Below are 288,358 nucleotides of genomic sequence, written 5' to 3'. Positions count from 1 at the left end.
ATCTGAGCTGAAACCTGAAATTTGAAGTAACCAGCCAAGTAAAAAGCCAATGAAGAGCAATGCATTGAGAGGGGAAAGCAAACCCAAGGCCCCCAAGGCAGATAAGAGTTTAGCACCTTAAAAAACCAGTGAGTAGACCACTGCGAACATAACAAGTAAGTGAATCTGGAAGGAGATGATGGTGAAGTAGGCAGGGGCCAGATCAGATGATGTTATGCAGTACAAAGGAAAATGTTTAGATTTTATCCCGAATTCAATCAGAAGCCAAAGAAGGATTTTAAGGAGGGGAGTGACATAATTTTACTACATATGAAAATGACACACTTGGCAATTGTGAGCTGAATCTGCTGCAGAGGGGAACAAAAGTGAAAGCTAGGAGCCCAGGCTGGTGGCTATTTCCATAATCCAGGCTAGATGTAATGGTGGTTTAGATGAAGGTGGTGGTAGTAGAAAGGAGGAGTAAGGGAGATATCAGACTCTTAGATTTTAAACTTGAGCACATGAGAAAAATTACTGGAGGGGGCAATCTCAGCACAGGGTTTGACAAGATGGGGAGTTATCAGGAGTTCTGTTTTTGATATGTTAAACTTGACATGTTTATAATATACAAGTAGAAATGTCAAATGTTGTTGGATATGGGTCAAGGATAAAGACATATATTTAGGAGCTGTTGGCATCTAGGTGGTATGTAAATTCACTGGGCTAGGAGAAAGTATAGCTAGAAAAGTAGGCACTTGATCAAGCTCTGTAGCACTCCAACATTTAGAGGTCTCATAAGAAGGAAATAAGAAAGAAGAATAGAGACAGAGCACTCAGAAGTAGGAGAAAAAAACAACACAAGAATGTGTTGTTGAATAATATCAATGATTGCTAGTAATTCCTGTGCCAAATACTGTTTTAATTGCCTTAAAATAACTTAATCCTCATAATTTCAAGAGGTAGGTACTATTATTACCCCATTCTACAGGTACAAAAACCAAGGCACAGTGAGTTAACCAATTTGCCTGTTTACACAGCTCATAAGTGGCAGATCTAGGAGTCAAAGCTATCTAATTCCAAAGGCAATATTCTTAGTTAGGACCTGATATTAGCTCTCTAATTTGTAAATGAAAAGTTGCTTTTTTTAATCCCCTTAAATATCAAATCTCCCTGAGACAAAATAAGATGACAGGAAAATATCCATTGGGCTTGGAACGTGGAGATAGATTGCTTCAATGGAGAAAACTTTTCAAGTGGAACATTGGTAATAGAAGACAGATAGATGGGAGTTAATGAGTAAGCAGGAAGTAGGCAGTAGAAACCACAGTGTTAGATGGCTCTTGTGCAAAGTTCTGTTGCAGAATGAAACAAAGAAATGGGGCTGCGGCTAAAGAGGGATTTGGGACTCAAGGGATGTGTGCTGGTTAGGTCATCGGAGAAGCAGACCATAATATGGAGATAGAAGTACAAGAGATTAATTGGGATGATGCCTTTCAAGGATAATGAAGAGGGAGCAGGAGTAGGCAGTGAAAGCCTTGAAATAATACAGAGGTTTGAGACCTGTGAGAGGAGAGGAGGAAGGGAAGGAGGATTAGGTCAGAACAGACTACTGTGCAGCTCTGAGAATGTCTCAGGGAGCCGTGTCATAGATTGCCTGTAGAGGAGCCCTTCATGAGGCAGAATGGCCAGGATTTAGGAGCCTTGCCATGGTCAGTCATTGGCTAGGGTTATCTAGGAAAAACCTTGCCTTGGCTTAAATGCCGCAGTGGATGCTAAAGGTGCTTAGCTCCTTGAAGCTGATCGGCAAGGCCTGTCTTAAGGCAGACCTGAGTGTTTGTCTCCAAAGCCATCCCAGGAGGGTTGTTTTGTATATTGGCTTTATACACTGATGAGAATCAAGGTAAAACAGAGAGAACACAATTACTTAAAATTCACAAAAGCTAGCACAGGACTTAACTTTGCCTCTAACACCATTTTAGGCAAAAAAATTTCCCATTTCCCATTAAGTGTTCATTTAAATGGTCCCAACAAAAGTATTATGTAAAAATCATTATCTTAGGAACTTATCTTATTATATCAAGTCTGAACACTTCAACTCCTACAACTCAATAGAATAAAAATCTCATTTTAAAAAACAGGCAAAGGACTTGAGTAGACATTTCTCCAAAGAGGACATAAATGGCCAACAGGTATATGAAAATGAGTTCAATATCACTAATCACCAGGGGTGTGCAAATTGAAACCACAATGAGACATCACCTCATACCTGTTAGGATGGCTATTATCAAAAAATAAAAGATAAGTGTTGGTGAGGATATGGAGAAATTGTAACACTTGTACACTGTTGGTGTACAAGAGTCAAGATGTAGAAACAAACTAAATGTCCATTAACAGATGAGTGGATAAAGAAAATTGTATGGGCATACCACAAGGAAAATTACTCAGCCTTAAAGAAGGAAATCAGGCCTTATGGGACAACACAGATGAACTCTGAGGATACAAAACAGGCCTCAGCAAATTTAAGTGGGTACTTAATTTTATCTAAAGAGCTCAGAACACTTGGTAAATGTCATTAAAACCGTTTTCTTACTGTTGAATATGTCTGTGAAATGGTGATATAAAGATACAATTGCAAAGTCTGAGTGATAAGGTACTAAGGTGAATTGTGTAAAAGATCACATGTTTAGTGACCTGAAAACTATATTTTTAAAAATCTAGAAACCCTTTTTGGTACTGAAATGATAAAGCAATCAACAAACATGAGTCAAAAGTATTGGAAAACTTAACTATGCAAAACACTAATCTTGTTGCCTTCTTAACTGGATACAAGGTCAACTGCATAGGTTGCAAAAACGTTAGGGATTCATGCTGTGTATGTTGTTTTCACTGGGCTGGAAGACTAAATGCCTTGATTGATGTTTTGAAAACATGCGCGTGCACGTGAAGGTGCGCACGCACGCGCACACACACACACACTGCAAAATTTAAAAACCCTCACAGGTTACCAAAAAACAGAAGATTTTTCTATACTAGATCAGAGTACATACACATTTTTAAGTCAATACAGCACTTGTGGAACAATACTTTAATGTACTTTCCCTCAGAGTTAACAGGCTTCCTATTAGAAACAGAGTAATTCCTGAGATATCAGTTGCTTGGGGATTCTTGGTAAAATTACTCTAATAATCCGAGGCAGCATGAAGGCAATAATATAGTAGGCGTATAAAAATATTCACAGCTACTCTCTGTTCCCTGGGAATTTAGATGGGTAATCCCACATGGTTAACAGTACTTGTTATGTATGGTTGAGAATGATTCCAAGACAATAGAAATCACCAAGGAGTAATAAGAGGGACTTTAAAATGAAGGGAACCTTGCCTTTCTGAAGAAAATATTTTGGCCAGTGGTTGCCAAGACCATGTCTTCTTCAAACCCACTTAGATGTTAATTTTGTTCAACAACAGACTATGGAAGAATTTAATTCATACAACTACCTGTTTTGTAAAAAGACAGCAATGATCTCAGTGCAGACAACTGACTTCTTACTCTTGCTGGGCTGTAGATCGTTCAGCTACTCTAAGGCTATCTCTATGGGAATTACTATGAGTCGTTTTCACGGGGAGAGAGCAAGGATGAAAAATCCTGGAGTGTCCTGGTTGCAAGCACATAACTGCTGCCCCCACACTCCTTAGAGAAAAACGACAGTGCACACAGCAGGAACAATCTGTTCTCTCTACTGCTCTGTATTTGTGAGGGGATTTCCTTCCCGGAAGGGCAGGGTACTGGGCTTTATGTCAGCTCTAAGCAAGCCCATGAGGGCTTCCTTTACGTGAGGACTCAAGCAGTGAGATATAATAGGTCTCAGACTCATAAATTAGGAATAATAACTCTGCAGAGCAAAACTGACTTTGTGCACTCAGGCAATGGGATTAAGTTAATGCCACAAGCTCTACTCTTTGTGAAAGGTAAACTTCTGGCTGAAGAGAACAGCAATAATTATTCAAAATTCCTGAAGTAGGCCAACCATTTGTCCAGAGGGCAAAGAAATCCTGCTTAACTGGCTTCCACTCGAAACCAGTGTCAAGTTCCTAACCTTATGAACTGCCCAGAATGATATTAGGTGGCAAAGGAGGAGCCGTTCTCTTTAGCTTCTTTCTTCTTTTTCTCTCCTTTTCTAAAATTCAGAACACGCAATGTGGTTATGTTTATATTGGCACGGAAGTATTGTTTCTCAGAGAATTGTCATATTTGATAATGGACTTCCATCCTTTATAAGCTGGAAGATATTTTTCTTTCTTTCTTAAAATGAGAGCGTTCCTTAAGGGAATTCTTTTCCTTAAAGTGGCTGGAGCTAGCAGATGAGCATGTACATTATTGTAGATGTACTGTCTCCCTTTAAGAAAACGTTATTGTATTGTTAGTGATCTACTGCCTTTTTTTCTAAGTATTTTCTGAGTGGGGCTGGTGACAATTGGTCCAAGAACTGGAGAAAAGTGAGGAATGAGACATGGCGGTCTATAGTAGTGGCTCTTAAAATGTGAGATGTCACAGATCTCCTTGAAAATCGGGTAAAAATTAGGAAGGTACACTCTTGGTAGAAAAAAAAATTTCTATGCTCACAAAAATTTATATAGAATCTCAGGAATTTCAGAACCCTCCTGGCAAGCATCAATGAACTCTCACCCCAAAGTTTATGAATATCAGCTGAGTCTTGTATAAAAAAAGGGGTGGAAATGTTTACCCCTACCAAGTTGTAGAAGACTGTGAATACCCCACCATCCTTCAACTTAAGGCTAAAGTCTTTAGGTCATCCTAGTCAGCCCCACTGCTCTGAGCACTGCTATCAAGAAATACAGTTGGGTCATCATTGGCAATGACTGGATTCTTCATAAGTGCTGGATGTGAAACAAATGCTCTACCTTATCTTCCTCTAAATGTTGAGTTCTTAAAACTTTAACCACAAACAGTGTGTTGCAAAACTCACTTGGAGCACTCAGGAGTTCACTTATGAGAAGACACACATGGTTTCAGAACTGGCTCTAGCTGAGTGACTTTGTAGTTGCCTATATGAAATGATCCATCCATTTTAGCTTTGATCTTAGGGAAAATAGCCACATCTTGATACATTCTTCATAATAAGCAGCTTGGATAATACTCCTACTTCTGAATTAAAGGTTAAAAGTATCTGGAGAAAGAACTAACCTTTTTCTTCTTGAGACATTCCCTCCAGGGCAGGCCGAAGGTGTACTAGCAAAGAAGGAAAGCTTATAATTTTTCTCTCCATAGTATCCTGAGCTGTCAGTTCAGCAGCTTTCACAAGAACTAAACCTACTTTACAAAAAAAAAAACAGAGAGCTTGAAAGTGTTGTACCATTAGCTATTCTGATTCTAGTCCATGCCAGGAAGCAACGGTTCTTATACCATGTTCCATTTTTGATCTAATCCATTTCAACAGCCTGAAGTCTCAGCATGGTAATGCTGGGGGAATTCTTTGATGATAATTGGAAACTGCACTGCCTTGCCCCTTAAGTTATACAATCTGACTGTCACTAGGAGTGTCATTTGGGCTTTAAAGAGCCAGGGATAAGAAAAGTGGGCATCTGAAGCCTCCGTGGAAGGTACAGCAGCAAGTCAGAGTCTCTTGTGAAAGTTCTCCTGTTGGTTAGGTTGGGATATAGAAGGAAGATGTGTGTCCCTCCCCTGATATTTTAGAGCCTCAAGACAACTCAGTATATCATCATTCAAATACCCAGACTGCACTACCTTTACTTTGGGGACACACAGCCATGATATGGGATGAAAAGTCACACTACACAGCAGTTATTGATAACAGTTAAATATAACACCAGGCGTTAAAACCTGGTACCTTCTTGCCATGATAAAGATTGTAACAAGAACAGGAAATGGCACGGCACAAATCCGTTTTCATGATAATGATCTCATGAATGTAAAGATCATAGGAAATGGAACAAATGTAACCCATTCCATTACCACTTTCAAACGGTAACCTCCTTGTCCTAGTCACATGCCCTACTTATGGTCCTGATTAAATCACAAAGGAAATCAAAAGGCTGATTGTGACACCGGGGTAGCAAAGCAGCCCCCATTTGTGTGTGTGCATATATGTGTGTGCACACGTCTTTCCTTCTTTTGAACTCTGCTGCACTGTTACAGCTGATTCCCTAACTTTGACCTGAAGAAAGCAGGTCAGACACAGAAGAAACAAAGAAAACTAAAAACTAAGGAGTCAGCTGGGAATAGGCACTCTCCTTACCATCCTTTATCAAGATTAGGAAACCCTGACCTTCCCCTAAATAGAAGCCGTAAACAAAGAAGATGACTGGCTGCCTTTCTTCCTTCTAGCCCTCATAGCTCCTCAGCTTCTTAAGGAAAATGGAGCTTCTGTCTCATTATGTGTTCTCTTTGTCCTATCTAAAGAGGTTGCAACTTGATTAGGGCTCATGGAAAGTACAAAGAAAGGTCTCAGGAACACAAGGGAGCCAGAATTGGTTGAGGGCGATCAGGCCCATTCAGGGTTGCTGCTTCCATTGCTTCCTCTTTGACCTGGCCATGTTTCCCAGGAGGATCTGTTCTCCATGGAAAGCTCTTTAGGTAATGCAATGTGAAATCTATAATAAATCATCTCACCCCAAGATGACTGCTTCAGTTATGAGGGGGTGTAGTGAGGAACGATGGCTGAGTTTGCCAAATAAATACTAGAGAAGATGAGAGCCAGATTGCCTGGAGTACTGTGCCCACACCCTTCCCCAACCAAATGTCACTCACTCCACTCAGCTGGCTAGTAACTCCTTACATGGCATCCAAGTAGCTGCTTTATACATTTTCTTCCACTGGGGATTTGTCCAGGCAAGCAAGCCTGAATATACTTTACATTTCAGGCATCCTGAATGTCTGTCCCTTCCAGATGATATCCCAATTATCAAATGGCCCTGGTTGGTTAAAGAGGAATGCAATAGTGTTTCTTGCCCTGGTTATATGTTGCTTGTTAAGGGATGTTGGGAGATTCCCAGATGATTTCACATCTTAAGATAGCAATTGGTAACTGCCTTATCAGACATCATGCAAAAAATTTTCTGTGGGTGCAGCAGTTTCCTAAGTGTCCTGTCTTGATTCCCAAAACAGATTACTTTGGAATTATCTTTTCAAAGAAAAGGAAGCCCTAAGTTTCAAATGGTCTAAAATTTCAGAATGTTGTAAGCCCTGAAAAATAATCATTTGGGGACAGTACGGTGTCAGAAAAAGAATATATTGGAAAACTGCCTATGTAGTTTTGAATCTCTAGTTCCTTCCTAGGAGATATTAACTGATTGTATATGATTGTGGTGAGTCACAATAATGTGTCCTGTTTACTTAAAATCATTCTATAATACTCTATTAAAAAGTGATGTGATTGGAATAACTAGAATCTAGGTCAGGTTATTGAATAGGCTTCCATCCTCCAATTTTTTTTTATTTTATTATTTTTGGCTACGTTGGGAGTTTCTCTAGTTGTGGCGGGTTGGGTCTTTGTTGCCTTGTGTGGCCTTCTCATTGTGCTGGCTTCTCTTGTTGCGGAGCACAGGCTCTAGGTGCGCGGGCTTCAGTTGTTGTGGTGCATGGGCTCTAGGGCACAGGCTCAGTAGTTGTGGCGCACGGGCTTAGTTGCTCCACAGCATGTAGGGTCTTCCCAGACCAGGGATAGAACCCATGTCCCCTGCACTGACAGGTGGATTCTTAACCACTCTGCCACCAGGGAAGTCCCCCAATTTTTTTTTTTTTTTTTTTTACTGTTTTTTTAAATTCTCTTTCACTATTCTATGGGAGACTTTGTGGTTGTTTACAAGGAGAACTGAAGTGATAGCAGGATCTGGAGGCAGATCTCACTAGCTGTATAGCCTGGGGATAATCCCTTGGTATTTCTGAGCCTCAGTTCTTCCATTGGTAAGATGAAGAAATGGGTCAACTTGGTACTGAAGGTCCCTTATAGCTCTGAATTCAAAGAGACATTGGGTTTCTATGAAATTTAAACCAGTGACATACACATTCCCTGCATTTGTTGTTGATGTCGTTCTGTGAATTTTTGATGAACATCACCTTGAGGAGGGTGTTATCTTCTCTTTCCACGAATTTTAAGTCTGTCACCTATTTCTTGCCTATCATTCTTTATCTTTACCACTGAGAGGTACTTTGTTGTTTCCAACAGTATTTGTCTATTTGTTTCCACAGTATTTATTTTTAAGGAATAAAGACATGAGAATAGGAAACAAAATTATGAAGTGAGTTATATGCAAAGTTTGCAAGGCACAAAATGGACCTATGATGGAGACAAGGAGGAGGAAGGGTTTTTTAGTTAGGACACTGAATGTAAAATCTCCAAAGTAATGGAATTATATTTTAAAGAACTACAGCTGACTAAATGAAGGGGTGAGTTTGTATACATGAAGTTCTTGAGCTATATTTGGTGAGAAGGAGACTTTTGACTTTTGCTAAACCCTCAGACCTCAGTTTTATTTAAAAAAATAATTATCTGGATGTATAATTAGAAAGAGAATGTTAGAAGTAATTTTCCAAATCAGAAGTATGAGCCAGACCCAACTTTCCTACTATAGATTAATGCCATCATACATAACCCTGAAACATGCCTAACCAGAACTACTCAACTGGCGGAGCTGCCACTATCCTCTGCTATCCACTCTGTCCCAGCACCCTCTTGGGTAACCCACGTCTGTTTCAAAGGCTTTCATGCTGTAGAACCAGAGATAAGAATTGTCTCAGGCTTGTGCAGACAATTAATCCTGACCACAGCAAGATGGCATTTCCCACCCCAGAAGTGGTATCAGCTGAAAAGGGAACTTTCTTTGATCTTATTCAGGGACTTCATGCCACTTAAAATTACCCCACTTCAGCATCCCATTTCCCAATTCCACGGTCATCTTGGTTGGTTGTTATTTGAACGTTTGAGTTCACCTTACTTGAAATTACTTCACACCTAGGCTAACTTACCAGGGATCCAAAGCACTCATCATGTGGTGTGCAAAGGATATAGAGACGGCCTTGTGTGCAAAGACAAACTGGTAACAAGACAGCATCTCTATCAGTAGCTTGTGACTAGCATGCCTCTCCATGAATCAAGTGATATTTTCTAATAAGACTTTAGACTTGTGGTTTTATCCTAAGTTGGGCTCTGGTGCCAAGATGTCTATGGCCAAGCTAATAAACTGGTGCTCAAGCAGATGTGACTTTGTTACCAAAGATTAGAAAGACTATGGAAAAAGTAAACCAAACACTACAAGTGATAATACTACTACCTAGTACAGAAGCAACAATAAAAGCATACAAAAGAATACAGATAAATGGGCTTCCCTGGTGATGCAGTGGTTGAGAGTCCGCCTGCCGATGCAGGGGATGCGGGTTCGTGCCCCGGTCTGGGAGGATCCCACATGCCGCGGAGCAGCTGGGCCCGTGAGCCACGGCTGCTGAGCCTGCGTGTCCGGAGCCTGTGCTCCGCAACAGGAGAGGCCACAACAGTGAGAGGCCCATGTACCGCAAAAAAAAAAAAGAAAGAATACAGAAAAACAATTCTTCCAAAGATTGCATTTTCATTGCCCCCCTTGCCAATGCAGATTGTCATATTCCTACACATCTGGTAATCCTTACCGGTCCTTTAGAAAGATGGGAGACAGAATTAATGAGGTAATTGGAGAGCTGTAGACAAATAAGAGAAGGCTAGTGTTTGAGATCTCAACTATAGATCTATGCACCTGGTTCTAGATCAACATATGTTTTATTTATGAATCACCTAAAATATGTTTGAGAGTTTGTTGCTTATATCCATGCATTTGTGCTATGGAGAGGAGCCTAAGGTATGTGTTATACGGCAGTCTCTACACTTGAGATAATCTAATGAAAGAGGAGTCAAATACATGTGATCGTGTTCATGTGTTTGTATGTAACATATCTCTAAACTCACTTTAGGTAAGGAAAAGGGTGCACTGGTCAAGTTGGAACCAAGTGTGCAATGTTCCCTCTGAAAATGGCCCAAGGGCTTCATTTGGCTTTACTATAATGAGAAAAGCTTATGAATAAAGTGGATTTTGAGCTGAGTATTGAAAGTTTAGAAATGAATGTAGGTGAGAGTATGGCTAAAGGTTTATAGGAAGGTCATGAAGAAGCAAGTAGGAGAAACAGAAGTAGAGCAATAGCCAGGAATAATAATGGGAATGTTGACGGATGACCTCAAAACCCACTTCAGGCACTTAAGGGATTTTCAGAAAAGAATTATGTGATCCCAGCAATGGAAACCAAGACAGGAATAAAGACACAGACCTACTAGAGAATGGACTTGAGGTAGTAGCATTTAGATGAACATATCTGCAGGAAAAAAGCGTCTTGAATATTAATGGTGGAGCAAGAAATGGTAGCTAAGACCAAAGATATTCAGAACCCAGATGAAAAATGTAACTAAAGCAATATAGAATAACAAAATACAATACATAAAATAAACTGACATTATTAGGGAATTTGCTGGGGCCTGATATCCCTTAATTTTCTGGGAATAGGAAAAGACTGCTGCTAGGGTTCAAAGGCTGGCTTAGTCTACTTAACTAAATGAAATGTTCTACCCTTCTTTTTCCTCTTCTCCCCTGCACCTTTGGAAATGGATTTTATGCTGATTTTGCATAAAGTATAACATAAAATTTTATTTGGAATATAATAATCTTGTCTGTTTCAAGAGGGATTTCAATTTCTTATAATGCCTTAAGTTTATTATTAAATATTTTGACAGGGATGAGTGGGGAGAGTATGGAAGAATAATGCTGAACAATTATTGGGTATCTTCAATTCTGGTTACTATGCAGTGGACTTTCCATATGTTTTCCTATATATTCAATTATTTTTCATTATAGTTGTTTCAGTTCATATCTTTTTCTGTTTTAAATAAACTTTACTGCACATTATATATAGTATTGTTCATCAGCTTAATTATTTGATGGAAGGAATGATTTAGGGAAAAAACCAGTGTGAAGTAGCAGCCACGTGAGAATGAAGGTCTTAAGTAAAATTAAGGAATTGAGGGTTTGGGGGACAAGTTTAAAATTAAGATATATAGTTAGATAGCTAGATAGCAATTTTACTTTAAAAAAGGAAGAGGAAGAAAGGATCCAGGAAAGGCAGAGTCTCATTCTGTTAGAACTAGAAAGTTCTGGAGACATTCATGGTTGGACTTTAGGAGAAATACCAAGACAAAGAAGCTAATATTTTGCATTATTTGCTATAGTTTTGAGGCATTACTGCAATAATTTTAATCTACTCCTGTTTCCATGGGGGTGATGAGCAAATTTTGTGGGTGATTAGGAATCTTGTGCAATATTAGCATAGATGCAAGATACTCTTAAGCAAGACTCATATTTCTGTACCTAATTGGAAAAGCTAGGCCTTTATCTTAAGATATCTTGACTGGGAGATTCATTAGTTATAAAAGAATTTTAACTTTGAATCCACAAACATGTATTGAGGAAATAGATGTTTAGGTCACTATGCACATTCTAAAAGGAGCATCAGGTTGAAAGCCCTGAAGATGCATTTTCTTTAAGATGTTTCCCATTAAGATTGAAGATAGTTACTCCAGAAGAGAAATGCCAATGCATTAATAGCACTATGTTCTTTTTGTGGGGTCTGTCTATATACATAGGATCAGATAAAACAGTAATTCCGAGTCACGTTAATTGGGTAAGAAATGTTTGCTGTCTTTCAAATAATAGAACCACTGCTGCCAAGCACTATTAGGTGTTGCAGCTGAAAAATATGTACTGAATATATAAACTTCTGCCAAATATTGCATTTTATTCTGTCTTAATAAGTAATAGAGTAAATTGGAATTTCTAAAATTGTTAAGTGTAATTACCAAAAAAAAAAAAAAAGGGAAAAATCATCTACTCTAGCTATATGATCTTCTGGTATTGTATTACTATTTGTAGAGTAGGTTTTCTATGCTGCCATTTTATATAACAGAATGAATAATATGGTAAAAGGTGTATAAGCAGGAAATTCCCCTAAGGGAAGGCTGCAGAGGGATAGGTGTTTACCAAAGTATTCTACATGTGTATAAGAATCAATGGGACAAAAATACAAGGAAACTTCGTAGTTATTTCCTATAACATCAAATGATATACTGTGTTGAGAATTACAGGGCATATTTACAACAACCAATATAATTCAGCAAAAATAAATAGAAAACTTCTGAAAAATCCGATCAAGCATTATTAATGCTTAGCAGTTAGATGGACAGTCCTTTAAGTTTTTCTTTACTAAAATGCATCTTACCACCTTTTCCATGATATTTCCCATGGCGCTTTCAAGTTTAACTGAGCTTAATTATACCAAATATAAGCATATAATTCATGATTTGGAAATGTAGAGAAACAGATGTTCACAATTTGTTGAGGGAATAGAGCATCACTTGGCATTTGAGAAATGTTCTCCTTCAGTATAGGTTCAAATCCATTACCTTGTTTGATTTTAACAACATTCCTATGATACAGGTAAATTTGGCCTTTAGAAGTATTCACATTTTACTATAGAAAACGAGCTTGCTACCTGCCCAAGGAGAGTCATGGAATTTCTATTCAGACAACTCTATCGCCTTGGTGTTCTTTCCAATAAAGCTTGCTGCCTTTCAGGACTAGAAACAGGATGGACTTAACAAAAAGTTGGAAATGACCCTGAAAAGGAGGAATTATTTTTAAGAGAGAGACAGACAAGTGGCTTGCCACTTGTGAAGATTATGCAGTTTTATGATCCTGCGGGTTGGTTTGGTCAGCATTTGTAATCTAACCCCTTACTTATGCTTTGGAGAAATAACATTTCCTCTTACAGTATTTCTTATACATATTACATGCTTTCAAAACTGTTCTTTACCACACATCTCAAAGAGAAGCTTAAAAATATCTGAACTGCAATGGGTCATGATGCAAATTCCTACTGACCCTCATTCCTCATTCTTTTCCCCTAAAAGCACATTTTTTTTTTTAAATCACTTCCAACCTGCAGGTGTATAACTTTTGACAAAACGAGGTGAGGTGACTCTATTTGTGATTATCTCCTATTTCCTTCTTAGAAATATTGTCTATGTCTGCCATGACTTCTATGTGGCTGTTTCATGTGAACATATACCATCTTTTCTTAAAAAGTGATGGCCTTTATGCTAGTTAAGACAGATACTACTGTAAACTAGTCATTTTCTATGAAGCTAAAGTTCACTTCTGTTCTTATTTCTCTAGAGGAAAAAGACTTGTTTATTAATCAAAATTTAATCTAAAAGATTTGTGAGAAAGTGGTATGTCTTACCAATTTTTAAGAGATTTGTTCTATTTTTGGTTATGGGCATGTCAGCTCCTCTAGTGAGAGTTACAGTAAAATTTTCAGTTGGCAACACTTGTTAGTTGTTTATAAAATATCAACTCATTGTTTGAAGTTCTAAAAACTATTGCTTCTTACATTGTTAAAAAAAAAAAACAAAACAAAACCAAATAACCCCAAGTTACTGCCTTACTGAATTTTTCTAAAATTTAAAGCAATCCAGACAAGTTAAAACTAAGCTAAACATAAACGAGTAAACTTTATAGTTGAGGTTCTAAACCTCCTTTCAAAATTGCTTCACGAGGGCTTCCCTGGTGGCGCAGTGGTTGAGAGTCCTCCTGCCGATGCAGGGGACATGGATTCGTGCCCCGGTCCGGGAAGATCCCACATGCCGCGGAGCGGCTAGGCCCGTGATGCATGGCTGTTGAGTCTGCGCGTCCGGAGCCTGTGCTCCGCAACGGGAGAGGCCACAACAGTGAGAGGCCCATATACTGCCAAAAAAAAATTGCTTCACATAGGAAGACTTTAAATACAGTTGGCCCTCCATACCCTTGGGCTCTGCATTCACGGATTCAACCGATCACAGCTCAAAAATATTCGGAAAAAAAAATCTGGAGAGTACCAACAAGCAAAACTTGAATTTGCTGTGTTCCAGCAACTATTTACAAAACATTTGCATGGTATTTACAACTACCTACATAGCATTTACATTGCATTAGGTATTATAACATATACGGGAGGATATGCCGTACGTTATATGCAAATACTATGCCATTTTATATAAGGGAATTGAGCATTGGATTTTGGTATTTGAGGGGGCTCCTGGAGCCAATACCCTGTGGCTACTGAGGGGTGACTGTACTTTAAGGATTAGTGGTGGTGATATTTTATATTTCTTTCATACCTCCAACATCATCTATTACAATTCTGGACAAATAATAGATGCTTTACAAATGTCTGATTGTTCAAAACAAATGCTTGTATCATCTGTCTCTTCCTTGCCCTTTTACTGATTTCAGCCAAAGCACACTGATAGGAAGTTATTTCAATGTTTGTCAATTAGAACATTTAAAGATTAAACACTGAGTTTAATAGGGAAGGAGGATGCTAGACCTGGCCAATAGGAATAAGTGATTAATTCTGAAATAATGAAAGGGTGCAGGAGTAGCCGAAACAGTCAGTTTTATGCTTGCGAGGAAATGATGAGTGGGAAATTTGTGACACCTGACTAAAAATCAATGCTCGTGGAAGGTGATATAATAGCTTTAAGCTGGAAAAAAATAAGTACGGGGAAATCAAAGCTGACACGGTGAAACTGCACAGAAAGAAGTGGGTAGAATAATGACAATGTCAAGCAACTGATGGAGCTAATGAGGCAATAACGCGATGGCACTAAAGATCTCATGTCCTCTAAAACAACTAGTTAATTTAGCTGACTAATTTCCTTACCTCTCCTACTAAATCTCTTAAGGACACCCTAGTGTGGTCCCCTTATATGTATTTTGTATCATTTCTCAGAATTTTCAAAACAATAATATTAGAAGGATACATTTCAAAAGAGGAAGTAAATGCTAAAAATAAGCCTTTAACTTATTTATTAAAGTGGTGATTATCTAAATCCAAAACAAATCCCAAAGTTATTTTTCTGTATGAGAGAACATGAAGGAAAGAGAAACGAAAGTAATATGTACACCTCCATTTTTTTCTGGCTCCAAGAGAAAAAAAGTTAAAATGAAATATTTGTGTTAAGAGAAGAAAGCTTAATACTAGATGTAAAAAGTCTGTACTTATGCTACATTTACTTTATGTTAAATTATTCCCAATCTCCTGTTTGCTTCTAAGAAGACTAGTCAATAGCTTCCTGCACATTCCTCTGTCTTAGAAATAGTAAGAGAGGGTTGTAGAAGTGGGCTAAAAGAGAACACTAATTAAAAGGGGTTCCAGAGACATTTGGACTCAGCCGAGCAAACTCCTTAAAATTGTAGGAGAGATATTGTCTTCAAGGTAGCAGTCAGTGCCTTTCTCTGACTTAACTTGGCTTGGATAGGCTTCTCTGTTGGCGAGTGAAAGGGTCTCAAACAGCAAGAGATGTTTTATCTTGGTTAAGCTGATAATTTGTCCTACTTAAGCAAATGATGCAAATTTCCTTGCAAAGCTCATTGCTCATTAGCTCATAATTAGGGTAATAAATCTGTAATCACCAAACACAACCATGAAAACATCATAGTGCTGTAAAAGTGAAAGTGAGCTTATCCTATCCTGAAGGAACTAGTAGAGAATTTGCGGAAACCTATTCAAATTCTGAATGCAAAGCTACATGAAATTGTTATAAATTTAACCCCTAGGAAGAAGAGAAGGAAACATTCTGGATGGTGTGAAATCACCTTAACAGTCCATGTGAAAACTGAAAGCTTTAATTGAATTTCTTAAAAATATTTTAGAATTATAAGTATTCTTTATGTTATGCATTATTTTTAAGTGGGTGTTTCACACACATTTTCATACACGAACATTTTTGCAAGTAAGCACTTACTCTGCTGCTGGCGGAAACCAGTGGCCTGAAGGTACCAAGCAATTAGTCAAAATTCACATAGTCAAAATATCAAGTCAAGAAAAAAGCCCAGTAGAGGACTCAGCAAAGCACAAAGCCCACACTCCACACTTAATATACAGAATTCTGGGGTGGATGGATAACTTGAACTACTCCTGAGACAAGGGAGAATTGTGAAGGCACGAGAAATCAAGCAATTCTGCTTTCTTTTACGTTTAACAGAAAAATGCTAATTCTATGCTGGTTCCTTGTATACTTATAATACATCTTTCATTCTGCATTGCTTGCAAATTACTTACAACCGTCGGTTTGCAGTTTGTTTACAAATATGACCCCTCCTCCCTCAAAGCTCATATTAACTAATGTCAGTCCAGATCATGCCTGTACATGCTATGGATCTTCTGTTTACTTCTGAGCTCCACCCAATTTGTTCATTTTCCTCATCACTCAAGATTTAGAAAATGTTGATTCATGTCAGTACCATACCATGTAGACTGACTAAAACTAACTTCAGAATTAGGGTAGACATGTCTTCTTTATAGAAGTACATGGAATTGCCCTTAGACTCCATGTGTTTGTCCTAATCCATGTGACACTTAAATTAACAGAACTGAATTTCTTTGTAGTTTATGTTACTACTGAGAATATGTTTATTCTTGCTCAAAAAGTGGTATGTTGAGACCCTAAATTGTTCCAGTCTTAGCAGAGGAGAGGCAGGATGAACTTTCCCATGGTCTATTTACTCCTCTGAAGGGGAAACATTTCTTCAATTATCCATTTGGATCTCTTTTAGGACTAAAATGCAGACTTTTAGCTAAGATGAAACTATTAGAAATTTAGAAATTAGAAATACATGTCCTTTATTTGAAAAGAAAAGACAACAAAAAAAAGCCATATAAAGTGAATGTGACATCTATTTATATTTTATTCTTAGGAGGTAAGTTTCTGGAGACAAGACCACAGTGGAATCTTAGTGTATGCTAATAGGTAACCAGGAAGATGCTCATCATGTAACATTAGCTAAAAGACCAAATGTGCATGGTAGGCTCAAATATATTTTTATTTTGTATTTAACTCCTTAAAGGTCTTTAGTAGTCTGGTTGCAACTAAAAATATTTAGAATGATATACATAGGTATGAGAACTAAATCCAATCATTGTGAATAAATCATATTGGAACTTAAATACTCCTCTAGGTTTTACCTTAAAAATTTAAATATTTCTTTGCTCCCTTCCCCTTTAAGTTATCAAAGACCTACATATCCACTATCCTATCCCTATATGGGGTATTTAACACTAATTTACATTTAACCAATATATTCAAACTTTGCTCCTTGGCCTTTTGGTGAAGTCAAAACTTGCTATAAAATAAAAGACATTCATCTACTGCCTAGAAGTCTCTCAGAAAAACTCCATTTAATTATCAGTTTTTCAAACTAGCAGAAGTACTCTGACATTTTCCAAAAAGCAGCTGCAAGCAGCATTTCTCCTGGCAGACCTACAGGCCCCATCCAGTGTAAGGGGCTTTAGTCCAGATCATAGTCACCTCAACTAGAGTGTGAGGGGCACAGCCAGTTTTTTCCAGAGCTAACATCAAGGAAGAGGGCAACTACGTTTAGATGCATTTAAATACTGAAGGCTGAATCATACAATAGAAACAAAAATAGAAAGGTGAGAGAAATGGTTGAGAATTTTTGTAGATTGCTAGGGGAAAAGAAAAGGAAAACAGGAAGAAAGAAAAACAAAGGGCAAATACAGAAGACATCAGATATTCTGAAGTTTCTAACTTTAGCACTTCATCAACATTCCATTTTACCCTCTCCTGGAGAGACCAATTTTTCTTCTTGGTCCATCCTTCCCACATCTCAGAAGAGCATCTCTGAATTCCAAGGCCACATTCTGACAATACTCGTCTCTCATCACTGTGTGTTGTCAGCACTGCTGCCTGAACAAAATGAGGGGCTAAATCCTCCCATTCCCAAATAGTCACCCCTATCTCAAGGTTTTTTCCCTATATTTTCCTATGATTTATTGTGTATCATAAAAGGAGTAGATCCTGGGTCTTTTTTTTTTTTTTGTACTAAATTTAGGTGTTTTACATTTATTGTGGGGAACCTGGACAGTGAAGTAAAGAATAACCCCTTGGCTTCATGCAGATTCAATCAATGCCTCCTTTGGCTGCCTCTTTATTGTTATTTAAGACAGAAAATAGTAAATGCATGGAATCTTTTAGTTTATTAAACAAAAATAATTAAGTACACAAAACTTGTCTTTAGATGTCAACCCCAATTCTGTCTTTTCTCCTTTTGGGATCTCCACTAGAAAACTCTCAGCCCCCTCCTCTATTTACACTTTTCTATGAGCTGAACTATCTGTGTTTCTTTCTTCAGGGGTATTTACATTTTAACCCTTGCATCTAATTCTGGAATGGAAAACTTTGTTCCAAAGACATTTCAGTTATTACACCATGTTTTTACCTAAGAGACAGGCTCTGAAAGTTAACTTCCCTCATTAAGTTTAAGATGGAGGAGGTGGTGGTGGTGAGTGATTTTTTGCTCTTATCCCATGTCCTCTTGTGCACTGGAGGCCATGCAAGAGGCTGCAGCAATGGCAGCTGTTGCATACCATTTGCAGGAGACACAGATAATCATGGAACTCGGAGCTGGGTTGAAATTCTTCTAGTCAAAACCAAGACATGGCGAATAAGCAGGTTTTATTCTGCTTCTAAACCAGGCCTCACGTGGCTTCTGTCCTTGTCATGGTGCCCATACTCCCCCATATACTGAGGTGGCTGGGATATGTAGAATATTCATGTGTCCTACAAGGCTGGTGAGACATAGGTCACAAGCTGGTGCAAGGGGGAGAATTGTCTGTTTTATTTAGACCAATTCAGGAAAAACTGTTTATAGTCCACTTAAAATTTCAACATAAGAATAGCTTCATTTGGTCTTTTGTGAGGGTACATATATTCACTCAAACTTAGATTACCCATTAAATGTCAGTGAAAAAGACTGGAGCCACTTCTTATTTACTAACATGTTAAGGATTGTCATAATACAGGACAACATTCTAAACTGAATCCTAAATATAGGTCCTCTATCACTTGGAAAAGTCCGTAAGACTGAAAATCCGAGCCAGAAGTTGCTCATCACGGACCTGAAATCTAATCCTCTTTAGGTCATTCAAAAACCCAGAATAATTAATGTCAAAATTTCTATGAAGGAAGACTTAATTTCTTTGGGAGTGAGGACAGAGAGCTTCAAACTTGAGTCATGAGAAAAGAGCAGGAATTGAGGATGTGAACCAAACACTTTTAACATGAGGGCAAATGTCATGATTATCTAATTCAACCTCCCAGATTTTACTGACAAGGAACCAGATCAATTACATAACTTTTCAAGGCATTTAGTGGGAGTCAGTCAACTTCGGTTTGATAACTGACTCCCTCATTTTTCACTTGTGCGACATTAAGTATGTAACTTTACCATAGTTTTCTGTCTACAGAATTGGGATGATTTGATAGTATTGCCTCATAAGGCTGTTGCAAGGAACAAATGGATCTACTCATATGTATAGACCACCAAATCAGTATATGTAACCAGTCTGCACTCAATTATAAACTTTCCTCCCTAACTCTCCTTTCACATGAGGGATTTTAATTTTTCCTCATAGCTTTCAGAATAATTTAAAGAATATAGAGAGATCTTCCATTTACACAAAACTTCTGGAAGAAATAGCATCCTTATGAATTTTAGAATTAAAATATAAAATATATTCAATTTTAGTTCTCATTTGAAATTTAAGTGGGTCTTTAACATGAACTTTGGCCAGACTTGAAAACATGTAATAATTCAACACGTCGGACAAGCATTTCAGGTCTGGCTAAGCCTTGAGGAATGGGAAAAAAGGGAGTGGAAGAGCCTCCCGCATTCAGAGGTAACACCTCCCCACCCTGCTTATAACTCAGACAGCTCTGTACTTTGAAGAGCAGAGGAATAAAAGGAAAAGATAAGAAAATTTAGACTTTCTTGCAGCTCTGTCTTTCTTAGAATTTCTCTTTCCATGAATGTCTTCCTTTCTCTTTCCAGCTCTCAGCCTATCATTCAAGTTCATGAAAATTTCCCAAGATACCCAGCCTACAGCCACCTCTTAGTCTCATAAACTTCTGATACTTATCATTCCATTAATTTGGGTATTAATCGCAAGCCACACTCTGATAACTCCTCTGCTGCTTCAATATTTCGCTATTACTTTTCTGGTGTTAATATTTTGTTTCCCAACTAGATTGTAAGTAACTTGAAGTTCCTGGAAGATATCTTTTTTTTTTTTTTTTAAATTGGTTGACCAAAGAAAGAAAAGGCAATGCAGAAAAAGAAAGTAAACACTGTAATTCAGAAGAATTTGCCAGAACAACTCAAATACCAGCTTTGCTCCACAAGCCCCACCTCAAAACTAAGCAGGACTGAAACGGCCAAAGCAAAGCCATAGCAAATCTCAGTCAATATTTAGCTTGTATTGCGTATAGCAATAGATTGCTAACTAATCTTTTTGCCTTCAGTCTCTCCCGTCTAATCCATTCTTCACACGACTTCTTGAGTGATCTTACCTATGTTAGGCACTCAATAATCAGTTGTTTAACTGAATTTATTAAGCATATATTTTCTGCAAGGAAAAAATTACCTTGGTGGGTTGACCAACTGTATCAATGTTGTCCTGTAAGTGAAAAGACAAAACTTTGGCAATTTAAAGTGTAAGAAACTCAAGTTAGAAAATAAGGTCTTGGTACAATGTATTCAGGTCCTTTCTAAATTCATAAGGACAGCTGCAAACTAGGGCCCGTTTTTTGTTCACTGCTCTCTTAGCAGCTATGGCAAAGTAATAACTCTTTAGCTACATCACTCTATACACAACATGCAATTTGACCATTAATGGTCTTACTGGAGTAATACTGATGTTAGAAACCGTAATTCAGGAAATCTTACACATTACATAGATTCATACATTCAGTCGACAGGTAGATATTCAGTATCTACTACAATCCACACACCAAGAGTGATAAAATTACCACAGAGGTAAAACAAATACTGGGGTGTTATGAGAACCTTGTTTTATTTAACTATGACAAAATAAATGCATATAGGTAAGATCATACCTTTTGAATCAGTAGGGCTGAAGCAGGAAACAGATGGCACATTCAAATTAAGAACGCTTGAGAGAGTGTAATGTGAGCTTTCATGAGCTGGGTAGAAAGAAACTACAGGGCCAGTATCTGTTTGAAGGCAGGACTCTTCACAACCCTTGTCCTGAAGGAACGGTTGGGGGGAAGGGGTGGTGACAAGAACTGTAGACAGAATACTTGTGAGGAGGCAGCTGGGCAGAGCTGAAACCTTTGACACCCCACGGGGCCGGGGCCTGAGGTATACACACCCGCCCTCATTCTGGGCACTCCGTCCTATGCCTGTCTGAAGGTCAGAGAGCAAGGAGTCTCCCTGGTGGGGTCGACACGGTTCAGCCACCCAGGCTGCAGGGCAGTGCAGAGAACAGAGCATAGACCCAGAGATGATGTTATTCAGCACCCTTTAAAACTTTATCATAAGTATGGATGCAGTCATTATGGGTTGGTTGAACAGCACCAAACCCTTAATGAATGAGTGATTTAAAGTAGTGCATTTTTAAAACAGCACAATAATGTTCTACTGAGATCACTAAGGCAAGGTGTCAGAGCAGCTGTCATTACTGATACTTTTATAGAAAATGGAAAATTAACGAAGCAAGAAGAAAAAAATCTATTCAGACTTGGTTTAGCTGTATAGAACTACTAATTTCAACCATATATGTTAATTGCTTACCATTTATGCCTAATTACCATGTAGCACAATAATGTGTATCATTACACATGTGTCATATTCATTTTACAATATTAACTTTGCAATGTTAACTTTACACAACTAGCTCAGTTTAAGTCTGGGCAGTTTTTGTAGTTTTTGACTCATGTAGGATGTTCTCTCTTTTAACTCAGAGAAAGTGATTTGCTTCATTGATACTCTGTCCAATCATATGGTCTCCAGAGACCCAGGAAATGAAAAAAAAAAATTGTGGCAGATCCTTTCAAGATAATATGACTTAATTTAATAGTGCTCAGAGCCAATCCAAAGCCCAGGATTGGGTTATCAACTCATTCCGGTCATGATATCATGAGCAGGGAAAAGCTCATGCCAGACCCTTTGTAACTCTTAAGTCATAAAACTCAGTATGCAGTGAACTGCCACTAGGAGGATCAAATGGGCAAGGGGTGTGCTATCTTTAGCAAGTATATCCTGGTCACAAAGACCACATTCCATTTTTGCACGTGAACTAATTCTTAACTGTAGCATAAAACTGGAGACAAGATGACCTACCCTCAAACACCAATGATTAAGGTGATTATGATGTGTTAGTACTACATATTTGCATTTTCAGTCATGATTCAGACATCTCATTACTGGGTTTGTGAATTCATTCCAAGGATTTATCATAAAATTTTTCTTTGGCCTTGATAAAGGGAGAATAGATTTAGTCCACAAAGTCTAGATCCTTTAAATTCTCAGAGAATGCCTGAAATATACTACAAGTTGTTCTGAAAAGGTTCAGTTTAACTATATCAAAAGCCATAATTCAGCAGTGGGTATAATACTATAATTAAAGTAGGTTCAAGGTACTATGTGGTATGCATTTAAAGGATTAATTTACTCTAAAGAGATGATCCTTTGATCCCAGTGAATAGTTGAGTTGCTTTACCTCACATCTGGATGAGGATCTATACCCAGAAATGTAAAAGTGTGAGCATATGTTGGGGCATGGGCCATATTTCACAGCCTTACAAAATATAAGAGTTTCAGCGATTCCACTCCTCCCTGGGGATTTATCTTCTAGGATCACAGGACCCTTCACAGTTACTGTCTCCTCATGTGTGATAACAGGGGTGGATGGTTATATTAAGTCCCACTATGCACCAAGAGAGAAAGCAACATGATGTGGAAAAAGGCCAGTTGTTTGCATTTTAACAGCATCCTTGCCTGCTGATGTGTTATCTGACCTTTAGACACTTTGCCACCATTGTACATAGAGGGCCGCTAAATTAACCACTTAAATGTCAACAGGAATTAATTGACCATCTGCAGTAAGCAAATGATGGAAATATGACAGTTGGGGGTATTTTTTTATGGGTTAAGAACACTTCCTACATAATCATATAGGAAGTATAGCTACCCTATATTGCTTGCCTATTTTCTACTACATACTTAAATCCATCAGGATTTTAATTCTTTGATCAACCTTGTGAGGTATACCATATACCCATTACGTAGATGAGGCAACAAGATGAATGGAAATAGAAATTTACCTATGGTCACAGAGCACATGTAAGAGGAGGAGCCTGGATTGAGACCAAGTCTGTCTAGTTCTAAAACTCATATCCTTCCCACTATTCGGTAAGCCTTAGCAATGCCTTTTAGCATTCCAGTTATGGTTGTTTTTTCTCCATGGAGATTTCCCAATTACCGTATACACAGAAACCCACAGCCTATCCCTGACTCTCCTCCCGTTCTCTGTTCCTTCTAAAACATCTGACTCAGAGTAACCTTCCTGAAGCAGCAAGATACGGAGACTAATGAAGCAGAAGTTACTATTATGTCATTTGGGACAACGACCTATGGGCTGTGGTCAGTAGATTACAGCCTGGAAAGGTCACATTTTGGGGGATCAGAGGTGATGATTCATATGATATCTTCTTTTATCAAGATTAGTTTTAAGAAATGTCAGAATGTCCAGTCATCCAAGTTCTCTAAGAAATCTGCTGGTAAAATAATTGTTTTTTCTCAAAGTTTAAAAAAAAATCCACTAAGGTGTTCTATAACTCATCGTTTTGGGAGGACTGTCAGGGGTTAACAATTACAGATTTCTCCTTCCCTAGGCTCACTCTGGCACCTGTGCCTTACATCCCATCCCTTCCAAATTCCTCAAGAAACTTGTTACCACATGTTTTGCCTTCATCTCTAGAATCTTCAGTTTCTGCTTCATTCCACATTTATTTTCTTCTGCCTTCATACTTCACCAAAAACTTTTAGTTTGCTCTGCTGTCCCCTCCAGCTACCATTTCTCTCCTCGTCATTGCTGAGCTTTTTAAACAAGTGGTCTCAGTATGCTGCCATCATCTCTGCCTCACATAGCCTCCCTTCAGCTCCCACCCCAGTACCCTTTCATGGACGTGCAGTGGTTTTTTTCTTTGCCAGATACATCAGACAGTCTTTATTCTTGGTATCTCTGTGTCATGTTAATTTAAACTGCTCACTCCTCCTTGAACCACTGGCTTCTTTCTTGGTTTCCTTTAGTCTCTTCCTACAAATTTCAGTAGCTTTTTCTCCCCTATTTTTCCTTTTGTATTTTTATTTACTTATTTTTCTATTTTAGGGTTTCTATGTAGTGCTGATGTAATCTTTTTTATTAATCTTCGTTAGCAGCTTTATTGAGATATAATGGACATACAGTAAACAGAACATATTTAAAGTGTACAGCTTGATGTTTTGATATATTTATACACCCATGAAACCATCACTGCAATCAAGGTAACGAATATATCCATCACCCCGAAGTTTCTTCATGACCCTCTGTATTCCACTCCTCTAACTGCCCCCCACTTCATCCCTAAGCAGCCACTTATCTGGTTTCTGCCAGTATATTTTTCATTTTCTAGAAGTTTTATAAATGGTATGATACAGTATTCACCCTCTTTTTTTGACCTGGCTTTTTTCAGTCAGCATAATGATTCTGAATTACTGTTGCATATATCAATAGTTCATTCTTTTTTATGGTTGACTTTGAATTCATTGTAAAAAATAGTATACTAGAATTGGTCCACTCATGTCAATTCTAACTACTCTTTGATGGACATGTGGATTATTTCCGGTTTTGGGTTATTACATAGAAATCTTCTATGAAAATGTATGTTCAGGTTTTCCTCTGAACATACGCTTTCAGTTCTATGGAGTAAAAAACTTAGAGTGAAATGCATAAATCATAGGTGGTATATTTACCTTTTAAAAAGCTGGTAAACGAATCTCCAAAGTGCTGTACAGTTCACACTCCCACCAGCAATGTATTGAGAGTGTAATTTCCTCTATATCCTTCCTAATATTTAGTATGGTCAACATTTTAATTTCAGCTATTCTAATAGCTTTATTTCATTCTGTTGCTTTATTTGCTTGTTATTACAATATCAAAATGTCTTCATTACTGTAGTTTTATAATAAAATTTTAATTTCTTCCTCACCTTATTCTTAAAATTCCCCAACTGTGGCTACTCCTGTTGGAACTGCTGCTGAGCTTGAGCTTTCTCTCTAAACATGACTGGCCTTAGTGAATTCTGGAAACTTTCTCACAATTCCCATAGACACTTATTTTGCTAAAGGTGCTTAAAAAAAAAAAAAAAAAAGCAGAACCGCTAGCCCCAGCTTCTCCTTTTCCAAGCCTATAGCTCTGCCAATGTAAAGATGACTATAACTATACTTGGAAATCTCATTTCTTCAAGTTCTGAACTTTTCTGAAATTCTCATCTGACCCTCCCCGTTAGTTCTCCCTTCCACTCCATTATGTCAGCACTACCACCATTCCCCTCTCTGTCTCTCAGACTTGAAACTTCATCTGTGACTTAGCTCTATCCTACTTCCCCTAATCCAATAAATCACCATACCCTGGCCATTTTTTTCATTCAAAATAATTTTCATATAATGCTTCTTCTCTTTTCCCATTGTTCATTCATATTCTCACTTTTCTCATTCCTGAATGACTGAAAACCTAACAGACCATCCCATTTCCAGACTCTCCCTGCCCCAAGCCATTTTCTTGGATTTATCTTTCTAGAGTAAATTTGTTCTCAAGGCAAACCCCTTCCCAGAAGTTTTCCTTTCTAGCTTTGTTTTCTTCTAACTCTCTTTTAACTTGTTTCAGTCTAGCTGGTTTTTTACTTTCATTTACATGTGAAACTAGCTAGTTTTTAAACAAGTATTTTCTAAGTAGAACAGAATTTTAAGTAACATTTACTTAAAGACTTTGTGGAAAGGCTGTGAAATCCAGGAACCATCACAGAATTTGGTTCTCTGTCCTCTCTATTTAAATTATACCTTTAGAGTTTTCTATGAACCGAAAGGCATCCAATCATTTGAGATTGAATGATTTTATTTAAACTTGTCCCTTGCTCTATATTCATACAAGAGCCTACTATAGGTTAAAAGAACAACAAAAACAAAAATAGAAGTCTAGAGTAAGTTCTCTCATGTCTCTAAGATACGAAGTAGACCAACTAGACTGGTGTTCTACAGTAAAGAGAACAAATTCCTGTGACTGTAGGCAACTAAAGGAGAATTTTCAGAAGTGACAGCTTACTAACTATCCCCTTTCTTCGATTAAAAGTTCAATGAGGGGCTTCCCTGGTGGCGCAGTGGTTGAGAGTCCACGTGCCGATGCAGGGGACGCGGGTTTGTGCCCCGGTCCGGGAAGATCCCACATGCCATGGAGCGGCTGGGCCCGTGAGCCACGGCCGCTGAGCCTGCGCATCCAGAGCCTATGCTCTGCAAGCAGTGAGAGGCCCGCGTACCGCAAAAAAAAAAAAAATTCAGTGAATCTACTTAATTTCAACTTAGGTAAATGCCCAATTAATCTTTAGACTTGCCAGCCTAATTGAAAGTCATGGGCAGGTAACATTTGTCAAAATAGAAACAAACTATAAAAGTTTACTTGTGATATTTTGTAGAAGAGATAAGAAATAAAACATTTTCTAATAAGTATAATTGTTCAAGGGAAGTAATATTTGAAGATCAGTTACTTGAGAATGGAAGAAACATTAGAACCTTATTTATACATACAGAAGGACATGAACTAGGAAATGTATCTTCTCCTGGTTTTCAAGAATGTGGTATCCTAAACATGGAATCATTAACATGATGAAAATGCCATAGTTAGGGTAAATATCATGGTTGGTTATTCTGGCATAAGATTAGTAATTCTTTAAAGGCAGGTATTTATCTTTTCCCCATTAGCACCTGATAAAATGCCTTATAGATAGTAAGCACATAAATATATATTTAAAAATTGAGTTCAGTAATACTATTTTCCCAAAATTAATATCACTGACACAGTTAAACAACTGGCTTCAAAGGGTCAATTAGATTTTAATTTGCAGGAAGCAAATAAATGAAAAGAAGCAGTACAACTCCAGATTCAACTTTTTTAAGCTAAGAAAATAAAATAGATGACCTGAATCAGAGCAGGGCACCGATGAGATAATTTTCTGATACATAATGTAGATTTATTTATAAATGCTGCTAAACAGTAAACATTAAGGGAAAAAAAATTAACCCAGCACATTGTATTAGTAGAAGGGCTTTTTTCCCCAAGGAGCGCAAGTTCTTTTGAAAACCTGCATGTTTTTAAGGATGTGCAAGTTCAGGTACGTGCACTTGTGTGGAGTAAAGCTGTCATAATCAGAACATGGTGTTTTAAACCCAGGTTCCTGTGCACTCTCACACAGTTCAACTTCATTTCAAAGTCTAGGAGAATTGAGTTTCCTAGAATTCTCATGAGTAGAAGACGACTAGCTTATTTTTTTTTTATCTTCCCACTTCATGTGTGAGGAATGAGCGGCAAAGAAGGGTAGTGGCACGGTTAACCTCACGCAGCAAGCTAGCCTGAGCATTGCCTGATTATCCAAGGTCTGTATTGCATTAACTTTCACCTGCTCAGGAAAGAGCAGGAAAGTGCAATGCTATGTTTGGATGAAAACACAGGAATCCAGGTAAGCCAAATCAAACAGCTTAGCCAAGAAGATGATTCAGCTTATTAGGACTTGGGCAGGCAAATGGGGGAAAAAAAGGAGTGGGGGGAAGGGCGGACGCTCGGCTTTTCCTCAGCAAACCCAATCCCCTTCTCCCAAAAACAACAGGAAATTTTAACTTTTAGTAAAAGATGTATGTGATGATATAAAGTAGGTAGAGCAACAGTTTGAAAAGAGACAGCAATAAATCAAATTTACATGTCGTACATGGAATGTGATTTCTGATAATTTTAGAAGGAGAATTTGAACATAGAAAGGTTTGAACAGACTTTAAAAGGAATGGAGTGGGAGGTAAGAGAGTGAACTTGTCCATTTAAGCATGTTTTTTCCCCAGTCCTTACTGCTCATCTGAAAACAAGAAGTAGAGCAGGTCAGGAAAGGGGTTATGGTTAACACTGCAAGATGAAAGATAAGCAGCCAGGCAGTTAGAAGCCAAAGCATTTTATCTAGAAGAGCAGGTCTGGCCTTGTTTCCATCTTGATAAGAATTTGATTGGAGAGCTTGTTTGTCTCTAGGCTAGGATGGGGTGGCAGGGCTGAAGAAAGGGGACAGGGAAGTTGGGGGCTTAGTTATGGAGCTGTGGCAAACCACTAATGTAGTGATAAGTCCTTCTTTTGTATTGTATGTCTACCTGAACTTTCAAATTGTTAGACTTGGCTGTTGAGATAACACGGCTGTGTTTCTTTCAAATGTGCAGACTTAAATATCTAGAGAATTTAAGTGACCTGGACAGGCTTATTATCCTAGTTTAAAATGTTAAAACAATGGCTAACTGGTTAAGCCACCCGCTCAAAACTTGAAGGGAATGACATTGACTTTAACTCCTTTTAAATGGTACGTTTATCTTTTTTCTAAAGCATATGCACAACGTACTCTGGATTACTTTTTAAAGTTATGTTTTTATTCCACTTCAAATCCTTTCCTTAAAAAAAGGATTACAATTATAGGAGCTTCTACTTTCTGATGATATAACTGCTTCAGAAGTGGGTTTTAAAATATAATTGTTAAAATCAAAAACTTCTAGGGTCATCAAGTTCTGTTCTTGGTGTTCTTGGATAAGAGACATGGTTTCAGGTTTTCCTGGGGTTTTATTTACTATTACTTTAAGTATCTCAGTCTCTCATAGAACCAAGAAATCAAAAGTTCAAAATGAAATGAGTTATTTTTTTAAAATAGGCCTTTAGAATTATTTTAGCAGCTAATTGAAATGATTTTAATGTGGTGAATTTACTGCTCGTGCCAGTAATTGCTCAAGTCAGGTTTATTGAATATGTCAGATGATTAGCAGAGGAGGAAGCATCGTAAGATGGATATAACCCATACATTTGCTGGGGTTTATAATCTATACTATCTGAGAGATCAAGTAGAACATTTGTAGCCCAAAAGGTTAGATCATAAATAAGTTTGTATAAATGACTGGTGGAAAGAAAGATCTTAAAACAACATATTCTTATCTTGGCTACTTTACACATTGTCTGGCACTTTGGGTCTTGTCTTCGCTGGTCCTGAGGCTGTCCCTATAGGTAAGTAGCTCTGGACACTGCCCTGACCACCAGGAAGAGTGTCCAGAACACCCTACGAAGAAAATTATCTTTCTAGAATGCTCCCAAATTAAAATTTTTCTTATTTTACCTCTTGCCTTTGGCTATTCAGTAAAGTTGTACTGGTACTGAAAGTCTGAGGCCAGAAGAAATTTAATGGTAATCGATAACAATTATGATAATATAATAATAATAGCATCCCTCATTTACGGGAAGCCTCCCAGGTGACAGGACTTTGTAAGACATTTTCTATATGCTGTTTCTCCATTGGTTATAAATGTCTACCTACTAGGCCCTTACTCTATTTCCTTTCACAGACAAGTTTTGCCAAAAAAATTATACATTTATTCTATATCCTGACTTCCAGGATGCTTTTAATTTCTTTCTTATAAAACAACGTACGTGTATGTATACATACATATGCATATATATATATACAATTTAGAAATGTGTGCAAATTTAAAAGTGAAGTAAAATGCATAATCCAACTACCCAGCAATAAACACTTTGATATATAGCTTTTTAAAAATTGTCCTATATACATATGTACACATTGTTTATTCATAAATGGAGTCATTGCCTTCATTTGGTTTATAATTTTTTTTCTAATAATAAACTATTAATGCCTTTCCATAGTGTTAAATAGTTACCATTTTTCATGGTTGCATGTTATCATAAAGCATGGATACTTTGTTAATCAATCTTACCGTTAAATATTTTAATTTTTGTCTATATTAGTTTAACAAACACTCAATCTAAATACTTTATAGTATTTATTCACTTAATTCTTGTAAGACTCAATTAGGCCGTAACAACCATTTCTGACAGTGGTAATCCTTTTACTATTTTACAAATAAGGAAACTGAAACACAGAAAGGTTAAGTAAATGACCCAAGGTCACAGAACTAGTAAGTGGCAGATTTCAACTCAGGTTGAACTGGTTCTAGAATGAGTGCTCTTAACTACTGTGATATAACTACTATCATAAATAATGCTGCAATGAATACCATCTTTTTTTTTTTTGAGAAAATCATTAGAATGAGAATGCTGGCTTTTCCAATGCATTGGCAACTGACCTTCAAAAAGTTGATACTTTTCTTTCCACAAGCTGTATGTTTCCAGACCTTAGATAATACTGAGTGTTATAATTTAAAATTAAATCTCCTGCTGTTGTATTTCTCATTTCCCAATCCTCTTAATCTAGTGGACTTTTTTCAGTCATCTTTTAGCACTCTGTGGCATTGGGTAATTTTCCCTCATTCCCTTCTCATGCACCTCTTTCCTGCTTTGGTGTGATATCACCCTCTGCTACTCCCCTCTAACTTGTATTAACATTCCTTCTCTGTCTCCTTCACTGATACTTTTCTCTGACCTCTTTTTTAATTTTAGTGTTTCTTAGCTCTCCACTTGATTCTCTTCTCATGTTGCCGTCTCCCTGGGAAATCTCATCCATCCCCATGACTTTAACAACAATTTAAATGCTAATGCCTCACTAATCTTTATCTTCTCCCAGACATTGCCCCTAAATTCTAGACTTATATATGTAACTATCTATTAGATATCTTCAGCAGGGATATTCTCTAGGCTTTAAAAAACAGAATATATTTAAAATTGAACTCAATATTTCCCCCCTAAACCTGCTCTTCATCTTGTATTTACTATCTGAATTTGATGTTACCATCACACAACCAAACACCTAATGTGAGACTCACTCTAGACTTGCACTACAGCATAGGGTAAGGATGAATAGCAATGATTTTGAATCAAGCAAATCTGGATTTAAACCTTACCTCTATGACTTAAAATCTGGATGACCCTGGAAGAGTTGTTTAAACTCTCTAAACTCCAGTTTTATTTTCTGTAAAATGAGGATAAAATTACCTACTCTGCAAGGCTATTGAGAAGATGAAATGGGATGGTGTATGTTACACATGTTCTTATTGGAGTTCCTGATATACTAAAACACAATAAAGAGTATTGCTATTTGGGGGATAATGTCTCACCTCTCACATCCAGTTGGTTTCTAAATCCTGTTGTTTCTAACTCTGAAACTTCACTCCAACAATCCTTGTTCTTTACCATCACTGCTGACAATGCCTAGTTAGGATCTAGTCATCTCTACCTCAGTGATTGCAATTTTCTTTAACTCAGTGGTCCTCTCCATTTTTTTCCTGACATCACACAGGGTGATGTTCACATGCGTGATTCATTCCCTCAGTCATAGTCAATGTCAAGTACAGTTCTAGAAGTTTAGGCTATAACTCCACTCCTTTCTTTCCCATGCCATGAGAAAACATACTAGAATAATAGTAAGTGTGGCACTATTAAAGAGGTTAATTTGAATCTGTTCCCATTTATTTCAGTCTGGTGCAAATCTGAGTACTATATTTTCAATAGCAAACTGCTTGCAGCACATATGTGTGCAACTACATCATGGTTGAAAGCTTTGTGTTAACCAGCTTCCTTTACCAGTTTTCTTACCCCACACTAATGCCATCCCCCTCAAGATTGTCAAAGTGAGCTAGTTTCTATTATGTAGATTTTACTACATGTTTTGCATTTTCTATGGTGTAAAATACAACTCCCTTTGGTCTGGCACAAAAGGCCCTTCAGACCTGGCCCTTTTTAGCTTCCTGAGGCTTTTCTCTTTCTATACCTCACCTTGCATATGACTTTTGAAACAACAAAATAATGGCATTCTCATCTCCCTTTCTTCATCCCCCCTCTCAGTCCTCATCCCACTGCAGTCTGCCTTAGGCTACAGGTGGTCCCTTGATTGTGCCCTTCATCCTGGGCACTCACGACCTATGTACCACTGAGTATCTTCACTCAGCAGTAATGGACACTTGGAACACTCCCCTTCCTCCTGATTCTTTGGCTGCCCCTTTATTAATTGCATTTTTGGCTTTTCTTTTTTTCCTACCCATACTTCAATATTCTGCCCCCAGGACTCTTTCCTATGCAGTTTTCTTTTCTTCTCTGTTTTTCTGTTCTTTTTTTATATTGTACTATCTTTGGGAGATCCTCTACACTTTGTAGTTTCAACTACCATCTGTATGCAAATACCAACAAATCCTTTTCTGTTTTTTCCTCTTCTAAGCCTTACCTCTTTCCTGAACCCTATATACCCAATTGTTCATAGGACTTTACCACTTGATGGTCTTATAAGTGACATAATTATTCACAGTGTTTCCAGAAGGGACTTCATTATCCCCCTTCCCTCCCAAACCAACCTTTTTCTCATTCAAGTTGCACACTTCTATAAATGGAATCATTCACCCAATTTCTAAGCCAGATATCTAGGAGAATCAGTACTTGACCTCTACAACTCTTTTTTGAACCCTACATTTCAACCAGTTATCATATCTTGATGATACCTCACTAATACCTCTAAAACCCCACAACATATCTCCAAATCCACTGCTATGCCTTAATCCAGGCTGCCATCATCTCTTACTTAGATTAATTTATCTTTTTCCTTCAACTCTGCTGCTCACTAACCCATTATCCTCCACACTCAACCAGTTATTTTACCTCAATTCAAATCTGATAGTATAACCCTCAGGACTTAAAACCCTTCAAGATAAGTTTCAAAGATTTAACATGATTGATATGGCTCTCCAAGACTTGGATCTGGCCCCTCCTTCCAGCCCAGACTACTTGCCATGTTCACTCTCATACCATACAGTCCAGCTATATTGAACTTTTTTCAGTTCCTCATGTGGTTTTTTTTTTGTCTCTGTTTTGCCTGCACGGGATACTCTCCTTATTCCTACTTCCTTCCTTTGCCTGGCTTTCTCCTACTTCAGAGCTCCTGTTCTCTAGGATTGATTATGTCTTCCCACTGTAGATTTCTAAGGTCCCAGTATTTGCCATATCATTACATCACATTTCTTTACTAAAAATTTTCATCACATATGACTGCTAATAAAGTAGATTCAAATTGGGGAACTATAAAAATGTTATCTACATACCTTAAATTATTTTTCGGCCTAATACTTTAAATGCACAATCACCACCAGCTTTTTGATGTAGGGCTATCACTTTTAATTTGGAGATGAGTACGTTGAACGAAAGCCATTGTCTTTCTTTACCACAGTGCACCATGTGTAAGTTCTAGTTTCACTTTATTTAAAGTGCAGTGATAACTTAAAATAGGGTGAAAAGTTAAAGACATTGACCAACCAATCTGAATGTACAATTTTCTGGATTATTAAGACTTTTTTTCTCAGTCTTTTCTGGTTTACATCCTTTACCTAATTTTGGTAGAAATGTTTTTAATGATTCCCTTTTATTGAGTCTTTCCAAAATATTCAACTTAATTTTCAAAGAAACAACTCTTTCATTTTACAGTCTATATCACCAAATTATGCAAGCAATGTTTAATTATATTACATGGTTACAATAATAAGTCAACTGTCGTAAATAGTTTGAGCATAAACACAACTAATTCTTGGCAAGCATGCAACTCAACCAATGAGAGAAGTGTGTAGGCTTACTGGAGTGTAGCCTACTGTCTGAGAGCTTTCACTGAGCCCAGGATGTTAATGAGCTTGTTTTGCAAAGGCAATTGATAGTATTAGTTTGCCAAGTCAGTTAAGTGGAGGTCTGTTAAGAGTGCTCTGTTAACACAGTTGTCTCTCTTCCACGTTGACTGTATGCACTGTGAGGACAGGAGAAGCGTGCATGTCTTCGAAACCATCTCTTTTTTTTTTCACCATGATGTTCACCAACATGTGCTGGGCACACAAATATTTGCTGAAGAAATGAATATATTAATAAATAGGTGGAATACCTACTCCTCATAGCCTGTCTTTCCTCCAGAATAGCTCAAGTGTCAACATCTTAATTTATAGCCTGACTTCCCTGATTGATCTCTCTGTCCTTCAGAGTAAAATGTGTAACTTCCCTCTTTGTCTCCACTGTATTCTAAACCTCTTTTAAATACTCTTACTAACATTTCATTTTGTTTCTATTGCCTTTTAATGTATTACATATCTCTGGAAGTCAGGAAATTTTATTTTTATATCTTATGTTTAATATATAAATAGCACATGTAATATTTCCGAGAAAAATTAATTAATAAATAAATGAATGAATAGCTCTGTCATGTAGGTATACTTGTTACTGCTTTAGATGAAGAAACTGAGCCAGAAAGATTAAACAGCATAAGCAATATTACAAAGCAAATAAATCTTGGGGTCTCCTTGGTCCATGGACCCCAAAGCTCATTCTCTCTTTCAACTCTATTATGTCTCCTTTAACCACCTAGTAAATTAAAACCTCTTCTAGGAACAGAAGTAAAGCATTTCCTGGTCTCGATCAATTCTTACTTTCCAGCTATCCGTGAATATTTATATTCTCTTTGCTTAAATTTTTTTTATAGACTCATAGGTGAATAGCAAGGAGGAAGGGCAGATGATGAGTGTGCAGGAAAAATGATCCAAACCTGAGAAATAAGGTGGAGTATGTGGTCTGAATTAGAGGAATGTGGAAACTGAGGTGGGAAAGAGATTATATAAAGCAAACCAGACCCAAAGATATAAATTTGCCCTATGGCATTACTTAACCCATGGAATGAGAACATTTGTATAAATTATCCATGCCACTGTTTCTCTCCATGGAGGATACTGTATTTCCCATATATGGTTTGGGAAGGCTTCCTGGAGTAGATTGATCCCAAGGGGGTATCTTGAATGATAGGAAAAAAAAAAATAGCTTAGTGTTTGGAACAAGGGATCTAATTTGCAGGCTGAAAAGCCAGTGTTACTGAAGGAACTGACACAAATGAAAAAAGGCAAACCTGGATGATGAATAGAGTGAAGAAAGAGCCATTGCAATGTTGTAAGCAGTAGAGAATCTCTGCACACTCAAGGGAAGAAAGGAACAACATCTTTATATTAAGGATTTTCCTGGACCTCCAACTCCATACCACTGACTCTTGCATTCATCTCTGATTTTGTCCAGATCAGACTTGCGTAACGCTCATCTTAGTTCTTCAGACGTCATATCTAATGCAAAATCTCTTAGTTCTCAAACTCAAAGCTTCATATTTTAGAAAATTCAGACATAAAATCAATCCTCCAGTCTTCTAAACACATTTATAACTGACTTACTTTCAGTATACTTAATAATGTAGCTGTTCAACAACTTTTTGTGTTTCACCACAAATTCTTTCATATAATCTGATTAAAACACATCCAGAATATACTACTACCTTTCCTACTCTACTCGTTTTCAGTTTTATTCAGCAAAGATATACATCCCTGTGGTCACTTTCTTCAATATCATTATCTTTGTAACATCATCTCTTTTGTTTTTCTTTACTATTTATAAATTCTTAATCCACAAGCAAGGTGGGCGGGTCAAGTGGTCTCTCCCTTTCCACCTTTCACTTCAATCACTTTTCCACACATTTACTTCCCCTAAAATCAAATCGGCTATCTTCACTGAAAATTAAAAGTACAAAATTATCTAAAACATAAAATATATTGAGATATATAATTATCTTCATATTTGTATCCCTGGATTATCACAGGTTAACTCCATAGATTTAGGCAAGCCATTAAACTCTTAAGTCTCTCGTTACTCCAACTAGAAAATGGGGTGGACAGTAACATCTACGTCATATGATTCGTTTGAGGATGAAAAAAGAAAAACATGGAAATCACCACAGTGACTGTTACATAACTTAACAAAAGGTAGCTGTGGTCATTACTACAATACAGGATTATTTATACAATTGAGTTTAACTGTTAAGACAGATCAAAGATCTGCTACTGAGCCCTTGGAATGTGGCTAGTGAAATATGTCTAGTCCAAATCAAGATACATTGTAAATGTAAGATAAAAACTGGATTTCAAAGACCATGAAAAACGAAGGTAAAATATAAGATTTTTATGCTAATATTAGGTATATTAGATATATTGGAATACAAAAACTATTAAATTTAATTTCACTTGCTTATTTTAAATGTGGCTATTAGAAAAATTTTAAGTCACGTATGTAGTTTGTATTTGTGGCACATATTACATTTCTATTGCATAGCACCATGATACATAATAATTACAAACTCATGAGTGGGTTTAGTGTTACCTAGAAGTCCTGTCATAAACTTTCTATTTCAGGTGAAATGTTGTCACCCATAATTAACTTTATTAGTTTTTATAATATATACATATAATAGAAGAGGCTCTCTCTTAAGATGATAGATTTTAAATAATCCATATATTATGATGTGAAATTCTTTCTATATTGTATTTGTAAAATGCCCTCCTACATAGCCTGTGAAAATAATAATATTGGGCATCGTATATTTTATGTATCCAGTTAGTTTATATCTGTGTGCATAGCTGAAGATTTGTATGATAATAAATGGGAAAACATAGTTAATTTTACTACAAAGCACACAGGTTACCAGAAGACCAGTAACACATTGTGGTTAAAAAGTGGTTCCAGAGAAGCCTATGTAGGTAAAAGAGATTGTCTAAAGGCTCTGTTGGGCTACAGGGTTGTTCTATAACTGTACATCCTGCCTTAGTGTGACGTTGAACACCATCTGACTATGAAACCCCAGTTCCCAGTCATGTGATGAGTTGGTGGTGGAGAAAAAAGGCTTATGTAAATAGATTCACCAAAAGCCTGGTGGTGAGGACCCCTGTTTCTAGCTCTGTAAATTGAGATGAAACCTCTAGCTCAAAATAAGATGATAATGCGTGGCACATTTAAATAACTGCAAACATACACCTATTTTTTTTAACACATATATGCCACATCTATAAAATAACAATTTTAAATGGTATTCTATTGTATACATCACAAAGAGAAACAAAAAACTGTTCAAACCTTCTTGAGAGAAGGAGACACATGACTGGACACCACCCACCACCCCAGCTGAGGTATATGGGGATTTACTCTCTGGCCAAGGGGTGGTCTGTGTCTGTGCCTGTTTGAGGTCTCTGGTTGTGCTCTGTGTTTCTCTTAGACACATTCAAATTCAGAGGAACTTAAAATTGAGGAAGCTTTCCCTTAAAATTCTTTTGTAACACAATTTCAACTTAACTTTTTAGTTATCTTTCTGAGAACTTCCCAACAGAATTTTCAAACTCTCTCTTATTTATTTATTTTTTGGCTGCATTGGGTCTTCGTTGCTGTGCGCGGGCTTTCTCTATTTGTGGCGAGCAATGGCTACTACTCGTTGCAGTGCGTGGGCTTCTCATTGCAGTAGCTTCTCTTGCTGCAGAGCACGGGCTCTAGGCACAAGGGCTTCAGTAGTTGTGGCACGTGGGCTCAGTAGTTGTGGCTCACGGGCTTAGTTGCTCTGCTGCATGTGGGATCTTCCTGGACCAGGGCTTGAACCCATGTCCCCTGCATTGACAGGCACATTCTTAACCACTGTGCCACCAGGGAAGCCCCTCAAAATCTCTCTTAAATCCCACCTTTTCTATGCGGCTATTTCTGGCCCCAACACCTTCTCCCGGTACCTGTGTTTTGATTCTTGGTCACAACTTTTCTTTATAATCATTTCTGTACATCTCATTCCTTCTATTGTTTTATGCATTCCTTGATAAAACTCTTCTTACACTTTACACTTTAATCCCTTGAGTTTAACTTTAAAGTTTGCTTTTTTGCTGTACACTTTCCCTACATGATCTCATCCATTCTGTGGTTTCATATTACCATATATATAGTATATGTGTGTGTCTATATATAGTATGCATACCATATATTTTATATGTCATATTGTGTGAAATACCAGTATGACATCCAAGTGGAGTTTACATGAACTTAAGCTCAGATCTCTCTCCTGATATTAACCTAGTATCTTCGATTTCCTACTAGACATCTCCATTTGGATGTCACACTGGTATTTCACACTCAACATGTTCAATATGTTCCTCCTCTTTCTACCCCTCAAATCTGTTTCTCCCCACTGTGATTTTGACATCAAAAAATGGCACCACTGTGTACTTACTTTTCTGACTCAGAAACTAGGGTATCATCCTCAATTTATCCTTCTTCACCACCTACATACAACCAATCACCAGTCCAGCACTTCTACCTTTTAAGTATCTTTGGAGTCTAAGCACATCTGTCCATTTCCAGACCACTCCCATAGCATCAGCCACCATGATCTTTTTCTAGGATTTACTGTAGCAACTTCTACTTCCTGTCTGGCATCCCTCCAACCTAGTCTCATACTGAAGCCCAAGCAATTTTGCAAACCTAATCATGTCACTCCCCAATAGAATCTTCATTGGTTCTTGTTTCCCTTGGTATAGATTCAAATTCCTTGAATTAAAAAAACAAAGCCCTAATATCTGACTCTACTTACTCACCTCCCCAGTTTTATCTCTTGCTATGTTTCTGTTCTCATCATACACTCCAGCCATATTGAGCATGTAATTTCCTGAAGGTAACCATTCATATTTATTCTCTTTCTGTCATCTCTTTCTGATTCTCCTTTGTCCTATTCCTCTTGTCCATCTGTCTGTTTTCTCTCTACCGTCCTCTCCAGGAGTTTGTAGATGTCTTCCCTCTGCACAGAACACACTTTCCATCTTCCTCTCTCAGTTTTCCACATTCATCAGATTTACTTCGATTTATCCTTCTGGACTCAGCTTAGATGTCACTTCTACCAGGATGCTTTTTCTTGCTCCAGTGCTAAATTAGGTTCCCCTTCTATTTATCTTCACGGCAGTTTACTTTTACATTTATAGTAATGAATATCATGTTTTATTCCTAATTATTTGTTTTCTTCCTCAGTGTAAGATAATTTCTTTGAGTACACAGACTTTGTCATATTCAATATTATATCCTAAGCACCCAATCTGACACACTGGAAGTACTGAATAAAAGAATGAACTCCCTGTAGTACTCAGCAAAGTGGCTTGCCTGCAGTAGACATTCTAATCCCTTAAATTTTAGATGATTTTACTAGTGAATACTGTAACAGGAACCAAACATGCACAAAAAGAAGAGATGGTATAGAAAGGAAAGGGACAGAGCTTACGGTCTCCTCAAACTTTCAAAGTAGACTCAAATTTAATTTTGGAAACAAAATCATCTGCACATTCTATCCTCTTAAAGCCTCATCCTACAGGCTAATTCTGTAGACATTTGCTTAAACTTCAAGGACTCAAAGTGACCTTGTCAAGGATCCCAGAATAAATAATGTTCACTGGGCCAGAATCCTAGAATGAAAGTGTGAATATGTTGCTTCATACTTGTTTTTTGTTTTTCTAGAGCTATTTACCAAGTAATTTCTTCAAGGTTCTCAAAAGAAAAAAAATTAAAAAAAATCCTTTACATCTTCAAATGATAATAATTTACTCCCTTCACCTTGACAGAATCAGGTTTAAATCTAGATTTTAAAATGTGTACCTGCTTTCATAACTGTATCTCCTAAATATTCTATGTTTAATATTAATAAAATGATCAAGGACTTAGACCCATATGTAGCCTAACTTTATACTTAGAGTAAAATATCAAAAGACCTTGCTGTGCCATGAATTGGGTGTTACTCCATATAAATCAGGCCTGGGCTTCCCTGGTGGCGCAGTGGTTGAGAGCCCGCCTGCCGATGCAGGGGACACGGGTTCGTGCCCTGGTCCGGGAAGATCCCACATGCCGCGGAGCGGCTGGCCGCTGAGCCTGCGCGTCCGGAGCCTGTGCTCCGCAACGGGAGGGACCACGACAGTGAGAGGCCCGCGTACCACAAACACACACACACACACACACACAAATCAGGCCTGTTCTGTACATAGTGATAAATGCAGTGGGGTAGGTCATTCACTCTTACTGTCATTCAGATGGCCAATGATGATGTTGTCCTTGTTTCTCCAAATTAGTTTTATTATGGAGTTCTGCCATAATAGCTGGACAAATGGGATGAATTTAGATCTCACAGACCAAAACAAATTTAGAAGCTAAAGCTCTTTTCCTTTTCCAGACTATTGCATTTGTAATTTACACAGGTTCAAAATAGTGAAAATAAGTCTTACTTAAAAATGAGAAAAGTAGAAAAAGTCTTTGCTTCTGAGAAATACAAGGGTTATTTATAACTCAGCCTCCAGAGAACTAAAGAACAAACAGCAGATAAATAGAACCCAGAAAGTTTACAAACTTAAAATGTAACAAGTGAACAAATTATACTAGTTGTACCTTAACCCTCTGCTGGTGTATTATAGGTGACACTGACTGTCCAAAAGCAGCAGCTGAGAGATCACCAATCCTGATGCTTGAATATGCTAGGTTACCATGGAACACTAGCATTACCCAAAGCTACTTATAAACCTCTATGTGGTGACTAATAATTGTAGCTGGGTTATACACACATTGGAAATGTGGCTGGCAAGGCATACGGACATTAATATGAGCCACAGGATCACAGAAAAGAAAACACGTGCCCTCCATTTATCTTGGTCATTTTGGGAGGCTTTCTTTAAACTGGGATAATTGTGCCATGTTTTCTGAGTCACAGGAGTATAATATAACTCATCCAAGCATATCTAACATACTTCATCTTAAAAAAAAAACTACATCATTAAGATAATCTACATTGATAGAATGATATGTTAGCAAATTTCTACATGGCCTCAAAGTCACCACACAATATCAAGCTCTTCAGAGTTAAGTTTTCTATAGGTTAGAAACTATGACCAGGATAAATTACTCTAAGAAGAGTTCAAAATATAGCACAAAGGAGAATGTTATTAACGCTGAAAAATGTCATATTGAATATGGTGGCAGGTATTTCAAGAGGATGTTTAATAACTTTTAAAAAGCCCAAGCCACATTTTTATAATTAAGGAAGAGAGTGTTTTTCAGCATACTCTAGTTTAAATAGATAATATCGGTGTCTATTTTAGAGTTGCAATTAAAAAAAAATGTAAGAGAGATAATAACATAGTGCTAATTCAAAAGAATTAGACAACTCATTTCATATCTCAAAGACCCAAGAAAGCTATTTAAATTCTTCTTGGCAAATAAAGTGCTGTTGTCCCTTTACCTGTGCCTGAAGCAGAGTTTTTCCCATGCTCATTATGTGATCAAGTGATCACATTCTTAGCTATAATCAGACTTGTCAAAACATTAAGGGAGAAAGCAGAAGACTCTGGGTTTATACTTGTAACTTGGAAAATATATTAGTGTAATACATTGGTATAGCCAAACTCTACTATTTGTTAGGATGACTACAAAGTAATTTGGCTAAGAGTTTGGAAAAACATGAGTCATTTGCTGTCCCAGTTTTTTTTTTTCCCTTGAGTGTTATCAAATGATAGTAATATATATACATGTCACAATCTGATGCAAATAAATAAAACAAGAAGGGAGGTGGGGTGAGGTGGGGAGACAAAGGATAGAGTGTTTGAAGGCCAAAATATCAGGTTACTTACTTATATTGTAGAAGACAAGGGAACATGGTGGTAGGCGTAACTACAGCAACCATTCCTGAAGACTGGGGAACTTGTCAGGTCAAAGCCAAGAAATTCCAGATGGTTGTACATGTCTCAATCCTGAGGGTACACGATATCAGGTCAGATTTTATCATAAATATATCACTCACTTCATAATGGCTAGAGTTGGAACTGGAGTGAATCTTGGAAACTCCCTTAGGCTACAGAATTAACAAAGTGGTAAATTAGTAGATAGGTTTTAGCACCTAACAAGAATAAGCACAATATCTAGGCCCCTTACAGAATTTGGAAGATACCATAAAGTGACAACTTATCATTGCAAACACTTGGATATCATGGCCAGTGCTTCCAGTACAAATATCTTCACATTACTCATGACAAGTTAGCTCAAGAGTTTTAAATAGAAAGGAGTTGGAAAACAAGCGTAAATATTGGAAATTATATTCTGCAGTAAGGAAAGAAAAGGAGTATGAGGATATGGATAGACTGATATGGATAGGCAAAGAATGCCATTAATTATGGAGGAAACTTGGTAAACAAAAGCCCACACTTATTTAAATCAAGCATGAAGGCAGTTTTCAGAAGACCATGTTTAGGATAATTTATCCATCTTTAAAATTTCTGCAGAAAAGTGTTAATTCCAGATTATTTTTGCCCTGCTACTTAATGCTGTTTCTTAGCCTTTCTGACTATGTCAATGAGTTTATCTGGAACCATTCTGTTTAAAAATCACAATAAGCAAAACATTACTTATAAGGTATGACTGTTGAAACATTTTTTGTTATCACTACCTTATAATATTTGCTGTCTTTGTCCATTCGGGCTGATATAACAAAAGACCACACACTGAATAGCTTAGAGACAACAGAAATTTATTTCTCACAGTTCTGGAGGCTGAAAGTCCAAGATCAAGGCACCAGTATGTTCGCATTCTGGTGAAGGTCCTCTTCCCGGTTCATAGCTGGTGACTTCTTGCTGTGTCCTCACATAGTGGAAGGCACTAGGGAGCTCTGTGAGGTCTCTTTTTTAAGGGGATTAATCCCATTCATGAGGGCTCCACTCTCATGACCTGATCACCTCCCAGAGACACCTCCTCCTAATACCATCAAATTAACCATCAAATACCATCAAATTGCAATTTCACCATGTGAATTTTGGGTGGACACAAACATTCAGACTATAAATCTGTTATACCCCTTTATTAGTGGGGCTTATCAATCAAATGCTGAATAAACTTCTTTTGAAATGAAACACTGGACTAAGTATATACAGAATTAAGAGTCTAGTTTTAGCTTTTTCACTTATTGGGGGTGTTTATGAACAAAATCACAACAACCTGAACCTGTTATTAATAAAGTATCAGGTAGCCTACAATTTCCATGAGAACTTTGAGAGTAAATTAGATAAATCCAGTTAACAGCTGTGCTAATTTGTAAAGTCCTTGTAAAAAAGCATACTTAAAACTCATATTCTGGTTGCACTAAATTACTTATATTAAAAATGGCTGTATTTCAGATTAATCAGAATTGTGACAGGGTGAAGAAGAACAGAGCAAATGGTGCAACAGGTTATGTTGAGAAGAGAGGGGAAAGAGAAAAGGTTGGTGTGGACACAGATGAGGAGGGCAGTGAGAAAGACGCTGGAAAGAGATGTAGATGAACTACATGACATCATGAGAAAAAACAGGGGAAGAAGGAAAAAAATAGGAAAGAAAATAAGGCCACTTACTCCCTAGACTGGGATATTCTGCTTCCAAGATACACATCCACTTTTATTGCTCTAATAGCCAAATGCCCTAGGTCTCCCCATCCCTACTTCTGAATGGGGAATGTTAGAAACTCCCCCATCATTTGCAAAAGCTGTGTGGGCCGTAGTCTCTCAAGCTTTTATATCCACCAAACCAGAACCAATACGAGGGCCCAGGGCTTTGAGATAATAGGGACTTTATTCCCATTCCCTCTTAAATTCTCCTACTTCCCTATCAAGGGATTTCACAAAACCCTCCCAGTAGAGACAGCTGATTCTGATCCCAATCTCCATCAGCTGAGGTAAAATGACAATACTGCATGACTCTTGCCTCTTTAGGCATAGGCTTACCTAAGGCCCAGTAGTGCCCCACACATACACCCTTACCTTCATTTTTACCTTTGGTTCTTCCTGTGCATTTAAAAATCTTGCTTCTTTGCATATGTTCCAGTGGGTCAGATGATCAGGTTCACATAGCTCTTTCAAGGGCTTCTAGAACAAACAACTCAACACTATATGTGCAGCAGCTGTTTTTACTGTTTTTTTTTTTAAATCTTTATTGGAGTATAATTGCTTTACAATGTTATGTTAGTTTCTTCTTTATAACAGAGTGAATCAGTTATACATATACATATATCCCCATATCCCCTCCTTCTTGCATCTCCCGCCCACCCTCCCTATCCCACCCCTCTAGGTGGTCACAAAGCACGGAGCTGATCTCCCTGTGCTACGTAGCTGCTTCCCACTAGCTATTTTACATTTGGTAGTGTATATACCAAATGTAATGTCAATGCTCTCTCACTTTGTCCCAGCTTACCCTTCCCCCTCCTTGTGTTTTGAGGGATTTGTCCTGTGCCTGACAAAACTTCAAGTTAGAAGTAGTTGGTCTGATCTAAGACATGTTTTGGGATTGTAGAGCAGCAGTAAGGACAAAAAGAAAAAGGCTAACATTTCTTTTTCTCAGATTGAGCATCTGTTTATTTTCTGGGATCTCCCTTTATTTTCCCCATTTTTATATGGAATTATGGGTACTTTATACTCTTTATCAATTCCTCCCCTCTGCCTGTTAGGCTAGTTTATGGAAGCACCCAAGTTTTGTGCCAAACCAGAGAAAAGCAGCAAGATTCAGTTTTACCAGTTGTTATCCTTGTTGGTATCTCTAGTGAGAAGTTAAAAAAAAAAAAAAAAAAATCACATCGGGAACTGTTAGTAGGGCTATTAACGAAACATGAGGTTTTGTTGAATGTTTAATGGGTCCATCTTAGTACTCCCTAATAGCAAGAGGCAGAGTGGCAGAGCTGCTAAAATGCTAAAAATGAACTTCCTTCACCAGGTGGCTCACACCCCAGGGAACCCTTGGGCTTGAGCATGTTGATAAAGTCTTACAAGCATATCAAGATTTCAATTATTTATCACTTCTCTGACTCTACTGCAATAGAAAAATCAAGAACATATGGCAGGCTTAAAAAATCTTTTTCATTTTGCTTCTGTCGATACTATAAGTCAGGAGAATTTGATATTTCTTGCTGATCTTGAAGGGATCCTTCATAAACTTAACACTTTTAAACCTTGCTACTTCATTTGTTTGCACTTTTCCCCCACAAGGTAGGTTCGTATTTTGGATTAAAGGCTGGTCAATGAAGTAACATTTCATTTGAATATGTAGCATTTTTCATTCTCTGTGGCATGTGGAAGTGAAATTATTGGGGAATGTGATAAATGTTCATAAAATTCTAATACTTATGGATGAAGGAAAATTCTAACAGCCACCTCAAATGTGATGGTGGACTTTAACTTGGCACGGGGGGTAAAAGATAGCTAAAGCCCAATAAAATGAGTTTATAATCATATGTGTTCTTTTACGTTTCCAGTTATGAAGACATTTGTAACAACAAACCTTATGTTAAAACAAACCATATTTGTAAAATTTGAGGAGATTACAACTCACATGGTGGTGGTATAACCTGAAGTGGTAGTATAACAGAAAACCCATTTTTGCCTATGTGATTGAACAACCTCTATGACTTAACCCTTAATCTAATCTTGGTCTGATTCCTAAGAAATGCTGGTTTCTAATATGGTCATTGACCATTACTTGGACGGCTTGTGTAATTTACTCTGTACTCTGGAGCAAGTCCCAACTTTCTTCCCTCAGGTCTTACTTTTTTCTTCTATAAATAGGGGATAGGCTCTGACATACATACCTTTAAGATTCGTTTTAAGGGTAAAATAAGATATATATGAAAACTGCCTGAAGAGAAAAGAGAGGTCATCCTTGACAAAACATAGGTTACTTTGTTCTCTGCTTTGGTGGACTACATAGTAATGATGGAGGTTTCTGATCTCACATGTACCCAAATCTCTGGGTCAGAAAGCATGACGTGTATACACAATGGCAATGATAACTTAAGCCTGATACGATTCAATAGTTCAGTTTTCTGTATTTGAAAGATGTGTTTGTGTACAGAATTTTCGCCAGAAAGTTTTTATAGCAAACTTTTTATGTCAGAAGTTTATTTTATTGGTAAAATATTAAATAATATACAGAATTAAAAACTGCACTTACACTTCTGAGAAGAAATAAATCTTGGACAAATTATATGCTTGTTCCTGAGATTCCCTAAATTTATTCCAGTAGCTGTGCACTCAGACAGTACAAACCTTTATAATATAATCCTTTTCACAAAGTATTACAAAGTTTCTGCAGCTTCTTTAGTTGTACATACATACAGACACACACTCACACATGCATATACAACACTCATACACGTATACACAATACCCACATACATGCACAGAACATGTATGTGTGTGCATTAAAAACAAAGAAAATACAAGTCCCACATTTTAGTCTGCAGTGACAAAACTGTTAGCGGAGGTCTCCAAACTGGTATATAGCAGAGTGACTTGTCACACAGCTGCAAAGACTGTTTCAGTATTTCCGTAGTAAACCTCATTTTCTGAGGTATGGTATTTGAGCCTTAAAAAAACTACATTACACTGAGCAAACCTGACACACAAGGTCTGGAATTTTAATTTTACATATATATTTTTATATATATATATATATATATATATATATCTTTTTTAAACAATAGTTTTTATTTTCCCAAATTATTAGTTTGAAAAAAAATGAGGTTTACTGGTTTGACCTATTTTTTTTTCGCTTCTAAAACTTAAAATATCCTAGAAACTGTCAAGCAATTAGTTTTTAAAGTAGTCTAATTACCTTTGGTATTGTTAAAGAAAAAAAATCTAAAATGGCCAAGACATATACTGTACAAATGCAGTAACTGCCTTTAAAAGAAATGCCAAAGAAATGTTATCTTTTAAACCAAATATGTATTTACATTACAGCAGTTTTACTACAGGGACACAGGTATGTATAAAAAAAAGAAAATCAGAATACTACATATAAATATGTATGATATGAAAAATACCTCTCACTTAAGTTTGTATGAAAACAAGAGTGCTCCAAATATTTCTTAAAAATTTTCTCCAGTAGGTGATAGGTAAGTGTTTAAAATTGAGCTAAGTGCTTTACTTTTATTTTAAAGTTCATTTCCAAAAGGAGAATAGAGAAATAAAAAAATACTAGGTTCTTAATTTAAAACACTGGGTAAGGGTCTAAGAAAAAAATTCAGTCTCTAAGAATTTCAACTTTAGGACACATTTCTCAGGCAAAAGATTACTAATTGTAAAGAAAATTTAGCCTAAATAGAGATACCATGAGATTAGACCAGTAGTTTCCACGTTCTCTAATCTTTTGACTGTGGAGTGTTTTTCTTTTTGCTTGTTGTGTCCTTTAACTAACATACCATAATTTTCAAGGGTTTCTTTGTGTCTTTAACTAAAGAAAGAAGGAGAAAAATAACCATAGTTTTTAAGACTTCAAGAAAAGTATTGCACTTGTACAGAAAGAAAAGAAAACATCTTTTAAACTACATAGCAGAAGCAATCATTCTGGGATTGCAAATAACACATGGTCTAAAAGGTCAACTATTAAGAGCAAAGGTGGAGCCTGGAGAGCCCACTCCAAACCTGGAATATTATTATAGTAATGTTAAAGCATTTTCTCCCAACTGGGAGATAGTTAAGACTTTTTGCTTCAGATTTTTAACATCTTTCTAAATTCTTGCAAAAAAATTGTTTAATCTCTCATAATACACATTTTAGGAAGAAAAGCGAATCATAACACAAAATCCAGCAAAAAAGGAAGGCAAACATATCATGTTATTATGATTACATAATCTCTGAAGTCATATTTTAGATACCCAATATTTGAAAGTGAAAGTAACACAAGGGTTATATACCTTACTAGTTTTAATCCAACTACCTTTTTAAAAAAATTATAAAACTACACTTGAGTATAAAAAACATGTCAGCAGATTATACAGCCAACAAAAATCATACACAAAAAATTAAGACTTAAGAGACCTGTGAATTGGAAATAAGAGTTGACTTAATCCTCAAACTAGTAGGGGGAGAGAGAGGCAGAGATGTCCAGAGACAATGATGGAGGGAACGTGGACAGAGAAAAGAAAAGAGGTGGGGAGAGTAGACAAAATTTAAGAGATCACAAAGAACTTCACTACATAGAAGGGGAAGTGATTTATGTTAAAATCTGAGCGTGCTTGACAGTCAAAATGTTTTATCACAGTTTCAGAAATTGAACTACTTAAAAAACAAACACAGAAGAATAAAACAACAAAAAACAAAACCCAGAGTCTTTCCCTTGTTACAGTGTATTCATTAAAAAAAAAAAAATCCATTTCCAGTAAATTAAGTAGAATCCTGATAAGTGCATAGTTGGGGATTCAGTGACCTCCACCCGTTCAAGAAGCTTTCCTTACTGTGTGTCACTTGAGGTAATTTGAAGGGCCCGATTAACTGCAAACTGGCTTATCTGTACCTATATGAAGTTTTATGCTGTACTTTATGTGGCTTAGCAGAGGGCCTCTAAATTTTATACTTTATTCACAATAAAAAGGACATCTTAGAAAACTAGTCATTCATGTACCACTCTCTGTATGGGATAAAGGTTAATTCACAACAAATTTATACAGAAAATATACAAATGCCATGTTACGGGAGAAGAACCCCATAAACAGAATTAGGAACTTATTTCTAAGAGTGTGTGTGAAAAATATCCACAAACTTACAGTACAGCAAGAGAAAACTGAAAGGCTAAAAATACAATGTTACATAAAAACCTTATGGAAATTCCAAAATTTTAGGTTTCTGCAATAAATGTAAAAATATTCAAGATGTCATTATTTGGCCTAGCAATACACTATGATAAAAAGAAACACTAGATTATCACAGCTTCTTGGTCATATGACATTTGCTTTGAATAACAAGCAGCTCATTTTTAAAAAAGCTGTCATATTTTAACACATCCATTGCAAGTAATACACAACCATGGTAGGAAACCATTTGAGATTATGCTTTGGAGAACAGCAATGTGATATGACTGTTCAGTTTTGTTTTGTTCAAGGAGAATTAATTACCTGCTTCTCTACATCATTCCACAAAACATTAACAGGTTAGAAGATAGAAGTTCTAAGACTAGCAGAACACTAGTCTACAGGTGAAATTCCAAAACAATACTATATTTTATTGACCAAAAACTCCACTAATAAAATCTTGTATGATATTAGAACTTATTCTTCCTTAAAAACAAAACAAAAACACATACCACAATGCAATTCACAGCTACAATTTCCCTCTACCTCATATTTTACCTGCATAATCTTGTAATGGTATTCAGAAATATTATCAAACTAAAAAGATATTAACATCTGGTTTCAAAGTTTCCTTTTACTTTAAGCAGATAAGCTGAAAGTCTCTGTATTGGAAATTCCTCTAACAGTTTTGACCTAGGAACGCAAAGAAGAATTATATAGTAATCAATTTTAAGTGATTTTTAAAAATACATAATAAAAGCGTGGTAGAGCTACAACGGCTAACCAACACTCTCTCAATGCATTTTAAAAAGGCACCAATATAAATAAATTTTATAAGTATTTAATACATTAAATTCAGGATCTTAAGACCAGTTACTGTATATTTTAATTATTTTGCAGAAACTGGAGGTTTAAAAACATTTCTAAGATAACTTTCATATATACAGACTTTAATTTCACCCCCCCCCATTCTTCTTTACTTTTGCGTTTGGGGAATTTTCTGTTTTAGAATAATTTTCACACAGATAGTACTTACTAAAATATATATAAAATATAACTAAAGATGACCACAAATGTAACTTATCCCTTTTTGTAAAATGAACAGTTCAAAGTTAAAAAATGATGTATCCAGTACCTCCTATAATCTAAGTTCTGTCTTGAAACCAGGAGCATATAGTTTTTTATTTGTATTTTTGCAGTCTTTTCTGTTCTTTTTCCACCATAAGGAATCACTTTAAAGATAACATTTGTGAAGTAAGTAAAACATCATTTTCATCTAAATGCCTTCACTGATGTAAGTTTTGTCAAACATTTATAAAATATCATAAAACTTCATGGTTCTGTGAGGTCTACAACTCAGACACAAAAACCATAAATCAAAACAATACCAAGCTCACTAAAACATTCTTGTCTTTCTCCATTTGTCAACAAGTAAAAGTTGAAAATTTTTCTTTTCTGTATCTTCCTATTCAAAAGTAATTTGTGTTTCTTTCACTTTGGAGGTTATATCAAATCAACTTAAAGCCTTTTTTTTTTTTGATTTGATTTGTTTTGATTTGTTCTGTAAGTACACAGTAAAGCCTCACGGTTTGAGTTGAGTGGTTGCAACTAGTCCTAAAGACACACTAGTAACTTTAATATTTCTCAGTACAATCTGGTAAAGTAAACCTACTAAGTTGCTCGGGTATTAACTATAATTTTAACTCTCTATAGGCTCTTGCAACACATCTGATCACTGTGCTTTTTTTCATGAATTTTCTTTAAAAGAATGTGTGTGTATGTGTACTATGATGCATGTATATAGCTGCTTGTATGTATGTAGGAGAGACAGTCCCTACTTTTAGCCAAATCTGAATCCTAGTCTCTCGTTCTCCCATTTTGTCCCTCCAGAAAATTCTCAATGGCATGTTTCAACAACTCAAAATCTCTTCCAGTTTGCTTACTGGTCACTTTCACTATTTTAACAAGCCAGATTAGAATGGCTTTTTAAAAGTGATTGACCACTATCAGAGAGAGGTAACACATTTCTCTAACAGGAGCTGGAGATAAAATTCTGGGCAAAATTAGGGCAAAGCAATGTGATGAATTTTTGCCAAACTGGAAAATACAGAAGCTAACCTATTTTCATGCCCCTCAAATAATCTGTAATGTGAAATCTCACCTAAATAAACTGGGCATATAACTGTTATGTAAAACTTGATTTATTTGGTGTCTGACTCTCATATCTATTTTTAGGTGCTACCACCTTGCATATTTCCTTTCATGAAGAAGCATGCAAATATAGCCATCCAGGGTTTCCCAGAAGCACTGTGTCCACAAAAATTCTGTCTAACCTACACATTCGAATTGATCTTGTCCTTATTTGTCCCTGCCATACCCTGAGCCATCTTTACCTCTTTTTGTTCCTTATATAAAGCTAAGAAAGTACAAGTACACACTTGTAGCAAATACACTCTCAAAAGTATTAAGTCCCTTCAATAAAAAAGATTCTCAGAAAGATGAAATCAGAAAAGGAGAGTGTATTAGTACTGTCCTCATGGGGGGTACTATGGACCTCTGCAGGTCCACCTAAATTCAGTTTCATCCCAGGGCAGGTAGGTACATGATTGTTCATACACTGAAAATAAAAAATAGTAACCAGGAAAAAAATTCATAGATGATGCCAGCAGAAACTCACACATAGCCAAAGTTATGAACATACTGACTGCCATCCAAATATTTCCTTGTAGTAAAACACAAAATCACTAGCCTTAAATTATTTCCCTTCCTCTCAAAGGAAAAAAAAATTAAATTCCAATTATTTATGAGTGGTTGGGGCAGGTGGGTGAGGAAGTCTCAAAGACATGCTTCACTTTTGAATACACTGTATGTTCACGATGTAGTAATGTACCAAAGCATGCAGGAAAAGTGACAGTGGACGTTCTCTTTAAAACAGTTTGCATTTCTGTTTTGGTGCCTTCTCTCAGAGTTAAAGGAACAATTTAGACATTTCTCCAGAAATAATTACCACAGAGGGCTAGTAAAAGAGAGTTGCGTTGTAACCATTTTTGCCTAGCTCTAGCTGTGTCAGTGCTTAGAAGCTGCTTACATAAGCAGATAGTAAACTAGAAAATGAGTGAAGAACAGTACTGGGGCCAGATCTGCCTATCTGTCCACAGTTCTCTAGTCTTGCTAATTCTCACATCATTCTTGCATCATTAAGAAACACAGTTTCAGCATCCCATGTAATGATTTTTTTTTTTTTACAGCGGTTATCAGCTTAATGTAATTTTAGTATTCAGAAATGGTTATCAGATAATCCAGTCATGGTCAGGCCTGTCCTCCGTAAACACAAACAGTAAGTTCCCCCTCCAAGGGTGTCCCCCAAGATGAATTTAATCAGTTCCATTCAGTTCCTCCCCTCTAGTGCTGTTAGACTGCAAAGCAAAAGCAGAGGAGCACCCATACAAAAGAAATTAAAATCTGTACATGAAATATGGCAACGTATGTATGAATTGAAAGAAGAAAAATTCTGTAGTAAGGGATTGAGATTCATTTCTGACAAGAACTTATAAATAGTTGCATGTTTTTGAGACAGAAAAATGTGGACGTGGACACTTAAGCTTGGAGGTTCAGTCACATTCTGGACTCCAAGAAAGGTAAAAATAAGTTTTGCTTTTCTGTCTTATCTATAGTTAATGTACCGGTTACACAGACGTTCCCTTTTCCTTGTACCAAAAAGTGGTAAATATTATTATTGAAGAAATACTAGAATAAATAGCCCTAGTTCCATAATCTTATGGGGTTCAAGTTACCACATTCAGGTCAAATTAGCAATTGCTCTGAGGAGATTTTGAAAGAAATAGCCTATGGCAAGATTTTTATAGACCTTCCACTAGAAGAGTAAAAGACGAACAGACTATGGACAAAACACTGGGTGGTCACAGCTTGAGAAAAACCAGTGAAAAGAGAAATACCAGAAAAGGGATTTCTGAGTGGATTTTTTCCCCCCTACTGTTAGTCTAATTATATTTTTCTGCTGACTGGTTAACACTGATTAAATGCTGATAAAGTGACAATCGTAAGCGTACTTTTAGAAACAGATACATATACTATGCTGCCATCACATTACAACTTTAAAAGAAAACTTCCCAAAGCAAATTTAAGCACAGCAGAGGTCCCTTCTGGAAACTACTGACTGCCTCTTAGCCGCTCTTAGACCATGTTATTCTGAAAACTAGATAAAAATACTATTCATTAAAGGTGTTAAAAGTAAGGCTGCCAGGGTGTCTATAAAATGCCAGTCATCAAAACTATGGAAAAACAGTGCTTAAGTTTAGAAAAATAAGATCCTAGGACCTCAGATGTATTTGTAGCTGTCCTTAACTACCTGTAGTTTAAAAATTTTGCTATATGGTACAGTGTACAACATACCGTATTATAAATTCCATAGGGGAAGTAAACATAGAGCCCACAACAACAACTCATCCAAGGAGTTATCACTGAAAATAATGTGTTTGTGTTCCATGATCTCTAGAGGGAAAAAAAAAAGTTTACATTTTGAAACAAATTCTTCTTTGAACAGTAAAATTACTTATCCCATTTTAACTGTGAAAGTCCTACCCAGAAAACGCTAATCTTTCCTGCCTTCAATCATAATCCTGAACATCAGTGGCAAATTAGAATCCTTAGGTGTGAATCTTTACGAATCAAGTGATTATTTTTTTCTCAAAGCATGATATACCTTAACATCTATGCATGGCAGAAATGAACTGCTCTTTAATTCCCATAAAATAAACAAGCCAAGTTGTCAAGAAACAATATCCCATCCCTTCTCTCTTCTGTTTCTTCCTTCCTTATTGTAATTAGGCAGAGCAAATGACACTGCGTCCACAAAATAAGAATTAATGACAGTAATAATATTAAAAAAAAAATATGTCAACATCTGAAGAAGGTGGGATTGTAAGTGCAGTATTTCTTCATGTGCAGTTCATTACTTCATAGGGGTCCCCTTTGGAATGAAAAGGCCTAGTGGAATGTGTGCTCCCCTCGAACAATGTGTGATGAAAACTCATAACGGTCCTGGCTTCTGTAGCCACAGATGTTGCATTCCAGTGGGTCCCGGTAGCCATGGCAACCCATGTGAATGGTGTACATGACATGGTCTAGGAAAAGGACTCGACAGTGCTCACACTTGAAGGCCCTAATCTGTTCTCCTTCTCCATTAAAGACCTTGTAGATGTCCTTCAGCGAGCCCTTAGGAGCCTTGGTGGTATCCAAAGCCTTGACATCCTCCTTCATGTAAGCTGGGCTTTGTTTCCTCTTGGGATTTAAGGCTGGGTTTCCTTGGTAGGACTGGTGGTCATCATGGCTGCTTTCTGAGTCAGTAGAATCTAGGCAGCTATTGCTGGGAGAGGCCTCTCTTTCCTGGGGTCGACTCTTTGGTCTGATGAGAGAGATAGGGCCATCCATGTTGTTTTCATGACTATCGGAGGTTTCCCTGCTAATGGGTCTTTCTATCCTATTTGGATGATAGACCTGAGAATAAGCTGAGCTTATAACTGGGGCCACCTCAGCGATTGTGCTTGGTGGGTGCTGCATCAGAGGGTGAAGGGCCTCAGCTCCAAGGTAGGTGATTGCATTGTTGATGGCTTGGTCCATCATATGAGACTGCATCAGCTCAGCCTCCTTCTCATATGTTAAGTTCATATCAAAGTGAATGTCTGGGTAGCTGAATCGCATGAGCTTTTCCCCTGAAAGACAGAGGGGGAGACAAGTAAAAAAGAAAAAAAAGATTCAAAATAAGTGGTTGGACTAAAAATATAAAAGTACAAAGTTAACTCATCACTTCCATTTTCCATAATATGGTATCTCTTATTCTTTAGATCAAGTATTTAAGCTCTTTAATTCTGCTGAGACTCACAAATACTCTTCACCTACAAAAAGGATTAGTAATAAAAATTTCACAAGCCATTTGCACTTGTTCTAATGCCACCACGAAAATGCATCTAGCCTAAAAGTTATAATTGTGTGTTATCTTATTTTCATTCTCTATTAAAATGTCCACTTGTCTAGAGCTCAGCCACTATAGGAGAAAGAAGAAATACCAGGTGAAAGTAAGTCAGGGATTATACTTGTTTTTGCATACTTTAAACATCAGTGACCAAGCTTCAAAGATCATAAAAGCGAGAGTGATCTGGTTATAACACTTGTTATCTCACAATTGTGTAGGCTTAATTTGGTTGATATAGGTGCTATATTAGAGAAAGATCATAGATCCAATACATGTCATTCTGGAAAATTTTAAAATGCCACAATTAAAATACTGTTAAAAGCTGACATTGTCTGATAAACTGAATGAAATTTAGGGCTATATAAAAATAGGATATTTCCCAAAGCACTTACTTATAAACTTGGAAAATACTATGTTTCATTGTTTTGCTTCTTGAAATGGATAATTATTCATTTTTGTATCAACCCTTTCTTATTTAGACACATGTGCAATCGTGCTGGTATGTATGTATACCCATTGTTAGTTTTCTGTACATTTTCTTGACTGAAGGATATTTGTAGTTTTCCCTTTAACATTTACTTCAACTAATTTAATTTTACTTCAGTATTTTACTTCAACATAATATCTAATATTAACTATAAAAGAGTCTGGTGCATGAAATAGTAGTTTAAATTTTTCTCCTTCAAATATTGCCAGCTTTGGACAGAATATTTTATCTTTGAAAACTTCTGCCACTAAAACAGTGGGTTCTCCTACTAATACTTAGCTACTTTGATAGGTAAATCTTACAGATAAATCCTTCTTTAAAATATATGTGAAGTTCTTATAAACCTTTAGTATGCTGTTGTAGGTGCCTAACATGTGATGCTGATCCACAGAACTGCATTCTGGAAAAATACTTTCATGTGGCTAGTATTATTACAGGTTTGAAGAAATGTCCCCTAAATGAGATGAAGGTAATGGTCAGAGTAATGAAAATGGAAGAAAAAATATGATGAGTAATTATCTTGTAGCATACAATTAAGATATTGCAACGTCAAGAGTTTAAAAGTTAAGCCAGACAAACCTAATCTATATTCTCAAAGAGTTTACAGTTTAGAGGGAGTGACAACAACTTAGGGATCATTTATAATACAGTGTGATATGTGGTATGGGGTCAAATAAGAGGAATACATAACTCATAGTAAAAGAAAACTTCTTGAAGAAAGTGACATCAGAGAGAAGAATGTGATGACAAATATTAGCCAAGTAAAGGAATGGTGGGGGTTGGAGCAGCTGGTAGGAAGGCTCAGAGGCTAGAGGGCATGACACATTCTAGGGATTACTTACACTTTGCATATGGCTGCGAATGGAAATAGATGAGAAAGTTGGCATCAGATAATATAAGGCTCATTCAACAATTAAGGAGTTTGAATTTTATCCTGAGAGCAGTAAGAACTGAAAGGGTTAAACAGGGAAGTGACTTAACTAGATATTTATTTAGCAAGATGGTTTAGGAAGTTCTTGCTGTAGAGATGTAGAGATCATGGTGGCTTCAACTAGTAGAGTGGCAGTGGAAATGGAGAAAATTCGATGGAATGGAGAGAATTTTAGAAAATGTTCCTAGAACTTGGTGATTATCTAGACGCAGAGAATGAGAAAAAGAGATTAAGTATGGAGCCCAGGTTTCTGGACTGGGGAACTTAATGGATAGCAATGGGATAGAAAAGATGGTGAATTCAGATTGGGGAATACTATGAGTAATAAGTCATGTCTAATAAGTACTGAGATATAGTCTCAAACTCAGGAGAGAGATCTGGGCTTGAGATATAGATATGAGAGTCATCAGTTGATTGAAAGTAACTTCTGAAGCCATGGGAATAGATGATATCACCCAGGCATAGGTAAAGTGTGAAAAAGAGAAGGTCAAAAATAGAACCTGGAAGAACATCAAGATTTTTATGCCTGCCCATAAACTAGGGCAAGTGGGATTTGAGCCCCATGCTTAGAGAGCCCTGGGCTGTGCTGCTCATGGAATAAGGAATGTACAGGGACAAGGGAATGTGCTTACCTGAAGCTTACAACCTAGACCATACTCTGGGTACCCAGGACCCCAGAATTCCTTCTCCAAATGGCTGGGAGCTTGCACCAAGTGTCGCACAGTCCTCTTCATAGGGTCCACTGTCCTGAGTACCAACTGTGCTGCCGGTATGTACACTCTTAGGCTTGAAGAACGGTCAATACACTACTCTTGTGTGCTGTGTGTGGGGTGCGATATGAAAAGAACTTGGATGTGCAGACTAAAGTCTACACGTAGGTACATAGGACCCCTTTTTGCTACTGGAAAGAATCAGGAGTGGGTTTAAAAGAAGGGCCTGGCTGCAGGTCAGGGAGTGGTGGCTCTGCTCATGCCTCCAAGGTCTGATGTGGAACTCCACGGAATCTGAGAATTCTATATTTATTTGAACTCCGTCTTCCAGATTAGGAGGTTAGAACACAATAGTTTTTAAGCCTGACTGACAATATTAAAATATTTAGGCATATGAATTGAGGCCTCCATTACTACTGTTGTCCCATTTGCGTAACTGTTGGGGTAAATCCATACAAAATACTGAGAAGGAGTGGTCAGAGAAGCTGGAAGAAATGCAAGAGAGATCAATGTCATAGAAACCAAGGAAAGAGAGTGTTTCCAAAGGAACTAACTATTCAGCAGTGCAAATGCTCTCTAGGTTTAAGATGGTCTAAAAAGGTTCCTCTGGACTTGACACTCTGAAGCTAGTGGACACCTCAGTGAGAATAATTTCAGCAGAGCACAAGGAAGAAAGCCAGGTTGTACAGACTGGGGAATGAGTAGAAAGAAAGAACTTATAGAAAGCAAGTGTAGAGAACTCTTTCAATAACTACATCCTTGAAGAGAAGGAGAAAGTAGGCAGCTGCAAAGAGACCTGGGTTTGGGGGTTAGACTTTTTTTTTAATCATGAGAGTTTATCACATTGAATGCAAAAAGAAAAATGCCAATAGAAGGGAGAGGTTAAAAATATATGTGAGAGGGCTTCCCTGGTGGTGCAGTGGTTGAGAGTCCACCTGCCGATGCAGGGAACACAGGTTCGTGCCCCGGTCTGGGAAGATCCCACATGCCGTGGAGCGGCTGGGCCCGTGAGCCATGGCCACTGAGCCTGCGCATCTGGAGCCTGTGCTCTGCAATGGGAGAGGCTGCAACAGTGAGAGGACCGCATACCGCAAAAAAAAAAAAAAAAAAAAAAAAAATATATATATATATATATATACACATATATATATATATGTGAGAAAGGGGGGAAATAATAGTGTAAGTTATCTGGGGGTTGGGATAGGAGAATTCCAGAGTGCAAGAAGAGGAATGAATCTGGAAGCAGGATGCTTCCTTCATCAAGGAAAGAAAGTATTCATGTGAATACACGTGATCCTACAGGATTAGTGATATTATACTGAAATCATTTCAACTGATTTTATTTCCTATGAATCTAGATGTAATATCACCAAGGAGTGAGATACCATGTTTTGGGAGAGTAGAGAAAGGTCGAAATGCCCAAAGTGGCGAGTAGGAGAGAAAGCTATTCAGGGATGAATTAAAGGAAGGCTGCTATATAGTAGGGATGGGACGACCGGTATTTGAGATCAGTTACTCATTTATTTACAGTGATGCCAATTCATAAGGCTGCGGGATTTTCTCTAAAATTACTAGCAGCTATGTAGATGTGGAAAAGAGGCTCAGTTGGCTCCATTAGAGAGTGGGGTTTTACTAGGAGAAAGGTAGAAGGACAAGAAGACAACAGAGTCATAGAATCTAAACTGAATAAGAAAAGAGAGGAGGAAACATATACAGAAAGTTCAAGGATCACTGGCCTGGAGGGCTTGATAAAATCAAAGAACAATATTTAACTGAGGGACATGATAAAAAGAAATTTACAATAAGTGTGGAATGATGAAATTTCTCACTTCAGAAGACATCATAAAAACAGTTACTATGCAATTGTTTGTTATTCAGTTGACCCTTGAACAACATGGGTTTGAACTGCGCTGGTCCACTTATAGGAGGACTTTTTCACCAGTAGATACTGTTGAATCCATGGATGCAGAATAGTGGATATGGAGGAACTGTGTACAAGGAGGGCGAACTGTAAATTATATGCAAATTTTCTACTGTATGAGGGTCACTGCCCCTAACCCCTATGTTGTTCAGAGGTCAACTGTGTATTACCACTAGGATAGAATCCAAATAAAGAAAAAATACCATCAAATTCTAATAAAAACCTAATGTCCTTATTTTAGAATCAAAATGTACTTTTAAAAAATCTACCCTTTTCTAAGGAATTTAATCAAATCGAGAGTAGCATCTCTAAGTCAAAGGAAACATGAAAATATTACAAAGAGCAGAACTAAGTAAATTCAGAAAATAGAATAGCAATAAACTTCATATTTTTCCAACCATACTAGTCTCTAGTTGAGGCATAGACATTTAATGGACATCCATCAAATTAATTTTAAAAACAGATGAATGATATTTTAAAAAAGTTATTTATAAACAGGAAGAAAGAGACACAGAGAAATAAAAGTAACTTAGGGCCCAAGGCAGATCTGAGTATACTCTCAGAGGCTAGTTTTAAACTGACCTAGTATAAACTATGATCCTTGGGGCTACCCTTCAGCATTCCTTCAATGAACTTTGTCAGTTAATCTCTCCAGCTTGTCTTAAACTGATATTTTGGTGATTTGTTAGTTCTTTAATTTTAGATTGAAAAGAAATCTTCTGTAAGTGTTTATTGGAGTAGGACAATTGTATCACCCTTTCCTCCCTGAAATAACCAAAGAAAAGATTTTCTCTCAGTCACTACTCAACCCTCACAAGGTGTTCTATAATGCGTTTTGACACTAGAATGTGAGAATCTGTTTATTTTTATCTCTTCTAATTTTTACTCTATGTAAGTCTATAAGAATATATATTACATATATAGTGATAATTCTTTATATTGAATCTGTTATTCATTCATTTTTTTTAAAAAACTAGATGCTTCTGTATCCTCAGAGATACTTTACAACTTACACTCAGAGTTGGCATCATTTTGTATACTGTATCAAAGAATATCTGAGGGCTTGGAAATGAAAAAGGAAAGTCTAACACATCACATTTAATCTTTTCAGTTCAAAACTGTAGGCCACATGAAAACAAAGATCAAAATATGAACTATAGATCCAAATATGAAACATCTTGAATGTAGGCTGCTGCATTATGTATTTTAATGCAGAATTAAAAAAAAGATTTCTTCATTCTAGATTAAATACTAAAAGCATTAACATTGTGTAAAGAAAACAGCTTAAAAACCTGGCGCTAATGCAAATTTAAAAAGATTACAAAACTGGCTACTAGGCTCCCTTAAGTATTGTTATTTGTTATTTCACTTTATATAATATTTCATTTTGAGAAAGTAATTGATTACTATCACTCTTTCCTTCATTTCTCCTTCTTAGGCCCATATGCCTAAGGGTGTGTAGTGTGTGTGTGTGTGTGTGTGTGTGTGTGTGTGTGTGTAAATGCGGTATACACGGAGTGGCATAATGGAGTAAAGAGATGGGCATTTACTTCATGAACTGAAATACACCAATATATATTTCTAGCACATGGGAACATGCCTTTGCTCATTAAAATCAATTTTTACAGAAATAAAACCCTTTGTAATGCTTACCCACAAACTTTTGTGGAGTGGAGCTTTTACGTTTTCCCATATTCCCTGTGAGCTTCTCTATGACAGCAGGTCTCTCAAAAGGCACCAGAGAAATATTGTTGTCCATAATAGGCTCTTGTTCCTTACAATCTTCCATAGGAGGTACTATATAAAACCATACAAAAAATGTAATCTGATAATTTCTTCAACATTTAAAAAGATACAAAGCTGGACTTGCCATCTCAATATGTGTTATACAAACATAAGCTAGTATGCTTGAATAAAAGTTAAGTAGAAAGAATAACCTCTAGTGTTAAAGTATACTTTTAACACTAGTGTGTGTATACTCACACACACACACACACAGAGGATTTGTTTTTATCCGAGTCTCTCTCAGATCAATGACATAAACTGTTGCCACTGTTGGTGGCCAACATGTTCTTCTTGTGTCTCATCTTAGTCCTCTGAAAGTGTTTTTAGCATTGATTAAAATCAATACTACTTTAAGACTGCACTGTTCTCAAGGCTTCTGGAGTTTATTTTTCTAAAACAATTTAAGTAAGTCAATTTGTTTTGGAGGAAACCTTACACAGACACACAGAAGAGCAGTATAATATTTAATCAGTTTTTTTTCACCCATGTATTTTCCTGTAACAGATTTTCTACTTGATGAGCTGAGTGAGCTGCGAGCCCTATTGGCAGTAGCTACATACCTGCACAAAGCAGTCTTCGTGAAGGAGATCCAGTTCTAAACATGTCCATGCACAGTAAACGGTGACAGCTTTATGATTGTAATTTATTTTAAAAAGAGCTCTTCAGCAGGACAACATAATCCATTTCTAAACTGGCATATTTGCTTACTAAACTACTGCTCTAATTCATTTGACATAAACTCTCCAGTCTAAGTTGCTGTGGGCTAATATATTAATTCATAGATGTTGACATTACATATTGACATTTATGGTGTAGACACAGAACTTATAAAAGTTGTTTTTGAATAAAAATACTGTCAAAGGACATTTAAGTAAAGATAGAGTAATATCAGAGACAGACCAGATCAGTTGATTAAAACCAATATTCACAGGAAGGACCATAACTTATTATTTCTTGTTTACTGTTGCTTTCTCCAATTGTACTTGTGTCAGCACTGTTTGGAAATCTAAAGGTTTCATATCTCAGGATATCTTTACTTGTTCATCATGCACTGTAAAATGATTTATTCTGCTCCTTTCGTTTGTAAAGGGATAGCCCCACTGTGTGAAACACAATGTATTATCCTTTACAAGGGCAGACACTAAGAGTGAGAAAGCAAGAGATGAAAGTTAAGAAAATCCAGTGCACAATTCAGGTGACCTATTTAATAACCAATACAGGTTGCTGATTTTGAAGAAATGAAAAATGGCATCAGAAAATGTTTTTGTAATTCAAGCATGTTTAAAGACATCGATATTCAACCTAAGTTTTGGGTTAACCTAGTATAGCCAGGTGGATGGGCCAGAAAAATTCAATCTTCAATCTCTATTTTAATGGCGAGGGATTCTGTAATTACTGGATGTTAATTTGGGAAAAAATTCCAAGAGGAGACTTAGAAACAAAGAAACACATAGGTCACTTTCTATACAGGTATAATTCATGATATACAACTGCAAAAAGATGTCCCCAGATATTACACACAACATCATGTCCTCTCTTAGCAACAAGTAAAATAAGAGAAAAAAAAAACTTAAAAAGAAAAGCAAAGAAAGAATGACCACAGAATTCAAATAAGGGGGGGCCAGGAGGATGGAATGGCAGTGGTGATGTGGAGGGGGGCCATGCAATTAGATACAGATTATTGTCAAAATTTTAACTTTTGTTTTAGATGTTGAATTCACAGGCACTTACTACATTATTAAAAAATAACTATATAACTGAAAAACTGGCCATGAATGGACCAAAGATGAAAATATGTCATGAGCCAAGATCCGAAACGAAAGAAGGAAAGAGAAAAAAGTTTGTTGTTGTCAATCTTGCTAAAAAACAGCAAAACTGGTTAACAGGGTTTGCCCCCAAATTGAATATACTAATTAGTTTTGAAATGAATAGTCTAAAACTTGGCAGTTTTGCTCTAAGTCTCACCTTGAATTTTCATATTTGCACACATTTAACACTCAAAACGAAACCTGGGTGTGGGAACTGTCCCACACCACCTCCACCTCAATTCAAGTGATTTGTCCCAAGTTCAATGAAGCTCATATGAACTGAAAACAATGACTTTGGCAGAGCTCTGATCTAACTTCTACTTCACAACCAACAGTCCTTTACATATCAAACATTAGTCTTGTTTCTACCATATCAGCAATAATAATAACAACAACAGACTCACCCTATGTGCTAAGTACTGTTTTAAGGCTTTCCATCTGATAATTTATTTAAGCCTTCAACAACCCACTGAGATAGGTACAATTACCATCTCTTTTATACAGATGGGGAAACAAAGACCCAAAGATGTAATTTTCTCAGCGTGCTTTTTAAAAAATTGAAGCATAGTTGATTTACAATGTGTTTTTTTTTTTTTTCAAATTTTTTTACTGAAGTATTTTCTCAGTGTTTATATCTAGTTAACAGGGAATATACGAGTAGAACCCAGGTGGTGTGACTCCAGAGCCTGGGCTCTTAGCCACTATTTGAGTGTTGACTTTGTATAAACAAGTTTGAAATATTTTTAAGGTCTCCACTGAGAAAAGATCTGACACGTTTTATATATTACATAACTAATCTAAATTAATTGCTTTCATGTATCTGGGTGCAACTCATCAAAGTGCTTCTAGATATACATTGCTTGAAACACAAAACAAGTTGTCTAGTCAATAATGCATTAATCGCATTGTGAGACATTCAACTAGGCTAAGAAAATACCAATATGCAAACTCCACTTCTTAGAACAAACTTCATAACCAAATATCTTCCTTATGTTTGAAGTTATAACCATGATAAAAATATTGATCCTTGCATCACTTCATTATCTCACCACATTGATTAATCATAAAGATAGAACCATACAAGTGTTCCCAACATAGCTATTTTGCCAAACAATCCACTCAAATTTCAAATTCCAAGAAGACACAGTCTGAGGGACCTAGATTAGGTCACACGTCCACCCCCCACCAGAAGAGGGCAGGGCACCTAGACTGACAGTCCTGCCATGGCTTCAGCCGATTAGAGAGGACAGCTCTCTAAAGGAAAAGAGAAGGCTTGTTAACTGTAGGAGGATGAGGGCATGTATGACATGTATGACAGGCAAACAAAACAGATGTCTTCTATTTTGTCACAAATTTTCTCCATGTTGTAGAACATAAAAGAAGCTTTTATCTAAATATATTCTTGACAACACTGGGCAGTGCCCACACTTGAAATCACTCTTTCCATTTTCCCATCCTCTGGTCTTACTCAGCTTCATTGCTCTTTTCTTCCCCTTCCTAATGTGTTCTTGGTCTTCTAGATGTCTTACTCTATGCTCTGTATAAAGTTGTACCCATATAACCTTACAAAATCTCTTACTTTAGACTACTACCTATATAGTGATGGCTCCCACATCTTTATTGCCTACTGAGACTTCTCTCAAGAGCTCGAGATCTATATATTCAACTTCCTTCTAGACAGTTTCACTTGGCCGTCTCTCACAGGTGCCTAAAAGATAATGTGTTCAAAAACTGAAATCTCTATTTCCCTCCCCAAGCTTTCTCTTCTTTTCCTAATTTCCATCTCAGTGAATGACACTACCATCTACCTGGTCATCCATGCTAGACACGTTGGGCAAATCCTAGATTTCTTCCCTTTCACCCAGTCTTCTACCCCTCCTCCTCCTCCCTATCACCTCTCCTTATATATACGCATAGAGGTACTATGTGCCTTAGATTCTACATCTATAGTTGCTCTCAAATAACTTCTGCATATTGCCGGCTACTAAGTCCAACTCAGCCAATCAGGAGACTGTTGCAATGGACTACTTGGCCCTATCTTGACTCTTCTGATCTATCTCCCACATTTCTAGCAATAAAATGTAAATGTAATAATACTTTTTAGGGTGAAGTACAAAATTCTTTGCTTAGCACAACAGGTCTTTGATGCCCTGTTCATTGCTTCTCTTTCAGGCCTTATCACCTTCCAATTTCTCTTGCCTTTACCAACTGGGCTCTAGTTATACATAAGTACTGGTAGGTCCTTAACCCACCATGCTCTTTTAGACTTCTATTTCTTCACACATGCTGTTGTTCTCTCCACATGAAACACCCTTTTCCATTTATTCAGCTGGCTATTCTGCCTTTCAAAACCCCACTCAAAATTTTCCCTAGAAATTCCTCTTGGACACCCACTGTGATTTAGATACCTGTCCTCTGTGCTTATCATCTAATGCTTATCACTCAGTGCTGTAACTGTTGGTTTACTGGTCTATTTCTTCCAATAGCTGGTAAGTGACCTTAGGTAGGGACTGAATTTTATTTGACTCTGTGTCTTTAGTACCCTTTACGATGTGAGACAAATGTAATAGTCAATGGATGTTCACTAAACATCTTAATGAAGGAAATGTTGTCACCCATTGGAAACAGGTTGAACAAGCTTACTAGGAAGTTTATAGGTTCCCAATTGTCTCCATCCTTGCAATAAAGAAATTCCCTTTACCAAATAATTCAAAACATAAACATAAGAATATATATTCTTGCTTTAAAGTTGGCTGTTTTTCTGGGTCACACTTTCATTTTTGTCTTCAGGCAAGGAGGAAAAGCTAATTACATACTTTGCTTTTTAAAGCTTTTACTTGAAGCTGAGAAGACTTGAAAAATGAGCATAAAATAACTTTCAAATAAGATAATCTGCCATAAAACCCAATTCATCATTATCTTTATTTCCAAAACTACAAGTCATCAATTTCCTCCTTCTCCATCAAACTTGAGGACTTTCGATTCTAACTTGTAAATATGTCTTCAGTGTTTCATCCTTTTCTGCTGCTGCTTCCCTTCATCTTTTCCTTGGCATTCTCAGGCCTAGTCTCTCCTCACACTCCAGTCAGGCATCTATCCTTTATTCTACATTGGTGACACTGTTCTTTAGAAGACAGGAATTTGAATACCCCAATGAAATTCAAACACTGGATTAGCATGTAAAGCTCTATCGCTGCATCACAACCTACTGTTTTAGTCTCATTTCCTACCACCCCTTTAACTCCAACTATGTTCTACGTCTAGAAACTTGTTAATGTTCTTTTATACCTCCAAGTCTTAGCCTATGGAAACTTCTCTCCCTGGAATGTGTAGTTTCTGTGAATCTATCAGACCTATGCAATTTTTCTCATCCTCGTGTATGGATCAAACACTTCATTTAAGAAGCTTTTCCAAAAACAAACAAAAAAACCGAAACAAACAAAAAAAAGAAGCTTTTCCTTGACTTCTCCAGTCAGTTAGGTCACTTCTGCATCTGTGCTTCTGGAGAAGGGTATATGCCTTTATTAGAGCGTTTGCTTCATTTTATTGATCTTTTATGTATTTCCTACCAGACTACAAATATAAGAACAAAATTGTATCCATTTATCTTTATATTCCTAGAACATTCCACAGAGCTTGGCACATAGCAAGCCCTCAATATATGTTTCCTGAATGAAGTGAAAGAAAGTCTCTTTGACTTCAGATGCTTCCTCACTAGAAGGAGCCAACGTGGGAACATGTTTTGGAAAAGAAAGGCTAGGAAATATAACAATGTCAGATATGAAAAAGAAAGAATAGTAATTAATTTCAAAGAGCTAATGGGTGACCACAATAATGGCAACCCCCCTACCTACTCTGAAAGAAAAGACAGAATAACAGATACGATGTAACAGGATACTAAGAGAGGGAAGGTGTAAATGTGAATTTCACTGTGGCTCTGTCAAAAACGAGTCACATGCCAAGCCATGTATGTGAGACAAGGTTAATGATGAACTGTAGTAGCATTTTATCCATATTGTCTCTCTCATGGCATTTATCGACTCCTACCTCATAGGGTCAATTCTCTATTAAGCATGTTAACAAAAGGAAGCAGAGATTAAGGATAATCTCAATTTATTATTAACACCACACCTAGAAAAAGTACAGCATGAAATAGTAGTAATATAAACTTATGTGGTTAAAACTCCATCCATTATTGAAGAACAAATATTTGGGTCTATAAATGATATCAAAACCTACCTGCCCCCTCCCATGCACGCACACACTCCATCTTGGCTTTGTCCCCTGCTCTACCCAGTACCTGAGTGTCTTTCCCACTTTCCTCACTTCCAGTTTCAGAGCCATCTGTAAAGACCTTTGCCTGTCAATGGCTAAGCGATCTGGGGAATGGGGGTTGATGCTGAGGCTGTAGTTGTTTAGAAGTCTTTTTACCCCAAAATATACCTGTTGAAACTTTTTGGCACCACTTATTCTACAGCTGATTAATCTCTCAACAGATAGTTACATGTTGACTATAATTATTTATGTATGCCTTACCTCACTATAACAACATAAGGTCTTTTAGGAGAGATTCTATTTTTCGTATTCACATGTGTTTGCAACACAGTTTCATAAATAACTGTGAATGGAAAAATTAGTTAATAAAACTAATAATCCAGTCAAATGTCAAAATTGCAATGAGAGAATATTATACAGAAAAACTAGTAGTGGTGCCATAAGGTGTCTTTGGAAAACTTTGGCATGCCCCATGCCTCCATCAGCTACCCTGCCTCAAGCCACCTCTAAAAGCAGCAATTTGAACAGAAACAATGTGCTCAGTAAGTAAATGAAACCTCAAATACCTAAGTTAATACTGGTAAGTAACATAACTTTATAGGGGATGCAATATTTATTATTTCTTAATATTTAATGCCCTGAAATAGTAAAAAGAACTTTTTTTTTTTTTTTTTTTTGTACATCCAATCACTTTTAATTCACACCAAGCCTATGAGTGACAAACTCAGACATCACATATCTGGACCAGAGTTGTTGGACTCCTAGGTCCACCATTTTAACCTCGATGCTCTGGATCCTATACTACTGTCATAAGCCCCAGCAATGCAAGCTTGCAGTACCAAATTTACAAAGACTTAAAACATGGACAGGGTTTTTAAAATGTTGGTTGATAATAATAATATAAAAACAAATAGACTCAACTCACAACAATGATAGAATTAAATCTGATTCTTTAGATTATATAACCTATCCTCAATACAAAGAAATGCTTCAATTATTCAGGATAACAAAATAAAAGATTCCCAGTTCAACAACAAGTAATCACTAGCTGTCCAATAAACATGGTTCCACAGTACATACTATATAAAACAAACAAAAACCTCACAGATAATCCTTGAGCTGCCTATAAATACAAAACAGATATTTATATTTTAAAAGTGACTACAGGATTTCCCAACTGTACTATTTAATACTGGGCAAATCTTTTTTAAATGAAAGATATAAATGTATCAGTAAGTTAACATTTCTGTATATATTTGTATGAATAATAAAATCAATCAGTATAAAAATATAGTAGGACCAAAGAGATGCCCCAAATCTAAAGAATTAAAATTCATAACTCTCCTTAAAAAGGATGATTTACTAACATTAACTTTTTAGTTATAGATAATTATTAATTGATAAACCTTAGGGACTGCTTTCCTACCCGCTATTGTAGGAGATCAGGATGTTTTGTTTGGGTTTTTATTTTTGTGGAGGGAAGTGGCACCTAATTTTGGTCTAGATTGTTCCCCATACTTGTAGAAAGCTAAATCAGTAACTTCCAAGATAAATCACAAGACAGATTGGAGACATTTTCAATTATATCACTGATCACTTACCTAAGAGAAATGAAAATACACAAATAAACAATTACTTCTTTTAGAAAAACCTATAGACTTATGCGAAGCCATCTCAAACTCTTTGGTGCAGCCAAAGTAAAGGAAGAGTAAAGAGTACCTTACTTTGGTGTATTCAAGGCCAGGCGCCATTATGATGGCAATTCAAACAAACGCTATCAGGAATAATTTGGGTGTATCACAAAAACTCAATATAGCTTGTTTGCAAAGTGTCCCAAAGCTCAACTCATTTAAAGTACTTAAGATAATCCCATACAAAGTGAGTGTGACCTGAAATTGCTCTAAAATAGACTATAATGTTACCTTCATGCTGAAGGGTAGAGAGAACTATTTAACCCATAACAAATGACGAAAACAGTAGGGGAGAATGAAAATGGTGAATGCCATTGCTACCCACCATGGTGACTCATGACCTGCCCGGCAGCCTCCATGCTGACATTCTGGAGATAGTTGTGGCAGCGTTCCTTGTGCTCCTCCAGTGAACTGCGCTGCTTGTAGCTTCGTCCACAGTAGTTGCACTTGTGAGGTTTACCCACTGTGAAGAGAACTCAAGGTTAGTGTGCTGTCAAGTCTCATCCAAAGCAAAATTACCAGCTAACTTTTGATAGTCTGGAGGAAGCATTTATATGCTTTTAAGACTTAAATCTCTTCCTCCACCACACTCCAGTTGAGACAATTAAAGATAATAAACTTCTACCAAGATTAAAAGACAGCAAGAAAAGGCAGATCGTACCTTTGGTGACAGGGGAAATAATGAATCAAATCACGCTCTGACTGTATCCTAGATCATGAGAGGCTGATGATTGATCTTCAAATTACCTGACTCTTAACACTAACATTTACTCTTACACAGTTCTCTCAGCTCTGACTCATTCAAAAGACAAATCAGGAGTGTCCTAGATACATGATGAGAATTATTTTTATTTATTGGGAGGGGGCTAAGAATAGAGAATTTTACTGAAGGAAACTAAAATCCAACAACTTGAAATGTCATTGTCTAATGAAAAGATTATTCATGGGTACCAAGAAGACTAGAAAGAATTCAGGTGATGAGAAAAAGCACAGATAAAGGCAGAGAGTTTCTCTTTTCTTTCCACCTTGGTAAGAACTATTCACACATGCAAAACTTTGCGGCAGATCAGCCTATTCTCCTACATCAGTCAGCACTGTTCTTATATTACCAAGAATTATTAACCTACTAGGTGCTTTGAGTCAGGATTATTAACAGTAATCACCAAAGCCCTAACATATTTAGTTATACAACGACAGTGATACTTAATTACATATTTCACATTCAGGAAATGAATTATTTTCTAATAGCCACATCTCATTATACCTGGTAAAATACTTCAATGCTCACATTAAAAAAAAAACTTTAAAAAATTAAGAAGGAAAAAAAACATATTTAGGGAAAGAGGTGTGTTTTAATGTAAGACTATTCACAAGGGTATCACAGAGCACTTTGATTCTTGGTGTTGAACGGATACAGAAAACCATAAAGCATCAGGTGGTCTGTTGCCAAAGCCCTCAGTTAAGCACATTGTGAATCAGGTCAGCTGCTCTCATTTGACTCCCTTAGGAATCATTTTGTTTTGCCTAGAGGACAAATAGACAACTCTTTTTCATGGTCAAAGATAGCATCCTCAACTCCAGGTCCCTTACAAACCCATGCTAGGATAATGGTCATAAATGAAATTGAAATACTTTAACAAGACAAGGTATTCACACCTGCATAAAGATTTCACTAGATTGATTAAAAAAACCAAACAAACCTTTAGATTGTATTTGAGGTGCATATAAATTCAAATCAGTTATTTGATAATCACAATTTTTTTGTAAACCGTCTTAAAAAACAAAAGCTATCTAAGGCAGGATCAGTCATTTCTAAAAATACTAGGCAAAGTAACTTCTATTTTTCAGAACGAAGAATTTCTGGGAAGTAAAAACTAGGTAGCTTTTTATATTGTGAAGACTCTTACAGCATTGTGTGAGAGCATAAAAAATACAAGAAAATATTCTTTTAGTCAAAAATATTAATGTAAATAGTATAAATATATATATTGCATTCCAAGATATGGGGCTACATATGACAAAAAGCCTTTTATGAATTTTCTCTCAACAAGTTTATTAAGCAACTAATACTTGTTAAGCATATACATTGTAGTTAACAGCCCACTATAAACTAGTTCCATCATCTCTGTCTTCCCCTTCTTAAGTCCTGTTGCACTGTGTCCTGTGATACCTATGTTTTACTGTGAACATAATATCCTCCTATACTTCTTCCCCTTATTTCTCTAAGCAATTGACACCTTTTTAACTTAATTAAAATATAGTTCTTGTCCACTTCCCTTGGCTCACAATGCTCTATAAACTCCCAACTCCCCAGATAAAGAAGAAAAGACAGGATGCTTTCTACTCCCCTCATTTTAGAATTCAACCCCATCTGCTTTACTTCAGCCTCTCCCATTTTGTCATCTATTTGTTTAAAACGTCACTCTTCCTCTCTTCATCCCATCCTTGTTCTCTGTGAGTATAACAGATATTGGAGTAAATTGCTCTAAAAGTATAACCTCAATTTCCCCAATTCTTCATCTGTATTCTATTCCAGGAATCCACATACTGGGTGACATGCTGGACTCTGACATCTCATAACTATTCTACGTCCAAGAAATTTGTTCTGGAAGTGTTCCACCTTACCCTTCTACATGTCTCATTTAATACATCTTTATTGAAAGCCTACTAGGTGCCAACACTGGGACAAGGCTGGAATGTAAAGTGGAGAGCAAATTCTCATGGTGCCTATCCTCATGCAACCAACAGTCTGTTGAGGAAGACAGACATTTAACAAATATACAAGCAATACATTACAAATTGTAAATTCTACAGAGCTAAAGCATGGTAAGCTAGTATAACATGGGGACCCCAATTTAGTGTGAGAAGGTTGGACAGGAAGGTCTACCTGAGGTATGAACATTTAGGCTGATAAATGAAGAAAAAGTAGAAGTTCGTCAGATAATGGGGATGTGGGGGAGGGTGGAGGAGAGACAGTGTTTCCGGGAACTGCCGTCATCTCTTTCTATTTACTCTCAAGTTCTTAGCTCCTTCGAATTCTAGATCATGCCCTTGCTACTCTTTGGAAAATTATTTTCAAGCATCATCAACAGTCCCTTCCAAATCCAATGGCTCTACTATCCCTACAAGACCATTTCCTGTCAGTTCTTTGATATTTCTTTTTTTCTTCCTCCAGTTTTATTGAGATATAATTGACATAAGCACTGTATAAGTTTAAAGGGTACAGTAGAATGATTTGACTTACATATATCATGAAATGATTACCACAGTAATTTTAATGGACATCTATTTTTCCTAAAAATCAATGTCATGAAAATACTGTTTATTTTTACTCCCTATATATGATGAGTTTAACTGTATAATAGGTATCAACTATATGAGTTAATATGTATAACATATGTATATATATTCACAGAAAAGGACCAGTCTTTTGCTACTTTTCTTTTTACAAATGTTATTATTTACACAGTCTCACTATCTGAAACACCTTCATTCTGCTACCCCTCCTCAAAGCTCCCTTAACTCCCCAGTGCCATCTTTTCCAGGCTCCGGGTCTCCATGATGTAGTACCTTCAACACAGGGACCTTCTATCGCCCTTCCCCTAATAAAGTTCTATACTGAGGGTTAAAAAAAAAAAATTAAAAAAAAGTCATCGATAGTCTCTGAAGTGCTAAATCCGGTAGACTTTAATCAGTCCAAAATGTTCCTAATTCCTTGCCCCTATCAAAGTTTCAGGAGTCTTGAATCTCCTGTTTTAGCTTCTGGGATCAGATTCTGCATCCTCACTCCCTGGCTTCTCAATCTTTTCCTACCTGGTAAATATATATGTACCTCCAGGTTTTGCGCTCAGTACAGTAGTCTCCCCCTTTTCCCTCTAGATTAAGCCCTCATTTCTATGAAATGTCCAAATCATGCCTGGAATCATTTCCCATGTTTGGAAGCTCCTATTTGTCACAAACATTTAAAAAGTGATCACGGTGAACCCAAGGACACAGTTTCCCCCCTCTGTGCTCTCACAGTGCTCTGTCCATATTCTGTTGATGCATTACTTATGATAACTGCATTGTAATTATCCATCTGATCTCTGTTTCCCTCGTCCTAAACAACGAGCTCTGTCATGAGGACAGAGGTCATGTTTTATTCAATTTGGAATTGATAGTGCTTACTGTAGTTATTAAACATAGGAGGTACTCAATATGTATTTGCTGAATGACTGTACTTCAACCTCATACTTCCAAATGCCTTTGGAGTATTGCGTTATGCATATTCCTCTGAAATCTAAAATCTAAAATTCAACATATCCAAAATTATCTTCCTCTACAAAACTACTTCTTTATTCTGACTGCTCTTTTGTGCGTTACCACTGTTTTAATAAACCAGACTCATGATAAGGCAACCACTATTGTTGTCTCCTACCTCATTTCTCACATCCAAATAACTGCTCAAGTTTATCCCTCCTTCTCACTCCCAGAACCAATTTCCAAGTTCAAATGTTCATTACCACGAACCTGGGCAAGCTTAGTATACTTCAAACCAGGTGTTCTCTTCCCTTGTGTAATTATTTTACTCCTCTCCTCAACAACCTTCAATGACTTTTCACTTCTACTGAACAAAGTCCAAAACCCTGTACTTGGCATTCAGCATCCTACACTGTCTGGTCCCAAGGGATACATCCCATCTTCTACCCCAGGATTCCCTTCCGCTTTTACACTTCTGAGTCTTAGTTCTTTCTGGAATGGCTTCACACAATTTCTGCCCCTTGAAATCCTACGCATCCTTCCAATCTCCCTAACCATGTTCCATCCAAAAGCGATCTTTCCTACTAAAGAACTGTAACTGTATTGGTCCTCACACTTAGGAAACTTGTAACATTCTGTCTCTCGAGTTATTTGTGATTACATCTGACCCATGAACAACTTGGGTTTGTACTGCATGGATCCACTTATAATGTGAATATTTTTCGACAAATACTTACTACAGTACTGCATGATCTGCAGTTGGTTGAATACCACTAATGTGGAACCGTGGATGTGGAGGGCTGACTGTGAAGTTAGATGTGGATTTTCCACTGCAAGGGAGGGGGTGTTGGTGCCCCTAACCCCTGTGTTGTTCAAGAATCAACTGTGTGTATACATTCATTTTGATCTCCCATGTTAGATTATGAGCTTCTTGAGAGACTGAAATAATGTCTTATATATCTTTGTAACCTCCAAAGAGTTTAGCATGGTGATTTGTTCACAGCAAGAACTAATAAGTGGTGTTTTCATGAATGACATCATTTCCTAACTCTTTAAATATTTTCCTTTCACTTGTTTTCCCTGAATCTTTCACGAACTTTAAAAGCAATGCATCCATATAGAAAATATTTTAATTCGCCAAAAATTATTTATAATTATATCATTTAGAGATAAGTATCTTTAACATTTTTATATCATGTATTTTTTCTATGCATGCAAAGATATATTTTGTTATGAAATTGGGTCATTTTATATGCTGTATTTTACAATCTGCTTATTTTACTGAACAATATATCTTAAAGTTTCCCCATGATATAAAATAATAGTTCTGTTGCTGCTGTCAGGTAACAATTTTTTCCTGAATTCTAAAATTATGATATGCTGATTTAGTTTGCCTTAGCATTCTTAGTCCTTTTCTTATTTACTTTAATAATTATTTTTCTTTTTACCATAGTTACTATGCCCATACTTGAAAAAGAAAAAATCAAATAGCCCTAAAGGGCACTTAATGAAATAGTCTTCCACTCACCCCACGCCCATCTAAACATAATCTATTTCTCTGTCCTCTCTTTTTGGAATTTCTATTAGTTTGATGTTAGACCTTCCGGATTGAGTCTTGAAATTTTTTCCCCTCATATTAATTATCCTTTTACCCTGTTTACTTATAGAAAAATTCCTCACCTTTTTCTTTGAATCTTTCTGTGAAATATTTTCTGGCGAATATAAATTTCTCTGACCTCTTTCCTTTTTCTTAAAAATAGTATTCTGTTTTTTCATAGGTACAATAACATTTATCTGGGCATAATTTTTTCTTTTTAAAAAAGTTCTTTTTATATTGTCTTCTCTGGCTTTTTTTCTTTTTTACATTGGTGTCTGTATTGGAGGCTTTCCTTAAATGCCTGGTGCCTGAATATTTATTGTCCATTTATATTTAACAGTAAGGCACTAAAAAGCTAATTGGAAATTCAGGAAACACAGGTGAGGTTTGTGAACTACTGGTGAACTACTGCAGAGTGACCAGGTAATGAAGCAACCTTTTCATTGTCAGACCCCCAAATATAAATATATATGTCTTTTCTCTAGGACCTCTCAATTCCCTTAGAAAAGATACCTCCAATTTCCAGCCCTGGGGGTATGGGGGGGATATGAAGCTAGATATTAGTATTCCGGAAGTAAGGCAAGATACGGGGCCAGAAATCTAAATGTTCAACTGTAGTCTTTTATATACTGTCCCTGCTTTAAGTCCTTTGTTTTCCCCCTACTCTCTACTTTTCCTGGAGTCTCTAAGCTAGAACCTTTCCAATTCAGTATCGCCAGAGAATAAATGTCATTTTCCTGTAGTTGGTTGGCTGTAGTGAGAGTGGTTCTGTGGCCTGTTTTGTATTCAGATTTTGAAATCCTTTTATATTCAATCCAGAATTTCATCCCTACCATCAACAGTCATGTTTCTTCCAAGTCCAGAGACTTTTCAGGATTCTCTAGGACCAAATGGCTTTGCTACTCATCCTTTATTCCCTTCTATAATCACTATAAGTTCCCGAGTCTTCTGTTTTGGGAAGTCTATTACCACCCCTCCCTCTATCTTCTTTCCATCTTCCTCTTGCTGCTATTCTGTCCTTTCCCATTGTCTTTTTTTTTTTTTTTTCTTTCTTTGCGGTACGTGGGCCTCTCACTGCTGTGGCCTCTCCCGCTGCGGAGCACAGGCTCCAGACACGCAGGCTCAGCGGCCATGGCTCACGGGCCCAGCCGCTCCGCGGCATGCGGGATCCTCCCGGACCGGGGCACGAACCTGCGTCCCCTGCATTGGCAGGCGGACTCTCAACCACTGCGCCACCAGGGAAGCCCTCCCATTGTCTTTGATCTTAATGCGTTTATACTTCTATAAACGTCTACTGTGATTTTAGTGTAGTTTTTTTTTTTTTTTTTTTTTTTTTTTTTTGTGGTATGCGGGCCTCTCACTGTTGAGGCCTCTCCCGCTGCGGAGCACAGGCTCCGGTCGCGCAGGCTCAGCGGCCATGGCTCACGGTCCCAGCCGCTCTGCGGCATGTGGGATCTTCCCAGACCGGGGCACGAACCCGCGTCCCCTGCATCGGCAGGCGGACTCCCAACCACTGCGCCACCAGGGAAGCCCTTAGTGTAGTTTTAAAGAGTAGAGACAGATGTAGCTTTTCATTTCATCATGTTTAGACAGCAACAGACAGCATCACTTTTAATGTTGGTATGCTATGGCTCTGGAAGGGTGTGCCATAACTCTGTATTTAGATAAATAGGAGCATGACATGTTAGTAAAGATTAGCCACCAAAAAAGGAATCACATATTTGTAAGACGAGGGGAATTTGTGGAAATGTAAAACTAAATATTTCCTCTATTCTACTCTAATCTGCTATGTATTTGTCTGTTATAATACAACATTCCTACCTATATTCAAATATGTTTTAGTGTAACCATTTGCAGTGGTTCTCAAAATATGAGCTGCATGCCTCCTATGTTAGAATTACCTGGAGTGCTCTTAAAATGCAGATTCTTGGGCACCATGCTAGGGCCTAGAATTTCTGAGAGAGGTACTCTGATCTCCTCATGTTTAACAAGCCTGCCAGGTAGTTGCTTATGTACTGAAGTTGAAAAACAACGGTCTATAGAAGCTCATAAATCATCATGTTCTCTAAGTCTGGTATTGAGTTAAAATTTCTTATCAAAGTGAAGAATACTTTTCTTAACTCCACCATAATAATCTTAGTTATATTATTGAAGGAGTTAAAATTAATTTTCTTTTACAAGAAATGTTGGGACGAAAATCTGAAAAGCCTATGGATGAAGTATCATTTATTATTGGTAAAAAATTTTTTTAAATATTTATTTTGGTATGGGAGTTTACTCCTGTACGTTGATAACATCTTTTGAGGACAGTGATCCAGTTTAAACTTTACATCAAATCTACTTCAAACTGACCTGTGTGTCTGGATTTTAAAATTCAGGTGGATCAGAGTCAGTATGGGGCCATCCCAACTGGTTAGGAGAAACCCTAGAAGTTACCCCTTGATCCTGGGAGACCCCAGTGGGGTCCAAATGCTGGGTGAGCCCAACATGTCCACAGTAGGTTCCCGAGGATACAGCCCAAGCCTGGAGATAGTGTGTGCGATGCCACCCACAGCATCGCCATCTGGGAGAACAGGAGGGCAGAGAAGACTTTAACAATCTGCCATTACCCCAAAGAGGCCTCACTTAGCCAGAAGTTACCATTTTACCCTGGAATTGTGTGTTACAACTGGAAGAAAAGGAATAATGTTAATGAACCCGTCTGCTTCCCAATTCTACTGATAGTGCAAACTTGAGCCACACATTACTTGAATTATATGGTCAAGAAAGGAGCCACATTTTCACGAAACGCATGGGTTCATGATAGTTGCATTAAAAATTTGGGCCGCACCAGAAAGACAAGATCCAGCCTCATCCACCAGAACATAGGCACTAGTCCCCTCCACCAGGAAGCCTATACAACCCACTGAACCAACCTTAGCCACAGGGGTCAGACAGCAAAAACAACGGGAACTACGAACCTGCAGCCTACGAAAAGGAGACCCCAAACACAGTAAGTTAAGCAAAATGAGAAGACAGAGAGACACACAGCAGATGAAGGAGCAAGGTAAAAACACACCAGACCAAACAAATGAAGAGGAAATAGGAAGTCTGCCTGAAAAAGACTTCAGAGTAATGATAGTAAAGATGATCCAAAATCTAGGAAATAGAATGGAGAAAATACAAGAAGCATGTAACAAGGAACTAGAAGAACTAAAGAGCAAACAAACAATGATGAACAACACAATAAATGAAATTAAAAATTCTCCAGAAGGAATCAATAGCAGAATAAATGAGGCAGAAGAAAGGATAAGTGACCTGGAAGATAAAGTAGTGGAAATAACTACTGCAGAGCAGATAAAGAAAAAAGAATGAAAAGAATTGAGGACAGTCTCAGAGACCTCTGGGACAACATTAAACGCACCAACATTCGAATTATAGGGGTCCCAGAAAAAGAGAAAAAGAAAGGGACTGAGAAAATATTTGAAGAGATTATAGTTGAAAACTTCCCTAATATGGGAAAGGAAATAGCAAATCAAGTCCAGGAAGTGCAGAGTTTCCCATACAGGATAAATCCAAGGAGAAACACACCAAGACACATATTAATCAAACTATCAAAAATTAAATACGAAAAAAAAAAAAACTAAAAGCAGCAAGAGTGAAAAAACAAATAACATGCAAGGGAGTCCCCATAAGGTTAACAGCTGATCATTCAGCAGAAACTCTGCAAGCCAGAAGGGAGTGGCAGGACATATGTAAAGTGATGAAAGGGAAAAACGTACAAACAAGCTTACTCTACCCAGCAAGGATCTCATTCAGATTCAATGGAAAAATTAAAACCTTTACAGAGAAGCAAAAAGAGAATTCAGCACCATCAAACCAGCTTTACAACAAATGCTAAAGGAACTTCTCTAGGCAGGAAACACAAGAGAAAGAAAAGACCTACAGTAACAAACCCAAAGCAATTAAGAAAAAGGTAATAGAAACATACATATTGATAACTACCTTAAATGTAAATGGATTAAATGCTCCCACCAAAAGATATAGACTGGCTGAATGGATACAAAAACAAGACCTGTGTATATGCTGTCTACAAGAGACCCACTTCAGACTTAGGGACACATACAGACTGAAAGTGAGGGAATGGAAAAAGATATTCCATGAAAATGGAAAGCAAAAGAAAGCTGGAGTAGCAATTCTCATATCAGACAAAATAGACTTTAAAATAAAGACTATTACAAGAGACAAAGAAGGACACTACATAATGATCAAGGGATCAATCCAAGAAGAAGATATAACAATTGTAAATATTTATGCACCCAACATAGGAGCACCTCAATACATAAGGCAAATGCTAATAGCCATAAAAGGGGAAATCAACAGTAACACAGTCATAGTAGGGGACTTTAACACTCCACTTTCACCAATAGACAGATCATCCAAAATGAAAATAAATAAGGAAACACAAGCTTTAAATGACACATTAAACAAGATGGACTTAATTGATATTTATAGGACATTCCACGCAAAAACAGCAGAATATGCTTTCTTCTCAAGTGCTCATGGAACATACTCTAGGATAGATCATATCTTGGGTCACAAATCAAGCCTTGGTAAATTTAAGAAAATTGAAATCATATCAAGTATCTTTTCCGACCACAATGCTATGAGACTAGATATCAATTACATGAAAAAATCTGAAAAAATACAAACACATGGAGGCTAAATAATACACTACTTAATAACCAATAGATCACTGAAAAAATCAAAGAGGAAATCAAAAAACACCAAGAAACAAATGACAATGAAAACATGATGACCCAAAACCTATGGTATGCTGCAAAAGGAGTTCTAAGAGGGAAGTTTATAGCACTACGATCCTACCTCAAGAAATAAGGAACATCTCAAATAAACAACCTAACCTTACACCTAAAGCAATTAGATAAAGAAGAACAAAAAAACCCCAAAGTTAGCAGAAGGAAAGAAATCATAAAGATCAGATCAGAAATAAATGAAAAAGAAATGAAGGAAATGATAGATCAATAAAACTATTAGCTGTTTTTTTGAGAAGATAAACAAAATTGATAAACCATTAGCCAGACTCATCAAGAAAAAAATGGGAGAAGACGCAAATCAATACAGTTAGAAATGAAAAAGGAGAAGTAACAACTGACACGGCAGAAATCCAAAGGATCATGAGAGGTTACTACAAGCAACTGTATGCCAATAAAATGGACAACCTGGAAGAAATGGATACATTCTTAGAAAAGCCCAACCTTCCTAGAGTGGACCAGGAGGAAACAGAAAATATACACAGGCCAATCATAAGCACTGAAATTGAGACTGTGATCAAAAACCTTCCAACAAACAAAAGCCCAGGACCAGATGGATTCATAGGTGAATTCTAACATTTAGGTAAAAGCTAACACCTATCATTCTCAAACTCTTCCAGAGTATAGCAGAGGGAGGAACACTCCCAAACTCATTCAATGCGGCCACCATCACCCTGATACCAAAACCAGACAAAGATGTCACAAAAAAAGAAAACTACAGAACAATATCACTGATGAACATACATGCAAAAATCCTCAACAAAATACTAGCAAACAGAATCCAACAGCACATTAAAGGATCATACACCATGATCAAGTGGGGTTTATCCCAGGAATGCAAGGATTCTTCAATATATGCAAATCAATCAATGTGATAAGCCATATTAAAAAATTGAAGGAGAAAAACCATATGACTATCTCAATAGATGCAGAAAAACTTTTGACAAAATTCAACACCCATTTATGGTAAAACCCTCCAGAAAGTAGGCATAGAGGGAACTTACCTCAACGTAATAAAGGACATATATGACCAATCCACAGCTAACATCATTCTCAATGGTGAAAAACTGAAAACATTTCCTCTAAGATCAGGAACAAGACAAGGATGTCCCCTCTCACCACTATTATTCAACATAATTTTGGAAGTTTTAGCCACAGCAATCAGAGAAGAAAAAGAAATAAAAGGAATCCAAATCGGAAAAGAAGTAAAGCTGTCACTGTTTGCAGATGATATGATACTATACATAGAGAATCCTAAATATGCTACCAGAAAACTACTAGAGGTAATCAATGAATTTGGTGAAGTAGCAGGATAGAAAATTTATGCACAGAAATCTCTTGCATTCCTGCACACTAATGATGAAAAATCTGAAAGAGAAATTAAGGAAACATTCCCATTTTCCATTGCAACAAAAAGAATAAAATACATCAGAATAAGCCTACCTAAGGAGACTAAAAGACCTGCATGCAGAAAACTATAAGACACTGATAAAAGAAATTAAAGATTATACAAACAGATGGAGAGATATACCATGTTCTTGGATTGGAAGAATCAACATTGCGAAAATGACTCTACTACCCAAAGCAATCTACAGAGTCAATGCAATCCCTATCAAACTACCACTGGCATTTTTCACAGAAGTAGAACAAAAAATTTCACAATTTGCATGGAAACACAAAAGAACCTGAATAGCCAAAGCAGTCTTGAGGAAGAAAAACGGAGCTGGAGGAATCAGACTCCCTGACTTCAGACTATATTACAAAGCTACAGTGATCAAGACAGTATGGTACTGGCACAAAAACAGAAATGTAGATCAATGGAACAGGGTAGAAAGCCCAGAGATAAAGCGACGCACTTATGGTCACCTTATTTTTGATAAAGGAGGCAAGACTATACAATGGGGAAAAGACAGCTTCTTTATTAAGTGGTGCTGGGAAAACTGGACAGCTACATGTAAAAGAATGAAATTAGAACACTCCCTAACACCATACACAAAAATAAACCCCAAATGGTTTAAAGACCTAAATGTAAGGGCCAACACTAAATGACTCTTAGAGGAAAACATAGGCAGAACACTCTGTGACATAAATCACAGCAAGTTCCTTCTTGACCCACCTCCTAGAGAAATGGAAATAAAATAAACAAATGGGACCTAATGAGACTTAAAAGCTTTTGCAAGCAAAGGAAACCGAAAAGACAGCCCTCAGAATGGGAGAGAATATTTGCAAAAGAAGCAACTGATAAAGGACTAATCTCCAAAATTTACAAGCAGCTCATACAGCTCAGTATCAGAAAAAACAAACAACCCAATCCAAAAATGGGCAGAAAACCTAAATAGACATTTCTCCAAAGACGATATACAAATTGCCAATAAACACATGAAAGGATGCTCAACATCAGTAATCATTAGAGAAATGTAAATCAAAACTACAATGAGGTATCACCTCACACCAGTCAGAGTGGCCATCATCAAAAAATCTACAAACAATAAATGCTAGAGAGGATGTGGAGAAAAGGGAACTCTCTTGCACTGCTGTGGGAATGTAAAGTGATACAGCCACTATGGAGAACAGTATGGAGGTTCCTTAAAAGACTAAAAATAGAACTACCATATGACCCAGCCATCCCACTACTGGGCATATACCCTGAGAAAACCATAATACATATACCACAATGTTCATTGCAGCTCTATTTACAATAGCCAGGATATGGAAGCAACCTATAAGTGTCCACTGACAGATGAATGCATAAAGAAGATGTGGCACATATACACAGTGGAATATTACTCAGCCATAAAAAGAAAGGAAATTGATTTATTTGTAGTGAGGTGGTTGGACCTACAGTCTGTCATACAGAGTGAAGTAAGTCAGAAAGAGAAAAACAAATACCGTATGCTAACACATATATATGGAACCAAAAAAAAAAAAAAAAAGGTTCTGAAGAACCTAGGGTCAGGACAGGAATAAACACACAGATGTAGAGAATGGACTTGAGGAGACAGGGAGGAGGAAGGGTAAGCTGGGATGAAGTGAGAGAGTGGCATGCACATATATACACTACCAAATGTAAAATAGATAGCTAGTGGGAAGCAGCTGCATAGCAGAGGGAGATCAGCTTAGTGCTTTGTGACCACTAGAGGGGTGTGATAGGGAGGGTGGGAGGGAGATGCAAGAGGGAGGAGATATGGGGACATATGTATATGTATAGCTGATTCACTTTGTTATAAAGCAGAAACTAACACCATTGTAAAGCAATTATACTCCAGTAAAGGTGTAAAAACAAAATTCAAGTGGAAAAACTTATATTGACCAATTTCTCTTACATTGCTGGTTGTGCTGTTGCAGTCTTTTATGAGGGCTATATAGTGTTATTTCACATAAGAAAGAACAGCATGGAAATTAATCCTTTCCACTAGCAAAAGATAAATGGTTTGCCTGGGTGTTGATTGTGGGAGTCTATCTTTCCCACTTCCCACAACACCACGTTAAAAGCCAACTGGAATATGTTGTCAGAACATAGCTAAAGCCTTTAAGTCATTTATTTTTCAACAAAATTACTTTGAGAACTCATGGGGAAAAAGATAAAAGGAGAGGTTGGGAAGAGAGAACCATTTTAGAGTTGCCAATTTCCTTACTTGATAAGCTAAAGTAGGGCTCATTCACATGATCATAGCTTTACATGGGCACTTCCAACCATCTTCCTCAAATATCTGTTGCCTCTGAAATCTGAGTTATAGTACATATAGATTTTTACTTTGTTAAATCAGTTTTATTGAGGTATAATTTACATTAAATAAAATCCACTCACTTTAAGTATATAATTCAAGGAATTTTGAAGTGTATATGGTTGTGTAACCACCATCACAATTACAATATTTTAATTTCCATCACCTTAAACCAAAGTTTGGGACTGACATGTACACACTGCTATATTTAAAAATAGATAACCAACAGGACCTACTGTAAAAAATAAATAGATAAATAGAAACTTGGAAAAACTGAAATGTATGAAGAATACAAATTAAAATCATCTGCAATAAACATTATTATAAATCTAAAAAAAGTAGGTCTTACTAATAGAGTTAGTCTTTAAATTGGGTAGTATAAGTCATCCAATCTTGATTTTTCAAAATTATTTTGGCTATTTTAGGTGTTTTGTATTTCCAAAGAAATCTGCAATCAATTTGTCAATTTCTATTAAAAAAAAATCCTGCTAAGATACTGATTGGGATTGTATTGAATTGATAGGCTAAATTTCAGGAGAATTAACATCTTAACAATACTGAATTGTTCAAAATATGATCATACTATCTCCATTTACTTAGGTCTTCTTTAATATCTCTTGGCAGTGTTTTATAATATTTCTTGCACATAATTACATAAACCTAAGTATTTCACATTAAATTTATCTCTATTTTTCATATATTTTGGATGCTATAATAAATGGCATTGCTTTCTAATTTTCAGTTTCCAATTGTCCATTGCTAGCATGTAGAAATAAACTTGATTTCTTTTTATTAACTTTGCATCTTACAACCTTAATGAAATCACACATTAATTTTAGTTGTTTGGTAAATTCCTTGTTATTTTCTATGCTATAGGTGATCATGTCACCTAAAACAAAACATAGTTTTATTTATTCATTTCCAATTTGTATTCTTTCCCTTGCCATACTGCATTGACAAGACTCCCAAGAAAAGTACAGAGAGCATTCTTGCCTTGTTCCTACTCTTAAGGGTAAACTTTCATTCATTTATTGTTAGTGTGATGTTAGTTGAAAGTCTTTCAAGGATGGTTTTTATCCTGTTGATAAAGTACCTTTCTATTCTATTGCTGAGAATTGATAAACCCCACTTTGTCATGATATATTATCCTTTTTTATATATTTCTGGATTCTACTTGCTAAAATTTTGTTAAGGATATTTGCATTTATCTTAAGGAGGGATATTGCTATACAGTTTTCTCATGTTATAATGTCTTTGGTTTTGGCATCAGGGTAATGCTGAACTCATACAATTAATTTGGAAGTATCACTCCCCCTTCTATTCTCTGGAAGAATTTTCTCCTTACATTATTTCTACCTTAAATGTTTGACAGAGTTTAAAAGTGAAGTCATCTGGCATTTTCTTTGTGGGAATGTTTTTAAATATTGGGTGGGCCAAAAAGTGCCTTTGGTTTTTTAAATAAAAATAAAAGACATTTTTCAATTTCACCAAGAACTTTATTGAACAATGTATTCATCCTTTTGTTCCACTACCTTCTGCCATTTTTCAGGCAACTTCATATTCCATCTTCCCAAAACTTTATTTTTTTGAGCAAAGAACTGTTTCAGGTGCCTTTTACAGTCTTCCAGGGAACTGAAATTTTTTCCAGTAAGAGAAGTTTGTAAAGACCGAAATAAATGGAAATCCGAAGGTGCAATGCCTGGCGGATGAATCAGAACTTCCCAGCCAAGCTGTTAACAGTTTTTGCCTGGTCATTGAAGAAACATGCGGTCTTGAGTTATCCTGATGGAAGATTATATCTTTTCTAGTGACTAATTCTGGACACTTTTCATTGAGTGCCACTTTCAGTTGGTCTAATTGGGAGCAGTACTTGTTGGAATTTAATTGTTTGGTTTTCCAGAAGGAGCTCATTTAATAGAGGACTCCCTTCCAATCCCACCATATATACAACATCACCTTCTTTGGATGAAGACTGGCCTTTGGTGTGGTTGGTGGTGGTTCATTTCACTTGCCTCAGGATCTCTTCCGTTCCACGTTGTTGTACAAATGTACACATTTCATTGCCCATCACAATTTGTTTTAAAAACGGAACGATGTTTTCATTACGTTTAAGTAGAGAATTGCATGGGGAAATATGGTCAAGGAGGGTTTTTTCGCTTAACTTACATGGAACCCAGCAAAGCAATTCACATAACCAAACTGGTGCAAATTATTTTCAACGCTTGATTTGGATATTTTGAGTATGTCAGCTATTGCCCACGTGGTATAACGTTGATTGTTCTCAGTTAATGTCTCAATTTGATCGCTATCAACTTCAAATGATCTACTCAACCATGGAGCATTGTCCAAAGAGAAATCTCCAGCACGAAACTTCACAAACCACTTTTGACACATTTGATCAGTCACAGCACCTTCTCCATATACTGCACAAATCTTTTTGTGTGTTTCAGTTGTGTTTTTACCTTTCTTGAAATAATAAGGCATAATATGCCAAAAGGTTTGCTTTCTTCTTCCATCTTCAATATTAAAATGGGTACACAAAAATTGACCAACTTTGATGTCTTTTTTTTAAATGCATGCTGTTATGACAGCTGTCACATACAATCTAACAAAACTGTTTCAAATAAAGTTAGAGATAACTAAGTGCTACTAGAGCCATCTTACGGAAAAAACCAAATGAACCTTTTGGCCCATCCAATATAATTTCAATTCCTGGAAAGAATATTAAGTTATTGAGAATATCTATTTCTTCTTGAGTGAGCTTCAATAATTTCTATGTTTCAAGAAATTTATTTCATCTGCTTGAATTTGTTTATTTCAAATTTACTGACATAAACTTGTTCATAATATTTCCATATTGTATTTCCAATGGCTATAGGAGTTTTTGTGATGTATCATTTTCATTTCTGATGTTGGTAAATTGAATATTCACTCTTTGTACTGGTTGATCTTGGCTAGAGGCTTATGCATTTTATTAATCTCTTCACAGAATCAGCCTTTGATTTCATTGGTTTTTCTCTATTATTTGTCTGTTTTCTCTTTCATTATTATTTCCCTCCTTTAGATACTCTAGATTTAATTTACTCCTCTCTCATAATCTCTTTAGAAGCAAGCTTAATTGGTTTGAGACCTTTCTTCTTTCCTAATACAAGCACTTAATTATATACGTTTTCCTCCAAGTACCACTTTCATTCTCAACATGTTCATGTTTCCTTTATATTCTTGAACATAAGGAACATATTTATTATAACTGTTTAATCAACCCTATCTGTTAATTCCACCATTTGATCATTTCTGGGTCTGTTTCTACCGACTGATTTTTCTACTGATTGTGGGTAATCCTTTCCACCTTCTCTGCATATCTGTTAATTTTTTTAATAGGTGCTGGCTATTGTGAATTTTACATTAGTAGGTCCTAGATTTTGTTGGATTTCTTTGAAGTATGAGTTACTTGTTCTGCTACGCAGTTATATTACTTGGAATCAGTTCAATCCTTCTGGTATTTGCTTTTATGCTTTAAGGCAGATCCAGAGAACATTTTAGTCTCAAGGCTTATTTAGCCCCAGTACTATGGCAATACCACTGAGGTCTTAACTCAATGCCCTGCATATGACAAAGTCTTTCTATACTGGTTTGTGAGAATGAACTCTTCCCAGCCCTAAATGAGCTCCAGGAATTGTTTGGCCTTCTGCTTTCTGGTGTTCTTTCCCCAGCTTCAGGTAGTTTCCTCATACATGTAAAGAGATCACTAACCAAAGAGTAAAGAAGGCCCTCTGAAAAACTTGAGTTTTTTCTGTGCAGTTTCCTCCTATCTGATACTCTGCCTTGCATATCTAAGCACATAGGTCTCCCTGGCCTCTGATCTCTGTCTCCTCACAGTGAGATTGCCTGGCTCTGTTTGGGTTTGCTGTCCCTGCACTGTGGGCTGGAAACTGCTTCTAGATAGTAAGCTGGGGTAATCATAGACCTCACTGCCTTTGTTCTCTTCTCTCAGGAATCACAGTCCTACAGTGCCTCTTGTTCAATGTCTAAAAGCCATCTAATATTTTGTCTGGTATTCTAGTTGTTCAAGGTGGGAGGGTAAATCTAGTCCCTAATACTTCATCATGATTGGAAGCAAAAGTTATGTTAGTAATTGGGTTAAATACCAAGAAATTAAATACCACTAACTTTGGAGGTTTTACTATCAATACAATTCAAGTAACTGAAATAAAGTTTCTTTTAAATATAATTCTAAGAATATTCGTTATAATAGCAAGAGTCCTAAAACACAGAAGATAGTTGTGTCAGTGTTCCCAAACACTCGAAAGTTAACACTTAGTCTCTTCCTTGGCATACTGTCCCTCATAAAAATCCTACACTAACCAAAAAAGGGAAGAATTATCAGTATAATCTGTCAGAGATATAGATAGAGACTACTGACCTGAACAATAAACTACAAATTGAAGATGCAGTAAAGAAAACTTGACAATCCTGACAACTATTCAATTACTAGAAAATTCTAGCAAATTTTTTTGTTTTCTCCATCTGTCATTATGAGGAATTAGAAATAAGAAATACCTGCACCTATACTCCTAAGAATCCCACATACCTACCCAGAAGTAAGAGAAAATCAAATAGCCATAAAGAATTGTGAAGTAGAAATGTTTACCATAAATTCATAGGGTGTTATGAAGTTATATAGCACAACCAAGACATGTTCACTTATATTTTCTTGAAATATGTCACTTCAAGAGTTATCCTAGTGAAACCTATAAAACCAATTACAATAGCACTAATTCACGTGGTAAATGTTTTATTCTTTATATAGATATATGTTTGTTTACACATACAGAAACATGCAAAGAATTATTTATATACAGAAAATATATTTGTCATGACACATATAAAATCAGGAACAGAGCATTATGCATATATCACATTCATTTTTCCTTAATAAAATTAAATACACCCACTTTCCTATAAATATATAAATAAATGCACAAATTTGATATCTGATTTTCTTAGCGATTGCTTAAAGAATTATAAATTAATCTGAAGAAAGATTAGCCCTGAAATATGGCACAACTGTCGTTATTTCTGTAATTATATTACTAATTGGATTAAATACCAAGTTATACTTTATCTGAATTAGTGATTGATTTTATTGTATCAACCCTGTACATAAAAAAATTCTAATATTCTTGATCCCTAGTGCTATATTGCTGCATCAAAAAAGTTTTGCCAATTCATATTCAGACTAGTAGTATATAAGAGAGCCATTTCACAATACTCTAAACAATGAGTACTCTCATTAAAATAATAAATTCTCCACTATTGTGCTAGGCCTGGTGACCCTCCAGTTGTAGCAAGGCACTCTGGGGACAGAGAAGCACACTCTTGGGCAGGATATTTTAAAGCAAGATAAGCACAGGATATTTTAAAATTTGAGGGAAATAATAAAACTACACCCCTCAGGTGCCATGTGAACTACCTGCTCACAGTTTCAACATTACAACAAAATACATTCCTTTAAATGATGTCATCTTTGTGAAGCTAGGTTTCAGCAGTTGCTGCAACACAAGGCAAGTACCTTGTGAAAATCAGTGTAGAACAGGAAATGAGAGGGACGGTGTCCAATGTGATTCCCGAGTTGGGGAAGTTGTACAGTTCCCAACAGGGTGTACAATCCCATTAGTAAGTATGACTGTTTTAAGAATGAAATGAAAACATTTTTTGCATTTCAATTTAGGTATACTATTTTTCAAATGGCTATGAAGTGGTTGGGACAGAGATACTTAAGTCGTTTAGACTTGACTACTTAATAAATGAAACTGTTAGGTATATTTCTTTTAGGGCTAAAGGCACTGGAAAAACTTACTGAGACACCAAGGGCACTGTGAACCAAGAAAGTTTGGGAATCTCTGTGCTAAACAAAATATAATCATATTTCTTTTTATCTCTGTATCTATTAAGGCTAATAAACCTTTGACTTCTCATAAATACTTAATTTATGGCTTTTTGATGTTTAGATGTTTTGAATTTTCATGGAGTTAAAACTGTTGGTAATTTTCCTCTTTGTGATTTATTTTACTGTTCTAAGTTTCAAAATTCTGCCTGATACAGAATTTCTGAGAAATATCTACATCTATTTTTTTCCCTAAATCTTTAGAAGTCTTAATGACTAGTTGTTGTTTTTTTGTTTTTTTTTTTTGATTAAGTAGAAAGAGTATTTTAGAAAGAAAACAAATTCTTACCTGAAAGTGAGCTATTTTTCAAACAGAACCTCTGTTATGCTAAATTATTTCAGTATAATTAGGTGTCCATAAAAGTTATTACAGTAAAATAACTTTTATCTCTCTAGGCAGAGTTTATCAATGGCAAGGAAGGAGAATGTTAAATGTTCAAATATGTCTGTGAGCTAGGACAGTTAGGTGGATTTCAGAGAGAGTCACAATGTACATGAGCATACCAGGGTTCTTTTTGATGTTTAGATTCAATAACAAAACAAGCAAATAAAATCTGTTTAACCCAATGTTTTCCCCAAATTATTTTAAATATAAAAGTATTTTATAACAAGTATTAATTTCCTAAGTAACTATTTTTCTATGGATGTACACTGATAAAACTGAACTATGATAATAAAATAGGTACACACTGCCAGCTTTAATGTACTTTACTGTTTGTTCTTTATAGGATTTGCTAAGTGTTCAGCAAGGCCATATAATTCTTTTATCACTCATTTAACATACATTTATTGAGAGTCTTCAAGTGCAGTGGATACAGCCCTGAACAAGGCAGACATTAGCATTGAATTCACAGAGCTGACATTACTTTTTTTTTAGTTTTATTGTTTTGAATTTTATTTATTCTTTTATACAGCAGGTTCTTATTAGGTATCCATTTTATACATATTTTGTATATATGTCAATCCCAATCTCCAAATTCATCACACCACCACCACCCCCGCCGCTTTGCCCCCTTGGTGTCCATATGTCTGTTGTCTACATCTGTGTCTCAATTTCTGCCCTGCAAACCAGTTCATCTGTACCATTTATCTAGGTTCCACATATATACGTTAATATATGATACTTGTTTTTCTCTTTCTGACTTACTTCACTCTATATGACAGACTCTACATCCATCCACGTCTCTAATGACCCAACTTCGTTCCATTTTATGGCTGAGTAATATTCCGTTGTATATATGTACCACATCTTCTTTAACCATTCATCTGTCAATGGGCATTTAGGTTGCTTCCATAACCTGGCTATTGTAAACAGTGCTGCGATGAACATTGGGGTGCATGTGTCTTTTTGAATTATGGTTTTCTCTGGGTGTATGCCCAGTAGTGGGATTGCTGGGTCATATGGTAATTCTATTTTTAGTTTTTTAAGGAACCTCCATACTGTTCTCCATAGTGGCTGTATCAATTTACATTCCCACCAACAGTGCAAGAGGGTTCTCTCTTCTTCACACACTCTCCAGCATTTGTTGTTTGTAGATTTTCTGATGATGGCCATTCTGACTGGTGTGAAGTGATACCTCATTATAGTTTTGATTTGCATTTCTCTAATAATTAGTGATGTTAAGCAGCTTTTCATGTGCTTCTTGGCCATCTGTATGTCTTCTTTGGAGAAATGTCTATTTAGATCTTCTATCCATATTTGGATTGGGTTGTTTGTTTTTTTAATATTGAGGTGCATGAGCTGTTTATATATTTTGGAGACTAAACCTTTGTCCGTTGATTTGTTTGCAAATACTGTCTCCCATTCTGAGGGTTGTCTTTTCATCTTGTTTTGGTTTCCTTTGCTTTGCAAAAGCTTTTGTTTCATTAGGTCCCATTTGTTTATTTATTTTTTTATTTCCAATACTCTAGGAGGTGGATCAAAAAAGATCTTGTTTTGATTTATGTCATAGAGTGTTCTTCCTATGCTTTCCTGTAAGTTTTATACTGTCCAGTCTTACATGTAGGTCTCTAATCCATTTTGAGTTAATTTTTGTGTATGGTGTTAGGGAGTGTTCTAATTTCATTCTTTTACATGTAGCTGTCCAGTTTTCCGAGCACCACTTATTGAAGAGACTGTCTTTTCTCCACTGTATATCCATGCCTCCTTTGTCATAGATTAGTGGAACATAGGTGCATGGGTTTATCTCTGGGCTTTCTATCCTATTCCATTGATCTATATTTGTTTTTGTGCCAGTACCATAGTCTTGATTAATGTAGCTTTGTAGTATAGTCTGAAGTCAGGGAGTCTGATTCCTCCAGCTCTGTTTTTTTCCCTCAAGACTGCTTTGGCTATTCAGGGTCTTTTGTGTCTCCATACAAATTTTAAGATTTTTTGTTCTAGTTCTGTAAAAAATGCGATTGGTAATTTGATAGAGATTGCATTGAATCTGTAGATTGCTTTGGGTAGTATAGTCATTTTCACAATGTTGATTCTTCCAATCCAAGAACATGGTGTCTCTCTCCATCTGTTTGTATCATCTTTAATTTTTTTCATCAGTGTCTTATAGCTTTCTGCACACAGATCTTTTGTCTCCCTAGGTAGCTTTATTCCTAGCTATTTTATTCTGTTTGTTGCAATGGTAAATGGGAGTGTTTCCTTAATTTCTCTTTCAGAGTTTTCATCATTAGTGTATAGGAATGCAAGCGATTTCTGTGCATTAATTTTGTATCCTGCAACTTTACCAAAATCATTGATTAGCTCTAGTCATTTTCTGGTGGCATCTTTATGATTCTCTATGTATAGTATATGTCATCTGCAAATGGTGACAGTTTTTCTTCTTCTTTACTAATTTATATTCATTTTATTTCTTTTTCTTCTCTGATTGCCATGGCTAGGACTTCCAAAACTATGTTGAATAATAGTGGCGAGAGTTGACATCCTTGTCTTGTTCCTGATCTTAGAGGAAATGCTTTCAGTTTTTCACCATTGAGAATGATGTTTGCTGTGGGTTTGTTGTATATGGCCTTTATTATGTTGAGGTAGGTCCCCTCTATGCCCACTTTCTGGAGAGGTTTTATCATAAATGGGTGCTGAATTTTGTCAAAAGCTTTTTCTGCATCTATTGAAAATGATCATATTGTTTTTATTCTTCAGTTTGTTAATATGGTGTATCACATTGATTGAGTTGCATATATTGAAGAATGCTTGTATCCCTGGGATAAATCACACTTGATCATGGTTTATGATCCTTTTAATGTGTTGTTGGATTCTGTTTGCTAGTATGTTGTTGAGGATTTTTGCATCTATATTCATCAGTGATATTGGTTTGTAATTTTCTTTCTTTGTTGTATCTTTGTCTGGTTTTGGTATCAGGGTGATGGTGGCCTCACTGAATGAGTTTGGGAGTGTTCTTTCCTCTGCAGTGTTTTGGAAGAGTTTGGAAAGGTTGGGTGTTAGCTCTTCTCTACATGTTCGATGGAATTCACCTGTGTAGCCATCTGGTCCTGGACTTTTGTTTGTTGGAACATTTTTAATCACAGTTTCAATTTCATTACTTGTGGTTGGTCTGTTCATATTTTCTATTTCTTCCTTGTTCAGTCTTGGAAGGTTATACCTTTCTAAGAATTTGTCCATTTCTTCCAGGTTGTCCATTTTATTGGCATAGAGTTGCTTGTAGTAGTCTCTTAGGATGCTTTGTATTTTTGTGGTGTCTGTTGTAACTTCTCCTTTTTCATTTCTAATTTTATTGATTTGAATCCTCCCCCTCTTTTTCTTAAAGAGTCTGGCTAATGGTTTATAAATTTTGTTTACCTTCTCAAAGAACCAGCTTTTCATTTTATTGATTTTTGCTACTGTTTTCTTTGTTTCTATTTCATTTATTTCTGCTCTGAACTTTATGATTTCTTTCCTTCTATTAACTTTGGGTTTTGTTTGTTCTACTTTCTCTAGCTGCTTTAGGTGTAAGTTTAGATTGTTTATTTGAGATTTTTCTTGTTTCTTGAGGTAGACTTGTATAGCTATAAACTTCCGTCTTAGAATTGCTTTTGCTGCAGCCCACAGGTTTTGGATCATTGTGTTTTCATTGTAATTTTTCTCTAGGTATTTTTTAATTTCCTCTTTGATTTCTTCAGTGATCTCCTGGTTATTTAGTAACGTATTGTTTAGCCTCCATGTGTTTGTGTTTTTTACGTGTTTTTCCCTGTAATTGATTTCTAATCTCATAGCACTGTGGTCAGAAAAGATGCTCGATATGATTTCAATTTTCTTAAATTTACTGAGGCTTGATTTGTGACCCAAGATGTGATCTATCCTGGAGAACGTTCCATGAGCACTTGAGAAGAAAGTGTAATCTGCTGTTTTTGGATGGCATGTCCTATAAATATCAATTAAATCTATCTGGTCTATTGTGTCATTTAAAGCTTGTGTTTCTTTATTAATTTTCTGTTTGGATAATCTTTCCATTGGTGTAAATGAGGTGTTAAAGTCCTCCATTATTACTGTGTTACTGTCGATTTCCTCTTTTATAGCTGTTAGCAGTTGCCTTATGTATTGAGGTGCTCCTATGTTGGGTGCATAAATATTTACAATTGTTATATCTTCTTCTTGGATTGATCCCTTGATCATTATGTAGTATCCTTCTTTGTCTCTTGTAATAGTCTTTATTTTAAAGTCTATTTTATCTGATATGAGTATTGCTACTCCAGCTTTCTTTTGCTTTCCATTTTCATGGAATATCTTTTTCCATTCCCTCACTTTCAGTTTGTATGTGTCCCTGGGTCTGAAGCAGGTCTCTCATAGACAGCACATATATGGGTCTTGTTTTTGTATCCTTTCAGAAAGCCTGTATCTTTTGGTTGGAGCATTTAATCCACTCACGTTTAAGGTAATTTTCGATATATATGTTCCTAATACCATTTTCTTAATTGTTACGGGCTTGTTTTTGTAGGTCCTTTTCTTCTCTTGTGTTTCCCACTTAGAGAAGTTCCTTTAGCATTTGTTGTAGAGCTGGTTTGGTGGTGCTGAATTCTCTTAGCTTTTGCTTGTCTCTAAAGCTTGTGATTTCTCCGTCAAATCTGAATGAGATCCTTGCGGTGTAGAGTAATCTCAGTTGTAGGTTCTTTCCTTTCATCACTTTAAATATATCATGCCACTCCCTTCTGGCTTGTTGAGTTTCTGCTGAGAAATCAGCTGTTAGCCTTATGGGAGTTCCCTTGTATGTTATTTGTCATTTTTCCCTTGTTGCTTTCGGTAAATTTTCTTTTGTAGGGTGCGGCCGGATAGCCATTACGCATGCACTAAGTATGCCGCTAGGGCATATGCACCTAATATGCTAATCAGGTTTTGAAGCAGTGGCCTATCCAAAGTCCGGCTTGTGAAATGCGATAACCATATGGACGAATCAGGGACTTACACGAGTCCTTAAGCCCTTATATAAGCAGACAGGCTCGAGCGTACGGGGTCTTCCTTCCATCCGCCCGAAACCAAGCTGTACTCCAATAAAGTGTGATGCGAGAAGAATCTAGCGTGTGGTGATTCGTCATTCTGCTGGTCAGAAGCGGCTCGCCGCAAGTGGTGCCGAAACCCGGGAACCTGCGCGCCCCGCATGGAGGACCGATTCAGAACTCGACACACGGAGTGAACCGCCGTTAAGTAGTCCAGTTTAGGTATGTTTTTTGCTGCAATAGAGCCCGAGATTTTTATTTTCGCTTTCGTTCTCTTCGTAGCTGTCGCACTTTTGTCTGCGTGTGGCTACGGTGCCATCAGCCCGACCGAGTGTGTCTCCCCTGGCCATTAGATAGGTCAGAGATCTTCCCGCTTTAGCAAGTTGTTCATATATGAGAGTGAACTATGGGGAATAGTTCATCCGCGGAACCAACCGTTGGATTCCATGAGCCCATCCAAGCCCTTCTGAACGATCGAGGACTTAAGATTTCACATAAAACTATTAGTAAACTGTTGCAGGATATTGATGGTGCCGCCCCATGGTTTGCGGTGTCTGGAAGCCTGACTGTTCCATCTTGGGAAAAACTGGGGAAGGACTTGGCTGATCGTCACAAAATGGGGGAGCTCTCTCGAGGCACGTTTCCGTTATGGAGAATGATACATTCGTGCTTAAGAGAAGGGAAATGCGAAGATATTGTACAGATGGGCCGTAAAGCTCTTAGCATACATCAAGGTAGTGCGTCAGAAAGTGAAAATATAGGGACTACGGTAGATAGGCCTAAGAATCCTAGGAAAAAGAGAGAAAAACAAATAGAAAAATCGGATGCAACGCCAGGATTGTATCCACTTTTAGATGAATTTAAAGCGCTTTATTTGTCTCAAGATGAGTTGAATCCCAAGGAGGAGGCGGATCTGGAAGAAGCAGCTGCCGAATATGAAAGAGGACGATATGGCAGTTTCCCATGTGCTCGTCCGCCATTTTGTGCCTCTGCGGGTGCTCGTCCGCCATTTTGTGCTTCTGCTAAATCAAAAGCTTTAACATGTACTCAGACTTCCGCTTTTATTGCTAGCGCCCCCCCCGGCGCTGCGGTTCGGGAACCGCCAAAGTGTACATTCATACCCAGAGAAGTCTGGTCTCAGGTACCCACAGCTTTTCCGGTGTTTGAAGACCCAGCCACGCGTCAAAGATATTATGAGATGGTGGATTATAAAATACTTAAGGATCTTGCAGAGGCTGCCAGGGGATATTTAAGCAGAAGTTGAATATCCTGCAGCTGAATGCAACCAGGGTGGATCCAGTGACTCTTGGAGAATTTACCGCATGGCTAGCTAGAGCATTTTCCTTTTTTAAGGAATGGGTGGGTGTGGGACTGTTCGCAGCCTGCTGTTTGTTTGGGATAGTGTTGTGTCTCTGGTTGGTCTGTCGTATTCGCATTCGAACCCGGCGAGATAGGATAATGCTCACTCAGGCGCTTGTGGCCATCAGTGAAGGCGAGTCCCCCGCAGCCTGGCTCTCCACCCTAAAAAACATATGATCGCCCTTGCACAGAGGGGCCTTGCCGCCATTGCACCTCTATAGGGGATCGGCCCTAGGGGCTGCCTCTGCACGGAGAGGTCTCATTACCATTGCACCTCCATGAGGAGCCCATGCCACGTGAAGACAGCCCTTGCACCCTGCAGTTCGATTGCGAGCATTGCACGCAGGAGGGTGTCTGCGAATGCAAGCGGAAACTACCGGTACACCGTGTACATACCCCGGTATGAGCACTGGTACAGGTCAATGTCCGCTGCAATGGTCGAAAAGAAAAAAGGGGGAGATGTAGGGCGCGGCCGGATAGCCATTACGCATGCACTAAGTATGCCGCTAGGGCGTATGCACCTAATATGCTAATCAGGTTTTGAAGCAGTGGCCTATCCAAAGTCCGGCTTGCGAAATGCGATAACCATACGGACGAATCAGGGACTTACACGAGTCCTTAAGCCCTTATATAAGCAGACAGGCTCGAGTGTACGGGGTCTTCCTTCCATCCGCCCGAAACCAAGCTGTACTCCAATAAAGTGTGATGCGAGAAGAATCTAGCGTGTGGTGATTCGTCATTCTGCTGGTCAGAAGCGGCTCGCCGCATTCTTTGTCTTTGATTTTTGTCAATTTGATTACTATGTGTCTTGGCGTGTTTCTCCTTGAGTTTATCCTACCTGGGACTCTCTGTGCTTCCTGGACTTGGGTGGCTATTTCTTTTCCCATGTTAGCGAAGTTTTCAACTATAATCTCTTCAAATATTTTCTCAGGTCCTTTCTCTCTCTCTTCTCCTTCTGGGACCCCTGTAATGCAAATGTTGTTGTGTTTAATGTTGTTCCTGAGGTCTCTTATGCTGTCTTCAATTCTTTTCATTCTTTTTTCTTTATTCTGTTCCCCAGCAGTGAATTCCACCATTCTGTCTTCCAGGTCACTTATCCATTCTTCTGCCTCAATTATTCTGCTATTGATTCCTTCTAGTGTATTTTTCATTTCAGTTATTTTATTGTTCATCTCTGTTTGTTTTTCCTTTAATTCTTCTAGGCATTTGTTCTTTAATTCTTCTAGGTCTTTGTTAAACATGTCTTGCATCTTCTCGATCTTTGCCTCCATTCTTTTTCCGAGGTCCTGGATCATCTTCACTGTCATTATTCTGAATTCTTTTTCTGGAAGGTTGCCTATCTCCAGTTCATTTAGTTGTTTTTCTGGGGTTTTGTCTTGTTCCTTCATCTGGTACATAGCCGTCTGCCTTTTCATGTTGTCATCTTTCTGTGAATGTGGTTTTTTTCCAGAGGCTGCATGACTGTAGTTCTTCTTGCTTCTGCTGTCTGCCCTCTGGTAGAGGTGGCTATATAATAGGCTTGTGTAAGTTTCCTGATGCAAGGGACTGCTGGTGGGTAGAGCTGGGTGTTGCTGTGGTGGGCAGAGCTCACTACAACTTTAATCCACTTGTCTGAAGATGGGTGGGGCTGGGTTCCCTCCCTGTTGGTTGTTTGGCCTGAGGTGACCGAACCAGGCTCTTTGGTGGGGCTAATGGCAGACTCTGGGAGGACTCACGCCAAGGAGTACTTTCTAGAACTTCTGCTGCCAGTGTCCTTGTCCTCATGGTGAGCCACAGCCACCCTCCACCTCTGAGGAGACTCTCCACCACTAGTAGGTAGGTCTGGTTCAGTCTCCTATGGGGTCACTGCTCCTTCCCCTGGGTCCCGATGCGCAAACTACTTTGTGTGTGTCCTCCAAGAGTGGAGTCTCTGTTTCCCCCAGTCCTGTGAAGTCCTACAATCAAATCCCACTAGCCTTCAAAGTCTGATTCTCTAGGAATTCCTCCTCCTATTGCCAGACCACCCAGGTTTGGAAGCCTGAGGTGGGGCTCAGAACCTTCACTCCAGTGGGTGGACTTCTGTGGTATAAGTGTTCTCCAGTTTGTGAGTCACCCACCTAGCAGTTATGGGATTTGATTTTATTGTGATCGCACCCTTCCTACCATCTCATTGTGGCTTCTCCTTTGTCTTTGGATGTGGGGTCTTTTTTGGTGAGTTCCAGTATCTTCCTGTCGATGATTGTTCAGCAGTTAGTTGTGATTCCGGTGCTCTCACAAGAGAGAGTGAGCGTACGTCCTTCTACTCTGCCATCTTGAACCAGTCTCCGAGCTGACATTACTTAACCATTCAAATATTTCCATTTGCTTTATAATGTAGAATGATTAATTTTTGAATTAAATTAAAAACTTAGTATAAAGACACAAACATCAGGAAAAACAGTACATAAGTGTGGATGAGCATTTTAAATGAAAATTATCACAGACAATTGAAAGCAAAAGAATCTACTTTTTATTTTTAGCTCAGTGTGGAAAAAAATAGGCACAGTTGTAAAAAGAAGAAGTCTCATGCAAGATTACTTTCATAAGAATGTATATTGTTGACATCTACTTTTCTATCATTCTCTTTAAGTAACAAGTTTCACAAGATTTCTTCAACTGACCACCTGAAAAAAGGAAGCTAAATGCAACTGAATGAAATACACATTGTAAAATATTTTGGCAGTGTAACAATTATGCTTTCCAGGATCTTCTTTATCATAGAGAGTGTAATTATTTCTTCTTTCTATATTTGTCTATAAATTAATTACTTAAAAAACAAAGATGCTGAAATCTCAGCATTTTTGTAGCTGTTAAAAGTATATACAAGTCAGTTTTTCATACCACAGATATTTACCAACTACCTCAAGTGTGGTATGTATAATCATAATAAACATAATATTCATAAACCATTGAACTTAGAGGTATGCCCACGTCTCTCATAGCAAATGTAACAATAATTATTTAACTGATTGATTGATGAATATAAGAAAAGGAGTCACTGAAATTACAAATGTGAAAAAAAGTTATAATACAGCAAGGAGATGGTGAAGTAGAAATCTAAGACACAAGACAAACAGATGTATTTGATACTGTTTCATTATTATAAATGTGCAAATCATTTATCATGGGGAATAAAAAGTATAAAGTCAAGGAAGAAATTTCTAGGCTTATAGAATAAATAAATTAATAATCCCATCACAGAAATTTTCCTTTTTGATATGATTTCTATTCTTGCTTTAAACTACTTTTCTCATCTGACTTTCCAATGTTATAATAACTCAGGGAAGTAAGCAAGGCTTTCAGATATTGTAACAATGCAAGTAAGAAAGAAATTTGGATATCAAAGGGGTCCAAGTAAATTGAAAGTAGATAATCTCTAATTTATGGAGTATTCACATAAGGTAAATAATGATATATATACATATATCCATACTACGGTTTCATACTTAGTTTTCAAATAAGAGCCCTAACACTTACTGTCTATGTGTGAACCCTAGGTTAAGTTAAATAAGGAACTATTTATACCTAACTCATAGGATTTTTGTGAGAAATATAAAAATATGCACATAGAAAACTTAACAAGGTACTTGACACAGTAAATGCTCAATAAATGGCAACTTTTTTCCTGCCTGTAGCTTTCATCACCTAACACATTATATAGTTGACTTATTTATTACATTTACTGTTGATTGCCTATCTCTCTTCATTAAAATGTTAAGTTACACAGGGCAAGATCTTTTTTCTTCACTGCTGTATCTCAAGTGCTAGAAAAATGCCTGGCACATAGCTAAGAAATATGTGTTGAATGAATAAATGTGGTTTCATTATTAGAGCTTTTTAAAGCTTCTTCACATAACACAAAGGATTTTCAACTGAAAGAGGCCATCGCTCATGTGTGTTATGTTTACTATCCAGGAGTGAGTAAAAAGAGCACTCTTGAGCTACATCTAATTTCACAAGAAAAAATCTAAATGTACATACACTGAAAAACATTAAAAATATGCATTAGCTGACTCTATAGAAATTAGAATAGGTCAGTGTTTTCTTCCCTTTCCTTTTTTTTTTTTTTTTTTTTTTTTTTTTTGCGGTACACAGGCCTCTCACTGTTGTGGCCTCTCCCATTGCAGAGCACAGGCTCCAGACGCGCAGGCTCAGCAGCCATGGCTCACGGGTCCAGCCGCTCCGCGGCATGTGGGATCTTCCCGGACTGGGGCACGAACCAGTGTCCCCTGCATCGGCAGGCGGACTCTCAACCACTGCGCCACCAGGGAAGCCCTCCCTTTCCTTTTTATGGGGACTTTTTTTAGAACAAGTACATTATACCATAAGGCCCTCATCATTCAATTAATCAACAAGTACTTTTTGATCACCTATTATGTGCCAAGCACCATTCAGGGAGCTGGGAATACCTTAATAAATAAGGCAGAGGAGACAAACAGTCTCACAAACTTACATTCAGCTGGAGGGAGACAGGTAACATATGCATAAGCAAACAAAAAAGATAACCACAGATTCTGGTTCAAGCTTTATAAGACTTTATGATAGAGACAGCAAGATAGAGAGGACCTAGGAGGATGCTTTAGATAGGGTGCTTATAGAAGGGCATTATCTCCAAGGAGATGACAATGAAGCAAATATCTGAAGGATAATGAAGCAACCATGTCAAGAACTAGGGAAAAAGCTGAAGGTAGAGACTTCTAGGATCATTAGTGCAAAATCCAAAAGGGTAGGGAAAAACTTAAGGAACCTCACATGGCAAAGAACACAGCATGAGGGGTAGAGTGGTATATGCTGAAACAGAAGAGGTGGGCAGAACTTCCGCTGGCCATGATTAACAGTTTAATTTTATTATAAGAACAATGGAAAGCCATTAAAAGATTTTAAGTAGAGGAATAGCATGATTTAAACTAGTTTTTAAAATAATGTTCTGGCTGCTATATGAAGAGCAGATTGGAAAATAGGAGTGTGGTAGCTGAGAGCATGGGCTCTGGAGTCAGGAAAAGCAGTTTATACCCCAGCCTTTCCTGAATATATTGGAAATTGTACGAAATATGCATATGTAGTTATAATGGTAAGATTTTTACTATATCATAGCATAATTTTGAAAAGCACTCTCACATAGATGAGTTATTCTTTTCTTAGATTTATTTATTTTATTCTAAATTTTTATATGTCCTCAAGCATTACGGAACATTTTTGTTTATTTAAGCATGATATGTTTCTTTAGTTTCATTATGTCAAACACTTTTGTGTGCTTGTGTGTATGTTTAAAATCTAATCCAAATAATACATTGTTGGCAAAATATAAATTTAAAATATAAGGTAAAAGAACAATAACCGTAATAAGATAAAGCTTGACATAAGGACCATACACATAATATTCAAAACTATAGATTGTGGGGATATTAGAGTCTCTCTCTCTCTCTCTCTCTCTCTCTCTCTCTCTCTCTCTCTCTCTAATTTTGACTCTACTTATCTGTAAAATAAGGCATTTAAAAGTGCTTGTCACAAAATAAGAGCCCGTTAAATGTTAGCCATTAACTTTAATTTTTACAATGGACTGACATTTATCATCTGCTAGGAAACACATATAACCACAACTGATCTCCAGTAATCTTAAAAAACTAACTTTCTAGTTAATGTAAGAATGTTCAACTGAAAGCATCCATAGATTCTTTCATTCATTCAATCGATACAGTATAAGGGATACAGATGCAAAGGAGAATATAGTAAGATCTTTTATTTTGAGATGCAGAATTTAGGATCTTTCGTTTTAATCTATATGCTTATTATATTTTTGTACAATTTAGAGAGAAACCATGCTGACTGATGATTTATGATACCTTAAATAAAATTTTAATTATATTCTAAGTATATTTTATATGCTTATAATGAATGGTACTGGGTTTTATTTACCTCATTTGTATGGTTTTCTAACATTTGGGAGTTTTCTTACAAGATTGGCAAGACAGTACAGGCCGTGGATGAACAGGTTTCTTTGACTCACATGCACGGATCAAGTAGGAAAAATAAAAGGAGAGGGTGGAGGTTAGCTTACAAAAAAAAAAAAAACCCTCAACAAAACAAAACAGAAAACAGTGTGATGTTCATTTTTGGACACTGGGTAAGTAAAGAAGTTGGCATGCTGCCCTCCTGTTTCTGCCATGGAGTTCCAAACATGCCAGGCCTGCAGACTCAGCACTGTGGAAAGGAAAATGTGAAACAGCCACAAGCTCAGGCTGTCCACAGTAACATCCAGTAGGATGCAAAACTGTACTACTCAACTTGTCTACAGAAAACTGAGAAGAATAAGAAATACGTCCATGGTTCCTGCTTATTCCAGAAGTAAACTAATCTGATTTGGTCTTTGAGCCAACATGGAGAGCCACATCAGATGAGTATGTGTTAGAGAAGAAAGACTGCTTTTCTATTACTCCTTCTAGAAATAAGTGTCAAAAATTTAAAGAAGCATGAATACCACTATTTGAAACAGATGAGACCGTGTATGCTATTAAAAACTTAATTTCTTTTATAAGGCCCATATAAGGTAGAGTATATAATGATTATTTGTGTTCTACTGGGTAGAAATCACATGGATGGTCACAGCAGCTGGCCTGACTGAAAGTGGCTTTCCCTCCTGGTCAGCTTTCAATGGGCAGGGCCTTGCATGTGTGTTGTGTCTGTCTGAGCCAGGAATGAAGACACTAATCCCATCCCCTCTCTTCAGTGTTTATTGCAAAGCATACAGAGAGGCACCACTGGCATAAGTGTCAGGACTTGATAGGTGAAATCAGCACAGCACAGTTATGCAAATCACATGTGCAACTGACACTGCTTGTGTAATTATCAGTGTAATCCTCCTCTATCTACCACCTCCAGGAAGGAAAGGAGGGGTGAAGGGTGGGCAAAGTTCACACTTGGGAGATCACCCAGAGAGTGGGCCAGGTGCCAGGTCTACAATCAGGTGAAAACAGTTCCTTCTCAAGGGAAGTCTGCGGGGCAAATTATACTACACTAAATGCACCATCACTGCTATGAATGAGCTACACTAAATTCAATTTCTATAACCAGCATCATTTAATCCAATATGTCTATCATTATACTGGTCTATGGCTTAGTATTGTTTGAATGGATCTCTTTAGCAAATCTGTTAGAAAAGTCATGGTGATCTGGTTTTAAAATAATGTCAATATGGAAATAACTGATAATGATAATCTTTTAGCCACATACCTAATTTTCAGACCTTTTAAACACTTATTTCACAAAATAATCAGTACTATTAATATCCAAAGGTCTATAACCTATAGCAAATCCATGTTATAAAAAGATTTCATATGTAATAGAAACTTAAGGTACTTATTTATGTACTTTTTGTTTACCTCAGAAAAATAAAGCAAAGTAATATTGAAGCAAACATTGAAGGATTAGGGGGAAAACAGCCTATGAGAAAAACGGAAGGAGAGACAAGGAGCAGGAAGATAAATGAAACAAGATGAAAAGGGTGTATTAGACAAGAAAGTTAGTGATTACAAATGCCACATGTGCTTTGAAGTACCTTTTAGTTTATGGAATTCCTGAACAGTCAATAATTTAAGGAAATGATGCGACAGTAGTAGTGAGTCCCTTAGTAAGAAATGACAGTAAATCTGAGGGCATATCATCCTCATGGCAAAGTAACAGACTGTCCCATATGAGAAGACTTAAAACTAGAGCATTTGACATGAACTTGTTTCTTTAACAGTATGGTTAAAGGTTAGCACTATCTCAAACCAAGTCAGATGCTACTTTTCAAATTTATTTTCAAGAAATTTGAAGAGGAGGAAAAAACTATCTTTTCTTACCAGCTTCTCTAAGAGCATGTAGTTTATACCTTGAAAATGCCTGTTAGCTGGTTTAATAGTCCACTAAATGTGAACATCCAAATATATTCAAAAGCAGGGTGAGTCATAATATTCTATAGGTATATTCTCATGATAGTTAAAGGAGTAACTGAACAAAATATAAAATAGAGTTAAAAATAAAAGGCAAACTTTTGAGTTTGCAGCAGTACACTATTAAACTGATACATTTTTTTAAAAAATTAGTATTAGGAAAACTAATACAAGTATTCCATATTTCTGAGCTATTTTTATGGATAAAATATAGTACATGGAATTATAGGGTCTTAAAAAAACAAAAAGACAGTCCTTATATAAAAGAACTAAAAATGTACAATGAGGCGGATGTTGTTTTAACAGATGGATATTTATATGGTACATCTGGTCCAGTTGCTTTTTATAGGACAAAATAGCTTTAACTTGACAACCAGACATAAAGAAAAAACTTAAGTGAAATTTGTCAAACATTGAATAGATTACAAAATCATGTTGTAAAAATTAACATAACTGAGGTGTTTGGAAATAAACTAGACATTTGCTCAGAATAATGTAGGCTTATTGATCCTAAGTCAAAAGACTATGACACTGGAAGGTTTCTCAAATAGATATATTCTAGGGTTATATGCTATAGATATATCACATAAACTAATTTTAAAAAGTGTTTATTTTTAGGTGACATATCCAAATAATTATGTAATAAATAACTGATTTAACTGAAAACTAATAAGGTTTTCCTCTGACTTTTATAACAGGTCTTACTGAAAACACAAAGTAATTCTTATTTTCTTAAAATGAGATGAACAAAAAAAAATCAGAAAAAATTCCTACACTTATCTGCTTATTCAAGGATATTTTATTTATATATCTCTGAACAGTACCTTAATGTTATAATAAGTAATGTAAAAATACAGTAGTGTTAAGGAATACAAGAGACAGTGGATAAGTTTCCTTGGGACATAGGATTGTTCATTTTCAAGTGAAAAGATTCCATTTTTAAGCAAAGAATATTTTTTTGTAAGAATGTAAGTCCAGTACAATTCCATGGCCAAAACTGAATTTTACATATGGCATAAAAACATTTGAGACTGCACAAGAGGCATTCTTACTTACTTTTTTCTCTTTACAATTGATACAAAGGAATGTATAATGCATATATATTACATAAGTTTCCATACATTAAAAATACATACTCTTCTATTGTGTTTTAAATATTTGGGCACTGCATTAGAGTATGTGAGAAATATACCTGAAGTGTTAATTAGGAAAAAATATGTAATTCTAGTTCCTCCTAGATTTAAAAAATAACAAGTATGCTAAGTATTGTTTTGATTAATAGGGGTCCAGGGCTTAATTGTAACACTATTTCCCCAGTGTACTGGCTATAATAAAGACAATTAAAAGGAGTAATACCTAACGTATGAAGCACATTAATCAAATTTCTAAGAATGAAAGGACTATAATCACTTGCTAAACTAAAAATCTGACAAAACTAATAAAACATTTTTTATAGCAGGAGCACTGATTCAGCACAAAAAACTGACATAAATACTATGTTATGTTATAAATTTGCATAAAGGAAATTAGATGATTTGTGTGGTAAATCTCAGATTAATGGATAGAGTTTAAAATACAAACCAGTATCTTTCTTTTATTTTCCTACAACCTTATATATTAATATGAGGTTGGGATATGTTTATAAAGTGTAGTTTACTTTCTCAGTGGACTAGAAACTTGACTGTGGTCTCCAGCTGATATATTGTTGATGATACAATTCTTTATTTCTCTCTCCTTTCCTTCTCGTCATTTAAATTTCACATGTAAAAGGATCTGGGTTTTTTTTTTTCCTTCCTCAGTCATTCTTTCTTTTTGAGTGTTCCAAAGAGGCAAAAGTAGAAAGAGGGTTGCAATTGCTAGATATCTTAAATTTAGCCAACATACTGCAATAAAATAAAGCAATTCTAATGAAATATCCAGCATCAATATCAGCAGAATAGCTCTAACCCATAATACATGAAAATAGTTTTAAAAAAATTAAACACTGATGACTGTTGTACAAACAAAACTTAGATTGTATTATTTCACTTTTTTTTCCCTAAATGGACAATATTTCACAAATAGGATATAGCACTGCCATAACAAAAGTAAGAAAGGTTCTGATTTCTCCTGTTATTATCTTAAGAAGTTGGGAATAAAATCTAGGAGTTGTTGACAGGAATTATCTGCTATTGAAAAAAGATGATCATATTAATCTATTTCCAGAAATAATATTATACTGTTTAAAATTATCATTCGAGGGCTTCCCTGGTGGCGCAGTGGTTGAGAGTCCGCCTGCCGATGCAGGGGATATGGGTTTGTGCCCTGGTCCGGGAAGATCCCACATGCCGCGGAGCGGCTGAGCCCATGAGCCATGGCCGCTGAGCCTGCACGTCCAGAGCCTGTGCTCTGCAACAGGAGAGGCCACAACAGTGAGAGGCCCGTGTACCGCAAAAAAAAAAAAAAAAAAAAAAAAAATTATTGTTAGAAAACAAACTTTTCCATAGCAAATACTGGCAAACACTACCAAAATATTTTTGCTCTTTAAGGAGCCCTGATTTATTATTTATTTATAAAATTGGGCATCCTTTCAAAATTAAAAGAATGTTATCAAGGACTAATCAAAATTTAAAACATGCAATCAAATGTGTGACTGCATCTTCCATCCCAGTGTGAAAAATATCATTCAAGTACTAAGTGGCAAAGGTGGGGGAGGGAAAAGTCAACATTGTTTCACACTTCTGCTGGCATTCAGCAACACAGCTTTTTCAAAAATATTCTTTAAAAGGGAATGCATTTTAAATGAACAAACTATATCTGGAACTAGAAGTGCAAAATCAGAAACTGTCTATATCAAGGTTCTGAGATTTACGTTAGCAGATGGTAGCAGAGAAGTAATGTTGGTGCCATGAAGGTCATCTGAAAATCTTAAGACCTATTCCATTTTATGCAAATCTGTTTTGAAAGTTAAAACAAACAATAGAAAACTAAAAAAAAAAAACTGGGGAGTGGGGACTACCCTTTTACTCTTTAAGGTTTGATCTTAGTGACTGATGGGCAGCAAAATCTCAGGAGAAAAGATAACAGATTGTTATTAGCATCATATAATGTGAACAGCCTAAGACTAAATGATTAAATTAAGTGATTTGACAAAGTCACACAGCTAATTTGCAATGAGCCCATTCGAAAACCCACTTGTCTTGACCTCTTGACTTCCAGACAGTACTCTTTTTTGCTTTATCATTGAGTTAAAAGAGTTCAGCAAGACAAAGGATGCAATAAACATATGGGGCTGTATCATTTATTCCATAGCATGTAGTACAGATATTGGAGTTTGACTGTCTTGGTTTGAATTCAGGCTCTGCCCGTGTGACCTCTCTGTGCCTCAGTCTCCTCACCTGTAAACTAGGAATAATATTAGCGAGAAGCTTTCTGTCTCTCCATTCCCTTTGAAAAGCATACTGAAATTCTGGTGCTCCCAGGCCCTTCTTTGGTATGCCAACATAAACTGGATACTCACGTTCAGTCAGTTATGATTCTAGCCAAACCTATTTATGCCAGCTGTACCTGTTATCATAATTAAGTAAATTATTCAAATATACATATTCCAATAAAATAAGTACAGAAAGAAAATTCTTTCTATAAAAACTAATTTTACCACTCTGGAAAAATTCAATAAAGGTGAGTTTAAAAAAACCACTAATGAATTGGAGGTAGGCAAAGGTAATCTTAAAAATTAGTGAGAAAAATCTTTTTTTTTTTTTTTTTTTTGCGGTATGCGGGCCTCTCACTGTTGTGGCCTCTCCCGTTGCGGAGCACAGGCTCCGGACGCGCAGGCTCAGCGGCCATGGCTCATGGTCCCAGCCGCTCCGCAGCATGTGGGATCTTCCCGGACCGGGGCACAAACCCGTGTCCCCTGCATCGGCAGGCGGACTCTCAACCACTGCGCCGCCAGGGAAGCCGAAGAAAAATCTTTAAAAACTTTAATAGAAGTCTGATTTCTTCACAAGGTCTTTAAGTTCTTAAAGAAACTGAAAATGGAATTAGAGATGATGTGATATGAGTATGGTTTAGGCCAGGAAAATTACTTGGAATTCCATAACTAAATTCCTCACTGAAAGGAAAGGGCCTGGCCTTATATATATATATTAAAAAAAAAAGGATTAAATGCATATTTTATATTGGGTTGGCCAATAACATACATCTGATGGAAAAACCCGAACAAACTTTTGGCCACCCCAATGTTTATATTTTTAAATGTTAAGGACCTTTTTTATGAAAAGAAGTTCCCATATTGCTAGACGTACTGCTTTTAATTGATAAACTACCTGATTTTGCTCATGTCCGGTAAAGGAGTGTTAATTAAACGAATAATCCATAGGAAGTGCTTAGCACAGTGCCTCATGCCTATGGAGAGTTCAAGAAATGCCAGACATTACCTGTCAATAACCTAACTATTGGGGCTATGCAACCAAAATCAAGACACTACCTGGTGTCCTCTAGAGTATGCAAGAGAGTTCCAAATAGAAACTTTCAGCTTATATGGGATCTTACAAGGGAGGGAAGGAAGAAAGAAAGAAAGGAAGGAAGAAAGAAAGAAAGAAAGAAGGAAAGAAAGAACGAGCTAGCATTTATTGAATGTATACTGTATTCCAGATATTTTTCTTAAACTGATAGATATAAAATCTCACAGAAATATGTAAGTGCACATCAATACTGGGCTCATTGTTACCAACCTACTACATGGAAAAATTCCAAATCTAAAACACAGGAAGCAAAGATGCAGTATTAGTACTGTAGAACACAATAGCTAACTAGATAAAATAAAACAATGAGCACTCATTACCCAAAGTAGGGGCTGGGATGGAAGAGAAGGAAGCAAGATGCTTCGTATTAATAATAGTATTTATAAAAAAACAGAAATTAGAATTAAAAATCATTACATTACACTTAATACCCTATACTAGTAAGTTTAAGCACTAGCTCTTAAATTTAATCAATCTGTGGCATATTTTCTTTCACCTCTACAGCCATTTTCACTCTGCTCTGCTCTACTCCTGCAGGAGGCTAATTTCTATTGGCTTCATCAATAGGCTCCTTTTTTCTCTGGCTTCTGGTTATGCTCATTTAATGTAAGGCATCAGCAAGACAGGAGGGGTGGAAAGAGTGAGGTCAAGGTGTTTATTCCTCAGTCACAGGTTAGCAGGGGTACAATCAGTTTCAAGACTGTCTCCTACATCTCCTAATTCCAGTGACCTCTTCAGACATGGGATTGCAACCATCCCCTGTTGGTTTTCTTTATGCCTACCTCTTCTCTTGTAAATATTAGTGCTTTCATGAATGTCTCCACATTTTCCCCATTTGAGTGTCTTACTGCTTTCCTATCAGGGCTCTGATTGATAGTTATTGGTAGCATGAGTGGCCCAAGGTCTCAGACAAAATGGCAGGCTGGCATTGAGTTTCTCATGTTTGAAGAGAATAGCAATGGCCTCCTTATCAGGAAGTTAGTGAAATCCTGGTAATTCTAGACATGTGCTAGCAACATGATTACTCAAATTGTCACTGATGGTAGTATGAAGTGCAGATGCGAGGCAAAGCTTTAGGAGTTGTGGTCTTTACTTGCTGAAGCAACAATGGTGGTGTCTAATGTGAAGACTGTAGTGTTACATGGCTACTTCTGATGGCCTGAAGGATTATACAAAGGAGAAAGGACAAATCGAAGGTCCTGAATGCTCAAGTCAGAACAGCGGTGAAATATCAAAGTTCTCTGTTAGCTTTAAGAGAGTCCTTATTTACTTACGGCTCAGGGCAAATAAGGCTGAAGACCAACTCCAGAATCTGATTTGAAGGGTTATGAAATTGCCGTATTAAATAAAATGGGCAAAGCCAATACCATTTGGTCTTGGTAACAGGGTAATGATAGGGAAAGAGTGAAACAAGGGTTTTTACGATCTAATCAAATACTGAGGTTCACAATGTTGAACCCCTAAACCCTCCCGAACCATCCTTGCCAGAAGACACATTTGTCTTCACTCCCCACCATTCCATTTAAGGAAACCAACAGTCCCGTAAATCAGCCTTTCCATATAGTAAGAGGACTTCCAACTGCTTCAGCTGAGGCGGGAACCCAATCAGAGAATGGCGATTCTTTTCAGGACTCATTTCTGTTACCACTCATGGCCCTCCAGGCTCATACCAAGTTAGATATTAATATAGCCAAAATCGAGGGATATTTAGGAGGTGACAGCCTGTACACTGAAAGAATTGCAAAACTTTACCAATTTGTATCAGTAAGGAGTCCAGAGAGCATGTAAGGAAATGGATTGATTCTAAGGGTTTTATACCAAGAAGATGAATTAAAATGCTAGATCAGGCCAAATTTATCAATATAGGTGCATTCATCTGGAATTTGGGATTTAATATATTGCCTTGAGCACGTGGGAGTGACTGGGTTATTGAATCCTTGATTCAATGATGGCTTACACAGTGAAAAGGTGAAAGGGCAGAATTTTCTTGGCACACCAAAGTAGAAGTCCAAAAGCTCAAGTAAGAATATTGGAAAAGGGCTTCCCTGGTGGCGCAGTGGTTGAGAGTCTGCCTGCCGATGCAGGGGACATGGGTTCATGCCCTGGTCCGGGAAGATCCCACATGCCGTGAAGCGGCTGGGCCCATGAGCCATGGCCGCTGAGCCTGCGCGTCCGGAGCCTGTGCTCCGCAACGGGAGAGGCCACGGCAGTGAGAGGCCCGCGTACTGCAAAAAAAAAACCCAAAAACAAACAAACAACAACAGAAAAAGAATATTGGAAAGGATCTATTATGAATGACCCCGTTCAGTCCTCCCCTAACCATACCCTTGGAAGGGCCTCACCAAAGAATTACATTAGTGAGGAAAGAACCAGCATGCTTGGAAAGCTTCCTGGTAACTGTCTTCTCTAGGCTGGAGAGAACAATGATAGATGTTACCAACAGATCTGGGCTCCCTAATTTAAATGTATCCAATGTGATCTTCTGAGATGGCAGAGGCTTTGTGGTAGAAATTAATTTCAGGAAGTGCAGTTATCTTAATAAGCCACGGGGATGGGATAACAATGTGTTTTGCGCCACAGGGTTCTATGGAAATGGCTAATGGATTACAGATCCTCCAAGAATGAAAACGATGGTTAGACTGCCAAGCTGCTAACTATCTTACATGGACAGAAAAAGTCTAGGTCTTGTGGGCAAAAACCCAACTTTAGTCGTCATAGTGGGATTCATGATCTCTTATCCACTGCCCAGACCTAAGTCTATTCACATATCCAGAGTCACATAATTTTAGGTGGAGCCAGAGTCCCTTTCAGAAGGGCCCTGAAACCTGGCCACCGCTGTATGCTATGAATTTTCCTCTAAGCCATTCCAGAATCACCTGTGGCCATTTATGAGGGTGACTGTGAATTGGGAGAAGGAAAATACTAAATCCTTCTGCAGGTTATTAGACAATTGTATTAGATTAGCTCTGAATTGACATTAATCCCTGGAACCCAAAATACCACTGTGGCCCACCAGTCAAACTGGGAGCTTATGGAGGTCAAGATATATATGGAGACTTCACCCAAGTCCATCTTATAGTATCATAGGAATAAATGCATTTAGTAATGGGAAGAACCCTTACACTGGTTCCCTGACCCATGGCAGGAGGTCTATTATAAAAAGCCAAGAACAGTGCTGTCCAATGAAAATATGAATCACATATATAATTTAAAATTTTCTATTGGCCACATTTTAAACAGGTGGAATTAATTTTCATTATATATTTAATAAATATAATTTCAACATGTGGCATTAACCATATGAAGGTACTTAACAGCCACATGTGACTACTGGCTACCATATAGGAGACTGCAGCCCTAGAACTATCATTTCTTCCAAGATAATAAACTAAAACTGAAGGATGCTAGGGTGGTCATTCCTACTACATACCCGTTTAAGCTGTTTGTTAGGCTAATGCAAGACCTAGATGGTTCTATGGATGAATGACAGTTTAATCACATAATGCCAACTACAGAAGCAGTTCTAGTAGTAGTATCTCTGCTGGAGCATATTAACATAGTACCTGATACCATGTATGGAGCTACTCACTTAATTTCTTTTAAAAGTAATTCCTTATCAACAAAGATAATCAGAGGCAGTTTGTCTTCATAATGCAGGGTCAACATACTTTCACTATCTTACCTTAAGGCTAGGTCAACTCTTCTCTCTTTGTCATAATATAGTCCAAAGAAATCTTGTTCATCTTGACATCTCACATAACATCAAGCTGGAACATTACATTCATAGTATCATACTAATTGGATTTGGTGATGGGTCAGGAAGTAGTAAACACTTAAGATGCCTCAGTAAGACATATATTAGGGCATAGGAGATAATCTCTATGAAAAGTTGAGATTTGCAGCATTGGTGAAATTTTAGGGGCCTAGCAATGTAGGCATGTTGAAATAAGAGCCTCTATATAATAAATGATAAGTTGTTGCACCTTGTACCTTTCAATATGAAGAAGGAGACAGAAAATGTGGTGTCCTCTTTGAATTTTAGAAGCAAGATATACCACGTTTGGGTGTTCTGCTCTGATGCATGTACTAGATAATCAACAAGGCTGCCAACATTGAGAGGGGACTGGGGCAAGAAATGAATCTGCAGTGTACCTCTGCTGTAATGAAAGCTGCTATTTAGACCTTTGGTTCTAAGATCCAGAAATGTAATGATTTTTGGAAATATCTGTGGTAAGCCAAGATGGTGTATGACATCTGCCACTGAAGCATCAGAATGCAAATCCCTAGTGGAGTAAAGATATGTGATCTTCTCAGTAATGATTTGCCATTTGAAAAGCAGCTCTTAATTTGTTATTGGACTCTTGTTAAGACTGAGTATTAGGCCATGCGACTCCAAAAGACTACGTGGCCCAAACTAGACAAAACAAACTATGTGTTAATCCGATTCAACATATCATACAATAAGACGTGCACAAGAGCATTTCATTATTAAATGAAACTTGGATCACACAGGTTTGGGAAGCCCAAGTATACATCATGAGCAAGTAGCTCACGTGTTTCTGATACCTGCTACTACTGCTTCACAGTCTCTCACAATCTGGCCTCATGGGTTGTTCTCAATGACCAATTAATGTAGGATAAAACCACATGAACCCAGCTTGTAAATGGATTGTATGGTATTTAGTATTAGCTGCAACTACTGTGTTATAGGCCCAGTGAAGGGGGCTGCCCCTGGAATATAGTAGCGAAAGATAACCCCCTAGCAGAATTTCAGATTGTACGGTTTGCATGGAAGAAGAGACAGCTGAGGTAATGATACATGGCATGGCCATATGGTCAAGGACTTGGAAGAACAAGACTGGAAGATTGGAGATTGAAGGTTTGGGAGAGTTATGCAGATGTGCCTCTCAGAATTGGTACAAAGTGTGACAACATGGTTACTACGTGAATTCCCTCTGGAGGGCTTCCATTGTGGAGAACGCTCTTAGTAATCTGGACAAGATTATGTGATGGGTGACCCAAGCCAATAACCCAATCTGTTTTATGGATGACAGATTCTCTATCTAGCTACCCTGGTGCTTGCTCAAGTGGCCCACGTACAAAGTGACAATGGGAACAAGGGTGGAAACTATGTATGGCTTCAACAACATAGATTTCCCCCTCTCTATGGCTGATTTAACTACCACAACTGCTGAGTTCACCACTTTCCAATGCTGAGACACTGATACAGCACTATTCTCCAAGGTGATCGACCAGTCAATTAATGGCTGGCAGGTTACAATGAACTTCTTTCAACCTGAAGGAGGGAGAAATTTATTCTCATAGGAATTGATAGATATTTGGTATATAGATTTACCTCCCCTCCCTTCAGTACTTTTGTATGTGCCTCTACGCCTGGATTTAACAGAATGCCTTAACAATTATCATAGTATTCCTTAAAATATTGACTTTAACCAGGAAATTCTTTTCACGGCAAAGGAAATAGAGAAATGGGCTCAAACCTATAGATTTCGCTGGCCATACCTCATGCCACGTCATCCAGAATCATTTGGCCAAATAGAGTGGTGACGTGGCCTACCAGTGGAGTGGTTCATGTATAGTTGCTAGCTGGGAGAAGTTTGGGTGTCTTCTATAGGATGTGATAAATGCCAAAAGTCATCTATCTCCTCCATTGCCAGAATGCATAAGTTTGAGAACAAAGAGGTTAAGGTAGTAGTGGACACAACACAAATACCTCAAATAACTCATTTAAGGGATTTTCACTTCCTGTGCTGAAATCTTGGGATTGGTGGTTTTGGAGATCTCAGTGCCCAAAGGAAGAATGTTTCCACCAGGGATCAGAGTTCTGTTACCATTGTATTGGAAGCTGAGACTACTCCCTGGCTATTTGGGGCATTTTAAGCTGCTGAATTAACAGGAAGAGAAGTGGGCTATTGGCTGGTAATTTTTCCAGATTACCAAAATGATCTGGGGTTGTTGTTATATGATATGGGCAAGGCCAACTATGTTTGAAACTCAGGAGATTTAGTGGGGCATCTCTAACAAAAACTTCTCCAATAATGCTGGTTATTGAAAAACTACAGTAATCCAAGGAAGGAAGGGCCACCAAATACTCAATGTTGTAGGAATTCAGGATCACCCATAAAAAACCCTGTCCAGACCAGGGGCTAAAAAGAGGGTGAAAGTAAGAGGAAGATGAAATTGGCAGTGGAAGAAGAAAGCCATATATATTGTGAAAAGCATTGGTGATGGTTAGTGTTGGAAGTAGGTCTGAACTGACTTCACCCCCGGATGATGCAGTAAGTGGATGATACCCCTCTCCCCCTCTCATCCCTCCATTAAACTCCCCTTATTAGCCAATTTGAGCATATCTGTTTATATATCTGCAAAAGTCATGACTTAGTATACCAAAATGCAAAATCAGCATAATAGCAATTAAAGGGACCATGTCTTTTTTTTTTGAACCTCAAAGTAGAAATGTATTTATTTACAAAATTTACAGTTTCATAGAAACAGCTTTGCTTTATGCACATAAACTTTATATAGAACCACGTAAATTATAGGGTCTGGCCCTGCAAAGCCAGTGGAAGGGGCTTACCTTGGGTGACATCTTTCCCTCCCCTCATTCCACTAGCCACCAACCGGGAGCCCCTATATGGGCCATGCCTAATCTGCATAACGAAACCAACTGTAGCTGTCCAGCTTAGTCTAACACAAAAACCAAGGTGTCTTGACTTCTTAGACACTACCCACAGGGATAAATCTCTTGAAAGAACAAAAAGGAAATCAAGGAAACAAATTGAGATGACTGTCAAATGCCTTCCAGAGGTGTCAACAGGCAGTGAACCTTCTAAGAGCAATCTAGCAATCACCAGGCAAAATTACATGTATACACTAAACCGTGATAGTAAAAACAACACAGTTTTGTAAATTTTGTGACCAGTGGAAATAGATGTTTAAAGTTATATTTCTGCCTCAACTTCATCCTCATGCAAAGCTATGTTTTATATAATCCTTGGTCAACTGAATAATACTTTAATAAGCCAGAGTGCATGGCTACCTAAAGGAAATAACTGTCAGGTCTTAAAAATATCTTTCAATAAAGAATACTTTTTATAATAAAACAATACCACTTTAAGATATAATTTTCACAGCATAATTTTTAAATAAAATATAATGTGCGATAGTTGGAAATGAGTGAACTGCTTTAAGTCAGGGATGAATATAAAATATATACTTAAAACAGTTTAATATTTGCTTTAATTTCATTTTTCTGTAACAGCCCCAAATTTAAGAGTTAATGTCTAGAATAGTTTTACATTATTTCACATTCACGTTAAAAAACTGTGTAAAGCCTTAAGGATTAACAGGAAAAATGTAAAGAAAGATAGTATGAGCATTACCTCACAACCCACAGCACTCTCTAATATAATTTGTCAATGTAGATGAAGATATCACTTCCATCATATCTTCATATTAAAATTAAATTTTAATACGTCATTATGAACAGAAGGAGCATATAAAACTGGCTGAAGAGTATTCTATATTAATTTTCCACCTTTAACTTCTTAGTTATGGCAATTCATGCTAAAGCCAAATGAAATTCATTCGGTATCTAATCATTCTTTTGCTAGCATGCACTATATTCTGGCATTTAAAATAAAATCAAACTTATTCTAGATTTTTAAATGATGATTTATGAAGCAGAGAAAAGTTTCAGAGAGCATCCAATGACTACAGTTTGAGAGTTAAAGAAACAAGGAGGGTTAAAATTAAACATAAACACTCTCACAGCCAATTTTCTAATGAGCATAATATTTTCAAGTTTAAAAATAGTGATATTTGACTTCCCACTGAGGTCCCAGCCCAGGTACCATATCAGTCAAAATAATATCACAGCTTTCCTCTCCTCTATGGTAACAACAGCACGTAACGATGATATTTTACTAGATTTTCCGTTATTCTGGATTAACCATAATTACTGCATTAATAATTGTAAAATTTAAAAATCATAGAAAATTTATGTAACAGCTGTTTTCTTCAATGGCTTGAAACTCTTCAGTTGACAGTACTCCTTTCTGCCAAGTCTGTAAGTCTAAAAAAGAAGGGCCATATGCATCCTGCAAGATTTGTCAGTTATTCAGTGTACACAAATAAAAATACTGTCTAGCTCATTCCCAGCTATGCACCAAAGTTAGAAGTTACTTTGTGTTATGCTATAGCAGTCTCCCGAGTTCTCATATTTTACCTTCTACTCAAAGAGTTGGTGGCACTTACCAGAGTGGGTCCTGAGGTGTCCTGTGAGGGCGTCCCTCCTTCTACAGGCATAGCTACAGAAAGGACATTTGAACGGCTTCTCTCCAGAGTGTAACTTTATGTGTCTCAAAAGGTTGCCCTTCTGAGTAAAAGAAGCTCCACACTGGTTACAATGGAAGGGACGTTCACCTGCAGAAGGGGAAAGAGGTGGGGACGATCAAGTAGGTTATGTGCAAGTGACTAATTTGCTGTACAACGTTAACTACAGCCCGTTCTCTGTGCTGAGAATGTCCATCTCCCTCCTAAGTCTTCCAAACCTTTATCTTCCTAGAATTTGCTTTGCTAATACCAAAGTCCCAAACTTTAGGTCAAGTGCCGTTTCAGCTCTTCATGTAAATTTTACAGGATTCCTGTCATTGACTGCAAAGAGTAACAATCATAGCACTGACCACTGGTTGAACAACTAGGTGCCATCACTTTACTGACTTTATTGGTTGCTTTACATACAATATTTCAAACCTCACGATGGCATTACTAATTTGGTATTAATAATTTCAATTTACAAATGAAGGAATGGAAGTTCAAGTATCAAAGTTTCTGATTATAGCCACAGCTATAATCAGAAACTTTGAGCTGATCATGACTCTTGGTCAATTTGACTACAAAATCTTGCTCTCTTTACTGTACCATGTTATCTCTTAAAATAAATCACAGAAACTTTGAGCTGAAAGGGATCTTTAGTCTAACTCTCCAATTTAGCTGATAATTTTGTTATCAGGGAGCCAAAGAGGTTCAATGAATGAACTAGGTTGCAAAGCTCATTACCACAAAATCTCAAAATATAGCCCAGGTCTCTGGATTCTCCTAGTTACTAACAATAAAACCTGTGGCAAAATTTCCTGATATAATCAGAGAAAATCAAAAGAAAATTATTCATCCAGACATTTCCTGTACATATATTCTCTGTTTCTTGTGAAAATCATTTATTTGATAGGAACCTTTTCTCCTACTACTCATATTGCCCTAAAATTGTTTAAGCCAGAATTATCTGCTGTCTGTTGCCATCAACTGGCTGTTGACAATGTCACTGAAGGTAAAAACGTAGTTTGATGAGGGAGTAAAATTGGCAAGTAGGATCATACGTATAACATCATTAAACCATGATGAAATACTCCCTTTAAACATGTCTATCTCTAAAGATAGACATAAAATATAAATTAACATATAAATAATACAAATATATTAAAACTCAACATTAGGATAAAAATTGAATGAAAAAACAATTCCCTTTTGGTTGAACTGGACCATTTCTGTACTTGAGGTTAGATAATGACTGTAATTTTAATAGTTTTCAAAAAATTTTACACTGAATTGTCATGTTTCATATCTTTAACTGAAGCATTCATAATAATAGTGAATAATGAAACCACACTGTATTGGGGGGCCTTTAAAATAATGCAGACTCAATGATTCTTTTTATTAAAGAAAGCTAGGAGGCATATATAAGATAAACTTTGGTCACCTTCTGGCAGCTACCACTGCACATTCTATCATATAGATTATAAAGCCCAAGGAAATTGAAAAACTGACAGATCAGGTGTATCTTGAATTCTGTAGTTCTTGCTCATTTTGGAACTTAATGAGATATATACCCAAAAAGAGTAATCTGTGTGTGTGTAGCAAGGGTTAAGGTTTTTTTCTTAAGAAATTTGGAGAGGAAACTTAGGACCTAAGTTTACAAAAAGTCCTATATTGATGATTGAAAAAGAATTATTCATAATGATAAAGTTACCTTAAGTTTTATCTAATTTAACTTGGTTGATTCATTTGGTAAAACTGACAAATCAACACTAAATACAGCTTAAAAGAGAGGCACAACCTAAAACCTCTCATATGATATCTTATAAAATAATCAAAGTTTAAAAATAAACCTAATTTTGGTAAATTTTTTTTTAATCTTACGCACACAGACACACACACATATACAACTTAATTCTTTTACTTGTTTCAATGGAACAGCAGTCTAAAACTTTAAAATCAGAATTTTCTTCTCCCCACCTGTGTCATGAAATTAGTAATAAAAAGGCAGGAGGATTTTATTAATGAAATTTTCTTACTCTCTAAAAAGTTAATAGCAAATGTAAATTACACATTTTACTAAAAACATTTGATTTTACTTTTGAAATCTATGTAGGGTTTCCCAGGCAATAGCAAATTAGTACTCAATAACTTAAAAACAAATTAATGTGGTGAACAAAAATATTTGAAATCATGTTTTGCCTTTGGAAAATACTCCTGTAGCATGCTAACTTTGATTTTCTTTAAGCTTCCTAAAGTCTTTGAGCTGAAATATTTAAAAATTCCTAATTTAGGTTACTGAATTCATCATTCAGAATAATGCTAATCTAAAAAAATTATAATAAGGATCATTTTTAAAAAATAATTTTTAATTTACTTAATTGAGTTTTATGAGACTAATGACAGGGTAATTTAGTTGTTAGGTTACATTTATAAAATATTTTAGATATCCTCAAATATTTTTTAATAAGAATTACTTCTGAATTTATATGATCATCTTTAAAGGGGTAGGAGAAATGTCTAGTTATATCCAGAGACACTGCCGTGTTGCTGAGTGAATAAGTCTTAGTGAGAAGGCGTTTGCTAATTCTGTTCCCATGGCCATGGGAAGTAAAGAAAGAAGCAAGATGAAGGTAATCAGTCATGTGCCCATTTTTGATAAGAGGAAAGAGACTATGATAATAATGCACTTTGATTTCAATCAGATGAAGCTTTAAGAAATACTGATTTTCCTGGCCTATTAATTTCAGAGGTATGTGTAAAATCTGATAACTAACTGAAAGGTACAGTTGACTACCCATAATGTCTATGTAACTTGAAACAACACATCTTGGTTATTTCTTTTATAATAATTTGTTTTTTCTTTAATAAATAGACTGAATCAATTGGTCCTTTTCAGGTTGGTTTAGACCTTGTCTAAAATATATATATATATATATATTAATCACTTTCTTCAGATGTAAATAAAAGCAAATTTCAGAAGAAACCCACAAATTTACTAAATACATTAGTGACATTAAAGAGTAAGTCCAATTCAAAAACATCAAGTAGGCTATTGTATCTGTGATAACTAATCCTCCCATGGGTGGGCACCAAAGTCTGGATTAACAACTCTGGATCCAGGAGAACAATTAAGATGTAGTCACGTAGCCATGCTATTCTTTATTTCCATTCTCAATCTGTTTTGTTTTAAATCTTCTAATCTACTCAAGGACCATTTTATTCACTGGGTGAAGTTATCTACCTATTATGGAATAAATTATATTTCAATATTTTAGATACTTTCATAAACATATTTCTAGATCTGTGTTTATTCAACTGAAATGCAAGTATACATGCATCAATTTGCTTTGGTGAATCAAAGACAGAGGGTGTGCCTGTGTTGCATGGAACAGCCACCTACAAATAAAATCCCAACCATGTGTAGAGAGGGCCTTAGAGCAAGAGAGTGGCTCTACAAAGCTGCAATGGACAAAATATGATGCTGAAAACTTAGTTACAAAGATAACAGTACTCTACCCCAAAGAGATGCAAAATTAAGTATATTCTACATTTATAGTGTTTGTATCAATTTGTGTTTATGCATGAATTGATTTACTACCCCTGTTTCTTTTCTTCTCCCTGTATTCCCAGTGAAGAGTGCCTGGAGTATCCGATGACAATATTACCTGATTACCTACTAAAGTAGCAATACCAAAGAAATAGCACCAAGCCATTAAAAAAGACGCTGGAATTGGCACTTTAGTAGAGTATGAAAGAGAAAGAAGAAGAAGTGAATTAGATATGATACTCCATGTCAGTTTAATGAATTGGGTGGTTATGTATTTTTTTCCACTATCAATTTTATATTAGACATTCCATGAGCTAAACGCTCATAGAAACAAGCATATGTTTCTCAAAGGCTTTTAAGGATTTAAGACAAAGTCTGTGATACGAGCAAGTTATAAACAGTTGGTGAGAGGGGGAAGTTCTAAAATGAAGACAGTTCATCAAATTAAGGAGAAAACGTTTGGTTAATGACTATATTCTGACTATATATATATTTTCCAATCTAAAGAAATACAAGTAGACTTTCTATTCTCATATTGCTAAAATGGAGTTGAAAATGTCATGACCCACTCAGATGTATAAACTGGGTCATCAGAAATACATATAAAAATGGCTAATTTAAAGACACATCATCACAATTTCACGGTTAACAATGTATGGCAGGTATCCCAAGCTCCTCTACGAATGGCTAGTAACTTTAAGAAAAACCTCCCAGATCTGAGGAAAGTGTAATAATTTTTCCAGTACTCTAATAAATATTTATTAACAATAAAAGTTCATAGAGTTCCAAGAGTACTTTAAATAGTTGTTCAGTCTATTTTCCTTGCCTTTACTAGCTGAGTGAATCCCATACTCCTAGGACTTGTGGAAATCTGTATAACTATTTAGAAACACTTTCCATGTTAGTTAGATGGTTTTCAACTCTACTAGAGTAAAAAATATGAAGTGGACAGTACAGTAGGTATGCAATTGTTAACTGTGTTTACAAACCAACAATCCTCATGAAAATCACTGCAGTTACAGTGAAACATCAATTAACCTAAATTTTCAACAGAGTATATTCAGATTCTTTGAATATTCTTAACTCAGACCATAAAAGGCTTATTAAATATCTTACAAAATTTTTTAAAATATATTTTTCAGCCTTAAAATGAACACTATATGCAATTCAACTGAAAAGTCATTAGACTAATTTTGTTTAGTTTCTACATTGCTAGATGGGAGAAGTTAGACATCTGAGTGTTATCTTCCTCAATATAATCACTCTGAGATGATGAATACATTGTAACTTTGTGGAACTCTTCTTTTAGAACTGCAGCTGGAATTACTTCATGAGCATAGAAGAAAAGTAGCCTCACTACTTTACAGCCTTTTCCTTTTTTTCTTATCAAATATGGTACCAAGCTTGATCTTTTAATTTTTCCATGAGACATTTTTAAAAATTAAAAAAAAATTCATTAGTAATACAAATATTACTATAAACTTAAAAATATTTTTAAATCATGATGCTATTTAAAAAGGAAATTCAAAACAAAAAAGTAAAAGTGTAACGACTATGTGGTTGGATAAGAGTGTAAGCCCTAAAGCTGATGATTTTGTTTAAGATAACACTGATTTTAATGTGTAATTTCTCACTATAATTAAAATATCAGCCTTATAGTAATACCTCATCATAAAATATTGATACATTGATATACCAAGCATAGAAAATTGGAACAAAACCACTCTGGACATCAGGAAACCTTGATCCTAGCCTCACAATGCCCTTAAGCACATAAGGGATCATGGATAAATCACTTGACTGTTTTGGGCTTCAGTTTCTTGATGTGTAAATGAGAGGTTTGGACGAAGAAGACATCAATGTCCCTGGTATCTCTCATGTTTTAAGCATCTACTTATGAAATTGATTATCTAGAAGTCAATCTTTTAAATCAATGTCTTTACTGTGATTTCTCTTTCTTCCAAAAGAGTGTCATATTTTAAAACTTTGAGTGTATGAGTTATTACTATTTTGCTGTATAATACTACTCTGCATTATAGTTTAAGCTATCATTACCTTTAAATCAAATTTCATATAAATTTGAATTTTTCTGGGTCAATGATCTGCCTACCTTGCCACAATCTCATTTCTTGTGTTTTACATTAAAAAGAAATTTTTAAAAAATTTAAATTTTTAAATTTAAAGAGGTTTAAATAAGGCCTTCTCACTGAGTTGGTTTTTCACATTACTCAAAGGTCCAAAAGTGTATATTAAATTAACCTGAGGTCTCTTTCCTCACCTGATTCTGTGATTACACATTCCTACCACCCTTTGCTGTATTCTACCCTACGTATCTCCTTGCAGGAGTTATAGTTAAAAATTACAGGAAGATGGTGACATCCTGGAACTGGGGGAGATAAATATCTGCCTCCTACAGAGACCCATGGTAGGCAAAGATTGATTGGAAATTGTATTCCAAGAAGTTAACTAGACAAGATGAAAATGATCAACCCTTACATAAATGCATGAGTACCATGTTATAGTATAAACGTTTAGCTAGCAAACTCTATTACCTGCCCATGGGTATGGTAAAATATGTATAGGAATACAAAAAGATCAAGTTACACAATGAAATTCTCCTATACCTTTTGAACCCTTATCATATTTTTGCTATATTAAGAACTGTGGAAACTGAATCCCAAACTTCTTTTTTGATATGCTATTCAGATTTGAAGGCTGGAAGTCAAGACCCAGGCTACTCTCTGCTTTTCAGCAATCCAATACTAGCAGAATTCTGAAAAGGTAGTTTCACCATTGCCACCCCTGAATAAAAAGGAAAGAGAATAGATGTCAGGTAATATCAACATCAGATGTCACAGGCAGTCATCAGGTTATTCTTTCAGCTGCTTACCAGTGTGACTCCTTTTATGTACCATAAGCACATTGGGCCCAATGCAAACCATGCCACAGACGTCACATTTCAGTTTACCATTCGGAAGCCGGATTCCTCCCTCGCCTTGAAGCTCCTGGACTTTCCTGTTGTCTGCCACCTCGCTGCTTTCAATTAGGGGTTCTTCTAGGCTGCTACCCTCATCATGGCCCCTGATCTCGTCTTCGCGGCTCAGGGGTTTCCTGTCACACTCTTCATCACTCTGCATTTCTAGCTTTACTGAATTTGCTGTAATTTAAAAAGAAGAAAGGAAGACATTTTAAATGCATGTTATGTGTTGTCACCTACATCTCTTTTCCACCCACTGCCATTCTATTAACATGGTTGAGGATGCTATACTAAGTAGAATATAGTCCATCCCCCATGCAATGTTAGTACATACTGTGTTCTATGATATTTCCGTGAAGCTCTGGCATGAAAGTGAAGATGGCTTAGGAAAGCTCAGTATCAACTGGTATTGTTATACTTTTGAGTTTGTCACTAAGTCTACTAGACTGAGGTAGGATTATGAAAAAGACAAGATTAGATACTACTTAACCCATTGAGCTACACCTCTTCTGAATGTAACAATCATTATATATACACTTCATAGTCTCTGTTTTCCATTAGGGTACTTGCATAAACCTGTTTTTTTTTTCTTTAACATCTTTATTCGAGTATAATTGCTTTACAGTGTTGTGTTAGTTTCTGCTGTATAACAAAGTGAATCAGCTATCTGTATACATATATCCCCATATCCCCTCCCTCTTGCCTCTCCCTCCCACCCTCCCTATTCCACCCCTCTAGGTGGTCACAAAGCACTGAGCTGATCTCCCTGTGCGATGCAGCTGCTTCCCACTAGCTATCTATTTTACATTTGGTAGTGTATATATGTCAACGCTCCTCTCTCACTTCGTCCCAGCTTACCCTACCCCCTCTCTGTGTCCTCAAGTCCATTCTCTACGTCTGCGTCTTTATTCCTATCCTGTCCCTAGGTTCATCAGAACCATATTTTCTTTTTATTCTATCAAGAGAAACAACTCAGGATCTTAATCCAGCAGATAGCTTAGACGTATGAAGGCACACTGTCAAGGCAAATATCCTAAAATCAGACTAAACACATACATTCAGTTGAGAGCTGTATAAATGAAGGGCAGAATGCACAGACCTCACGTGCTCTTAAGCTACTCTTTTTTTTTCCTGTGTGAAAAAAGTTCTCTATGGAACATATTAGTCTGCAAATCAAAGTATTCCAACTTTAATCTATGCACACCAAAAAGCAGTGAATGACAGGAATGGCATAGCATGCATGCACGCACTTGTGACTGTTAAGAAATTCAATGCCTTCTGTTTGCTGTTTTTGGATCATCCCACAGAAAAGTTGGAATTTTGTTAGCCCAGCCCTCATTATGGATTGCTGACAGAGTCCTTTCACAAGAGAAACAAGCTTTAAATGAATACCAGTTTTTTATCCAGTGATCTTGAAAATGCCTCAAGAAACCATATCAAAGTTACTAAGCAAAACAAATTATTTGGTATTGCTTGAATAGAGGAACTATTTTCATAAAAAGGAAGTAAGTTCTTTTTACTGCAATTGTTTTCTTAGAGAAACCACCCCTTCTGTGATTTGTCGTTAGTACTCATGATAGGTAGTATATATTATCAAAATGACTCTTCCCTTTCTCCCTCTTTGGAACTCCCCTGTGAACTACAGGCAGTGTGGTACAATGTAGGGATCACTGGATTTAGTCAGGAGAACTAGCTTTGACATTTACTGCAGTATAATCTTGAACTAAGTATTTAACCTCTGAATCTTACGTCTTTCATTTGTGGAGATGAATTCAGATTACAGAATAAAGTTTAAGCAGTATAGTTTAGCTATTAAGAGTGAAGATCCTAGCAGTGGCACTTAGTAAGCAGTGTCACCTTCTGCAAGTTACTTAAGTTCTCTATGTCCTCTACAACGCTGGGACGATAACGGTACCCACTTCCTAGGGCAGATGTAAGCATTAAATGAGTAAATATAAAAAATGGGCTTACCATTATTTTTCTTTGGACATACAGTGCTCTTTTTATTCCATAAGGTTTTTGTAAAGATCAATTAACTTATAGTATGTAAACTATCCCAAGATCTACAAAGGGATAGACAGTCTTCTTGCCTGATCTCTAATAAAATATCTACTCCCTTGAGTTTTACCCTATTTACAAATTAGCACTGCTTTACTGGGTTTTGAGAAGAGTAAAGACAATATTTTTCCATCTTAATATCCCCAGTATGCTAAAGAAATCTGTGGCATATAGGAGGTATTTCAGGCAGTATTCCCCAAGGTATTTTACTTGATTTAGAATCTTCTTTCTTTAAGCTTTTTAAAAATATGTTTAAAGTATCCATTAACATAACAATGAAAAATTAATCGTCATAAAGGATAAAAAGTGAAAATTAAGTCCTTTTCTACCCAAAGTTCACCCATTCTTCAGTTCTGGTCTCAAAAACAACCACTATCCTTGTCTTCTGTTTAGAACTGTGTGTGTGTATATGTATGTGTGTACATGTGTGTATATATAGTCTCTCTTTTTACACAAATTGGACTGTACAATTTATCTGACTTTAACTTTCCTTTCTTCAATTAACATCTGTTCAATATTTTCCATACACAGGAATCTACACTGTTCTTTCTAATACCTGCATAAAATCGACTTTACAAATATAATTCATTCATCCAGGCTTTTAAGAATACTTCTTGTTTAGTGCTATTATAGACACTATTGTATAATACCACACAGAACTGTTAATCTGATAAACACTGGTTATTGTACTTCAGATTTTTAATATGCATTTTTTTTTATTGTGAATGAAGTTGGGCATCTTTTTCTATGTTTAAATGTGTGTGTGTGTGTTTTTTTTTTTTTTTGTAGAACTGCCTATCAAAGTTCTTTGCCCATTTTTCTACTAGGTTGTCAGCCTTTCTCACTGAATTTAAATGCTTTATATACTAAGGAACTTAGCGCTGTGTCTGATATGTTTTGCAAAAATTTCGGTTTATCTTTTTACTCTAGGGTATTTTTTGGCATGTATGCTAATTTTAAATTTTGAATTTTTAACATTTTCAATTATGGCTTCTGGATTCTGTGTCTTGCTTCAATAGATTTTTCCATATTCCAAGAAATTTTTCCATATTTTTTCTGAGAAGGAAAAATTTTCTAATTAATGTAAAATACTATTGGTTACCCTATGTAGTCCCACATTTCATCCACAACTGTCAGTCATTTAAAAGAAATATTAAGGAGAAAACAAATGAAAAGTATGCCTTTATGCAGCATGACTTCATACACCAACCTGTGAGCAAATTTTCCCGCACATTTAAGTGATGTCCTAAAGATCACAAACTTCGCAGCAATGCCATCATTTACATTCCTGAACTAGTCAATATCTGATAAGCTACCTTTAATGAGTATAAGGTCTACTAGCATTTCGAGAACTGAAGAAATGTATACCTAAAAGAGTGGGTTTGGGGTCTGAAGCTATAGGCCTCTTAAATTTCAAAACAGTACCAAATTATGAAGGATATGACTTGATGTTACACTAAAGTATCATCTTTTCCCTAGTGAGAATATTATAATATGGACATCAAAACATAGTCTCAAACATGGCTAAATATGTCATTTAACAATTTATTGGATATTAAAATTATACTTAGAATTTATACCACAGAAGAATATACTTGAAATGAATATCCAAAAAAAAATGTTTATTAGCACTGAAATACAGAAAAAGTGGAAAATTATAGTCATCTTTTCTCTAACAATATTATACTCTAAGGAATTATATGTTTGCCATGTATGGATGTGTACACACTATTACTGTAGTAAACAGAGTATATTTATTGATATAGTAAATCAATAAAATGAAACATTTTATTGTTAAATGTGTTAAAGCATAGATTAAGTTTTGCATTAATATGGCCTATGTACAAACAAAATTCCATTCTAATTAATATTTAACCCATCCTACAAAAATTAAGTTGAAATTCTAGGACAAAAAGTGATTACTTAAAGTGGTCTGAATGTTAACTGTTAAATAGAAAAAATTTCCCTACTCAAAGAACATAAAAGAAATTCTCCTATGATTTATTTTTACTGTTTAGGATGTTTCTAATTAACACAGAGCACCTAATATTTTAACTCATTAATGATTAAATTCAAATGTCTGGTAAATTTATACTCTATAATTTATATATTAACAAATGAGTTATATCATAATTATTTGTAGTTACAATATATAAAGCTATTATAATTATTAATCATTGTATAATAATCATAGTACGTAAGTTACCAAATCTTTAAATTTTAACTCTTCATATAATACTTCTTTTACAATTTGGTTAACAGAAAGGCATCCTCATAAATGGCTAATTTCTATGAAGATAAGAACTTGCTAGTGTGAGTGAAAAGAAATTTTATTATTATAAATCTCAATACCAACAATTATTTTTCAAGCTTATTTTCTTGCTATGAAATGAAGAATGTAAAATTTAAACGTATCTGTGGGAATTTACGTATACTTTTATATACTGACAAGCAGTAACAGTTTAATAAAAATATTTTGTCAGAATGAATGATTAGCAATGAAAAGATGTGAAATAAGATTTTAATTGATCAATCTGTTCTTTGATATTGTAGTCACAAATAACTATAATATGTAGATATTTGAATATTTTTAATAAATAAATATGCTTAACATAGGTATCTTTTTTTCTCAAAGGAGATGATATAGTTCACAGTTTAAAACAAAGAAAAGTCAAATTTTAAAGCATCAAGAAAAAGTTAATTGTTATAGTGATTTTTTTTTTTTAGTAGACTTGGAGGTTTGTGAACATGGTTCAAGGATAATAACATTTAATCAAAAAGACTTTCATAATCAATTTTACATAGACAAAGCTTTGAATATATTTCATGTTAAAACATTCCACATATATATTTATGCAAAAAATTGCTTCATAATGCAAACATGTTTATGAATTAAAGCTTTATCCCCCTCTTCTTTATGCTTTCAAACTACTGTTTTTGAACTTTAGGATATAGTTTATAGATGCTATAAAAACGCATGGTGGGGGCTTCCCTGGTGGCGCAGTGGTTGGGGGTCTGCCTGCCGATGCAGGGGACACGGGTTCGTGCCCCGGTCCGGGAGGATCCCACGTGCCGCGGAGCGGCTGGGTCCGTGAGCCATGGCCTCTGGGCCTGCGCGTCCGGAGCCTGTGCTCCGCAGCGGGACGGGCCACGACAATGAGAGGCCCGCGTACCGCAAAAAAAAAAAAAACACGCATGGTTTAATCACCTCCCATTTACATGTAATCATCCCAATGTTGAGAAGTAAAGAGACTCACACAAGAGCTCTTATAAATGACTCCCAGGCCAAACAAATTTCAATTGTAGAAGTTTCTTCAGTAACCATACTGTGCTCTCTACACTCAAAGCCTTCATAATTATCATTGTTTCGAGATACATAATACTGAGTGGATAAAGTTACACTAGACTTGCCTTAAATTCAGTAACATGGTATTAAATAAAAGGATAACTGAATAAGGGTATTTACACAGCTAAACATATATAGATCACTGTTTTGTTTTTTTTAAAAAAGGCAGAAAACCAAATGGGGAAAAAATTATGTTATTTTGTGAAGCTGTTAAAACAACATTATTTTGGTTGTCTATTTCATACTGAAAGTTTCTTTACTACTCATTATACTTCGAAAATTAAAGACAATTCAAAACCCAAATGTATACCACTTAAAAATAAAATGGAAAATGAAATGTACAATGTTGTTACATACACTAATAGACCTCACAAAATAGATCTCACCCACCTCAACCAATAAGACACAAGGACCAAAATGGAATTCTCTCTAAAACTCATTGAACCAGCAAATATTTATTGCTTGCCTAATACTCTGCTAAAAGTGATTCATTATGAAGGTTTAAGACTAAAAGCTGAAGAATATTTTTCACTTAAATAAGAAACCTATATTAGCAGGATGGTATATACCCAGGTCATGAAAGAGTTTATGAGTAAAAGTACAGGAAATATTTTACTAACCTGTAATTTGAATTTATTGAACAGGACATAAATGTGAAGAAGCTTTTCCTTAGAAATTGGACAGTTCCTATTTTTTACACCATAACTTCACCAAATTACCCACTTATGCAAGGTGGCATATGATTTTGCAATGTCTGGCACCTGATGGCTTCAAATAATACAAAATTCTCAATTTTTAAAATTTGGGGGAAAAGATCATTTTTACACATATGGTGAAGTATATCCAGTTAATTTTGAATTACCAAATTGAAGGAATAAATTCTATCCTCATCCTTAGAATGAGGTTTTCACAGATAATCCTATCTTTTTTAAAATGTCAAGTTTTGAAAAATCATAGTAACCAGAACCTAAAATACCATTATTAAAATATTTTTAAAAATCTAAATTAAACTTTATACAACTTAAAACTTTATTATTAGTATGAGTTGATTCTACTAATCCACGAACAGATTATTGAAATTCCCCAGCCAGGGAAATAATCCAAAGGGATTATGATTTATTTGCTGTATTTGAAAGGATATATTTATTGTGATTTATTCTGTTTAATTTCCAAATTATATTTTTCAACTCTTAATTTTTAAAGGAAGCAAATACTACGGGAGTTAAATATTTCTTTCAAGTGCTAATAATAAAAGAGAGCTAAAATGCCATTCTTATCAAACGGGAAAAAAATCTTTCAGGTGTGATGTATAAGTGGACTTTCATATGCTTGGTTTCTGTTGTGTGAACATTCAAGAGGACACTTAAGGGGTGTTATTACTTATAAGCATTAATTTCTCCAGGGCTATGCCAGATACTTGAAACGGTGTTATACATACTAATTGAATCAATATGTCTATCTAATAATCTGTTGAAGTTGCTTCTGAGCTAATACAACTCTCTCTCATTTAAACTTTCAAAAAAGAAACACCAAACATGATTAAATCCATGTTAACAGCCCAGCAGCTGTTTAAATAATGTGTTAAAAAAACAAACTGCTTTCAAAACTCTGATGTAAAGCACAATTATTTACTAATGAACTTACAACCGTCTAAACAATGAAAGTAAAATCCTCACAACAAAAATTATATTAAGGTATGTGCAATCATTTTTCAACAAATTTCCTCAACAAAATTTCACACAATATAAAAACTTTGTTCCTTTTAACTGTGAGTAAATAAATGCATAAGTCTTGCAAAGCAGCTGCCTCATAACATCCTTAAAGTATTCGTTTTAGAAAAGGTTGGACAAGTCTAGACACCGGTGTCAGTGAACTGCAGCTGAGCCATTTGTAGGTAGCATTCTGTCTGCACATCACATCACCTCATTTTCTCGTCCTCCCCCCACTCTCTCCTTTCCCCAATATAGTTAGACTATGTATTTCTCAAACCTAGTAGGGTAATAGATCAAGACAGTGCTGGTTTCTGAAATATGACTACTATTCTAAAAAGTGTGGAAGAAAGTTACTCTGCACCTGATTGCAGGAAATCAGGGTCTTTACCTCCCTTTCTGCCACTTAACTAGTTCTGGGACCTTTTGGGAAATTTCTTTTATTTTGACTCAGCCACCTGCATCACCTGAAATATGGGAAAAATAACACTTGATACTCCTGAAAACAGCAGGCTAGATAAAATAGTCTCTTTACGCTAAGGGTTTAGAATCCTTTTAATAATAATAATAATAGAAAAATAACAACTTATTATAATTCTTCATGATTTAAAAACTTCATATTGTCTCATTTGATACTCAGAACCACAGTGGATTGTACGTAGGGCAAACACAGATAAACAAATGGAGGCATGGTTGTTAGATAACCTTCCCAAGGATGCAAAGGTAGTAAATGTGAGCCTGATAGCAACTCAAGATCTTCTGTCTGTTAGCTTCGCATCTTCCTATGACATGATACTGCCTCTCCAATTAAACAACTAGTATTAGTATTATATTTAGGACAAATACCAGTCCTAGGCAAATAGATCTTTCAGATGCTGTAAAACTGTGTCCATCAGTTAAAGAGGATACCAGGAATTCAAGACCACATCAGTCAGATAAAATAAAAAGAAGTTTCCACAAACTGAACTACAGAATTAATACTTTCTATCAAGTCTGGGATGCATATGCCCACTCAAAAGAACTACTTTCTAATTTTTAGATTTGCTTTGGTCTTAAGGCAGGGGTAGGTCCATGTAGCACAACTAATTCCTGAAGAATCTGCCAATATTCAATCATTTTCCTGATCCTTGCTTTTTCTATATTCCTTGTCATGCTATGACTTATCAGTGGTAGGTAAAGACAGCCATTTGAGGAAAAAAATCAATATAATCAACTTTAATCTCTAAACCAACAGTTACAGAGGATGGCATTTTAGGACTTCCTTTGTCACATTTTGACAGTCTTGTGTCAATTGTTTTTACAAAGATAAATCATACCTATGAGTAGCTCATGCAGTATTTCATTTACATTTAAAGAGATCTTCACAACAAAATAAATACCAAAAGAGTATCCTCTCTACCCCCTTGGAAAAAAAAGTAAAACTAAGGAGCCTAGACATCTCACTCCCTAATGGTCTCCCACAATGCATGCGACCATAAACAGCAGCCCATCATCAGACTACCCATCTTTATTGACCAGCACAGTGCACCACTGTAGCCCAAGGGTGAAGTTTCTGTTTTCTGGCAGACAACTAGTTCATGAGCTGTACAACGTGGAGAAACTAAGCCTAGTTTAAATAGAAATGCCACAGGCAAACAACAGTCTATCCCTTTATCCATCCTTTAAATGAATGATTGCATTTGCCAAGTCCTAGAGATTCAATATGTGCCATGTCTTGCATATCCAACTCCTTTTTGTGCATTTTCGTGGGCAACACAGAACTTCTTTAAGATTCCCCATGCCTTCTCACCTGGAACAATTTCAACAACTTTCTAGCTGGGTCTCTTTTCAGTTTTTTGCCACACTCTACTCCCCCAATTCATCGTATGTTCAGTTTTTAGATTAATTTTCCTAAAGCAGAGCTCATATTGCTCTTCTAAATGTCTTCCATGACTGCTCACTGCCTACAAATTAAATACAAAGGTACTGGTATGGACTTTAAGGACCACCACAGCACAGTTCCATCATTGCTCTTGGCCGTATGTCCTATTAGTTCCTTAGTTATTCATACTTTTTCCAGTCATTTTCTAGTCATTCTTCCTGGAACTTATCCTATACATCTCTACTTATTTTTCCACCCCCCGGCCCCTATTATTATTTTCTGGAATCTTTCCCCTACTTCTGTCAATATCAGCATACCTTCGAAGCTGACTTATCTTCCACCCTTTTTCATGAAGTGTTTCCTGAGCACAAAGACACATTACAGTGCTTTCATTGGTATATTTGCCTTAACTCTATGCTCCCTGTGGTGTGAGATTTTTGAAAAGAAATGCTGTCTTTATTCACAATTGTAAAACCATCTTCCCCTTACACGTACCAGGCATTCAATAAATGTTTGTTGAACTGCTGTTGCTGATTTACCTATCATACTTCTTTTTTAAGTTACATAGGCTATGCATAAATTAACCACAAGTGACAAATAATTATCACAGAATTAGGTTTTAAACACAAAACATCATCAACATAACATTAACTAAAGGACCACTGTATAAAAGGAAAGACTTTCAGTGCATTACATGCATCACCTGATATTAATCATGACAGCTGCTCTGTGAAGTATACAATATTACCCTCATTTTACAGATGAGAAAACTAAAGCTCAGAATGGGTGAGGTAACATGTCCAAGTCACACATCTATTCAGAGCCAGATCTGAAATTAGAACCAAGAACTGATGACCAAATTCTTGCTATGTCCCCTATGTCACCAAAAGCAAAACAGTTACTAGTTACCAGTAAAGAAAAAAGGATGTCAGTATGTTAAAGAAGAGTAACTTTGAATCGATGTGTGCCATCTGACATTTTCTTTACTGCATGTTGAATACAGGTGTAGTAGTTTGCCAGCTTTGAGTAAAGAGAAATTTGTCTGAAAGCCTGTTTTGGAGGAAGACCAGCTTCCACTGCCAGATTTTCTGAGCATGGATTTTATTTCATATAAGAGCAATCTAGTTTGAACTGGTGTTTGGCAACCATCTGCTTAACATAACTGTGGGAGGTTTGTGAAGCAAATAACATTGTGAAATTCTCTCTTTAATAAGGGGAGTACAAAATTGTTAACCAAACTTCTGTAAGAAGTAAAATCGTTACTATAAAATCCAGCTGAGTGGGCATATTCCCGAAGGGACCCAAACATTAGATTGCCAGAGGTCACTGAGGACGTTTAAACCAGGTCAGAAGGCAGTGCTGCCAGCTCGCTAAAGAGAAAGAGATAAGAAATGGAGCAGGGTTTCTATTACGGAGCAAGGGCAACAGAGGGAAGAACCAAAGCCAGGCGATGCACTTCAACAGCTTTACTGAGCCTCTGAACTGAAGTGACAGAGGAACCCAACAGCTTTCCATACCCTGGGTTCAAATATCCCTGGTTGCCAAAATCTGGAACAAACATCAAGGCTACAGAAGTTCTTTCCCCGATGTTCTTCCGTAAACCCTTCACTATTTGTGTGAAATAAAGAGAGTCAACATTTGGCCCCAAGATGCAGGATTGTTTGGTTAAAAATGTATAATCAAGAAAATGTATCAAGTAGTAGCAAAAAAGAGAAAATTTGTAGTAGTGATTAAGAAAAATGAATCTGAACCACCCAGCAAATTTTATTTTCTGCAATGTAGCAGCAGCAATTTTTTTTTGCAATGTTCATACCTGTTTCCTACTCCTAATGAATAGTCAGTCATATAGAGTGCATTTGTTAAAAGGTAAAAAAAATAATTACAAAGCAACATAGGAGGTACTAGGTGAATAATGGAAATGCTGGATTAGAATACCTGTGTTTAAGTACTTTACATATGTGGACATTAAGAAGTAATTTAACACGCCCCTGTTTCCTACCATGTAAACTGGGAATAATATCCTCTGTATAAAAGTCATAAAATTGGGGAAGCCTAGTCAGTTAGTGCAAGCAGTTAGAGCCTATGGCTAAGAGACTCAGTACCCTCGGGTTTAAGGCCAGGCCCTTTCATTTATTAGCCACATGACCTTAAGAAACCTCTCTCAGTCTCATTTTTCTCATCTATAAAATCAAGAAAATGATATTACCTGTCTCCTAGGGCTGTTCTGAGTATTAAGTACAATACAACACCCTTACAGCTATTTTACTTCTTATTAACAGAGCTACCATATGAAAGCATATCATAAAATGTAGGACATCAAACAAATGTAACTGGGGGGGGTGGGTGTATGTTTACTCCAGGGAAGCACGGGGATGACAGAGAAGGCTTCACGAAGTGGCATTTAAGATAGTACTTACAGGTTGGATATGCTTTATATAATAAAGAGAAGACAGATGGCAATCAAGAAGGGGGGCGAGCATGAAGAGAAAAGAAAGATGCATGAATACATGTTGGTTTTGAGTGACACCGTTTTTTTCTGGAATGCATATATTCAATGGGTAACATAAATAGAAAATATTTTAAAATCAAAGTTTAAAATAGAGTAAGGCACAAGGGAATTAATGCTTGTAGGTAGTAATTTCAAAGATGAGTGCTGTCAACTTATTAACAGACTGTTTCAACAACCACAGTACAGAATAGGGATCTCCTTAGAATTTACTCGTTCATCCATTCAAAATTACTTACTGAGCACCTGCTCTGTGCCAGGTACCACAACACAGCAGTGAATAGGACAGATATGGTCCCTGCTTTCATGGCACTTGTGAAATTTATGCATATATGTATGTATATGTATTTTTCTGCGTTTATATATGGGCAACTGTGCACAGTAAAATATTATGATGTGAAATACAATGACTTGAAAGCCCTTCCCCCAGCATGTGCTACTACTATAACATCTCAGTGCAAAATGCAGAGCATAAGTAATCAAGAAATACTCTCATAAGATCACTCTTTCAAAAGGACAGCTTTTTCTGAATTGTAAGTAGTTACTTTAAGCAGTCATTGATCTGTGAAACAAAGTTTTGATTATTCAATGCGTTGTCTTTCTCCATTTCTAGAACATCCTTTAGCCAGCTTTCTAAAGCTCATAGCTAAAGTATATGAAACATAATTAAAATGATGACATAGTTCTATGTATCATAGGAAGCAAATTAAACAGATATGTCTGATATCATTAAGGGGCATACAAATAGCTTGTCTTAGCTTGTAAAAGTAAGCTAATACACTTATTAGATGCAAAGGAGCCCCTTACTCATTTAAAAAATACTTTCTTTAAAATACTTGATATTTTCTAATCATATCATAAGTAGACTAAAACTTATACAAACTGAGTTTTATTTCTCCTTAAGTTATGATTTTGTGCTGATCTCACATCTCTGTCACCTGTAATTGGACGGGTTACCTTCTAAGAGACTTAGTTTCCTCATCTGTGAAACCTAGATAATGCTACTTATTTGTGCAGCTAAAATAATTAAAAGCCTACCTGTCTGAGGCCATGATTCTTGAGGTCCCTTCAGTCTGTAGTATACGTGATTCCAGGATACAAGCAAACTATACTTGAAATTTTATGTAAAAAACGATTTGTGTAATCAGTAATAATAATCAGCTACTTAGTATCTAAATATAATTTTCTTTATACAAAAAATCATTGCCAAAACTGATGTCAAGGAACTTACCCCCCAATGTTTTCTTTTAGGAATTTTACAGTTTGAGGTTTTAAATTTAAGTCTGTAATCCATTTTGAATGCATTTCTGTACAGGGAGTGAGACAGTGGTCCAGCTTCATTCTTTTGCATGTGGCTGTCCAGTTTTCCCAGCACCATTTATTGAAGAGACTATCTTTGACCTACCTGTCTGTTCTTGGCTCCTCTGTTGTAAATTAACTGACCATATATGAATGGGCTTTTTTTTGGATCATTTTACTTTCATCTGTGTCTATTTTTATGTTAATATCATACTGTTTGGATCACTATAGCTTTGTAATATAGTTTGAAATCAGGAATTGTAATGTCTCCAACTTTGCTGTTCTTTCTCAAAGACTGCTTTAGCTATTCAGGGTCTTTTGTGGCTCAATACAAATTTTAGGATTTGTTTCTCTTTCTGTGAAAAGTGACATTGGAATTTTGATAGGGATTGAATTGAATCTGTAGAATCCTTTGGGTTGTATGAGTATTTTAACAATATTATTCTTCCAATCCATGAACACAAAATATCTTTCCATTTATTTGTGTCTTCTTCAATTCCTTTCATCAGTGTTTTATAGTTTTCAGTGTACAAATCTTTCACCTCCTTGGTTAAATTTATTCCTAAGTATTTCCTTTTTTTGATGTTGTTATAAATGGTATTGTTTTCTTAACTTCTCTAATAGTTCATTGTTAGTGTATACAAATCCAACTGATTCCTATATACTGATTTTGTACCCTGCAACTTTACTAAATTTGTTTGTTAGTTCTAACAGTTTTTAGGTGAGTCTTTAGGGTGTTCTATATATAATACCATGTCATCTGCAAATAGAGACAATTTTACTTCTTTCTTTCTGATTTGGATGCCTTTTACTTCTTTCTCTTGCATAATAGCCAAGATATGGAAACAACTTAAGGTTTCAATGAATGAATGGATAAAGAAGACATGGAATATAAATACAACGGAATATTATTCAGCTATAATAAAGAAGAAAATCCTATGTTTGTGACAACATGGATGAACCTTGAGGGCTTTATGCTAAATGAAATAAGCCAGAAAGAGAACAACAAATACTGCATGGTATCACTTATATGTGGAATCTAAAATAAGTCAAACTCATAGAAATAGAGAGTAGAAATGTGTGTTGCCAGGGGCTGGAAGGAGGGGAAAACAGGGAAGGGTTAGTAAAAGGGTACAAACTTTCAGCTATAAGATAAATAAGGTCTGAGGATCTAATGTGTAACATAGTAACTATAGTTGATAACACTGTTTTGTTTAATTAAATTTTTCAAAGAGTGTAGAACTTAAATGTTCTCACACACTCACAGAATGATAAATATGTGAGGCATGGACTGTTTATTAACTACATGGAAGGAATCCTTTCACAATGTATACACATATCAATTCATCACAATGTATACTTTAAATATCTTACAGTTTTGTCAATTACATTTCAATAAAGCTGAAAGAAATTCAGGAAGCTTTTAAAAATAAATAAATTTCTTTATACAAAATATGTTCCTAGGTTTGGGGTTCATACAAAAATCTTACTTTTAGATCATATATTTAAAACCTCTGGGTTTAAAACAGCATCCCTAAATCTACGCATTAATGAATTTCTGAAGGCCACAGGTAAGAGTATGTTGAAATGTGAATATACGTATTTATACATATACATAGTATATATACTGAAAACCTTGTTGGTATGTGTGCAGGATGTTCTTTATTAAGCAATAAATGTTAGCTGCTTAAGTAGAAGATAGTGCAATGTGATGAGTGTGCCATCCCCATGTGTTTCCTTGAGGTGAATACTTGGCTGGCATCCAGAAGGGAAAAAAAACCAAAACAAACACAACATATTCAAAACTTAAAAAAAAAGAGTGCTACAACCTTCACAGAAAGCATGAGGTCCTTGATTCAAATAATGCTATAAAGACTCTTGAAATTTTCCTCTTTTCTACCGCGTCCCTGTCAGGACGTGAACCCTGCCATTACGTATGGCTTGCGGCTATTTGCAAGTTTCCTCCCCAACTGGGACTAAGAGGCAAATTGCAGGTTTCCAGGGAGGGGGAAATGTGTGACAGTAGGGATCGCCTCAGCACTTCACGGGGACTGTACAAGCGCAGTGATACCAGCTACCTTGCTCCCTGTGACAACCGGCCACCAGGTTTCATAGGTTAAATTTCTGAAAGTAATACAAGTTGTTAGTTTTAGAAGCCTAGAGTTTTTCTTTGCTTGAACCATTACAAGGCATTTTACTTCTTTTCCACCTTCAAAATGGGTGAAATTATTTCAGGGGCACAAGATTACCCAAACCTATGATTTCTGTCACATGCATCTCACAGCTTACTGTCCTCTTCCACATTCCTAGCAGGCTGCCTCTGTGCAAGGCAGCACATGCTTACCAAAAGCACCTCATTCTGTGGAAGCTGTCAGCAATTACTGCGATGAACTTTAAATCTTTTTCCTCTAACTACTGGAGTATTCCAGAAATAATGACACAACTTCTCCCTGTTTTAAAATGTCAAGCTGACCACTCAGAAATTCAAGCTACGTTTCTCCAGGAAGGCCCAAATGATAAGACATTTTATGAGCCTTCCGTTTCATCTTCTGTTCCATTACTACACTGCCTTAACACCTTCATGGTGTAGCAACACCTTCTGAGACAAGCTGAAACTCAAACAAACCACAAAAGCTGACACCTGAACAAAGTTAACAATATGTGCCTGGCAAGTATAAGTTATATATATTTTTCCTTTCCTTGATCTGATACTATCATTTGAATTAATTTTATTTTCTTCCTTTAGTGCTATCTCTAATAGTTTGAATCTGTTGCATGATTAATTTAATTGTGCAATAATATTTAAAAATATATATACCCTGTATACTCTGTTATTTTCATGTATTTCAGGATCAAATGTATTTTTAAATGTCTGGTTCAACATTCACACTCAGAGAGAAAAAAAATCTCTCCAAAATTTGAACTACCTTCCTTAAACTCATGAAGCTTTTAACTCCCAGCTGACACCAGAATTAGAGATTTCAAGGTTAATGGGAATGCAATAAAATCTTGATGTAGTTTTTCAGATAATATAGAAAGCATATGATTTATAATTTTAACTATGCTCAATTTTGGCAAAGAGAGGTACATTATTAAGTAAGAGATATATAAAGATCAAATAAGGTTTAAATGGCGTATCTTTAACCATACAAAGGAAACACAAATTAAGGTATAGGATCCTGATGAATAGCTTTTACAGACAATATACTTCTCTCTTCAGATATTAAAAATCTTGTTATTGCTGACATCTAATATAAAGTGTGTGTTTGGGAAGGCACTGGCTTGTATTCCAAGATCAAGGAATTCACGGGCTTTCCTGATGCTGCCTTCACATCATCCCTTTCCCATAAAAATAAATAAGCAAACCCCTTCATTCATTCAGTGCATATTTATAGAGTACAATCTATACACTAGACACTGCTAAGTATTGGAGATACAAGGGCAAACAAGACAAGCATGGCTTATAATATGATTGAGACAGAGACGATTGCAACAATGTAAGTTGTCCTCTGAGAGAAACAGAGTGCTAGGGGAATACAGGTCTCGGTGACAAGATACAGAATTTGAGAGGAGGAAAAGGAAGACAGGAGAGCCAATGATGGTGTCCGGGTCGCTCAAAACATTACTACTGAAAAAGAAAAATACAAGGATCTCTAAGGTTAAATCTAGTTCCAGTGGGGCCATACGAATTCATTCATTATGTGGGCCAGTTTGTAATGGCTACTAGCAATGGAAGGAGTTGGTGAAAAGACAGGGAGAAGTACTAACATTTAGAGAAGGCCCATTTTGTTGCATGTCCTTCAACATTAGCCATTTAATTCCCAAACTTTGTGGTAGTTATTAGCTTCATTTTATAGAAAAGGACGCTGACGATCAGGACCACATCATAAGGCTGAAAAATACTGTGTCTCTGAAACCAGCCAAATACCCTCATGATGTATTTCACTGGGTACAAAGGGAACCAAGTGGGGGGAGGTACCCAACGTCCACAGATACAGGAACCAAATGGGGGAAAAAACCAACTTCCACAAATATGGGAATTCAAGGTTCATTCTCTATTGATACTGCCATCTTAAGACGCATTTTACTGAGTACTATACAGACACATGTTTGTTAGTAACTGACCTTAGAAGAGTACAGAATAAAGATATATACAACACTAAACAAAACACAAACTCATTTACTGAGTAACATGCATATGAATGAAATGCAACAAACATAAAAGTGCAAAGAATTTGCAGAGAAAAGAAACTGAATGCAATGAATGGGTCTAAGAATTGGTATTTTATGCCTGATTTTAAGGTGGCAAGAGTGTGAGTGTTCATTTACTCTGCAGCTATGTCTGGGTATAACTTTTCCACCAGGTACTCTGCTAAGCACTAAAGACAGAGTGACAAAATCAGAGATAGTCTTTGCCTTCATATTCTGCTCATATCAGGTGGAGGCAAAGGAAGACAGCAATCTTTCAAGAGTTTGTTTGGAGGAAGGGAGTTAGTATAAAGGCAAAGAATTTGGAACAAGAAAGGCTCAGAGCAATTCACTAAAATTCCTGGAACTGAGGACTTGCAGCCCTACCATATACCCCTTTATCAGAAATAACTTCACTTCATTACTGTTTTAATGATGTGAATTTTTGTTTTCAGTATGTAAACAACTAACAAAGCAGAATATTTACCATTGAAAATATATATTTAAGTATCAGTTGGCAGGTCTCAATAATTCCTAGAGTTCCTTTACCACATATACAAACAAATTATCAAATTGCCTTTTCCCATTTCCCACCATGAAGGTAGCCCCACAATTTGAGCAAACCCTAAAAAACTAAAGCACACACAAACACACACACGATTTGAATGAAAACCTAAAATAAAACGTCTTCAACCCGTTATACTAACCATCATTAGATACAAGATTGCTCTGACATGTAATAGAACATTTGGTCAAAAAGTAATAGCTGGGCTAAAATATCTACACGCTGATAAGAGTTGCAAGCTTTCACTATGCTGCCATATTATCAGTCTTAATGAAATTCACTTGTCAGTTCCATTCTGAAACAGTGAATTCTGGCCTTGCATGACAAGGGTAAAATTAAAATCTCTTTTCTTTTCCTAATCAAATCAGCTAAAAATGAAAAATAAGAAAGAAGAAACTCCTCTCACTAATTGGTCAAAAAAAGATTAGTTTTGAGATTACTTTCCTTTGCTTTATTTCTGCTTCCACTGTTGAACTTTTCAAATAGTACCATCAGCTGCTTTTTTTTAAAAAACTCACTCTGTTGCCAACAAGTATATTGAGTAAAACTAGCCAAAATATGTGGTACTATAAGGAATAATGGGGTAGATAGTCTAGAATTTACTTCTACACCAGCTGCAGGCTTTATTATCATTATCTTTTACTGGGTATTGAACCCATCCTATCGTGGAATATGTCACAAAGCAGCTCAATCTAAAACAGAGAAAGCAAAGAAACCTGTCTACTTATCTTGACTTTAATTACAAACTTCTATAAAACCTTAGTGAATTTCAGCACTGTTAAAAGTAAGCCTGATAAGAGAAGGGGTCATATTTATTTATCTTTTTATCCCTATTTATAGAGCACCTTTTCAAGCCTAGTGTATTAGACACATTAGACTTCATTTTCTCTTCTTATTATTTTGTGCTTTTGTTTAAGTGTTAAGCATGGCAACCCAATAAAAATTAAGTATGGCCTAGAAGATGATATGAAAATTCAACTCAAATGACACATGAACCTGATAAAGTCTAATGCAATTAGTCTAATGTAATTAGACTAAAAACGAATGTAGTTATTATGGTACTAGGTAATGATATACAATAAACCTACCACAGGACTAGAAGTAGATTCTAATCCTACTTGTTAGTGAGGGACTTCAGTGAGTAAAAATGAAGGTAAACATTTTGTATCTCAGTTTCCCAATGAGTCAATGGAAATAAACTAACTCCATATTTCCCACAGAACTTTACAAAAGTCAAACAGAAAACACTTCCAGGGAAGTATTCTACAGATGTTTTCTCATAATCATAAAAATGTCTTACAGTTGTGGCAAGAGAATTATTCAATGCTTGATGGGCAAATTCATATAGAGCATATTACACCTCTGAAGGATGTACCTCTTGTACCACAAGAAAATCAGCAGAAAACCAACATACACGTTTACCTTTCCAAACTGCAAAGCTGATATTAAATACATAATATTCAAATCAGGAAACTGAGAACCACACTGACATCTAAAGAGCCAGACGTATGTACAAATTTATAAATAACGTAAGTTATTCAGAATGATGTGAAGAACTGTCTCTAAAACAAACAAAATCTAGAGGCTGAGAAAAAGTGAATTTTAATTTCACTTATTAATCCCAAGAGTAGAGAAACACAACTATTTAATCCAGTTTCTATAATATTTCTCCAGTTCCGCAATTGTTTTTTAACATCCTCTCAAACTTAAAAAATAACAGTAATTTTCATTATTTTGTTGCAAATGTCCAGAGCACTGATCTAAATATCAGACTAATTAACAGTATAATAAAAGAGCAAAAAGTAAGAAAAAAAGAACTTTGATGATGTAGATCAATCTCTTACTAAAAACATGAACAAAATAAGTAGTATTTGTTTCCCAAGCTTTCCCTTCACTAGTAACCTAATATAAAACTAAATACAAAGAAATAAAATTATTCTGACATGTTTATAAGTATTATATACAAATATTTATATCAAAGATTAAAGTCCAGACAGAACATCAGTTAGAATTTACAAAAACACAACAAAACTCTTAAATCCAATTGACTGGAGATGTTTACTTTTTTTTTTTTTTTTAAGACTAACATAGCATTAATTACTGCATAGAAGTTATGGTTTAAATTTCACATGGAATCTAGACTCTGTGCTGTATTTCAATATTTACCAAGTTTTGCTAGAGTAATAATATATCAAATTTTCATAAATGATTCCAATTAGAAAGAAATCCTTTCCTTACATATTCTGTAAAAATTTTACTCATCAAGCTTTTTAGCATATTAATGTGGTAATATAGAAAATTATGATTACAATTTTATTTAAAGGTTCACAAAATGTACTCAGGCCAGAGAGACAGGCATGGATCCTCATCATAAAACAGCATTGTGTTTTCTTAAAACTAACTTTTAGGGATTTCAGATCTGAACTATTTGTATACTTTTCTAGGAAACAATTCTAAAATGGCATACAAATTGTTTCTCAGCCATCTTCCATACTGATGCCTTATTATTAACATGATTGAGATAGTCTCACCTAAAGAGAAATGCTGAAATCCACTGCCTTATTTTGCTCAGTTTAAAAAGTTTTATTTTGTTCTTCTGGTTTAAAATAGCCTTATCAGTATTTTAATGTACGTTTAATTCCCATTCATTAACATTAAATATAAAATAGTAGATCTCACTGGGAAAAGTTTCCTAAAAGTTATGCCACGTATTAGTGAAATAATCCATTGGCACATGCTGTATATGTTTATGTTCATTAGCAAAATGTTCATTTAAATACTTAAAATTAGCATATCAGCAGTAATATTTAAAATTAACCAAGAAATAAGTAAAAAGGCCACTCAGTAGAAAATACATATCTTTTATGCCCTATGTGACTTCAAATGTAGGTAGATGTTCTGATAATGTCATTAGTAGAAGTTTATTATTTCTTTTAACATGACACCCAATTTGCTCTGGATTTCACCTAAATATATATTATTTATCAACTGCCATTTGAGAATCCTAGTACAAATACTGCTTTTCTGAGGTAGTATAAAAACCTTCTTTAAAAATGAAACTAGTATCCTCAAAGGAAATATTTGATTAATTTTTCATTAACATATTGACATAACCATTAGGTAGTTTATATTAAAAACAGTAAACATATTTTAATCATCCTCACTTGGGTAAAAAATACAGATAAGGGCTTCCCTGGTGGCGCAGTGGTTGAGAGTCTGCCTGCCTGCCGATGCAGGGGACATCGGTTCGTGCCCTGGGCCGGGAAGATCCCACATGCCGCGGAGCGGCTGGCCCCGTGAGCCATGGCCGCTGAGCCTGCGCGTCCGGAGCCTGTGCTCCGCAACGGGAGAGGCCACAACAGTGAGAGGCCCGCGTACCGCAAAAAAAAAATACAGATAAAACGTTTTCATGTGACCTCTATCTTGGTATAGTTCAAGCACTGAAATACAACCTGAAGAATATGGAAAGAAAATTTATGATCCTTCTTCACCTGGGATGAAAATTGTCAAATGACTCATGGGCATAAAATAATTAAAAGCAAACCCTAAAAATACACCACCATCCGGGCACGGGACTTTACCAAATTCTGGTAAAAAAACACAGCAAAAAGCATAGGGGATGTGGCATCACAGCCATTCATATACATATATTAACCCACATAGAGACACAAAAACTATGTTTTTTAAATTGCTATTTGTAAAAAATAATACAGATTTTTTTCTCAAACCTTTTCTACAAATGAAAACATTTAAACTAAAACTAGATTTTTATAAACAGGGAGAAAAAAATGAATTAAGCTTCAAAAAACCCTACTACAAAACTTACAAATCTGCCAGGGATGAAGGTGTCATATGTATTACCACACAGTTTTTCAGTTGTATAGAAAAACCCATTTGCATATGTTCTGTATGTTCCAAAACACAGAAACATGAAAGGGTTCCAACTATATAATGTCATTTCTAAAATAATATTAATAGAATTCCTAAATATAAGATATACATAAGACATAAATGAGACACAGAACTATTTGGAGACAGTGTGTATTAAGCATATAATGCTAATATGAAAAATATGACAGCTTGCAATTTAGTTTTACTGACATAGCATCTACCAATCTATCTATTCAGCACTTGTACACTACAGCCTTTTTTTTTTTGCAGTATGCGGGCCTCTCACTGCTATGGCCTCTCCTGTTGCGGAGTACAGGCTCCGGACGCGCAGGCTCAGCAGCCATGGCTCACAGGCCCAGCAGCTCCGCGGCACATGGGATCTTCCTGAACCGGGGCACCATCCCGTGTCCCCTGTATCGGTAGGCGGACTCTCAACCACTGCGCCACCAGGGAAGCCCCAGCCTTTTAATTAAATCAAATGAGATAATGTATGTGAAGTGCTTTTTAGCTCTAAAGACAAATGTATTAACTACAGTTATTACAATTTTTTGGAATTAAATATTTAATATATAATTGGGGAGAAATAGAATACTATCATTTCCTTTCCTCAATACTAAGGAATGGTTATTCATTTTCAAATGTTCAGAAAAATTTCTATATGTTATTTTTAATTAGGAAAAGCCTGAGATATGGCTCACTTCCACATCCAAATTCTACAATTCACTATAAAAAATCAAGTGTATGAATTTACAAAACCAGGAGGCATATAACTAAAATAAAAATCATTTCAAGGAAAATTCTGGTTACCTTAGACTAAAAGATGGTTACATATTGGCAGGAATTTACCAAAAGGACTGTGGAATATCTTTACGTAGGCTACTTAAGAATGGTAGAAATATCCATCTTACATGATGTGAGATTCACCAAATCTGGTAATAGAGAAGGCTTATTTTAATAACTTCCTAGTGATATAATTCTCCATTTCCAGAATTCTAACACCAAATGAACATCAGAATGGAGGACTAATATGTATACTAATTTGTCATTTGTTTGTATTAGCAGTTCTTAAAAGGTACTCTTGAAAACCGAAAGTGTTTCATATGCTAATTTGCAGTACTGCATTGTTAAAGTAAAATAATACTGATCTTTTCCCATCACAAAAAGTCAATTTCTAGAACTTTCCAAATTTAAAGTAAGAATTTATATTAAATCACTGTTACTAACTACCTCTTAGAATACTGAATGCTGGCAAACAACAAAATGAATGAAAATAGCAAATGAATATGAATGACAAAAATGGAAAACAGTCTAACATCTTTAGTTTGTCAGTTTATTTTAACTAACCCTTGGGGTTCTAGTTGTGACTTTATTCTGTGTATTTATATTTAAAAAATCATGTTCACAGGTAGTTTGAGTGATGAAATTATATCTTTATTTCTGTTTGAAATCTAGATTTTGCTTTTGTTTTAAAATCTATAACACCAGTGGGTTAGGTTAGGAGATCTTATATTCCTTTCCAGCTCTAAAGCTTTATGATCCTATTAGGGATCCCCCTGATAAATCTACATATTCTAATCCTCAAATCTTCAACTGTAAACAGATTACCCATGTGTCCTTTGAAAAGACAATTCATAAATACGTGAACTTATGTTTAGTTATGTGGATTTTACAAGGGTAAAAAACAAACTGAAATTGTTAAGGAAATTTGAAAATATGCATAGCAATATTCTAACTTCTGTTTAAAATGTTTAAAGAAAAATACACAATTTTTTAAAAAGGGGGAATTTTCCCCCTTTATGTTATATTAGTTCTTTGGTCCATATAAAGAATTAAGTTGTTTTCAGAAACAAAATCTGTCTTATACAGATTATGAGACTATTTTGTCTGTTTATGTTGTAACGGAACTCATACTTAGTTCCATATAGTTCACAGAAATTTTCAAATCTGCCACCTCATTAGATCTCACACTACAATCTGAGGTATAAATATTTCCAAAATACATATAAAGAAACTGAATCCCGGGCTTCCCTGGTGGCGCAGTGGTTGAGAGTCTGCCTGCCGATGCAGGGGACACGGGTTCGTGCCCCGGTCCAGGAGGATTCCACAGGCCACGGAGCGGCTGGGCCCGTGAGCCATGGCCGCTGAGCCTGCGTGCCCGGAGCCTGTGCTCCGCAATGGGAGAGGCCACAGCAGTGAGAGGCCCGCGTACCACAAAAAAAAAAAAAAAAAAAAAAGACACTGAATCCCACAAAATTCAATTGATTTTAGTAAAATCACAAAGTAAGTTGAAGATCCATGGCTTAAATTTTATTAGTTGTTGGTTTGTTTTTGATCCAAATACTGTGCTTTATTTTCCCTTTGAAAAGTAATGCCAGAAAGGAAATTTTACATTTTGGTGAAATAAAGTGAGTTGCTACCTACTTTTGACCATTAAATCAATTATCTGCCTCATAAAAGTAAAAATTAATAAAGGAAACCTCAACTAAAATTAAAGTTAGGAAGACCTGCAGAGAGAGCTCTCAAGCCCTATCACTCATCATCAATTACCCCAACAGGAAGAGGTAGAATCCAAGGATCTCTTGCGTCTCTAACAGGAAGGTGCCTCTACTTTACTTGCATCTCTAACAGGAAGGTGCCTCTACTACCCCAGCAGGAGGAAGGAAGATTTTCTTCTTGGCCAGTAACAAGCCCAACCAATGGAAAATGCCACAGCTCAGCCAATAAGAAGCCATCACCACCCTGAACTCTTACTTTACCCCACTGAACTTTAATTTAGAACAGCCCCTGCCAAGTCCCTCTTTTCCTTATAAAAGCAAGCTCCCCTCCCTTGTTCTCTGGATTTCCTGTGGTCCACCACAGCTTTCATTTCTCAAGTTGCAATTCCTCTGGCCATTCTCAAAAAAAATTCATTTTGCTAGTGAGATAACTGGCTATCTTAAAGTTGACATTACTTGGTGTCAAAAGTGGGATGGGAAAGCAGTGACCACCCCCCACCCCACCCAAGGGATAATGATCCCCAAACTGAGCAAGGTATGCACATTGAGCCATCTGTGTTCATTGTTTGCATGAGTAAATGCCTACTTTCAGTTTGTTAAGTCTCCTCTTGGATTCCAAGCTCCACTCACTGCATTCTGAGCTCTCCAACTTTATTCAGGATTATGAAAGAGTTGGCCCTTGGTGTCAAGACTTCATCCTTGGTGAATATTGATTATTTTCCTTTCAAAAGCACACTAATGCATTGGCACAGTTCCTCTTGGAATTGAGCTAGCTAGGAAGTTTCTTTTGTTCTTGGGAAAATTTGAGAAGTGGGATCCCAATCACCTGAATGCTCTAAGGGCAACCCTCCTTCAGGGGCCCTGGCCAAGTTTATGTTTGGCCAAGTTTATGTTTAAGAACTATGGGCCCTCCGATGTGCACATTTTAGCTAAATGGAGCAACCTGACCAAGAGTAATCTAGAACACCATTGGCCATTATGGGGAACTTTTCACCTCACCAAACTTGGGTTTCTTAGGACTAAATTAGAAAGCCATGGTTCTAAAATAAAACAAACTAAAATGGAATCTCTATTTTAATTGCTGCCTGGAGGCTTCCAAACGTATCCAAGACCCCAAAATCACCTCTTTGAAAAACAGAATTTCTAAGTTAACTAAGACAAACAAACAATTGAAGGAAGACAAAATGGCTCCTGAGTCTTTCTTTTCCCTTCACCCATCTTCTTTGTCCCTGGGTAGGTGACAGCTATCTGTACTCGGGTTCTGCCCCTGGTGCCATATTCCTCTCTTCTCCTCTGCAAAAACTTCCCCCTTTAAAAATCAAACCCCCTGAGAATTCAAGTTCTAAACCCCTAATTACTGTTTCTAAGTTAACTGGAGCAAAGAAACAACTAGAAGGAAAAATTTAAATAGCCATTTCCCTAAATTTTTGATAATAGACAAATATACTCCAAAATTCCTAGGAGAAAACTTGCTTCTTGTTACTGTCTATTTGTTGAAGCTGCTTGATAAGTCACTCACCTCATTCAAAATGGGGAAACTTTGTTTTACGAAAGTCCACTTTAAAGAGCACCATTAAAGAGAAGTTTCCAAATCTCTCCGGAGACAATGAAATGCATTCTTTGATTTATATGCAGAAGTCTCTCAAGAAGACAAATTGGCTCCAAAAGTATCCTCTAAGGGGATACTTACAGTATGCAAAAAATAAAATCTTTAATTAAAAAAAAACAAACTTTGGACAACTGAGCAAGTAAACTTAACTTAGTCCATCGGCCAGGAACACAATTTGGATCTGACTATTCTACTGAGTTTTATACCTGAGACAAGGCTAAAATTTAAAACAAAACTATAAGGTCTCTGGTCTGCATCTGTCTGTATTTTCATGTGTGTCTATATATATGTGTATATATGTGTTGTAGATGTGTGGTATTTTTTTCCCCTTTTCTGAATGGTACTTCTGAATGGTGCTGCTAGAATTAATTTGTAAAAGGACTCTATTTAACTACCTTAAAAATGAACACATGGGGCTTCCCTGGTGGCGCAGTGGTTGAGAGTCCGCCTGCCGATGCAGGGGACGCGGGTTCGTGCCCCGGTCCGGGAAGATCCCACATGCCGCGGAGCGGCTGGGCCCGTGAGCCATGGCCGCTGAGCCTGCGCATCCGGAGCCTGTGCTCCGCAGCGGGAGAGGCCACAGCAGAGGTCCGTGTACCATAAAAAAAAAAAAAAAAAAAAAAAATGAACACATGCCTTATATGAACTAAAATATAACAGAGACTGGCCCAGATGCTTTTTGTGTTTACATGATCTGGGATAAATTTTAGTAAGTGAAAGCTAGCTTAAGGCTGTTCGTTTAATTAACATGCATGTTTTCATTTAGAGTTATCCATGCTGAAAATGAAGACATTTAACTTTCATTCTACCTGAATTTATTGGTCAGATGAGTTCATGTTACATCCATTACAAAATCTGTCAGCAAGAAAAATCACTTGGTGTGATAAAACTTTCATAAGTAATCTAAACATAATTGTTGAAAACAAGAACATTAAGGGGATGCAAATGAGATAGTAGCTTCCCCAAATCTTTCTGGTAACCTAAAACCTTACAGTTTTGCTAACTTAAAATAACTGATGGTTAGTCATTAAATATCTAGATCATTTCCAAATAAGATAAAATACTGAAACATTACTAAAAATAGGTTCATCCACGTTTGGCTCCCTTTTCAAATAAACTATAGATATTTGGTTCTATTGGTAAACATGTTTTGTGTCACATTAGAAAATTTACTATGAGGAAAATATATATTTAGAAATTATGAAATGTATTCATAAAATTTGCCAGTAACAAACCATTCACAATTGTTTAAAGCTAGAAATAATAAGGGAAACAATTCTGTATGCAAAGAAAGCAGGATGTGTGTTTTTGGAAAGAAAAGATATAAAGAATGGAAATGCATCTTTTGTTGAGGGAAAAGAAAGTAATTTTGTCCTAAAGTGAGGCTGGTTGTTTCAGAATAGGAAAGAGAAAAACAAGCAAACAAGCAAACAACAACAACAACAAAGACAGGACAAAGGCTAAATGAAAACAGTAAGTTGTAGAATGTTTGTGAAAAAGTAATCTTTAAAAAAGTAACTATTTGTGTGGTCAAGCTGGGTAAAACTGAATTATTACAAGAGGTTTAAAATTAAGAGGTTTAAAATACACTACTGATTTTATTAAAAGTAAAATGCAATTTTCTTTCATTTGCTAAAAGGACAAGGTTTACTGAACTTTTGGTCTGTGCCTGATAAGAGATTGTGAAAGGTTTTTCCTTCCTTACCTTTAAATATTTGCTTAGAAAACAAGATTTGTATTTTATCAAAATTATTTCCCATGCTTCACGATGTCTTAATCAGGTCTCTAATTATTTAAGAAATTTGAGTCTTCTCAATATTAAAAGAACTAAGTTTTGCTTACAACTATGTAATCTGTGCATGTGTCTTTGAAACCTTTTACTGTTACTTTGGTCATATAGATAATTAACTATCATTTCATAAGAATCTGAAATACTATTTGGTCATAGGTCCAAAATCTTTTGATATTTTTTGACAAAATTCCCAAAAATCAGATTCTAAATGAAGTCTTTTTGACCTTGAACTAACTTTGAGCTCTTCCAGAGGGCGCCTGAAAAAATCTCAAAGGATTTGTCTCACCTGGTAAATTTCTAAACTAATCAGGCTTACTTGATATGCTAAATCACATGGGAAGCTTGTCAAATAAGAAGGAATACTAAACTTTTAACTTTGTATCTGTTAATTAACACATGTTAATATGTGTCCCAAAACTGCATGAAACTCCTGAAATTTTGCAATGTCCTGATATGTGTTATCAAGTCGTAATTTTAACATGTATGTCACAGAAATAAGCAGATCCTCTTGTCAATTCCATTATAATGAACTCTCATCAGATCTTTAATAATGGGCATTTAAAATCTTTTTTTTTTCATTTACAAACAGTTATGCTTTACTCTGATACTTTTGCAAATGTGTTTCCTCTTCAGAGAAATTCACGAAAATACTTTGATAGGTACTCTAGAATACAGGGTTTTGTTACATTTAAGATCTTAATAACAAACTGGGTAAGAATTTCTTAAACTCTAACAGAAAACCAATTGCTTTAATGTTTTGTTTTCCAGATTTAAAGGGCTCCTTTTTCTCCTCTCCCTTAAGCTATCTATAACTTAGCGCAATTTGGTAAAATGTATCTTCATGACAAACGTTGAAGCATTAATCCTTTTCTCCCTCCACGATCCCTCAAAGGTTCTGAAACTCTTATTAAATGTTCTTGTTTTTCAGGACAGTATGTATTTGCATAGGTCCGATGGGAATCTGTTCCCTTGGTAACAGGATGCCTAATGCACCTGGTTCCTGCTTCCTGTGACACACGGCTGAAAAAAGGGGTATAGAATTCAATATTGTAAAGACCTAATTGCTTCTATTAAAAATAACCACACTTCAGTGGAACAATCCTGCTCACAGTGTATTCCCGGAAGATGAAGACCCCAAACACCACACTCTGCAACCTGGAGATTTGTTTACTGGAAAAGACACCTCCAAAAGGACTCTCTCCAGCTTTGCTGGAAAAGCCCCTATCAGGTACTGCTAACTAAGCCTTGTGCCACCAAACTCCAGAGAATGGATTCTTGGATTCACGTATCACACCTAAAGTAAACACAAGACCCCAACTGGACCTGTACGTCAATTGATGACCTGAAAGTAAAGACTTCCAGGAACTGAAGCAGATGACACCTGACAGAGACAGCTTTCCCAAGATGTCTGGCCCAGGCCTGTAAATCTTTTCACCTCTGCTCGCTCTTGCTCCTTCTCCCTCTCTCTTGGCAAGACAATGCCCTTATTTGCATCTCTCAACCTATTGAGAAAGGGGGAACCTCTCCAATGTTTGGATCCATCATCAGAAACCTAGATCTGTCCAAGATAGTAATGATCCTATGAGTAATTCCCTGGAATTTTAAATGCCACTGTATGCTTGAATTGTGCCCCAGGCCCATTTTAGAAAGTGAGGGTACTAAGCCCACTAACCTCATTCCTCCCTTGCTTCAATCTAACCCAACCTTGGGATGGGAAAATAAGAGCTCTCAGATATCTACATAAAAACTCTGTGGGACGGCCAATATAAATTGGGCCATTTGTAAGCTTGCTGACATACCCATATGTTTAGACAGCCTTTTGATATGTAATAATATAATGTCTGAGCCTTGGCTAAATGATGCTAATGTCTCTATACCAGTGAATGGGTCCAGAGACACTGTCAGTTTTGCAAACCTCCTGGCTACATCTTTAAATGTGGAGGTTTTGGTAATGGCCTTTATGCTTAGGCAACTCACTGCCTTGACAGCAGGAGGAAAAAAGGACAGTGTGCCTTGCTGTATTTACTGTCCTATTCTCTCTCCATAACAAAATAGAAACTTCCCACTGGTCCATCTCATTAAACCTCTATAATCAAATCACCCTAAAGGAGAACTTCCAAGAAGTATATGTGGTTCTGTGTCTGCCACCATAGCTAGAGCTTTCTTTGCATAGATGGGAGTATGTGCCAATGGAATAAATGATCAGAAATCTCTCCCTAATGTTAGGAAAGCTGGTCAGTTCCACAGCCAAAGCAGTTTTAGCTCAGCAAAGACTGTTGGACTCAATGGCTAAAATACTTTTGGATAATCATATAGTGCTTGATTATCTACTTGCCAAGCAAGGAAGTGTCTGTGTGATAGCCAGCACCTCCTGTTGCACATGGATAAATGCCTCTGGAGAGGTAAAAACACAATAAAATTAGGAAACAAGCACATTGGCTACAATAAAGTTCACCTAACAATTCATGGTCTTTTGATCTATTTAGCTTGTTACCTTCAGATCTGGGCTCCTGGTTTAGAACCATCATGCAAACTACGTTTGCTATATTGTTTTTAATTCTGCTCTGCATACTTGTTAAGTTCTGTACCCGCTGTTTGATGAACCTTTGTAAAAATGACATACCTAATAAGGTGATGCTAGTTTAGCACTTTGAGATGATTCAACACTTATGACCTTGACGAAATACAGACTGGATAAGAAATGCCTTAGAGTTCTCCCAACTTGTTACTCAAATGTGGCCTCAAGCGGTTTCCAGTCCATGTACATTACCTCCGATGTGGGACAGGACAAGCAGGAAAGGCTCTTTCTGGGACAAAGGGACAAACCACTAGATGTAGAGAACCTGACACTTGATCAGCAATGCTTTCAATAAAAGTTCTTGATCAAAAGGGGAAAATGTGAAAATAATAAAGGCAATCTCAACTAAAATTAGAGGAATACCTGTAGAGGGAGCTCTCATGCCCTACTACTTGTCATCAGTTACTCCAAACAGGAAGAGTTGTACCTTGTATCTCCAACAGGAAGGTGCCTCTACTTTACTACCCCAGCAGGAGGAAGGAAAATTTTCTTCTTGTTCAGAAACAAGCCCAGCCAATGGAAAATGCCATATCTCAGCCAATGAGAGGCCATCACCATGCTGAACTCTTGCTTTCCTCCGAAGAACTTTTATTTAGAACATGTCTCCAACTCCCCCCGCCCACATTTCCTTATAAAGGCTAGCTCCCCTCCTTTGTTCTCTGCATTTGCCTATGGCCCGCCATAGCTTGCATTTCCTGAACTGCAATTCCTATGGCTATTTCTGAATAAACTCATTTTTCTGGTGAGATAACTGGCTATCTTATGTTTTCAAAGTTGACATAAGCATGGGCCAGAGAGAAAACCCACCAAACAGAATGGGACTCTATTGTAATTTCCTGCTATACCAAGGTCATCCTTCTCTCCCATGTCAACCTCACAGCCAAACTGTATTCTCTAAGAGTTTTCTGTTTTCTGTATCCCGATCTATGAAGGACAGCAGCTGCATGGTGGGTACTAACTTATGAAATATCAGGTTGATAAAAAAGGACTAGTCCATCATCATGAGGTTAAGTCTATTGAAAAACTGAAACTATTGCATTTGTTGGTTTTTGTTTTCTTTGATTTCCTTTATTTGAAGGGTGAGGTGAAGGAATATCTATGAGCAACAGGCTCCATCCATAAACCTCCATCATAAATTTCTTGCACGTTACCAAGAGAGGACGCTCATACTGTCCCACCACAATTGGGCAGGATATGTTTGCCAGTCCCACTAAAACTGTGTAAAATATGAGTGAAATAGCCAGAGTCTTCTTCCTTTGGCAGTTACTTCCACTTCCACCCAAATACTAGGGCCTTTAAAGCACCTAATTAATGCGCATATGTTTATCCACTCTCCACTCTGATGTCCACTTTGTCCTTTCCACACACATCCTAAATGAACAAGATTCTGTATATGCTTTTCCATCACCTGCCCCAATCAAAATTCACCTATCATTGCCTCTATTCCCTGGAATCCTGTCACAAGCTTTTACGAAACCAATTACCTAATCTGATAAACTGATGAGCTATTTCTAGCAAAAAAATTGATTAATACTTAAAAACCACTTGTGCCCCAATTTCACTTCCTATAACTTTCAACTAGAATGTTCAAAGGAACAAAAGGAATAAAGATACTCTTAAGAGAGGAAAAAAGCACCAAGCTTGAGCTACTCTATACCCTGAAGTATCTATAAAGCGTAAGTATAAATATATCTGGTATATTCAGTTCTGATGTGGTAACAGGTAAAGAAGAGTCTTTTTTGCTTACCCAGTAATGTACAAACATTTTATTAGTGAACTTTCAAAGAAGTTGAAGATTTACTTTAATTTGTGGAATACCTGAAAAAAAGACTAACTATGAATTGATAACTATTGAAGCTAGGTGATGAATGCAAGAAGGTTCATTAAACATCTACTTCTCTATATATTCAAATTTTCCATATTAAAAGTAAAGAGAAAATAGGTAAGAAAATCAGTCAGTTGATCAATCAGTCCTGGAGCAACAGTTATAAAAATACAGCAAGCAAATTTAATTCAGAAAGAATCTTGAAAATTGTTGGAATAGAAAATAAGTGATCAAAAAGAAGAAAACTTTAACAACATATGACAATAAGAGATATGGGTAAAATACAAGTGATTAAAACTATATGTAAAATAAGTGAGAACTACTAAGTGTTTAGAAAATACTTTCAAATAATTTCTTAAATCTAGTAAAATTTCATAAACCTGATACTTTTAAAGCCCAACTTAATTAACTTTCAGAACAGTGACAAATCTAAGATAAAATATCTGAGTTAGCCATGGTAAGAAATGGTTTGATGGTAATTTAACAAAAACTATATGCTGCATATCACTGACTCAAAATCCTAGCTAATTCTGACCACCTTGACAATTGCAACACACATGGGGGGAAAATAAGACCATTTACTAAGTTCTCTCTAGAATCCAAAATTTAATCGAAGATGGAATGTTTGGCATAGTCTTGACCTATTCTTAAATTAGTCCTAATCATTAAAAATCCCTTTTATAAAGACTTTTTTTTTAGTGTTAGGCTGGATTTTTAAAATGTAAATTTATTAAAACTGATAAAAAGGAATTAGAGCTCTTATTCATTTGTCCAACATTTATTAAGTTAGGTAGAGTCGTAAGCCCAGAGACTAGAAAGATGAATGAGGCAGAATCACTGCCCACAAACTCAAGAGCAGACATATCAGGCCTGGGAAAAGCATAAGAGGTAGTTCAGGAAGACTCACAACACAGTGTTATCCTAGCAATCAACAAACTGGAACATGGCCCAAAGGTGCACTGAAATCAAGATATTAGCCAGAATAGAAGGAAAAAATAACAATTATATGAGTGTATCATTATTAGATTCAATTCCACTCCAGTATCCATAATACCCATGAAGCAGATGCAAAGCAGGTGACTGGCAATGATCCCAAATGAAGTAGCAGAAGTCATTCATTCTTTTAAATATTTACTGAACTACAATGAGCTCAAAGTCTAGTAGAGACAGAAAGTCAACAAATAATGAGAATATGGCGTGATGACTGCAAATAGATGAGTGGACTTGGGTATAGAAGGAAGTGTAAAGGAAGGGATGACCAAGGAAGTATGGGTGGGTTAAGGAAGGCTTCCCAAAGAATATGACAAAACTTCATCTTAAAACATGAAGTCTGCCAAACTGTGGGAGGACACCCAGGCACAGGGAATAATGTGTATGAATGCAGTAGAGTACGGAAAAATGGAGTGCAAACAATTGGTGGTCTGCAACTAGCCATGGGGAAGGTGGGGTTTAAGGCCAAGAAAATCAAAACCCTGGAAGCAAACCACAAACTCAGGCCCTAAGGAACTGAGGTACCAAGGTCAGACCAGGACTAACAAATATAATTCTGCATTCAGTTAGTGGGCCACCACACAGCTCCTAATGTCCTCCCTGTTAGGGTCCAGAATCTGAGTCTATTAAGGATATTCAGCTGTTAAGGTCAGAGGTCAGGCTGAAAAGTCAGGCAGATCATTAAATATACTTTAATAAGAACTAAACTAGAACTAAACCATAGACCTAATAATGCCTCTGAAGAAGTAGTGGAACACCAGATCAAGTTAAAGGTAAGTGAAGCTGACTACAAGTTATCCAGTAATTATGAAAAATCTAGGATTTTTAGTAACATGTCAAACGGAGATTCATTTTTCTCGTTTTGTTCTACTCAGTGTTGTGCACTACATGTTGAAACAATTTGCCATGAACTCCAGCAGCAATTAATATATACGTTATTGTGCTAAGTGTGAGTAATAAAAGTAATGATAAAGAATGATCCTTATACTCAAGAATCTTATAGCCAAATTAACGAAATTAAACAGCTACCTAAATATATGAACAAATATACAAAGTACAAGTGTCAGATCAGTGCTTTCTTTTATTTACCATTGTACTTTTTTCACTAGCTTATCCTGTAATGTTATATTAATGCCAGAAGTGAAGAGATTATAATCAGTGCCAATGATGGCAATGAAGCAAATCCTTGGACCAAGTCAATTCTAAAACTCTAAGGCTATAGGGTTTGGCTCTTATATTCATAGTCAGTATTCCAGATTATTCGAAGTACTCAAAGCCCTAAATAGGCGAAGGAATATTTAGATCACATAAATTTACCTCTTATGAGGCAAGAGTTAAAAATGTCCTTTTTCAAAATTTGGTGAGTATGTGAACAAGAAATATCTGCTGTCACCTTTACACAAATACTAAAAGGACTCATACATTTTAGTGACAATTGTTTTGGATGGGATTTTCAGCAAATTAACTTACTATATTCATAAAAGCTGGGGACATTTTCACTACCTTTGACTGTTCAAGAATTCCTTTTTCATTCTGAAATATGTTTGCAAAATATACTTTCAAAGGAGAGGTTTTGCTTTGCAGAGTTAGCAAGTCATTTAAGTCTCCCCAAACCATTTTATATTTATTTTCCTTCATGTGTCTGTTTATCTGATGGTAATTTTATACTTTTGATACAAAATAATACATTTTCAAACCCTCAGTTAAAATGAGTCATATAAGTGAAACAATATCAAAAACTATAGCAAGAAATATTAAAATTAAGTATTGAAAACACTCCACTTTTACAATATTTGAAGTTTAAGTAACCTGCACAAGCTCTAGTGGAAAGAGCAGATTTTGAAGTAAGTCAGGCCTTGGTTTAAATACCAAAACTGATGCTTATCATTTACCAATTATTCAAATACCCCTGTCTAAGCCATAGTAAACTGAGAACATGCTGTGGAATCAAACCGTCTTGATTTCAAATCCCAAAGCTGTCACTTACCAGCTGTGTATCATAGAGCAAGTTAGTTCACCTGTTTCTCTCCCCTAGAATGTTTCACTGATTTAAAAAAATTGAAATAATGACAGCTACTTCTCAGAGATACTTTCAGGATTAAATGGTATAAAGTATATGAAATCATCTCACATAGGGCCTTACACACAATCGTACTCAGTAAATGTTAGTTCTCTGTTCCTCTCCTTCTCCAAAGGATTCCCCTAAACTTCCATTTGCTCACCCATTATTAGTTTGGTTCCTATAGTCAGTGTTAGAAAAGTATTTAGTAATTATTTTTTTATAGCTTGGTACACGAAAATGAACATATATGAGATCTTGTAGAAGTAACAAAGTAAACAAAAATATTTTGAAACTATCTTAAAATGATAAAATATATGAATAAAAAACCATCTGTCACTCTAAAACAGAAGTATACTTGAGAAGAGAAAAATCGTGACTGCCCCCAACCTTAAAGTTCTATGATGGCAGGTATCACATCTATCTTAGTCACCTGATGTTTTCTCAACACCAAGGACAGTACTAGGTATACAGCAGATAGTCCGTTAACATTGTTGTACATATAAATGAATGAATGAACGAATGTGTAAATGACATAGGTTTGAAAACCTCTGCAGTCTATATAGCATTTGAGAAAAACAGGTCCCCTCACCATCTCTTCTTTAAGTATTTCCTAAGTTGCCACAAAGCCCCAAGATTTTGTTGGGATGGGCATTACTTGAATGCCTTTCATACATGAAGAAACATCGGTACGACTTCTCTAAACTGAAAAATAGTAATAACATGAACCTTTGTGGAAGTCATATTTTGCAACTTTTGCAGCTCCTCCCTGTTTCCCCACCACACACTGGTACAACGCTCTTTGCTAACGTAGTATTCTTTTTCATTGGATGTCCTTGTTTGTCCTCATTTTCCTGCTTTCATCATTCCAGGTACGGCCCCAATGTCATTTCCTGAGAGAATATCCCTTTCTGATGAATTCTGGCAAAATTAATGGCTGCTATCAGAATAGTGAATCTATACCCTGACTGTAAGGGGAGTGATATGATTTGACTGTCTCTTCTATTAAACTCTGACCTGAGAACAATCTTATTCACTCTGCATTCCAGACACTTAACACAGTGGCTGACACATACTAAAATGCAGAAAATGCTTCCTGAATCAAACTGAATCCTTTCCCAACTTATCTTTCTGAATTGTTATAGTAACACTTAGAAACAGGTGATAAAAGCAATTTTAAGAAGCATTTTTTAAAAGAAGAAGTTTAACTCCTTTTATTAAAAGGTGCTAAAGAACAACTAAATATTTTCTGGATTACATATATTATCAAATAGAAAGGCTTTTGGACACATAACTCATGTTACCAGCCAAATCTGCCAACGAGGTAAGTGACACCACTGATATCTTAGAGGATGAATGGCATGTATATTAACATATTTACATCAAATATTAACATATTTCAGTGTGATTTCATTTAAGTGAGGCTTAGTTTTAAAAAAAAAAACGATTAAGGACTTTATTCACCATATTCTGATTCTAGGAACTATTTTTAAGTCTTATTTACAAAAGCCAGTAAAACTGGAGTTTATTCATCAACCCATGAGAGTTTTAGCGTGCTGGTTTCACTGTGGTGTAATAAAAGAATGAGAGAGTGGATATCTACTCTGTAAAGGTGTTGCAGCATTAATGATAGGGAAACTGACCTGAGAAAAACATTTGAAACCCACAACATAATCTGTAGAATGAAGGAGGCAAGATGATGTAGGGTTAGCCTGCTGGTCAATACAATGCACTCTGTTTAAAAATTATCTTATCCTGATGTATAACCTCTATGTTTTGCTGTGTATACAGAAGAGCAGGTCTCTATTCTCAATTATCCTGAAGGAGGTTGCACCTTGTTAATGATAGGTGTCAAGATCTCCAAAAGAGATGGACTTTACTCACTGGAAAATGTTGAGACTTTCCGGGATCACTCTGGCCAAGCTCTTAAACTTGAGAAGGTGGTGATTAAAAGTTAGCAAGTAGCTCTGTAGTGGTGAGATGTGGAGTAAAGAATAATTGCTAACCCAAACTGCAAGCAACACCAAATATTAACTTCACTGAATTGTAGACCTCAAGACTGATTAGTATAGGCATCATCACCCCATTAAGAACAGGAATTACCTGGACTTAGAAAAAACTTTTGAATTTTCACCTAAACACTATACTAATAAATCTTATGTTCTTCAATATTCAGCAATACTTCTCAGTGTTTAAATATAACTCTGAATGTAAGCATGTAGAATCCAGGGAAAGAATCTCTGGAATGCTGTAACTGTTTGAATAGTTCCTATCCTGCAAATACCTGCGTCCAAACAGAAAAAAAAAAAAAAGGCTGGAAGAAAGCTGCAAATGTTACTAATTTAGTAGTACTAAACTCTCTGAAAATACTGTTTTGAACAGTGCAAAATAATATAGGACATGAGGTACGATTCACAAAAAAAATAGACTAAAACAGCTCTAATTTTCCATAGACACGAATGTCACCTGTGGCTGCCGGGAAGCAGAAGTGATCTCTATGTGGTATTAAGCTAGTTCACGTGAGTGACAGGAGTCTGCTTATTTTTCACACAAAAACACTAGCCACAGCAGGGGCAGCTCACCTTTCCTCCATATCCCTACAGATGTTTGGAGACTTCTGGACTTCCTCAGCAGGAACTACAGGGACTAACAACTCTTTCAGAGAGACACCCCCCACCCCTTATACAATCAGGCACCGGTCCAGCAGCCCCTGGCTGTGCTGGAGCAAAGAATTTTAGGAATGGGGAAAGGAATGGCATATTCCTTAGAGAGGTTAGCCTGGAATGGGGGTGGAGGAGGGAGGAAAAGAGGGCACCCTTCACATCCCTGTCAGTCAATTATTATTAACTATGATGCTGATGGAATGGAATCTAACATTATACTGGCCACGTCTGGCTCTCTTCCATGTTCAAGACGATTGCCAAAGAAGGGGCTGTGGTTTTATTAAGTGATCTAGCCTTTGCTAGATCCTTAAAGATCTCTCTGTTAATGTAATAGGAAGAGTTTCAACATAATATTCTCTAGTATACATTTACTCTGTTCTGAAAGAAGTTTCCATAATCTAGTACACTTAAAATAGTAATCTGAGGTTTAAAACAAAGGTTAGAGGCGGTCAAACGAATGGAAAACCTAAGCACATCAAAGGTCTTGATACACAACGTACGGTGAGATTAACTGTAGAGCAGTGAAAAAATTGTGATCTAAATACTGCCTGCAGCTGTATTTGACTCATTATTTCTGTGGGAATTTGATTTGCATAAATGTATGCCAGGCCATATGAGGCAACAAATACCAACTTACATCACTGACCATATTTCCAATTCAGAAACCACTCCCCCCATGTGCTTACAAAATTCAAAATACTGATTTTAACACTTTGCAGTTCTAGGAGGTACAAAAACGCAACTAATTTAAATAAGAAAAGACCCCTTTCAATCTATATATGTGCAATAAACACCCATTATTATTTGTTCATTCATACCCTAGCTCATCCCAAAATATTTAAAATCAGTTTAAAAAATAATATTGCTTTTGTCCGAAATAATAACAGTAACTGAAGATACTTATACCTCCTAATTCATTCCAGGCACTGTACTAAGGCTTCTGCAAACACTGTCTAATGTAGTCATCAAAACAACCCAGTCCAACAAGTATTATCCCCATTTATAGATGAGGACACCATGTCTTAAAAAACTAAATAACAGGCATATCTTAGAATTAGTAAGCAGCAAAATCTTTGGATAAGACCCTTTGTTCAACAGTCAAGGCTTCTATCTTCATGTCTCATAGAAATGAAGCTCAGACTTCCCCTGTTCAAAACAGAGCTCTTCACTTCAGTCCCCAAACCCAACCCTCCTCCCAGCCTTCCTGTACCAGTAAATGACATCACTATTCACCAGTTGCTTAGGTCAAAACTAGCAGTCACTCCTGACACCTCCTTTCCCCCCACATACCACCTCCAATCCATCAGCAAGTCTGAAAGCTTCTACTTACAACAACACAGCTGACATTTCCCACCATCTCCACTGCTCCTGCTTGAGTTGGTCCACCACCATCTTGCACAAAGATCACTTTCCCCCAGGCCTCCTTAAGGTTGCCTTGCTTGCACTACTGCTCCCTTTGTCCACTCTCCACAGAGTATCCAGAATGGTCTTTTGGAAATATTTATCACCCGCTACTTTCCTTCTCCTCATTTACATCATTATATCCTCACTGGTCTTGCTGTTCCTCAAATACAAAAAATATGCAAAGTTTTAGAATTCCCAAGAATAATACTAATGCATCTTCATTTAGTAAATCTAGTGCTTTATGTAATAGAACATTTTTGGCTGACAGATCTGGGGGCCAAAAAGTAATCTCTACTCTCTCGCCCCAATTCTGTCTATAACCATTCATGGGCATGAACACCTTCATCCCATAAAGGAAAGAAGAGGGAGGAAACTGAATTAAGGGTTAGTAACACAGAAGTATCGAGGACAAAGTACAGCCTCATATCTGTTCTCCGTGGGACTCCTTGCCTGAGAGTAAATGCTTATAGTAGAAGAATAAGGGCCAAAAAAAAGATAGAACTTTTTTCCATGAGAAATGAAATTCAGAAAAGAGATTACGACCAGAAACCAATCAAGAGGCACTTTGTGATATTCTGAATACTAGCAGCATTTGTTGAAGGCCAGATGACATAGTAGGGCACAGAGTTGGGGAGAGGGCTCCTACAAACGAATCTCAGAAGCCACCTATGGCATCCTTGATATAAGCACTGGCTTTGTCCTCATGACAGCAAAGGGTCTTTGTCAATGAACTTCTTGTGTTTTGGATGTACACCTTTGAGAGTCAGAGGAGAGATGGCAGGAAGTCTATGGTAGTGACAGCTGAGAGAATGATTTCCAGCCATCTGTGAAGTGATAGTTGACTCCTGGAAGTAACTGGTAACTAAGAACACTATGAAGAAGGTTAATTTCCACGAACCAGGCGAGTGGGAGTGGCATTGGGAACCCCAAGCCACCTTAATCTGCTCACTAAAGTATACGTGTCTCTATGTGGAAGTCACGGGCTGGTGATACCTGTAACATTTAGATTCTGCCTATAGGTGAAGCACAATTTTTTTCTTTTCTTTTTAAAGCTTTCTAATGGAGAGTAAATAAACATGGTCTTTTGTGTCACTAGCTCCAGGCTCATTTTCGTTGGCATTCACACTTTTATTTGATGTCCTGGCCATACACAGAATTATACAATGAAATGTATTTATATTGTACTTCACTTTCACCAAGAAATAAACTAATTTTAAAATTCAAGATTTTTAAAAATTACAGATGTAATTGGTTAAGATGAAGTATTGATATGACTAGGATCCTTAGAAAGAGGGGAAATTTGAATACATGTGCACGTAGGGAGAATGCCATGTAAAAACAAAGGCAAAAATAGGGGTGATGTATCTACAAGCCAAGGAAAGCCAAAGATTTCCAGCAAACCACCAGGAGCTAGGAGAGAGGCGTGGAACAGATTCTGTCTCACAGCCCTCAAAAGGAATCAGCACTGCTAATATACTTTGATCTCAGACTTCTAGCCTGCAGACTGTGAAACACTAGATTTCCACTATTTAAGCCACCCAGTTTGTGGTACGGTACTTTGTTACAGCAGCATTAGAAGATTAATACAAGCTCAGATGAGGTCAAGGAAATGCAGAAGTGATCAAGAAACTACTGCAAAAATCTTCTGAAAGATTCTAGAGAAGAGGAAAGATGCCAAAGCACCACAGGTGGGGTAATTTTATAACTTTTAAAGGCAAAGGACATGAATTCTGCAAATCAAATAAGCTTACGATGAACCCATTAAAATTAGTAGGCAAAAGTTTGTGTAACAACTTTTTAAAAGTTCCAATATGGGTTCACTAAGAACAACACTTTTATTTTGATTCACTTATTATGCTGGTAGATTAAAATGTGTGGACTTTGTTCATCCTGAACTTATACATCTGAAGAAACCTCTCCCAATATTCTTAAGGTCAAAATGGAGAAATATGCAGGAAATAACATGAGAGTTAGGTACTTTCACAACAGGTTGAACAACCACACCCAAAAAGTGTTGATTAATGAAAAGATGTTAACTTGAAGAGAAGTCTCAAGTTGTATGCCATGGGGCTACTTTAACCTGATTGAAAAGAAATATGCAAAGCATGTTTGTCAAACCTGTGGATGACATGAAGCTGACAAGGATACCTGATCCTCTGAATGGCTGAGTCTGGATTCCAGAAATCATCTAACTGAGGAATCACTGAAGGAACTAGAGATGTTTAACCAAGAGATAAGGAACAAGGGAAGGTAGATATGAAAGCTCAAGGGTAGAAATATGTAAGATGTAGGAGCAATGAAGTTCTTGCAGGAAAAATTTGACATCTTAATGAAAGAAAGAATATTTCACTTCTCTCTACCGCTATCACTCTAGTTCTAATTAATATATTTTACTTAACTATTATTGCTGGTTTTCTCATATCCACTAGTTTCCCCATTTCTTCTCTTGCATTTTCCAATTTTCTCAAAAACTAGTTAAGCCATCTTTTATAAACTGTAACCAAAATGACCTTCTGTACCATTTCAAGGTATGATTATGGTCATACTTAAATTTTTACTTTAAATATAACAGGCTAGGGCTCTCGCTTGCCCTAGAAGTGCAGTCTACATGCCATACTGCAAGGAGGAGTAGGAAGTATTAATCAGTTTGCTACTCTCAAGACTACTGGTCTTTTATCACCCATCAACGCTGGTCTCATCTGTCATGGCATCCATCATCCTGGGTCCCTATTCAAGCCACAGTGGCTTGATGATCTGGTTTCACTTGGTGACCAGCTCAGCCATGATTTACACTTACCATAATTGGCTGCTCTTCCTCAGCATACGAACTACCCTGATGACATCTACACAACTTTCCAGCATCAGCCCCATGAGCTCAAAAGCTCTTCTCAGTGTTAGTCCCCAGCCTGTGTTCTTCCTTTCTGTCCTCAAGTAAATTTTTCCTCAAGGTAGTTTTATATCACGATTTTCACTGACCTTTCCTGAGACTGGGTTTTGGTCAGGGCCACATAGCTCCATCCCAATAGAGACCAGGTATTAGTTCTTTCTCTTCCAGAAAGCCCTGAGCATCTTATGTAAATTGACCGCCTCCTCCCCAGGAACCAGCTTTACAGAGCAGAACACACCTGTATTCTCAGAGAGTGGTGGCCTTTTATTAATGAAGTCAGAAAGCTTTCTGTTCTAAGACAATGGCTGTGTTCTTGCTCTACATTCATTTAACTAAAAAAGTCATTTAAGTAATACAGAAAAATCAGCCTTTCTAAATTTAAATACTTGCTACCCCCCCCCCAAAATCTATAAATCAAATCCTGCCAACTCAGTGTTCAAAATCTTTCAATAGCTGCTCATTTGCATTAGAAGAAAAATCCACACTTCCTCCCATGATCTACAAGAAAGTATTTATCATATGGGTCCTTCCTACCTCTCCAGCCACAACATGTCTCATCCTTCATCTCGCTCACAAATACTAGTTCCAACTGCCTTCTTTCATTGCTTTGATGAACAAAAACATTATCTCCCTCGTTAGGGCCTTGCACACATATATACTCCACTGCTCTGTGAGGATCCCCTCCTTACCTACTCTTTAGCTAAAATTTCACCTCTTCTAAATATTTAATATAAACTAAAGCCCTAATACTCTTTTTCACAGGCTTCTTATACTTTTTTTTTCATATCACCTATCATAAACCATCATTAGGTATTTCTGTGTATGCTTACATTTTTGATGTAAGGCCAGAGCCATGTTTGTTCTGTTCATTACTAGAGAATAAGTTCAGTGCCTGGCACATAGCAAACAGCAGGAAATATTGTATTAAATAACTAAATAATAACTAGAAGTGCCCCAAAACAGAACCACCAGTTTTGCAATCTTGGAAAACATCTTCATTGCATATCAAAGGTTTTGCAGAAAGGATTGCTGAGTTAGAAACATCAACTACGTGAACTCTAACTTTCTAGTTCTGGAATTAATGCTTTATAAGACGTAAGCTGATACGGATTATAAGACATGAAGGTCATTATAAATCTGAGAAGTAAGTAAAACTTTCAAAGAGGAATTACCTGAGATAGAACTAAGATAGAACTTATAGGAAATGTTTGACTTGGAATAGCACAAGATAGAGAATTTCCAAGGTGTGAAGAAGAACACAGGGAAACATAAAAAGGGAAATGAGAACATCTTGTGTTAAAAGATCAATCTGACTTCTTTTAAGAGAGGCATGAAATAACAAGTTAAGCAGAAATGGTAAGGTCAGTTGATAAAGGGTTTGAACTGAGTTCTAATTTCCACCTCTTGGTCAGAGGAGTGATGAAATTAGGAAGAGTCATCTGCCTATAATTAATATGTTAGAGGGGAAAGTAGCTAAAGGTAAAGGGCCACTAAGAGGCTACTAACCTACCATAATACTTATGAAGTAAAGACCAGAGTGATAGTCTCGATATCTAACAGTTACATACATTGGTACACTGCAGAGAGGCTGCAGTTCCCACAAGCATCAGCAGGAGAGAACTGGCAAGGGACTATCATAGCTTCAGGAGTCCACATGGGTACTTGGCATTTGCTAGGAGAGGTGGGCAGATTACCAGCACTGCCACCACGGGTACAATCTTTTTTGAGGCAGTCTGTGCCCCCACTGGCCTGGGAGAGGAGTTTCATAGGAAGATGGAGGATGCTATACATAAGCTGAGACAGGCCGGCTCACTAGCTGATAGCATGTTAGTCAACAGGGTACTCATGAAGCTTTCTTCATGGATAGAATCTAGATACTCATGGAACTTGGGGCTAAAAGCTATTCATCAAACCTGCACAAAAGCATTTTAGTATTTTAGCAACCAGCATAACTGTACCTGCAAGTGCTTGCTAAATGTCAGCCCCGAGTAAAGAAAGCTTAGAATGAGACAAGGAGAAGTAGGATGAGAAAGGTCAGGATCAAACCAAGAGATATCTTACAGGAAAAGAATAAGAAACTAGAGGACAGGCTAAGTATGAGAAACAACATTTAGTAATCAGTGATTCCAAGATTTCAAGCCTAAAGAACCATATGGAACACAGGGCTATACTAATGACAGATAAGATATTTTGGAAAGAGAATTTGAGTGAAGTGGTATATAAGAATTCTGAGTTTTTAGTATTTTGAGCTTAAAATGTTATTTATAGTTATTTCTAAATATCCTAAATATAGCTAGAAATATTCATCTTAAGTTCAGACCTGAACTCAAAGTTTCAGACTTTGGGAAAAACTAAGGAAAACTAAGGATAAATGTGATAATTATAGAGAAGCTCTTTAAGTACTGAACACTACAAAGAATGATTGATAGAGAAATAGCTTTTAGAATAAAATAAATTAAAATCAACCAAAATATACCATTAAATTAAAAATTATGGTGTTACTTGTTATTCACAAGTAGTGAATAAATCATTCAGTAAACCCAACATTCATTCAAAAGAGTGATGCTTAATCCAGGAGGCACACCAGAATCATGTGGGTAAATCATTTAAATACACTGATTGCTATGGACTAAATTGTATCCACCACCCCCCTCCAAATTCATATGATGAAGTTATAACTCTCAATTTCATGGTACTTAGAAATGGGGCCTTTGTAAGATCATTAGGTTTAGATGAGGTCATGAGGGTGGGGCCCTCATAATGGGGTCAGTGTCCTTTTAAGAAGAGATACCAGAGGGTTTTCCCTCTCCTTCTCCCTCTCTCTCTGCCACATGACGACACAGTGAGATGGCCGCTATGGGCAAGTTGGGAAGATTCCCTCAACACCAGACCCAACAGACCCAACTATGCTGGTATCCTGATCTCAGACTTCCAGCCTCCAGAAATGTGAGAAAATAAATTTCTGTTGTTTAAGCCACCCAGCCTAAAGTATTTTGTTATGGCAGCCTGAGCAGACTAATACACTGATATTTGACCAATTAAATGAGAACCACTGACTTAAATCATATTCAAAGATTACAGAACTATATCTAATTTAGTCACCCAACTAATTTAACTGAAATATTTTAGTAGGAAGATCTGTGACCTAGCAGAAAAGTATCCAGCACACAGTTAGCACTCTAGAAATGCTTGTTACATGAACAGATATATGAATGAATGAGAAATGCATACATGTATGACTAAATAAAATGATCTTGTGAGAGAACATATATAAAGTAAAATATCATAAGCTGAAAAATTATAGAAACGTATTCTTCAATGAAGAGATATACAACAATAAAGATTTATCTGATAATGAAAACAGTTTTAAACACTGAGGAGTCAGAAATTTAAAACCATGTATATATTACTCATTTTAATTATACAACAACCTCTTTAATTATTCAATGATACACAATAAACATTTTAAAGATTAATTCTTTAAAAGTATTTTTTATTAAAATTAGCATAACCTTGAGATTGCTTTTTATCTAGTTTTGCTGAAGTTTCTTACAGTGGAAAAGTCTGACATTTCAATTTGGGCTAAGAAGCACACTTTGCTGTTTCACTAAACCTAAATAAAAATAAGTTATAGCATGTATTTCAGCAGAAGCAAAACTCAGGAAAAATTCTTAATTTAGTATTTCTAGCTCATCTAAGGATATTGTTTCCATTTACTAAAGAGAGAATTATAGATATTAAAGTAAAATGTAAATACTATGCCTTGGAGTATAAGAATCCCATTTGCAGTTTCCTTAGTATCAACTGATATTCATAAGTAACCCATCTCTGAGTTACAATCACTACTAAATATCATGCAGCCTACGGGAAGATAACCTGGAACATATGCCCAGAATTGCCCAGAAAAGGTACTGGAGAAGAAGGTATAGCTGAAATTTCAAAAAACAGCACCCATTCTCTGAGGACGAGGTGCTTGATCAAGAGAGCATTATACTCCAAACGTGATGTAAATTTCACAAACTCAATTGCCAAAACATTGACCATAAAAACACCTAAGAATATCTAAAAACGTCTCTAAGAATTGTGACTCAAGCCTGGGCCCCCCAAATAAAACTGCTGATAATTACATGTAAACTATGATTTTTTTTTTCTCATTGATTATCAAAGCAACAAGTTCTCATTATATAAAATCAGTATATACAGAGATAGATAAGCCAGCATCCACAAATCTACCCCTACTTTTAACATTTTATCATATCTCTTTTTGTTGCTTCTTTTCAAAGAGAGTTGAGAGCACAAATGGATAGATAAATAAATTATGTATTATTATTCTTTTCAAGGAGTTGAGACTATATGTAAATTATATACATATATAATATGCATTATATATTATTTACTCCTCTGAAATGGTCTAATCATTTCCCATTTCATTAAGAAAATCATCACATAATTTTCTAATGTTGCATAATACTTCCCTTTATGTAGCAACTATAATTTACTAAGCATTGTTTCCAAAAATAATGCTTCAGTGACCATATTTATGCATCAACTTCTGTCTGTACTTCTGATTAGTTTCTTAATATTAGAATATTAAAAGAGGCATTAGTAGATCAAAAACCAGTGAGGACATTATAAGCGTCCTGATATATACTACAAAATTTCCTTCCAAAATGAAGCACCAATTTATATTCCTACGAGTATTGTGTGAAAACTACAATGTTACCAATAATGTTGTCAATCAAAGCAACACAACATTAGCAATGTAAAATAATCTCAGTAATTTTAATCTTTTTTTAATATCCTGGGTGAAGCATGATATTTCACTTTTTAATGTGTATTTCATGCTCACAAATAGGGATGAACATTTTTTTTCTTCTTGTAATTTTTAAAACATTATAAAGATGAGTTTGTCATACAAGCTATTAACTCCTAAGATTAAAAAATTTTTGACAACTGCCAACTTAATGTCAGTCACTGAACGGCTGAATTATTACTGTCTTTATATTTTAAGACTGAGATAATACATTGAATATGTAGTAAAATCAAGGTTGATGGTATACTTTATAATAAGATGGTTTATTTTGCTAATTTAATACAACTGTGGAATCATTTTAGATGTTCAAGTTAAATATGGGGGTTCTAGAAATATTCAGTAGTTGGAAATAATCAGACTTGTAATATAAATTGACATGCAACATTTTAAAACATTTTATTAGTGAATAATCATATCTAAAAAATTAAAGTTCCATCTCTGCTATAATCACCAAATAGATAAGAAAAAAATTAAACTCTGCACAGTTAAGCAAATAGTTACACTGTATAAAATATATAGTACCAATTCTCTTTCTCAGGACTTTTTTAATCACAATTACTTTTGCTGACAAATATTTTAAATCCCAAGGTTCATAACTGATTTAATATTTTTCAAGTACCCAGAAACCTCCACATTTAGCCTTTCTGTGCAGCACATGAGTTACTTAGGTGACTTTTATGAGCAATCATATCCATGAGATTCTATGACTTAATAAGATACAATTAAATTTAATTAACAAACTCTCTCATCCTTATTTCTTTGGGTATAAGGGGAAATAGTGATTCTTATACTAGAGAGTATTGTATTCTGGACCTGGCACATAGAGCACAGAGATGCTCAATAAATGTTAAGCCCTTCCCTTCACTCCTTGCTCTCCCACCCTTCCCTCTCTATCAGTATATACTTGCTGACAAATCAATTATTTACATTTAATTAAATGTGTGATAAAATATGATATAATTCCACGATACATCACCAAGTATCTTTATACCTTATTAATGTTAGATACAATCTGCCAAAGTACAGGATCATATCAAAGGACACTTTTCTGACTCAATATTGAAAAACGAAAGACACTGTGACTTATACATTTTTGCAGTTAACATGTAGTAATTAACCTCAGAAAATCCCAGAAGTTAGGTCAGCTATATCATACTATATTGTTGGTTCTAGACCTTCACTGTGCATCAGAATTATCCAGGGAAATTAAAGGATCATTACAGATGCCTGAACCCACCCCTGAAGATTTTGATTAAATTGGTCTGGGGTGTGGCCAAGCATTAGTATTTTTTAAATATCCCCAGATGATTCTAATGTTCAGCCAGAATTAAGAACCACTGATCTCAAGTCAAAAGGAGATAAGCTACAGAGGAGTAAAGTGACTTGCAAAGGAAGCCAGTGAAGAAGCTGAGCCTAAGAATCCAAATCGTCACTTTTAGGAACAGTAAGAAAAATCTCACTCTAGAGTTAAAAGGGGTTTGAGTCTGATGTTACATAACCTGAAAAGATTTAAACACATTCAGGCAGGTACCACATTTAATCCGCATTTAACCTTAAACAAAATGCTGATGGTCAACAGTCATCCTTGCTGTTGTCGCAAATAGTCTTCCCATCACACTACCTTAATTACATAACTAATATTCCCTTTGCATCTTAAAGAAAAAAAAAAACTTTAAAGACTAACATAAAAATGAGCACTTTTTGCTACGTAAGAAGAAATGTCTTCACAACTAATCTACTCTATACAAAAATGAACAGAGTAAAATATGGCAGAATCACTCCAAAGCAAAGCGCTCTCTCACTCTGTCCTGGTTAAAACCTGTTTGTCTGAGGATTGGCTCAGCTGCTCTAGTTCCAGCTTCCCAGCCTTCCAAGGCACTGACGTGACCTCAGTCATCTCTTTGCTGCAGCTAGATCCAACTAACAAAATCCAACACATGCAGGCACTTGTTTCTCCATTATCCAGTGCCTTCAAGGGCAGCAGAGAATCGGGAGCCAGTCACCCCTTCTAGCCTTGCCCTAGATAGTTTTCATCCTCAATATTTAAACACTCTCCAAAGGTGATCAGGCAGATGGACACATGAATGATCAGTAGTAGAATGACCAAATGGAGACAAACAAAATATAATATTAGCTAGTTGGATTATAGAGTTTTAGGGAAGAAAAGCATCTGGAAAACCAACTGAGTTTACCTATCACTGATGAAGATCCAGAGGCTTATTTGGTTGGGGATTCTACATACGGAAAGTCACCTTTCCTCCCTCTCTCCCACCCTCTCTCCCTCCCTCCCTCCACTCCTTCTTTCTTTTCATTTGCAAAGATAAAGAGAAAATAGATTACTAAAGAGGTTGGAGAAGGAGAAAAATACTTTAAGTATTACTTTATGAGATGCAAATATTATATACATGCTTCTTGAGAGCTGGGTAACTGTGTCCATATGAAGAGTTGGGATGCCTTTCAAAAATCCCATCTCATCTCCTTTTTGAGAAGAGGGACCATACCTTATGAACAGTATCAACTACAATCTGAACACATTATTCCTACAATTTTGCATTTATCAATAATTGGTAGTAACAGACTCTGAGGTCAACATGTATGATGAATACTCATCTTACTGTGCTCTACAACTTACGACTGGAGGAAACGCCTGAGTTTTCCTTTTCTACCTCTAACTACCTCCTGATTTTAGAGCACGACACACAGAAAAAAAAGCTACTAAAACTAACATAATCTCTTTCCTCCACTGCTAAAAAAGAATGTCCTAAAAATCTGGGATATAAATTAGAAAACACCGTCTCCTATCTTAACATACAAAATGTATGTGTTTAACAATCCCTCCCACAACCAGTACTCATCTTTAAAATGAGGGTAACATGAAACCCACCCCACTGTGATTTTATAGCATTAAATGAGATAAAGCAAACCCCTTGTACTTGGCACATGTTAAGCCCTTAATAAATGATACTTATCAGGCATATAGTAAAAGCTCTGCTCCTTTAGATGCAATGAAGAGTTGGCTTTCATTTTCATTTTTGTTTCATTTATAAAAATTATGTGGTATTCTACTTAGTAATATAGGTTGGTTTAGGGTATATTTATATTTTAATGCATAGCATTCAAGGTAACTGACACAGAGCACATAGGTGACTCTCCTTATGTTATGTCCTCTAAAGTAATGCTTCTCAAAGGACCTGTGAAGGATCACCTTTTTTAAAAATTCCCAATTTGTCACAGACAAATACCTTTGTTTAATACAATAAAAGCAAAAGTTGAAAAATACAAAATATAAGCTCCAAATTTTTATTACTCTGTCAATTTTTTCCAAAAATTGTAAACACTTAACTTCTATGTTTATCTCAAGGCCAACTAGTAACAAACACTTCCTGGTCCATAGACTGCACATTAAGTAGAACTGTTATAAAGAATATCTGATATTAGGAATGATGGATAGGGACTGTTTTATACTAAAACCAACTAAAATTAAAAAATAAAAATCCTTCTCTTACTGATGATGTTTCATTTACATGGACCACAATAATTCAAATGAGATATAAAAAAAACAATAAAATAGCCAGTATACCATTTTGAGCCCTTCGTAAAAACATCTTTAATCTACTACCTTGAAAGGCTATTGAATGAAGGAACTGGATTTTAACTTAATATTGATTTAGTACAGAGCAGTATAGAATAACTCCTATACTGTAGAATTGTCACTAAATAAACTATGATAAACAACCAGTAAGAGTAACCTCACAAATTTACATTTAAATTATTAAATGAAGTCCCTCACACTAATCTAACTACAATATATTTTGGAACATTTGGCGACTTTAACAGAACCTGTTGCTCCTCCAGACAGTACTAAAAAAAAGTGCTATGTACCCGTATAGAGTTAAAGAGAAACCCCAACAGTATAAAGACAATAAAGTCAATAATATATTAAGATTTTTAGTTTTTCTTATAGAATGTATAATGTTTATTATGCCTTGTATTTTCTCTTCTTTTATGGTTTCAACACAACCTCTTACCAGTTTTGGCATTAATGCAAATAACAGTATAGACTCTACCTACACAGTTGAACTTTATTAGGGCTGTCCTTTTATACACATATATATATATTTTATATATATATATTTAAATACATTTATATATTTTTATATGTGTATAAAATAAAGGGATGCATATATCCCTTTATTAACGAAAAACAAATCTCCTATATCCCTATCCCTAAGAAGACAATAATACAATGAAACAATGCAAGGTGGAGAGAGAACATTCTTGTGTCTATAATGATAAAGTTTGGTTTAATCAGTAAATCACTTCATACCTTTCAAGCCTATCTAAAAAAAATCTCAGAAACCATGAAATGTTTTCAATGGTTATTTAGAAGTCCAACATGCTATCCATTGAGCAACAGAGCCACCTTCGCTGGTTATTTAAAACACTATATAGTGCTTGGGATTGGAAAGGAAGGTAAGAGATAGTCTCTAAGCCAGCATTACTGGGACTTCCCTGGTGGTCCAGTGGCTACGACTCAGCACTTCCACTGGAGGCGCAGTTTTGATCTAAGGGGAACTAAGATGCCACATGTCATGCCATGGCCAAAAATAAATAAATAAATAAATTAAAAAAACAGCATTACTTATTATTTCTCCCATCCAAAAGAGCTTTTCTCTTTGGACAAAATTCAACACCCATTTATGATAAAAACCCTCCAGAAAGTAGGCATAGAGGGAACTTACCTCAACATAATAAAGCCCATATATGACAAACCCACAGCCAACATCTTTCTCAATGGTGAAAAACTGAAACCATTTCCTCTAAGATAAGGACCAAGACAAGGTTGCCCACTCTTACCCCTATTATTCAACATAATTTTGGAAGTTTTAGCCACAGCAATCAGAGAAGAAAAAGAAATAAAAGGAATCCAAATCGGAAAAGAAGAAGTAAAGCTATCATTGTTTGCAGATGACATCATACTATACATAGAGAATCCTAAAGATGCTACCAGAAAACTACTAGAGCTAATCAATGAATCTGGTAAAGTAGCAGAATACAAAATTAATGCACAGAAATCTCTGGCATTGCTATACACTACTGATGAAAACTCTTAAAGTGAAATTAAGGAAACACTCCCATTTACCATTGCAACAGAAAGAATAAAATACCTAGGAATAAACCTACATAAGGAGACAAAAGACCTGTATGCAGAAAACTATAAGACACTGATGAAAGAAATTAAAGACGATACAAACAGATGGAGAGATATACCATGTTCTTGGATTGGAAGAATCAACATTTTGAAAATGACTATACTACCCAAAGCAGTCTACAGATTCAGTGCAATCCCTATCAAACTACCACCGGCATTTTTCACAGAACTAGAACCAAAAATTTCATAATTTGTATGGAAACACAAAAGACCCCAAACAGCCAAAGCAATCTTGAGAAAGTAAAACAGAGCTGGAGGAATCAGCCTACCAGACTTCAGAATAAACTACAAAGATACAGTAATCAAGACAGTGTAGTACTGGCACAAAAACAGAAATATAGATCAATGGAACAGGATAGAAAGCCCAGAGATAAACCCATGCACCTATGTTCTCTTATTTTTGATAAAGGAGGCAAGAATATACAATGGGGAAAAGACAGCCTCCTCAATAAGTGGTGCTGGGAAAACTGGACAGCTACATGTAAAAGAATGAAATTAGAACACTCCCTAACACCGTACACAAAAATAAACTCAAAATGGATTAAACACCTAAATGTAAGGCCAGACACTATAAAACTCTTAGAGGAAAACACAGGCAGAACACTCTGTGACATAAATCACAGCAAGATCCTTTTTGAACCAACTCCTAGAGAAATGGAAACTAAAAAAAAAAAAATAAACAAATGGGACCTAATGAAACTTAAAAGCTTTTGTGCAGCAAAGGAAGCCATAAACAAGATGAAAAGACAACCCTCAGGATGGGAGAAAATATTTGCAAAGGAAGCAACTGACAAAGGATTAATTTCGAAAATTTACAAGCAACTCATGCAGCTCAATATCAAAAAAACAAACAACCCAATCGAAAAATGGGCAGAAGACCTAAATAGACATTTCTCCAAAGAAGACATACAGATTGCCAACAAACACATGAAAGGATGCTCAACATCACTAATCATTAGAGAAATGCAAATCAAAACTACAATGAGGTATCACCTCACACCAGTCAGAATGGCCATCATCAAAAAATCTAGAAACAATAAATGCTGGAGAGGGTGTGGAGAAAAGGAAACCCTCTTGCACTGTTGGTGGAAATGTAAATTGACACAGCCACTATGGAGTACAGTACGGAGGTTCCTTAGAAGACTAAAAATAGAACTACCATATGACCCAGCAATCCCACTACTGGGCATATACCCTGAGAAAACCATAATTCAAAAAGAGTCATGTACCACAATGTTCATTGCAGCTCTATTTACAACAGCCAGGACATGGAAGCAACCTCAGTGTCCATCGACAGATGAATGGATAAAGAAGATGTGGCACATATATACAATGGAATATTACTCAACTATAAAAAGAAACGAAATTGAGTTATTTGTAGTGAGGTGGATGGACCTAGAGTCTGTCATACAGAGTGAAGAAAGTTAGAAAGAGAAAAACAAACACCGTACGCTAACACATATATATGGAATCTAAAAAAAAAACAAAAAAGATTCCAAAGAATCTAGGGGCAGGACAGGAATAAAGACACAGATGTAGAGAATGGACTTGAGAACACGGTGAGGGGAAAGGGTAAGCTGGGACGAAGTGAGAGAGTGGCATGGACATATATACACTACTGAATGTAAAATAGATAGCTAGTGGGAAGCAGCTGCATAGCACAGGGAGATCAGCTCGGTGCTTTGTGACCACCTAGAGGGGTGGGATAAGGAGGATGGGAGGGAGACGCAAGAGGGAGGAGATATGGGGATATATGTATATGTATAGCTGATTCACTTTGTTATAAAGCAGAAACTTAACACATCATTGTAAAGCAATTATACTCCAATAAAGATGTTTTAAAAAAAGAGCTTTTCTTCTTCCAGATGTCAAATTAAAAGCTTCCTTGCCTAAAGTAGTCCAGAAAAGACATCAGAAATGAAATGGAATAGATACCTTCACTCCAATCTGCCTTAAGAATGCCCTAGAAAAAGGACTTATATTAGCTTTCTTCACCTTGAGGTTTTTCTGGTGACTGACACTACCTACTCTGAAGATGATTCTGAGGTTACAAAAACAAATGAGTTTCAAATGGAGAAGAGCCTTCCCTAGGTCCAAATTAAATTTATATTTCATTTCAAGAAGCAATGATTAAAAATGTTTAACATCTGCAAATGAAAGTAACTTTAAGACCCCAGTGTATAAGGTCACAGTCAGCTATCAAAAAATAACCCAGTGCCTTTCAAAGTACTTTTAATCAGTCTCTGTATTCCATCATACATGCAATAGAGTACAGCTTGTTCCATGTTTGGTCCAAGATGCTAATGATAGTGGCTGTGGCAATCAAATCAGTAGCACAAATGATAGCACATTAACACCTGAAGTGCAAAGGAACATTCTTACCACTTTATTCTCACTTTAGTTCTGTCCAAAGGACAGGAAATAATGTCATTCCTCCCTTAACAAATGAACCTACCATTTCAGATAACTGATCCATAACCAGTTACCAGTATTCAAAATTGGCACTTAGAAGAACACTGTCACCATGGAAGCCAACAGGAAGTGAATTCCGGGCTGTAAACCTGAATCTGCTACATAGATTTTTCATATTTTTGGTAAAACCAAGATAGAAGCACATAGAATGCATAGTTTTAGGGGCTTCCCCGGTGGCGCAGTGGTTAAGAATCCACCTGCCAATGCAGGGGACACGGGTTCAAGCCCTGGTCCGGGAAGATCCCATATGCCACGGAGCAACTAAGCCCGTGCACCGCAACTACTGAAGCCTGCGCGCCTAGAGCCCGTGCTCCGCAACAAGAGAAGCCACTGCAATGAGAAGCCCTCACACTGCAACAAAGAGTAGCCCCCACTTGCCGCAACTAGAGAAATGCAGCAGTGAAGACCCAATGCAGCCAAAAATAATAAATAAATAAAATAAATATAACGAATAGTTTTAAAGTTGTGGCGATTTTCATTTTTTCAATTATATTATAATTTGTGACTGGCATCTTTCAGATGGCACAGATGTACTATCCTAGAAATAACTGACAATTTTCTGTACCCAGGAAAGCCAAGACATGATTAGAAGCTGTCAAGGTATCTGTTTGCCCAACTTTTCTCCAGCTGGAGCAAAGGTAATAAGCTCTTGAAGAATACAGAGAAGGTGGAAAAAGAAAAAATTTTCAGATTGAATCTTCAATGCTGAATTACAACGCACAGTGCAGTACAGTACTTGACCATAAAATGCAGTTCAAACAAAAATAAACCAGAGCACTTCACAATTCACCAGGACAAGTCTGGAGGTTGTTTTTGAACCTCTTCTTTGTTTCCAACATAAAATCATTATGGCATTTTAAACAGAAATAAGAAGTCAATCTCTGAAGATACCAATAACTCATTATCAGAAATTAACAAAAAGTATACATAAAGACCCACAGCATAGAGCTAAAAGTTTTGATAGGACCATATATATTATTTAAAAGAAGGAGGCCTCAGTTATATTGAGTTTGTAGAAAAATATACTGTTGACTTGACTAATAATGAAGTATTCCACTCTTTCTGTCACATTCCCAGTTGTACCAGAGGAAGAAAAAAAAAAGCAGTGCTTCCTCAGCATTCCTGCTATTCTACAACAGCATGCATGAAGGCATCAGGATGGAAGCAAGTATGACCAACAGGGCAGCTGAAAACAGATTTTTTTTCTACTCTAGAATATTGTGGAGTAGGCAGTAATGGAAAAATACGAGAGTAAGACAGCATGGAGGCAAGAAAATAATTGGAGCCTCAAGCCCATAGAGTAGTCATGCTAATGAGAATATAAACAATAACAATAATAAGTAACTGAGCTCCTATACTATTCCAAATACTATAGAGGAGGCTTCATTACATACCTCATCTAATTCTGACAAAGTCAACAAATATAAGTATTATCGCTTGTCCTTACATAGGTATATCAACTGAAACTCAGAGGTATTAATTTATTCACACAAGGTCACTTAGTAGCTAGCAAGTTTTTGGAGTAAATGATGATAGATTGTGATCAATGATGATAGACAGACAGACATGTATACATGTTTATCACAGCTAACAGAGACACTTGGACTTTAACCTATGACTGACTGTCTCTAGAGCCTGGACTGCCTATAAAAATATCTTATTAACGCTTACAAAAGGTAAACTGATTTATCAAGTCAACACACTAAAAAGGAGAGGCTTAATATAAGTTTAGCAGGCACCTGATGAACGTACATTGAATGAAAGAATAAATGAAGGAGTGCGTGAGGACAAAAGATGAATAGGCGTTTTTTTTTTAAGGAAAGAGTAGGAACTCTCTTTAAACTTTCTTATTGTTACCTTCATTCCCTGAAAGAAAAGGTCTTCTTAAAACTACAACTTGATCTTCAATAAATGCTTGTTTTATAAACTTTGGATAATTAATACAATATTTGAAGGGAACTTAACAAATAACTATTATAAAGTGTATATAGATTTCTAAAATGTTGTTATAACTTAGAACAATTATTACAGAAAAACACACTGTAAATTTTTTTAATAATCACAAATAAAGTCATCAGATTTATAAGGAAAATGTTAAAATTATAAAAAGAATAGTATATTTTGAAATGTACTGAATAAAAGGAATGCTAATTATGTCCTATAAAGGGCACATTCAGAATATGTATATATTTTCTGCATAAAACTGTGTTTTGTTTCCTTTATTTTAGTTCTCACTTCAGATTCTATTTGCACTATAGGTGAAGTATAGGAGTAAAATATAGGAGAAAAAGAGGGTTAACTATTCCATGCCCTGCAAAAACCCTCAGGAAAAAAAAAATTATCTTGGTGGTGTGATGAATTGGGAGATTGGGATTGACATATATACACTAATATGTATAAAATGGATAACTAATGAGAACCTGCTGTATAAAAAAATAAAATTCAAAAAAACATAAAATTCAATTAAAAAAAATAAAATATTCTAAATCAAATTTTAAAAAAATTATCAGCATGGTTAAAACAGAACCTGTTAGTCTATCTCTTAGGCTACCCCACAAGTGTTTTAAAGTTTTGTTTTGCTGTGGTTTTGAACCTTATTGTAATCTCTCTACCTCTGCTTCCAACAGACAAAAAAACAAAGAGTTAAAAGGCAAATACAACAGTAAACCACGGGGCAGAGATAGAGCTCTCTCAGCCCATTCCTTAACAAACTTGTTGCCAGGCCTGTCCGCACCATCCTAACTCCTATGTTTCTCTGGCCTTGAGCCAAGAGTATCATTTTACTCCGAGTGAAGAAAAAGAGTTTCATTCTTCCAATCTTGTACTACTTTCACCCCGACGTTGTAATCTTGTTTTTCCACATTTTCTAACTACTCAAACAAAAGCCTTCCCCCTTAAAATATGCACAAAGCACAGGGAAAAGAAGAGAAGGAAAAGGAGGTGTTCTCTCGATAGATAGTACTCATAGTACTGGGTGCTATTTTAAACACTGATAAGACCAAGCATGGAAGCAGGGACTCTGCCTACACCCAGTGAATTCAGGTAATGTATCCATTGTTCCACGTTGCTATGGTCTGGTGACAGGAACCACAACTAGAACAAGCTTGCCCAGCATTTTCCTTTGCATTTAGATGCCAACTTTGATAAGGTCACACCTTAAAAGATCCACATAGCATGCAACACACAGATAGCAATAAAGCCTTCAGCCATTCCCAGACTCAGATAAGACGGTAAAAAGAAGAGGAAATCAGAACAACATTCACAAACGCAAACAGATTTACACAGCCAACCAATTTGTAACTACCACTCTCTAGATCCTTCCTCACACCAGGCATCTAAGTGGAGCCAACAACAAAAGTAGTGGAGAGATTTCACTCCTCCCCCCTCCCTGCTTCTATCCCAGAATTTTCTCAGAGGAGCTCACTGCCTTCCCTCACTGGTCTCCTTTGAGGAGAATCCAAAAGAAGTCCTTCATGGCTGTGTTTCTTTCAATTCCAGTGACTCCCTGAAGTGAGTCATTCCTGACCCTTTATTCCCCTGAACCTCCCTGAAGACCTGGCGCCTCTCCTAGAGCAGAGCTCTCCTCCATAAGCTACCCATAGAAAGCAATTCCCCAACTGCCTTCCCTCCCAATCATTCCCCGAAGATCCAATCCTCTCCTCCTCTGCTGTTTTCCTTTCCATCCGCTCTCTTAAAGAACCTGACATCACTATTAGTGAAAATACACAAGAGGTTTGGGAAGGAAGGGGTAGAATACCACTGAAGTGAGGGAAAACATGTGTGCGCGCGCGCGCACACACACACACACACACACACACAATGAAGGAATATTCTAATTTCTGAACTGTTTTTTTTCTTACCTGAAAGTTTTGTTTATACATAATACATTATATCACCTCTGATATACTCAAACTTTCCCAAATCACTTGATAAAATGATTTTATCTAAAACATTTCAATAAGTATAATACATGTGTGTGTATTTCCCTAACAAAAACAACACAATTTACAGAAAGCTTACCAACTTATAAAATTGTAACCGAAATCCAAAGACAGAAGTGCAAAGATCCTATCAAGCACTGAAAATCAGAATTCTGGGGGGAAAAATAACTTCTTCAATAAAAGCTACTGATAGATTGGCACGATGCTCAAAATCTCTGTAGTTAAACTGCTGAACTGCTGTGCTGTAGCTTACAGTTTAACCAAACTCTATCACAAAACTCTATTTCATTGTAATGTTGGCATTAAGATTTAAGAGTTTTGAAACAACTTCTTTTACACTATTTAACTTTTGCTTGTTTCAGATAATATAACATCTCTGGGGCAAAAGATAAATGTATAATCTGTTTGAGAACACTTTCTCCAATCTATATATTTTCATAATCAGAAATATAGTGATAAGAATTAAGTGATTCCATTTTTTTCCTTTTAAAGGTATAAATTTACCTAAACTTACTTTATTTAAATTGTTAAACTTCATCATTGACCACTTCTTTTTAAAAACAGCGTACTACTATAATGACTGATGATAATAAATCAAATAATTAGTATTTAAATATTTTAACATTGATCCTATTTTAAAATTTTCTTTTGTAGTTTCTAAAATAGTAATTTATGGAAAGAAGGGGCCAAACTCTTTTTCTAAATGAAAAGGTGGTCTAACCACTCTTAAGGAAATATGTTTGTTTTTAGTAGGTTTTCCATTCTGATACCAAATATCTAAAAGCCCTTTGCCACTTGGAAAATCTAAAAGTAAAGTATCTGAAGTCTCACTGTCACATATCTTGTTCATATTCAGTACTATGAGAACACATTAAATAATCCATGTATTTAACATGTGATTAATATATAATACTTGCACAATAGAGCTAAAAAGTATCTAATTTTTAAATACTTTTCAGCTAAAAGGTTTTTCTAAATTATAATGTAATTTTCATTTGAAATATCTCCGTCATTGCACTCATCAGGTCATAAGGTAAAGAAGAGATATATCAGGTGGTTGATAAATGGGAAAAAATTATGAATTTAGAAATAATTATATCATATGGGGGGCCAAATTAGCCTGCTCAGATTCAGAAACACTTTAGGGTTCTCTCAGATACATATGGAAAGGGGGTCATCACAAAGCACTTGGACTGTTAGTAAAAGACAACCAAAATAATGGTCCTCTGAAGATATTTTGTAATCCCTTGCCCTTGAGAACTTAAAGGCTTAGCAGAGCAAGAACATGAAGAATTACTTCTTACTTGGGTGTGATTCATTATATTTATGTCAAGAGATGATAATTGTAAGGTCTCATGGCTTCAAGGCAGCTTTTGCGAGAGGGGAATCTTTGAATCCAAATATATTTCATGCTTCATTTTAAGTATGAATGCATACATGCATTTATCCAGTTTCCATTAGAATCTCAAAATTCTAATTGTAGAATTGTCTCTATTTATCTCACTATAGAAAGAGCAGATTTGGTCATCTGTTGTGAGACTCTGACTAGAACTTAATAGGTACGTAAGTGAATTGTGAATCAAGTTCAGTTATTATGAGAACTATATTCCTACTTTCATGTGCCAGAGTTTTCAGGTTTTCAGTGATAATTTGGATAATTTTCCATGAGATATATATATATATATATATATATATATATATATATATCTTTCTCAGGAATACTTATGGGAGGAAAAACAATTAAACATACATCACACATACATATTTCTATACTCCTACGCCTTTCTTTGACAATATTTTTGAGAATTTTCAAAAATAACTGGAACATGGTAGAGCATACTACAGCCTGAATTAGAAGTCAGAAGACTTAAAGTTTATCTATTTACTAACTACAGCCTTGGACAATTCCCTAACTTTTCTAGGTCTCAGTTTTTATACCTCTAAAATGAAGGGGGTTGAAATATCTCTCAAAAGCTATGATTAAATGAAATGAAAAGATTCAGGGGCATGATCCTCAATTAGGCAAAAGGTAACATAAAGACAACAGGGACACCAACTTGAACTGTCAGAAGGATGAAGTGAATATAAATTGAGGAAAAATGATTGAAATTACTAAATAGAAACCCACAAGATATCCCTTTTCAGTGTGTAGCTCACTGAATATTCCCCAAAATATTCATAATGAGTATTATGTCTGATGTCAACTAGAACAACACTAGCTGCTAAGAAATGAAATAATGAAGACTATATAAGATGTGAAATTATTCCATTGGAAAGCAGGGGATTTGTTTAAATTCAGCAGAATGCTGGCAGAACTTTACATATTTCTTTTAAATTTTACCTGCATTTACATAGCACAAAATAACTTCCTTACATTAGCTTAATGTACTACTTTTACCATCCCCAATGTCCTGTGATCCGTATTTGGTCTCCATAAGCAGATTTAGATGCATGAAAAGACATCGGGATCACCTTCTAAAAACCCTTAGTGTGGCCCACAATTTCAGAGAGCTGAGCTACATGCTGAGCTACTGAACTGATGTGACCTGAGATCTGATCCCACTTCAGTAGTCATCAGGCTACAGTGGTAGTGTTACTTTACCAAAATAAACCCCTCCTCAATAAGAAAACGTGCCAAGAGTGCTTCCAGGTGCCAACTTCTACTCTTCTGGAATAAGATTCCACTAACAAAGTTAATAAAGCTTTGAACTGTTTTTCTTTAGGAGGTATGTGATTAGATTCTACTCATCCTGAAATTAAGTCTCAAAGTAGATGTAAAAACACACTGCTTTTTAAATATTATACGTATATGCAATACATGTGTATTGTATAAAATTCAGAAATCTAGAAAAGAATATAAAACAAACAAATATCACAATTCCAATACTCAAAGATAACCATTATTAACGTTTGATGTATATTCTTCCTATTTTTAAGAAGTATACATACACTTATATATAAGTGGGGTTTTATATACAAATTTGAGATCCTGCTAAACTTGTGCAGCCTTTTAAATTTCCGTATTTTGAAGAATTCCTATGCCATAATTATCTTTATAGCACATTATTTTTAATAGCTGTATCTTATTCTCTCCAGTGGATATGCTGTTTTTTAAAACAATCAACCATTATTTAAAATCTTTCAAAGAATTTAAATGGAACAGCTCATTCTCCATATGAAATATTCTATTTCAGGAAATGATTTTAAAAGTGATTTTAATAATTGATCCTATCAAACTTTCAGTAAATGAAGAATGAATTTAAAACCAAACTTACAACAGTAAAAATTTTTGTAATCAACTTCCCTTTCAAATAAATCAAATATTATAGGTAGGGGCAAACTGTGCATACTGCCTTATTAAAATTCATCTTGGAATTTTAGGGTTGCATATCATGATTAATATAACCACAAAACTAATAAATGCTTATAGTCAGCAGTCTTTTTCGAAGACATTCACTCTAATCTTGACCACAACCCTATGAGGTAAGTATATATTGGTACCTTTTTTACAAATTAAGAAACCAGCTTTCTGAAAGGTTAAATAATTCTCACAGCTAATAAATGAATCCTACCAAAACGTTAAGATGTAGCTCTTGAATCCCATGTTGAATAATGTTCGATGTTCTCATTTATATTTATGTCTTGTAAATTCACATTTATTAACTGAATTTTAACCCTAATGAAAACAAACTCCTAACACTAGCACTATTACCATCATGTTACAGCATGGCAATTTGACAATGTTATACTTCAAGGAGATAAGCATAATAAGGTAAAATATATTCAGAGATTTTTAATAATATTATAATTTTCAGAGCTGCATGTTGTATAGTAATGTCCAGGAATTTTTAAGATGAATTCCAGTCCTGATTTTTGTTTAATTGGTTTTTTAAACTACCACTTACACATATTTTTGGATAATAATTGCCTGATGGTTTTAAAGTGTGGAAGCCAAGACAAAATGCAATTAAAATTATTGAATATATACAATAAATAAAACTATGAACAAATGATTTTAGTGTGAGGAATTTAAATCTATGCTGGGGGGAGGGAAAGCAAATGGATGGATTATGCTAGTCTCTTACAGTTACACTTGCATGGAACCATGGGGATGACATTTTTAGTCCCACTTCTGAGGAAAATTACTGAGTAATAGGTTTTTTTTTTTTAATTTTCAGTGCTTATTTTTTCTTTTTTTTGTTGACTACACACACACACACACACATATATATATATATAATGTAATATATATTTGCAGGGCTCTAAAAAAGTTTTAAGGTATATATATACAGTGAAAAGTCTTGCTTTAACAAAGTATATAGTGAAGAGTCTTACTTCCAATCCATTCCTCTATCTGCTCAGCTCTCAACCCTTAACCCTCTACCAAAATACCCTCAAAACACATTTTTTGGCTTTCTTACACATCTTTTCCAATATTTTTAATATAGTGATCAGCAATTTATCTCTTTTTTGCACAAATGTAGCTTATGTTTTCTGTCCTTGTTTTTTTTTTAACTTAGCAATATATTTTGGAAATCTTTCCATATTCATAATATTCCTCATTTTACACACCTACATAATACCCCCTTGTTGAGGTACCTAATTTATTTAACCAGTACTCTACTGATGGACATTATTTGCAAACTGTTTCCCATTTTTACTATTAAAAACAATGCTGCAATGAATAAATCTGTACATTTAACATTTTACAAATATATTGTTAGATAAATTTATAGAAATAGAAATACTAAATCAAAACTTATATGCATTTGTTCTAACTTATATTCATACCAACTTATACTCTCACCAACAAGGTATAAGTCCTATTTCCTGATAGCCTTGCCAATAGAGTATGCTATTACACATTTGGATTTTTGCTAATATACTGGATTATAAATGCTGTCAAGTGTAGTTATAGATTTTTTTCTATTTTGAAACTCTTTATATGTATAAAAGTCACAGGTATTTTCCTTTGAACTATATGTTAGGATAATTTGACCAGATGTCCAGTAGGTGTTCTTTGTCAATTATTAGGTTTTGTTATATAATAGGGAGATCAGATCTTTATTCATAATGAGTTGCAATTTTTACCTTCAACTTGTTATTTATGGTTTTGCTGATTTTTTTGCCATGTTGAAGTTTTAAATTTTTATAAATTCAAACATATTAATCTCTTTAATTGACTTTTAGATTTTGAATTTTATTAAAAAGGCCTTCTCCATACTAAGACCATAAGAAATTTATATTTTCTTATACTACTTTTATGGTTTCCTCTTTCAAATTTAAATCTGTGTTCCAAATCAGAGCTTATCCTGATGTTCAGTATGAGATATGGATGCTGCTGTATGTTCAGTATGAGATACAGACTATATGATGTACCAATCAAAGAATACAGTAGTTCTTCCCATTTTTAAGTATTCTTTTTCATGTTATTTAATATAAATATTATGCCATTAAATAACAGGTATATTAATTTTGAACTTCCCTATTATGGAGTTATTGTTTGTGATCATTTTTCAACTGATTCTCTGAGGTTTGTGAGCATAAAATCTTATAATCTGTAAATAGTGATTATTTTACCTCTTCCTTGCACAGTTTTATATCCGCTTTTCTTTCTTTTATCTAACTGCATTGGCAGTTTCCTCCAGCACAATATTAAATAATGGTAAAGAGAGTGAACCAAATTTTTCCTTGCTTCCGACGTTAATAAGCATGCCTCATGTGTTCCTATCAATCGTGACTTTTGGGCTGATATATTTTATCACATTGACGAAGTCTCCTTTCAATCCTATTTTACTGAGTATGAAGAATGGTCATTAATTGTCAATTTTTTTCATATATCGTTTCAGTGTCTATAGAGATACATGCATATGATTTTTCTCCTTAGTTTAATATGATAAATAGATTTCCTAGCATTGAAATATTCTTGCATTGCTGAAATAAACCCCTCTTGTTGACAATATTATTACTTTAATGGAACCTAGACTGCTGTGATTTTTTAGGAACAGCCACTTATTTTGGACCATTTTATTTGACAGCATTAAAGTATGAGGCCAAGTTTTAAAATAATAAAAAATTACCAACCAGAAAGATTTAGGGAAAAGGACTTGAATTTAGATTTGGGACTGGATATAAATTAATTGATTACACTAGACTGTTACAGGTCCATTGGTTAGGAACTCTAGGACTAACATTTTCAGTTCTACTCCTCAGAGGAATTATAGGCTCAGCAGAAGCCTGTTAGCCTAATATTGTGTATGGGTTTTTAAAAATGTAATAATACATTAATTTAACTTTATAAAGATTTACTGAACGCCTACTTCTTTTTTCAAGGCATTGACTGGCTCTATAGTGTAGTTCAGTGGCTTGCAGTTTTTGACCTAGATACACAATAAGATATACATTTTTTATTGTAACTCAATATATATGCGTATCTATGCGTGTCTAAATATATATGCATGTTTATGAAAAATGGTTTCATAAAACAATATTTATACCTACTACATATAATGTACATTTACTACACACAAATATATCTTATATTCTTATCTTTTTTATTCCATATCATTTTTATTAAACTGCTAGTTGCAAAACACTATATTGATTTTGCAACCCATTAATAAATTGCAATCTGTAGTTTTGGAAATATTGTCATACTAGCTAAGAACATGGATTCTGGAGCAAGACAAACTAGGTTTGAATCACAGTTATACCTCTTGATGGCTTTTAACTGTAGCTATGTATCTCATCTTTAAGATGAGGGCGACAGTATCTACCTATGAAGATTAAAAGAGCTAATACTTGTAAATGCATGTTTCAATAATATATTTGACTGGTTTGTTAAAATATTTCCCTTAACCCTACAGTTGACAAAAGAAAAACATCATCCATAATATAGAAACTGAGGAAAAATCATTCAAAATACAGACTTCCTAAGATCTATTAGAAACAATGATGAACAGCAAATATGATCTAAACATCTCATCTGGACTGTGTCTTTCCTTCCAAGGCCTTGGATATAATCAATAAATATGTGCTGAATTAAATAAGCATTACGGTCTCCTTTTTATTCTCCCTTTTATATACAGATACACATAAGTCCTTTTTAAGGACTTTATAAACCAGTAACCATGCTAAGTAATTATAATTTACCAGTACACTATAAAGAAGTTACCATACATTGTGACTCAAATATATATTTTTGACTATTTCATAGAACCATATTAATATCTCTAGTAGATGTAGTCTTCTGCTCCAGATTTTCAAATCTGTAAACTTGATAAAGAAACACTTCTATGCTATGTTTCTTAAAGATACTTATGAGAACATTCGGGCTTATTGTCTATCCCCTAACTCCTTACTACTTCTGATTGAGTAGTAAAAGAGGTAACGAGACCCTCAACATAATTACAGGTGTTCATAAGGAACTCGGCGACCTAGTTCCTAAAATACATGGGTTCAATGTCTCTTACCCAGAACTCCTACTGGAGAAGTTGGTGGCACTAAAAGAGGTGGTAGGAACAAATATCCTTCTTTCTTCAGATTTACATGCTAATCCTTAGGGGAGTCAAAACGAAATGGAAATAAGCATATAGTAAACATCTGTATGAAAGTATGTAGGTATCTAGTGGTCATCCTCAGAATAACAGAAAAATGTGAGTCTTTCTATTTTATCCACCAAGACTAATAATGCACACCCATGCTGGCTCTTGGCACGGCTGTAGCAAGGGACAATCCAGAAGACATACAATGGTGTAACTCTAACTCAGTCTGAAATGGCAGGCCAAAAGTAACCTAATTTTTACAGTATTTAGGTATAAAAACACCTTAAATCCAGCCTGGAGGAAAGTTACTGTATTTCCTCCTCAACTCCCAGCATTCCAGGGCCTCTCCAGAGTGAACTTTGAAGGCAATGGATAAAAGGTATTTATTAGACAAAATTTCATATTTCCATCAACTTGCTGGAATTTGACCACTATACATATCAAATGATACTAATAGTTAGGCTACCTCTGGTAAATATGCTACATTAATTTCAAGTACAATCTCAAGAAACCCTTTAACTATACAAGTGTCTGTTTCTCAACAAAAGAAAGCCATGTTTGAAAGTCAATTAATATATTTTTAATAAATTTATTTATTTTATTTATTTATTTTTGGCTGCATTGGGTCTTCATTGCTGCACACGGGCTTTCTCTAGTTGCAGTGGGCTTCTCGTTGCAGTGTTCTCTCTTGTTGCGGAGCACAGGCTCTAGGCACACGGGCTTCAGTAGTTGTGGCACACAGGCTCAGTAGTTGTGCCTGACGGGCTCCAGAGTGCAGGCTCAGTAATTGTGGCACACAGGCTTAGCTGCTCCATGGCATGTGGGATCTTCCTGGACCAGGGCTCGAACCCATGTCCCTTACACTGGCAGGCGGACCCCCAACCACTGCACCACCAGGGAAGCCCATAAAGTCAATTACCTTTTGAAGTAAAAAGTTTTGTTTTTTCTATTCTCTCTCTCTCTCTTTTTTTTTTCCAGTTGTAACTCTTGATATTTTGGAACATTTTTTCCTAATTGGGTGAAGGGGTGAAGGGAGGTATTTGTTTTATTTAGTTTTAGCACGTTCCTAAATCTGACTGGGATTGTGTTCTTAAATTGGGCATCTGTTTGACAAGGAGGGGCAAGGGGTAACCAAGTTTGAAAGAAATAAAGGTAAATGGATATTTTTACACTTATCACAAGGACGGCAAGCACTAGCTGGCTGGAAGAACCCCAGTCTCTCACTGAAACTGCAGCACCGCCTTCTCCCTAATACACCTATAACAATCAGTCCTGCCTAATACATCAGCTGGAAACATGCTCTCTATCCTTCAATGTCTTCTTGAATTCCTTCAACATTGATACTCAACTCCAAAATTCAGGTTCAAATAACAGCTGACTGAAATTTTTCAACATATTTTCAGTGCTCCTATTTGCTAATGATAACAATAGGTTTTATTGAAAAAATGGCATCTTCTTCAGAGAAATCTAAAATTTAATCTGCCTCTAAAATAAAAGGGTGTACCTATGTGTGTGTGTTGTAGGGAAATAGGATGGTTTTTTTTACTCTGCCAAGAACTCTGATCATTTTAATTTGATAGATCCTAAACATAAATTGCGATAGAAAAATTAAATAGTATTTTGATTAAATAAAATATTAAGTAAGAAAGGCCTATTTTTTTCTTTGCCTTTCATGTTTTACCCCTTGATTTACTGTTACATGGACTTGAGAGATGTAACTATTAGTGATCATATTAATTGACTATGTGGTATACAACATCATAGGAACCAAATGTATGAACTGTCACAAAATAAAGTATATGAAAAAGAATGTGAAAATCAAATTATGAGATTCCTTAAAAAGTCTCCTGAAAGGTGTAAAGATTTGATTTTCCACAGTGTCTGATTTAATATGACTTTGATCAAAGAATAAACCTCTGAAGAGGTTTATAAACAAAAGCATAAACCCTCTTAGGGAAAGCTTTTTAGAATTAAAGCAAAAACATATTAACTCTTAAAAGCTGCAAAACAGTAGATTCAATTGAGCACTAAGAAGGCAAAGTCACAGCTAAATTAGGTAATACCAGGGCATGGTAGCTATGAAAAAGCTGGAGGATAAATATATACAATCACATATACTATTATAAATCATATTTCACCTTGCTACATAGTTCTTAAATTAATTTCATTCATTCAATATTCAGTAAGTTTACTGAACTTTTAGTTTATGCAAGGCACTGGCCTAAGAAAATAAAATTATACATTTGTATCCCTTACAGATGAACTGGTCTTAATTTGAGGTAGGAAGAAGGGAAACAGTGACTGGAGAGGAAAATAAGACATTAGCCCTCTCGTGAATAAACATGCTATCCTATTAGTTAGATGCAATTCTATAGGCTTGAAACAATGAAAGAATTAAACCTTGGATGGAATATTTCCTTTTATTTCTCCGCCACCTTGGGAAAATGTCTGTTTTCATAGTGAGGTCTCTCAAAATGATAGCAGGCTAATCGGCACAGGTTCTTGAGATAATGGAAGCTCACCTGGCTAAGCAGGCAGCCTGCCCATCAACTTCAGATCCACATATCTCCCGAATTACAATCAGAGACTGGTGTTCACACCCTGAAACCAATCCATTACTCTCATCTCCTGCCTTAAAAATAAATTAAACGGATAGGTGAAGGCATTGCATAACTCAAACTATGTGGATCTCAACAAATATGTCCCATTAACTACCACGGAATGGTCATATTAGCATTAGACCAAGTGTTTCCTTATCAAAACCAAAAGATAATAGAAATGTTACTTGCCAAATGTGAGTAAACCCAGAAAGTCTAATTATTTACATGGCATAATAAATACTTAGGTCTTATTTAAATTTACAACATTTTAGAAATGAATAGCTATCTCAGAATCACAATGCTTGGGTGTATGACAGAAAAAAATACCTGTGTAACAACAGAGGTTTCTCACTTTGTACACAAAAAATAGGGTGAAACTCTTAGATATACCAGAATACCACCTGAACCTCTTTTAATAAGAATAATAGATGATACTTCGTTGACTTTCTGGTAAACACTTATAGTAGGAAAAACAAAGTCATATTATCAACATCTTAAGTGGTAAACTTTCCCTTGGTTACAGGAGCACAAAAATGATGTACTAGTAGGTTCATTACCACAGCATGAAATACTCAGTAGCTGTTAAAAATCATGATATATATATATATATATGCTTAATAACATGAAAACAGTGTTTAAAATGCATACTGTTAAGGGAAAAACAATCATACAATAAGCCATTTTTATTATATATATATGCTTAATAACATGAAAACAGTATTTAAAATGCATACTGTTAAGGGAAAAACAATCATACAATAAGCAATTTTTATTATATGATCCTAGCCATTTCTATGTTTACAAAGGCATAGAAAATGACCTGGATATACTTTAAGTTGTTAAATAAATTACATACAAAGCAATTAGAACAGTGCCTAATACACAGTAAATGCTATATAAGAATTTCTGCTATTATTATTTTGCAGCAATTGTGAGATTATGAGTGCTTCACCCCTTTTTTTACTTACACATATTTTCTTTTTCTCCTTATTAAATTATACTCATTCTATAAAATATATTTACAATAAAGTGCATATCATTAAAATATACTTAATTAAAATCAGGATTTTCACATCTAATAATCACAATCCAGGTAAACTAACCCATATTATAAATCCTCCACAGAACTGGTATACCTAATAATTTTTACTCAGTGGCGTTTAAAGTTCAGTATGAAAAAAGCTTAGAATTAAAGGTATATAGGAAAGAGAAGAAACAAACATCACAATTTTAGACATCTGAGTATTCTGTGCTGTACTAAGAAAGAAATTAATTTCACAAAAGCTCCTGACCTCAATCAACAAGCCTACACGTAAAGGAGCCGTCATTATTCAACACCACCTCCCCAACTCAGAAAGCCACAGGAGCCACTGCCATTCATCCAACAGTTATTTAATAATAGCGTTTCACATTCACAGGATCACTTTCTAGGTGCCCCAAATGCTGCTAACGTTTCATGCATCATCTCATGTAATCCTCCCAACGGCCTCGTAATAGAAGTGTAGGGCAGAGGGCAATGAAGCCCAGAGAGGTTAAGTAACTTATCCATGGTTGCACAGCTCATAAGTGGAGCCACGATTTCAACCGAGGCAGAAGCAAGGCCCCAGCATCTAGTCACTAGTTCAGCATCTGCTATGAGCAAAATGTTAGGCATATCAACACCCCTGCCCTGCTAAGGCCAGGGTCTTGAACAATTACTCTGTCAATCCTCTTTCAACTCTCAATCCGAACCCCTACCTCTAGCACCACAGTCACTCTAAGTGCATTTATCGCCACTATCACCAGAACTCCTGACTATATGGGGAGAAATGTATCCCTCAAGTTCTGATTTGTGATTTGAAAAGTATTTCCTCAGAAATGGCTAGCCTGCATAATTCTATTGATAAGATAAATGTCACATTAACTAAGCTTTTTCATTGGTTATTCTGGAAATTTAACACCATTTTACCATGTTTTCAAATGAAAAGTGCATTCTTTTATTCCAACATTTTACTTTTAAATTATCAAACAAAAAATTTTTTACAACATGTATTGATTCATAATCAAAACCACCATAATCAGGATATGGCGCAAAAAAGACATTTTAAGTAAAAAAGAAAAGTGACTTATAAACAGACAAAGACAATCCCTGTTATATCTTGTTCTGTGTCTGCCAACTAACTGACTAGGTTTTCCCTCCTTCCTAGGGAAAACGCATTAGATACCAAAATAGAAAAGTTTTGTATACTTTTGCAAAATATATGTTTATACCTATGGCATTTTTATCTTTATGGATATTTATTTAAAAGCTGTAGCTTTACGGAGGCTTTACCAAAACAGTTGCAATTCTTTTCCATGGCAGTGTTTTGACAAGTGTGGAAATTATTAAATCAAGCACACCTTTTCCACACCACACATGACAGAGCACTGCTTATCCATACGGAAGGGCTAGGCAGAGGTCTCTGGTGTAAGATTATCAAGTGTATATTTATGCAGTATTCAAAGACATTTGTAAATGTGTCCTGAATTTATCAAACTATAACCAGAAGTTCCTTATATTGAAACAAAACAAACAAAAGTAAATTATACCAAGTCCAACAAACTGACAAACGTAGTTTCAAATCTTACTATTAGCTCAAGGTCTCATCGGCCTTATAGATATCACCTGAGACCTCCTCACCCACAAAAATTATTTGGCACAGGGTGAAAGAATGGCCAAGGAGTCACTTCCAGATCCTAATATTCTCCAACTTTTTTAACCACAAAGTTAGTCTTTATTGCTGATATTCTGTACTCATGAAACAAAAAGTCTCAACACAGGTCAAATACCAGTTTGGAGCTGGAAAAAGTTACTTCAATGTTATTAATTTGATCGAAAACAAAAGGAAAATATTCATGGGCCCCAAACATTTCCTCCATACCTTCCCGTATGATCTGGTGCCTGAAATTCCCATTATTAAAACTGTATTACAGGGCTTCCCTGGTGGCACAGTGGTTGAGAGTTCGCCTGCCGATGCAGGGGACACGGGTTCGTGCCCCAGTCCGGGAAGATCCCACATGCCGCAGAGCGGCTGGGCCCATGTGCCATGGCCGCTGAGCCTGCGCGTCTGGAGCCTGTGCTCCGCAATGGGAGAGGCCACAACAGTGAGAGGCCCGTGTACCGCAAAAAAAAAAAACAAAAACAAAACTGTATTACAACAACTTGAGACCGAATTTCTAGAAAAGCCTCTACTAAAGCACACATGCTACTCTGATACAACTGTAATCTATTAAACTAAGTCACTCTCTAAAATCTCGGCTTGAATGACTTTACCCAATTGTTCTATGACAGGACAGAAAGCTGAGAAAAGCATTCCTACTGCCATAGACAGGTTCTGATTTGGAAAGAGAGGGATTGTGGAGACCAGTAGCAGCATCATGCAACCCTGCAAGGAAGGCAGGACTGAGTGGGGCAGTGAGGCAACAAGAAAGTGCCACAAGGGAAGTGGGTTTCTAAAAGGAGTGCTAAGAAAGAAGAAAGAATAGCAAAAGGCCCAAAGACAATTCATATGCTTCACTAAAACTAGCCTGATCTACATAACCTTTGCTGGGGCACCCGTGGCATGCCCCTTCCTGCAGCGTTCTAAGTACTCTTCCCACCACAACCTCATTTATTTTTTAATGAAATAGGTCAGCTTGACAAAGGGCAAATGCCTGAGCTGAAACAAATTTCCCTAGGGTTAGTCAGAGGAAGTTTCATTACAAGTCTAAAACTATGAGCCAGCACAAACAGGACAGATGCAAGTGTGGGAGAGAACAAATATGAGAGGGACAAAGAATAAAGGGTGTACCACTGTTATTATTGTTACAGATGACACATAGAAGGAAGTCCATAGGAATTTTGCTTATTAATACTCTAGCCTACTGTGAGGCCCAGCAACAGACCTATCCATACTCGCTACCTCCAAACTACAAGAACAAGCAGCAAGCAAGGCCTGAAGAGGTTTGAGTGCTGAGGGCAAGACTATCCATACAGATCTGGGTTCGGAGGTCACCATCCTTTATGCATTCCTACTGTATCCTGTTCACATAAGGAGAGGTGAAGTCAGATCAAAATTGGCCTTTACTACTTGATTCCCACCCCCAGCTAAAGGAGATTCCATCTGTCTTCCCCTAAGGGCAGTCCCCGCTACAGCCCTCTTCATGAAAGCCCATTCACTCTCCCTTAGTTATTTGTTCACAAAACATTGGAGAGGGGCGCACCTATTCTGTACCTGGTGCAGTTGCAAGATCACAGGTACAGAGATGAACAAGACACAGTCTACGCAGCAAAGGATCTCAAAGGCTAATATGGAGGCTAATATGGGAGACAGACGTAAAACAGTAACAATAGAATGCGATAGATGCTATAATAGAAATATGTACACACTCAATGCTACAGGATTACAGGGGAATAATTAAGCTTTAAAGAAGCAGTAACATACATCTGCTCTTTAAGGATTGGGAGTTTCTTGGGAGTCAAGAAAAAGGGACAGAAATTCAAGGAAAAGGGAAGGGCTCAGGCAAAGATAAGGTAATTTGAAAGAAGTTGTTATGTTCAACACAAATGTGGCAAGTGTCTGTGGTTGAATCATGGTATATGTGAACGGGAATTTCAGGAAATGAAGATTAATAGATTATGTTGTTTAACAAAGGGTGTAGTATAAAATACAAAAGAGCTTATTAGTTCTTTATAGGTAATATAGCTCTTTTTTAACTCCCTGTAGGTAAGGGGAGTCATGAAGGTTAAGGCAGGGGAATGATAAACAGATTTGTACTACAGAAAGAAATGTGACAAGGCCAGAGAAAGAAAATGATTAATTTTATGAATCGAACTAGAATTGCAGACAACCTCCAATTCTTCCCCAAAAATCACTGGATCCTCTGCCTTAATTATATGGATATAATTGGGAAACTGTTACGCTTGCTATCTCAAACTCACATCTAAAATATTCAACTGACATTTAATTTTTTACTTATTTTTGATTTCTATCTGTGAAATTTCATTTTTTTAAAGTAAGAATGAATTCTCTGTTCAATTATCATTTTTCATAAAGTATTCAATAAGTACTCACTGATTATGGGGCATAATAACCTATAGGATCTATTCTATAAATAAGTTTTATGCTTTCTGATTCTGTTTCTATCTTTTCCATTATTACTATCAATTCTCTTATGTTCTCTGATTCTATTTCTAGTGTATTGCTACAGGCTATTAGAGAAATATAAGGTCAAGTAGGTAAATATTCACACAAGTGCATTTAAAGCATGCCTCTCCTCTTTCCTTCTGGCTGCAGCTCATGGGGATATGGCTCCCTATCTTACGCACATCAGTACTTGGGTGCCACAGTGATACCATTAGGTATATTTCTTACATTCAGTAGTAACTCAGTGTGGAAGTTGGAGTCTCTGTGAAACTGTTTAGCAGACCATATAGGATATTACTGGAATTCCATCAATATTTTTTCTAACATTCAGAGTTGCTGTAAGTGAAAGGACCCTAATGAAATTTTTGCAATTAGCCTTGGAAGAACTGCTCTTAACAGACTAGTCAGCTTCTTTGAGGTACAATAAAGGAAAATATCATTGTAGCAAAGGCCTTTTATAACCACAGCATTGCTTTAAAATGACCATTATTATATTTTCCTACAGACAACTAAGTAGCAAAATGGAAACATTCTTAAGAGTTCCTTCTCAGTTTGGTTAGAAACTGCGCAGCGCTAATCAGCTGTTGAAATCTAAACTGATTATTTCTGAAGTGTCAACAGATGCACAAGCTCCAGAGCTGAAACAGGAACATGTGTCTGGTTTTTCGTAAACAGGCTGAAGGAATACAACTGACAGAAGTATTGTCTCTTCTCTAGAGAGAGAAAATATTGTCTCAGAAAATGCAGTGTGAAAATGTTGCACATGGTTTTATTAAATGTCCCAAACAAAGTAACCTGGAAGGCCAAGAAAAAGGAAAGTGACCAAAGGCAGGTAGAGACAGGAAAAAACGAGAGAAAAAGAGTAAAGACATTCTACCTGCTGCAATAATGCAATGTAATATATCTTTACATTTTTAGCTTTTTCTTGAAAAGGGCTTTCCCTCCACCCCCCGAAAACCCTAAGGACGCAGTCAGGCATATTCTTCTTGTACCATCACAGAAAAGTAAGGGACATTTTAGTGTTTGATAGTAACATGCTGTAATCCTCTGGCTCCTTGGAGCAACCAGTGTCTTCAAAGCAGTCCTTTCCAATTTCCTGCACAGATATTATTTGATAGCATTTCTGAAACTTGCCTGACATGGGTTCCTTCCTTGCTGATTCTGATTCAGTACACCTGGAGTGAAGTGTGGGCCTCTAGTTTTATAAGCATCCCAGATGATTCTTAGGATCAAACAAGTTTGGGAAACAGGCTGCATAACACAACTATTTTTAAAACAACTTGGGTATGAGGATTATCCCTTCCCGAGAATTTCACAATATTCCTTGAAATGAAGGGAGACCCAACAGCGCTATGTGAACTTGCTGAAGCACTCTTACCAAATCGGCAGTGGCATAATTAAATGGGCTAACAGATTTCCTAAACATATACCCAATCATATTTTAGCTAGGGAATCCCCTAATCAGATAATTCTCCAAAATAAAGGAAAGATGTGTCTGACAAAGCCTCGCCTGGTTAATCAAGAGAAATCCCCATGGCTAGATTTTGCCACAGGTGATCTGGAGCACTGCTATGTCTCCGAAGCTAGGGTCAGCTCCTCCCCAAATGTTCACACACAGACAAAGCCAGCTAATTTCCCTGTTAAATGTGAGTGAGTCACCATCCTAACAATTTAGATTGCTAAGGTGCACATATTGAAATATATGCTTCCCGGCACAATTCCATATCCAATTACCATAGTAAATCCAATAAAGGCACAGTAAAACTGCCACTCAGCCAGGGGAGAAATACGAAGTCATAAGCCAATTCAAATATTGCTAATGCCCGTGGAGGAACAACTGTGGATGCCTAGAACCCCTGTCAGGAAACCCCGTCTTATCTTTTTCACCTAGGAATTTTTCATAATAAATTTCAGCTGGAAAATTTTGGTAAGTTTCTACATCCTAAGCTAAATGAATGCCTGAAAGATATTCCCATTTTTTATTTGAGTTTTGCAACATCTCTCTATATGCCTCTTCCTTTTTAAGTCTTAGAGCAACAAGCTTTCAGGTAAATATAACTGCTAAAACATCTATGTATGAAGTCAAAATTTTGCATTCCCTTTGAAATGGAAACATAATCAGTGAATTTGTGTCTTCAAAATATGTCCAGTTTTCAGGCAAAATATCGTCTTAAATATAATTTAATCTGAACTGTCAAAAGACTTAAAAGTTATTTAAGGTTTAAAAGAGAAATTCCTTAAATTTATTTAAATAACTTAAAAGTTATTTATAGTTTTATTAAGAGGTAACTTACTGAAAATAAAGTCAGGGTTTTTTATTTTGTTTTGTTTTTGTTTGTTACTTAACCATACTTAGATGGTTTACTTGTAGCTGTCTGGGCAAAGATGGAAAGAGACAGGACATACATATGCTAACTATGGCATTATTTCTCAAAATAAATTATGACACTCTTTTAAACACAGGGCCAATGCAAAACTCTAAAAATGTACATGAAAACCTAGGACTACAAGCACTAATACAGAACAAAGCATCTAAAATTCCCCTGAGATATTTAGTTTGTGTCTTAGTAAAAGGCAGTAACATTCCAGAGAGGCAGATGAAGGCTCAGCATAAAGGACTTTCTAAGAATCAGAGCTGACCAACAATACAACAGCTTCTCTCGCACAGAAGTGGTCAAGGAAAATCCCAGAGACCACCTGTCACACGTGCTGCCAAGAATATTCTTGCTTTGTTTAGGAAGTTGTTCTAAATGACCTCTGGGGTCACTTCCAAGTAAGTGTTTGATTCATCAAGGTTATTTTCAGTGGTGAAATAAATGACACGAGTGTACACACAACGCGTGCGCACACACACACACACACACACTTGCAGTCCCAGAAGAGAACGTAGAAGCCTGATATTTTTAAATGTGATTTTATAGGCAAAAAGCAGAGATTGAATCAGCTACATCCTCAAACCACCATTCTGCAGAAGGGAATAAGGTACAAATTTGTTCTACCTCAGCATGCTCTTTGAGTCAAAGAACAAGCCCAGGTCCCTAGTGGCCTCTAGCATATTCTTTAACAGGCTGCCATCAATCTAGTTCTTGGAACAGACTGGGAGCTACAAAACTACAGAACACATTTGGATGTATAATTGTATAAAAAAACACAGATGTCATGAAATGAACTTTCTCTGCTCTCCAGCATATTTCAGTTTCCCGTGCGAGAAAAACCTAGTAGTTTCCTGAAAAAGCGCACCAGAAAGTAAACAAACAAAAGGAGTACTAGACTTCAGTCTTTTTCAGGAGTAGGCTTAGCCTCTGAGTTCTGAGACAGATCAACTTGCTTATGAACTGAAAGCCTTGGAGAGCTCCATTAGTCTTGAAATAGGAAAGAAGGAGAAATCGGGTCCTATGGAGACAGCTCTTTATCCCCTTGCATAACCTCATGAAAAGCATCCCCCTTATTCAAAAACTAGAGCCTCCAATGTAATTAATCAAATAGTTTTTAAGTAACACCTTATTTTTCTTTCTGTATCCTCCGCTTGCTACTTCTACTTTTTAGATATGCACTCTTTTCTCCTAAAAGAATTGCTGCTGCACAGATAGCCAGGTTCCATGGTATAACAATTAAGATTTTGTTAACCTTAGAACTTTATTGAAGCGCTATGCTAAATACCTTGGAAGAGTTTCTTATGTGATTTACCAAGATGAACCAATGAAATGAAAGCAGAAACAGGAATAAAAGCTACATTTTCTGCCATATTTAACTTTTGGAAGTTTTTGTTTAACATCAATCAGTATCTTCCCATTAAATCTGCCTTGAGACAAGGACCCCAAATAAAACCTTTTTCCTCCTTTCTCCTAGTTCTTAATAGAGTTTTTAATTATAATTTCTTCTGGATACTAAAGTAGAAATGTTCTTCATGGACAGAAATTAAACACAGACATTCCAACCAACAAACATACAAAATACTGTTTAAGTAACCATAATTAAGAAATGTCAAATAACCTTAGATACTATTTTCCCCTATCACATTAACCAACATTGATAAAATTCAGTGCTGTCGAAGGTGACAAAACAATGATCCAAAGACTACTTGTAGTGTAAATTGGTAACCTTTTCACAGGGCAATCTGCCCATACTTTATCCACCAAAATGGTCATTGCACATACTTCATGACAGCAATTCTGCAGCCAAGTTATCCTAAGGACGCTGTGCAAAGGTAAATGGATGGACAGGCCATTCACTGTAACACTGTTTATGTAACAGCAAACACCTAGAAACAAACTAAATGCTCATCATTGAAGGACTAAGTAAATCACAGTGTATCCTCAGGGTATAACGTATAATGGAATTATATGCACCCAAGAACAAAAAAAAGTCCAAAAAAAAATTCCTAAATGCAAAATCAAGTCATAAATCAGTATGCACAGTGTAATCCTACTGGTAGTAAAAAAAAAAGAAAAAAGAAAAATATATAGATGTGGTAGTCTATATTCTAGCTGAACTAGCACTAGACTTAACGTGCTAGAATATTCCAAAACTTATGGAAGGATAATTAAGAAATTAGTAACATGAGAAACGGAGGGCTGGGATTACCTGTGCAGTGGGGCTTTTACTTTTCATTTTATATCTTTCTCTACTGTTTTAACTTTCTACTCTGTCCCTATGTCACTTTTATTTAGAATCTTTATTTAGACTACTCTTCAGTCCCAGACCATGGCAGAATTTTGTAACACTGGCCACATCCCCTGTGGGATGAAGCTCACTACCCACACCCCATCATCCCCAGCACTACCATACCATAACACCAAAGTTCCATTTCGGAACTTACGTAATGAATGGTTTCAGAGCTGACATTTCCCCCACCGCTTTTCTTCTTTCTTCACATCCTTATGTTATTTGTGCTGATTTTGGCCTCCCTTTCTCTAAAATATAAGCTTGTCTGAGAGCAAGGTCAATGTTGTTTTAATCCTTGCTTCCGCCAAAAGCATCTAGCACAGTACTTAACAGGTATGTGTAATAAATAAATGTTAGGTTTGCTTTTTATGAGATTATAGCTTTGAGGTTAAAATTTTATTTTAAAGGGAAGAAACTACCACACTTTCCTGATCATGTATGTTTGCTAATAAATCACCTACACATTACAAAAAGAAACACTGAGGTACTTTAAACTTAGATTTGCCATTATTAGACAATTAAGTAAAAGATGGAGAAAAGGAGACCGAAACATTAAAAGAGGTCTAAATAAATTTTGTAAATGGTATGAAAATATGCAGTCTTTCATTAGGTATGCCATATGGGGTAAGAGAACACAGGCAAAGAAAAAGGAACCTATTGAAGAAAAAGGTGTTATAATAATCCCCTCATTTCCAACAGCATCAACTACAATTTCAAAAAAAAAAGGCACTGGTTTCAGCTCCAAGTGCACATTTATAACAGTGAATAGGAACTACCCATCAGAATGGAATGATTATTGATTTCTTAATGGATTACTGCTGTACAAATTTATACTCACCAAAAAACCATCAATCTTTGTGTAATAATTATAAACCTATCACAGTACATACAGCATTCTGACTGAATTGAAACTTACTGCTATCTGCCGCGAAATGACCAGTTTTCTATTTCTCCAGCTCCAACCACAATACAGAATGGTGAGCAGATACTTACATCAAATTATTATTACAATCAAATTATTATTATAGGACATGGCTTTGTGACAGCCACAACATGCACCATCTGTAAATGGCTATTAGAGAGGTAAACAGTCAGGTCCTGGTGAACGTTTTCTTATTATTCATTAGCTATGAAAACTGTAAATAAAATGGGCATTAGGTAGTTACACTTGTCAAATGCCTATCATTACTGCCAGGTAGTGGAGAAGGGGTCAAGGGCAAACAGTACATTAGCTGAAGTCATGCTGTTCTGATTTTATATCCTAATTTCAAACCTCTCCCCAAATCTGCATCAGAAGTGCCAAACCACTAAGCTACAGAGGTTAGGTCTCTGTCTAAACCTTAAGTGTATTCTTAGTGAACTGCATTTTTACTAAATACGAAGTGGAACACCATTATAATTCAAATATTATTTTCCAAAAAGAAAGCCCCATTATGTCAGTTCCACCAAGCAGTCTTTAATCATTGGATAATTATGTGATCCAGCATTAATCAAATAATTTCTAATTCTTGTATTTTCCAGCTGTAGGTTTTAGATAACACCACTTCCTTCCAGATAGTTAATCCCATTCTGAACCTTATTGATCTAGAGTATGCACATATAGTCACAGAATGAAGATAGTTAATCCAACCTAAATAAAAGTAATTTGCAATCAATGGTGTACTTGTCATTTTCTCTTTAGCTTCTAATCTATTGAATATTATCAGAATTTTTGGTTAGATATATCAATTTTCTTTCCTGAAAATTATAACATGTAATTTTTCCACCCAATTAACTAACTTTAAAAAATGTATTTCCAAAACATCCTAGGAACTAAAGAAATGAGATTTGATTGCTTTTATAAAGGATTCTCTTTCCTAAGTACTAAGAGACTATTAAATTATCATGATAATCAACCATAATAATTAAAATACTATTAAGTATAATATAAAATCAAATAGAAAAGCTAAATAAAGTTACCATAATAAAATAAAATAAATTTGTGAAACACCACAATGGATTTGTGAAACAGTGGAATTTGTGGATGGCAAACTTGTTTGCTTTTTTAATGGAAAAGAATATTCTAAACGTTATAACAATCAAGTAAGAAAAATACTCATATTCTCTAGAAGGCAAGAGATAACTTTACACTGAGTTGATACTACTTATAGTTCAAGTAATATCTTAGGAACCATATCTAGTAAGTATAAAAATAATATGCAAATATTTATAAACTACAAAGAATAACAGTTAATTGCACCAGAAAATGAGCTAAGTGCTTTATGTAAGTTAGTGCATTTATTTCTTAAAATCTTATGACAGGTATTATTATTTACAGCTGAAGGAAATGAACGTAGAATATCCAAGAAACACTCCCAAGGTCACATAGTAGAACAGTCAAATATCAGCAATTCCCTACATTTACCTTAAAGTAAGGAGCAGAGCAAGGACTTGACCCCAGGTCTATGTTACTTGAAAATCTTAACCACTTCCATTGGGCCCCACCCCAAAGCATAACAACAGCTGCACCCACAGAAACTGCTATGTTCCAGAGCAAACAGGTACCCAATATTTATTGTGAATGAAGCAAATGAACACATGAATGAAAAGAAGGAAAGAGCAAATTATGTAAGGGAAGCAACACCAGGCCAAGAGCAAGAACATAAGGTTTTAAATCACTCTTATGCTCTTTCCCCATGTGGGCCTCAATGTGCAGGTTTCTAAAGTACAGGTTTTGGAATAGATATTACAATATAAAATACTGTGTTTACCATACTGGTGCATGTGCACGCACAGGCATGCATGCACACACACACACATAAACACACGCATGCAGAATTCTATTTATGGAAGGGAAAGGACAGTCATTTAGTGAGACCTTGAGCCCATATGTATCATCTACTGTTTTCCTGGCCCAATTCTGAGTGTTGGGGTTACATCAGTGACCAAGACAAATGTTCTTCAAGCGTGTGTTGAGAGAAGAGACAAATAAATAAACTAGATAATTTCAGATACTATTAAGTACAACAAAATATAATAGGGTAATGTCATAGAATGCCTGAGAGGGGCTTATTTATCTAGGGTGCTCAGGAAAAGCCTCTCCAAAGGGGCAACAGTTGAGTGACAGCAGAAAAGAAGGAGGCTTCATTCAAAGTTATGATGGAAGAGTGTTCCAAACCCTCAGATGGGAATGAACTTGCCCTGTCCGAGGAGAACAAAGAGGGGAGATATTTTGAGAGTTTAGTGAAGAAGAAGAAGAATGGAGGAGGACTCAGACAGAGGCAGGAGCCACATGTCCTACAGGATCTTGCAGACTGTGGAAAGGAATTTCAACTCTATTCTGTTTTTAATAGAAAAGTTTTGTGTTTAAAGCAATGGATGGTTATTATCTGGTTTCAGTTTTAGAAAGTGCAGGTCTGACTGTTGGGTGGATTATGGGGCAAAAGAGGAAAAAGAATGGAGGCAGAAAGACCAGCTACAAATTTTTGTAATATTTTAGGTTTAGAAGACTAGGAAGTGATGGCAGCTCAGACTAGAGATGTAGGAGTGAACATTTTGTAAATTCAAGATATATTTTGGGGGACTTCCCTGGTGGCACAGTGGTTAAGAATCTGCCTGTCAATGCAGGGGACACGGGTTTGAGCCCTGGTCCGGGAAGATCCCACATGCCGCGGAGCAACGAAGTCCGTGCACCACAACTACTGAGCCTGCACTCTAGAGCCCGTGAGCCACAACTACTAAGCCCACGCACTGCAACTACTGAAACCCTAGAGCCCGTGCTCCACAACAAGAGAAGCCACCGCAATGAGAAGCCCATGCACTGCAACGAAGAGTAGCCCCCTCTCACCGCAACTAGAGAACGCCCAGGTACAGCAGCGAAGACCCAACGCAGCCAAAAATAATAAATTTTTTAAAAAAATTTTTTAAAGATATATTTTCAAAGTGAAGCCAACTATTTCTGATGGAATAGATGTAGAGTGTGAGGAAAGGACCAGTACCAGATACAGAGTGGAAAGTCAAAGCATTGCAGTATTTAAAAAAAGAAACTGAGAAAGAGACAATGACCTGCAGATGGAAACATAAGGGCTGCTAATAGATGTAGGTGAATACCAGATGTTTTCTGTTCACTGAGTAATTGGCAGCCACTGATTAGGACACTTCTAATGAAGCCACTCCCTCTCTATTTCTTTCTCTCAGACAGGGGCAGCACATTTTTCTCACTTTTCTATCAAAAGCTTCTAGCTTGGGCTTCCCTAGTGGCCCAGTGGTTGAGGGTCCACCTGTCGATGCAGGGGACACGGGTTCGTGCCCCGGTCTGGGAAGATCCCACATGCCGCAGAGCAGCTAGGCCCGTGAGCCATGGCCGCTAGGCCTGCGCGTCCGGAGCCTGTGCTCCGCAACGGGAGAGGCCACAACAGTGAGAGGCCGCGTACCGCAAAAAAAAAAAAAAAAAAAAGCTTCTAGCTTTCTGATTGCAACTAACTGGACCATTTCCTTTATCTCAATAGTCAGTAACCTAGAAAATCAAAACACATGGTAAAAGTAGAAACTCGGAAATAAGTACTGATGACCAAGCCCAGGGTCTCTCAGGGGAAGCAAAGAAGTAAAACACCAAATTCAACGCACGAGTGCACTTTAAAGCAAAAAAAACAAAAAAAGGCTTTATTATAAAGTGATAAATACAACTTAATAGGCCTTAATTGCCAGAGGTGTGTGCATCCAGATACATGATTCTGAAAATATATCAGTATCCAAAATGTATCCAAGAACTCCACACTTGCAAAGCAAGCATTTGGGGGAGTGCTGAAGTTCCCCACCATCCTGAAGAGCCACCCAAGTAGGTAACAATGCACTTTAATTTATTAAAAACAACTTGCTAGCAGCAAAAGTATTTTACAGTAATTCAACTCCAACTGCTCACACAATAGAGAAAAAGATGGCGGGCTTCCCTGGTGGTGCAGTGGTTGAGAGTCCGCCTGCCGATGCAGGGGACACGGGTTCGTGCCCCGGTCCGGGAAAATCCCACATGCCGCGGAGCAGCTGGGCCCGTGAGCCATGGCCGCTGAGCCTGCGCGTCCAGAGCCTGTGCTCCGCAACGGGAGAGGCCACAACAATGAGAGGCCCGCGTAACGCAAAAAAAGAAAAAAAAATGGCAAACAGAAAATTACGGATTTATTACCACAAAGGGTTCTTTTCAGCATAAAAATGCAGATGACCTGTTATCATTAAATTGCTACTATAGAGATACAAGCACTTTCAGTTCAGTTAGGATTAAGTACATTGCTTTCCAATATATGCCAGTTAAATATTATAGGCTTAATTTACAGAACCTATACCAAGCAAACTACATTTCATGAACTTCCAAATAACATACAATTTTGTTGTAACAATAAAGAAAGGAAAAAGAAAAGAAAAAGAAAAACCAAAGGTAGAGAAGCAATAAAATGATTAGTTCTTAAGAAGATGTTACAATGTAAACAATGAGAAGACTTAGCATTCTCCAAGCTATTAAATACACCACCTGATTTTTTGTAGCTATAGGCATGATTACAGATGTCTGTAAAACTAAGTAACGATTGGTTGCTCTTTTAAAATTGCAGACACATTTAACCAATTATTTCAAGAAAGGATTCAGATAAAAACTGGAAAAAGAAACTTTCCTAAAGGTTGAGTATCTGATCCTAGGTACTGTTATAACAATTGTATCATGGACAAAGGTGATAAGTATCACGATTGCTCTAAGAAAATTAAGGTCTGGCCTCACAATCTAGCATAAGCAGAAATGTGTACAATTTCAAGGAAGAGGCATTTGATTCATGGGTTTTTTGGGTTTTGGGGGGGTTTTTTTTGCAGTACGTGGGCCTCTCACTGCTGTGGCCTCCCCCGCCGCGGAGCACAGGCCCCGGACACACAGGCCCAGCGGCCATGGCTCACAGGGCCAAGCCGCTCCGCGGCATGCTGCATCCTCCCGGAACGGGGCACGAACCCGCGTCCCCTGCATCAGCAGGCGGACCCTCAACCACTGCGCCACCAGGGAAGCCCAATTCATGGGTTTTTAAACGATCTTTGGGATTTAGCTACTGGGTAAGAGTTCACTAAAAACAGCAGCAGTATTACTCCCATTTTCATGTGTGTCTACTAAATGGCTAGGTTATGATTTGAGAGATTTTGGATCGTGGAAATTAGAAACCTTCATTAGACAAAATAATAATAATAACTTTATTTTTTTATTGAAGTATAGTTGATTTACAATGTTATGTTAATTTCTCCTGTACAGCAATAGTGATTCAGAAATATGTGTGTATATATATATATGTATATCAACACACACGTACACATTCTTTCCAAAATTCTTTTCCATTATGGCTTATCACAGGATATTGAATAATAATAACTTTAAAACTATAAACTTTCTCAACAATCTCGCTTACTTCACACTTCTTAAAAACAAATAACCAAAATGTCTTGGGGTGAATTTATATATATATATAAAGATTGTCTACAGATCTTTTAGAATCTTTATAAAATCTATCTCTGTACTGTAGAGCAACATTGGCCTAAAAAGATGCATTTTATGAAGTCATGTGAGGCCTCTAAGCACTTGAAGCTTTTAGTCTAACACAGTATTTTGCTTGAGTGAGTGCTGTGAAGAGAGTTCAAGAGCCTAAGCTAGTGTTAACTTTAGACCATTTATTTTAAAACTGCCTTGTGGGTAAAAAGACTAGCTGGGTGATGTATCCTTAGTACACACAGTGCTGAAGTGACCAAACCTGTGGGGTTAATCTGACTAATAACTTATAGAAATAACTGAGTTACATCTCTAAGGTGTCTAGCCAAATAAGCAATTCATATTAACTCATAATGTAGTTAAAAATTAATAGGCAGCCTTCTTGATGGAGACACATACGTATAAGGCAACATGCTAGCTAACTTCTGTGGAAAAGAGAAACTAATATTTCTTGAAATGTGTTAGGCACTGTGATAGAAGCTTTACTGAAGTGTTTTATTAATCCTCACAACAACCCCAAGAGACAAGCACTAACTTTGCCTATTTGACAAAGGAGGAATTGGAGATTAACACATAGCACAGCCCAAGTCATAAACCCAAGTCTGATCAGCACTGAAGTCAGGCTCTGACGGCTACCCTCAGGCTGTAGAGATTATAGTCATTTTCCCTGCGCTCAAGGAGATTCCAGTCTTACAGGGGCGATAAGATGTACACAAGCAATGGAGTAATGGTAAAACAAGATAGGAAGTGATAAGGGCTTCCTAGTTTTTATAGAGAAACTATTCCTGGATAAAAGGATAATTTGGTTTTAAGGACTGACTGCACTGACACTATGCTCATAGTAATCCAGACCCAGGAAAAGTTACACTTCAGACGTGAAGAGCAAAATGTGTAACTTTAAATGATCTCATTGGGATTCACAAAGATTTCAGCATCTTTTAACCAATGATCTATGAGTAGCCTGTTGATTATGTATTCTGCTATAAAATCTTCTCAAAAGAATATCCACTTTTCTTCTTGATTGTTCACAGAGGAAAAAAATGGACATTACTGGGGACTGATATATAGTTCTGAGAATTCCAGATACGCAACAGAGAGATGGGTAATGATGTAGGACACAGAGCTCCATGAGTATGGAAATTCATGGAATTTCAGAACCATACTTGGAATTCACTCACCAACATATCTAGTAAATAAGTAAACAAGACCCCTCTCTGGGCCAGGTCAGGAGGGAGGCGCACTGTGCAGTCAAATCCTGCCACCAAACACGTCTTCTGAACTGCCACCTTCAAATGAAGTGCATTCCTACCGCATAATTACCATTTCAATTACATCCCTCACAAACAGAGCAGGTTTATTTGTGATTCGCATTAATTAGGTAATTTTAGCTTCATTTCTTTAGTAATTGATTTGAATACAACAGAATTAATAATTGCCTCATATCTGCACACACATTTCTTTTCAAACAAGGACGATCTGACAGCACTCAGACAGATGAAGAGCAAAAATATCCACTCAGGGATGCAGATATCTTGAGTTTTATCAGCAATGCTTTGGACTACTTTTTTTTTTTTTTAATTGTTGTTGATTAAAAGCAGAGTAAAAGCACATCCTTTCTAGAAGACTAGTTGATACCACATGTATGTGGGATATTTTTCTCGGTTATTTGATTCAAGTTTTTTCTCATACTCTTTTCATCTAACAATAAAATAATAGCTACCATTCTGGTTAACTTACTCCATGCCAGTCACCATTCTGGAGGCTTTACATGTATTATTTCTAACACTTGCCACTCTGAGAAAGCAGATTATTAATATCCCTGTTTTACAAACTGAGATTCTAAGAGATGAAATATCTGTCTAGAGGTCTCACATTTGATATATATCAGGGCTCACTTTTCTTTTACCACATAGGGAGGGGAAGAGGAAAATTCATTCAGTTCTGTATTTTTAAAAAATATATGTTTATCATTTTCTAGTAACAAATAAAAGGCTTAAGTAATGCCAGGAAGAACAGATTCCTCTGAGACTGCTTAAATAAATATTAAGATCCAGTTTTAATGAGCACATTGTATGTTAGATGTGAAAGCATTTCGAATAGTCTAAAATATTTTACAAATAAAATATATGACTTTTAATAGGCTTAAAAACTGTTTTTTCTTAAGCCAGTTAAACATATACCCTGATCTTGTTTTTATTATTTATGGGCTTAGCAAACCTTCCCTTCAATAATAATACATGTGTAAACTTCATCTCACGTCTGATAAATTTTTACTGCAGTATTATCACAAGGTTAATTTTAGAAGAGTATTCCAGTAGGTAACAGCCAACCTGGGAATTCTAAATCTCTGACAGAGTATGATCTGAAGAAAGTCTTTTGAAACACTCAGTGCTTGTGTCTTAGATACTTCAGGAGGAAAATAGAAAAACAAGAGATCAGAGAACAAAAACTGGATGCAAAACCCCATCTCATCTGCTCAATATCAAGTTCCTTCTTCATTGCCGCCTCCCATGAGGGAAAAAAAAAAAAAGAAAGAAAGCAGAGAAAGTTCTTACTGTTTCTGGCAGGCTTATGGTCTCCCTAACTCCCCAACGGCCTTTCCCACTGAAATGAAGTAAAAAGGCAATTGAGGGACAAGATCAAAGTTGACTGCATCCGTTATAATTTAGGAACACAACCAATTAGGATACCTCTCAGACACAGCACATATTTCAGTCACTTTTGCAAAAGATAAAAGCAATAGGTGAGTCCAAGATGGCCATCAGTAACACCACTGGGTTATGACAGCAAACAATCTATTTTATACTACCGACTTCTACTGCTTCAATCTTCCAATCTTTCTAGGCTGAAACCCTTAGGACTACAGTTCTTCTAACCAGTCAACCCCCATCTTTCACTCCCTGGCTTTCAGGTATCTGAAAAAGTACACTTCTTTCTATTGACTATCAAAATTTATCATTTATCTTCTACCAGAAACCACTTTAATCTTATGGCCACATTCTTCATCACTCAAGCAGGAGGTAACTTCTTTAATTAACTTATAAATTCAGATATTTATTTATGCTTTCTGAAAGAAGAAAAAAGGAAGGGAAAGATCCTATTTTTCATTTGCCTATTCCTCTCTCCAGTAGATCTGCTAACTCAAGTGGGTTCTGTGGCTTATCCCTCACTTCTGGATTCGCCATTTGTGTTCTCTCTTCTTGAGCTAGCTCTCTTCTCTGTTCTCTATACTCCATACCTCTACTCTTTCCTTTCAAAGAGCAACATTCAATGGAATTTTAAATTGATGAACATGAAAAGAGACTAAGGGTCTTTTAAAAAAGTAAACTTGAGCTTCCCTGGTGGCACAGTGGTTGAGAGTCCGCCTGCCGATGCAGGGGACATGGGTTCGTGCCCTGGTCTGGGAGGATCCCACATGCTGCGGAGCGGCTAGGCCCGTGAGCCACGGCCGCTGGGCCTGTGCGTCTGGAGCCTGTGCTCCGCAACGGGAGAGGCCACAACAGTGAGAGGCCTGCGTACCGCAAAAAAAAAAAAAAAAAAAAAAAGTAAACTTTATTATCATATACAAGGTAGAACAGAAAACCTAAGGATAAGTTTTAACTTATTCTACTCAGATTTCTTTTGGCATCGTAATGCTACATGTCTCCTTACCATTGCCAGAAGTACACTTATATGAACATTATTTACTTTACAGCATCTCATGCTATGAATCAATATCACTCAAAAAACTTTCCAGAGTATGTAACTTTATTTGGAAATTCCACCATATTACAGCCATTAAGAAAACACCTTATATTCAGAATAAATTTAAAATAATATTCAGTGAGTCTGTTGACAGCATTTGTATATGAGAATACCCCTGACTTCAGTTTTTATCATCAACAGCAGTAGTCCAATTTCATGAGTCTATTATATCACTGAAATTTCAAGGTTAGACCTTTCTTATCAGCGATATCATTGTCTCTCTTACAAAACAGCTCCGTGCTTTGAGAAGATGGTTGACTGAATTCGTTTTTTTTTAATTATACAAGTAAAAGATCTTTTATAAAAGATCCAAATAATGCAGAACTATTTAGAATAAATGATAAAACACCCTATTTACCTTCACATAAGCCAAAGTGAACACGACCAATAGTCTGGTCTTTCCTTCCTTCTTTCCTTACTTATTCTTTGCTTTCACTCTCTCTCTCTCTCTCTCTCTCTCTCTCTCTCTCACACACACACACACACACTTTTAAAACATAAATGGCTCTCTCTTGCACATACAGTTGTATGAAAGCAATTGTTTAGTTAACTATAATTTCTCTGATTTGCTTAAAAAATAACAGATCTTTAAATCTGTTACCAGTTATTGTACTCAAACTGTGGGACCAACTAAAACTACTCAAATTCATCAAAAGATAGCCTTATTGTTAGCACAATATATGTAAAAATAATTTATTTTAAATTGTTTTCTTGGGGAGCAGGGGTGTTTCTTTTTGTTCCCAAAAAACTGAATCCAAAAACTGTAATTAGGTCATTAACCTGTCATAGTTCAGACAGATGGCAGTGTGTAATTCATATTTTGAGTAAAAAACAGAAGACTTACAGAAAAATATCTCGTATTTCTTTTTCTAGTTCTCAATTATGTTCAAACAAAATCTATTACCACTTTCAAATATTTTGCAACATTCAGCAATAGAATAGAATTTGTTTTATATTTCAAAATACTATATTAGAATCAGTGTTCTTAAAGTACTTATAATTTTAAAACAGTCTAAAAATGATTAAGTACTACTTACCTATTTTCAATACCTAAAAATTCTTAAACAGCCCAATGTCCAAGCTCTAAGTGATATATGAATAATCTAAGCAATCATTTCTAGTAAAAATAAATGAACCTACTTCAATCAGGAGTTAAACGTAAATCCTCAGCTCGAAAAGGTATACAAATGCTACTTTTCCATCAAGAAGGTAACAAACGTAATGAAAATAATGCAATCTACCTCAGACCATCTGGATAATAAAGATACTGACATAAGTCTGATTAAAAGGCTTGAAAGACATGTCTTACAAAAGAAATATATTTCCATATGTAAATACTACTTGCTAAAATGTTTGTTTTGAACAACAAAAACAAAACAACAAGGCTCTTCATGAAAATGACATAACAGGAAATGTTTTATATAGTTGCAGAAGGAATAATTCCTCTTTAGAACTCAGCCAGAAATTCTTAGTTAATTCGACAGAAACAGAGCAATGCAGCTTCCCAGCACTTCAAAATATGGCCAAGCCCTGCATACTGATGTCTTAGTAAGTAGTAGGTAAAGTTGACACCGTCAGGTGTAAGGAGAGCTACAGCTTCCATGATAATAAGAGAGCAATGACAAAAATGTCAAAGGTGTAGACACCAGAATGTTAATTTATTAGAACGTGACTTTACACTGATTAATTATATGCTCCTCAAAATATCTGGAGAGCATAAGAAAAGTTAATTGAAGCATTCCACTTTGTACATGCAGTTTTAAATAAGTGATAGAAAAACTGATTTTAAAATTATATGTGGTGTGAAATCTGTAAACACTAAATGTGTCATATAAAGATATTAGTAATGAAGACGATGATGACTATAACATATTCACTGAAACATTTACACTAACTTGAATTCCACTGACTATGTTAGTATGGAATCAGAAAACTAAAGAGACGTTTAGAATCTTGAAGATCATCTGTTTGGGGCTGATCTGAAGATTACAAAATCCTTTTGAGACTGAGACATGGTTGAAATAAATACATACCCTAACAAAAAAAAATCACAAGTAAAATGGGATTTCAGAATTATTTCAACATCTAAGAAATCAACTTTCCAAATTTCCTCAAATAGATCAGAAACACATTATTTAAATACACATATGCAATATGTGAATCACAAGCAGTTCCTTAATTCAATAAATAATTACTGGGCTCCTACAATGACCCAGTATGATACTGTATACTGGGAATGAAGAAATATTCTGTAACATCTTAAGGAAAAACCCAAACTTTTTGGCCAACCCAATAGATAAGGCATAGCCATTTTCTTCAAAGATTCACATCTGGAAAATCTCTAATTTCTTTATAATCAACATGTGGCCCCAAAATAAAGCTGTGTGCTTTGAAAAAATATTCTTAAATTCACACTCAGTAATTAAGACAGCCTTCCCTATTAACTAACCTAAAATACTATACTTGTCTATAAAGTCTCATTTGCTGTGGCCGGACTACTTCAGAGATTTCATGAAACTAGTGTGATGTTTATTCCTCCTGACCTATTAATTAGAAGCTCTCCTAGATCCCCAGCTAACGTAAGGTGCCTTTCTCAGGTGGCAGTGCTATTTTCCATCTTCATCTAAAATAGATACTAAGACCTCTTAAACTGCTGGCCACATCACCCATCAACATTTCTGCGAATGGAAGTTTGAATTTATGGTAATAGTAGTTGGGGTATCCTTTATAGGTATTATAAGATAGCTTTCACAGAGTTAGGCTATATCAACACTTAACAAATCTAAGCAGAAATGTAAAATTACATTAAAGAAAATGAATGGATCCTAGGCTGACAAGAATTGGTTATAACCTGATTACATGTATAAGTTAAAAACTGAATCTGCGGGATTTAGCCAAGGAAGCCAAGAAAAAAAATGACTCTCACAAGTATTTTGGCTGAGGCTATATCTAGGGAATCTAAATCCATGTCCATTCAGGGAAGAAGGAATTAGACAAAAGACTTCAACCATACTGATGCAAATGGCACTGCTATTTCTATTGTGATGCTGAACATATTAGGGTCTCTTAGTCTGATGCCATTAAACATTTGAATTATGTAACTAACTCCCTTTGTTTGTATTCCTTGCTAACCAAATGACCTTTGTTGCTTTACCCATATAGGTCAGTACACACACAAAAACAGATCTGGTCAAGCCAACTGAGGTGATCCAGATCCTATGTTAGTTGGTTCAGGTTTTGTTCGTTTGTTTTATTTTTAATGAAAGTATAGACATAAATTGGTATTCCAACTTTAAACATCAATTTTGTAAACTTGTTTAATGCGAGTCAACCTTGAGATGCGGTGCCGCTCTGTGCATGCTGCCAATCAAGTTTCGGAACTTATAAGGCTGAGAACAAAATCCTACATTATAGAAAATTTCTTGGGGAAATGTTCTCCTGTGGGAACCTATTTTAGAAGCTGGCTGTATTTTTGTCTCTGTTTCATTGTGTGTCTTCAAATTTATACACTTTTGAAGAATTCTCAGAGGTAAAAGGTGAGAAGCAGTTCATTTCTCTACAATGGATATAAACTATGGTGAGCACAACACACTTATTTGCTTCTAAATGCAATGGGATTATTAATATCTCAAATAAAATATGAATTCTCTTGGACCTTGAAAGATAACATCCACTCCAAAAAAAAATCCCTAACACAGTTTTTGTGCCCCAGCATCAGCAGTGCATCACACAAAGAAAATGCTTAATAAATGTTTGCTGGATCAGTGATTAAAAGATAAAAATATCTCCACAGCAACTTCTGAATCTCCACATACAGGAAATCTCAGATGAACTTATTTTCATCATTAACATTCATTTGAAATTTCATGGTGTCTTGGGTAATCAGGGCTTAATTTCTAAGATGGTGTTCTATAATATATGTTTTAAGGAAATAGATTAAGATGTTTTCTATACCACACTTTTCCCCTTACATTATTTTATCCCAAGGGGCACAATGTTATAAACTTTAAAAAAAATTATGTACCAAATAATTTCCAAATGATATATGTCATGTTGTATATTTATCTCAAAGTTTTCAAAAAGGCTCTGCATAAAATCATTAAATTCTTTGGCTATTAATGTAGCAGAACTGGCTAGTACTTAGTTAACAAATGATTCCTCATATGTTTTAAGCTATGTATCAAAACATAAGCTATGTATTAAAACATATGTATTAAAACATAAGCTATGTATTAAAACATATGTATTAAAACATATGTTTTAAGCTATGTATTAAAACATAAGCTATGTATTAAAACATATGTATTAAAACATATGTTTTAAGCTATGTATTAGATGAGAAATAGGTTACAGAATAAAGACAAATCATTACAGTAGAGGCCTTGGAGTGTATGGCATATGATTTTTTTTTAATATGTAACCATCAAAGTTATGATATTAAATAGACCACGAAATTTTAAGGAGAAGGCTAGCATGTTTTGTTTAAAAATCAGTGAGTCAATCACATCAACTAATCCAACTTCTGAGACTAGCATAAAAGGACTCCATTAAGCAAAAAGAGTTCATTAAAACCTGTGACCGTACATTTCCATATAGAATTTTGATTCAATGGGGGCAGTTGGGGAAATATGGTCACTGCTCAAATGCTGAGAATTACTTAGGGAAGAATTTTTTAAAGAAATACTAAACTATTGTTAAAGTAATACAGGAGGGAAAGTAACAAAACCACAAGCTACATATTAGATTTCACTAATTAGGAAAATTCACACTTAGTCTAAACTATCCTCCTGCCTGATTGCTATCCTCTCCCAAATTCCACAGGTGCTTCAAACTCTCTGTATACAGAATTAAACTAAACTAAATCTTTTCCTGGAAACCTGCTCCAGTATTTCCTATCTTCCCTGATGGAACCTATTGCCATCTATCCAATAGTCTAATAATCATCATGAACTTTCTCCTATCCTTAACCCTACGATCCAAGTCCTGTCCACTTTAAGCTATTATTTCCCAAATCCTTCTCTTCCTTATTATCTTCACTACCACTGGCTCTCATGACTTTTCACTCTGTCATTGCAACAGCCTGTTAAAGAACCTCCTGCCCCTAGAGTGTTCCCCAGCCACAATCATTTTACTCCTATTGTAGCTGGTATGATCCATGTCAATAAAAAGACTGAAGTAATCTTATTTGTTAAAATCCTGTGCTCCCTTGAAAATGAAATCCAAGTTTCCTCTTATAAAAGATATTCCATTATCTTGCCCTGGTTAATTCTCCAGAGTCATCTCTGGCTTCAAATTCTAAGACTCCAACTTTGCACTCCAGAAATACCAATCTGTTTGTATTTCCCAGAACATATCATATTATTTCTCAGCTCCCACTGTGGGTTTGTTTGGTGAACAAGCCTTCTGCTTCTCTCCTAAATCCTGTTCATTTAATAAGTCTCAGCTTAAGCGGCATCTCCCTCCAGGAAGTCTTCTCAAACTAGTACCACCCCTCACTCCCCATAATAATAAGAACACTGAGGTTATCATAGTATAATGCCCTGTTCAGATGTCTCTTTCAAACCAGAGCATGAGCTACCGGAGGACAAAAATAGTGTACTATTCACCTTTGGATTCACCTTACTGTACCTGACACATAAAAGATAGCCTACAAATATTTGTTGAATTAATCAACTAGAACAATATAGCAACATGTCAAATGCTTGTGATAATTTTATTTTAAGTTTACTTCAAATTTAAAACACCTAAACTATTACCCGCAAAACGCATAATTAGCAACAATCAGGCCTACAACTTGATTAAGTATCATCAAATGAGAATCGACGGTACTACCAGAAGCAACAAATACGGTGAAATTTTAGATACAGATTTTCAAAGAAAGAATTGATTCTAGATATGGCTAGGTTACTCTACTAAGAGGACTTTTTCCATTCTTAAAGACTGGTGGCTTTAGAGCACCAATGATAAGCAATGATTTTCTTTACATGTAACCAAAAATATAAAACTTAGCTCAGGAACACTGAAACCCAATAAAAAGAATCTCGGGCACATAGACAAACTCTACTTCTTTCTTAACCAAAATCTTCACAGATGCTTTAAATAATAGAGGGGGGTTTTCTTTCATTTTTACCCTAAATTATTAGAAATGCCTATCTCCATTCCCTGGACCTATGTAGTAAAATGGAAAGAGCAAAAGATCTGAATTTCAAACAGATATTGATTTGAAAAATAAAAAGAAAACATTCTTATGAATCATGGTTTGGTGCAAAAGAAACTTACCTACTCTGAGTGATAGCAGCAGTGATTATTTATTGGACCTTAGCATGTGTCAGGAACTGCGCTAAGTATTTTGCATAATATTGCCTCATTTAAACCTCACAACAGGGACTTCCCTGGTGGTCCAGTGGTTAAGACTCTGCACTTCCACTGCAGGGGGCACGGGTTCCATCCCTGGCCTAGGAACTAACATCCCACGTGTCACGCAGCACAGTGAAAAAGAAGAAAAATAAAGATAAAAAAATAAACCTCACAACAGCCCACTGACTTAGGTATTGCTTATCCCAATTCTACAGATAAGAATACTGGAGCTCAGAGATGTGAAGTAACATGACTAAGATCATACAGCAAGCTAGTGGCAAAGCAAGAATTCTAACACAGGCCTGTATAACCCCAAAGCCCATATTGTTAACCACCTGCAATCTACTGCCTCTGAGCCTCAGTTTTCTGTAGTATAAACAGAGTAACTTCACAGAGCTGTTGTGGAGACTAAGTGAAATAATATGGATCACTTAGTATAGTGTTGGGCATCCTATATATATTCAATAAATTATGCCCCCCTTCTTTCTCTCACTCCAGTTGTGATTACACATTTATAATAAGGGAAAATAGTTCCTAAATACTCTTTACCTATTTCAGCAGAGATATCCTGAGTCTTGATTAATTCACAAAAGGAAAATACTAACAGGTCAATAAATATATATTATATAAACAGATATAAAGGAAAAAAGCAAAGAAAAACAACATAGTCTACCTCATCTTAGGACTGTGACCCTGCTATTGATCTTTCAGAACATCATAAAATCAAAATGTATCGATATTCAAAGTCAGGAGAGAAGAGGATGGGACCCAGGGATCTCAATTCCTTACGGCTCAAAGGAAGACTCCCAAAAGAACCTAACCAATCACATTACATCATTTTTAATATATTTCCAGTGGGGAAGACAAATTTGGACAAAGATAGAGGCAATATAAACAACACTTCTACAGTAAGCTGTTTTGTTTCTCCAAGACAGACATTTATTCTTACTTCAAAGCAGACTTAAAAGATGGGGGGTGGGGGGGTGGGGGCAGAATGAGCTGCAAAGTAAAAAATACAGAAATTTTGCTGTTAATTCCCTGCTCATACGTACTTCCTTTAGTTCCTTTTTTTTTTTTTTTCCTTTTGGTACATGTCCATGACACTTACCTCTGATGGGTGTAAAGAAATCAAGTCAAACTTATTTTTTTTTAATTTGCCGACAAGTAAAAACTAAATGTAAGGTATGTTGGGTATACACACAAAACTAAGTACTACAACTGAAAACAGAGCAAGCTTTTACATCAGGTCCATCTGGTGTTATATTAGGGTGTGTCCTATGGAAATCCAACCAAGGGTGACTGCCAAACTAAGATATAGATGACAACTCAGAAAGCTGGTGAGTCCCAAAACATAAGCTATATTTTTAAAAGTGCAGTAGAGCATCTGCTTAACAAGATTATCTGTTATCATTCCACCCTCATAATAACCCTATTCTACTTCTGTAATACTGTTTTTGTCACTAAAACATGGGTCAGTACTGGACATGGTGGGCACCCTGAGATAATGACATTTTCAAGAGTTATCAATAAAGTGATCTGACTAACCCACAAGGTAATATCAGTTTTACATCCCAATCCTGACAACTTTATCCTTCTGCTAAGGGACCTAAGAGGCCAACTGGTTTCTTCAAACCTCCATTTCCTCACAAGAAAAATAGAAATCATACTATACTTATGCTTCACTAGGTTCTAAAAATGGAAACTAGCTAAGAAAAAAAATGAATGTGAAGCACTCTAAAAAGAATAAACTAGATTCCCTGACCTGATTATTGGTCAGAGTCTTGTAAAACTAGAATTACTACTTCTTCCAATTCCATACATGCCACCTGGCCATCAAACTGACTGATAAATGGTATTGACTGCAAAGTTGATCCATGTAAAGGTTTTAAAGTAATACAAACAAAATTTGTGTCACAATGTATTTTCACACCATTAGCTCTCTCCAAAGAAAATTCACTTGTTAGCATTATAAAAGTAAATGATAATGAGAAAAATAAGATTAATGACAATTTTTTGAACCTTAAAAATCTTTCAAAATACTCAGCAGCAGGTATAGCACAGTTTGAAACTGATACTGAAGCAACTATACAAGAATTGGGAATGAGCTAACCCAGAAACATAAGGAATCACAAAGTAAGTCTCATCTGATGGACCGAAATACAATATGGATTATTTTTGTATTGTTCTGTCTGAGTTGTCTGTCTCAGATTCTTAACTTCCAGATTCTATTTTTAAAATCACTTAACACTGTGTATTTCCAGTAGCCATCAAGGCATATACTGTCATCCCTGACACCGAAGATTGTCAGCAGACTCAATATGTACACTAATGATCTTGGGCAACAATGCCCATCTTCTTATCAAAGAGATCCTTATTCTAGAAGAAAAGGTCTAAATTTCTCTAAGGAAATCTACTTGAAAATATAGGATGTAGTCATTACAAAATGTTAAGTTCACTGATACCTCTTACTTCTTTTTATCTTACATGCTGAATTTTAAAACCAAAGACTGCCAGGCACTGTAACATTTTTAGTTCTCTCCCAAGTCACCGATGCTCTCTTCTAGCACTGTCAAATAATGATAGCTGCTGTCATTATTTTTTATACAATAGCTGGCAGCGAGTTATACAGACACCCTTCATCTTAGAATAGTCATCGGATAACCTAAACAAATGACTATGACCTTAGAATAAAACTGACCACTTTCCTAAAGCCAAAATAAGTGGGCTATCACATGGTAGTGTTACTTTACTGCTAGAACGTCAGTTATTTCATAAAATCAAAGGCTTTATTCCTTTTATTTTTTTTCTAAACTGTTTTAAAATAACTTTTTTACCTCTTACACATATACTCTTGTCCTCCTTGCTGCTATGGAACCTATCTTATTCTATCATAAAGGTTTTCACATTTACTTTCAGCTCTAATACTTTCAACCAAAACTGCCATTCTGTTTTTGGAAGTCACAGCCCTTTAGGAATATTATTTGAAGATATTAAAAAATGCAGGAAATAAATAAGTTATTTTCATATAATAAAGTCAGCAATGCATATAAAGGGATTTAGAAAAACCAGCAATCTCAGACACAAGTGATTTGACAAGTCACACACGCACAAAAAATTATTCCAAGTCATAGAAAAACATCTGAGTGACCGATTGTAGGTCTTTTATTCTAATTAACAGACAAGAGTCCCTCTCTAGCACTATTTGCTTTGGCAATCTAAAATGCTGATATTCTCCTAGATCTAACAGAGAGGAAAAATGGGTATCTTCTCCATCTAACACCTAAGTGGGTAACCTAGATACTGTAAATAGAGGCTACGTAAAGGATGCAACAGACAGCTCTGAAGTGAAAGCCAAAATATTTAACCTGCAACTCTTTGGAAAAGAACATGAAAACACATGCAGCTTAGCTAAAAACCATACTAACATGGAATTGCCACAGGCTAGTAAGTTAAAAAAAAAAGAAACAAGAACAAAACCTCTTTACCAAACATAATTTTACTGCTGTTGGGTGAGAAAAACTCAAATATCAAAAGCACAGTTCTTATTTGTCCAAACTGATCATGCCCATACTCTGCAATGTTTATTTAAAATAAATGAGTGAACTGCCTTTTAGAAAGGACTACTTGCAAAACCAAAATCAAATTCACAAATAGAGGAGCTAATTAACCAATTAACAAGTATTTTCCAGCTGATATTCTAGCAGTGGCTGGGGGATGACAGTCAAAGTCTGATTACCCAATATTACGTACCCCTTATATTCAATGTTTCTAAAGACAATAGCTAAATATTAAGCTAACAGAAACTGCATATCAATCTATCTTTACTCTTTAGGAAATTAAATGAAAATTATCTGAAAAATAAAATATCTATCCTGCCAAGGACCTAGTAACGTTAAATGTTAAAATGTAAAAATTGTACTCCCTACATTGCAATAGTAGTATAACTTTTATCAAATCAATAGCCAACTAGCAGAAAAATTAAATTAATCCTACAAGATCCATTACAAGAGATTAGCACTATAATTTAATATACATTCCATCACTATTAATTTTCTTCCTACATGATAAAGGCATTTCAATGACTGCTTCTAGAATAAAATCTTCCTAGGAAGTGCTTCCCATTAATAAAAATAAAGAAAACTTTTAAATAAGTAAAGTAAGTTCACATAGTTCAGTCGAAATTTCAAGTCAATAACTAGAACCACTTAAAGTTAACAAATTGCAAAATGTATTCAATAGTATTCTATATACTCTTGCTTATAATTCAGAAGTCTTAACTACTTATGAAGCTAGTAGTTTCACAATAACATCAAGTTTTGAAACCGTAAGAGGGAAGTGGAAAGAAAATTTGTTGTCTCAGGATAATCAGAATTAACATATTAAGAATATGCTCATAATTCACTCGATGATTCAGTTTTCTTTAGCTATTAAATCTTCATTTAAAAAGGAAAGAAAATGCTTTTCCTTCACATGTCACCCAAATAGAAAGCTTTTAAATTAAATTATATTTACATGTAAATCAGATGGCCTTTCTGTATAAGAATATAACATATATCAAAAGTATAAACACAGGATTTCAAATTAAGTTTAAGTAGGAGTAACAGAGCATTTGCACTTGATAACTTATGAAACATTATAATTAAGAGAAAATAAACCAAATTCTTAATAAAGTATTTTGTCTTCTGTCACTGACAGCATGTAAGTTGCTTTTCTATTACACAAAAACAATGTTTCGTATATCAATGAATGACCCTTTATCAAAAACAGTAGCCAAAACTGTCTATTCCTGCAAGTTCAAAACATCCTTCCAAATTTTCTCAATTCTTCTCTGGACAGTCTAAAGCAAAATGCTTTCACTTTGTCAGAGAAACGGATGTAAATGAGTTCCACAAATTTTCAATTACATTTCACTTCCAATGCTTTGGACACAAAACTTTCACACGTTTAAAAAAAAAAGAAAAAGCAACTAACACTGCAATTCTACCACTGATGGATTAGCTTTGTGCCAAGGTAATAGAAAATAATTTTTCTTTTTTTTACTTCGAAGAGTCCTTTGGAAATAACGTGTTTCCATACTTTTTTACCCAGCAACAAAAACAAAACTAGTCATAAACCTGGCAAGACAAAAGAATAACCAGAAAAGCCTAACATTTCTTACCTGATACAGGTAAGCACCAGCTCCCAAATGCCACCTTGGGATAGTTCAGACTAGTAAGCAGGCTCATGTTTTACGATACCAAAATGAACAGGAATAAATCTGTGTTGTTCTTTCTTTAACAAAATCTATAGCAGCAGCTACACCACAGTGTGAGAGGACCCTACAGACCTAACAAATTCAAGTCTATCGCTAGAGAAATAGGAAAAAAAAAAATCATAAAATGAAGACTTACTGCTTGTCATGTGACTTGGTGAGGCATGCTGTCCATTGGGTGTGCTTGAGGTGAGGTCAATTGCCATACTAGAGTGTTCCCTTTCAGGTGAAAGCTCATTGTCACCTGTTTTCACAAAATAAAATCTTTTGGTCTCTGTTCATTGTCATCTAAAATCTAATTACCAACTTTGTAATCATATATGCAGGGGTATGCATATATGATTTTAATGAAATACATTTTTCCCTTAAAAAGAAACTATACGGAAATGTTATTTAGAAATACATAATAAATGAACGAAATGACGAAAAGCAACAACCAGCCCACGATTAAAAAATTACAAAATTTCATTATCACATTCATCTAAACTGTAAAATAATGGAGACTGGAGTAGTTGATTTCTAAAGTATCTTCTAGTTGAAAAAACTGTTTTCTTTTAACATCTAATTTAATCCTTAAGCACACAGTATTTTTAATGAGCATTTCCAAAATGCTGGCTATCTGAGAGTTAGATGTTTGAAAGGAGAGTTTGCTAAAAAAAAATGTCAACTTGAGTGAGCTAATTCTCTTTCATATTATGTGTCTGAAAAATAGGTTACAGAGTACTAAGTATTTAGTACGTGCCATATTAGTAGACATATATGTAACCCGACCTATTCTAGACTTAAAGTAAATGAAAAAAAAATAAAGTAGCAAATTGTTGATCTGCTAAGCTACTATTCTTAATATAGCAGGTATATATCTATACTTCCTTCTTATTTCACTTCAGTGCTATTTTCTCAAACTCATTTACAAGGTGAAATTGTGAACAGATAGGAGGTAAGAGTTTACAGTTCTTGACAAAAACTTCCAATTCAGAAATTACAATACAGGTAGCAAACATAATTTTATTACCAATAACAGATTAATGAAAATGAATACTTACACGTTATATAGCCATCAATAGCCTCTGTTTCCATAGTCAAAGTGCAGTGCTGCAATACAAAAGATTATACCCTTAACACAATGATTCCTTTCAGTATCTGCCATTAAATGCTTAACTTATTTGAAGCTCCAAGCAGTTAGCCCATGTTGCTGCTGCTGCAACCTGTGCCCAAGAAACATACTACAGTGTACTGTATGTGCTCATTTGCAAGTCACTGAACTCTTTCTGCAAATGATCTGATTCCTGCTGGAGATAGGATAGGAAAGATAAGTGTGCTATGAGATGGGCTGCAGCAAGAAATGAATGACTCTTTTAATCAGAATTTACTCGGTTTAGAGAAAAAAATAGGAAGGGGGTACACCTCCAAAGTGCCAGCTTTAACTGGGATTGAAGTATTTTACCATTCACTACTTCCTACAATCAAGCTGCAGTTTGAGGACTTCCCGAGTATACAGATAGCTCTATTCACAATTGTTGCAAGTTGGTTCATCATGTTCTAATAGGGAGGGGGGAGGACAAACAAACAGAAGAAATACAAAACAAAACAAAAAAACTTCGTGCCCAAGTATGTCTCGAAGGTTTCTGCAGCAGTTACCCAACTGCCAGGCTTGTATTGACATTTTAGCCAACCCCAAGTTCTGTGTAAGCACCTGTTCAATGTAACCTTAATTTCCTGCCAGACCATGGTTGGATACCATGCCGAGCCTACTTAACACACTCCAATTTTGAAAAATTCATACACTTTTTGAAGAGGGGAAGGGGATCACTTTTGCAAAGTTTGGGGAATTCTTTTTGTGCACCAATGACACAAAACAAGAACTTAATTCTCAGAAACAAAAGTAAATTGTATGAGATGACACCCCCTAGCTTTGATTTCACATAACGAAAAGATCGATAAGCTAACTGTATTCTTTGAAGAAAAAAGTTTAAAGAATTGACAAGTCCTGAGAAGATTTTTACTTATTTTTTTTTCCTTTGGCCCTAATCCTTTTTGCCTTTAGTTTCAAAACTCTCACTGCACCAGCAGCTAAATTATTCACAATGAGCCATTTCTGTATTGATCGCCAAGTATATTTAGCCCTGGCTCCTGGAATTTCTCCATTACTTACTGGAAAACAGGCAGCTTCACTTCTTGTCTCCAAAACCACTTCCCTTCTCCCTCCCCTCCCCTTCTTCACCACCACCCTCCCTACCCCCCCCCCAAAAAAACTTTTCTTTCTTCCTTTATGGAATAATCAGATCAAATTCCCAACTCAGTCACTACATAACACTTAAATTTCAACCTGCTGTACTGTTATCAAATTCTTTCAAATTATGATTACATAAGGCTTTAAAGAAAGGCATCCGTAAAGTTTAAAGGGGAGCAATTTCTTCGGATATTTTACAAATGAGTTTATCTCTTTAAAAATGTACACATTTAACACACACATATTAAGAAAGAAACGTCAGGGAGAAGCGAAAGAAGTCTGCCCCATCAATGAAATGGTTATTAACTCTCAGAGAAGGAAAGAAAGAAAAGGAGAAAGAGAAACGAAATGTACATACAAAAGAAATTGTCCTTTGATTAAAAAAGATTCATCACCATTTCCAGCTCTGTCGGGAGATCTCAGCTTCTTCTAACCCCTCAAAGAGGAGGTGACAATGTCGGGCTGAAGATAAACGGAGAGAGAAAGAAAGAAGTTTTTTGTGTTTCCCCCTTCTCTTTCCCTCCCTTGCCCCTTCCAAGCCAAGCCCCCTGCAGAGTTCAAGGCAAGGAGGAAGGAAAAGCACTTTACAGGTGGGTCATTCGGAGCCCAAATCCAGCAAACAGATCGGCTGATAAACAAAACCAAGAAATGAGAGAGAAGGAACACCCCCCTTCTCCTCCTCCTTCTACCCCTCCCCCTCGTCCCTTTGGGATGGTCTAGTAGGAAAAGTCACTCAGGAATGGCACCACGTACTTTCAGGAAAGAGGAAAAAAAAAGAGAGAGAGAGAGGTCAGTCAGTGCTACAGCAATGCGATTAACAAGAAGAGAAAAAACTTGATCCACCGGTTCCTTAAGAATCGACCAAAAGCTAAGACAAGAAAACTGAAAGAAAAGGCGGGGGGTGGGGGGGGTGGGGGGGTGTTGAGAGGGGAGGGACAGTCAGGGAGAACCCAGCAAAGAACCTAGGCCAACTTCACAGGACTGCTTTTCGCCCTTGGCAAAAAAAATGATAATAATAATAAATTAAATCTTAATTCCATCTCTTTTGCCCGTACCAGAACCTGTCAAAGTGATTTAACGGCTGCCTTTTTACATGTCATACCAGGTTGTTGTTGTTTAATTCCAACAGGATCTGGATATTACCTTCTATCTGGACAGCTGTAATTTATTCCAGGCTACCCAACCTTTCTTGGAATTCAAGTTAAACAAAGCAAAACAAGTCCAAATCCATGACAGCTATAGAGATGAGAACTGATTAATCGATTAACATCCCAGAAACAGATTACAAGGAGGGGACGATAAATTAAGGCAGAAGACATCATCTTCAACCCGATTCCCTGAGCGTCCTTTACAGAAATCATTACCCTAATCATAACCACAATCCATCCCTCCCAGAGAAAAATATCTATAGTATTATTATTATTACTGGTTAATAGCAACAAGTCATTTGATCACATAACAGTGCAAAACGAGATACTATATAATTACACTTAACTTTGAAAACACTCCCCCCCTTTGCAAATCAGATACACATATTTATATATAACCTATGAATCAGAAGACAAAACAAGAGCTGTTCTTCACCACGCAAAAGGCAAGCGGAGATTTACCTCAGCAGTGCATGCAGTAAAATATTCCCATCACCCTTTTGTTTGTGTTTACTGTTAGTGTGTCCTCTCTCTTTCTTTCTTTCCTGTGCCTAACGTGTGTTTGTGCACTGCAGTTGGTGGTGGAAACTAAGGCAGTGGATCTGTAGCTAAGGGTAATCCTGTTTTTACTTCCTCCATCTTCAGCGAGGAGCAGGGTTAGCCCGGGACAGCTGGTCAAACCCCGAGAAACCGATCCGCCGGAGCCCGAGCACATCTCCCCCGCCGGCCGGGCTCGCGCAGACGCCCGCGGGCGGAGGGCCGGCTGGCGGCGGCGGCGGATGGCGGGCGGCGGGGCCCGGGGCACGGGCGGGAGGACGTGCGTGCGCGCGCGCGCGTGTGCGGGCTCTGGGCTCCTGTGCGTGTGTGCGTGCGTGTGTGTGTGTGTGTGTGTGCGCGCGGGCTGGCGAGGGCGCGTGTGCGCGTGTCTGCGCGCTGCGCCGCTCGGCGCGCTCGGCAATCGATTACAGGACAAGTGCTGCCCCGGCGGCTCCGCGACGCGCGCCCTCCCTCGCGCCCACCCGCGCCGCCCCTGACCCGGTGCCCCCAGACGGCGGACCCCGCCCCCAATGGGGGGGGGGGGAACAGGTAACCCGCTTCCGAGAGTGCTCCGGCAGCCCCCATCCAGTCCCCGCGAGTTGTAGTAAATCTCACGTTTTCTGTCGGCTCGGAGGGAAGAATTGCAACGGCGAGGGGAGGTTCATTTCGGCCTCGAGAAGTTTTCTTTCAAACTGGGATTTGTGGTGAGGCCGGACGAAGGGAGCGGGACCGCGATCCAGGCGCGCGACGCGGAGCTTTGGGATCTGCGTCCTGGCCGGAGTCTGGGTGTGCGCGTGGACCCACCCACTCAGCTTCGCAATAAACTGTGCTTTGCGATTTCAGAAAACGGCCCCCGATAGACCAGGAGACGAATAAGCAGAGAGGGGTCCTGGGGAATGGATTGAGAAGGAAAGGCAGGTCTGAAATGAAGCTCAACTATTACTATTTTGAAAGTGCTTTACAGTGCAAGTTTAAAATTAGAGTGTCTACTTGTTTTATCTCCACCGGGCACGTGGCACATCCACCAAAGTCAAAGGAACGGGGGAGAGTCCAAAAAATTATTAGGAGTAAAGTGTTGTCCATCAGTATCATCAGTTAGTTATAGCACAGCTTTTGTATTTGGGAAGAACTTATGTGGATCGTCATGAGAAAAACAAATGCACGTTCTTTCTACAAACAGTCGCATTTAGCATCTTTCTTGACCACATTTGCAAAAAGAGGGAATAGAGACTTCTATAATTAAAGGGAAAAGGAAAATGAAAGGAGCTGAAAATACTGCACTGTGTAGTCTGGGTGGCTTAAGTTTGAAAACACATGAAATTATCAGGACTGCCAAACAGCATTTCTGAGAAACCATATCACAGATTGTGAAGAAAATCAATGCTGAAAGAGTAGGAGCAGTCACTGTACTCCTTTCAAGAATCCCAGAAATAGTTGCTGAGGTTTTTTTCTGCTGAGGAAAGAGAAATGATACGTTGACAATAAAATCATCACCTACATCTTAAGCATCACTCTGTATACTGGGAAATTTTGGATAATGTCTTTAGATTTCGGGACTGGGAAGGAATTTATTCACACTAATAGACACTAAATCAACATCATGTGACTTGTATAATCCTGTATTTAAATTTTTTAATGAATTACTTTTTAAAGGTTTACTTCCTATGTTGGATTTATTTAACAACAGTTGTACCAATAGGTTTGTTTTTTAAATTATGGAAAATGATAGTTGGTGCCGTGCTGCAAACAAGATTAACCAACTTTCATTGGAGAGCAAATCATTTGGGTTCAGGCTAGCAACAATTTTCTGACGATTTTAAGAACACCTGTGAGTTACACGTTAGTAAAGCAGGGGTTGTTTTTTAACCTGTCAATTATCCAAATAAAAGTAATTTTCCTAAAGTCATATTTGGGAAAAACCAAACATAGAACTCCACAAATCATTCTAATCACCCCAATAGATAGCAAAGATTTTAATCTTAAATTACTATAGAAAATTGGAATGTTCATAATATATAATTTCCCAATATACAAAGGGTAACATATAACCTTTATGTTATGTTCTCTAAACTTCTCTAAATTGCCACAAATCCCCCCTAAAAAGTAAGCCAAAGCGTTTAAGTATCTGCAAAGTTATGGAGGCTCTTAGAAAAGATGAATTAAAACATATGCAAAATTAAGATGAAGTATCTGGATAGTTTAAGCAATTTAATTCTTTAGAAGTGGATCCATTGTGAAGTCTTAAGGAATCATCAAGTTCCCTAAAGCTAGCACAGCTGATAGTCTTTGCCCCTAGCTGATTAGAGCTTAATTTAGCTCCCTTGAAAGCCTATCCTTTTCATGTTACTTTCATTGGCTCCCTAATCACCAAAGGTACACTCTCTCCCTCTAGTGGCTAACTATTCAGACACTTGACATTTGGTGGCCCTGTCTCCCCCAAAATGGGGGACTTGGGCAGGGAGCAATGGTGCCCAGATTTTAGAATGGCAAAGATCTCATGACTACTTGTGAGAATTAGACCATTTGGGGAAACTTTTCCCTCTTCTTAACATCCTATGTTCCTTTCTAATTTGCAGATCACGGTATATCCAATTTACTCCAAAGAAGTCAAGATTATGTTTACATACAAAGACTGGGGGTTCTGTTTCATCCTCTGTGGTCAAATAATCCTGGCTCTGAAACTCACAATTCCACTTTTGGGAAGGAACCTTTGTATAAACTGTAGAAATTCACTTTGCTAACAGTTTTTCTCAACAGTATTTTTATAGTGGTCAGAGCATATCTGTACTTCCAGCCTTTGCCATAACTGTACACACTTTTATAGTTATACTATGCATAAAAAAATATATCCCCAGCAAGTGCAGTAGCATATCCTTTGGCTACTATATGCAGTTGGAGAGTTAAATTTTCACTTTGGGGGCTGGGTGAGGAGGCAGGGAGAAAACGTACCCCACCCCCACCATTTGTCATATCACTGGTTCTTCCTCCCCCTTTCTGTACCATCCTACAGAAACCGTTCCTTCCCAGCACCAACCCCTACCTTAGCACTTGCACATTTCCTTCATTATGCAGTGTGTAAATAAGTTATTCATTTGTTGAGTTTTTAAAAGAAAATCTGTCTCCCTCACTAGAATGTCATCTTTTTTAAGGACAGAGATTATGTCTGTCCTGCTAACTGTTGTTTTCTCAGAACTGGCACAGTATTTGGCAGGAGTTGGTACTCAGTAAACATTTTACTGAATGGAGGAATATGGAGCAAGTCCCATACTCACCTAGCTTCCATGTGTCAAAACTATTTTCCAGGGCCAAAAAGTATAGGACATCCAAGATACACTCTAATTCCGTAAAGAATTTGGTCAAATCTTGGCTCATAAGTCATGTTACAAATAACCTTAACAGGTCAACTCTGTCTTATGATCCACGTGAAGAACATGAATGCCTTGGTAGATAATATAAAGTTTTATAAGTATGAATAGTAAAAGTGGGTAAAATAATTTTGAGTAAAATACACTTATGTGACCCCTCTGTTTCATAAACAGATTATTTCATGTTAATACCTGATAGTTCATGAACCAGACTATCAAAGAATGCAACAGATTTAATTCTATAACTACTAAGTGCAATTAGCAAAAGAACATTTTTAAAAGGCAGTGTAGCTAAAAGATATAAGGTATTAGTCTTGTTTTCTTTGGATACTTTATCTGTTTTAGATTTAAAAGCCCTAGTACCCTTTAAAAGAATTTGAATAAAAGTTCCTTTTTTTTTATTCAAGCAATTAATTTTATGTTTTTAAGTTTGGGTTTTGTTTTTAGCAGAGGGTAGGAAGGGACAGTTTGTAACATTGCAGTACTTTCCTAATATCAAAGAAGAAATTTTTGGAAACTGATTATGTACTTATTATTTAGATGGCTTTATTGTGCTAGATATAGAACATAATCAACCAGAGTAGGTGCCCTAAAATAACTTGAATCCCTGAAAAAGTTAAGTTTACCAAGCACACATAGGCACAGTGTTTTAAAACTGATTACTTGTTTTATTTTTGTCAGGTGGTGGTGTTCTCTTTGAAGTGGTGTTCTCTTTTTAAGCAGGATATGGAACAATGGTCTCACTTTCTCCTGGCGACCTAGATTGGCACTATGAAGAAGCAAGGAAGTCATAAATGGAACCATAGTTTCAAAAAAAGCATTCTAAGATACTCCATCCATTTCATAAGTAAGGTGTATTAATACCTCCTAACTATGCCTCCGTGACTACATTGATAGTCTGGGGTCTGTCCAGCTGGCATTCGAGTCCCACGTGGTAGGGGTCTTCTCATTCCATCCACCTTGAACAATAGTTTCTTTTAACAGTTCTTAAGAGTGTCACTTTGCAATTATATAAGGCTCTTGTGCAAATACCCATGTCCCTAGAAAAGGTAACATTATGACTTAAATTCACACTTTGAAAGAATAATATCACATTTCTTCTAGAAAGCACATTTTGATATAGAGCAGATGATAAGCTATCTCTACCCCAAATGAGAATTATAAGTTGTGGGAGTTAGACTGAAGGGGTGAGGACTGGAGAGATTTCTGGAAAAAAAATGAAAGCACATATTTTTAAAGATGTCATTGAAATCTTTCATAGTTGCTTTAAAATGCAGATGTGTTCAGCATTTGAGGAAATGAGTGCTATTAGTGCAAAAATGAAGGAACTTTGAGTTGGGTCAAGTGCAGATAGATGATGCTCGAAAAACAACTCTAAAAGGCATGGGGAAGAAGATTCTTCTAGGAAATCCTGAAATCATCAAACACAAAAAGTATAATGAGGTTATTGGAAAGTGTTAGTACAAGAAAAAAAAAAGCTTCAAATTTTTGAAGACACAGCTCACAAATAGAGGATAACAGTAAAAAGAGAACACGTTAACTGGTGAGCATTAGTTTAGGTACAGAATAATAAACACTCTCTGGGAGTAGAAGGAAAATCAAAAGTGATCATTTGACTTTGGAACTGGGAGGTGAACATAGGGCCAACTAGCTTAAAGATCTATAACACCGATGGTTGGATTCTGCTGGAGATATCCATAGTCTAAAGCAGAGTGATGGCAGGTTGCATCTCAAGAGAAGTATTTGGTAGTCAAACCAGTGCCAACAGGCATGTGATCCTGATTTTTTTTTAACCTGTGAAAGGCTCATGGAATTACATGCCCAGTGTTTGTGAGAAGCCTCAACTCTTTGTAAAACAAAGTTCTTTCACAGTCCAGCAAAGTCTAATCACATATTTAAACAATCCTATATAGACTGAAGAAAATAGAACTCATTAACCACAGAAAGCGAAGGAAAGAATCCAGGGATTCAACTTTCCTCTTTTTTATAGCCAGATGGTGGCAATGTAGGGAATTAAAAGCCATACAGGGATAGAAATGGGGAGCCCTTTCCTGCTTGATGACTCTGAAAGAGGGCATGAGGTGTGGAAGGAGGGAAATGAATCAAAGAAAGGTCATTTACAGGTAGTCAAATCAAAGGTCAACTCTCCTAATTTTCATGACTTGTGATTTAAAGAAAGGTTAGCTTAAAATAGAGGTTAGTTTGGCATTCTGAGCTGTCCCAAGATATGATATATGAAGATGAGAATAACACCAACAGTATCTCTCCCCCAGCAGCTATGTTCAAGCTTCATAAAGGTACTGAAAACTTGACATCATGGAGAAGTACTGGACACCAAGGGAAGTCCCACTTAGTAGACTAAGGATATCATCAAAAGTCCTATAAACCATATTCCAGAAACTGCTTCATTGGAAGACTGTGTCTTTCAAGTGTACTCTTTTTGAGAAGCAAATCCTCATGCATAATCTACAGCACTTTAATTTTTTTATTATAAATGTTTTTATTTATATTCTACCTTGTTCTAGACTGGTTTAAGTTACCTTATAAGGATATATATTTACATTTATATAATTATTATATATAGTATTAAATTACATTTACATATATGGTATTAAATTAAATTTAGAGGTGCAAGAAGAAAGCAAAACATAAATGAAAACATGAAATGAGAATAGTACTAAAACTACATATCATGATTCCCACCTAAACATTTAAGTCAGGCCACAAGATTTGTAGCTTTCTAGCAGCCAACCCAAAACCAAAACAAAACAAAACAAAGCAAACAAGTAAACCCTACTCAGGTACATTCTCCACGGCACCCATAAGATAAAAACTGAGCAGTTATTCAATAGCAATACAATTCTTTTAGGTCCTAATAAAAAGAATGCTGTGTAATGTAATGTGGCACTTTAGATTGATGATACAACTAACTTCAACAAAGTTGAGATACCGGTGGGATTAGGAAAGCCGTATGTACTGTTATTATCATCACTATACGCATTTATTTTATGTCAGGCATCATAACCCGCACAGTCATTTTTAAAGAGAGGTAATATTAGCCCCATCTTTCACATGAAGAAATTGAAGGTTGGAGACATTATTATCTAGTCCAGAGTCCCACAATGTCAGAGCTGGATTTAAAGATGTGTTTTAAGTTGTAGAAACCCTATGGTAATTACCACTAAGCTATACTGTCTCCTTAATAACCAAATATGTTTATCAATCATACAAGCCTGTTGCTGTAGTTAAATCCAGCCCTTTTAGTGACATACTGTCTGACATTGAAACACTTGAAAGGAAAACCAAATGTCCACAGTGTTCTTAGGAGGTTATTCAAATGTGGTATCAGCGTAGGAGTCTACCAAATCCAGTGCCTATTTGTGTGTGAAACTCGACCTGTTGGACATCTAATACTTTAACATCAGATATTCATCTGTACCTACCTTGAGCCCTTCTGAACAAGCGAATGACAAGAGAACCACTGAAGGTGAATTAAAAGATAACTGCCCTCTAAAGAATTAAGTAGAGCTATAGACAAGAACTTTAAATTCTGGATCACCAAGCATATTTGCACATTTTGTTTCAAAGGGGATCATTTCTGATATATTGCTCTAAGAAACATAAGCGTCAAACTCCTCCCTTTCGTAGACTTTTGTACTTCACCTATATGTGCAAAGAATGAATGACTGACTTTCTGTTGTGAACATTGTGATTTTCAATAGTTATGGTATTCTTAAATGACATTTTGAATTTCAAGAAACAGGTTTTATTTTAGCAGAGAGCAGCTCTCAGTTTATAGTAAAGGTCAGTTTGGACATTTTGCTAGGACTCATTAAGTGAAGCCTGTGAGATTAGAATTTTTATCTCAGTTTTAATTTACAAATACAGTGATTATTGGAGTAGACGAATAAAACTATATTATTTTAATTAGTTTTTTCCATCCCAGTTTGCTAATAGGTGTAGAAGTTGCATATTTGTTCTCTCAATAGCAGGGGTTTTTTTGTTCCAAAAAAAAAAGAAATAATACTTTTATTAGGGGAAATTTGCTTTAGGGCATTTTGAATAACCCGCTCTAATCCAGAAGAGCTTCCCCAAACATTATGGAATAGCCAACAAATGAGATGAACAAGGGGTCTGGTATATTCATAATATATTCTTAAAAATAATTTAACACTTCCTAATATTTATTTTAGAGAATGAATGCTTAACAGAAAACTAGTTAAATATTTAAACAGGAATCATCTTTCTTCACAATGTAATATGAATTAGAGAGGGGTACCCGACTCTCAAGTCTTTGGGAATATTGCCTTCAGAGATCATTCCTGATGTGGAGGTGAACACTGCAGGCTCTGAGACCTGGTACCATCAGGCAGATTAGCATACACAGAACCCTTGATCAATTCCAAACCCAACATTAGCAACTTTGTAATATTTCCAACCTCCATGTCGTTTTTTGTGTGGGGAAGGAATAGACTTGGCAATTCTGTTTTTGTTTACAAGTAAATGATGTTTTTGGGATTTGTATAGCCATGTCTTATGAGTTTAGACATTTTCAGTTATTCTTTCTAAGAACAATAGTGCACCTATGAATTTGAATTTCTGCATTCCCACATGGCTAAAGGCCAGACCCTGAAGAGTGAAGCTCCCTAAGGTCTTGTTATTGTACACATGACCCTTATCCTCTAACCAGACTTCTCTCCTGACCCTTCAGAATATTATGGACTCACCCTTTTGCCTACTTTAGGACCTCAGTGGATATTTAGCCTCAAACAGGCCAACTTGCTTATGGAGATTCATGAGGGACAGCAGCATTTTTGAGATAAGCTGTCTAAATGGAACCATTCAGAGATCTGAGAGGGAAACCAGGAGACCTAAGAAAGAGAGAGAATGAAATTAACCACAACAAATGCTGCCTGTAGTGATGACAATAAAAAACAGATGAGCACTGAGAGAATAAGAAGTGAGGGAGGAGAGGCTGTGAGTATGGAGCAAAAATGTCCATGGGTTTGGCTATAAAAGGAAAGGCAGAGGCTAGTAGCTGGAGGAGAATGCGGAGATGAGGGAAGTTTTGTTTTGTTTTGTTTTGTTTTGTTCTTTATGTAAGACTTAGGCATTCCTCAATGCTGATGAGAAACTGTCAATAGCAATTTAGAGACTGAAGATAGAAGCAAACTGGAGAAGTGAGGTCCCTGAGGGGATAGGAAAAAAATATCGAGAGCGCAAGTGAAATAATTAGCTCCAGAGAGGAAAGAGATAACCCCTTGTACTTAAAAGAAGCAAGAAAGGATGGATGCAGGTGTAAGTAAGTTGGTTAGTTGACATGATGGGAAGTTGGGGAGGGTTTGAAGAAGATATCAATGCTATTTACTGAGAGTGAAAGAAAAAGTGACTGGATTCAAAGTTTAAAAAGAGTGAATAAGCTTGAAATAGTTGCTATGAAGGATATGGGAGAGGCTAACTAAAAAAGTATGGAAAATTGATGGGCAGAATAGAGGAACCAGTTGAGGCTGGTGACCACAAATAAGCCAGCAATATGCTCCATGCTGTAACTATAGCTGGGCTCACAGCCCAGATAGAATATGGAAACAAAATGAACCACAGGCGTATCCAGTGCAGAAATTTCACCAAGTAGGGAGCTGGAAGACACTGGATCAAAGAAGTTGAATTTAATTAAAAGAAATAGATTGAAGCAATGAATGACTGAGTAAGCTATACAGAGAAGGATACTAATAGATTGGGTACTGACCAATAGGGCAAAGTAGAATGATACACGGACCTAGGATTCCAGTGGGGTTGAATAACTTGTATAAGAGGGAATACTGAGTGAGACATATATAAGTACAGAAGACTGTGAAGAGAAATTTGATATCTCTGATGGAGAACAAGATACCAGGATCCAGACTGGAGGTTGAGAAGTCCTGGCCTTTAGGGGTTGGATTATCAGAAAAGTGATAGGATAATCAGGAGATTATCTTGGGTTTGGGGAGAACAGAGCAAGATTCTGAACTAGGTGCTGAAGTCTTTGAAGACTGAGTCACTGAGAGGCGGCTGATGAATAACAACAAGAAGGAAAGGCAGTGAAGAGGTAGCAGGAAAGAAGGAGCATCAGAGGAAATGCAGTTTCATAAAGAAGTATAAATATTCTTTAAAAATGGCTTTGGATTGTATGCAGGATGCTGACCCCATTTTCTAATCCTGACCTAGGTAGATAATAGGAAAATGAGTGGCCTTCACTTGAGAGGACTATGGTTAGGGTGACCATATCATCTGGTTTGCCAATAACAACCCTAATTTACACCTGTGGTCCTGACACAATTATTAATAGTGCCATCTTTTACTCTTTTAAAAGTGTCCTGGTTTCTATGTTAAGTAGCATGTTCACCCTGCCTTAAAGAGGAGTAGTGGCCCCAAGGAAAAGCTCCTTCATTTAGGAAATAAATTATTTTTAAATAAGTGAGAAAATATAGTATGGATTTGCTTATTTGTTTGTTTTTTGTTTTGTTTTGCTTGAGAGAAGAGTTCCAAGGGCCATAATAAGAAAAGTTTGGGAGGGGATGGGGCAGTGGGATATTGAATCAGAGGACAGGAGATACCAAGTAGTATTTGAACTGAGAATACAAAAGAGGAGTTGATCACGGGAGCTCTCATCTCCATTTAAATTTTCTCATCAACTTTCTGACTCCTTTAATCAGGAGTCACATGGACAATCAGGCCTTCAGAAGTTAAATACGCCTGTTATTATTTATATCTTTACTTTGTGGCCAGAGATTGTAGCAGTTATTGTATTACAGATGAAAGGTTGGAGTAACAGGCCTTTACAAACATTTAACATTGTGCAAGTTTCCTACAGATTATTGCCATAAGATGGCTCTTAATTGGGATGATAGCTCCTGACAATTGCTTCCCCTTGCACTTACATTTTGAGCATTCTTTCCTCTGAACTTTGACAGATTCAGCTTTCTCTCTGCCAACTGAACTCCATTACTTCCTTCAAAATTAGGGTAAGAAAACAAGGCAGCTTAAGGTCTCTGGAACATATGAAGCCTGGTTTATTCATCAAAGTCACTAGATTTTGCCAAGCATTATACACTGAGAGCTGATGGTGAAAGAATTAGAGAACTTAAGTCAGATGACAATACCAAAAAGCAAATAGAAATTAACAACCTTGCTAAAAGCAAAATATTCTGGTGTCTCCAGGCTAAAATGCACCTTCAAAGACCAATGTAAGGTGTAACCAAAATAGAATTGAAGATTCTTTTTTTAAAACAAAGGAAATGGTCCCACTTTCACTAAACACAGAAATCCCCATAACAGCATCTTCATAGGAGACCTTTAAGTCAATGAGGTCGTTTGCATTTAAGTCTACAAGTAATATATGGTAATACAACTGATGCATAAAGATTGTCAATGTAGCTTATGGAAATATAGATAAAGCTATTTCCCTGAGCTGTAGACATTCTTCAGTGGTCATGATAAATAAATACGTAAGTTAAAATGAGTGGTTTTTTTCACTTTCTAAAAATATTCATTCCAATTTACAAATAGACTCTCCATAGGAATCCTTAAAGTAGAAAGCTTACAGCATTGATTTAAAATATGAATCATTTATTTAAAAGTCTATGCAGTTTTTCAGAATTACCTCATGTTAAGAAATCAGTCTCACTGTCTAAAACTGTGACTCACAAACTTTTTTCTGTTTCTAAGCAATCCACACGTTTAATATATTCCTATTTAGTTACGTCTTTTCATTGTGTAAGAAAACTCTAAGCTGTACCCACCCCACCCCCTTAGCTTCCCACTCCATTCTAGAGGAATATCAGAGTATTGGAAGTGTTGTAGCAGGTTGAAAAATATTTCCTATAACAGTGTCTTTCAGATGTCAGGTTGTAACCTATTAGTGGGCCGTATATTTAGAGTGTTATAACCACCAATTTTTAAAAAATGAAATAGAGTGGAATAGAGTAACCAAAGCTGCTTCTAGTGCTACTGAAAGAATGAATGCTTTGAAAAGGCCAAAATTAACTAAATCTGTGTGCTTTTCTCATTAAATACTAAAAGCAGTTAAGGTGACTGGTTTCAGGTGAAATTTCAGTTTAGTTTAGCCACACCTTATCTTAAAAGATTCGTAGTATCCACCGCTGGTCTTCTATAGTTTTTTGTTTTATCAATTGGAAAGCAGTTCTGTTCAAGACTGATTTCTGGTTACTGTTAGAAGTAGATTATTGATTGATCCCCCAATACTTCCTAAAAGAATTTGAACTCAAAGTAAATCGAGAGAACAATAAGATGAAAACCTATATATAACATAAAAGAAATCAAAGGGGAGAGAAAAAGTATCAAGATATGCCGGTTCCAAAATGCTGCAATTGAACACAAAGCTTACTTCTGAATTCATGGTAATCAGGCAAAAGAGGAAACACACTATAGGTTACATAGCCCTAATTATCTAGGAAGCTGTGAGATTATCAGCCCAAACACACAGAATTTCCCAGCTCAGAGCCCCAAAATGAATTTGACCCAGCTGATGCCGACAAAAGTGCCATTGGTGGTACAATGATCAAGAAGGCCTAGGGTCAAATCCCAACTCTGTCACTTATTGTGTTACTTAACAGTTGGACATGTTTCTTAATCTCTTTCCTCATCTGTTAAAAGTGGATAGTAATAATATAACTTAACTCTTATTTTGTTTTGTTTTTTTTAAATAAGGATTAAATGAGGTAGTATTTATAAATGATCAAATCAAGGCTGAGACTGGCTCTGCTACCGGTAAGGGTTATATCGTGTTTCTTAATTAAGCAAGCAAATATTCCGAATGGCAGTTTTGCAAAGGACATTCTTAAATCAGTGTGATTGCAGTTAGTACAGTTAATTATTGTAGTGATATGAAAGCCGACCATTGCTTTATACCTTATGTTTCTATTGATTTCCTTCCCAATATTTTTACCTTTCAATTTTTTTTAAGAAAATCAGAAAAATAAACATATTCTACGCCACACGAGTCAGAATACCCATATCTCATGCTTCTTCTTCAAAACATCATCCTCCTAATAAAATATGTCTGGTTCAGATTTTTTTGTGCAGACCTCAGTCAACTGAAAATTAGAGCATCTGCGTCATTGCGTAGAAAAACCTCACCTAGCAACAAGCAGCTAAACTCACCCATACTCATGTCACTTGCAAATTATCTCTTGCAAAGACTAAAAACTGTCCAGTTTTTGTTCGTTTTCCCTTGTTGGGGGGTCTTTCAAATGAAAAATTTTGACTTAAGCATTTTTAATGAAATCAAAGTTACAAAAAACTCTATAGACAAAAAATTTTGTATATGAAAAGACAATGAATTCAATCGCACCTTATTCATAAGCCACTTTAGTTATACTGAATCATTAAATCAAGTTTTTTATTTGTGCCCCTGATCTATGTTACCATAGATAATACATTACATACATTAAAAATACACGCTTTGTAATTTCACTTAGGTTAACTTACTTAGCATCTACACTCCACTATTGACATCAATAATGTTATCATTTAACTCATAATAAAATATATTTTTTCATGCATGAATATCCTATCTCCCTTACTATATTAGAGCAATTTTAGAGAAAGACTGGGTCATTTTTTTCTAACATCCTTACTTCTTAATACCGTGATTTACACAGATTTGCTACTATCTTTGTTAAAAAAAATTATCATAGAGATGGAATCCTTCATCAATAAAGTAGTATACAACACTCCAATGCTTCCCAGTCATTTGTTCATTAAAAAGCACTTTTAATGCAGCTTCCTTTTTCTTTTTCTATTTTCAAATATCTATGCCTTTTTAAAAATTTAGGCCTTTGAACTTTGGCTAAATCAACCAAGCTATTATTGCCTTTTGCAGTTATTACATAAACATCTCTTTGGTTTCTCCTAAATCTTTGCAGAGTTTATAAAAAGCCTCTTAAGTGTTTTTAGTCCTCTTTTTTAGAAGTTATGTGATCATATTATTTCAGTTCTCACTAGTCCTCTTTTTTAGGGGTTATATTATCACAGTATTTCAGTTAACACTGTACACCTCAAACATTGGTGTTGATTTAGAGTCCTGTATTCATATTATATACTTTTTAAAATGTGAACTTATGGCTTAAAATAGTGCATGACTTCACTATGACCACAGAACTAAAACTAGGATTAAAGTCTAGCTTTCAGAAACACCTGTTACTTATTCTCAATTTCTTTTAACTCAGGCTAGAGAACATGGTGAACTTTCAATTTTTAATCTTTAATTTTTATTTATTTTTATTTTATGTAGTTCTTGTATTTTTATCTCTCAATAAAACTGACACATTTAATTTTCATTTTAATGAAAATAAAAAGTTACTTTGGACACTAAACTGAAAGTAAAATTTACTGTATATGCTACCACTTAATAGTAATGCAGATTTGTAGCTCAGTGTATCTTAGGCTTATCTTTTATGTTTTCATTTAAAAGATTGTTTTACAGTAGATTTATTTAGGAGCAATATATTTTAGGAATTGTCAAAATTGTTAGTTTTTCTCCTTTCCACTCAGCTCATATCTCTCATTTAGCTATATAAGAATTAAAAATTTTATTGGCAAATCCATGTTGCAAGTTGGATGGGGAGTTTTTCTTATTGCAAGAAGTGAAAACTTTATCATAATTCATTTTTATTTTTTAAACTTTGATTAATTCTAAGAAATATTTGAGGTCACTGTGGGAGTCTGATTTGAGAATCTGAAGAATTAACTTGGGAGGGTCTCAATGCCTACCAAGGTGTAGGATTAAATTCAAAGTGACATATGAAAGCAGTGTAATATATTTTGACACAACTCATTCATTTGATATATTATTTATCCTATCTATGTATTTTAGGAGGTCATAGCCATAAACTTTGAAAATCCTTTTTAAAAATCTCTAATAATTGAAATGAAATTAATTGTGATGTGAAATAATAAAATTATAAAAATTACTATAGCCTGCAGATTATTGTTACTGAGTTTTGATTCTTTACTAAAAGTTGATATGTTGCTACCCATCTCCATAGACAGAATAATGTGTCTTAGAAAAATTATTCAAAGTATCTTATAATAAGAGCCAGAAGATCTTTTCAATAGAACTAATAAATATTGCTTAGTTTTATTTTTAACAAAGCAATTTTTATCAAGAATTATCTGGCTAAGTACAATAACAACAATAGGGGGAAAATCAGAATCTCCCTCATTACCTGCTTCTGTAATTGTGCATGCATAAAGTATGCTTGAAGGCTTTGAAAGGGGAGATTGTGCAACTTGAATACTAATTTTGTGAGCACTGTAATTTCACGTCTGCTATCCATGTTCAAGCTGGTTGTGCTTTGAGGAGCAGCTGAAGCTTTATGAAAACTTTGTAAAACATTCTATTTAGAAGCAATTCTTTTCCTTTGCATTATGCGCTCTGGGTATTTTTCTTCCTTTGTGTTTTATTTTAAGAACATTTGTATGAAAACAAGATCTTTGTTTCTTACAAGCACATCTGCTCTTGCTACTTGTAGATTATGAGAAGTCATCATCCTCTGTGACATCATAAGTATTTCCATGGCAACCCATTGGGCTTACTTTTTTTCTTTAATATAATGAAAAGTTACAGACTGTCAGCAGCAGCAAAGTGTTTATCTCAAAACAGATACATAATAACTTCCCAGTTTTCTGCACCCACTGCCTGTGGCCTATTCATTGCAAAGCACCAAAGCTTTAGCTTACTGCATTTAATTCCCTTAAAGTCCATGAGACTGTCAATTCTGATTATCCACAATCTAGTGAAAGAATAGGATGCTTGAAGAAACAAATTCTAAGTGATTAGCTGTATTGTACATGGCTTGGCTGGTATTAGTTCAATGAGGGAGGAAATATATGACACCTTGTGTTTTATGTTCTATAGTAAATAATGATACAGATTTTCTTTTTTTTTTTGAGGTATGCGGGCCTCTCACTGTTGTGGCCTCTCCCGTTGCGGAGCGCAGGCTCCGGACGCGCAGGCTCAGAGGCCATGGCTCACGGGCCCAGCCGCCCCGTGGCATGTGGGATCTTCCCGGACTGGGGCACGAACCCGTGTCCCCTGCATCGGCAGGCGGACTCTCAATCACTGCGCCACCAAGAAAGCCCTATGATATAGATTTGAATAACAGCTGGAAGGATCTTGAAGCCCTTTACTTGAAATGATTTTATGAACAGTCTCTACATCCACTCAGCCACTTCAGTGCTGTCGCTACTGTGATGAAACGTGGCAATAAGAGACCTCAGAACATAATCATTTGGATAGCGAGCCAAGGCTACTAAAGAGGACTGGGACCAGGAACTGATTGTGGCACGTTCTACTACATCAATATCAGTCAAAATTATGAAGTTTTAGTCACAATAACCAAGGAATCCATAAGAAAATATTTATCGAGTACTTGCTATGTGCATAGCACACTTGTGCATAGCACATTTAAGGTAGTACATACACAATCCCTGACCTCCCAAGCCCTTCTTTAAGATTGTCAGATTAAAAGTATCAACATTTTTTCCCAGCACTACTTAGTTTTGAATTAAATCGTTTCCCCTTTTATTTAAACAGTCCATTTTATTTTAAAAAGTGTACACGTTTGACATGAACCACATTAGTTCAGGATATTTGGTGAGCTGAGCCCGAATAAGCTGTTCTGTGTTGAATGCTAAGGGAAATTTAGAGAGAGAGGGCTCAGAGGCAGCTGCTGTCTGGGAGCTCTTGGATTCAGAATGGCAGCAATAAGATACATGATCCTGGGTCTAAAGCAAGTGTCAGTTATACTGGTAGCAAACACACAAAATCGTGAGTCTGAAGCTAGGTCAGGAATGAGAAGATGGGCACAAGTACTAAGGACAAAGCAACCAAATCAAGGGAAGAAGGCCTAGGGGATCTATCTAAGCAGAGGCAGGGCAGGCGTTGGGCAAAGGTCATAACGGCAGGCAAATGGTAGAGGTCTAAGCAGTGAGGTGGGCAATATTGTAGAGGCCCAAGAGCGTGAATCAGGGACCCAGTCAAGCAAGACTGAGCTCAGACATAGGAGACCCATTCACCGTGGTACCAGGGGACAGGGCAGGAACCAAGTGAAAAGGGTCTAAAGTCCCAATTAAATGTCCCAATGAGTGAGTATTGTTGTGACATATATTCGTATAATTATTTGTTTATTCACTGGTTCAGTGATAAACACTCTATTAGACACAGGAATTAATAAAATTGACCAAGTTGACCTTATGAAACACATACTGGATGAAACAGACAATGAAGAATTCAGTAAATAAATGTATAATTAAAATCTGTATTACATGTCATGAAGGAAATAAACAGGTGTCAAAGTAAGAATTAAAGTAGGGGTAGAGAGGTGCTACTTAGGTATCACTGAAGGCCTCTCAGAAAATATATATAACATGGATTTTTTAAAAAATCTTCTTAACCCTACCCCTCATCCCCCTCCACCCTGGCCTACCAGCTTTAAAAGGATAACTATTTAACATGCACATCCGTGGTTAGTTCTATTCCCAGATTTTGTAATCAGCCAGTGGCTTCCTGCACCCAGTGATTCGACACCATCAAAATCTCCTTCACATCCCTGAATTGACCCATGTATCTATCCAGACTCCAAGGTCAGCTGACAACCTGATTTCTCTAATTGCCACTTAAACCTCCATGATGATAAGTCCCTGTTAAAAATAGCTTATGATGAGGGTAGAAGTTTCTTCTATTCAGAAGAGGCCAACATAACGAACAAGCCCAAATATCTCAGAGGCTTAACACATTATAAGTTCATCTGTTGTTCAAAGCATTTGGTGAGATTCAGGACCTTTCCAAATTTGCTCAATCATCCCCTTGGGTGATTGGAGGCCTCTGCTGACTCCTCTGCTTTTCCCTAGCAACCAAGGGAAGGAAGAGAGCAGAGGATCGTGAGAAAGTTTCTATGGGCCAGGCACAGAACTGTTGGGCATCTCTGCATCCCCCTGCCTACATTCCATTGGACAGATCTCAAGTATTCAATGGTACACCTAACTACAAGGGAGGCTAGGAAATGTAGTCTAACTGTGTGCCCTGAAGGAAAAAAGAAATGGGTTTTGTTGAGTACAATAGTGTATCTCTTTATTTAACAAAAAATTCATTTCCCTCTTTTCCTCACACAAAGAGTTTACTCATCCTCTCCCTAAGTGAGTTCACTGAAGGCCCCAACCAGTCACTAAGAGACCATGCTTTGACTGAACCAATAACTTGCTTTGAACACAGAAAGGAGGCAACGTATTTTAAGAAATACGAAAGACCAAGGAACATTATTAGTATATCCTTTTGTGCTATTTCCCCCTATATTAGCCAACCACTTATACAAAAATGATGTCATAGAAGGAAAGGGAAAGATGGAGCAAACCATAGTTCCTTCTTTCATTCCTTCCTTACTCACCAGTAAGCCAAAGGTAGAGAGTATTGAAAGAATGTGCACACGTGGATAAGCAAAATAAAAACAGTTGAATTCGTAGTATGAAGCATTTCCACTGTTCCGGCAAGAACAAAATGCATACGCATGTTCACACTGCAAAACAAGAGTTGTGTAATTTCAGTAATTCCACATGAGTTAAATGCTCTCATATTTGCATTTAAAATTGGCATTGTACAATATAGAGATGAATAGTAAAATGAAATTAAATACTTATTTAGAATGACATTAAGGAGCAAATACAAAATACCATAAGTCAAAACATGCTGTAAAAGAAAGGATAAGGATTTTTTTTTAATTAATTAATTTTTTTGGCTGTGTTGGGTCTTCATTGCTGCGCGCAGGCCTTTCTCTAATTGCAGCGAGTGTCATCGCGGTGCATGGGCTTCTCAGTGCAGTGGCTTCTCTTGTTGTGGAGCACAGGCTGTAGGCACGCGGGCTTCAGTAGTTGTGGCACGTGGTCTCAGGAGTTGTGGCTCGCGGGCTCTAGAGCGCAGGCTCAGTAGTTGTGGTGCACGGGCTTAGTTGCTCCACAGCATGTGGGATCCTCCTGGACCAGGGTTTGAACCCGTGTCCCCTGCATTGGCAGGCGGATTCTTAACCACTGTGCCACCAGGGAAGTCCCAAGGATAAGGTTTTATATTTTAGTACCCTTGATAGCAACTTTTCCCCGTGACCCCATATTTTTATTTTGCACTGGGCTCTGCAAATTATGTAGCCTTCCCTGGGTCCAGTGAGCTATGTCCTTGCCCCAGTGTAACTGCAATTAAAGCTTCCAGTCAGAAAAGGGAGGAATAGGATACACACAGCAGCCAATGACCCATAGAAGTGATTCATCCTTCTGGGTAGGCACTGTGAAGGGGGACTGCCCAAGATGCAGATCGTTTCTTGTTCTGTCCCTGATTCTGCTTTCTGTGGCCCTTGACTCCTGTCTCTGAGAGCTTCTTCCTTAACCATCCTCCTCCTCAGAAATATCTGAGATGGTTGTTGAGGAATGTCCCCTCCTCGTCCATTGTGGGACTTTCATATCTCTCTTCTTGTCTAAGGGTGGTTTTAAAGACTTTTTTTCAGCCCTAGCTCAAGGTTTCCTTGTTCTACAATTTCTACAAAAAAAAATTTTTGGTAAGTTTCCGATCTATTAGCTTCCAGTTAGCTCCATGTGCCAAGTGTTTTTTTTTTTTACTCGACATAGTTATTAAACTTGCCTTATTCTTGGTTTCCTGGTCCCCATGTTTTTCCTTCAGTTTAAGGGCAGGTACCTCGAGGCAATCAGCAGCAATATGCTATGGTGGAAAAGACCCTCTCTTAATCTGATATTTACTGAAGGGCTGAGTTGTTTGCAAAATCTCTCTGGCCCTTTGTCATTCAGGGTCATTTTTTACTTCAGGTCCCAAAGCTATCAGCTTTTCAACCATGGAAGGCCCTTGATCCCTGAACTTTCTACTCCTGCCATTCTCTGCCTGAAAATCAGCCCAAACTCACCTGAGTGCACGTCTTTCTTGCTTAGATAATTGGCCAACACAGTACTGCATTGAAAGTTCCAACCACTTTCCCTACAGTCTCAGTAATTTGTGGTCAGCCTTCCAAGTTCTCCCATGACAGCCTTATTGAAAATGTGCTGAGGCATGGCAGAACTCTCCAGACATTCAGCCTACTATAGTATATCTTCACTTTCTGCTGGCCAGTCACTAAATCAATGCCACTTATTTTGGGGTATTGTTACAACAGCAGCACATGTCAAAGTACCAATTTCCGTTCTTATCTAGATAGGATAGCTGCTGTAACTAACACTAAAATCTCAGTGCCTTAATATACTAAAGCTTATTTTTGTTCATGTAACACATCACTGTAGGTTTGTGAGGAGTGACATACCACACAGTGATTAAGAGAACCAGGTTCCTTCCATCTTAAATTATTTTATATTGTATTACCAAAACTTGTATTTTTGAAAATCTCGGTTTAAAACTTGTTGTTGAAGCAATTAAAAGGTCTGTTTAGAAGTTCAGTTTATTTTAATACTTATGTTTAATGTCTATCACATCTGAAAAAGACCCCTCACAATCAGAGGTAGAGCCAAAAGGAAGAAATATACATTTGCCTGCACTAAAAAAAATTCTGATACTCAGTTTTCAATTTTGTTCACAAATTCACATAAGGATTTTGTTGAAATTTGACTTCTAAATTTAAATTTCCATCTTCCCTGATGTCAGTTAGTGGTTCTTACAAAACAATCAAAAGACTAATTATTCTAATTTTGACAAATGCACTTCAAACTCACTGAAATATTTTTAAGCAAGTCAGAAAATTCTATTTTAAAATTTTCTAGGTATGAGGATATGAGAAGTATTTTTAAAGATGACAGATTTATTTACATTATTTAAGCTACAAAAAAAATTATGGTAGAAATCATTCCAAAAATTCTTTTACAAAATGTGCCCTCTGTAGCATGAGCTTTTTTGAAAATGTAATTACGATTTTGTTCATTGTTAAAACACTACCTGTACCATGAAGGAACTGGTGATTTATATTTTTGCAAGTGTCTATTGGGCAGTATAGCCACTGGTTATCACAGAAAATGTCACCAACCAGAAGCTGAGCATCAAAGGGGCCTTTGGGTGTAGCCCACTGAAGTCAGTCTTTCAGGGCACAGAGGAGAGTGTGAAGGGATGAAAAGAATAGATCTGGAGGAGCCAATGAAGACTGGGGCAGGCCTCCCCAGGAGAGAAGACCACTAAGGTAACACTGACAGCATCGGGTCGGAGGGGTGGAGAGACTAAGAATTTGCCTAAGAAAGTACCTTTTAATAGAAGCAAGTTGTGAAGAAACAATGTTCCCCTCTACCGAAGATTGCTTGAAAAGATCTAGTGAGGTGCCAGTGTCAACCCGTATATATTAAATATCAGTAAATTTTAATGGATTTCTTTTTAGATAAAAATACATACAAGTTCTATTGTTTTCTTCCTTTAACCCCAAGAAAGTTTTCTGCAGACCCCTGAGGGTGCACACACACCACTTTTGAAACCACTGGATTAAACACTACTTTGTTGGACCACAGTTGGCACACTTAGTCCCAGCTCAGTTCCTGGTAAACATTCTGGCCAAAGGCAGGAAGAATTTCATACCTTGTGCTTAGTTTGCCTCATACTATTTTGACTCTCATCTAGATGTACCAGAATCAGGTTTCGCCCCAGTCCCACTCACAGCCAAGCTTCAGGCCCATCTTCCACTGAACGTGTTGTCTGGCTCTTTGTGGAGAGCTCAGCATCAGCCTGTCACCACCGCTCAGCTCTAAGCTGAGTGCTATTGGCAGAATGTCAGCCTTATGATTATATATGAGGGACAACACATTATGTCAATGCACTTAAGTCTTTCTTTAATCTGGTATGAAAGTTAGAATGACTTTTTTGTATCTGCCTGACTCTTGGCAAATCAAGCAAGAGGTTTTAAAAAGAAAAAGATGAAACATAATGCAGTTTATACAATGAACAGGATTTTAGGTTCCAACCCAATGGCTTCATAGTAAGGAAAGGATCTAAAGCAACAAAAAAACTAAAAAGGGAGACAAATGACATCTGCAACTTTCTTCTATCTTTTTTGACAGGAACCATTTTTTAAATAAACTTTTAATTTAAGAACAGTTTTAGATTTATGGAAAAATAGTTGCAAGGATAATATAAAAAGTGGACTGTATAATTTCTCACCCAATCCCAAACCCATTTAAAAAATTTTTTTGCTTGTTTATTTGGTTAGATTGGTTTGCTTTTTATTTTTTGAAATCATATGCATTTAATGTTGCTTCAACAGATCAGGGCAATAATTCCAATATTTGTGTAAGGAGATACCACTGCTATATTCCAGGGATTTTGGGTAATAAAAACACCCTGCTTAGTTAGAATTCAGAGCTGTGACCTCTGGCCTTCTTAAGTAGATTTAGGAGAGTTTAAAACTGCCCCTCTGGGCAAATATTTTAGGAGCTGATAAGCATTCAACTTCACTTAAGATACAGCTTGTCATCAATACACCCAAGAGACTGACAATTTCTATTTATCACCTGGCGTTCCTCATTAGCCCCAGGACAAGAAAGCAGAGTCGTTTTGAGGAGTAGACCAATCTTTGAAAGACTAGGAAGGTCACCAGTCTTTCGAAGAGTTTGCAGTAGCTTAGAAGCTTGCTACCCAATAGCCCAAAGAGGAGACTGAATAAACTCAAAATGAGGGACTGTGATTGCCCCTTTGGCACTCAAACCTCATGCCTTTAAAATATAAACTACTAAAAAAAAATATATATATATATATATATATATATATATATATATATATATATATATATATAAACTACTTGGGGGCAGAGGTCCTTATTCTCCATGTAGAAATTGTGCCTGACACATAGTGGCACTCAGTAGATATTTGTTGATTGACTCACTCTGAAGAAACTTGGTGATACCTACTCTGTGTAAAGAGTAGGAAGAGGCTACTGAATTGTCAACATAAGAGAGAAGCCTTAGAAGGAAGAAATTCATGACTTTGCACCCTATTTTTAAACCTTGGGATTCTGTAGGAAAAATGCACACGTGGTCCAAGAAGCAAACAATATTCAATAGCCCCTACATAGAACACAGAAACCATTTCTTACTGAAATCTAGAGTATTCAAATGTTGAGGTATAGCTGAGAATGGCCACTGGCTAAGAGGAGATTGTACACAGAAAGGCTTGTCAGTAGAGGTCAGTGGTGCTGATTACATGTGGCAATAGCAGGGAGCTATCATCTCCACAGAAGATTCTCGTGGCTTAGGCAGCTACTTGTTGTGGGACATGAAACTTGGTGTAAAAAAGATGCTTCTTTGGACAGTTTTCATTGTTTTACATCATGAGTCTTTAGGTCTTTGCAAGCAACCTGTTGCAAAACATATATGTTGATATTTCATGTAATAAGGATGGGCATGTTTTAGGTTCAGTATGCACCAGGGGAGAGTATTTTTCAGTTTTTAGGTAGCCACCACATAGCCACATAGTAATCCCTTAGAGTAATAGTTCCCCTTTATATTATGGATATCTGCTAATAATATTAATATGTACTATTTATTGAATACTTACTAAGTGCTCAGCAGCATATGAAATATTTTGCTCTAATCTTAAAAAAAAATCCATATAGTTGGTAGTATTACAATCTCCATTTTAAAGGTGAGGAATTGAGTCTTAGAGAAAAGTTAAGAAACTTGCCCATATACACACATCTAACAAGTTTGGACTGAAACCCAGATTTTGTTGATTCTAGATCCTGCAAGCTTGATCACTATGTTAAATTCATAGAAAGCTTAATAAAATGAACTGTGTGCTTTCTTTTTACATTGTTCCATTATTCTGTCACTAAACAATGTAGTTTAAATCAAATGTAGTATAGCCGTAAGAACTAGGGTTTGCTGCCTTAGAACCAAGTTATTCTTCATTTACTTCATTTAACAGTTCTGTGTTGTGCCCTTCTATGGTCTTAGCACTGTATGGAAGATACAAATAAACATAAGACACAGAGCCTGCCCTCAGGGATATTATGTTCTTGAGAATAAGAGCAAATTAAATAATCATAAAATCAATATGATAAGTTCCCGAAATGAGTTGTACAGGCATGTGCCACGGGAGTTCAGAAGAGAGAGGGACCATTATGCGCCTGAGTGGACAGGGATCATCTTGTGGAAGTTGAATGATTCCTTAGAGAGTGGGAAGGATTTGGATAAATACAGAAGTACGAATAAACTACTTCTATACCTACTTCTTCCTACAGGAAAGAGGGTGAACACAGATTACAAAGTAAAAATAATCACTCAAGTGTCCATGGCGTAGTAATTAACAGTTTAACTGGAAAGTATAATTTGTACTGGGGAACAGTAAGAGAAGAAAATGAAAATTAGAAACATGTAAGAAAAGCCTTGAAGGGCCAGTCAAAGCTTTACTCTGTGGGACAGGGGAAGGAACCTGGGACTTAGAAGGTAGTAGCAGGAAGGGTTGGCTGGATTGGGTGAAGTGGAAGGGATCAAATAACTAAGCTCTGGGTGGAGGGAAAATAAATAGGTACAGTGGGAGAGGGACAAATGGTAGGTAAACTTCCGGTCAAAGAGGGAGAGAATGAAGACTGAAATCTTGGTATGTCTGGACCCTATGAAAATGCTTTCTGCAAAGAGTAGATCATGTTGGTGGAGTGCCATTACAGAGAAGACATACAGCTTAATGGATTTAAAGAAAGCAAAGAGGGCTTCCTTGGTGGCGCAGTGGTTGAGAGTCCGCCTGCCGATGCAGGGGACATGGGTTTGTGTCCCGGTCCAGGAGGATCCCACATGCCGCGGAGCGGCTGGGCCCGTGAGCCATGGCCGCTGAGCCTGCGGGTCCGGAGCCTGTGCTCCGCAACGGGAGAGGCCACAACAGTGAGAGGCCCGCGTAGCGCAAAAAAAAAAAAAAAGAAAGCAAAGAATTTAAAATTCATCATATAATGTGAGCATTCAACAAATAGTTCGAAATTGTTGATGATGGTACACAGTTTTAAATACAAAGAGAAAAATGTGAGCCCAACTCTGAAATTCTAAATATAAAAGAGAAGAGTCAGTGTTTCTTGGGTCGAGGGGAAGGCAGAGAGAAAAAAGGAAGTGCAGAAAGGTTAAAAAATGATACATCTGAATGTTCTAAATATTAAAGGAATAAAAATTGAATGATAAATGTGAGTTAAGAATCTGGAGACCCAAGGACCCGTCAATTTCTCTTTTCTACATTGAGTGATTATGAGAAGGGCAAACAAGGGTGTAATCTTCAAAATATACGCTGTGATATTTTCTAAAAAAATCGACTCTTGCTTAAGGGGAATGGGTGATGAAATAAGATCAGAAAATGATTACTTTTCAATGACAGTTATACATACGGAACTGTGCAAAGGGAGTTTAAATAAGTGAAGTAGAAGTTTTATACGGCACAGTAGAAAGAATGGACTCACTGTGGGAAATGGATACAGAATGAAAGAATCAAATTTGAGAGTTGGGAAGATATAGAAGGGGAGTTTTGGACCTTAGATAGCTGGTGTGAGCAATAGGAATTAGGGTAAGAAGTTAGTTCAGAACCTTCTGAAGAACATCACAGACATTTCCAGGGACAGGACGTCAGAAGAGGCAAGCCTCTCTACAAACATGGACACACTAGGGTCAGTTTCAATATATTGAAGAGAATGTTTCAATTTTGGAAACTGACTTTGGGAGGTTCCTTGGGCAAGTGGGGAATGAGGGGGAGATTCTTTAAGAGATGTGGGAGCCAAAACAACTCTGTCTCTAGGAACACCATTCTCTATATGAAACTAAATGACTGTCTGGGGGATTTGAATAACTGATACTTCATTGCTCCTTCACTCCAGTAAATTGAATATAATGATGTCCTTAACTTACTAAAAGGTTTAGAAGTGCCCCTTGAAATCATCAAGAAAAGAATGGATTGGTGTATTTATTTCTTATTCTTCAGTGGTCACCATGAGTGCTATTTCTTCCAAGAAGGCTTTTGTATGGAAATGAGGGCGTGTATGGATGCATGGAGTGTACTGTAGTAGATGTAGTTGGCTGCCCCCTCATACTCTTTCTACATTACCCTCATTGTCTAGAAGCCACATGTTTTGAGTGAAATTAGGCTAGTCCAGCTCCTTTAAGATTGTACTCTGATTAGCTGATTCCAATCTGAGTGTTACAGTCATGGACCCCCTTATAGTAGATTGGTTCATGGATAATGGGTCATGTGAATCATGACCTAAGCCAACTTAATACATGGAATTCCCCTGGTCAGAGATTGGTTAAGAGTCAGTAGAGAACTTAAGTGGTTCAATTAGAAGGAAATTCAAGACTTTAGTTACTGTTTGCAGTAAGAAATTTAGTCAATCAATCATTCTCTCCTCTTTCTTTCTCTCACTCCCACCCTCTTACTGTGGTTATTGGTAATTTTGTAACCACAAGATTGACTAGCCTTGGAATAAACTTGCCACACTAGAAAGAAAACTGGAGAAAGAAACAAACTGCTCCTTGGTGAATACCATAGAGCTGCTGGATCAAACCTTGGCTGCAACTTATACTATAAGTGATATTTTGAGTTTGTGAGTCAATACATTGCCTTTATTGTCAAGGCTAGTTAAGTATTATAACTGGGACACCTTTCTGAATTATACTTATACTCATCTACTGAAATATTTTATTTCTCCCATTTACTTGAATCTCAACACATGCTGTCTTGCACTGAATTTATTCGCCTATATTTCCTATCTTTCTGCACAGTTTTTGAGCTCCTTGAGGTCAAGGACTGAAATTTACATATTTCTATGTTTCTCCTAGCTTTCAGAATACTACTTTGCATATAGTAGTGCTTAATAGATATTTCTAAAATGAATAAATTAAACTTATGAAAATGTGCATTTGATCTCATTAGCATCATACTGCAGTTAACACATATTAATAATTCAAAAACTTAAATAAACTGAGTATGAAAACATCATTCTTTTAATGTTTCATATTTTACTTGTTTGCTTGTTTCTCTTCCTTGCTATAGGAAAGGCTGTGATAGTGATTTCTGTTTTTCACTTTCTTCCCCACAAACCACAAAAATTTCTAAGATGTTATGACAGTTTACCTAAAGTTCTAAAGATTAACAAGCATTAATCAGTGTTATCAGTTCTGTTGATGTAATTCTAACCAAAAGCTGAGTATCTTGACATTTTAGTTAGCTAATGTAGTCTTATCTTAGGTAAAGGAAAGATTTACATTAGGATTTGGATACATTGAAGATAGCCAAAGGCCAAAAGGAAAAGCTACCTTGCTTTTAAAAGCTACCTTAAAAGCTACCTTGCTTTTAATTCAAGCCTTGACTCTTACTAGATATTTGACCGTGGCAGAATTATTTCTCTTGGTCTCAGTTTTCTCATCTATAAAATGGAGATATTTATACTATCAATCTTATAGGATTCTGATAAGGATCAAATGAGTTCATAAAAGCAAAGCACTTAATTTTAACAAATACTTAATGAGTACTGTTTTTCTTCTTTTCCTTCTTCCTCTCTTCCTTCTCCTTCTTCTTTTCCTGCTCCTCTTCTACCTCCTTCTCCTTCTTATTGTTCTACAGTATCGTTTTGATGTTATTACCATCCAAGTTGGGAAACAATTATAGTTTTCTCCATGTAAAAATTACTTTTTCTACTTTCAGTTTCAATAAAACATTGTATTTGCTGCTTCAAGATAAAAATATAATCTTCCCACCTACCTGGTAAAGATAAATCCTGGCTGGTCACTTTTTCAGTCACATGCCCCTGCAACAAATAAGTCTACCTATGAGAATATTAACAAATGAAAGGGCCCTAGAAGAGAGTACCAAAGTTACAAAAATAAAATAATTACATAAACGTAAGGTAGTTTTTCAATAAAGTAAACACAGTGGCCTTTAAAATATACTTAATACATGAAAAATGTTTAATTCACGAAAAGTAGGTTTTTAAAAAACTAATTTGATTTTTATTTTACTTCAGTGTTTAATACAGTTAATTTAAATTATGTAATTACATTTCATTGAAATTTTCATCGCGATAATTATATACTCACATACAGTTATAAGAAATAATGCAGGGGCTTCCCTGGTGGTGCAGTGGTTGAGAGTCCGCCTGCCGATGCAGGGGACACGCGTTCGTGCCCCGGTCCGGGAAGATCCCACATGCCGTGGAGCGGCTGTGCCCGTGAGCCATGGCCGCTGAGCCTGCGCGTCCCGAGCCTGTGCTCCGCAACGGGAGAGGCCACAACAGTGAGAGGCCCGTGTACCACAAAAAAAAAAAAAAAAAAGAAAAAAAAAAAAGAAAAAGAAAGAAAGAATACAGAGAGATCCCTTACACACTTTGTTCAGTTTCTCCTTATGGTACCATTTTGCAAAACTATAGTATAATATAATATCACAACCAGGATATTGACATTGATTCAATCCAGCCATTTTATTCAGATTCTCAAGGTTACTTGTCCTCATTTGTGAGTGTGAGTACATGGTTTGGAGTTCTTTACGATTTTCTCACCTGTGTTCATTCCTGTATTCATCACCACAGTCAAGACACTGAACAATTCCAACACTGTTGCAACCTCCCTCCAGTCCTTCCTGTACTTACTGTCTGAACAAACCAACCAACCTTATGAATTAAGCCCCCCAAGTCATGTTAGTTCTATCGCTAGATTAAGGACAAGGTTCATTTGCAAATGGTCATGTGCTTCTGATATAAATCTCCCTGAGCAACACTCATTAACAGGCACATCTGACTATGTATTTTTGCGAATGTACTTACTTTTCTCTAGTATCTCTCTACATATGTATCTCTCTATCTAGAATAGAACTGAAAATACAAGGATTCATTCATTTATTTACTCCACACTCAACTCTCATTTATTTTAATTACAGGGATCTAGTCAATATTTTAGCATCAAACCAGGGAGGGACTTTGCTATCTGGCATAATCACCACAAACTCTTATCTTACCTTTTATGTATAGAATTTTACCTATATTTATCAGATGTACATGACATTAAAGTCCAGTTATGGAAAATATTAAAATTAAATATATACTTAATTTTGTTTGTATTTTAAGTAGAAATTTATTTAAATGTATTTTTCATATAAGATATTAAAAATATAATATACCTAGATTATCAATATCCTCTAGGAATAAAATTATAGTCAGAAATGCCTATCAGCCAGTGAATACATTGATCAAGGTATGAGAAATTACATAAAACTTGAAATTTATGGCAGCTAAAGGGAAATATAGGAAGATGAACTTAGAAGGTGTGCTATGAATCCTTTAAACGATTTCAGTGCAGAGAGACTAGGCAATCAGGAACTACTTTGGAGAATACTTGCCTAGCTGTGTTTCCTTCCCAGTCATCGGTTCTGTCAACTGAGGATATCTCTTGAGGTTTTCTCACCAGGAAATGGAAATAAGTCCATTATTTGTAAGAGATTAAATACTGATTACAATTTTATATTATTTCATATTAAAATCTATATGTAAGTGCTTCATTATTGAGTTCAGTTTCTGTGTGATTGTTCAGTTTCAAACAGCAACACAAGAAAATTTGCTTCTACTGTCAACATAAAAAAATTAATACTGCATCATATAAAATGATGGAGATGACACTCAGCGTCATTTTGTGAGGTGTGGTATTCGAGATTTAGCGCTCACCAAAAAATAAATGTTGACAAATGGCCAACATGATAAAATACTGAGGCAAAATAACCCAAAAGGGAAATGAACATGGTACCGTAGTCAGACTGTAAGAGTTCCTTGCTGTGCCACTGAACAAGCAAAACACTCGAACTCCCTGTGCTTCAGCTTCTTCATTTGTAAAATGGCAAAATAATAATAATAATAATAAAGTCTACTTTATAATATTGTGCAGGTTAAATTAGTTGATACACGTATAGCACTTAAAAGACTCCCAAGTGTGTACTGGTTGCTCAATAAACGTGAACTGTTACTAAACAAGACATATTTTTAAAAGTAATCTCAGCCTTTATCCTGAGTATCTCAATAATGTAAAATTATGCTGAGAAATGGCAATTGTTCAAAGAGCAATCTCAGAGATCTCGCAATAGTTCTCTGAAACAGTCATTGAAAATTAGTTGATTTGCTATTAGAATCACTACCTCTTTATCATAAGAATTAACAGTGAGCAACACAACTCTGTATACCATACAGTTACAGAGAAACCCACATAAAAGTTTGCCAACTAACTCCCTCCCCCCACATGTGCTGATAAGGAGCAATCTCCAGAGATTTCAAAGTGTTGCACAATTACAAGTAAACTGCGTATCGTGGAAAGATTGAGGTAGAATAGGTATATAGGCTGTTAGCCTCGGTGTGATATTTCATTTCCCTATCTTTTATTTCCTCTGTCATCATTTCTCTACACAATATTTCCCAGCACCTTGATATCCGTTATCGCTTATTTATCCCACACCATATTTAATACCAAGCATGATATTTTATTGATCAACCCATTATGTCTTTCCAGCCTGTCCATCTCCTCTGTTCTGATGGTTTTACACATTAGCTTTTTTGAATGATGGCATAATTTGATTTAGAGTCTCCTGGTACGCACTATTTCTTGAGAATATATTAGACACTTCAGTATGCTGCTTTAGTTCTTTCTGGGCAAACAGCAATACCTTTTGCTTTTACCTGCTGACCAATCCCTCTTATTCTTTGCAAGCTTTTCTTCCTCTGCCTGTCTTTTGCATGTTTTTCTTCATATTTTTATCCTAAATTCTCTTCAACTTCTTATCTTTATGGTGTGCTTGAATGATCTCCTCTTCAACAGCTCCAAAGATAATCTATACAATAAATGATTCCAAAATCTAAACCCCTAAGGTAGACCTCTCTATTACTAGCCTTATGACAACTTCATGTGGTTGTCCTACAGTCCTCTAAACTCAGCATGACCACACTGAACTAATTATCCCCCAAGTCAACCTCCTGTAGAGAATGACACCCATAACTACATATATTATCCTTAGCCCCTCACTTCACTTACCTCCTACAGCCAATCAGTCACCAGTCCCTGACGAATCTATCTTTAAAAAAGCTTTCTAATTGGTCCTTTTTTCTCCATCTCTATCTCCAGAACCTTATTCCAAGTCACAAGTATCTCTTGCTGAGATTATTGCAAATCTTCCTAAGTGGTTTCCTTCCACCCCAAATATTCTCCAGGGATGCTGTCAAAGTAAGCTTCTTAAATGTGAATCTAGTTGTGTCACTCTTCCATTTAAAAACCTTTCTATAACTTCTTGCTCTCAGAATAGAATTGCAACTTTTTTTTTAACTCCTAAGGCCCTTCATGACCTGGCACCTTCTAGGAGTCAAGTTGTTTCATGGTGAAAGCATAAACTTTGGGATTACATGTCTGGATTTAGATCTTAACTGTTTATTCATCCATCCATCCATCCATCCATCCATTATTGAGCAACCACTGTGTGCCTGGCACTGTTCTTGCCTCTGGATAGAGCAGTGAAGAAAACAGACAAAGCCTGCCCTTCTGGGGCTTTCATTGTAGAGGCATGAGACAAACAATTAACAAGAGAACACATATAGTATGTCAGATAATGATAAGGTGCTCCAGGGCAGTGGTCATGATGAGATTGATGTGCATATTTGGTGCATATTTGGTGTCCATCAGAGTAATGAAACAAAGAAGGCAAATCTCTGAGGTAGAAGAGTATTGAAATGCCTCCCCCCACCACCCCCAGCTGAAATCATCTTGGGGCTAAATGTCTCTGGGACACTTTAATTTTTTTTTTTTTTTTTTTTTAGTATCTAAAAGAATCTCTATCTGCTGCCTGGAGGAGAAGAGGCTATGAGGAAACAAGAGTGGAAACAGGATGACGATTAAGAGGCTATTTGCAATTGTCCAGGACACAGATACAGTTAGAGCAGTAATGATGGACATGGTGAGGAGTGGTCCGACTCTGAGAATATTTCTAAACTAAAACCCAGAGGACTTGCTGATGGGAAAGCATCAGGACTACCTGAAGATTTTGACTTGAGAACTACAAGTGGTGGAGCCATTCACTAAGATGGGAAAGAATGTGGGGAGATCCTATTTGGACTTTAGAGGGAGAATCAAGGATCCAGAATGTGTTATGTTTGAGATGCCTCATACATGTCTAAGTGGAGATGTTAAACAGGTAGCTGGGTATGATAATATGGAGTTCAGCTGAGTAGTTTGGATAGGGATATAACATGGGCTGTCATTAGTATATCATGATTTTAAAGCCATGGGACTGAAATGAGGATACTGAGGAATGAGAGTGATAATAAATGTTAATGAGTGGCTCTGTATAAAAGATGTATATAATATGTACATTTTAACATACCACCCCTTTAGACAGGACTTGCTCTCTCTAATTTACCACAGTACCCATTACCCACTACCCACTAGGCTACACATGTGTACTTACACAGGCCCTAGTCAGTCACTTATACTACCTGTCTGGCCATTCTGACATTGGTTTGTTAAACAGGAGTAGTTTTTCTTTCTGGGTCCTTTTCATTTTGTTTATTTACTTTATGCTACCTTTCATGTTGAGAATTTTGTATACTATATGTAGCTGCTGGGGTGTGGGTGGCTTAAGAGTTGTCTTTCCAAGAGAAATTACCAGGTTGCCTTGAAATGACCAAGTTGAGCAGGTTTCAGGTATTGTCTTGGGGAGGACAATTTTGGTGTGTAAAGAATATCAATATATTAACTTTGATCAGTCTTCAGAATTAAGACTACCAGGTTTAAAAAGATTTTAAAAAATCCTTTTCCAAATATGGATGGCTCATTTTACCTTAATTTTTTTAAGTAAAGCAATAATTTCAGGTATAATAAAAAGAGCCACAAAAGTATCAATAATTTATTATGGAAATGATTCAGTGTAGAAAAATTATATTCCAAATAGTCATGAACCAGATTTGTCATCAAGTGAATGTAAGGATCACAGAGTTACAGTTGGGTGCTAAACACTGAGTTAATTGCCCTCTCACTGAGGGCAAAAGGTTAGCTTTCAGCCATATGCCATAATTTTTTAAGTGATTTTTTTCTTGTCTGGAAAACGTATGAAATATAATGAGGAAGCAATAGAAAATACTTCACATTAAAACCAGAAGGATGACTTTCTAGCTAAATAGAGGTCATAATTTTTTCTCTTTTTGAATTTTTATCTCCTTTCTCTTCTCTTTCTGTTCCATCTGCCTTTCCTTTCATGGGTTTACATGTCTTACAATATTTTTTTCTTTTTCCCGCAGAGCATAGTTATAATTTCCTGTGTGGCATTCAATATCTCCAAGACCTAGGATACTCCTTGAGAGGTATGGTACTATTTTGAGGTAAGTTATATCATAAAACTGCATTAGCTACCTCATTTGTGAAAATTATACCAAATTCCCAGATATGTAGAAAGCAGTTGCTGGTAAAAACACAATCCTAATGGTTTTCATAATTTATGTTTTCAAAACCAGAAATAATTCTGATGATGTTTCATTCCCCTTTTAGGACTTTAGTGGTGAGAAAGGATTCTGTGTTTTATGAGATCTAGTAGTATTATATTTAGACTATTTTACTACTGTATTTCTGTAGCAGGGAGACTTAAGAAGCTTTTCTTATACTAGTTTGTGTAACACTAATGGAACATATATATACATTTTTTTCCTACTTTTATTAACAGAACCACAGGAGTGCATTTTTGTGGCAGATGATTCCACATGGAGTATGAACATTTTTCAGCTAGTAGTTTATACCTTTAAAAGAAGACATTGTTACACTGTTCTGTTTACCTTTTTCAATAAAATGTAAGATTCACTAAGGGCTCTCCCAGTTAAGTTTTAAATTATTTTGTCCTACTCTAGAGTAGCTTTTCAAATTAAACTTTCTGTCGTGCTTATTGGTCTACACATTAATTATAAACTGCTTGACCTTAATCAATTTCTCTTCTATTAGTCCAAATGTGAACTCAGTGTTTAAATAACTTAAGGTACGTGATCTGACTCATGCAAACTTCCATTGACTTTTACTGGAGTCGGTGAAATTTTGTCAGACATCCAGGATCTAATTTGTTCCTACATCCTAGAATACAAACTATAAATGAGAAACTGGTGAACTTTGTGCCATATAGCAGGTTAATGTTCTTTTAATGTTTTTTCCTGGTCTCGATGGGATTTTTTGATAAATCCATAGCATTTATAATGACATTTAGATTCTTGGTAGATAAGTATTAATTTATAATCTATACAAATACTTAATGAGTTTATGATATAAAATATTAACATTACCATTTATTATTATCATTATTGTTATTCATCTTTAACATTAGTTTCTAGGTGCCTTAGTTAAACGGAGTCTGTGTACAGAAACAATTCGTTCTTGCTGATTGTTCATTCCTAAAATATTTAGGCATAGTTCGAATGATGATATTGGGTAGCTGAAAAATATTTCTCATGTAGTTAGAAATGAATAAAAGATTATCTAAAGTAGGATGAATCACAAGGAAGCTAACAGATCCAGCAGGATGGCAGCATAAAGATGTATACTCTACCCCCAACCAAAAAAGTACCTCTTTGATCAAAGTAAAGCAACCACAGTAATAAGGTGAAGTGAAAAGGGCAGAGGATGCTTATTATGTGGATGCAGACCACAGACGTCCAAAATTTTCTTTCAAATAGAGTTGAGAAGAAAATTAAAGGAAAATGCCATTTTTTGGAGAGTATAACAGTCTCACAGGAAATAAAGGAAATTCTGGCAGGAATCAGAGGGACAAAGAATGAAGCTGCAGGCGGACTCAGAAAGGATGGGGCCTTGGAGCCTCTTTCCCACCGTAGTTCAACAACATTCCAAGGCCCTGCTGGCATCCCTGGAATGTAAAGTGAGCACCCAGCCCCTCCTCACTTTGTTTTTCTGATCCAGCTTTTTGATAGTTGCCTGAGTTCCTTCAGATGAAGGAGGGAATACCCATCCTGTGAAGGGGTAGGTCTGAAATGGAGAGGAACAGAAGTAAGGAGACCAGAGGAGGTGGAGAAGAAAATAGCGACCACAGCAACAAATTAAAAATGGAGGAGACAACATAAAGCATGGAAAACTGAAACTAAGATGACAGAAATAAGCTTGCTCTGCAGTCAGTTACCCTGGGTCCCAATCCTGGATCACTGATTATTGTTAGGTGTGTGCTATTGAACACATCTCTTAACCTGTTTGTGCCTCACTTTTCTCATCTATCACATGAGGATAATAAACACCCTATGTGTGAGGATTAAATGATAATATGTCACTTATATAAAAAGGGATTATGACAGTACCTAGCACTTACTGTGTTCCATAAATGGTGATTGCTTTTATTACATTAAATAATTTAATACATTTAGTTAAAATTATTAAATTAAATACTACTATTATTAAATCTAAATGAACGTGGGCTTAAACAACTCATTTATTTAAAAGGTGAACCCTCAAATTAAGTCAAAATGACTCAAAAATTAAAAGAAAATGGACAGTATGGTAGAAAAGCTGATTGCTATTACCTAGGAATATTTAGTCCATGTAATATTATCCCAACTACAGGATAAAGGTCATGGTCTTCATCTCTGGACCCTGGCCTGTCCCTGCCTACAGCTGATGGAATGAGATATGGACACCTAACCTCGGACCATCAAGCCATGGTCTAGCTAGTGGCCTGTGCTTTGTGTCTTGGCTGAAAAAGGCTTTGGAGAAGATCAGATTTATCTCTTAAAATTGGGGAATTAAGTGAACGGAGTGGAAGAGTGTTGTTGGAGTGAACTGGTAACTCCTTGTAGCCTTAAATGAAGTATAGCATGAAAAGAAGCACATGGAAGGAAGCTTGTCCTGGGCTACCTGGTGGGGGACAAACAGGGAAATTCATGGATATAGTCTAACCCTGTAGCAGGAAGTGGTTTCTGCCCCTGCTTCCTGCTCAGAGACCACTAAGTGACAGCTGCAGAGTCCTCTATTGAGTCAAGTTTCTTTCGTTAAGATTAGGAGCCTGACAGAAAATAATGTTATACGAGAGAACGGGGAGGTGGGGGGGACTGTAAATTCTTGGAACCCTGGTCTCTCTGAGGTACTTTCCTGTACAGTTTCCCTCCCATGCGTGATGAGACTTCTCTTTATAAATTCATCCTGTGACCAAAGCTTGGAATGCAGAATGGGCTTGTGGAAATAAGCAAAAGCAGATTAAGGAAGAAAGGCCCTATACCAGGAGTTCTAACTGATGTTTCCCTTCAGGGCCCTGAGGCTTAAGCCTTTATTTCTAGAAGAATGGGGAGAGGAGGAGTTAGTCCCATTTGTTGCTAAGCAACCAAAGCTTTGCAGGCCTGTTCTGAGGTCACGTTTGCAGCTATTGAGAATCAGTGACAAGGTGGATGTAGCGATGCAGGGAGAAGCCTCTTCTTTCAAAATTTCTGGTTCTGTGTTTTAAATGATGGAGCTCTCCAGAACAAAATTGATTGGAAGCCTATCAAAGTTCTTCAAAAATGGTGTTTTGAGAAGTAAGCCAGGCCTGAGAAGGAGGGGTAAATTTCAGACTCAAACCAACAAAACAGAGCATCTTATCTCCCATACAAAGTCCAGGACCAATACAAAGGATGCCAAGAACAAACTTAGTGAGAAATATACCAAATCTGTGTGAAGACAAAGCAGAAACCAACCAACTAAATGAAGGCGATAAAAAGATATCAGAATAAATGGAGAGATATTGCATGTCCTTGATGGGAGGACAGATATTGTAAGGGTGTGAATTTTCTACAAATTTATTTGTAAATAAGTATACCACATAGATCCCTTCTGTTTGTTTTTGGTTTGTTTGTTTTGTTTTTTGCATGACAACACAATCCTCATTTATTTGGAAGAGTAAATGTGTGGTATTATTTAGAAATATTCTGAGAAAGAAGAGAAATGAGTAGGAATTTATCAAAGACATATTAAACCATATTGTTAAGATGTGACAATTGAAACAGTGTGATATTGTGTAATAATAGCATTGGAATACAGTGTGATATTGTGTAATAATAGCATTGGAATAAATAAGCAAATCAATGGAAGAGATTAAAGAGTCCAGAATCAGACACAAGTGGGAATTTAGCAAGTATTATAGGTGACAATTCAAATCAATGTATTGAATGGATTTTCCAAAAAATGTTTTGGAACAAATGACGTAGCATTTGCAAAAATATAAAGTTGAAACTCTACTTCCCATTTACCCCAAAAATAAATCCTAACTTTAAAACTAAAAGATTGAAATTGAGATTGAAATTGAAAAAAATAAGATCATAAAGTACCAGAAGAAAATTTAGATTAATAATTTTACATTTCCTAATACAAGGAAATGTATTAGTCTGCTCGGGCTGCGGGAACAAAATACCACAGACTGGGTGGCTTAAACCACAGAAATTTATTTCTCACAGCTCTGGAGGCTGGAAGTCCAAGATCAAGGGGCAAGCAGGGTTGGTTTCTTCTGAGGCTTTACTCTTTGGCTTGCAGATAGCCACCTTTTCACTGCATCCTCAAAATTTGTTTGTTGAAGCCTGAAGCCTTAATGTGACTGTATTTGGAGACAGGGCCTCTAAAGAGATATTTAAGGGAATGGGGTCATAAGGATGGGGCCCTAACTCAATCTGACTGCTGTCCCTATAAGAAGAGGAAGAGACATCAGGGATGCATGTACAGATAAAAATTGCCATATGAGGAATAAACAGGAAATATTTTCTAAGTGTTACCTCCAAGGCAGAAAACAGTCATTAATTTCACTAGAAATAAAAGGAATTCAAATAAAATAATGAAAATCTCATTTTTCATTGATTTGATTTTTTTTTTTTAAACTGTAAAGTCCCACCCTTGGTGACAATATGGGGTTGCAAGTATGTACAAGTACTGTCTCACATTGTTGGGGAGAGAGTAGGCCAGTATAAATACTGTGCAGGGAAATGTGGCAATCTGTGACATATTAAAAAAAGCATGTGTATGTTTTCCTATTTATTAGATTTTATCCTAAAGAAATAGTCCAATAGGTGAAAAAAATGTATGTACAATCATGTAAGATAGTTTCAGATAATAAAAATAGAAAGCAAATTAAATGTTAATAAATAAGGGATTGAATGAACCAGTTAAGATGCTGGTTATACAGTGATATATTCTTCAGTCATTAAGAGATATACAGTAGATCAGTTCTCTGGATATGGACATAGAATCTCTAAGATGAAATGTTAAGTGAAAAAAGCAGGTTAGAGTAAGTTCCCATTTTTATAAAAAATATAAAGAGAAGTAAATATGTTGCAAAGGGGTTATATATAGTCTGAATTGTTTATGTTAAACATACAATATTTTGCTAATTAGAAAGAAAGCTATTTTCACTTAAAAAAAACATTTGTAGAAACAAAAAGCATATTCTATATACAGAAACTACATTTAAAATATACAGAAAGGCAACCTATGACCCAGCAATACCACTCTGAGGTATTTGCCCTAAGTAATGAAAACATATGTCCACAAAATGACATATAAACATCTTCACAGCAATTTTATGCATAGTAGCAAAACATTAGAACCAACTCAAAAGTCTACCTTCAGGATGACCAAATTGTGGTATATTCATACAATGGAATACTACTGAGTGATAGAAAAGGAGCAAACTATGGATATGTAGAGTAAAATCTGTAAAAACATTATGCTGAGTTGAGAGAAGAAACGCATAAAAGAACACATACTCTGTGGTTCCATTTTTATGGCCTTCTAGAACAGGTGAAATAATCTAAGGTGAAAGAAATCACAGCCTGGGTGGTCTCTGGTGGGAGATGTTGACTGGAAAGGGGCAGAAGGGAAGTATCTGAGGTGATGGAAAAGTTCTATATCTTGATTTCAGTAGTGCTTACATGGGTGTACTTCGTTGCCAAACTCCTTTGACTCTACCTCTGAAGTCCATGCGTTTTATATCATGGAAATTATATATCAACAACAACAGCAACATTAAACATTGCCACCTGACTATGAAAAACAAAGATATACAGAAAGCATATTTTTTAAATGACAGAAAATAAAAGTAGACAGAAGACTCTTGCCTGAGGAACCTCAGAAAATAAGGAGAAAAGGCCTTATAAGGCCTGTGGGTTTAAACATTTGGGGAACATGAACTTAGAGCTTTCCTGTGAAGGTTGTATGCTAACTATAGATGGAATGTTGTAACTAAGAAAGGTCCCTTGACACTGATGAGAAAGAGCTTGAGAAATACAGTTGGATGATGGAGGAGAGGCATCCTGCCACCAGCCAAGAATTTGTCTGTTTAAGTGTATCTTTTGAGGTAGAGGTTTATTCCTAATGTGAAGACGTGTACATCAGATTTTCAAAACTGGTAACACCAGTTATTAAGAGTAAAGAAAGTTTTGGAGGACTTCCCTGGTGGTCCAATGGTTAAGACTCAGGCTTCCACTGCAGGGGGCACAGGTTCGATCCCTGGTTGGGGAACTAAGATCCCGCATGCTGTGTGGTGCAGCCAAAAAAAAAAGAGTAAAGAAAGTTTTAAATAATTTCTCTCTTTCTTACTCCATGAGGTGTTGTTTCTTTGCTTGCTCTCGGAAGTATTGCTCACTAAGCAAGTTTTTAAGCTGAGTTATATATATATATATATATATATATATATATATTTTAATGAACATATTTGTTTTTCAAAAGATAAAAAGTGTCCATATTATATACAGTATAGAACCTCTTTGTTGGAAATCTGCATTATGCCTTATATTATGTGACTTTCGTCAATTTTATTTTTTTAATCTTTTTTTTTTTTTTGCTTCCTAACAAGTAAAAAGTATATTTAAAAATATGCAAAGTTCACTTTTTATGAACTCGATACTCAGTCTGTTGTGTTGATCCCACAACATACCCATGATGCTAAAAATTCCATGCTGGCATTTCAAACGGGAGTGAAGCAGCATACTAAACTACTTTCAGCAAGCCTAGTGCCAAATGATGAAAAAATATTTATTTAATTTATCATGAGTCCATTGAAGTACGAACATGTCTGACTTTTACATTTAGTATTGAAGAGGAAATCAACAAGAAAGGAACGATTATTACGTTTTGATTAGACATCAGACTCTCCACTACCCTACTATCTTTGTTTTCCTTTGTAAAAAGGTATGTGCAGATGTGCAGCCACATCTTCAAGTTTGCATTCATATCTGTTGGATGAAGTGTTTTGGTAGTAAGGATGCAGCAAGAAAGGGCTGGAAACTTTGTAAGAGAGAAAATCAGTCAGAAGGAATGAAGAGTATAAGGGGTTATAGGCCCTGCAGAAAGTGGATTCCAAACCCTGGAAGTCAGAAAGAGAAATGAAAACAAACAAATGGAAAAGGTTGACAGATGAGACTTGATAAGTGCAAGGGAAGTTTAATATTTGGAAGCTTCATTACAACCACTGCCTACTCTTTTCACACATATCCAACAGAAGTGCTTTGCTTTCCCTGAGGAATACGTTATTTTATTTTTATTTTTTAATTTATTAAAATTTTAGTTTTTCTTTTTGGCTGCACTGCGCTGCATGTGGGATCTTAATTTCCCAACCAGTGATTGAAACGGTGCCCCATGCAGTGGAAGCGCAGAGTCTTAACCACTGGACCACTAGGGAAGTCTCTCCTTTTTTTGTTTTTTTGTTTTTGGTATTATTTTAATTCATGACATTTTGAGGTAAGCACTGTACAGAAAAGTTACATTATATATGTATTATTTTTTTTTTCAATTTTATTACTTTTTTTTTACATCTTTATTGGAGTATAATTGCTTTACAATGGTGTGTTAGTTTCTGCTTTATAACAAAGTGAATCACTTATACATATACATATGTTCCCATATCTCTTCCCTCTTGCGTCTCCCTCCCTCCCACCCTCCCTATCCCACCCCTCCAGCCAGTCACAAAGCACCGAGCTGATCTCCCTGTGCTATGCGGCTGCTTCCCACTAGTTATCTACCTTAAGCTTGGTAGTATATATATATATATATATATATATATATATATATATATATATGTGTGTGTGTGTGTCCATGCCTCTCTATCGCTTTGTCACAGCTTACCTTTCCCCCTACCCATATCCTCAAGTCCATTCTCTATTAGGTCTGTGTCTTTATTCCTGTCTTACCCCTAGCTTCTTCATCACATTTATTTTTAATTCCATATATATGTGTTAGCATACGGTATTTGTCTTTCTCTTTATGACTTACTTCACTCTGTATGACAGACTCCAGGTCCATCCACCTCACTACAAATAACTCAATTTCGTTTCTTTTTATAGCTGAGTAATATTCCATAGTATATATGTGCCACATCTTTATCCATTCATCCTATGATGGACACTTAGGTTGCTTCCATGTCCTGGTTATTGTAAATAGAGCTGCAATGAACATTTTGATACATGACTTTTTGAATTATGGTTTTCTCAGGGTATATGCCCAGTAGTGGGATTGTTGGGTCATATGGTAGTTCTAGTTGTAGTTTTTTAAGGAACCTCCATACTGTTCTCCATAGTGGCTGTATGAATTTACATTCCCACCAACAGTGCAAGAGTGTTCCCTTTTCTCCACACCCTCTCCAGCATTTACTGTTTCTAGATTTTTTGATGATGGCCATTCTGACTGGTGTGAGATGATACCTCATTGTAGTTTTGATTTGCATTTCTCTAATGATTAATGATGTTGAGCATTCTTTCATGTGTTTGTTGGCAGTCTGTATATCTTCTTTGGAGAAATGTCTATTTAGATCTTCTGCCCATTTTTGGATTGGGTTGTTTGCTTTTTAGTTATTGAGCTGCATGAGCTGCTTATAAATTTTGGAGATTAATCCTTTGTCAGTTGCTTCATTTGCAAATGTTTTCTCCCATTCTGAGGGTTGCCTTTTGGTCTTGTTTATGGTTTCCTTTGCTGTGCAAAAGCTTTGAAGTTTCATTAGGTCCCATTTGTTTATTTTTGTTTTTATTTCCATTTCTCTAGGAGGTGGGTCATAAAGGATCTTGCTGTGATTTATGTCATAGTGTTCTGCCAATGTTTTCCTCTAAGAGTTTGATAGTTTCTGGCCTTACATTTAGGTCTTTAATCCATTTTGAGCTTATGTTTGTGTATGGTGTTAGGGAGTGATCTATTCTCATACTTTACATGTACCTGTCCAGTTTTCCCAGCACCACTTATTGAAGAGGCTGTCCTTTCTCCACTGTATATTCCTGCCTCCTTTATCAAAGATAAGGTGACCATATGTGTGTGGGTTTATCTCTGGGCTTTCTATCCTGTTCCATTGATCTATATTTCTGTTTTTGTGCCAGTACCATACTGTCTTCATTACTGTAGCTTTGTAGTATAGTCTGAAGTCAGGGAGTCTGATTCCTCTAGCTCTGTTTCTCGCTCTCAAGATAGCTTTGGCTATTTGGGGTCTTTTGTGTTTCCATACAAATTGTGAAACTTTTTTTTCTCGTTCAGTGAAAAATGCTGGTGGTAGTTCGATAGGGATTGCATTGAATCTGTAGACTGCTTTGGGTAGTAGAGTCATTTTCACAATGTTGACTCTTCCAATCCAAGAACATGGTATATCTCTCCATCTATTTGTATCATCTGTAATTTCTTTCATCAGTGTCTTATAATTTTCTGCATACAGGTCTTTTGTCTCCTTAGGTAGGTTTACTCTTAGATATTTTATTCTTTTTATTGCAATGGTAAATAGGAGTGTTTTCTTGATTTCATTTTCAAATTTTTCACATTAGTGTATAGGAATGCCAGAGATTTCTGTGCATTAATTTTGTATCCGGCTACTTTACCAAATTCATTGATTAGCTCTAGTAGTTTTCTGGTAGCATCTTTAGGATTCTCTATATATAGTATCATGTCATCTGCAAACAGTGACAGCTTTACTTCTTCTTTTCCAATTTGGATTCCTTTTATTTCCTTTTCTTCTCTGATTACTGTGGTTAAAACTTCCAAAACTATGTTGAATAAGAGTGGTGAGAGTGCGCAACCTTGTCTTGTTCCTGATCTTAGTGGAAATGCTTTCAGTTTTTCACCATTGAGGACGATGTTGGCTGTGGGTTTGTCATATATGGCCTTTACTATGTTGAGGAAAGTTCCCTCTATGCCTACTTTCTGGAGGGTTTTTATCACATATGTGTGTTGAAATTTGTCGAAAGCTTTCTCTGCATCTATTGAGATGATCATATGGTTTTTCTCCTTCAATTTGTTAATATGGTTTATCACATTGATTGATTTGCATATATTGAAGAATCCTTGCATTCCTGGAATAAACCCCACTTGATCATGGCGTATGATCCTTTTAATGTGTTGTTGGATTCTGTTTGCTAGTATTTTGTTGAGGATTTTTGCATCTATGTTCATCAGTGATATTGGCTTGTAGTTTTCTTTCTTTGTGACATCCTTGTCTGGTTCTGGTATCAAGGTGATGGTGGCCCTGTAGAATGAGCTTGGGAGTGTTCCTCCCTCTGCTCTATTTTGGGAGAGTTTGAGAAGGATAGGTGTTAGCTCTTCTCTAAATGTTTGATAGAATTCGCCTGTGAAGCCATCTGGTCCTGGGCTTTTGTTTGTTGGAAGATTTTCAATCACAGTTTCAATTTCAGTGCTTGTGATTGGTCTCTTCATATTTTCTATTTCTTCCTGATTCAGTCTTGGCAGGTTCTGCATTTCTAAGAATTTGTCCATTTCTTCCAGGTTGTCCATTTTTTTGGCATAGAGTTGCTTGTAGTAATCTCTCATGATCCTTTCCATTTCTGCAGTGTCAGTTGTAATTCTCCTTTTTCATTTCTAATTCTATTGATTTGAGTCTTCTCCTTTTTTTTCTTGATGAGTCTGGCTAATGGTTTATCTATTTTGTTTATCTTCTCAAAGAACCAGCTTTTAGTTTTATTGATCTTTGCTATCGTTTCCTTCATTTCTTTTTCATTTATTTCTGATCTGATTTTTATGATTTCTTTCCTCCTGCTAACTTTGGGTTTTGCTCTTCTTTCTCTAATGGCTTTAGGTGCAAGGTTAGGTTGTTTATTCGAGATGTTTCCTGTTTCTTAAGGTAGGATTGTATTACTATAAACTTCCCTCTTAGAACTGCTTTTGCTGCATCCCACAGATTTTGGGTCGTCATGTCTCCATTATCATTTGTTTCTAGGTATTTTTTGATTTCCTCTTTGATTTCTTCAGTGATCACTTCGTTATTAAGTAGTGTATTGTTTAGCCTCCATGTGTTTGTATTTTTTACAGATTTTTTTCCTGTAATTGATATCTAGTCTCATAGCGCTGTGGTTGGAAAGGATACTTGATACAATTTCAATTTTGTTAAATTTACCAAGGCTTGATTTGTGACCCAAGATATGATCTATCCTGGAGTATGTTCCATAAGCACTTGAGAAGAATGTGTATTCTGTTGTTTTTGGATGGAATGTCCTATAAATATCAATTAAGTCTATCTTGTTTAATGTATCATTTAAAGCTGTGTTTTCTTATTTATTTTCATTTTGGATGATCTGTCCATTGGTGAAAGTGGGGTGTTGAAGTCCCCTACTATGAATGTGTTACTGTCGATTACCCCTTTTATGGCTGTTAGTATTTGCCTTATGTATTGAGGTGCTCCTATGTTGGGTGCATAAATATTTACAATTGTTATATCTTCTTCTCGGATTGATTCCTTGATCATTATGTAGTGTCCTTCTTTGTCTCTTCTAATAGTCTTTATTTTAAAGTCTATTTTGTCTGATATGAGAATTGCTACTCCAGCTTTCTTTTGGTTTCCATTTGCATGGAATATCTTTTTCCATCCCCTTACTTTCAGTCTGCATGTGTCTCTAGGTCTGAAGTGCGTCTCTTGTAGACAGCAAATATATCGGTCTGGTTTTTGTATCCATTCAGCCAATCTGTGTCTTTTGGTGGGAGCATTTAGTCCATTTACATTTAAGGTAATTATCGATATGTATGTTCCTATTCCCATTTTCTTAATTGTTTGGGGTTTGTTATTGTAGGTCTTTTCCTTCTCTTGTGTTTCTTGCCTAGAGAAGTTCCTTTAGCATTTGTTGTAACGCTGGTTTGGTGGTGCTGAACTCTGTCAGCTTTTCCTTGTCTGTAAAGATTTTAATTCTCCATCAAATCTGAGAGATCCTTGCTGGGTAGAGTAATCTGGGTTGCAGGTTTTTCTCCTTCATCACTTTAAATATGTCCTGCCAGTCCCTTGTGGCTTGCAGAGTTTCTGCTGAAAGATCAGCTGTTAATCTTATGGGGATTCCGCTGTGTGTTATTTGTTGTTTTTCCCTTGCTGCTTTTAATATGCTTTCTTTGTATTTAATTTTTGACAGTTTGATTAATATGTGTCTTGGTGTGTTTCTCCTTGGATGTATCCTGTATGGGACTCTCTGTGCTTCCTGGACTTGATTAACTATTTCTTTCCCCATATTAGGGAAGTTTTCAACTATAATCTCTTCAAATATTTTCTCAGTCCCTTTCTTTTTCTCTTCTTCTTCTGGAACTCCTATAATTCGAATGTTGGTGCATTTAATGTTGTTCCAAAGGTCTCTGAGACAGTCCTCAGTTCTTTTCATTCTTTTTTCTTTATTATGCTCTGCAGTAGTTATTCCTACTATTTTATCTTCCAGGTCACTTATCCGTTCTTCTGCCTCAGTTATTCAGCTATTGATCCCATCTAGAGTATTTTTAATTTCATTTATTGTGTTGTTCATTGTTGTTTGTTTCATCTTTAGTTCTTCTAGGTCCTTGTTAAATGTTTCTTGTATTTTGTCTATTTCCAAGATTTTGCATCATCTTTACTATCATTATTCTGAATTCTTTTTCACGTAGACTGCTTATTTCCTCTTCATTTGTTAGGTCTGGTGCATTTTTATCTTGCTCCTTCATCTGCTGTATGTTTTTCTGTCTTCTCATTTTGCTTATCTTACTGTGTTTGGGGTCTCCTTTCTGCAGGCTGCAGGTTCGTAGTTCCCGTTGTTTTTGGTGTCTGTCCCCAGCGGCTAAGGTTGGTTCAGTGGGTTGTGTAGGCTTCCTGGTGGAGGGGACTAGTGCCTGTGTTCTGGTGGATGAGGCTGGATCTTGTCTCTCTGGTGGGCAGGTCCACATCTGGTGGTGTGTTTTGGGGTGTCTGTGGACTTATTATGATTTTAGGCAGCCTCTCTGCTAATGGGTGGGGCTGTGTTCCTGTCTTGCTAGTTGTTTGGCATAGGGTGTCCAGCACTGTAGCTTGCTGGTCGTTGAGTGAAGCTGGTAGCTGCTGTTGAGATGGAGATACCTGGGAGATTTTCACCATTTGATATTATGTGGAGCTGGGAGGTCTCTTGTGGACCAGTGTCCTGAAGTTGGCTCTCCCACCTCAGAGGCACAGCACTGACTCCTGGCTGTAGCACCAAGAGCCTGTCATTCACACAGCTCAGAATAAAAGGGAGAAAAAGTAGAAAGAAAGAATTAGTAGAAGTAGGAAGAAAGAAAGGAGGGAGGGAGGGAGGAATGAAGGAAGGAAGGAGGGAAGGAAGGAAAAAAAGAAAGAAGATAAAGTAAAATAAAATAAGGTAAAATATAATAAAATTATTAAAATAAAAATAATTATTAAGAAAAAAATTAAAAAAAAAAAAAGGACTGATAGACCCCTAGGACAAATGGTGGAAGCAAAGCTATACAGACAAAATCTCTCACAGAAGCATACACATACACATTCATAAAAAGAGAAAAAGGGCAAAAAAAATCATAAATCTTGCTCTCAAAGTCCACCTCCTCAATTTGGGATGATTTGTTGTCTAGTCATGTATTCCACGGATGCATGGTACATCAAGTTGATTGTGGAGCTTTAATCCGCTGCTTCTGAGGCTGCTGGGAGAGACTTCCCTTTCTCTTCTTTGTTCTCACAGCTCCCAGGGCTCAGCTTTGGATTTGGCCCCGCCTCTGCGTGTAGGTCGCCAGAGGGCGTCTGTTCTTCGCTCAGACAGGATGGGGTTAAAGGAGCAGCTGCTTCGGGAACTCTGGCTCACCCAGGCCTGGGGGGGAGGGAGGGGCAAGGAGTGCGGGGGCGAGCCTGCAGCGGCAGAGGCCGGCTTGATGCTGCACCAACCTGAGGCGCTCCGTGCGTTCTCCCAGGGGAGTTGTCCCTGGATCCCGGGACCCTGGCAGTGGCGGGCTGCACAGGTTTCCAGGAAGGGAGGTGTGGATAGTGACCTGTGCTCGCACACAGGCTTCTTGGTGGCGGCAGCAGCCGCCTTAGCGTCTCTTGCCCGTCTCTGGGGTCCGCGCTTTTAGCCGCGGCTTGCGCCAGTCTCTGGAGCTCCTTTAAGCAGCGCTCTTAATCCCCTCTCCTCGCGCACCAGGAAACAAAGAGGCAAGAAAAAGTCTCTTGCCTCTTCGGCAGCTCCAGACTTTTCTCTGGCCTCCCTCCCGGCCAGCCGTGGCGCACTAACCCCTTCAGGCTGTGTTCACGCCGCCAACCCCAGTCCTCTCCTTGCGCTCCGACCGAAGCCCGAGCCTCAGCTCCCAGCCCCGCCCGTCCCGGCGGGTGAGCAGACAAGCCTCTCGGCCTGGTGAGTGCCGGTCGGCCTTGATCCTCTGTGCAGGAATCTCTCCGCTTTGCCCTCCACACCCCTGTTGCTGTGATCTCCCCCGTGGCTCTGAAACTTCCCCCTCCGCCACCCGCAGACTCCACCTGCGAAGGGGCTTCCTAGTGTGTGAAACCTTTCCTTCTTCACAGCTCCCTCCCACTGCTGCAGGACCCGTCCCTATCCCTTTGTCTCTGTTTATTCTTTTTTCTTTTGCCCTACCCAGGTACATGGGGAGTTTCTTGCCTTTTGGGAAGTCTGAGGTCTTCTGCCATCGTTCAGCAGGTGTTCTGTAGGAGTTGTTCCACGTGTAGATGTATTTCTGGTGTATCTGTGGGAAGGAAGGTGATCTCTGCGTCTTACTCTTCCGCCATCTTTCCGGAAGCCCTCTCTGTATTACTTTTTAAAAAGATAAAAATTGTTCCTTCAAATATAGTATACATATATCTAACATTAGCAAAGAAGTTCAAAAGAGAGATCAAAGCAATGCTAGTTGTTGAAGATATTAAGACATTTAAAAAGAAGCAAAAATATAAGAGTAATTTAAGCAGTTCAAAAGTAAAATTTAATATGAGAAGTGTACATTTTTAGAAGATCATAATCAAAGAAAATTGGAAGTGAACACTTCTGAAAATTTTCTGAATGTTTTAGATAAATGTTTAGTCAATGAATATGTAGAAAATGGGCCCAGGATTCACATCTCCCCTCCTGTTTTTTTTTTTTTTTTCCCCTCCTGTTTCTTAAGTTATATATTTGTGTTTAAAAAAACCTTGCTTCTAATAAATGTATCATAGTCATGTTTCATTAAAATAACTTTTAAAGAATTAAAAAATAAAATTTATATTAAAACAAGCATATGTACATATATTACTAATGAAAAATATTTTAAAGTTTTCAGCAAAATTGAATAACCTCTGTAAATCAGTTTGGTACATTTATTAACATAAAAACTTGCCTTCAATTTTTAAAAAATTTTTTTAGGAGATCACAATTTTTTAGTCCATTTATAAACTGCTTTTTAATGGGCAGCTGCAAAAGCTTTCCACTGCATAGTCCTTTTTTTATGTAGTAAGACTGTCAGCAACTTTAGACATTTATGATCAGACTTTCTGATTTTTACTATACTCATTTAATACCTGTAACTTGTTATTTAGAATGCAGACTTGCCCTTTAAAAGCACTCCCAAGTGAATATATCCACAGTTTTCATATTGTAAAAAAAATATATAAATGATTTCTTATTTTGAGGCAATTGATAAAACTACTTTGCAAAAGAAATTTGGTAGAATATAACCTTTTAACAAAGAAAAGTTTCTGAACTTGAGGATGTCACAAAATATAAAGGTTAGGTGGAAATAACTGTGATTATATATCCTCAGCATATTTTTACCTACTAATGAAAAAATCCCAAATAAAATGTATATAAACTCAAAATTATCCTTGAGAATCAATGTGTTTTAAACAAAATTCAGTATGTAAATGGTTGTATTTTTTTCTTTAATCTAGGAAGTAACAACTTTCTCTAATCATTTGGGAATATAACTTTGTATCTTTGATTCTCACCTTGTAGTTGTATACCAGTTAACAGTGTTCAAAGCCGTCTCATTTACATATTTAATTTTTACCATTATATAACATTGTTCAGTTGAAATATCATCCTCATCTTTCAGATGTGGAAACTGAGAGATATTCATTCTATCAATAATTATACAATATATTATCTGACTTTTATATGCCAGACACTGTGCTAGACTCTGGAGATACAAACGTAAAAAGATCCATCATCCCTGGCTCCGAAGATTTGGCAACAATGAGCATGGAGTATGAGCACTGCAAAAATAGCAGTGTGTATGAGATGTGCTGGGAATACATAGGAAAGAAAATAAATTGAAGCTTGGATAAAGAAAGGCATCTTAGAGATGAAGGCTGAGCCAAGTATCACGAATAGATATTAGACAGGCAAAGAGGAACAGTGAAAGGATAAGATGTTTCCTTACAGAAGCAGCAGCCTGAGCAGAGGCACCAAAGGCAGAGTATATTGCCTATTCTGGGAATAGCTAAAGGCGTCCACTTTAGGTTGGGATGGGAGAGAAGAGAAGAAATGGTGAAGGATGGGGTAGGAAAGAGATCCAAAGACTAGATTATAAAAGGACCTTGTACACTATGCTAATGAACTTCATACTGAAGGGTGTGGAGAACCAGGAAAACTCATCAGACTTGATTCTTTGAAGAAAACACTATGGTTTTGGAGAACAGGCAAGATTGTATGGTAGTGAGTCTTTTCAGGTGACTATTATAATAAACCAGATACAAAAATGATAAGGGTCCAAAGTAAGGGAGCAATAGTGGGAATAGAAAGAAAAAGACCATTTGAGTTTATTTAAGACATTAAACAGTTGTTTAATTTGAGACTAAATTGCTAAAATTTATAGTGTAAATAAGTCAAAATGAAAAAGTCATGTGAACAGCTAGTTCAGATGTGCAGTCACTTGTTAAATACAACATGCCAGTGGGATTTTAGAAAGAATGACTGTATAAGAATAGCCAAAAAGGGCTTCCCTGGTGGCGCAGTGGTTGAGAGTCCGCCTGCCGATGCAGGGGACGCGGGTTCGTGCCCCGGTCTGGGAAGATCCCACGTGCCGCGGAGCAGCTAGGCCCGTGAGCCATGGCCAGTAAGCCTGTGCGTCCGGAGCCTGTGCCCCGCGACGGGAGAGGCCACAGCAGTGAGAGGCCCGCGTACGGCAAAAAAAAAAGAAAAATAGCCAAAAATGTTTTAAATTAAATTCAGAAAATAGGAGGCTTGTATTGTAAAATATTAAAATACTCTAAAACTGTCATGATAAAACATTATGACTGATACAGAAAGAGTCAGATCAGTGAGATAGTCCTCCAAAACAACAATAAATGTGGGTATGTCTAAAAGCATCATAAAGCAAAACAAACAGGAAAAATACATTCACTATATGCAAAAGATAATGGATTTATTCATGACTTTAATGAATAAGGGGCTCTTGGAATTACATAAAAATGGATAATACACTGACAAAGGATATAAACTTCTCCAAATATAAACAAGTGGGCAATAAGCATATGCTTATTGAATAAAGTCCAAATTTATTCTTACACAGAAAAATAAAAATTAAGACAAAGATATGCCATTTTTACACGTCGAGTTACAGAATAGCAAAAATAACTCCAATCAATACGTGAGGAAGTGGCCACTTTTATATATTCCTCATGAAAGTGAACACAGGACAGTGAACTGCAACCTCCTTCTGGAGAGCAAGTTTGGCAATATGCATTTGAGCCTTAAGGATGTACTTTGACTAACACAACATTGTAAATCAACTATACTCCAATAAAGAAAACAAAAAAAAGAGAATGTGATTTGACTCAGCAATTCTAGATACATGAACTTATACTAAGGAAACATAAATATGTGAAGAAATTTAGTGTCTTTGCCTGTGTGACCCCCACCTCGTGCAGACCCTGAAACAAAGCTTTGTGGGTGAGTCCTTTATTGGAGCACTACCCCAGGGAGTAGGAGAGAGGACAGGAGAGCAAAGGAAGGAAAACAGAGCCAGCACAAGGCTGCATGATTGATTCAGTCACTATTATGAGCAAGAGGTTGTCTGATACCACATAGACCATCTGGGAAGCCATATGAAGTATGTCTCAGGCTTTCCATCTAAAGGTACATTTATGCACCTGCTCCCGTCTCTCACCAGGCAAAGTCCACCCCACAGGGAGTCAGTCCTACCACCTTTCAGGTTGCATTTGAACAGCCCCTCCCTATCCCCCATCCTCTCAGTCAGCTGAGGGTCATTCTACCTGGGCCTGTGGTGAGATGCTGTCAGGTTGCACTTGTCTGAAACTGATCAATGCCCTTGAATTGTCTAGAATATGAGGCTGAGAGGACCTGATGTAGTGCATAGGAGACATCCAACGAGGTCCATCTCTTGCAACACTGAGGTCGGCTTGTGTCTTCCATTACATACATCTCCCCTACTATGATATGGGGGCTTCATTTTTGGCGAAGATAAGTTGCCCTCCCTTCTTCTCTGAAAGAGGAGAAATACAAGTCAAATTTGCCAGGAACCCCTGCAAAGTGAAGGACAGCTGCAGTCTCTCCAAAGACTTAATAAAAGAAGATGAGTGAAAAATGAGCAAACAAAAGTAAAACACCTTAGGATCTCCACTGCTGCTGCTGGTCCTGAGATTGTGATTGCTATTTATCATTTCCCTTCTTCACTACCAGCTCAAAATTTCCCTAATCCATAGCCAGCACTTGGCTCTCAGAGTGGAAAGAGATCTAATGTAATCAACCTGCCAAAAACTGGTTGGCTTATCTCCTCAAGGAATGATGCTATATCACCTGTTGATCTTTGCTGCTGGCAGCTTGGTCATTCAGCAGTGGTGTATGTAGTGAGGTCAGTGCTGATGAAAGGGAGGCTGTTTTGTTGGGTTCACACAGAGTCTCTGCCACTGCCCCTATAGTTACTGTATTTCTAAGCACTAGCACAGCTTAGGAGGGAGTCAAGTTGATATCCACAGGATAAGTCACCCTATTCTTTATGGTGGATGTGCTATGTAGGGCACTGATGTCAGACACATATCCCCCTGCTTTGTGCCCAGTGTGATAGGACCAATCATATGCCTCTTTCACAGATTTACTTGTTGTCAATTTTCTAAACTTGTTCTTTTTAGATCACTGAAAAACCAGCCTAGCCATTTGCCACTGCCTAGGGCTCCATATATGTCCTTACCTTAGGCCACTTTTCCTTCCATTAGAATTGAACAGCCAAGTGTACTTCTCATAGTCTTCCCACTGGGAGAATTTTCCTGCACCAGTGTCATTTAGGCTATCACTCAGTGGTGCTATAACACAGCATGTGTTCATTTTTAGCTAACATCAAAATATTGTACTGACCTATCTGTGAACCAGTCTCAATTACTTTCCTCCTCCTCTTGTATAGTTGATCTATAGAGAAGACCATCCACACCTTTGAGGCAATAGGTTTGAAATGATAAAGAGGTATAGGTGCAACAGAGTGGTTGACATAGGGCCACATGTTCATATCTTTACTTGAAGAGGATATCCTAACATGCCCCAGATCAATAAGCCCCTACAAAATTTATGGATGTAGCAGGGTCTTGAATTTTTGTGGGTTTTATCATCCAACCCTGGACAGCCATGGATCTTTCTAGGGAATCAGCTCCTCACTAAGTTCAATTAGTGTGATGGCGTGTATATAGTAGATTAACTAGTAACCTAACCTCAGAAATCTTGTCGTGTCAATTCAGCTGCATTCTATTCATAGAAGAAGTCTCAAGCCTGCCTAGATTGAAACTCCCACCTCTTGATAGGAAAGGGCCAAGTTTCTATAACAACATGTGGGATAAGAGATAATGTTTTGGTCATCTTTGGAAAATATAATCCGTTACATGTAATCTCTGGACTCACATGATAAATATATTTTTTCTATTTCCTCCTCTATGAATGACTTTTTACTGCTTTATTAATACCATTCCGAGGAAATTCTGGCAAATATAGTCATCTCATTTCCTTTAGGATAAGTGTCAAGGAGCCATCCCAGGAGATTATTAAGACCAGCTCCAGATATACCTGACAAGACTTGTAATTCTGAGTTATGGGTTATGTCAAAAATTCTCCCCAAACCAGATTTTTATTTCAACAACTCTATTAACCAGGCTTATAAGCCATTTCTACATGTTGTCCTGAATTCTGCTAATATATATTATTCAGGTCCTGCAATTTCTTGGTGTTTAAGCTATTTCTCCCAAGATCAGGAACTGTACGTGATAGCCACTCAGAGATTTGACCCTGGTTATTGTCCTATAGGCAATGAAGCATTTCAAGGGCAGGTCTTGCATCATCTTCTAAGGCCCCAGCCTCAGGTGAGATCATTGCAGGTTCTCCCTACAAGGGAAGAGTCTGCTCTTCTGACTGTTTTAGCAAAATAGCAGGTTTAGGAGAATATGAGGTTTTGTGATTCTCTGGCATTTCCATCCAGATGTTCTCATTTTAGTTCTCAGCTCCAACCCTTAACCTATATGGGCCCTGATTCTGCTGTAGAAGATTTGTCTAGACGCTGCCTCATAATCTTATTTAAACTCTGCCACCCTTACAATTGTATCCTGAGCCTGACTTTTAGCCAAGAGGACCCTGTAGCTGAAGGAGATGAAACTCTCCTGCAAAGCTGCCATCTCTGAGTTTCACAGTTTGCTAGAGTTGATGATTGGCTATAATGAGGCTTCATGTTTTTGAAGGTTTCTAGCATAGTTAACAAAAACTAGCCTATTCCATAATCCTTATATTTATAATAGCTATAGTTATAATTGTCTCCATACTATTCAGTTGTTTCACCTTCTACCTATACCTCATCTCAATCAACCAAAGGAGAAAGCCTTAGTAATTGTGATGCTATTGCATAACAGGGATTCTATCATCTGTGTGTGTGTGTGTGTGTGTGTGTGTGTGTGTGTGTGTGCTCATTAAGGTCTGACCAATGAATAATCCAGCTCCAAAATCCTATTGTGAAGATCTGATTTCTAGGGTCATTCCTGATACCATCTTTCTTTTTTTTTTTTAAGATTTTTTTCATGTGGACCATTTTTAAAGTCTTTATTGAATTTGTTACATTATTACTTGTTTTATGTTTTGGTCTTTTGGCCCCAAGGCATGTGGGATCTTAGCTCCCTGACCAGGGATCGAACCTGCACCCCCTGCATTGGAAGGCGAAATCTTAACCACTGCACCACCAGGGAAGTCCCCCTTATACCATCTTTCTTGATTTGTTTTCTCCACAGAGCAAAACCTTAAACAAAGACTTATGTATACGTGCTTTATTTGGAAAAGTTTGGATAAGAGAAGTAAAAAAGACAAAGAGGAAAATCACTATGGACAGCTGGTTGCTAAATCCTGTAGGACCATCTGAGAAAACTTATGAAGTTCATATTAGGTCTGTCCATCCTGGGATAGAAAAGTGATATGCATATATCCACAAGTTTTCATTCCTATTGGTTAAAAGGGACTCTCTGGGAAGAGAGAGCAGAGGGTGATTGTCTGGCCCACTCAGGCAGGGGAGCCTGCTGAGCTCCCAAGCCAGTACCCCCCTCCAAAGCCCCATCCAGGCCACATGGGTGCTGGGGGCATAGGAAGGAGGCCGAGGAGATGAGGAGTGGTAGGCGGGAGGGGCCCTCTGGGAGGAGCAGGAGAGGACCAAGGGTGATTGCCCTGCCCACTTGGGTCTGGGGGGCCTGCCGAGCTCCCAGGCCAATCCCCTGCCCTCCAAAGCCCGCTCCAGGTCACATCGGTCCTTAGGGGCATAGGAAGGAGGCTGAGGGGAGAACATGGGAGGCAGGAGGGAGGAGCCATCCAGGAGGAGCGAGGGAGTGGAGAGCATTTGCCCCACCCACTCGGGCACAGGGAAGCTGCTGGGGTCCCAGGCTGATCCCCTGCCCTCCAGAGCCCCCTCCAGGCTGTGTGGGTTATTGGGGGCATAGTAGAGAGGCTAGGGAGATCAGGAGAGGGAGGGGGGAGGGGCCCTCCCAGACCAGAGGAGCAGGAGAGGAGAGGAGGGCGTTTGCCCCACCCACTTGAGCCCAGGAAGCCTGCTGGGCTCCCAGGTGAGGTACCCTGCCCTCTGAGACCAGGGGTGAGGGGCACGACTGGGCCCCTTCTGTTCCTTGAGCCTAAGCCCTACCCCACAACAGACTCCAGGGCCTTTTCCAGCCCTGTGGGTCCTGAGCATTGGCCCCACCCACCACCCAAACCTCACCCTTGCTTAGGCCCCACCCTCCACAGCCAAGGCCTTTCCCCTCCTCCTTTTTGTTTTTTCCTTCTCCCTCCTCCTCTTTTCTACTATTGTGGTACTGATGTACCCCCTGGTTGTTGATTCATCTATATTTTTATTTTTACATTCTTTCTAACATATCTGTTAGTTTCCTAGTCTAATTTTATTTTTTACTTTGTTATTGTTCTTTTTTTTTTTTTCACCATCCCACATGGCTTGTTGGATCTTGGTTCTTGAGCCCAGGTCAGACCAAAGCTCCAGCAGTGGGAGTTCCAAGTCTGAACCACTGGACTAACAGAGAACCTCAGATCCCAGGGAATATTCATCAGAGTGACGTCTCATGGATTTCCTCATCTCAGCACCAAGACCCAGCTCTACCCAATAGCCTACGAACTCCAGTGTTGGAAGCCTCAGGCCAAACAACCAGTAAGACAGGAACACAATCCCACTCATAAAAAAAAAAAAAAGGCAAAAAAAAGTCACAGATGAAGGAAGACGGTAAAACCTATAAGACCAAATAAATGAAGAGGAAATAAGCAATCTACCTGAAAAAGAATTAAGAGTAATGATAGTAAAGATGATCCAGAATCTCGGAAATAGAATGGAAGCACAGATTGAGAAACTACAAGAAATGATTAACAAAGATCTAGAAGAACTAAAGAATAAACAAACAGAGATGAACAACACAATAACTGAAATGAAAAATATACTAGAAGGAATCAGCAACAGAATAACTGAAGCAGAAGAACGAATAAGTGAGCTGGAAGACAAAATGGTGGAAATAATTACTGAGGAGCAGAATAAAGAAAAAAGAATGAAAAGAATTGAAAACAATCTCAGAAACCTCTGGGACAACACTAAATGCACCAACATTCGAATTATAGGGGTTGCAGAAGAAGAAGAGCGAAAGAAAGGGTCTGAGAAAATATTTGAAGAGATTATAGTTGAAAGCTTCCCTAACATGGGAAAGGAAATAGTCACCCAATTCCAGGAAGCACAGAAAGTCCCATACAGGATAAACCCTAGGAAAAATATACCAAAACACACATTAATCAAACTAACAAAAATTAAATTCAAAGAAAAAATATTAAAAGCAGCAAGGGAAAAACAAAAAATTACATAAAAAGGAATTCTCATAAGGTTATCAGCTGATTTTTCAGTGGAAACTCTGCAGTACAGAAGGGAGTGGCAGGACATATTTAAAGTGATGAAAGGGAAAAACCTACAACCAAGATTACTCTACCCAGCAAGGATCTCATTCAGATTCAATGGAGAAGTCAAAAGCTTTTCAGACAAGCAAAAGCTAAGAGAATTAAGCACCACCAAACCAGCTTTACAACAAATGCTAAGAAACTTCTCTAAGTGGGAAACACAAGAAAAAGACCCATGGGGGCAGAGTCAAGATGGCGTACTAGGAGGACATGGAATTTGCGTCTCTGCACAACTAGGGCACCTACCAAGCACTGGTGGGGGACCATGGACACCTAAGGGGATGGGAGGAACACCCAGTGACCAAGTAGGATGTGGGGCATGAGGGGAGTGACGGGGAAGTATAAGTGGAGGTGGAACAGGACTGGTGCCCTTGAGAGGCACCTGGGGGAGGGGGAGGGATCCCAACACCCGAAGGGGAAAATTGGGGAAGCATTGGGAGGGCAGAGGATCAAAGGGGAGCATGGCCAGGTTTCCCTTGCCCACTTTGGCCACAGGAACCTGCTGAGATCCTGGGCCTGATCCTCTGCCCACCGAGGCCCCCTCCAGCCACGCAAGTATTGAGGGAGTGGGAGGGAGGGAAGGGAGAGCAAAAGTAAAGGTCTGATCTCTAGGACTAGCACCCTGAGGGGTGGCTGGGGGAGAGGAGGAGTTCCTACACCCAGCGGGACCCACCCATGTTAGGGGTCCAGCAGGGACGGGGGAGAACTTGGGGTAGACAGTGTTGGGGGGTATGAAGGAACAGAAGGGGATGCGGCCAGTGACTTCCCTGTCCAGTTAGGCACCAAGGAGACTTGGGCTCCCAGACCTAATCATCTGCCCTCAGAGCCTCCCTCCTGTCACACAGAGCCCAAACCGTGCACCTACTTCCCCACCCAGGGTCCTACCTCTACACTCATAGAACCCCTCCAACATGCTGAGCCTACACCCCACCCACACACCCTTACCCAGAGCCCTACCTCCAAACTCCAGAATTCCATAATCCAGAGGCCCTCCTTTGGACGTGCTACCTCTCTGCTTCCGTGCAGGTCCTAAGAAGAGGCCCCACCCCACGCTTGAATGTCGCCCTGCCTAGGCCCTGCCACCAGGGCCATTTCCAGTTACGTGGGTCCTTAGCCTAGATCCCACCCCACGCTCAAACATCACCCTCCCCACCTGCCTAGGTCCCATCCCACACTAAACCCACCCATGCCTAAGTTCCATCCCCCACTTAAACTCTGCCCCCGTAGCAAAGGCTTTTTGTTTTCTTTGTTCCTCTTTTAGATTGGGGTTCTGTTTTACCTTGTTTATTTGTTATTGTTGATTCTTTTATATTTTTATTTTGCCTAATAAATCTTTTATTTTTCTAATTTTATTTTACTTTTTATACTTTGTTATTGTTCTCTCCTTTTGGCTTGTTTCCCACTTTTTTTTTCTTTATTTTTTTGGGGTTTTATTTTACCTTGTTGCAGTTGTTTCAATTATAGTTTCATTTTTCCTAATACATATTTTATCCTTCTAACTTATTTTGTTTTTTATTGTTTGATATTGTACTGCTCCTTTTGTTCTTTCTTTCTTTTTTAAAATTTATTATTAGATTTTTTAACCACACCACGAAGCTTGCAGGATCTTGGTTCCCAGATCAGAGGTTGCACCTGAGCTCCTGTGGTGGGTGCTCTGAGTCCAAACCACTGGACTAAAAGAGAACCTCATCCCCAGGAAATTTTTTTTTTTTTTTTTTTTTGCGGTATGCGCGCCTCTCACTGTTGTGGCCTCTCTCGTTGCGGAGCACAGGCTCCAGACACGCAGGCTCAGCGGCCATGGCTCATGGGCCTAGACGCTCCACGGCATATGGGATCTTCCTGGACCGGGGCATGAACCGTGTCCCCTGCATCGGCAGCCAGACTCTCAAACACTGCGCCACCAGGGAAGCCCCCCAGGAAATATTAAACAGAGTAAGGCCTCCCAGAGATCCTCATCTCAGCACAAAGACCCGGCTCTATGCAAACGCCTGCAAACTCCAGTGCTGGACGTCTCAGGCCAAACAACCAGTAAGACAAGAGTAAAGCACCACTCATCAAAAAAGAAAAAAAAAAAATTGAAATGACAAAAAGTATGTTACAGACGAAGCGGCAAGGTACAAACCTACAAGACCAAATAAATGAAGATGAAATACGCAAACTAACTGAGAAAGAATTCAGAGTAATGATAGTAAAGATGAACCAAAATCTTGGAAACAGAATGGAGAAAATACAAGAAACATTTAAAAAGGATCTAGAAGAACTAAAGAGCAATTAAACAGTGATGAACAGCACAGTTACTGAAATTAAAAATACTCTAGAAGGAATCAGTTGTAGAATAACTGAGGCAGAAGAATGGATAAGTGAGCTGGAAGATAAAATGGTGGAAATAACCGCCAGGGAACAGAATAAAGAAAAAAGAATGAAAAGAATTGAGAACTGTCTCAGAGACCCCTGGGACAACATTAAACGCACCAACATTCAAATTATAGGGGTAGCAGAAGAAGAAGAGTAAATATTTGTGAAAATATTTGAAGAGATTATAGTTGAAAACTTCCCTAGCAGGGGAAAGGAAATAGTCAATCAAGTCCAGGAAGTGCAGAGAGTACTACACATGATAAACCCAAAGAAAACACGCCGAGACACATAATAATCAAACTATCAAAAATTAAATACAAAGAAAAAATATTAAAAGCAGCAAGGGGAAAACAACAAATTACACAAAAGGGAATCCCCATAAGGTTAACGGCTGATCTTTCAGCAGAAATTCTGCAGGCCAGAGGGAGTGGCAGGACCTATTTATAGTGATGAAAGGGAAAAACTATAACCAAGATTACCCAGCAAGGATCTCATTCAGATTCGACAGAGAAATTAAAACCTTTATAGACAAGCAAAAGTTAACAGATTTCAGCACCCCCAAACCACCTTTACAACAAATGCTAAAGGAACTTCTTGAGGCAGGAAACACAAGAGAAGGAAAAGACCTACAAAAACAATCCCAAAACAATTAAAAAAATGGTAATAGGAACATATATATTGGTAATTACCATAAATGTAAATGGATTAAGTGCTGCTGTCAAACGAAAAAGAATGGCTGAATAGATACAAAAACAAGACGTATATATGCTGTCTACAAGAGACCCACTTCAGACCTAGGAACACATACAGACTGAAAGTGAGGGGTTGGGAAAAGATATTCCATGCAAATGGAAATCAAAAGAAAACTGGAGTAGCAATACTCGTATCAGACAAAATGGACTTTAAAATAGACTATTACAAGAGACAAAGAAGGACACTACATAATGATCAAGGGATCAATCCGAGTAGACAATATAACAACTGTAAATATTTATGTACCCCACATAGGAGCACCTCAATACATAAGGCAAATGCTAACAGCCATAAAAGGGGAAATTGACAGTAACACAATCATACTAGGGGACCTTAACAACCCACTTTCACCAATGGACAGACCATTCAAAATGAAAATAAATAAGGTAACACAAGCTTTAAATGACACATTAAACAAGATGGACTTAAATGATACTTATAGAACATTCCATCCAAAAACAACACAATATACTTTCTTCTCAAGTGCTCATGGAACATACTCCAGGATAGATCATATCTTGGGTCACAAATCAAGCCTTGGTAAATTTAGAGAAAACAGAAATCATATCAAGTATCTTTACCAACGACATTGCTATGAGACTAGATATCAATTACAGGAAAAAAACTGTAAAAAATACAAACACATGGAGGGTAAACAATACACTACTAAACAATGAAGAGATCACTGAAGAAATTAAAGAGGAAATCAAAAAATTCCTAGAAACAAATGACAATGAAAACACAATGACCCAAAACCTATAGGATGCAGCAAAAGCAGTTCTAAGAGGGAATTTTATAGCAATACAATCCTACGTTAAGAAACAACTCAAATAAACAACCTAAACTTACACAAAAACAATTAGAGACAGAAGAACAAATAAACCCAAAGTTAGCAGAAGGAAAGAAATCACAAAGATCAGATCAGAAATAAATGAAAAAGAAATGAAGGAAACAATAGGAAAGATCAATACAACTAAAAGCTGTTCTTTTGAGAAGATAAACAAAACGGATAAACCATTAGCCAGACTCATCAATAAAAAAAAGGGAGAAGACTCAACAGAATTAAAACTGAAAAAAGAGAGGTAACAACTGACACTGCAGAAATACAAAGGATCATGAGAGGTTACTACAAGCAACTGTATGCCAATAAAATGGACAACCTGGAAAAATGGACACATTCTTAGAAAAGCACAACCTCCCAAAACTGAACCAGGAAGAAATAAAAAACATGAACAGACCAATCACAAGCACTGAAATTGAAACTGTGAATAGAAATCTTCTAACAAACAAAAGCCCAGGACCAGATGGCTTCACAGGCGAATTCTATCAAACATTTAGAGAAGAGATAACACCTATCCTTCTCAAACTCTTCCAAAATTTTGCAGAGGGAGGAACACTCCCAAACTGGTTCTACAAGGCCACCATCACCCTGATATCAAAACCAGGAAAAGATATCACAAAAAAGAAAATTATAGACCAATATCACTGATGAACATACATGCAAAAATCCTGAACAAAATACTACCAAACAGAATCAAACAACACATTAAAAGTATCATACAGCATGATCAAGTGGGGTTAATCCCAGAAATGTAAGGCTTCTTCAATATACGCAAATCAATCAATGTGATACACCACATTAACAAATTAAGGAATAAAAACCATATGATCATCTCAGTAGATGCAAAACATCTTTCAACAAAATCCAACACCCATTTATGATAAAAACTCTCCAGAAAGTAGGCATAGAAGGAACCTACCTCAATAAAATAAAGGCCATATATGACAAACCCACAGCCGACATCATTCTCAATGGCGAAAAACTGAAACCATTTCATCTAAGATCAGGAACAAGACAAGGTTGCCCACTCTCACTACTATTATTCAAAATAGTTTTGGACATTTTAGCCACGGCAATCAGAGAAAAAAAAAGGAATCCAAATCAGAAAAGAAGAAGTAAAACTGTTTGCAGATGTATAGTATCGTTACTATACATAGAGAATCCTAAAGATCCTACCAGAAAACTACTAGAGCTAATCATTGAATTTGGTAAAGTAGCAGGATACAAAATTAGTGCACAGAAATCTCTTGCATTCTTATACACCAATGATGAAAAATCTGAAAGAGAAATTAAGGAAACCCTCCCATTTACCATTGCAACAAAAAGAATAAAATACCTAGGAATAAACCTGCCTAAGGAGGTGAAAGACTTGAACTCAGAAAACTATAAAACACTGATGAAAGTAATCAAAAATGATATAAACAGATGAAGAAATATACCATGTTCTTGGATTGGAAGAATCAACATTGTGAAAATGACTATACTACCCAAAGCAATCTACAGATTCAATGCCATCCCTATCAAACTACCAATGGCATTCTTCACAGAATTAGAACAAAAAATTTTACAATTCGTATGGAAACACAAAAGTCCCCAAATAGCTAAAGCAATTTTGAGAAAGAAAACTGTAGTTGGAGGAATCAGGCTCCCCGACTTCAAACTATACCACAAAGCTACAGTAATCGAGGCAGTATGGTACTGGCACCAAAACAGAATTATGGATCAATGGTACAGGATAGAATGCTCAGAGATAAAACCACACACATATGGGGACCTAATTTATGACCAAGTGGGCAAAAACATACAATGGAGAGAACACAGCCTCTTCAATAAGTGGTGCTGGGAAAACTGGGCAGCTACATATAAAAGAATGAAGT

At 36.7% G+C, this 288,358-nt stretch overlaps 1 protein-coding gene across 12 annotated transcripts; it reads right to left on the bottom strand.

Annotated features, from left to right (window-relative positions):
• Window positions 1-45,957: 45,957 nt before the first annotated feature.
• IKZF2 (IKAROS family zinc finger 2) lies at window positions 45,958-227,915 on the bottom strand. Of its 12 annotated transcripts, none has more exons than XM_032637688.1 (9): window positions 226,459-226,658; window positions 225,207-225,310; window positions 223,662-223,710; window positions 222,758-222,862; window positions 122,655-122,843; window positions 116,080-116,247; window positions 68,572-68,709; window positions 60,341-60,484; window positions 45,958-54,378 (listed from the first exon to the last, which is right to left on the bottom strand). In XM_032637688.1, the coding sequence occupies exons 3-9, from the start codon at window positions 223,693-223,695 to the stop codon at window positions 53,654-53,656; spliced, it is 1,503 nt and encodes a 500-aa protein (XP_032493579.1). In that variant the 5' UTR covers window positions 223,696-223,710; window positions 225,207-225,310; window positions 226,459-226,658; the 3' UTR covers window positions 45,958-53,653. The 12 variants fall into 12 exon arrangements, with proteins under 12 accessions (XP_032493579.1, XP_032493572.1, XP_032493570.1 ...); XM_032637681.1 differs by lacking the exon at window positions 226,459-226,658 and adding an exon at window positions 225,602-225,692 and having other exon boundaries at window positions 122,577-122,843; XM_032637679.1 differs by lacking the exon at window positions 226,459-226,658 and adding an exon at window positions 225,602-225,692 and having other exon boundaries at window positions 122,577-122,843; window positions 225,244-225,310.
• Between the last annotated feature and the right edge of the window lie 60,443 nt (window positions 227,916-288,358).

Source organism: Phocoena sinus, chromosome 7, assembly GCF_008692025.1.
Source record: "Phocoena sinus isolate mPhoSin1 chromosome 7, mPhoSin1.pri, whole genome shotgun sequence".
Classification (NCBI taxonomy): domain Eukaryota; kingdom Metazoa; phylum Chordata; class Mammalia; order Artiodactyla; family Phocoenidae; genus Phocoena; species Phocoena sinus.
The sequence above is the reverse complement of the archived record's forward strand: the minus strand, read 5'-3'. Positions and strand labels throughout refer to the sequence as shown.

Coding starts and splice junctions, on each gene's coding strand:
- IKZF2 (XM_032637679.1), bottom strand. Junction 122,844..222,757: donor ACCAAGTCACATGACAAGCA/GTAAGTCTTCAT, acceptor TTTAAATTACAG/CAAATTCAGTAAAGCTAGAA. Junction 116,248..122,576: donor ACATAAAAGGAGTCACACTG/GTAAGCAGCTGA, acceptor CCCCTTCTGCAG/GTGAACGTCCCTTCCATTGT.